General features: G+C 44.2%; 1 protein-coding gene, 2 long non-coding RNA genes and 1 other non-coding gene across 4 annotated transcripts; 1 reads left to right on the plus strand and 3 right to left on the minus strand.

The window, feature by feature from the left end:
- Positions 1–11,431: 11,431 nt before the first annotated feature.
- Positions 11,432–186,384, minus strand: ATP10A (ATPase phospholipid transporting 10A (putative)). Its single transcript, XM_067755780.1, is given in 22 exon segments — positions 11,432–12,221; positions 12,224–12,738; positions 12,883–13,070; positions 13,503–13,607; positions 13,686–13,766; positions 15,741–15,941; positions 20,258–20,383; positions 23,548–23,624; positions 26,131–26,458; positions 32,203–32,387; positions 37,277–37,403; positions 37,484–37,587; positions 43,172–43,736; positions 46,190–46,384; positions 47,759–47,976; positions 51,040–51,292; positions 53,728–53,858; positions 54,862–54,993; positions 55,374–55,480; positions 71,999–72,084; positions 113,265–113,469; positions 185,754–186,384. Coding segments are annotated over 22 exon segments (4,542 nt in total). The 5' UTR covers positions 186,224–186,384; the 3' UTR covers positions 11,432–12,078.
- On the plus strand, positions 123,157–127,103 carry LOC137232938 (uncharacterized). The gene is made up of 2 exons (XR_010947240.1): positions 123,157–124,026; positions 126,474–127,103. It is a non-coding gene; the product is annotated as an uncharacterized lncRNA (long non-coding RNA).
- LOC137207163 (U6 spliceosomal RNA) lies at positions 136,044–136,150 on the minus strand. Its single transcript, XR_010934959.1, has one exon. It is a non-coding gene; the product is annotated as a U6 spliceosomal RNA (small nuclear RNA).
- A 52,385-nt stretch (positions 186,385–238,769) lies between the features above and the next one.
- LOC137201531 (uncharacterized) lies at positions 238,770–241,214 on the minus strand. The gene is made up of 2 exons (XR_010932216.1): positions 241,121–241,214; positions 238,770–239,027 (listed from the first exon to the last, which is right to left on the minus strand). It is a non-coding gene; the product is annotated as an uncharacterized lncRNA (long non-coding RNA).
- Between the last annotated feature and the right edge of the window lie 47,144 nt (positions 241,215–288,358).

A 288,358-nucleotide genomic window follows, 5' to 3' on the forward strand; every position in this document is an offset into this window, starting at 1 on the left:
GGTTTCTAACCTTTCCATCATAAAGAACCTATTTTCTTACGTTTCCCTCAATAGACAACTTGTTTTAAAAATCTATCACTTTTAAAATAAAAGCTGGCTTTTAAAAATGACAATTTTGTTTTTCCATCATAATGAATAAAATCCATAGATAGTAGTCTGGTATAAATTCAAGTCAAAAGTAAATATATTTAACATGACATTTGACTTTGCAGCTTTATTCCTGGGAAAAATACTATTTCTAGTAGAGTTTTTAAAATATAGGAAATAACTTGATTTTCCTCTAGCTCTATTTCCAAATTGGGAACCATTGCTATAGGGTGTGGCAGAATCGATATGGTACATAAACACTCAATCACACCATAAAGAGGGCCTCATGAAGTTATTACTAAATAGAATTTAGGTAAATAAGCAAGTTGCAGAAATTTAGGAAATAATGAGAAATCACTCACAATTTCATCACTCTTATAGTCTTTATCAATCCAAGTTTTATTTTTTACATACATAGTTTTAATCTTGCTTTTTTAACATCACTGTTTCATATACATTTTCCCTTATAATTCATAAACATTGTTTTTGGAATATTTGAAATCTCAAATGTTTCCAGAATCATTTAGTCATACTCCCATTGATATCACTCTAATTGTTTCCAAATTTTCACCACTAAATATGACAGGTAATGAATATCTATTCAATAAAATGCAAATAAAATGCAAATAATGGATTATTTTCTTTAGATTTAATCACCAAATTGAAATTATTAGGTAAAGAGATTAAATATGTTCAAGGTATTTTGTTGTACCTTGCCAAGTTTCTTTCCAGGATTGTTCCCACTCAAAAATATGAGTGGTCAACTCATCAGTCTTTGGTCAAATAGCATCTCGATATTTGTTTTATTGATTCATAGCAGTCATTTGTCTCATAAAGTTCTTCTTTTCCTAGTTACTACGGTTTTTCTCAATGGGGTTGATCTTTCAATTTTGGTTATATTTAATACACAAATGTTGAAATATCTTTTAGTCCAATTGACCGAGTTCTTTTTTGGGTTTTTTTCCTATCATTTCTCTCTGGGAATGCCATCCCTCCTGTTAGATTTCCTAAACAAAGCCCCTGCTCTGGGCTGACTGTTGGGGTCCCAGGGACTGGGTGTGGTCATAGACATGACCCCTCATGCTTCATGGGAGTATTGGTGTGTGAGTAGGATTCTGACACCAATTCCAATGTGTGGGTTTCCCCATACTGCCAAGTAATTCTCTGTCATCAGCTAGATATCCTACACTCAACTCAAATCTGACACTACCCAGTGACAGCATCAGATTCCACAGATTTAGGGCTCAGTCTCAGACTTCAGACACCAATTCCAAGTCCAGGTTGTCACCTGTGCATCTGACTGGCTATAAATCAGAAGTTCCCCTGACCCCCTCTATGAGTTCCATTAATTTGCTAAAGTGGTTTGCAGGACACAGGAAACCAGTTTACTCATTAGATATTATAAAAGGATATAACTCAGAACAGCCAGCTGGAAAAGATGCACAGGGTGAGGTATGGGGAACAGACATGGAGTCTCCATGTCCCCTCCAAGTGTGCCACTCTCCCAGCCTGGAAGTTCTCTGAACCCCCACCCCCATCCAGTCCTTTTAGGTTTATACAGAGGCTACATTACCTAGGCATGATTAAATCACTAGCTATTGGTGATTGAACTCAATCTCCAGCCTCTCTCCCCTCCCCAGAGGTCGGGGGTGGGACTGAAAGTTCAGACCCTCTAATCACTTAGTTGGTTTCACAGTCAACCTGCCCCCATCCTTATGTGCTTTCTAAAAACCATTTCACTAGCATAACAAAAAACACCTTACTGCTCTCTTCACAGGAAATTCCAAGAGTTTTAGGAGCTCGGTGCTAGGAACAGGACCTGTCTAATTATAAATAACAATATCAAAGTGAGCCTAAGTGATGTTTGTAAGAGCAGCATCCTGGACAGTCCAGGTTCCGGATTATAATATTGAACAGTGTGGGCAAGTCCAAAATGTGCAAATGAGAAACCAAGAAGGCTGGGAAAGGAGTTGTGTGGGGCTCTGCTCAGGTTCAGAGGGGCTGTGGGAAAAGGAGGCTGGGGAATGCCCCAAGCCAAAGGGCAGGCAAACCTCAGGACCCGCCACATGTGCCTAAGGGCTCTCTCTTCAGCAGTTTGAGGATAGTTGATTTCAGTTTCTTCTAATTTTACCATGTTTTGATCTCTTACAATTTTTAATTTATTTGGAATTTACTGATATGGACATAAGAATAAGTTATTTTTCTACACTCTTGACCAGTTACCAATGAGATTTTTAGTAACTATTTCTCTTCCTCATTGATTCTTGATCCTTTCTTAAACCTTATACATTAAGTTCTTGTATGTAACAGGATACATTTCTTTCATTTCTGTCAGTTCATTTCTAGTCAGATACATTTCTAGTCAGTTCTGTTTATGTACGTTTTTCTGAATTATTACTACACTATTTTAAGTATCAGCGCTTTATATTTTACTATTTGGTCTCTCCATTACTTTTACTTTTTAGAATATACTTTGATATTTTTGCCTGTATATCTTGCCAGATAAACTCTAGATCCATTCTATTAATTTCAAAAATACCTAAACAAGGAAAAGAAACAAAAAAGAACTAAACATTTTTAAAGGCTATAGAAATTGTGTTTGGAATGCAGTACCTTTGCAATACTTAATTTTCTTTCTTTCTTATTTTTTTTAATTGGCCATGTCACGTGGCATGTGGGATCTTAGTTCTCCAACCAGGACCAGGGATGGAACCTGTGACCCCTGCAGTGGAATTGTGGAGTTTTAACCACTGGAGCACCAGGGAAATCCCCAATACTTAATTTTCTAACCTAGAAATGAGGCAAGTCTTTACAGTTAAGACTTTGGTTAACGTCTTCCTAAACTCTGGTAGGTTGTCTTTATACTTATTTAGAGTATTCTTAGGTTTTTAAATTTTTGTTAGTGCTGGTGTTGTATTGGTGAATGAGAACTTTTCCTTTTCCCCATCATGCTCTATAGAAAAACTAGTTTTTTTCCCTTGTAGTTAGTCCATTTATTGCTTCCTCTTGTTAGTCCTGAAAAACCTTCTAGTTTATTCATTTGAATTTGGGGTATACAACCATAATGAAACAGGAGGGAGGGGGGCAGAGCACAACTTTAAAAGAATGACATAGCCATAGGACATGACAAAAACTGGTTAGAACCAACTAGATCCAACATGGCAAAGGATTCGCAACTTCCAGTAGATCTTGAGCCTCATTAACTGCTTATTGTGATATGTTAGCATGCTAAATGACACGCCCACTAATGCCATGACAGTTCCGAGGCCGACCATAAAAGGCCAAAAAGTGGGCAGTGGCCCAGTTCCTGGAAATCCCTTCCCCTTCCCCCAAATAGTTGGAATAATCCTCCCACCATTAGCCTATGAAATTACCCAGCCCATAAAAACTAACCACTTCATATTTCAGGACCTCTCACCTTCTGAGATGGCTCTCACTCTGTCTGTGGAGTGTGTTTCTCCCAGGGCCATTTTTACCTTTTGATACTGACCACATTCTGTCTATGGAATGTGTATCTCTCTAAATAAATCCACTTCTTACTTATCACTTTGTCTCTCACTGAATTCTTTCTGCCAAGAGACATAAAGAACATTAGCTTCAGTAACTCCTGAGGCCAGGTGTGTGATTTTTCAGTTAAAAGACAGTGGGTTCAAGTCCCAATATGTGTTCTGGCCATGTTCAAGTCCCGGCCCGTGGGTTCAAGTCCCATCTGAGGTGCATAGTTTCAGCTGGCAACCATGAAGGGACAGTGATAAGGTAAGAAAATGTTGAGAGTTAGGTCTTGGTCGTAGACGGGCTTGTGGGATTCCATGAGCCAGGTGTACTGGGGAGTATGCTCTGCCAATGTCTGCCCATTTTTGATGGGCTGGTCAACCCCGAATGCTTCAGGGCTCTGATCAGGAATCTAGGTCCAGACCAGAGGAATAATGGCAATTGGCATGGTTTGCTATAGAAAGATGGTGTGGAATGGCTATGCTTAGGCACATCCAACAGCAGGTCCAGGACAGAATTATTACTGCAGAATTTGGTAATCTATACTCTTCTCCTTGACTCTGGTTTTTCTCTTACATTCTATGTTCATTCCTGTTTCATTTCTTTTTTTCTTTTCTTAACCCCAGAAGACGTGTGTGGCTGCCAAGATGTACTTTTTATTGACAAGTGCTGACCATTTATTCCCAACTTGCAGCTAGGCCAACTCTCACTCATCATCAACACTGTGGGGGACACCTTCTGTACCATTCCTTTGTGGCAACTTTTTGGGCACTAACACCTGGTTGGGAGGCTACCTTGGAAGGGATAGCACCTAAAATCATAAGTGCAAATCTTGACCAAATTGCGTGGTGGATTTTGACATAAGAGGGGAACTTTTGGATAGCATGGAAATTAAAGACCTCACCTCAGGCTTGGGTCTGAAATGGGTCAATCCACATCAATCCTGACCAATACCCCTCTGGATCATATCCTCCGGGATTGGGGGAAAAAAATCAGACAACAGGGGCTTCCCTGGTGGCGCAGTGGTTGAGAGTCCGCCTGCCAATGCAGGGGACACGGGTTCATGCCCCAGTCCGGGAAGATGCCACATGCCGCGGAGTGGCTGGGTCCATGAGCCATGGCCGCTGAGCCTGCGTGTCCAAAGCCTGTGCTCTGCAACGGGAGAGGCCACAACAGTGAGAGGCCCTAGTACTGCAAAAAAAAAAAAAAAAAAAAAAAAATTCAGACAACAGGAATTAAAAAGGAAAAAACATATTACATTATATAATCAGGTTTGGCCACAATATTAGTTAGAAAGCCAAGAAAAGCGGCCACTAAATGGGTCCCTGAGTTATGATACTATATTGCAGTTAGGTTTATACTGTAGAAGAAAATGAAAATGGAGTGAGATTCTGTATGTTCAAATTTTCACGGCCTTGTATTTAGACAGTGAAACCCAAAGGAATTTAAGGAATGTGTAGCTCAGAGGGATAACTCTAGGAAGAACACAGAGGACATTTTAACTGACCCACCCTATAGGGCCATGAAGTACACTGGGTGGGGAACAGTGCCATTCTTGGAGGTAGACCCACAATGGAATTACCAGGTAAATTCTATTGATAAGAGATAGACAAGGCCATATGATTACCTGTTTAATAGAGGGCATGAAGAAACTTACAGTAAAACCTGTTAATTATAAAAAGGTAAAAGAAATCCAACAGGGACAGGACAAAAATCCTGCAGTCTTCCAAGGGAGACTAATGGAAGCTTTTAGGAAGTATATGAACATAGATCCCTCCTCCCCCGAGGGACAGGTCCTTTTGGTTCTGAGTTTCATAGCCCAGTCTGCCCCAGACAGCAGGCACAAAATTCAGAAGGCAACTGCTGGTTCTCAGACTCCAATGAATGATTTGCTTCAATTGGCTTATTAAGTTTTCAATATAGGGAGATGGCTGAGAAGGCTGAATGAATGCACCCAGCAAAATATGCAAAAGGCCCAAATGCTGGCAGTGGCTTTGTCTGCTCAGAGACCACCAAAGGGGAAGCCAGCTTTTCGGGGCCAATCTGGCCCTGGCAGACTATTAGGCCCACGGGCACCCAGACAGGACCAATGTACCCTGTGTGGACAAACAGGGCACTAGAATGAGGATTGCAATCATTACACCCTTTGCAAATAGCCAGGACATTGGAAGAGGGAATGCCCCAGATGCCAGAGAGTGATGGGGGGCCCCTCGGCCATTGATGGTTTTACAATCAGAAGACTGAAGCGGCCCAAGGCCAAAGGTGTCTCTGCCTAGAGATACCATCTATATAACTAATGTCGAGCCTCGGGTGGTCACTGATATGGTGGGCCACTTTATAAAATTTCTTATAGTTGCTGGTGCAACCTTTTCAGTCTTAACCCAAAGGATTGGAAACCTTAGCAGTCATAAGGAGTATGTAATGGGGGTGTCAGAGATGAGGCAGTGGCACACTTTCCTGGAACCCCTTTTATGCAACATCAATGGCCAGCTGTTTCTACATTCCTTTCTCTTTGTACCTGATAGTCTCATCTCTTTAATGGGAAGAGATTTATTAACTATGTTAGGGGCCACTCTGTTTCTTGAGGGGCAAGGGAAACACCTTCACCACCATATGATACTAACAGAAAGCAGAAAAGTAACAGATTGAATCTGGAGCTAAAATAGAAGACTTAGTAGACCCTGGAGTATGGAATAGTGAGGTTCCGGGCTTGGCCAAAGATTTCCAGCTGGTGATTATTAAGTTAAAAAGGGTTACAGAGTGTCTGAATATAAGGCACAAATTTCTTAAACCAGGGAAGATCCTCAAAAGTGTCTGTGAATACATTACAAAATGGGAGGTCACTAATCGAACTAGACTAACCATAGCTGATATTTGGAGCCTGATAAAAATTTTCTGGCGAAGCCCTTTTCCCTAAGCTAAATGAGGGAAAGTAAAACATTACAACATAGGTGAATGAATGTATCAGTCATTTGATATCATTGAGGTGGCCACACAGTTGTTCGAGGGAAAAAAAAGAAAAGAGGGGCTTCCCTGTGGTGCAGTCGTTGGGAATCTGCCTGCCAATGCAGGGGACATGGGTTCGAGCCCTGGTCTGGGAAGATCCCACATGCCACGGAGCAACTAAGCCCGTGAGCCACAACTACTGAGCCTGCGCGTCTGGAGCCTGTGCTCCGCAACAAGAGAGGCCGTGATAGTGAAAGGCCCGCGCACCGCGATGAAGAGTGGCCCCCAATTGCCGCAACTGGAGAAAGCCCTCGCACAGAAATGAAGACCCAACACAGCCAAAAATAAATAAATAAATAAATAAATATTTTTTAAAAAATAAAAGAAAAGAAAAGAAGAAAAAATTCATTTTTCTGACCTTAAGGGAACAAAAGTCATCCTAGGAGGAAATTGCCTGTGCCTTCTCAAAGATACAAATGTTCTACCTGGTCTTCTCCAGGAACACTTATCTCCACCATCTTTTAAAATACAAATTTTGAAAAAGGGGGTAATTTAGAACATGACTTGTCAAGGATAAATAGAAATCCTAAGTGTCTTTTCTGTAAACATTAGTAAAAAGAGTTTAGCCATCTAGACAGGTGACCTTGATTTGTTTCATCTGCCAGAAGCCCAATTTGAATCCAATCTCTTCTGTAAATGATGGGTTTTACATATTTGTACCTGACTCATGGCTGAAATTTTGAGACAGGAGCTATGAGGTTTTTGTTTGTACCTATCTATATATGTGTTATAGATGTATGGTACTGCCAAAATTCGTAAAACAGCTCTATTTAATTGGCTTTTAAAATTAAGTGTTTATATAAATACTCATAAATGTGAAGAAAACCAGCCAAATGAATTTCAGGTTCACATGATCTGGGAAATATTCAGTACTGAACGGATATCTGGTATTAAAGCTAGCTTAAGCTTGTTGGTTTAATTAATATAGACACGTCTTTAGAGTCATCAATGTTAAGTATAATACTTCTTCTGTTGTACCTAGGTTTACTGAAGGTCAAGTTTATGTTATTCCTATAGCAAATTTGTCAGTAAGAAAATTAACTCGACGTGAAAAAAACTTTTAAGGCAAGTAAGATGTATGTCTTCAATGAAAGAAGGTGTGAGGAATAAAAAAAAATACTGAAAAGAGTTGTGCATGATCAGGATTTTCTAAGATTGGATTAAATTTAGTTGGGCAAATGGATTTTGTTGGGAGTAGGCTGAGGCAAGACTGGATTTGGTTTCTCCCTGCAAAGTTTTCTTGAAATGCTGCTTTTGATAACAGATTATGTAAATTTCTTTGCCTTTAAGTGAACTGTTTTTGCTTTTGAGACCTCTTTTAACTTTGGTTAAGGAATAAGTATTGTCTCACAGTGACCTATGATGGTATTTGACCAAGTATTTTAAAACTTTTTGACAAACTCACCAAAGATCAAATTTTAATTAGTTCTTTTGATTTACAGCTAACTTTGGGATGCTTTAGAGGGCCCCTGAGGCATCTCAAAGAAAAATACTTAACTAAGATTATTTGGTATGTTAAGTTAAATGTTAAGTTAAATTCCTAATTCTGGTTATTGTAACCAAGTTTCTTTATCAATTACACTGTAATCAGAGGTTTAATCATGGCTTTTAAGTGTTCTGTCATTTATAGATGGCTATTTTTGTACTCTGATGCTGTTACAAAAAGTGCTTCATCATCAAGAAGATTCATAGGAAGGCTAAGGAAACAGTCACAACAGTTCCATATCAAGATGATGGCTGTGCGAGGATTCCAGCCCATACCAACTTAAAACAAGGAGCTGTCCTGTCCCTGGGGTCCCTAGATCAAGCATCTAGAGATTTTTACTCCCTGACAGGCAGGATCGATCCCCCTACTCAGCCTTGAAGCAGTTACAGAGATGGACCGTTGCCCCTCTACTTCCCAGAAGAATATAGGAGTAAAATCTCTGGGGAATGAAAGAGGAGGAAAGGGGGCAGGGTACAACATTTAAAAGAATGGCATAGCCATGGAGGACATTAACTGGTTAGAAACAACTAGGTCCAAGATGGCAGAAGATTTGACTTCCACTAGACCTTGAGCCTCATTATATGCTCATCATAATACATCAACTAAATGATACACCCACCAGTGCCATGACAGTTTCCAGGCTGACCATAAAAGGTCAAAAAGTGGACGGTGGCCCAATTCCTGGAAATCCCTGTCCCTTCCCCAAAATAGTTAGACTAATCCTCCCACTCATTAGCCTATGAAATTACCCAGCCCATAAAAACTAACCACCACATATTTCAGGGCCTCTCGCCTTCTGAGATGGCCCACACTCCATCTGTGGTTTCTCTCTAAATAAATCCACTTCTTACTTATCACTTTGTCTCTCACTGAATTCTTTCTGCCATGAGACATAAAAAACCTGAGCTTCACTAAGTCCTGAGATCAGGTGTGTGATTTCAATTAAAAGACAGTGGGTTCAAGTCCCAACCTGGGTTTTGGCTGGGTTTGAGTCTGGCCCACGGGTTCAAGTCCCATCTGAGGTGCACGGTTTCAATACGTGTAAGTAATGATAATTTGGTCTCTAATTCCAATATTCATTCTTTTTAAAAGTTCATGTCTTATTGCATTACCCAGAAGTTCCAAAAAATATTAAATAATACTGGGTTATAACAAGCAACTTTCCTTTATCTCTGATTCTAACAGGAATGCCTTTAGTGTTTCAGCATAAACCTTAGTTCTTGGGGTCACCACACATTTCCTGAGTGCATTCTAAGAGCTAGGTTCTATGCTACTGCCAAGGGTATAAGGTGAAGAGGACACAGATGTGACCGCCAAGAACTTAAAATTGGTTTTGTATAATGTCATATACTTAGTCCATCCATTTTGTCACCAAGAGCAGAGGCAGCCTTCTTTATTTTGGATTTGTAATTAGGATTGAGTGATGTGACATGTACTTCCCAGGGTTCTTTTGAGATAATCATGGAGTTCATCTCTGTAGTATGTTCATTTGAGATCAAACTTAGCTGCATGTGATAATATTATTGTAGGCTTCTATAAATATTCTTCATCCTTTGGGCAGCTAACTGTCAATGCCCTTTATGATGCTTTTTTCTCTGAAATGGCCTTGGTAGGCATAGTCACAAAGCCACTTCCTGGATCATTCCATTTCCCAAGAGAAAGTATCTATGGAAGAAAGATGTCTTTGGAAAGAAGGTAGATTGTGAGTGCAGGAAAATCTGGAAGCTGGGGCATTTTGAATTCTCAGATACTCAGGTAAATAGGTGTCTAGTTCTTCTTGTACTTTGTACTAACAACCATTACCTTAATTCAGGAAATGATAGAGCTGTGTATCTTCCCAGGGAAATTCTTTTCATATGTGTTGCTCCAAGAAAACATGAGGTAATCTCAGGCATGGGGGGAGGGGGTGGGCTAGGACAGCACCACTTTCAGTCCTGGGCATTGCTGGCTGCTGAAGCTCCTCCACTCCTTCTTCTCTCTTGCCCCACTAACAGGACCCAGATATTCCTGAGTATCCACTCATGCAGCCCAGTTACTTGGAGGGAAGCTAACCTTTCTCAGCTCCAACCTGGAGCCTGTCAGGACATTCTCACAATTTTCCAGTAACTGGATTAAGGCTGTCCTGCAACTGCATGAGGTCAAGGAAACCAAGACTCTGCTCAGGATGTGGAGAGTGACACCCTCTCTCTCCTCTGGAGCATGATGTGAGCACATGTCCTGGGATGGTTCCAGTCATGTCATTACCAAGAACAGAGCCAGCCTTGGGATCAAGCTGATCCCAGAAAGCTGAGTGCAGGGAGAAAGGGGAAAGCCCAGGTCTGAGTTGCATGTTCAATTGCCCTGGAGCCCACCTTCTCCCTGGCCTTGCAGACATGAGGCCTGCCGTCCCTTTCCATCTGACCAGATGAGGTGCATCTTCGGTCACATGCAATGAGCCACACATGCCGGGTAACCAGCCATTATTGCTGGCATGCTGTGCTCAGAAACTTCTTAGTCCTGAGATCCTCCGACCTCTGCACATTGCTGCTCCGGGAACAGGCAGCCACAGGAGTCCTAAGCAGGAGCACACCCTGCTCACTTCACATCCCCAGGCTGAGCAAGCAGGCAACTCACAATGGCTGGCAAAGTTAAAGAGAGGGTTCTGAAGAGCAAATGCTATACAACTGCCTTGGATTTTTATAATCTTTTCTTTCTCTTTTTCTCTGTTTAGAGACAGAAGTAATGACTCATAAGACAAAAACCTAAAGAGCCCAGCCTCTTGGTGCAGGGAGCTGGTGTAGCCTATGTCACAGTGTCCCAATGTGCAGCTTGCATGTCACCCAGCTGTTTCCTCCACAGGGTCTAAAAGGATTTGCCATGAGGAAGTGCCCTGGAGTACTCAGAATATGTTCTGTCAGTGTAACCGAGCAGGACCCTACGGGGTCTTCCCAGGACAGACCCCTCCCCCATATTCTCTGCTATAGCTCCTCTCTGAAGTACCTAGATGATAGTATCTGATGCATATTTCCTGAGTTTTCCAGATGCTGGTACCACCACCAGAAGGAAGAAATTAATGCTTGATGATCGTGAGCCCTAAGGATTGATCACCATCAGAGAATTGTGCACAGCTGATCACAGACCCTGGCATGTCCCTCTCTCACCTGGCCTTTAAAAATGCTTTGTTGAAACCCTTTGAGGAGTTTGGGGTATTTTTGAGCACGCGCTACCCGTTCTTGCTTAGCCCTGCAATGAGCTTTTCTCTGATCCAAACTCTGATGTTTTGGTTTGTTTGGCCTCACTGTGCGCCAAGCACATGAACTTGCATTTGGTAACATTAGGTCACGTATTAATAATACCACACAACAGTGGCAACCCGAAACGTTCTCTTTGCAAAGTGAAGGTTGTTTATTGCTTGTTATGATTTTAACAGGCGAGACCCTACATAGGAACTATAATACCTACAGGTGGTCTTTACCAAATGCCTGCATAGAGTAGAATGTTGGAATGAATTTCGTGTGTGTGTGTGTGTATGTGTGTTTTCCCAGAGTTCTCACTTTCCCTTTCCTGGTGAAGCAGAGTCCACCCTCCCAGTGGTGGGATTGAGAGACAGACAGTGGGGATCTCTGCTGGGGCCGTGTGCGTGCCTGTCACCTCCCCTCACATCGTCCACACCCGCCCAGGGTTCACTGTGCTCACACGCATTTCCACTAGGGGAAAGCAAACATCACACGTGTTGAAGAAAACCGATCAAACTGCATTTTCTTATAAAATGAGATGAAAAAATAAATCTAAACCCACCTCTCAAGTGTCGCTCTTCTTTAAACTTTTATATATGATAAAGCTCTTATTTTTCTTTTCAATATACTCTAGTTAGAAATTTTAAAAAATAAACTTTCTTTTTTGGTACCTTTCATTTCCTGTGTTAGCCTTGGAAATATATAAAATACATCTCACTAGAACTCTTCTGTGCAAATAATAAACATAAATAATATTAACATCTATGTTATAAAAAAAGCATTTCGAGGTTTTCACCGCTGCCACCGCCAGCTGTAATCCCTGGAAGGAGGTCCTAGAAGTAGTCCGTGGTCTGCCCACTCAAGCCTCGCAGGTCCTGGTCTGGCTGCGGGGGGCTGGGTAGGAACTCGCCGTCCCGCCTGTCCATCTGTAAACCACTTCGGGAGAACTGTAGGACACTTCCCAGCCCGCTGACCAGAGAGAGGGAGGAAATCCAGTTGAGTGAGCTGAGGCTGGGCAGGCTGAAGATGGACGACAGGGCAGCTGCCCTGCTGGCACTTGTGGGTTTCATCTTGGAGTCCCCTGGACAGCCTTCCGGGATCACCTTCCCTGGTGAGGAGGACCCTGGGGTCTGGCTGCCCAGCCCTTCCAGCAGGGTGTCCTCCCTCAGAGACATGCCCATGTCCACCACGCTGGGCTCCCCGCTGGCCTCTGGAGAGCAGGACGACTGCTGTGCATGCCAAAACACCTGCGAGCTACAGTCCTGGGAGAAGGACCCCGAGGCACTGATGCTCCTCTGTTCTGACGGTTCCATCCTCGGTTCTCCTGGGAGGTGTCCCTGAGCAAAGGTCTCTTTGGGAGCCCTGAGTTTCCTGGGGGACCTTCTAACCAACTGGCGTCCCAGCTGCAGTTGGGTGGGGAAAAGGCTCCTCTGCAGGGCTTTGAAAAACAATCTGGAAAGAACATATAGAACACAGTCAGCTATTGCTGCAGTGGGGCCTTTGAGCTTCTGAGACATGAACGGTACAGGAACACAACAAAGGAGAATGCTGTCAGAGCCCACGTGGGACCCAAAGGCCACTGTCCCTGATACCCACCTGGGCAGCAGCGCGGCGACGGGTGCTATGAGACAAATGAAGTAAAACACAGGGTCGCCCATTAACGTCTGCATGGTCCAATAGGGGTTGGATGGAGGGTAGCACATTGCACAGGAAGCATTATAAATCAAAGCCACAGTGAAAAATAAAAGTATACTGAAGCCACAAGCCATCCAGTTGAGCCAGGTCTGAGGGGGAAAAAGAAAGGGCTTTTATCTCAACAAAAATGCACTGGTCCTCTGCAAGTGGAGGATGTAAGAGGGCGTAGTGGGAACAGGGTGGTCGGTGGGGCATGGAGCCTTGAGAACTGGTGGACCGGCCTGAACACAAGTGGGGAGATGGAAGTCAGGTGCCAAGGGAAGGACAGGGAAGGAGAGCTGGGGTGGAGGGGCTCAGGCAGGCAGGAGCCCAGCACTGCCCGGGACAAGTGCTGCTCCCACACCCTGGGCTTGCGTGTGCATGGCCGGCCTGTGCATCTGCTTTTGTTCTTATCACAGTGAGGCCAGCTTTGCAGTCCCCCCCAGCCCCCAACTCAAATCTCTGCTCAATCTCACAGAATGTGCACGGAAGTAAGCAGATCGCAGACCAGCCCCCTTCTGGATCAGGCCCACAACTCTCACCCAGGTCTTGGTTTCTATACCCAGGTGCAGGAGGAAGGTGAACAGCGCGATGGCGGTGATGGGGGTCCCCCAGGTGAACATGTCTGTGTCTGAGTCGTGGTAGGCCTGAAAGACAGCGAGGTCCTGTGTCTGTGTGTCGCCAGATAAAGCTGGTGGGAAAGGCTGGGCCGGGTGCCAACTTACCAGGTAGGGAATGAAAAAACACACCAGGCTCTGGAAGGCAGCATCAGCCATGTTCAACCAGAACGTACGAGGCCGATATTCCTGAGACACAAAAACAAGCACGGAGATTACAGGAAAGGCCTCATCTCTTCAAATGGTTTTCCGTCACCTACGGGGGCCATGAAGGCACAAGTCAAGCACCCCAGGGACACCTGCTAATTCAGGACTTTGGAGAGGGAGATCCTGGAGTGTGGAGGGCTGGTGAAAAAACACTACAGAAAGGCCTACAGGGGCACATGGGGCTGAGTAAGTCACTGCGAGCATTTGTGCCCACAAGGCCTGCTACAGCATTCTCAGTCAACAGCAGAAAGATGAAAATGCTTTCTAAATCCCATAAGGAATTTCCCTAGACAGGGACTAGTGCATGAAATTCCGGCATCTGCCCCAACCTGAGCCGCCTACTTTGTCAGGGCTTTGCTTCCCTCCGTTGGTGGACCCGCTAGAATATTTCTTAAAAGTGAGTTATTTTAAAATTAGATCATGGGTGTTTCCTAATGTTAAAATCAAAAAGCTGTCTACCATGGGCAAAAAATGACTTTGAAACAGACTAATCAAGTCTTCCTTATCTGGATGCCCCAATCTGTATCTGGCACTGCGGAGTTCTGAGCTGCTGGTGCCAGCACTGGCCCGCAGGACGCAGGACGCAGGACGCGCAGAGCAGGCAGGATGAGCGTTTACTGAGCACTTACGAAAGCCAGGCCCTTCTGGTTTGTCCCCAGGACAAACTCCCTGTGGCCACCTAGGACGTGAGGCCTGGCTGAGTGCAAGAGCTCCCCCACGTGACAGGTGACAAGCGGAGGCCCTCCTCATCTACCTGACCCTAAGCAGCCCCCTACCTACCCCAGGCTGCCTGTGGGGAAGTCCACTCTTCAGTAAATCAGTTCCGAATGAGAGACCATTGTGGGATATGCGGGGATCCGTTCCCTGGGCACTCGTATAATAATTCCAACCAGCCCAAGAGAAGCACTCACAGGGCTTTCTTTAATGGCCAGCTAGGAACAGCTGGTAATTAGCACGTCAATCTATGTGATGTATTGATGTAAACATGTATTTTACATCATCTGTTTGTGTTCACTTGTTCTTCCCAGGGTTTCCCTAAGGGTTTATTTTCCCATTAATCCCCATTCAAAGGAAATCACATTTCTTTGGGGGTGTTTTAGAAAAATCTCTGCTCTGCCTGCAGTCATCCCACGTGACTTGGATTCCAAACGGGCTTTCCTTGGGCTCCTGGAGACTCCTGATGTAAAGACAGTTTTCACCTCAGTATACTTTTTAAAAAATCTTTTTTTTTTTCAAAAAGCTTTATGTAAATTGATATACAAAAACCACACACTTTAAATGTACACATTTCGATGGGTTTGGGCACATACATACACCCCTGATACCATCACCACAACCAATCAACCCTCTACTTAAATAAATGCATTGCAGTCAAGAGACAGAATTCTTTGTTTTCCTCCCACTGGTCAGATTCTAGAATTTTAACTGTTTGTTCCACAGTGTCCATTTTTTTCTTGGAAGATTTTATTTTATTTTTTAAATTTTATTGGAGTACAGTTGATGTATGATGTTGTGTTAGTTTCAGGTGTACAGCAAAGTGATGTACTTATACGTATATATATTCTTTTTCAGATTCTTTACCCATATAGGTTATTACAGAATATTGAGTAGAGTTCCCTGTGCTATACAGTAGGTCCTTGTTGGTTCTCTATTTTATATATGGTAGTGTGTGTATGTTAATCCCAAGCTCCTAATTTATCCCTCCCCGCCAGTGTTTCCCCTTTGGTAACTGTAAGTTTGTCTTCGAAATCTGAGAGTCTGTTTCTGTTTTGTAAATAAGTGCATTTATATCATTTTTTAAAATTGGACTCCACATGAGTGATATCATATGATATTTGTTTTTCTCTGTCTGCCCAGGGTGTCCATTTAAAGGCAGGTGTGGGACCTGAACTTTCCAGGAGCTGGATGTGGAGCGTGGAGGGCCAGGAGATGGGGTGGGGGGAAGGGGAGCTTCACCTCCATGTTCTGGCCGCTCTTGTAGAGCTGCGGCTTGGTCAGCAGCACGTCAGCCGGCACGTCCTTGTCCAGCACCCCAGTCACAAGCTGGGGAAGCGATGAGAAGAGCAGATTAAAGAAGATCAGATACCACTGGTCAATCATGGCGGATGCAGAGAAGCCACAGTAAAACTGGAACCAAAACAGGAGGCCCACGAACATCTGCAATCAAGGGAAGAGTGGGAACAAGCAATTCTCAGCTGCCTTGCAGAATCTTGTCCAAGGGAGCTGAGGGCTTTGCAGAGTCTGACTGTAAAGACTGAATTTATAGGCAGAAATTGTCTCCAAAGACAGTCCTCACTTTGGTGCCCTCTGTCTCTCCCTCCCCCTTCTCCTCCCTCCTCGATCCCTCGAGCATCAAAGACCAGCATTGGCAGCTGAGAATTCCCACCAACAGCCCTTGGAGGGATGGAGTCTTGGGCCCAAATGCCACAGATCATAAGAGAAAACAAAACAAAGGTCTGGCAGGGTCTAGGGTGGCTCCCATCTCAAGAGGGTTGGCTGGATACCTCACCCATCATGAGGCTTCTTTCCTTGTGCTCCACGCTGTGGCACTAAACCAAACCTACCTGGGCTACACCCTGGATCCTGCCTCCCTCTTTTAATGAGGAACAGTGTGCAATTATTGACTCGCATGGAGGGGAGGACACACACAAGCATGGCGGTAAAGTTGATGGTGACACCAACATCACTGCCTTGACTGAGCCCTGGTATCTGCTGGGCACTCTGTTAGTGGGTGAGCTACAGGCATTATTGCTGGTCCCTACAGCTATGCTGAAAAGGAAAGTGAGGTTCAGAGAGGTGGAAGAGCCTCCTCCCATGCGCAGTAGGAGCTGGGTGGACCTCTTCCCACTATTACTTGATCACTGAACATCCATGGCCTCATGTTTTATGGGGCGCATGGAAAGTTAGCAATTGCAAAGCATTCCTACACTTATTAGCTGTGCAACCTGGCACAGACCATTTAGCCCCTCTCTGCCTCAGTGACCTTGTCCGTGAAATAGGCACACCAATGGTACGTAGCTGTGGGGTTGTGGTGAAGATTAATGACTAATGCACCTTCAAGTACTCACAAGAGCTTCCTGCATGCTGAGATGCTCATCAGTGCTTTGTGGTCGTTACTGTCGGCAGGATGGCTATTTCCTTTGTTTGAGGCTCAAGCAGGGTCAGTGTGCTCACCCCATTTAGAGGAAAGTAAACTGAGGTCCAAGATGTCAAACGACTGGACTATGGTCATTGTATGAGTAACAAACCCAACTTGTTCAACCACTCGTGGCCTGGAGGAGCCATGGTGGAAGAACATTCTCTGCTGTGCACCGCATACAACGGCCTGGGTGTGGGCTCTGGAGCTGCCGCTGTGCACATTTCTGACCTTGACACAGTCACTTAACCTCTCTGAGCTCGGGTTTCCTGACCTGAAAATGGCTTGTTCCAAAGATCAGAAAAAATGATAGTCTACACTGATATCACCTCTAATGACACAGATCCTCCAGGACTTGTTTCAATCTATGACTTAATACAACTTTTCCCCTCCACCCTGAAAACTGACAAACTTGGCTTTTTCATTGACTTTCTTCCCTTTTTCACACCCACGCCTGCTTTTCTTTCTCCCACCTCCTCAGGCACAGCCTAATGACTCATCAGTGAGCAAGTGGAGTCAGACAAAGAGGAGGAAAAGTACTTAAGATACCTGAGACTTTTTTTTTTTTTTTAACTGCAGTACCCAAAAGCCTTCTCCCCAAACCACTGTTGCTATGGAAAGTTTTCTTCTCTGCTCCTTACTGGAAGGAAGGCCAACTTATTCCTAAAACTAATGAATTTCTCACTTTGGGAGGCAGAGTGATTATCCTCGAATTTCTCAAGTAGATTAAGTACTTGTTAACAGAGGCCTTGTATCTTATACAGAATAAAAACAGGGACCCCTTCTCGTTCCTTGTCCCCTCCGTGAGGACAGATTCACCGTGGCAGGCAGGAGCCAGTGACCATTGCAGGCGGCCACTCTGGGCCTCGTCTGCAACTGAAATATTGAATGCCATCCCCTCAATCTGAGAACTTTTCATTAGGAATTACAGAGAGCAGAGTTCAATTCACGTGTTCCATTTTGTTTTGTTTTCAGATAAAGAAAACAAAATCCACAGAAGGCAAATAACTCGCTCCAGATTGCACAGCTAATGAACTAAAGAAACGGGGCTAGGATTCCACCCTGCCCAGCCCCGCTCACCTTTACTCAAAGCACCCTCCTACACCCTTGGGAGCTGGGACCCTCCAGGTTTGCAACTGTGTGCTTGGTGGGGAGGGGGGGTGCTAGGGAAGCAACGCCACGCAGTCAGTAAAAAGGGAGTGATCTGACAAGGACAGGGACAGCACGGCACATCCTTGTGTGGATTGAGTCCCAGGCAGAACCCAATCTCAATTTATTTCCAAGACCCAACTTATAAAATTAGACATGCCATGATTGGTCCTGAATATCTGTATTAATTTGCTATAAGACATTTCAGAATAATGGGTGAGAGTGAGGAGGTGGGAGATGGGAAAAGAAAGGTGGGTCTAAGCGTCTGGAACAAACTATAAGAACATGCACAAGAGCTGTCCTGATGGTAGTTCAGAGTGAACATGGAGATTTAAAATGGAATTAGAAATAAACAAATAAACCTTTTAATTTATTTGATTTTGTTTCAGAAGACTGCAGGATGATCTTGACTTTGGAGCTGTGGATTTCAGCAGGGTAGGTTTATGGGACTACTCGGCAGAGTCAGTTACCCCAAGAGTTTATTTACTTTGTCTCCTTGTTTGTACATTCAACCACAAGCTATCAGAGGCAAGACGGACAAGTAGCAATCCAGCAACTTCTCAGCAGAACGTCTATACCTCACTTACAAGTAGGGTAGGGTCTTGAAATGGCCATGTGGTCCAGCCTGGAGGACTATGGCTGCCATACAGCTGTCTGCCAAGGACACAGTAGTGAAAGAACTAAGATTTAAATGTTCGGGTCAACAGGGAATGGACCAGGGCCCTGGATCAGAGTCCCTGGAGAGACAGAATTGTCCTGAGCCAGCCAGGTCTGGGAATGCCCTAACTGAAGGGTCAACTACAGACTGAGCTGGCCAGAGAGGGTGCCTGCTGGCATCTTCCCACTGGCCCAGGGTGGGCGCATTTTTTTACCGATTGTTTCTACTTTATTAAATCTGGACCCCAAAGCTTCAATGCCATAATTGCTATATCAAAGCCCATTTCTATCTGAATAAACAATTTTCTATGAAATCAGTTTAGGTCACAATCAAATTTTTATCACTTCACATGCTTCATTCACTGGTTCTGAACAATCTTTTCTTTTTAAAAAAAATTAATTAATGTTGGGGGTGCATTGGGTCTTTGTTGCTGCGTGCGGGCTTTCTCTAGTTGTGGTGAGCAGGGGCTACTCTTCGTTGCAGTGCACAGACTTCTCATTGAGGTGGCTTCTCTTGTTGCAGAACATGGGCTCTAGGCGTGTGGGTTTCAGTAGTTGTGGCACGCGGGCTCCAGTAGTTGTGGCTCGCGGGCTCTACAGCACAGGCTCAGTAGCTGTGGCACACGGGCTTAGTTGCTCCGCAGCATGTAGGATCTTCCCAGACCAGGGCTCGAACCCGTGTCCTTTGCATTGGCAGGTGGATTCTTAACCACTGCACCACCAGGGAAGTCCCTGGACAGTCCATGTTAATCTTGGATTTACAAGTGTAATTATTTTATTTGCATATTTATTGAGACGGTGCAGTGGACTAGGTGTTGTAGTAGAGTGTAGTAAGTTGTAGTAGAGCGTCAATGTCTAGTGTGGAAGTACCCTGAATAGAAAACTATGGTAAAATGTGACGATGCCTATTGTTGACAAATACAGAAGCAACAATGCAGCCATAGGAGTATGTATATTCATGTCGGCCAGGGGAACGAGGAAAGGCTTCTCGAAGACTGCTCAGTATCAGGATCAAAGCCTGGCTGAGTCCTCGCATGCTGACCCAGGACTGCCAATCACACTCCTGCTTATCTTCTGATCCCCTGCCTGCTCTGGAGAGAGCACCAATCAGAGCACTGCTGTCTGTGGGCACCTCGGCAGACCACTCCTTAGAGACCAAGGGACAGAGTGGTCAAGGGCTTGGAAGCTGGAGTCAGATGGATGGGGGCTGAATGCAGCCTCAGCCACTCACTGGCTGATGATCTCATGCAAACCCCTGGACCTCGTGGTCACTCTACTTCTTATTATAAAGCTCCAAGTGGATGTTCTCCTTGGATCTACCTGTTTCTATCCTCAGAGGTGCAGGTGAGTTAAGACTTCTGACCCTGCAGGGTACAACGCCAGGCCAGGCCTGGGGAAAATCCACAAAGGTCAAGGAGGGTGGGACCAATGGGAAGCTGTGGGGTAGCCCTCCGGCCACGTTCAGGTGATGGTCCTGTGAATCTCAGGCCTTTCACATCAAAAATCCTTGACTCTGGCACCAAATACGTACTGTGTTTTTGTAGAAGAAGTACAGCACCATGTTGGCAAGTCGGGAATAGCACCAGTGTCCATGAACGATCAAGAGCCTCTCGAGGTATCGGAATTTGGGCACCGCAAAGTCGCTGGCCATCACTGCCTTGAAAGGGAGAGAGTTCCCGTTACTGGTGCCCCTTCACTGCGCCTAATGTCTGTCTCATCTCCCCCCAAACACAAGGCACAAAATGGACGGAGAAATCCAGTCTGAGCTGGCTGTACCACTGTCTCCCTGATGAATGCCTGCATTTAAGAAAAATCCAATCTAAACAACACTCTAGTTTAGGGATATCACCCTAGAGGACTCATTTAAGATTTCAAATATATGTAATGATGGATTTTTAAAGTTTTTGCTTTTTCTTTTCCATGCTTTCTTTTCCATACATTTCTGCTTATCTTTGAGGGTTATTCCACACAAAAATGTTAAGTCTGCTTTTCAAATTTTATGGACTTCCTTAAACAACACCTGGAAAAGAGTAGGTGATGATGTTGTCCCATCTGTGCAACAGAATAACATCGTTGTGCATGACAGAAAAGAATGAAGCCTTAGAATGTCTGCTTTCTGAACCCAAACACAAGGATCTGAAAGCAAATAATGTCTTTACTCCTCTTCCTGTCAACATGTAGGAGTCAAGGGTTTTGTGCATCTTTTCTACCTTCCTTCATTTATTCCATGATTCATCCCCTCAAAAATCATGTATTAAGACCCTCCAGTTGCCAGGCATAGACTTGGAGACAGACACCATCACACAGGGTCCCTGTCCTCAATGGAGTCAGTCTAAAAACTCAAAGGGTTGTTAAACAGAGTTAAGGAGAGGCCCAGGGGGTCTTTGAGAAGCAGCCCCGACCCTTGAAAACTGCAGATAGACCCTTCCTTCCAGGCCTTACCTGCTTCTCCAGCCTTTGGCCACAACTTTCCACCTCCACACCCCAAACACACTGCTTGTTCCTCCATCAAGGGAGCCTCCCCAATGCTCCCAGCTGGGTTAGAGCCTCCCATCACATCCTCAACAGGGAAACTAGTTTTCTCTTTCACAGCACTCACTACAATTATGACTACTGCTGTAAGTTTAAAATACTTCTCTGTCTTCCCTCTCTGGACTTTCTGAACATCCCATGAGAGCTAGGACGGTAGATGTTGTGATCACCCTGCAGCCCTAGTTCCCAGTCAGTGCTTGGCCCATGGGGCACTCAACAAACATCGTTGACCAGAAGACTCTACAAAGACTGAGCACCTAAGAGCTACAGAATCTCCTTGGTCCCCTCTGTCTCTCTGCCCTGGACACCCTTCCCACCTTGGCTGAGCTGGGGAGCTGCAATCACCCTCACTCTTCCTCAGGGATGCAGCTTGGACTCCTTGGGTCCCTGTGGCCACAGCGCCCCACAAAGTGCATCTCCCAGAGAGCTCTGCACAATGTCCCTTTGCTTATCAGACTGACTAACATGCAAACAGGGCCACATTCCCCTGGGTAACCTGAGCCCTTAGAGCAGTAAGAAAAGGTGTCCAGTCTTACTGCCATCTTACATAATGTGCCCTTAAAAAACAAGTATAGCTTTAAACAATACAGAAGCATCCAGTAACACCCCACGCAGAAGTCACGTCCACTCAAAGCCAAGTCTCAATACAGCTTGGCTGATCCCCACACCTCTTTCATGGCTCATAGACCCCTCTGGCTCCTGCCCTGAGGCCATGCAGTGGGGGCAGCTCACGGCCCTCCTCACCCACATGCTCAACCTTAGAGACTCTGATACAAAGTGGATTCACTGGGTGCATTTCTCTGCATATGTGGTTTACAAGCACTGCCCTGGGTGGCTTTTCACTCTAGGAAATGAATGCAAAGGAGGCAATGCTGAAAAAATCAGAAGGAATTAACTATTTTGTTCATTCATTCAACAGATGTGTTTTGAGCTTCCCGCATGTACATGGCACCATGAAGAGGCACGGATGAGTCCAAGCTGGGCTCTATTTTCAATTTCATGGAGGAAGGAAAATGTACAATAAGGTAACACAAGTCAGAGGACGGGCAGTAGGAGAGTAAGAAGATGCTGAGGATGGGCCCAAGATGGAGCGACCGTGCTTCTGGCTCAGGACTTTCCATCTTACTGCGATTTCAGTGTCAAGTGAGAAAATCAACAAGCCTGCACAAGCATGGCACATGAGAGTTCAATAGCTAATTACTGAATGAATGCATCAATGAGATCAACCAATGACCAGTGACCAACATGCTGATTTTTAAAAGAAGACAACTGGATAGATTGTTCCTGAAAGTCTCCACCAAGTTAAAAAATACTGTGACTCAAAGTTAATCAAATGTCGGCAATTGTTGTAATGTTACATCCAAAAGAAGTACATCTTTTTCCTTTTAGATTTGTTTTTTTGATGGGGACCCTTTTTTTAAAAGTCTTTATTGAATTTGTTACAATATTGCTTCTGTTTTGTTTTCGTTTTTTTTGGCCACGAGCCATGTGTGATCTTAGCTCCCCGACCAGGGATCGAACCCACACCCCCTGCGTTGGAAGGCGAAATCTTAACCACTGGACCGCCAGGGAAGTCCCAAGAAGTACTTTTTTTTTTTTTTTTTTTTGCGGCATGCAGGCCTCTCACTGTTGTGGTCTCTCCCGTTGCGGAGCACAGGCTCCGGACGCGCAGGCCCAGCGGCCATGGCTCACGGGCCCAGCTGCTCCGCGGCATGTGGGATCCTCCAGGACCGGGGCACGAACCCGAGTCCCCTGCATCGGCAGGCAGACTCTCAACCACTGTGCCACCAAGGAAGCCCAAGAAGTACATTTTTAATGAACTCATTTGTTCATCGTCTGGATCACATGTCAGGAACCAACACAGTGGCAAATGAAAAATGCAGAAATAAATTTTCACATGAGCAAGGATGGCTGCACTCCACCTTTATAGTGACACCAGGATACAATAGTCCTACAGCAAAGTCCATTCTTCAAATGGTATCACTAATGTTCAGGAGCAGTAAAAAATGCCTTTGAGGGACGAACCACTGACAGCCAGAGAAAGGCGATGACTCACCATGCCTCGCTCCATCCCACCTTTTCACAGAAATACACTAATAGACACATTCACTGCACACGGCTTCATAAACATGAAGAGCTGGTCTCCTACCACTGGCTTAGCAGAAGGAGAGCACCAGTTGTACTGAAGTCCAACCCTTTAGCTCTGCGGCACAGAGCCCACAAGAAGGCCAGCACAGCTCACAGTGTGAGGACCCCTTGGTCACCCAGGACAGCCCCTTTGGTCTTTACCTGCATGCCCTCCTGGCCTGAGAGTCCCACGCCCACGTCTGCCACCTGGATCATGCTGACGTCATTGGCTCCATCTCCTAGAAACAGCACGGGCAGGAAGAATCATTTGAGTTGAGATGCACAGAATCAAATCAGCTTGATGGATCTTCCTGGGTTCTCTGTAAGCTGGGTCCTGTGAAGGGTCCTGGGGAGGAGTGAGGAAGAGGCAGTGCAGAGTCTGCCTTGGGGGAGCCAAGTTATGCAGCCAGAAAGAGCCTAGTGGGAGGCTTGCACCCACCAGCCACACCAGGAGGTATTTCCAAGCGGTGGCCAGCGTGTCCGTTTCTAGTTAGTACACGTTCCAAGCTACTGGCTCATACACCAATAGAGCCCTTCACGTGGCATCCAGCACACAGAGAGATATGACCACCACCTTCATTGCTGTTTCCTGAACCACTCCAGACTTTGTCATATGTCAGTCAAGGCTACTCCAATTCATACGCAGGTGAGTGGTTTTCTAAACTGAACGAAGGAGGTTAAACTCTGCCCAAACAAACTGTGGAGCTCTTTTTGTACATCAGTGTCCAGCTAACTCATTAGCTACTGTGCCCATCCTTGGGCTCTTTGAGCATGTGATAAAGGAGACCGTCTACTTATTCAGTCACAGAAAATGTGTAGGAATATAGGGTATAGGTCAGAGCTCCGGACACCTTTAGGGAAAGGCAAGCAGACTTAAAGTCATTGTCATTCAGTGATAGTGACCGTTCTTGGAACAAGGCAGCAGAAGGGCCCACATCACCGAGTACCTCCCAAATTTCAAATATGCAAAAAGTGTAGATACATAAAGTCAGTGTATCTCAGACCATGGCTATAGGACATCTCTCCCTTGTGATTCCTCTGTTCTTTATTGCACTGGGCCCAACACATGGGTGATGAGTCAATATTTGTCAAATTGAAATTCTGTGAAGCAATAACCTCTGCAGTTTTTTCCAGAATGTCCCATTCAAAATGAGATATGTAGACAATGATGTTCTCTGGATTATTAGCTGCTGGATGCCCAGGACTAGGTCATATCCATGCTTTAATTCATAGAAAGAAATGAACTAAAGTTGATTGGTCCTTACTTTCCCTTTCCCTTTTGAGTTTCTATTTTGTTTTTTTCTTTTCTTTCTAACCAGCCAAGCTCTACCTCCGTTTTCCTAAATGAGTGCCACACATCAGTGATTCAGTGGCTGAGCAGGCACTGACCAGGCAGTGAAAATGTGCTTTATCATTCAGGTCTTACACCAGTCCCGCTGGGGGGCACTGTCCTCATGTTACACAGGAGCAAAGTTATCGGTAAGGGTGCAGACCCAGCCTGCAGACTCCTCAGCTTCTCCCTCCAACACTTGCTCAGAGAGCCCTAAAGGCCTCTCCAGGCACATGAGGGCAAAGGTGGTCCTGAGACAGCCTCCCTGAGGAGGGGTCACAGAAGAGCTGCCTGTCTTAGCCTGAACCAAGGGGCCACAGATGAACACACACTCACTCCCCTTAGCAGATACCATGGCCCTGGGGATGTGCAGGGCCGTCTCCATGACGACCATGCTAAGGACATCCCCCACGGACTGGGCTCAACACCGGCCTCAACTATCCTGATGAGGTGTCCTGTATGACAGGGCTGCAATCCCTACGTCATCAAGGAGGGGCTGTCACAGACCTTTTGTAGAAAATACAGTAACTATTACTGATTGGTGAGGATGCTTTATTTCAGAGCCAACTCTCACCCCGGTGTTCATTCTATATGCAGGGAAAACAAACTGTTTGATATCGATATCGGGGGATCCCGGGGATCATATCATCTCTTTTCCTGGGCTACCTGCAGTCTCTCCCATCCCTCACCAGCAGGTGGCGCTGCCAAGTCCCTGAACCTCACTGGAGGCTGGACCTGTATCAGACGTGGGGACACTCCCCTGGGGGAGACAGGTGAGCACCGTACAGCACGGAACAGGGGCCGAGAAGGCTCTCCAGACCAACAGTCTGCAAGGAAAAACCACCATTAGATGCACAGTCCTTAAGGAAATGACGCAAAATTTAGCAACTATTCAGACCTTAGGAGGGTAGATGCTTGTCTTGAAACAAAGTTCAGCAGACAAGAAGCGATGGAAATTCTGATCACCATGGAGTCGCTGGGTCGTGCAGCATGATGAAGCCTTGGACTCCAGGCGGCTCACGGCCATCAGAAGCACCTGTAAAGGGCCTTCTTCCTAAGTTGGCCTGGGGTCGTGCTTAGTGTGCTGGGCTCCACTGTGGCCGAGGCTGCTGGACAGTAGTCTTCTGTCGCCCAGGAGACAGTAATAAGCTCCATCTTCTTCAACCACCATTGAATTACTGACTTCCTAATATGTAGCTATATCTGTTGCTAGTACATTTTGTGGCTTTCAAATCCAAGCTTTATATTTGGAACAGGCTGCCTGTTTCATTGTACCAGGTGTGATTTTATAAATAGAAAAAAGAGCAAGGAAGCGTTTTCCCATCCTATGGCATAGCGTAGAAGGGGCAGGAAATTCAAGATGCTTTGACAGGAAGCAGCTGCAGAGGTGGGGGCTGTTCGGCCTGGATACTTGCCTATGGCCAGAGTCATGGCCTTGAGCTTGCTCCTGACCAGCTTCACCACCATGCTCTTCTGCAGGGGAGTCGAGCGACAACAAAGGACAGACCGGCACTGCTTAGCAAGGAAGAGGAATTTGTCCTCCAGGTTTTTCTCGAGGGCGTAGGCCAGACTTCTCCCATCGATCACAAGGCTGGGGCTGGGGCCAGACATGGCAGCTGCAGAGGGCGGGCAGAGTGGGGAGAAGCCCACGCTCACGCCACCAGCGGTCTTGTCGGCAGCACTGTGGGGGCTCCTGGACTGCACATAGTGTAGGCACTGGTCCAGCAGGGCTGCGCACGCCTCCTGAAATGGACACGAGAGGATGGTGCAGGTCACTCGGCTGCATCACAGACCAGGCTACCTGCACAACACATCTGAGAATCTCCAGGGACCCAGGCTGCAGGCTCTGCCCAAGAGGTGGCTCTCCTGGGCCTGGGAAGTCAGTAGAAGTAGATGACTTTCAACGTGAAAGGATTTGAGTTGGTTTAGGGTTCCTATAAGACTCTACTTGATTCCGTTATACTGTGTAGAGGTTAGGACAAAGCATTTTCACTTTGGGAGGCCTGGCCAGACTGGCTAGCTGCTGGCTAGTTAGGCTATGGGAGCTTTCCAGGCACTTCCCCATGGTCCTCAGAGGCCCTTACTCAGCCCTTCTTGTTTCCTAGTGAGGTACCAACAAAAGCTTCTGTTGTGATTAGCTCTGAAAGAAGAGTACTCAGTGTCTCCCTAAGCTCAGGAAAATGAAGTTTAAAAAAAAGCCTAATTACTGAGGGTTGGAATTGGCAGTGCCCTTCCAAAGCTGTATCTGAGTTCCAGAAAGAATAGGGAAACTTCCTGGGGAACCTGCAAGGTCAGGGGACAGAGGCGTAGGAAGGAAAAGTGTTTCCAAGAACGAACACACTCCAGGAAACTCAAGTGGTTCCTGGTCCTCCACGGATGGCCACGGATGGACAGTAGCCCACAGGTTAGTGAGCAGCTTCCTACAATGCACTGTGGGAATCCAGGTGTGTCCGACAAGCACTTAACTGAGGACCTTTTATATCGAGGAAAGTGAGTGAGACTGGAGAAAAGAAGACCAAGAAGACGCAGCTGTTGGCCCTGAGTGATGGGCAGGCAGCCGGACACACACACACACACACCCTCCCATGACCACAGCAAGTCACTGACAAGCATGTGCAACATGTCCCTGGATACAGAGAGGGGCAGACTTGCTTCCAGGCAGGGCTGGGAGTGGTGGTGACCAGGAAGGCCTTGCAGAGAATGCGGGACCTCATTGCAGGAATACCATGGATGCCCTGGTGCTAGCACAAGGCACTGACAAGGTAGGATGGAGCAAGCATGCCCTGCCTCCCCTACAGGTGCAGCTGTGGCACCTGGACAGATTCATAGAGCCACTTTGAGTACTCAGAGTATACAGCAGCTGTCAGGCTGGGGAAGAAGACTGGCATTCTAAACACACTGAACTGCAAGGTTTCCACTGTCACTCTGGCAGGCCCTCACCTGGACCCAGGTGTCACGGAAGCTGGAGGTGGGCACCGAGGCAGGGACAGAGAAAGCTCCAGCTCTAGAAGCCCTCTACTTCTGGCTTGAGGAGAGGAAAAGAGAACTTCCAATGTTTAGAGAAAATGGAGGAAACCCCATTTTTATTTATTTTTTCCTCTATTCTCTTGAACCCAGCCCCAGGCAATTTTGCTCTGTGGGCAGCAGTAGGAACAACAGTGGTAGCACAGCCATCTGTTGCTGGGGACTCTGAGGGAGGTGGTCCTTCCTTCCTATCAGAGCATCTGTGGCCCTAGGACAGCAAGGCAACGGCTGCCCTCCTTTCTGTCTGTCCTGCCACCACTTGGCCCTGGAAGTCGGTGCAGAAGTACAAAGCAGATCAAGGTAACTCAAACCCCAGCTTTCATGCCAGAGGGAGTCCCAGAGAATCAGAAAGTACTGGAAAAATTGTCAGGAGGGGGTAGCTTGGCAAAAATGTGAGACAGATTCTAACAGCTTGGCAAAGGCCAAACAAGACTCACATTGAAATCAACACCCCAAGGCTGTTCAGAGCCTGCAGGCTGCACCCAAGAGGACTGATATCCTGCCTTAAAAAAATCCACATACTCCAAATTTAAAATGACCAGAGTGCCATTCAAAATACGCACAACATAACTCCAAATTTATCAGCATATAAAGAGCTAGGAAATTCTCAGTGCCTGTGGTAAAAGAAAATCAACAGAAGCCAATGTCAAGATGACACACATACTGGAATTACTTGACAACGACTCTGAAGCAGCCATTATAAAAGTGTTCCAAGAAGTAAGAAAAAATTCTAAAAATGAATAGAAAGGAAGTCTCAGCAAAAAACAGAAGATATAAAGAGGAATCAAATAAAAATTTTAGAACACCCAAAACACATTAACGAAAATGAAAAGCTCACTGGATTCCACTTATGTGTCCATCATTGGATTACATAAATAATTTACATAATTTCTCTGTGCTCAGTGAGGGGGATTATAACCCCCACACTCTCTAAGTGTGAGCTGTGCACAGTGACTTCTTTCCAGAGAGGACAGTGTGAGAATTAGTTTATGGGGGAGAAACCTGACAAAATTAACATCCACAGTGATACATCATGTTGATAGAATGTACTCTTGATATGATGTGATGAAATGATGAAAATGGCCCTTTGTCTGTGGTCTTCTTCCCCAAAACTCATAACTTTAATGATGAGAAAGATATTAGACAAATTCCCATATAAAGACATTCTAGGAAACACCTGAATGTATCTATCCTCAAAACTGTCAAGGTCATCAAAAATGAAGAAAGTTTGAGAAACTGTTATAGCCAGTAAGAGCCTAAGGAGACATGACGACTAAATGTAATGTGGATCCTGGGGACTACCCTGGTGGTGGTCCAGTGGTTAAGAATCCTCCTTCCAATGCAGGGGACGTGGGATCGATCCCTGGTCAGAGAACTAACATCCCACATGCCGTGGGGCAACTAAGCCCGTGCACCACAACTACTGGCCCATGCGCTCTAGAGCCCACGCGCCACAACTAGAGAGCCTGCGTGCCGCAACTACTGAGCCCGCACACTCTAGAGCCCAAGCACCACAACCAGAGAGAAGCCTGTGTGCTGCAATGAAGAGCCTGTGTGCTGCAACTAAGACCCGACACAGCCAAATAAATAAATTGATTTAAAGAAAATGTAATGTGGGTCCTCAATGAGATTCTGGAAAACAGAAAGGACATTAGGTAAAAATTAAGGCAATCTGAATACAGCACAGATTTTAGTAAGTAACTGTATATCAATACCATATTAAAAATTGTAAAGATGTTAATAATAGGCAAAATTATGTATAGGTGAAACAGTACTATCTTCACAATTTTTTTGTAAATCTAAAACCATTCTATATAAAAAGTTTATTTTTAGAAAAACACTAAATGGGCTCAATAGAAGAATGGAGATAACAGAAGAAAAAGTCAGTGACCTCAAAGACAGATCAAGAGAAATTATCCAATTTGAATAAGAAAGAAAAAAAAATTGAAAACTGAAGAGCACCTGCGGGACCCTTGAGAAAATAACAAAAGACCCAATATTCATGTCATCAGTCTTACAGAAGAAGAGGAGAAAGTGCAGTGCAGAAAAAGTATCTGATGAAATAATGGCTGAAAACTTACCAAATCTGGTGAAAGACATAACCCCACAAATTAAAGAATCTTAGCAAATCCCAGATTATAAATCAAAAGAAATCCATGCCCAAACACGTCGTAATGAAACTACTTAAAATTATAGACAAAGAAAAACATAGGAAAGCAGCCAGATATAAATGATTCATTAGCTATGGGGTAATAATGATTCAAATGACTGTTGATTTCTCACTAGGTACCACAGAAAAATAAAGACATTATCTGATGAAGAAAAGCAAGAGCATTTGCCACCAGTGGACCTACTCTAAAAATTAGATAAAGGAAGTTCTTCCTAGAGAAGGGAAATTGTGCCACAAGGAAACCTGAAACAACAGAAATGGAAGAAGAGCAACAGAAGTTGTAAATAAAATTTAATTTATGTAAATATAATTTATTTTAACTAAATATAATGGACCATTCTTTTCCTCTTGATTTCTTTAAAATATGCTTTTAGATTGAAAGCAAAAAATATAATATCTGATGAGGATTTCAATTTATGCAGTTGTAATATATGACACTATCAGTGTTAGGGGGAAGAGTAAGGGGCACGTGGAGTGGTAAGATTTCTTCATCCCACTGATTCTAAGTAGACTGTGACAACTTAAGTATGCACAGTGCAATCCTAGAAAATACACTAAAAAAGCTAAGTGATGTCGAAACATAAGAGACAAATTAAAATGAAATACTAAAAAATGTTCAAATAACCCCAAAGAAGGTAGAAAAAGGAATGGAGGAACAAAAAACAGAGAATAATAAGAAAACAAAAGATAAAATAGTAGACTTGAATCCAAACATATTGATAATTATAATAAATGTAAATGATCTAAGCATACCAATTAAAAGGGACTGTCTGAATATATGAAAACATGACCTATCTACCAAAAAAAACATAAACAAACAAAAAAACCTCACCTCATTTCAAATGTAATGCTACAGGTAGATTAAAAACTAAAGGATCAAACAAGGTATGCCATGCAAACAGAAATCAGAATAGCTGGAGTAGCTATTTGGGGCCAGAGTAAATTATTTCAGGCTTTTCAGATCATTCAGTCTCTGTGGCAACTACTCAAAACTGCCATTATAGCATGAAAACAGCCAAAGATTGTATATAAAAACATGGGGAAGGCTGTGTTCAAATAAAACTCTACAGAAGCAGGTGGTAGGTTGGATTTGACTCATAGGCCACAGTTTGCTGACCCCTATTATAGAAAAATTGAACCATACCATCTCTCAACTGGATCTAATTGATATACCAGGCAACAACAGAGCAGAACACACATCCTTTTCATATGCATATGAACATTCACCAAGATAGACCATACCCTGGGTCATTAAAAAAATTAATATGAAAGAATTAAAATCATAAAAAGCATATTCTATGACGATAATGGATAGAAATCAATAAAATAGGTTTCAAAGAGAAATCAGTAACAGAAAGAAAATAGGAAAACTCCAAACACTTGGAAATTAAACAAAACACTGCCTATTTTAAGACATTTAAAAACCCACAGGACAGCATGGTATTGGTGAAGGGACAGACACACAGATCAATGGAACAGAATAGAAAGTCTAGAAATAGACCCACACAAATAGGACCAATTGATTTTCAACAAAGGTGTAAAGACAATTTAGTGGAAAAAAGACTGTCCACAAACGGTGCCTGAATAATGTGGAAAAATGCAGTTTGATGTAAACCTCACACCTTAGACAAAATTCTACACAAAAAAGATTGTGTTTAAAGCTGAGATGCTAAACTATAAAAGTTTTAGAAGAAAATAAAGGAGAAATCCTTGTGATTAGGCACATCTTAAGTGTGACACCTAGAGCATGATCCATAAAAGTTAGACTTTGTCATCTGCTGAAGGAGATGTTCCAAGGGAGAGTCAGTCACTCGAGGAATCAGAGCCCCGGCCAGGGCCTATGGGAAGAGATCCACCCTCCACACTTGGGGATTTCAGTCAATAGATGTGACAAATGAAAACCCACATGCCACTGGGGCATCCGTGAGACAACACATGCCATCCTGAGGACACCAAGGCAGAATGGACTGCTGCCCTGGCTCCATGTGACCTCATGAAAAACACTCTCTGATACTGCTGGCTGGAAAGTATCTCAGGAAAAAGCGGGTTGAACTTTGCTTTATAAAGCTCAGATGCGTGTTCCTAAGAAATCCCAGCAAATCCCACATCTTCCAAGACTATGACAAGCACGTTCTGATTGCCAGAAACACAACACAGGTGCAAACAGAGCAGAGGGCAAAGGCCCGCCTCACAGCGGCTGCCAGAAATGGAAGGCATTCTTTCCTGCTCTGCTCTGGGGCTGGTGGGGTGTGAGGCTGGCCAGGCAGAGAGGGTCTCCCCGACATCCACCCACCTGGGATTCGGCGTTCAGGGTGATGACTTCCTCGTCGTGGTCCAGCAGTTTGCATGCGTAAGCGATGTTAATGGCTGTTTCCTGTTTGTCACCAGTGAGAACCCAAATCTGCAGGCCTGCTTGACGCAATTTAGCAATGGTTTCAGGGACTCCGTCCTGCAGGCGGTCTTCAATCCCAGTGGCACCTGGTCAAAGGTACAACAGTGTGGGTAAGCCCCCTGCTCATGGGCACCGACCCTGACCGGCATGAATGCCTCACTCCAACACAGCAGAGGTGCTGGCCCCACCCTGCAGATTGGGCCCTGCTGTGGTCCATCTTATCTGGAAGCACTCGGGTGATTCCTCATTCAGGACATGGGGGCACCTTCACTAGCTCTCGATTCCACATGGTAGGGATACCTGGGAGGCACTGAACATAATTCTCTGGATGTACAACAGAGCACCTCCAATGCTTTCTAACATGCAGACAACTTTTAACTTTACAGATAGCTTGGAAACAAAGCTTGTGGGGAGATGGTGGGAGTGACCATATTCTGAGGGATGAAAAGTTTTAAAACTTATCCATCCTAGGGCTTCCCTGGTGGCGCAGTGGTTGAGAGTCCGCCTGCCGATGCAGGGGACGCGGGTTCGTGCCCCGGTCTGGGAAGGTCCCACATGCTGCGGAGCAGCTGGGCCCATGGGCCATGGCCGCTGAGCCTGCGAGTCCGGAGCCTGTACTCTGCAATGGGAGAGGCCCGCGTACCGCAAAAAAAAAATGTATCCATCCCACAGATAGCTTCTGGTGAATGACACCCACAGTGCTTGCTCTCAACAATGCTTACCATTAGCTGTCGATCAGCAACATTATCCTGAATGTTTTTTCCACAAAAATAATGATTAAGGGGCAGATTTTCCCATGCAGGTCTCAGTATATTGGGAAAAATATACTACTCAATGCAGAAAAGTGTCCTCTAGGCCAGCCTGTTTTTCCCTCCATTTCCAACTTGGTGAGATGGTCTCACCTTCCTTCTAGACGTGCAGCATTGCCTGAGGCCTCCTTGTCAGCCTTGTCTTTCTCTTTTATGCATGCTGCTCCCTGTGCTGGGATGCCGTTATAGACTGAATGTTTGTGTCCCCCCTAAAAATTCATAGGTTGATGCCCTAACCCCCAAGGTAGTGGCATTAGGAGGTGGGGCCTTTGGGAGGTAATTAGGTCACGAAGGTGGAACCCTCATGAATGGGATTTGTGCCCTCACAGCAAAAGACACAAGGGAGACGACTTCTCGCCGCTGTGCAAGGATGCAGAAGGAAGGCAGCCGTCTGCAAACAAGGAAGACAGCCCTTATCAGGAACCAAACTGGCCAGCACTTTGACCTGAGACTTCCAGCTTCCAGAACTGTTGAGAAATAAATGTCTGCTGTTTAAGTCACCTTGTCTATGGAAGTTTTGTTCAAGCAGCCTGAAATGACTAAGAGAGACACCATTTCCTTTTCTCTGCCTTGAATGGGTGAGGTGGCAGGTGCGGGGAGGAAGGAGTCAAGGTAGAACACACGTACAAAAAGTGCACATTTTTTAAGTATACCCTTTGATGCACTTTCACAAATCACACAGCTGTGTAGTCAGCCCTGAGCTCAGGAAACAGTGTCACCAACTCCCCAGAAGCCCCCCTCAGGGGCAATTGGTTGTCTTCTCTCTTCCATCTCATGCAGCCTGTGTGGGGTGTTGGACCTGGGCCTACCCCACACTTGATGAATGCACCAGAAGGCTAAGTGGTAACTTGGGAAGGACCCAGAAAGGAGGAGGGGACATTGCACCCAAGATTTCCTCTGCTCTGAACCATTAAGTCCTCCCAGGAAGGACCAGGCAGGGGTGTGGGGTTCAAGGTCTGCTTAGGAATGGAACCACTTTATGCTGCTTGCTCATGGTGAGCATGGCCCTGACCACCCTCCTGGCCCATCTCCCCTTCCCCAGCTCTGTGGCTCTAACATTAGAATAGAGTGTGCATCCCTGGCTCCTTATCTTCACCAGCCAACAGAGTCGACATCTCTCAGTGCATCCTAAGTGTCACTTCTGCTAGAATAGATTCCCTGATGTGGGGGAAAGAGGAAGGGATGATCTTGCCACCTCTGCGTGTTCATAGTGTCTTATTCATACTTAATAATAATGATTGTGGAATAATCATAATCATAGCTAACCTTGATGGATTCCTATATGCCAGAAAAAGTTTTCATAGCTTCCCTAAGATGTGAGAACTACAATGATCCCCACAACACAGGTGTGGAAAGCAGGGTGAGGGAAGTGAGTTAGCCAGGGAAGGGCCAGCATTCCCCTTACGGTATGTCTCTGATCCAAACCTCTGAGCTACATGTCTGCTCTAGGATAGCACTTCCTACAATGCAGTGCTTTGTGTACAACTCAACCACTACCCGCTCTTCACTAGATGGGGATTTTCTGCAGAAAGGCCTTCTATCTCCCATCCTTGTACTCTGGCCACTCATCCAGGGCTCCTTGTCAAGTGTCCACCAAGAAAGAAAGCAAGGAAGACCTTGTAGATAAATTCCCATCCAGAGGAAGTCTGCCTCTTTTCAGGGAAAACCTAACACCTTGAATACATACCCTCTTTATTTCAGGAGCTTATTGGTCAAAGTAATGGACTCCTAATTGACTGCCCCTCACCTATATAATGTGCATGTTTGAATCAAACACAGCGTATTAATGAACTTAGAAATATAGTTATGGAAAGCATGTCTGTCTCAGCGTGAACTATGGCTGAGAATAAAGAGGCAATCTGAGGAACAGTCCTTTTAAAATGATCTGGAAGCCTAGTATCTCCTTTCAGCTCTCCAAGGTAGCTTGTTTGTAATATAATTTATGTGACTTTGAATAAATGTCACCTTCTTTACAACCTGATCCTTGGGAGAACCTGGCATTTTGAGTATCATAACCAGGGTAGTTAGTGGGGTTCAAGCTAGTGCCACCTTACTTCACTGCACTCAGATGCCAGGTAGCTTTCAATGGAGGGGAAAAATCTCACCAACTGGAAAGTTTCAGATGACATTTGGAGAAACCAGCAAGAACGCTGGGGAGAATGAGCAGAATGTTGTCTTTTGAATTTAGGTTCTTGGCCAGAACATTATGGAAAAGAAAATTTCAAGAACACAGCGGGAATGACAATCCTTGCCCTGTGGCTCTCTGATGTTACTTAATGTAAGAACCTAAATGAAAAGGTTTTAAAAAGGGGTATTTGGTATGGGATATTAAAAATATAAAAGCTGACTTCACATTTCTCAAATACAAATCATCCACGGTGCCCATGGATGAAGCAGTGGTGACCACTGAGGTGGGGGTTCTCCCACTCTCCAGCTTGGCTTCATCATTTGAACCATAAACATTCCAGGTTGTAGGGGATGGTACATGTTTAAGAACTGGCTTGCAGGAAGAAGGCTGATTAGTGTGTTTGCCATTTCTGTGGTCCCAATCAGCAGAGAGTCTGTGCAGAAGATGCCAGCCAGGCCACACAGGTATGGAAGCAGTAACACTAGCTTCATCACCTTCACCGTGCAGCTACGTGGGGCTGGACCTAGTGCCTGCACCTTGCTCAGTGCTTTGCTGCATCCCCTCTGCTCACCCTCACAGAACTATTACCTCCACTTGGCAGATAAGGAAACTGAGATGCAAGTGCCCAGGCTCACATGGCCAGTAAGCGGCAGAGCCAGGACTGGACAACTGAGCCAGGGCTCCTAGACTCTGAAAGAAAGAAAGAAAGGAGTGCCTGCAAAGACAGGCAGAGGAGGGACAGCTCAGGGACTCATAGCTGTGTTCTCAAACAGTTAAGGTCTTATCCTGTGGAAAAGGGAAGAGATTTTATCTGCATTGCTCTAGAGGGTAGGACCAGCGCCCCCTGGAAGAAGGTACCGGGAGGCGGATTTCACTCCATTCAAGATGTTAGAGCTTGGTGGGAGGAGAACTGTCCCAGGGGAGAACACCCTGCAGAGAGGGGGGACCATGACAACCAGCGGACCCCCTCCCATCCCACGGGTCTATCAACAGTGTCTTTTGGAGAAGCATGTTCCAGATGTGAACAGTCCTAGTCCAGGAAATCAAAACCTGGCAATCTAGAGGAGGCACAGCCATTTTCCAAGTGTTTCATTTAATTCAACTCCTGAGTACCGTTCAGGATGCCTCTGGGGTTCTGGATCTTTGGGCTTTTTTGAATAGTGCATGGCCTCGTATAGGACACTGTAGGCGAAATAGAATATTGCATAAAGTATGTATATGTAGTGCTCTTAAATATCTGAATATTAGCTATTCTATTAGATATAAGTATGTAGATACAGAGATATCCCAACGCCTTTGCCTAGGAAGGGGGCCAAATGAGTTACGGCCTTTCTTGTTGAAAGATGAATCCCCGTATCTTCATGCCCCAAGAGTATCATCATCTGACCACCAGCACCATGAGATGGGGAGTGTGTATACACAGCACTGCCACAACCAGCCCCTGGTGAGAGCACAGACAGCATGTATACAAAGATCCAGCTAATTTAATACGTACATTAATAAATATTTTAAATAATAAATTAAATAAATACTAAAGCAATAAATACTTTTATAAATACTAACATGAACTCAGTAGCAAATACAGGCACAATTTAGTAAGAATGAGCCCCCTTTTTTTTTCACCCAAATCAAATCTGTGAAATATTTACTAGATGTAAAATGCAGCCCTGTTGAGTCCAACGGTTTCTGTTTGTTTCCTGGGGCTGGGGGGATCCTTTAACGCATCAGTTGTTGAGAAGCCTTGCTCCTCATCTCTATTTTTGGTGGGAAAGCAGGGTTTCAGGGGAGGCAAGTCGGGCGCTGTCGTGGTACCTGGCAGGGTGGCACCAATAGAATGCCCCAGAAATGGGCCACGGGGAGAACGTTCAATCGAGCACAGCCCTGTCTGGGGGCCGCGCTAGCATCAGGCCGGAGGGGTCCTTCATCAAGCCTAGCGTGTGCAGAGCTGCCACTGACTAGAGCCAGGGCACCTCTCCATCCAGGATGCTGCAAACTCCACCCGGCCCCGCGGCACCCGCCCGCTGGAGAGCGTAATTACCCAACAGATGCAGATTCCTCTCCAGGCGAATGGCAGACTGAAACAGGAGCTCCTCGCGGTTGTCCAGGGCGGATTCCGCTTCCAAGTGGCTCTGCAGCCAACAGGCATACTCTTCCTTACTCAGAACCTGGGTGAGAGCCGCTGATGAACACCCAGGCCGAGCCCCATGGCCTGCCCCGCTCCTTCCGCGAAGCCACGCCTACTCACCCTCTTGGCGATGCACAAGGTGCGCAGGCCCTCCACAGCGTACAGGTTGAGGTAGTTCTGAGTCTTGCTCCAGATCTTCTTTTGATGCCTTCCTCTGGCGTCATCTAAGTTGGAGTAAGAGCAGAAACAAGGATGAGTGAGAACAACAGAGCCCAGTGAAATGGCCTGGACTCCCAGGACACCTGGCCCGTTGAAATGAGTTTGCATATATGCAGTTTCCGCAGCTGAGAGCTCAGCGCCATCAGAGGTTCTAGCTGGGTACTCTTCTCACCCAGGGAGAGAAAACAGCCACATTTTCAGGTCTCTAAAGTAATCACACTCAGAGAGCCAGAAAGTAGGATGATGGCTGCCAGGGGCTGGGGGGAGGGGAGAAAGGATTTGTACAGAGCTTCAGTTTTGCAAGATGAAAATTTCTGGAGATCTGCTGCAGACCAATGTGAATATACTCAACACTACTGAACTGTACACTTAAAACTGGTTAAGATGGTAAATTTATACTGTGTTTTTTTTTTAACCACACACACACACACACACACACACACAAAACAACTAAGAAATTAGCTATCAGCTAGTAAGATTTTTCCAAACATCCACCCTTTTCTGTTTTCTGTAGACACAGATGTGGAACAGACTTGCTGTTTATTACCAGACTGCAGAAGTGCTGACTCTGAGCCTCACCACTGTGGAATCCATGGCAAAGTGACACACACCTTCGTAACTCCACCATGTTCTTGGGTCAATAATTGTTAGTGAGAAGGCAGAAGGCACTTTCGTTTTCGTGTGATAAAAGTATGTTAGGAGTGAATGTGTTTCAGAGCCAGTGAGGACGATGTGGCCCTCCCCATTCTGCCTCACTGTAGCTGGCTGCAATTGGAATGCTAGCAGGAATTTTGTTGCAATTCATTAAGCAGGAATGTCATAGGCGCCCTGTCACATCACTGTGATTTACTCCAACAGCCTCCAGAAAGGGCGCCCAGAAAACATCTGCATCAGTAGATTTAGCCCACCTCTTGCTTCATTACTTGTCAGTAGTATACATGTTCAATATAAAACTTAAAGCAAAAGTTAGATGTTATTTTAAAAAGAACCTCATAACATTTTTGACTATTTCTAATATCCCTTGTTGAAATGAGAATCTCACATAAACAAAACCTCATTAAGAGTGATCTGGCATCTTTTCGTCCAGGAGGTGGGTGTAAATGGAGGCACATAAACTTCCCGTTTAGGAAAAGTCATACTTAAAAGTGCAGTTTCTATCCTCCTACACCAGTCATGTTGCCAGACAGAATATAAGATGCCCAAATATCTGGAGAAAACTATAATCTGAAAAGATACATGCACCCCAATGTTCACTGTAGCACTATTCACAATAGCCAAGACATGGAAGCAACCTAAGTGTCCATCAACAGAGGAATGGATGAAGAAGCTGTGATACATATGTACACAATGGAATACTATTCAGCCATAAAAAAAGAAATAATGCCATTTGCAGCAACATGGACGGACCTAGAGATTATCGTACTAAGTGAAATAAGTTGGACAGAGAAAGACAAATACCATATGATATCACATATATGGAAACTAAAATATGGCACAAATGAACTTATCTATGAAACAGAAACAGACTCACAGAGAGAGAACAGATTTGTGGTTGCCAAGGGTGTGAGGGGTAGAGGAGGTATGGATTGGGTGTTTTGGGACTAGCAGATGCAAAGATATATAGAATGGATAAATAACAAGGTCCTACTGTATAGCACAGGGAACTATAACAAGCACTTTGCTGTGCATCAGAAATTAACACAACATTGTAAATCAACTTATACATCAATAAAATAAATTTTTTAAAAAAGAATAAAGGTGAGAAATGATTTACACCTTCCAAAAAATAAGAATATAAGATGCCCAAATAGCACATAGGACATACTTTTACTAAAAACATTATTTGTCGTTTATCTGAGATTAAATTTTAACTAGACAGTCAATATATTTTCTTTGCTAAATCTGGCAACCCTACTTTCCATTGGTGAGGCCCCTGGTCTGGGGAAGGCTGTCTACTAACCGGGTCAGCTCCTTGACACACGAAACACTCTTAATCTTCTAGATCTGTGCTCTTCATGGAGAAGACAGTGCCCCCAACAGACCGAAGACTGGTCCCTTGGAGGCAAAAAATCTTATTACGCATAAAGCACAGATACATGTACAGTACATAAACAAATATACAGCATATCTGTGGCATTAAAATGTCATGGAAGGGCCATTAGAAAAAAAATATCTAAAAAGACTCCTTAAGGGGGCAATAATGAAAAAAAAAGAGAGAGAGAGTTGGGAAACACTGCCCTAGATTATTGTGCTATAGGAATTTAAATTTCCTGAAAAGATGACACTGAAAGTCATCTTAATTTTGACTACCATTTACTCCTGGTATTGTGATAACATTATTCCAGATTCTGACTGTTCTTTGAGCAAAGACATGTCTAGCTGAGGGACTCTGGAATTAACAGTAATAAAGTACTTGAGTTGTCCAGAGGGGGAGGGGAAGGCTGCATTCCAGAGCAGGAGCAGGATGCAGGGGCTGTGATGCTGCCCTTAACCACACTGGTCCAAACAAAACTAATGAGTGAGAGAAGGCAGGGTGGGCCACTGGGGACGCAGGGTGCCCTGGACAAGGGTGCGGTCACAGACCACACTGACATGTTTCTGTGCAGGACGGAGCCCACCCAGCCCAGCAGGGAGAGAAGCCGTGACCGCCACATCTTGCCCATCCCTCCCCCTCTATTCTTGCCCTTGGAGGAGGATGGAGCCATCACAAGTTTTGTGTCTTAAAGACCACACAGGGACTTCCCTGGCGGCGCAGTGGTTGAGAATCCGCATGCCACTGCACGGGACATGGGTTCGAGCCCTGGTCTGGGAGGATCCCACATGCCGCGGAGCAACTAAGCCCATGCACCACAACTACTGAGCCTGCACTCTGGAGCCCGCAAGCCACAACTACTGAGCCCATGTGGCACAACTACTGAAGGTTATGTGCCTGGGGCCCGTGCTCCACAATGGGAGAAGCCACCGCAATGAGAGGCCTGCACACCACAACAAAGAGTAGACCCTGCTCACCATAACTAGGAAAAGCCCACGTGCAGCAATGAATACCCAACGAAGGAAGGAAGGAAGGAAGGAAAACCACACAGAATGGCACAGGACTGAACCTCAGGCAAGTGAATCTTAAGGAAAAGAAACCAGAGAGAAGGGAAAGGGACCCAGCTTATGCTTTATGCCTATAACACACCAAGCACTGTGCTAGGAGCTTGGACAGGGGCTTCTTGTGAGGTCAGAAGCCTGATTTCCTTTGTACAGATGGGAAACTGAGGCACAGGAGGAGTGACTTGTCCAGGGTGACCCCAGCCCATAAATGTAGACTTGGGATTTGAACCAAGGTCTGCAAGGTAATGGGTGGGGTAGAGTCCCTGCTTTCTACTTGACCCCACACAAGCTAGTGGCAGGGCAGGCAAGACATAGGCACATCCAAAAATACAACACATTCCCCATCTACCAGCAGCTTAGGCTTCTCGTGCCCTTTTTGGTAAAAGTGTTGTGAACTCTTTGAAGAAAGATGTTGGACACCCATGTGCCCTCCTTACTTTATCGCCTGCACACAGGTAGAGCAGCTTGGTCATCTGCAAGCCTGCTCTGCTCCATACCCTGCCCACCCCACCTCCAAAGTGAAAGTTGAATGATTTATGTACAATGTCAGGGTGTCACTTGTGGATAACTTCAGGATTACCCCAGAGCCATCCCCTTTCTTGGGAAACCACTGGGGGCTCTGAACATCCTGAATCTTAAATTGCCTGGTGTCTACATGTAGCTCTGACCGATTCAAACTTATTTGAAGTGCACACTGCTTGGAAATTCCCAGAGGAAGGCAGAGATCTACACAAACTGCTTATTTTTAAGGTGCCCCCTTCAATGTCACGGTTTGGGCAATGTTGTGCTTTGAACCTGTCTGTTCCATGGCTTTGTTCTTTCTCACCTGTAGTTAATTCCTCCCAGGACCAGGTGGAGGGGTCTGGGAAGCTCCCCAGCTTGCATAAGGGCTCCCTTCACCCCTTGACCTTGAAGCTGACTCTGAGTGATAGAAGTTTTGTTTGTTTGTGCTTCATCTAGAAATTTGAGGCTTTCTACTCATTTTTAAAAGTGCACTGCCAAAAAAAAAAAAAAAAAGTGCACTGCCAGCCAAGTACAAGCGTGGCCACTGCTGCAGCCTTCTTGGTTGCTCTCGTGTCCCTTGCAACAGCTCAGCAGACTCCCTGCCCTCTCTCTGGGGTGGGGGTAAGCCTCTCCTGCCATCCCATCCCACCCTTGCTTGCTAGAGCTGGTCCAGTCTTTTCACCTTATCCATGACCCACTGTATGTAGTAAAGTCTGAAACACAGCGGTCCATTAAACTATCTTTAATACAAGGCTGTGGAATAGGATAAAGGTGATATTTTTGCAGTAGAATAAAATCTTCTCAGATAATTGCCATACCTATCTGTTTTTCTTTTGCATGGATGCAAAATCAAATTTCAGAATGAAGGAGGCCCTTGGAATGCAAAATCAGCCTGTAAATTGGATTCTACATCCACCCTAGAACCAACACACGGGTAGGAAGGCAAACCCTGCCCTGGAGTAGGTCACCCTCAAGAAAGGCCATGCAAACCGCTTTCAAAGACGCATTTGCAATTCGCTCAGCTGCCTTTGGGAGGCGATAGCTCTGTGACAGGAAAATGGATTTGTCTGCAGAGATCCACCAGTGCACTTTCCCTTAACTGGAGCTGGAGTCCTGTTCTGAGGCACTGAGGTCACGGCGAGAGGACTGTGGGAAGCAAAGTGGTAACCCCTAGCTCCGTTCCAGAGCCCCAGAAGGGCATATCCAGCGTAAGGATTTCCCACAGGTGGTACCCAGAGCTGTTTCCAGGATATAGAAGAGAGGGAGGCTGTGGGGGTCAGGCAGTGGTCCCTCTCCCATCTGCCATCTGCCATCTACCCCGCTTCTCCCCCCTGGAGGTCAGATGTGACCTCTTTTGTCCTCTGGGCACAGAGGGAGGGGTGACTAGGTTTACTAGTGGGGACCCAGGCCCTCCCCCTTCCAAGTCCCAGAAGCATTTGTATCTGGAAAGAGGTACAAGTCTTTCTGCTAAACAAAGTTTCACCCTCTACACCAGTGGTATATGAACCCCTCTTTTTCAACCTGAAAGTTACATGGAAGTCAAGTGCAAAAGAGACCACGATGGAGGTTCTTGGCTGTAAGACGGCCAGAGGCCAGCAGCCCCCACTACCTGGGCCCTCGCTGTGGCCTGAGAACACTCCATAAATGGGCTAAAAACCATGGCTTGGGCCTCATAGGTGCCCAAGGTCCAAGCGATCACAGGGCAGAAAGGAACCTTCTGGGACTTCTAATCTAAAAGCTCTTAACCTGCATTGCCCAGATTTAAACCTGATGCTAGGCCTCACCCCCATTAATCCCCAACCCCATTCTTCTGAGGTGGGTTCAGGCACTGAAGCCCTCCATCCACTGGGCCCTCCCCCCAATTCTAGTCCAAACCCTTCAGACAAGGAAAAGCCCACCCAGAGAGGCAAAGCTCCACTGGAGGGAGGGGCTGGTTTCTCAGGACTGCTCCCTGCAGTGGGCAGCTGCTAGTGGAGGGGAGCAGGGTACCTGTGGAGCAGGGCAGCAGGAGGTCCATGACCACCGAGTCGGCCCCCTTGGTGTAGACGTTGATCTCGTCCGTGAGTGGGTGCCGGATCACCACTGACATCCTCTTGCGGATGGAGTCGAAGCCCAGCGTGTGCAGGAGCTCGAAGGTGAGCCTGCCCAGGTGGGGCAGCTCTACAGACACCTGGTCGTGCAGTCGGTCCACGAGCGCGCAGCTGTAGGCGCGGGCGGCGTAGACGAGAGCTGCCTCGTCGGGGCTCTCGGCCTCGTAGCGCAGCTCCCGCTCGGGCTCAGGCTCCTGTGCTGAGCACTCAGGTGCCCAGCCGTCTGCCCCGCTGCTGTAGCCATTGCTGGCAAGGCCTGGGGCCGGCGGGCGCAGCCTCTCCTCCAGCTGGAACAACGTGCCGTTGTTGGCCAGCGTGGACAAGAGGCTGGACTTGTGCACCGACTTGTTGGTGGCCATGCTCCCAATGCTGCTGCAGCCCGAGGCCAGGCGGCTGGGCGTGAACCTCCGGAGGAAATCTTCTATCGTCTTCACCGGGGACTTCAGCTCGAAGCGCACCCTCACCTGCCAGGGAAGTAGTCGGAAGACAGGTTAGGTGTCTCCCAAGAGCCCTCACCCTGACTCCCTTAGGGCCGCCCTCCACTTCCCCAGGGGGGCCTGAATACGGATTTCCCATTTCCCACTGAAAATTGCAACCAGAGTCAGCATTTCTTCCTTGAGACTATCCCTTGGCCTCTTCCTCTTCACCTCAACACAGGTTCTGCCATATTCACTCTTTCAGGATGTGACTGTAGGGTAGCAATGACCAAGGCCCGGGATGGACTCAGGGCATTGGGTGGCCTGTGGTTCCCAAGGCTTTGGGACTGTCCCCTCACTGCAGTGGCCCATGGCTTTACAGAAACTTCCCAGGAGTGGGCCTGCCACTGCCTGGCATGAACCCTGGATTTTTTTTTTTTTCAATTAAAAAAAAACATTTAACAAAAGACCAATTTATACATTCTTTTGAATTACGTCCATAAAAAACTTAAATTTACACAAAATTTCCCAAACCCAAAAGAATCTTTCGAAACAAATGAAATACATAGGCAAATTCAGGCTCCAAATCCTTAAACAAATGTTTAAAAAACCACAATAAATTGTGTATTTTCTAAAGAGGACTGAAAACAACAAAACGACATGTATACAATTGTTAAAGTTTCAAAAAGCTCAATATGGAGCAACAAAGCAACACATTATTTAAATGAGTGCTGTATGCTAATGATGATACAATATACCTATTTTAATTTTCTGCTAGATAATGGATTTAGAGCAAATGTTGAAACAATCAAACCACTGAATTACAGTTACCCCTTAATCTTTGCAATTTTGTCCATGGGTCTGAAGTTGTGAATTGTAGTAAGAGCCTCCAGAAACGTCAGGCATTTGGTAAAACAAGGCACATGGGACCAATTTTGATAAAGGTGCTTTTTCTTTGGTCTTCTACTGACTTTAAATATTGCTACATATCCAAGTGGGAGATTTGGACAGCCATGCCAGAGCTCCTGCTAGCTCCAAATGCCCTTGAAGATGGCACCCACCCACAGGTGGGCACAGAAATGCATCCAGAGACACGTTCATGTGCAGTCTGAGGATTCTGCTCCCTACATGGAACTCACTCCATGTGTGACCATGGGCACACACCTCAGTCATGTCGGGGTCTCTCTCGCTTATTCAGTAATTGCAACAATGCCTAGGGTCAGTCAGGTAGGGTCTAACCTAGAAACCAGACCCCTCTTCAGGGAAGTATTCCAGAGGGACTGAACAGGGTGGCGGAAGAACCCAGAGGCCAGACGAGGGATGCCAAGGCTGCTGAGAGGTGAACTGCAAAAGGAAGCAGCCTCCACCCAGGGCTGATGGCACAAGGCTGTGCTCTCTGAGTGTCAGAGCCCGTCCACCTGGGATCCGCCAGGCCCACTGGGGCCTCCAAAGGCCAGTGGGGTATGAGCAAAGAGTACAGGGGGGTCACATTGCTGCCAGATATGTTGCTGCCGCAGAGAGGGCAGGGGCCCCTTGTTCACCCTCCATCACAACAATGGCTTCACCAGCAGAACCTGCTGGAAGGCCCAGGAGGAGGGGAAGGGGTCTGGGAGAGTGGGGGTGACAGGGTACAGACCTATAGTGTGCATCAGCCCTAGAACACCTTCATTTGTATCCACTTAAAGTTGCCTAGCTGCATGACGCACAGCCATGCTTAGGTGCACCCCACCCCCTGCAACACCACCTGGTCCACCCGGAGGAGCGCTTGAGTTATAGAGGTTCCTTTCACATATAAAACCTTACTCTCTTTGGAGAGAACCTTGATGTTAACCCAAACAAAACCCAACTTGGTGTTGCTATGTTTCTACCACCCAAAGTAACTTCCCACTGATTCTCAACCACTTCCTGAACGCCAATGTTAAAGGCCTTTATTAACATCAAATACATTTACTATGTGCCAAACTCTACTCTGAGACCTTTCCCTGAATCCCACCACCGCCCCCACATCCCAGACAAGGTGCCAAAGACACAGGAGGGGACCAGCTTATAGTGTCGTCAGGATGCAAGTCCAGGCGGCTCCTACCAGAGTCTGGGCCCCAGCCCATCCTGTCCCCTCTCATGTAAGAATCTAGGACCCTGAGGCTCTGGTCAGCATGGAGGGCAGCCACCCTCTTGCCACTGCCCACCTTGGGCCACGCCTGTATGCTCTGTGCCCCTCTCATCCTGGGCTCAGTAGCTGTCTCTGGCTGGCTGCCCTCTCCCTCTTCGCCACAGTCCTAGCACCTGCCCACTGCAGTCTGAGGATGTCACCACAGAGCTACTGAGCTGGCCTGCCCCGTCTGAAGCCCCCAGCACACCCCCTGAAACCTGAGAGTGGTGCTGAGCGACCGGGCTCCTGCAAGACAGGGAAGCGTGCTCCCTCTCAGGAAGACTGACACCAGTGGGGCCACACCTAGGGGCAGGGGCTCTGCGGGCTCACAGTACGATGCTCCAGAACTTGCCTTTTGTCGTGGCTGATCCGGGGATGTGACCACCACTGTGTTGCAGATGGTGAGTGCAATGAAGAAGTCGAAAATGTCAGACAGCTCAGGCGAGAGGTGGGCCAATGGGTGCTCCTGGTGCCTTGCAAAAGCCAGGCACTTGTCACACTCGCTCACCTTCTCCAGCAGCTTCGGGTCGGGCGTTATGTCCTTCTCCTGGGAAGAACACAAGGGTCGAAGGGTCAGTCTGACCCAGTGACCTGCCAAGTGTCCTTTTTAGTGCTTGACTATGTAAGGCACCTTGATTTTACTAGAAGCTGTAAACAGACCTTCACCTCATATATACACACGTCATTTTATAATTACAAATTATGTATAATCTTGATTGTATAAGAATATACAGCTAACATATGAAATGCATATATTCTTATATATAAGAAGGTACACATGTTCTTTTTATAAAATAATACCTCCAAGAATATATATTATTATAAAATTAACATATCTTACTCAGAAAGATTTGGAAAAATAAGAGAATAATAGGGAAAATGTAACAGATCTCTATCACACCACCTTACAGTAATATATACTTTTTAAAAAACATGCTTCTCTGCCTTTCCTTCGTCTTTTTTCTATACATGTACATTTTTAATCAAAATATTTTATACATAAATTGGCAGTTTCCATTTCCCCAAAAACATTATATTGCCTCAACTTTACCAGGCCTTTAAGAGCCATTTGAAAACATAATTTTTAACGGCATAAAAACAGACATACCATAATTTATTTGACCATTCCTTTATCACTGGGTACATTTTTTCGCTGTTTTATTGATGTAAATAACACACTGATAAGCTTCTATGCACAGAAATCTTTCACTGAATCACTAACTTCCTAGGTCAGAAGTTGGAACATTTCAAATACTCTTAACCCGTATTGATTGTGAAATTGATGTCAGGAAAACCTTCTCCAACACAGCCTCCCTGCTGCTCGGGTGACAGCTCCCCGCCCACGTGCCCCATGTAAACCCAACAACAATCAGTGACCACAAGTCTAGATGACCTCTATTCAAATGGCACCTTCTATATGGGTTTCGAAGGACATAAAAGAATGAGGCCACCATACGTGAACAAAACGGATTCTCCCTCTCTGGTCTTCAAAAATTTTAGAAGTGAAAGGATCTTTTAGAGGTTGTCACTCACGTACTTCTGGAAATTTCCCTGCCGGATGAGAATGGTCCATAAATGTTTGGGCGGTTGACAAGGCAAAGGATGGATTTGGGTTCATCTAATTAAATTTCTTTTTTTTAATCTGACTTTGCTTTTGCACAGTTGTCATCTTGCCCTGATGTTTTACACATTTCATAGGGCAGGACAGACTTCCTCTCTGTCACCCACTTGGCTGGGTCATCGGCAGTCCCCGCCTGGTAAGGGGACCTAATCAGTGTTTTGGAAAAGATACAGCAGTGTGGGAAGAAGGCACTGGACAGAAAAACATCCCCTAACTGAACAGAGGTAACTCCCCGGTGAAGAACAGACACTTTTGGTGACTGGGGGAGGTGACAGCGGGAAGGAGGGCTGCAGGACTCACCATGGGGCTGCTGAAGGCTGTGTGCTTGGACAGCATGCTGGCCCTCTTGGCCTCGGCACGGCTGCTGGTGCGCCGGTGTGACCTGGTGCTCTGGCTCCGACGCACGACTCGGATGCTTTGGTGGCTCCCGGTGCTGCTGCGCTGGGGCAGTGAGCCCCCTCTGGGCACCACCTCCTCCTCCTCCGAGTCTGCTTCCTGGTACCTGGCCAGACGCCGGGCTGTGGGGGAGGGGAACTAAGTGACATCGTGGGGAGGCTATGTGTGATACTGAAGGGTCTAGGTTCCACAAGGCATCCAGCAGGGCACCCTGGGCCCTCACCACCCTCGCTCTCTGATGGCGAGGCCATGTTTGACAGGGGTTTCCACTGAGGGATGGGGGATGTTCTCATTTACATGCACCTTCAGTGGACCCGATGGGGCTTATGTTCTCAACCCCACGTCACAGATGAGAAGACTGAGTCTCATCTGTTAAGGTCATGGGATGCAGGGGCAGGGGGTTGAGATGGTACCCAGGCCCACGGGATGCCAAAGCTCAGGTCCCGCCCGTGATGGCAAAGGGGCCACCCCATCCCACAAAAAGTCAAATGTGGGTGGAGATGGGTCCACATACAGCCCCTCTGTTCAGGGGGAGCCCCCATGTGAATGGGGTGGGTGGGCAGGTGGCTGGGAGGCCCACAGAGTAGCTGGGTTCCAGGCTTTGACCTTCATGCCAGGGTCACAGGGCCACCTGCTTACTGGGCTGTCAGGACAGATCACGCATTGAGCATCTGCCTTGCAGTCAAGCAGAAATAACGGTTCTCAGGCTGTGTTGACGGTGCTCTCCTGAGAGGGCTCCTTGCTCAACGTCAGGTGGGGATAAAGCACTTAGCAGCAGGGAGGCTCACATCCTCCTGGGGTTGTACAGCGTGGAAGAATGCCGCCAGTGTTCAGAACCAGCAAGCAGAGCTCCACTGAAGAAGACGGTGATTGTGATGCTGTGCCTGGCTCTTAGGGGGCACCGTGGAGCGACAGTCCCTGAGGCCTCCAGGGCTCTCAGTGAATCACAGAAGTGCACCCACGCTGCTGTTCTTGCTAACAAGGGCTCTCAACACGTGTTCCTGGCTTTGCCCAGTTAGTTCAGCTTCTTCCATCATATGTGAGCAACAGGAGACTATCCATAGGGACCACTAGCTCCAAACAAGCAACTCTTAAGAACTTCCAGGGCAGGCCCGGTGCTGGGTGGCAACACAAGGCATCCTAACAGGAGGTGGCCCGTGTGAGGGGCTAAGAGAAGGGCCCCCCGTCTGGGCATGCCATGGTGTGGTCTGTCCTGTGGGCCAGGCCTTGAACTCAGCATCTTCTTTGGGAAGACTTTTCTTTAGAGATAAGGAAAGGGAAGTCACCTGTCCATGGCCACCAGGCCGGGTAACTGCCAACCCCAGGACTCCACCTCAGGGAGCTCCTAATTCCAGGAGAAAACTCCTGCACCTGCCCCCTTTTCCCCCTGGCAGTGAGGTGGTGAGTGGATGGCAAGGAAGGGCAAAGCCTGGACTGGGCCTGTCTAGCTCCTAGGCTTGGACATTATGAGCACGGTGTCAGCCTCCCAAGGGCACATCTGCCCGCCCACCCTCCCACAGCAGTGATGAGATGTTAGCCTGAAAGCGGCCATCCCTCAGGCCGCTGCTGGTGCGTCTGTGCTCTGTGACCAGACAGCAGTGGCCTCAGCGATGCCCTCGGGCTCTTTGGGGAAGACGGAGACAAGGAGCAGGTGATGCTTGGCCCTGGCCCTGCACCGTCACCAGGACACGAAGTAGAGAGGGACACGCCCATGGTCTGTGCAGCCGGTTCAGGTACACGTGAGCTGGGCTCAGTACTCAGAGTCAAACCCACCTGAATTTGTTTTACTAACAGATCTGAGAGGTCGGACCATGCGAGCAGCTGCGAAGGGTGCCCGCCCAGGGGCCCGTCAGTCACTGATCACAGCTCTTCTTTAAAACATGCTGCAGAGACACCTGGCTGTTTCCACCTTCCCCAGCAATGCTTTCCTGTGTCTTCTGGGGGCGATGGACCCCTTTGGTTTTATGGTAAGCATCTGACAACTGTGAAAATCCTTCTGTAATCTTACTTGGGATTCTGCCCCCAGAGCCTCAGTTCCAGTTCAAAGGCCGACTTCAGACCTGGTCCTCTGACTCCTTTATAAGCAGGATGAGGTCTGCTTTCAGGCCCCCAAGCTCTTCTGCACAAGCCTGGGGAGTCAGGGAAGGGAGGAGCCAGAGAGGGAGGCAGGTGGGCAGATGGGACACTGTTCCTGACCGGTTTTTTTGAGTGGCAAATAAAACATTAAACAAATTGGACACATTCCTATGCCTTCTGTTAATATGATTCATTTTATCATGGAGGATATAGTGGATATCATGATAATTCTTGGTTTTATAAAACTCACAAAAATCTCTTGCTTCCAGCAGATCTTTCCCACCAAATGCCCCTAAAGAACAGCTTCCTATTGATGCCCCCATGTTGTCCCCCTGTTCTGTACTTGCTTCTGTTTCTGTGGCAAGGTTTCTTTGATGTTCTCAGATGCTGTTCCAGGAAAGAAGGGGAGTCCTGTTTGCAGAGCAGGTGCCCTCTCTCTCAGAGGTACGATGGCCCCAGAGACACTTCTGTGGTACAGGGACCCCCTCCTGTTTTGGGTGGGCAGCTGGCTCCAGGCACCCCTCGACTTAGGAAGCAGATGGCTCCCCTATGTGCTCAGAGGGGACAGAGGGAGGCAGCCAAGGATGAGAAAAGGAGAGGTGGGAGGAGAGACTGCCTAAATTCCAAAGTGAGGTGACACTTCCCTCTGGGAGGTCATATTCCAGAGGAAAGAAAGCAGCATGAACTGCCCAGTGCCCTGCTGAGAATTTGCAGCTGATAACAAGGAGACTGATGCGTGACAAAGGAAACATCTCTTTGCCTCTTGGTGTGACAGAGACCGGGTGCCTCTGAGGTGAGTTCCTCAAGGTTGCCCTCTTTGGTTCTGCTTGTCTGGCAGAAAATGAGTGTTTAAGCAGATGCCCACCACAGCAGATAGTGCAGGAAGCAGGGCGCCATCAGCAATAAGGAGGGGCCTTTTCTATAGATGCTGGTCCAGAGTTGCTCTGCCAGCCTTTCTGTTTTATTCTTCCTCAAAAATCATCAACCCCTGAAGCTGTGTGTGTGTGTGTATGTGTACACGCACACACACACAGGCACATGGGCATGCAACTCTGATACAGCAGCTCTCTGGTCCTGCCCAGCTTGGGAGCCCCCATCCCCAGACTCACCATTTGCATCATGAGAATATTCTATGCCAGACACAGTGCATCTTCGGAAAACCATCTTATTCTCAGTTAAAGTGCCAGTTTTATCGGAGAAGATATACTGTATCTGCCCTAGGTCTTCCGTGATGTTCAGGGCTCGGCACTGCAGCTGTGAGTCTGTCTCCTCATCATACAACTCTATATCCTGGTTAATGAAGTACACTTGGCATACTTTAACAATTTCAATGGAAACGTACAAGGAAATTGGGATCAAAACCTAGGAGACACAAGGCACATAGAATGAATGACCGTGAAGACCCGAGAACTGCGGATTTAGTCCAATCTAAACGACAAATAACTACAACCCCAAGTAAGTAGGGACTATACTGTACCTTTCAGAGCTTAAACAAGTTGGCTTAGAGTCAGTATTGTTAGAGTATTAGGATATTGGCAAAGAGTTTAAACTAGGACAGCCTACGGTGCCACTGCAGAGCGGAAATCCACTATCGTGTCTGGAAGTATGGAAACCATGGCTTGTATAGAAGCAAGCGTTTTCATATTACTAAGTTGTGCTTGAGAGAAGCTAGGAGAGGAAAAAGAGAAAAGAGAAACACAAAACACATGGCACAGTCAGAGTCCTCATAAGCAAAGTCACCTCACACCCAGGCTGTCCCGGGGCTCCCAGTGACAGGAGCTGCCTGTCCCGCAGACACAACCCCACAGCTCAGAAGAGATAGTCTTTTCAGTGGCTGGTTCTGTGCTGAAGGACAATCTCTGTGATTTTGTACAATACAGAGCAGAGGGGAGAGGCTTTGAGAAGAACAGTCATGGTTATGCTTTGACAATTCAAGAATAACCTTCATGAAATCAACGCTTAATTTTTTCTTTATCTCTGGAGTAACAGTATTGAACTGATACTTATGGGCTCAGAATATCACATTCAGACTAACTGGGTTCTCTGGGTAACTTAAGTATATGTTAATGCAACACCTACTACAGGACGAACTCAAGTACATGTGATATAAGACAGCAGAACGCCCCTTCCAGGCAAAGGCTAAGCCAATATCTTCTGTTCACTGTGTCCCTAAGGAGGGTGGCAGAGATGCTCACTGCCCCTCTCCACTCTCACAGGCTTTTGGGGGCATAAATTCTCAGTTAGTGATGGGGAATTGTTCAGGAAGCATGGGAACTAATAATAATAATAATAACCAATGCTGCAAAATGCAATGTGATATCCTAAGTTGACTCCAGGAACAGAAAAAGCACATCAGTGGAAAGATTAGTAGAATCCGAATGACGTCTGGAGTTTTGTTTGAGACAAAGTACCAAAGTTGGTTTCTCAGGTTTTTTTTTTCTTTTTTGCGGTACACGGGCCTCTCACTGTTGTGGCCTCTCCCGCTGCAGAGCACAGGCTCCGGACGCACAGGCTCAGCGGCCATGGCTCACGGGCCCAGCCACTCCGCGGCATGTGGGATCCTCCCGGACCGGGGCACGAACCCGTGTCCCCTGCATCGGCAGGCGGACTCTCAACCACTGCGCCACCAGGGAAGCCCGGTTTCTCAGTTTTGACAATGTACCAGAGAAATGTAATATGCTCACATTAAGACACACTGGGTGAGGGACACATGGGAACTCTCTGTACTATTTTTTGAAACTTGTCTGTAAACCTTAAAATTATTCTGAAATAAAAATGTAGGTTTAAGACAGGAATAAAGACGCAAACTTAATAGAGAATGGACTTGAGGATACGGGGAGGGGGAAGGGTAAGCTGGCACAAAGTGAGAGAGTGGCATGGACATATATACACTACCAAACGTAAAATAGATAGCTAGTGGGAAGCAGCCGCATAGAACAGGGAGATCAGCTCGGTGCTTTGTGACCACCTAGATGAGCAGGATAGGGAGAGTGGGAGGGAGGGAGACGCAAGAGGGAAGAGATATGGGGATATATGTATATGTGTAACTGATTCACTTTGTTAATAAAGCAGAAACTAACACACCATTGTAAAGCAATTATACTCCAATAAAGATGTTAAGAAAAAAATGTAGGTTTTTTTAAGAAGTAATTGAGTGGAGGGGGGTGGGATGAATTGGGAGACTGGGATTGACATATACATACTACCGATACTATATATAAAATACATAACTAATGAGAACCTACTGTATAGCACAGGGAACTCTAGTCAATGCTCTGTAGTGACCTAAATGGGAAAGAAATGCAAAAAAGAGTGGATATATGTATACGTAGAGCCAATTCACTTTGCTGTACAGTAGAAACTGGGAAGGAAATCCAAAAAAGAGTGGATATATGTATACGTATAGCTGATTCACTTTGCTGTACAGTAGAAACTAACACAACATTGTAAAGCAACTACACTCCAATAAAAATTAATTAAAAAAAAAGAAGTAATTGAGTGGAAAAACAAAACAGAACCAATGATGGAAAAACTGACCCCTCAGAGCCTAAAAATCTTAAGAATAGAAAAGGAGAATTTTAACTTGAAAAGCACCCAAGAAAAGATCCTTTAGATAAGTCGGGTGGGAAAACAAAAGGTAACACATTTGTCAGATGAACCTGTGCTCCTCCCAGGTGCAGAATTTGTGGGAAGTTCTTAGCAGAATATGATGACTCAAAGTTCTCATCAGACTATGATGACTCAAAGTTCTCATCAGAAAAGTAAAGCAGTTGTCATATGGAACTTAGTACTGTTACCTGCAGAACTATTATCATTGTCAAAAACGAATAAACTGCAGCTGTGACTGGGGATAAAGAGGTGCCGTCAGACTCAGGGACATCAAATAATGATTTCTTCTCTTGATAGCGCTGCACCCATAGTCCATGTCCTGTAGCAAAGTTCAAAGAGGAACGTCATTCACCTGACACAAGTACATCGGGTTTTATGAGCCCACCTGGCCACCTAAGAAAGCAAAAGCCCACGGTATTGTTGGCACTACAATCAGAGCACTGGAAGGAAGGCCCCGGGACTTGGACTCTGCCTCAACCCCGGCCTTTCCCATCGTTGGTACTGAATAGCACCACTGGTCATAACACAGGAATTGGACGTGTGCTGGTAGCTGCCAACGAGAAATCCCAGAAAGGAATTTCCCAATGCCTCACTAAACACCAGTCTCAATAGGCTCTGAATACTGCCTGTAATTGTCCCTGCTTAGAGATTCAAAATTCACATCTCACAGACTCTGAAAAGCCAACAGCAACACACGTTATTTCAACTGAGCCCCACACCTAAATGATGACAGAGCCCTTTTCATGCCCCGTATACCAGTGCCTTTTACCACTGAGTTCCAAGACCATGTCACACCTGTCTGGTGTGTGATGGCAGCTGAGCGGGACACGGTGAAGGTCGTTTACCTGGAGGTCCACGCGCTTCCCTGCCAGGCACTCCCAAAGCAGCATGCCGGTTTGGAGGCCACCAGAAGCTGGGGGCGCCAGGCTGCACACAGCCTAACTGCTAGCCCCTTCTTGGGACCCAAATAATGTTTTCCCTCTTCTCACAGAGTCCCTAATAGTAGCATTTGTGCTTCTACTGCTCTGATTCCTGTTATCACCAGGTTAGTATCACTCTTTCCATTGGAATCATTACAGGAGGCATGATTAAGCCGTTCTTCCACCCCAGAAGATGCCAATTCGAAAAACACTAGTTTGCGGAGCTCATTCATCGAAACGTCTCAACGTGGTCTTGCCAATGCAAACATCCCCTGAGTCCAAGCCAGTGACAAATGTGTGTTAATTAGAGCACTGGGTCAGAAGGAGACAGAGACAGCCCAGCCGGGGCCCCCGGCAGCTGTCCAGCAGTGCCCACTCATCGCGACCTCTGAGGACACTTACCGACGGCTGAAAACAGAGACATACAAACGAGGAGGAGGACACACCAGAGCACGTCGCAGTTCATCTGCCTCTCCAGCCGGCTGCGCTTGTAGCGGGGCCCGCTGTTGTTCAGCAGAGCCTTGGTCTCATGTCCTGCGGGGGAGGCGGTGAGTCAGTGCCCAGCAGGAAAGGGACGGGCTACGCTGACTCCATGGATTGGAAAAGGGTGCTGCCATCCAATGATCCATATGGGATAAGTTCAGTCAGAAAAGTAGGCTCTACAATTAATCTCAACTATGTAACCACCACGGGGAAATGCACAGAAAGAAATAGGCTAACATGCTAAGAACACTTCTGGTCCAGATATTATTAGACGTTTTGCGTCCATCTATTTTCCTGGTTCTCTACAATGGGTTTATGCTACTTTGATAATCAGGAAAAAACCAAAACAACCAGGAGCAATGTCCAGGAATAGCCAGCCCACCATGCTGAGCCAATGCCATCACAGACAGCACGTGACACGCAGCACCTACCTGCGTAGATGACGATGCCCACGACGGCTTCTGTGTTTCGGATGGTGCAGCCTCGAAGCAGCAGGTTTTCTTTGTAGAGCCCAGCCTTTTTCCCGTTGTTGTGTATGCTGTCATGGAACAGTTGGCATGTGTCACGTGGGTGCTTACATGGCCTCACAGCTCAAGCAGCACCGCTCTGGGAAGGAAGGCCTAGACCCGGGGCTGGGGAGGGGAGGGGTGGAGGGTCTCAGTGGACCTTTGCAAGAGCTGAGATGGGGCTGGCACTCACCAGTAACTGGGCTTCTAGAAGCCCCTCCAGAGCCTGATGTTTGTTCGTTTATTTTGCCCACGGGCTTTGTGAAATAAGAAATATATGATTTTATCTCTGCCCCCGGTTCCTGACACAGGGCTCCTGACACCTTTGTAAATAGAAGTCCTAGGATAATCTTTTGTTCTAACATTTAGTCTTTGACTCCAGTTCCTGGCACAGAGCTCCTAAAATTCTCGTAATTTCCTAAGTGATCAGAGCACTAGGAACATCTTTTGTTCTAACATTTGGTCTTCGAGACCGGCTGTTCCTGACACACAGGACTGAGCCTGTCACCTGTGGGATCTGACGCTCTCCCCAGGTAGATAGCATCAGAATTGAGTTAGACTGTGGGACACCCAGCTTGGTGTGGGAAAAACCCACACGTCAGAATTGGTACCAGGACCATTGTAGGCTTCATGCCACAAGGTCTGGCCACAGCTAGAGAGGGCAGAGTCGGGAACTGGGGGACCGAGTTGGAAAGCTGGCCCAGGAAGGCCCTGCCAGGTGATCTCTGCCCATGTCCTGATCATCACAGAGAACACTTCTCCTCACCAGTACCTCATGTTGTCACAAGGGTACAAATATTTCTCTAGAAAAGGGGATCATATTGATTTCAGCAATATTTCCTACATTCTGTTTTTCTTATTAAAAGTCACACAATTATTAGAAATATTAGCATGTTAAATTTGAAATGTGGTAAACTCCATGATACAATTTTATACATTTGGTTTCACTGTTATTTAGATTCAGAGAATATCCCATGTTTAAGCAACTGCTTTTCAAACTCATCCTCTTGACCTACTAATGGCAGCCGCACCCTCACCCCTGTTGGTCAGGAGTGTGCTAGGGCCACACTGGGGTGGATGAGGTCCTGGGAGCCTGACGAATAGGTCACAAGGGGAGGCCCTGGAGGCTTTCAGAACTAGAGCAGGGGCCCTGCCTAACCTACATCAATCAGGCAGTGCCACCTGCCTTCCAAGAGGAGGGCCTTCCAAGAAGCCACCTTCTCACACCCTATGTGGACAGCCCTCCCCAGCCCTCCCACACACACCCACAGCCCAAACTCCTTCTCTGAAGTCACCAAGGATCCCTGCAGGTGTCGCCCCTCCCACCAGCTCCTAGCAGTGCCCACTGACCAGCGAGCAGAGCTAGTTTGGAGAGGTACAAGGTCAGAAGAAGCCATTAAGGGTTCCAGGAAAACAGCACTTCCTGCCACTTCTGGACCCTGGTCACCTGCATGAGGGATGGGGCTGCCTCTCAACCTAAGACACAATCTGTATTCTTCACAACCAGGGAAATCAATATATTTTATGGTGAAGAAAAGAAGCTAAACAATAAAGAAAAGCCCAAAACACCATGCTGGGGGGACGCATTTCCTGCAAGCCTGTTATTTACCAACATGGCACTGGTTCTTCTGCAGAACTCATGCAAAGGAACGTGCAGGAGGAGGGCCAATCAACACTGTGTGATGCCCTCTCCCTCCCCCCCACCTTGTGGCAATTCCAGAATAAAGTTCTGCTTTAAAAAGAGATTCAAGACTGGAAACCTCAGTGCCAGCTAAAGAGTCAAGAGGTCCGAGTGCATGAGACGTTACACACAAAACCCAGCTCCCGAGTCAGGAGTGAGAGAATGCCCACCGCCACGGTTCTCTCCGCAACAGCCGCACATGGAAACCATTTCTCGGGACAGCAGTCAAGGATGAACCATCTAAATCAAACCAGTCATGCTTATTCAGAAGAAGAGATGAACTCAACAGAAACAAGAAAAGGTATTACATTAAGCTTCCTTTGATGTGACCTACACCTTTCAGTAACTACTGTGCTTTCTAATCAGACCAAGCCAGACCAGAACTGATCACAGCAGGTGTATCGGCCTGTTTAAGGCCCCCAGCGGCATACAAATGGCAATGGGGGCTGTGCTCTGAGTGAGTCTCCCTGCATCAGAAGGGGAGGAAGGCTGGAGAACGGCGTCACCCTAAAGGTGCTTGGCAGTGCAAGTGCTGCCTTGGTCTCCTAAGGGGGAAAGTCCCTGCTAAGGGCGAATAGGCCCAGGACCCAGCAGGCATGAGGCTTGACTCCAGGAAGACGTGCAAGAGAATATGAGCCCATCACACTGCCCTCAGCACCTACCTCTGTCTTATGGCTTGACATGTGTCCCCCCTAGAATTCATATGTTGATGTCCTAACCCCCGTATCTCAGAATGTGACTGCATTTGGAGTTAGGTCTTTAAAGAGGTAATTAAGTTAAAATAAGGTCATATGGATGGGCCCTAACCCCATATGACTGCTGTCTCTGTTAGAAAATATTTGGACACAGAGACGGACAAGCACAGAGGTTAAGATGATGTGAGGGCACAGGGAGAAGGCGGCTGTCTGCAAGCTAAGGAGAGGGGCCTCAGGAGACACCAGTCCTGCTGACACCTGGATCTTGCTTCCACCCTCCAGAACTGTGAGACAATGCATTTCTGTTGTTTAAGCTGCAGGGTCTGTGTCAGCCCAAGCAAACGGATACATCCCTTAACATTTAATCTGAGCCACGTACAAGAGCTCCTTTAGTTCAAGTCCCCATTGTTTGACTCATCCAAACAATCTCTTCTAAATAGAAACTGTCCAAAAGTGCCCTGGGAAATACCACATGCAGGACGTGACAGGGCTCAGCTAATAAACTCCTGCCTGGCTGTTCTTTCTCAAGAGAGGCTGTGTCTCCTGATGGGCTTGCATGTCAGTTCTGTCCTTCTAAGTCCCAGCACTCGGAGGTGCTGGGGAGAATCAACCATATGTCCAGACACAGGTGCAAGGTGCCATGGTTGTGATGCAAGAGAAGGGGGACCTTGGACAGCAACCTGCAGCCGCCCCTCCCTAGGTCACATCACCTCTAGCACCCAGACCTGGGTCTCTTCTCTGCTCCATTGCTGGCTGAAGCTCCACCACTGACTGGTCACACATGGGCCAGCACCCTTGCTGCCATTGTTGACTCCCCTCCTTATTTTTATATCCACACAGACATCAGTTTTCGATTTTGCCCCCTTCGCTAGCTATTCCTTTTTATTTTTTGGTATCTTTATTGGAGTACATTTGCTTTACAATGTTGTATTAGTTTCTACTGTACAACAAAGTGAGTAAGCTATATGGATACACATATCCCCATATCCCCTCCCTGTTGAGCCTCCTTCCCACCCTCCCTATCCAACCCCTCTAGCTCATCACAAAGCATCGAGCTGATCTCCCCATGCTATGCAGCAGCTTCCCACTAGCCATTTATATTTGGTAGTGTATATATGTCAATGCTACTCTCTCACTTTGTCTCAGCTTCCCCTTCCCCTCCATGCCCTCAAGATCATTCTCCACATCTACGTCTTTATTCCTGCCCTGGCACTAGGCTCATCAGTACCGTTTTTTATATTCCATATCTGTGCATTAGCATCCGGTATTTCTTTTTCACTTTCTGACTTACTTCTCTCTGTATGACACTCTAAGTCCATCCATGTCATTACAAATAACTCAATTCCGTTCCTTTTTAGGGCTGAGTAATATTCCATTGTATATATGTGCAACATCTTCTTTATCCATTCATCTGTCGATGGACACTTAGGTTGCTTCCATGTCCTGACTATTGTAAACACAGCTGCAATGAATATTGTGGTACATGACTCTTTTTGAATTATGGTTTTCTCAGGGAATATACCCAGCATATGATTGCTGGGTCATATGGTAGTTCTATTTTCAGTTTAAGGAACCTCCATACTGTTCTCCATAGTGACTGTAACAATTTGCATTTCCACCAGCAGTGCAGAAGGGTTCCCTTTCCTCCACACCCTCTCCAGCATTTATTGTTTGTAGATTTTTTGATAATGGCCATTCTGACTGGTGATACCTCTTTGTAGTTTTGATTTTCATTTTTCTAATGATTAGTGATGTTGAGCATCTTTTCATGTGTTTGTTGGCAATTTGTATGTCTTCTTTGGAGAAATGTCTGTTTAGGTCTGCCACCCATTTTTGCATTGGGATGTTTGTTATTTTGATAATGACCTGCATGAGCTGCTTTTATATTTTGGAGCTTAATCTTTTGCCAGTTGCTTCATTTGCAAATATTGTCTCCTTTTCTAGGGGTTGTCTTTTTATCTTGTTTATGGTTTCCTTTGTTGTGCAAAAGCTTTTAAGTTTCATTAGGTCCCATTTGCTTATTTTTTATTTTATTTCCATTACTCTAGGAGGTGGGTCAAAAAGGTCTTGCTGTGATTTATGTCATAGAGTGTTGTGCCTATGTTTTCTTCAAAGAGTTTTATAGTGTCTGGCCTTACATTTAGGTCTTTAATCCATTTTGAGTCTATTTTTGTGTATGGTGTTAGGAAGTGTTCTAATTTCACTCTTTTACATGTAACTGTCCAGTTTTCCTGGCATCACTTATTGAAGAGGCTATCTTTTCTCCATTGTATATTCTTGCCTCTTTTGTCAAAGATATGGTGACCATATGTGTATGGGTTTATCTCTGGGCTCTCTATCCTGTTCCATTGATCTATATTTCTGTTTTTGTGCCAGTACTATACTGTCTTGATTACTGTAGCTTTGTAATATAGTCTGAAGTCTGGGAGCCTGATCCCTGCAGCTCAGTTTTTCTTTCTCAAGATTGCTTTGGCTATTCAGGGTCTTTTGTGTTTCCATACAAATTGTAAAATTGCTTGTTCTAGTTCTGTGAAAAATGCCAGTGGTAGTTTGATAGGGATTGCATTGAATCTGTAGATTGCTTTGGGTAGTAGAGTCATTTTCACAATGTTGATTCTTCCAATCCAAGAACATGGTATATCTCTCCATCTATTTGTATCATCTTTAATTTCCTTCATCAGTGTCTTATAATTTTCTGCATACAGGTCTTTTGCCTCCTTAGGTAGGTTTATTCCTAGATATTTTATTCTTTTTGTTGCAATGGTAAATAGGAGTGTTTTCTTAATTTCACTTTCAGATTTTTCATCATTATTATAGAGGAATGCAAGAGATTTCTGTGCATTAATTTTGTATCCTGCTACTTTACCAAATTCATTGATTAGCTCTAGTAGCTTTCTGGTAGCATCTTTAGGATTCTCTATGTATAGTATCATGTCATCTGCAAACAGTGACAGTTTTACTTATTTTCTGATTTGGATTCCTTTTATTTCTTTTTCTTCTCTGATTGCTGTGGGTAAAACTTCCAAAACTATGTTGAATAATAGTGGTGAGAGTGGACATCCTTGTCTTCTTCCTGATCTTAGAGGAAATAGTTTCAGTTTTTCACCATTGAGAATGATGTTGGCTGTGGGTTTGTTGTATATGGCCTTTATTATGCTGAGGTAGGTTCCCTCTATGCCCACCTTCTGGAGAGTTTTTATCATTAATGGGTATTGAATTTTGTCAAAAGCTTTTTCTGCATCTATTGAGATGATCACATGGTTTTTATCTTTCAGTTTGTTAATATGGTGCATCACATTGATTGATTTGCATATATTGAACAATCCTTGCATTCCTGGGATAAACACCACTTGATCATGGTGTATGATCCTTTTAATGTATTGTTGGATTCTGTTTGCTAGTATTTTGTTGAGGATGTTCATCTGTGATATTGGCCTGTAATTTTCTTTTTTTTGATATGTTTGTCTAGTTTTGTTATCAGGGTGATGGTGGTCTCATAGAATGAGTTTGGGAGTGTCCCTCCCTCTGCTATATTGTAAGAGTTTGAGAAGGATAGTGTTAACTCTTCTCTAAATGTTTGATAGAATTCTCCTGTGAAGCCATCGGGCCCTGGGCTTTTGTTTGTCAGAAGAGTTTTAATCACAGTTTCAATTTCAGTGCTTGTGATTGGTCTGTTCACGTTTTCTATTTCTTCCTGGTTCAGTCTTGGCAAGTTGTGCCTTTCTAAGAATCTGTCCATTTCTTCCAGGTTGTCCATTTTATTGACATATAGTTGCCTGTAGTAGTCTCTCATGATCCTTTGTATTTCTGCAGTGTCAGGTGTAACTTCTTTTTCATTTCTTATTCTTTTGATTTGAGTCTTCTCCCTTTTTTTCCTGATGAGTCTGGCTAATGGTTTATCAATTTTCTTTACCTTCTCAAAGAACCAGCGTTTAGTTTTATTGATCTTTGCTATTGTTTCCCTCATTTCTTTTTCATTTATTTCTGATCTGATCTTTGTGATTTCTTTCCTTGTGCTAACTTTGGGGTTTTTTTGTTCTTCTTTTTCTAATTTCTTTAGGTATAAGGTTAGGTTGTTTATTTGAGATGTTTCTTGTTTCTTGAGGTAGAATTATATTGCTATAAACTTCCCTCTTAGAACTGCTTTTGCTGCACCCCATAGATTTTGGGTCGTGTTTTCATTGTCATTTGTTTCTAGGTATTTTTGATTTATTCTTTGATTTCTTCAGGGATCTCTTGGTTATTTAGTAGCATATTGTTTAGCCTCCATGTGTTTGTACTTTTTACAGTTTTTTTCTTGTAATTGATATCTAGTCTCAGAGCATTGTGGCTGGGAAAGATACTTGATATGATTTCAGTTTTCTTAAGTTTACTGAGGCTTGATTTGTGATCCAAGATGTGATTTATCCTGGAGAATGTTCCATGTGCACTTGAGTAGAAAGCATATTCTGTTGTTTCTGGATGCAATGTCCCATAAATATCAATTCAGTCCATCTAGTCTAATGTGTCATTTAAAGCTTGATGTATGTTTTTCCCTTTCATCACTTTAAATGTATTGTGCCACTCTCTTCTGGCCTGTAGAGTTTCTGCTGAAAGATCAGCTGTTAACCTTATGCAGATTCCCTTTATGTTATTTTTTGCTTTTCCCTTGCTGTTTTTAATAATTTTCTTTGTGTTTAACTTTTGTTAGTTTGATTAATATATGTCTTGGCATGTTTCTCCTTGGGTTTATCCTGTATGGGACTCTCTCCGCTTCCTGGACTTGATTGACTGTTTCCTTTCCCATTTGGGGGACGTCTTCAACTACAATCTCTTTAAATATTTTCTCAGCCCGTTTCTTTTTTCCTCTTCTTCTGGGATGCCTATAATTCGAATGTTGGTGCACTTAATGTTGTCCCAGAGGTCTCTGAGACTGTCCTCCATTTTTTTCATTCTTTTTTCTTTATTCGGCTCTGCAACAGTTATTTCCACTCTCTGTCTTCCAGCTCACTTATCCGTTCTTCTGCCTCAATTATTCTGCTATAGATTCCTTCTACTGTATTTTAAATTTCGGTTATTGTGTTGTTCATTACTGTTTGTTTGATCTTTAGTTCTTCTAGGTCCTTGTTAAACATTTCTTGTATTTTCTCTATTTCCAAGATTTTGGATCATCTTTAGTATCATTACTCTGAATTCTTTTTCAGGTAGTTTGCCTATTTCCTCTTCATTTATTTGGTCTTGTGGGTTTTTATCTTCTCCTTTGCCTGTAAGATATTTCTCTGTCTTCTCATTTTGTCTAATTTACAGTATTTGATCCTCTCCTTTCCCTAGGCTGCAGGGTCATAGTTCCTCTTGCTTCTGTTCTCTGCCCCCATTGGTGGCATTGGTCCAGTGTCTTGTGTAGGCTTCCTGATGGGAGGAGTTGGTGCCTACATTCTGGTGGGTGGAGCTGAGTCATTTTCCTCTGATGAGCAGGGCCGTGTCAGGTGGTGTGTTTCAGAGTGTCTGTGACCTTAGCATGACTTTAGGTAGTCTGTGTGCTAATAGGTGGGTTTGTGTTCCTGTCTTGTTTGTTGTTTGGTGTGAGGCGTCCTGCACTGGGAGCTGCTGGCTGTTGGGTGGAGCCGGGTCTGGATTCAGATAGAGGCCTCCAGGAGAGCTCTCGGTGATTAGTCTTCCCTGGGGCTGGGAATTCTTTAGTGGTCCAGCATCCTGGACTTGGTGCTCCCTCCACCAGAGTCTCAGGCCTGATTTCTGGTCAAGGGACCAAACCCCACAAGTTGCTCATCCCAGCAATAAAGGTGATCAAAAAAGAAAAAAAAAGACTAACAAAACCCCAAATGGTAAAAAGTAAAATAAAAAAAAACAGAAACAAGGAAACACACACAAAAGAAACAAAAACAGAACCATATAAATCAAAAAGCAAGAGAACAACCAGACAAACAAAAGAACCCAAGAATGAAATCCACCAATTAAGAAGAAAGCTGACAAAAACACAAAACCAAAAAACAAAATCAAAGCAGAGTGCCAACGGAAGAATGAAGCAAAGAAACAAACCAATGAAAATGATAAAAAAAAAAAAGAGAAAAAGAGAAAGGAGAAAGAACAAATGAAAGGCAACATAGAAACAGAAATTTTAAAAAAAGAAAATAGAAAATATATTCTAAAAATGACAAACAAAACCCCAGAGAAATGGTAAAAACAAAATCAATCAAACAAAAACAGAGACAAGGAAACACATATGTAAAAAAAACAAAAACAGAGCCAAATAAAACAAAAAGCAAGAGAATAACCAGACAAATAGAAGAACTCAAAAACGAAATCAAACAATTAGGATTAGAACCAACAGAAACACATAACCTAAAAACAAAACCAAAGCAATGTGCCTACTGAAGAATAAAGCAAGGAAACAGAAAAAAACTGATTAAAATGATTTTAAAAAATAGGATAAAATAAAATAAAAAAGGAAAAATCACAGGACAAGAGAAAAGCAAAGTAGAAATGGAAATATATTTTTAAAAAAGAAAGAAAAAATATATTAAAGAAAAAGAAGAAAAAATAAGGGAAAAGAACACAGAACCAAAGAAAAGCAAAGTAAAAATAAATTAAAAAAATAAACGTTATAAAACATGCAGATCCCAAGAAACCAAAAAAAACTAAACCACAACCACCAAACAAAAAGAGAAAGAAAAAACAAACAAACAAAAAAAACCCCCCAAAAACAACAAAAGCTAGAACCAACGACAGAATGAATCAAAACAAATAGAATAATAATAATTATGTTTCCCTGGGGTCTCCGCTGTAAGTGTCCTTGCACATACCATGAACCACAGCCCACCTCCGCCTCCCCAAGAGCCTCTCCTCTGCCTCTGGGCTGGTCTCTGGACCTGCTGTGGGTGCTCTGGGGACCACTCAGACTCTGATCTGGCCTGATTCCTGCATGTGCTGTCCCCAAAGTCCATAGCTGCCAGAGCTAGACCGTTTCATTTGTGGGAACACTCATTGCCTACTCAGGTATTCCACAGACGCAGGGACTACCTAGCTTCGTGGGGATTTAATCTTCAGCTTGTACAGCTGATAGAAAGATTTTTGACCTTTTTCCTTAGCCACCCTGTCCCTGGGGTTCAGCTTTGGTTTTATCCCCACCTCTGTGTGAGGTCCATCCACAGTTGTCCAGTCCTGAGGCTGCCTTCAAGCTCTTGGGTCAGTCGCTGTGAGGACCAGGCAAAGAGGTGGTATGACTACTTGGATCGCAGAGCCCTGGCAGCGCCAAATGCACAAAAAAGCCAGCAGCCACGGGTGCAAGAGATATGGCCATAGTGAGGGCTTTTTCTGGTGCCCAGCTACAGGCGCGTGAGGGCCAGCTCTGAGTGTGCTTCTTTTATTGTCGTCGGCAGGCTCTGTCGTGTGGGGAGAGAGAGGCTACAACAGTGGCTCCTTCCCCTGCGTGTGACTCAGCAGAAATGCCCTGTTTCCATGGCAGTCCGGTCTTCCTCCGTAGGCATTTCCTGCTGTGGATTTCCTCCATTCCATCCCTTCAGTCCGTCGCCCCACAGCCAACAGGAGTTCTCGCTCTGGGTCTGTTCTCCAATCCCCACACACCAGCTCCCAGCCCCCCTGCACACCCACGAACGGATGTACAGACTGTCTATTTCTCACTCTGTCCCGTCTGCCACAGATTGGCCACTTCACCCTCTTCCAACAGCCTCAAATGCATCCCTTCTGTCCCAATTGAATTCCCCGTCAGAGATGGGGCTTCCCCGTTGGAGTGGGGGTTTCCCCGAATTCGGGAATCTCTCCTCTGCTTCAGCTCCCCCACCCCGGGATGCAGGTCCCATCCAGCTTCCTCTCCTCCTCCTTCTCCCTTCTTTTTTTCTATCCTACACAGTTATGCAGGGACCTTTATAGTCCTTTCTGGTGTCCAAGGTCTTCTGCTAGTTCTCCGCAGGTGTTCTGTGAAAACTGTTGCATCTATAGGTGTATTCCTGACGCATCTGTAGAGAGAGATGAACTCTACATCCTCCTACTCCTCCGCCATCTTGAATCCGCTACTCACTGGCTATTTCTTTAATCCACCTTCTTCTCACACTCTCTGTGCATCACTGCCCTAATTCAGGCTTCCAAATTTCCCTACTGCAGCCTTCGACGCACCCCTTGTGGCTTGGATGCCACCAGCCTTGGCCCTTCCTGTCCATTTCTCACCCAGGCACCGACCGATGTTTCAGGGTGCAGGTTTGAGTGCTGAGTTCTCCTGGGAGCATCCTGCAGGATCTCTGACTTCCTCTGGCACACACGGCCACTCTGCGCCCTGGGCGGGCCCATCCTGTGCAGGCTCTCGGCCCCGGCCACCCATGCTGCACATCCTGCTACCCACGCTGCCTGTTGGCCCAGCGCGTCCTGCCTTGGGGAGCTTGGCCTGCTACCCTGGGCTCACATTTTACAGCCCTCAGGAAGATGCTTTGCTAACACTAAGCTCACCAGACCCCACAGCCAGGAGACTCTGCGATATTTTGTGCTTCCCTCTCTCTGCTTGTAAAGACGGGCTCCTCGCATATTCTTCCATCCTGCACTCCATGCCCACCCCAGTCCCTGGCAAATGCTGAGGCTGCCTGGCCCTTAGCTTTGGGGTGGTCCAGCCCACAGGGATGTCAGAAGGAAACCAGAGGCGTGGACAGAGGCGAGGGAGGATGGGAGCGTGTCTCGGCTCCTCCTAGGAGAGAGTGCTGGGTTGGTTGTGTCCCTCAACCAAGGTGGTGAGCCTCCCAGGCGGCCCCTGGACATGAGTCCCCCGGGGCCACTCCCCTCACCCCCCCGGGACCACTGGGCCTCACGGTGACCACAGCTCAGCTGCTCCTAACCCTTGTGGCTGCCTTAAGCCCTAGCCCCTCCTGCAGAAATGGACCCTTGGCTAATAGCCCCACACATTCAAATTTGAGCATCTGATCTGTTTCCAGAAGGGATCCGACTGACACAGGTAGAAAGGATGGAAGGAGAGATAACCCCTTCTCTACTGCCGAGTCCTAGGCATCATTTTCTTTAAAATAATAGTTGCTCAGGTTTCTGTTTATCTATGTAAGTACAGAAATGACCCGACTGTGTTTTGTGCCAATGTTAGATTTTCTTGAGATGTAAATATCAGTTAAAGGTGCTAAGGTAAAATGAAAATATTCTGATTTTAGAGTCTGGCTGATGCAGTTACAATTCGTCTCAAAGCCTGGTCCTTGGGAGTGAGGACATTTTGGATATAAACCCACACAGAGCTCCATCCAGATGCTGGGCTGGGGGGCTGGGGGAACTGCCAGGGTGTCCTGGGGTGACCACAGTCTTGGAGCATGCCATCTGCCGGGATGGGGCAGGGATGATGCCCCAACAAGCACACCCTGGGCTCTGGATGGCAGCCAGTGTCCTGAAGCCTCATGTGGTCAAGCAGGCTCTGTGGCCCACGGGGAGGGACCCCAGAACCCGCTCCATGGAGGACTTAGGATAAGAAATGGAGCCTGGCTTTATAGCTCGAAATGGAATTTCACATCAGATGATGAAACCAACCAATCTCTTTGCTTTATTTATTCTTTAGGAGTAAGTGAAAATGTTTGATTGACTGGTGGCTTCAAAGCCTACATCGTCCTGCCCTGGAGTTGCTGAGCGAGCTAAGCAGGGTGCCCTGAGCAGCCAGAGCCCCCATCCACAGCGGCTCTCTGGGCTGCCAGGGCCCAGGGCAGCTGAAGAGGTGGGGAACAATGTTATTTCCAGCTCCTGTCTCTGACGATTTCATAAGTGCTTAACTACAGGAATTGCATTAAAAACTAGTGGGCATTAAAGTGCACTTGAATAATGATGCACCTGACACTCTTATTTTAACAGCTTGAGCTATATTTCATATACCATGCAACTCACCCATTTAAGGTGTACAGTTCAGGGTTTTTTATATTCACAGCCTTGTTCAGTGCTCCCCACCAGCTAATTTGAGAATGTTTTCATCAGAAAGAAACCCTGTACCCACTGGCAGTCACTCCCCATTCCCATCCCACCCCCCAACCGTGGCAAACCACGAATCCACTTTTTGCCTCTCAAGATATTCTTACTGTGGACATTTCACACCAATGGGACCACACACCATGGCTGACACCACCCTCTTGCACGAAGTGCTCTGATTCACATTGTGTCTTTCACTCCATTCAATGTCAGCCACTGTTCTCTCCAGAATTAGGAGGAAGCCGGGGCTCGGAAACACAGGATAACTTTCCTAAGGCTTGGGACTTCTTGGTACGACCCCAAGCAAGCTTAGTTCTCCAGCTGCAAACAGCTAAGGTTTCCAGTTTGGATGGACTGGTCCAAATAAGAGTGAAATCTGATGGCCTGTCCAGTGGCCTATAGTCCTGGGTTCTCCAGTGTGAGTGAGGCTACAGGGCGGCAGCTGAGTTTAGGCTGAAGGAAAGCCACCAGGAGCAGACAGTGAGAGCCAGCAAACCAGGGAACTGGCTCAGCAGCTGGTCTACCCCCTGGGTCTAAATCTCAGCTCTACCACCCAGGTTAGCCCCACCCCTGAGCATCAGGACCAGTAGCGGGGCTGGGGACTCCTTCCTTCCTTCTGCCTAGAGGCAGGACTCAGGACCTGGGGTGACCAGGCCTCTCCCAGAGGCTCTGCTCACCTGCCCTTCCCTCTCCTCCCCTCAGCACTCTTCCTGGAGACTTCAGCCCGAGTCACGGAGGGAAGAGCTTTTAACACACTGCCACCAACACCCAAACTCCAGAGCTCCTGGCTGGACAGGCCTAGCTGGGAGAGGGGCCTGTCTGCACCCTGACATTCTTGTAGCAAATCCCAAATCTCACCTAGTAGAGAGAGCAAGTCACAAACGCATGGAGGTTTAGGCACTCAGAGGCCTGAACTGGCCGGGCTCTATAGCATGAGCCTCAGGGCAGGATGGCTTGCTGGGAAAAGTAAGAGAAAGCATGATAAGGTTGAACCAGAGCGGGAAGAGGTTTCACCTGGGGAGAGTTGCCCTTCTTGCCTTTCTTGGGCAACGTGCCAGTGAGAAGGATGCATGCTGGGAACACTTGCTGGCAGCATCTCTCTGAGCGGCCAAGTCAGCCTAGCTGGCCATAGGCACAATGCTATCCACTTGAGGCCGTCTTCCCAAGAAAGAGGCAGCTGGGGCACCAAGTCAGCTGAGGGCCAGCTTGGAGGCAATGCAGGGGCTGCAGGTGGGCGAGGGGCCAAGGGACACCCCTTTCCCAGATCACTGAATCCCTTTGCATGGAGGTCCCCACGGAGATCTCCAGCCTGGCCTTCTGTTATCTTCTCTCTTCCTAACAAGTGTCCTTCTTCTTTTTTGGAGGTTTTCATCTCTGGCCCTGTCCCTCCTTTTCAAGTCACATTTCTAGAAAGAGTGGTTGAAAGTACAATTCCTCTTCCATCTCCTATAATCTGGGCTCTACTCCGACAGTGCGGCCCTCCCTTTTCCCAGGTTCCTGTGGAGTCCAGCATCTGGCAGACCTCCTTCCTAAATGTCCCTCTGGGCCTCCTCCACTGGGCGTTGCCTTTGGAACCACATCCCCAAGGGATCCTGCTCCTGCCTGTTGGGATTGCTTTGTCTTCATTCCTTTTCTCTCTTGCCTTCTGTCCCATGTTGGTCTGGTGTCTCTTCGTCCTCAAACACAACCTCTAGACAGAGGTTCCCCAAACCTGTGTCTTTAGCACCTACTCCCCTGAATTCCTATCACATAGATATTTTTCTGTCACTCCACCGAATGCACTCGCCAGCTCCTCAAATGCAGTGAATCCCAAACCCCATCTCTCCTCCACCTATAGCTCCCCATGATCCATACATAGTAGACAAACCATCCTCCCAGCCTCCTCTTCCACTGTATCCCCCTCCCCAGGGAACATTTGAGTTCTCGCCTTTGCCTCCCTCCTGACCTGTCTCTCTCCCTGCTCTATAGTATGATAGTAATAATATATTACTATATAGTAATATAGTCAAAGAAATGTTAACAACAGCAGCAATGACCATAATAGTGGCCAATGTTTATTAAGCACCCACCCTTCTGAAAGCTTTCCATGTATTAAATTGACAAAGCTTTGCACCCATGACACAGGGGGGCTCCTGGATTCTCCCCATTATACAGATGAGTAATGTTCAGTAGTTCGCCAGAGCTATCTTGCTGGAAAGCGTGGGCTCCAGAGTCTGCCAGCCTCAGCACTAAGCCAGACTTGGTCAATACCCTTGTTTAACACAGAGGTAGCTCCCAAGGGCAGGACCAAGAGCTGCTGACTTGGGGCTAAACCCCCTGCAGCGCTAATCCAAGTCTTGGGCAGGCAACAAGAGTGTGAGGAGTGGTCTGAGAACAGGGCTCCAGAGGTCCCACAGAGCAGGAGAGCACAGGCCAGGGTATAGTCAGGAGAAGGAGGTCTAGCTTTTTCCTTTGGGAGAGTGGGCACCAAAAAATTACCCCATCAGCAAGAATGTCCACAGAACATTCTCCCTAGAGGCTGCCTCCACCTCCTTCACAGTAGTCATTTCAGGGTCTGTGGATCCAGCATCTGCTCTGTTCTGCCTGCCTGACCCAGGAGATTTGGGGTGGTGCAGAGGACGGTGCCACGTGTGTGAAGCCCAGGGGGGGCACAGGGGCTGAGAAACCCACAGCAGACCAGTTTCGGACGGACGGCTGAGTATCTTCCCCCAAATTTTACAGATGACATTTTAGTATTTTTCTAATGAGTTTTTACTCTCCTTTAACTGGTTCCTTTAAGGGGTGATCTAACACTTTCAAGTTCTAGTCGATCCTCAGACAAGTATCCGCAATTTCAGCAGGTGACAGGCAGTATCTGGCCCTTCGCTGTTCACACTTTTCATTCACTGACTCTCCCCGTGCCCCGCAACATGATGGGAAGCCTGCTGTGTGCTGGGCAAAGGAAACATTGCTGGACATGTCAGCAAAGCAGAAGACTTGACCTCACACCAAAAGCTCTCAGCAGTGGAGCCCCTCCAGGAGCAGAGCACCTGTGTTACCTGTGTGTCCTAGGCACCCACGCTGCACCTGGACCGCTAAGCAGCATCCTGGTCAGCTGGCCCTCAGAGCCGGATGGCCGTGGGAGGCCCCAATTCTCCAGATCACACCTGTGGCCCCCAGGCTCATGCCCACACAGCTGGCTCCCTCTGTGGGGGAGCACCCCCACTGCCCCCAGCAGGCAGCTCCACAACTCCACGCTACACCCTGTTCTCTCCCTCCTCCCTTTTCCCCACACTGCCCAGCCAAGTCGTGCACAACTATTAACACGATTACGGTAATTTCCAACTATTCACAGAAGCAGAGATACCATCCATACTTCCCATGTACCCCCAGCCCAGCTTCAACAAGGACCAACAGATGGCCAATCCAATGTCATTCATCTACCTTTCTTGTCTCTCTGTTTTGGAGCAAGGAGCTGGACAAGTTAACATGTTCTAGGACTTCTTATTTTGTTTACTGTCTCTCTAACTAGAGTGAAATAAACATGAAGGCAGAAATTTCTTTTCTATTCAGTTCACTGTGTTATCCCCAGAGCCTTGAAAAGAGCCTAGCACACAGTAGGTGCTCAGCAAATACTTGTTCAATGGCTGAGTGCATGAATGAAGGAATGAACTTCCAGGCAGGCTCCTCCTGCCTGGGGCCTGTGCTTACATTTATGGGGCCACATGTAGTCAACCTTGTTTCCCACGTCCCCACCTTCTCTGGCTGCTAGAGGGAGGGGATCTGACAAACTTCTACTGCTGACAGGCTCTTACCAAGCAGCCCCATGAGCTCAGGTGCAGGGCAACATTCCTCAAAGGCTGCACCAAGTGGCAAAGAATATATACATATAGTACTGTACTATACTATACAAAGTGGACCATTGAACAACACGGGTTTGAGCTGCGCAGTTCCATTTATTCACAGGTTTTTTTCAATAAACACAGTACTACACCATCCGAGATTGGCTGAGTCCATGGATGCAGAGTCACACATCCAGAGGGCAGACTATGGAGCTTGAGCATCCGTGGGTTCTGGTATCCCTGGCAGGTCCCGGAACCAATCCCCCATTGACACTGACCATGTGAATTTTCAACTGGGTGGGGGCTGGCATCCCCCAACCCGTGTTGCTCAAGGGTTGACCGCATATGTACATGTAGTCTGTCAAACAGAAGGGGAAGCCCAGGCAGAGGTCTGATACTCACATGCACCCACGAAACCTAGTCAGGTCGTTGTTGGGCTTCTCACACTCGATTACGCTGGTGAACATCAAAGGATTGAATTCGGAGACCTAAAATAATAGCACATACACATTAGAGAGATCTGAGCTCAGCCTGTCCATCTAAAAGGCACTTGCTTCTCTGTCTCCCACCCACAGCAGGAACATTCCATGAAGAAGGACTCTGCCTTGTAACCTGTGCAGAGTCTCTCTCTCACACACACACACACCACACACAGAGCACTTGGCCTGTGCATCTTTGTTTTTACAGTGAATGACAGTGAGCCCATAGAACTGTAGCTCTAATGCAAATTAAGCACATATGGTATAAGAGGGAAGCCACTAGTGACGGGAAGGAATGAGTGAGTTTCTTGAGACAGACCAGCACCTTCCAACTTTCTATACAGATTTAGAGAAGCAGATTCCATCTGGAAAATAGGAACTTAGAATAAAAATATCACTTCCTCAATGTGCGCTAAAAATTCTTCACAGATATTTGGGGAAAAACAGTTAAATAATCAATGTGTCAGCCACCAATTTCTTTATTATTCTGCTTGATGAAAAAATGACAGCTCCCCACAAAGAAAGTCCTTCACTTAGAATTTGGCACTGAGATGAAGCAAGGCCTGGCTCGCGTGGAGAAATGAGGAGTGGGGAGAGGGAAGGGGCGAGAGGAGGGGGGTGGTAGGGAGGGAGGAGAGAAATACCGGGAATATGTCTTTAGTGTAAATAACTGAGTACATTTATGGGTTTTTAAAAATCAGCTTGCTTTGATCAGGCTGGCCACTCTCTTTTCTCCATGAGTGTCACACGTGGTGTAAAAAAAAAAAAAAAAAAAAAAAAGGACTTGTCTTTCCTCACGCAAGCATGGTGTCACAAAAAAAGTGCAACTGGGGCTTCCCTGGTGGCGCAGTGGTTGAGAGTCCGCCTGCCAATGCAGGGGACACGGGTTCGTGCCCCGGTCCGGGAAGATCCCACATGCCGGGGAGCGGCTGGGCCCGTGGGCCATGGCCGCTGAGCCTGCGCGTCCGGAGCCTGTGCTCCGCAACAGGAGAGGCCACAACAGTGAGAGGCCCGCGTACCGCAAAAAAAAAAAAAAAAGAAGTGCAACTGGTTAAAAATCAAAGGAATACCATAAACATTGTTGATACCCACCCAGATTACTATTACTCCAGCAAAACAATGCCCTCCCTGGGACAGGATACGGCTGTAAAGGCAATGACTCAAAAGTCTGTCCTGACTGTTTTCCCGTATAGCATGTACATTAAAAGAACTCACTAAATAGTAGTAGCTCAATTCAACAGCTGAAAGGAAAGTGCCATTTTAAAAGGCTCTTCCTGAAGTTTCATTAACCATCGGCCCCTCTCTCCGTGGACTGAAATGGCCTCTGGCTCTGTTCCAGAGTAAGGCTATGCTTGGAGAAGCGGTGTTTATTTCAAGCCTTGTGCTTCTCTTGAAGCCAGTTGGCTGACTTTTCCAGAGCAGACATCTGCAGATACAGTGCCCAGGACGGCCATGAAGGGAGGGAGTTCTGCAGCACACCAGGGTTATTCTTGGCAGACAGGGAGGGTAGACTTAAAATACTCTGTCTCTGTTTATGATTCTTTCTCTCTAAGAAAAATGTAATGTGCATGGCTCAGAAACGGTAGAACATTCTGTCTCTGGGGCTTCAGAGCTGCATTGGTAATGTTCTACTAATAACCATGTGCCTTGGGGAATGTGCATCCCCAGGGCATGGGATGCCTGGCCTCTGCTTTGTCTGGAACTGGGGAGGATTTTTAGAGCTGGAGGGATTTTTAGAGACTGTTACGGGTTAAACTGTGTCTCCTTACGCCACCCCCAGAATCCATACGTTGAAGTCCTAACCCCCAGTACCTCAGAATGTGACTGTATTTGGACATAGGGTCTTTTCAAAGATAATTAAGGTAAAATGTGATCATCAAGGTTAGCCCTCATACAATCTGCTTGGTGTACTTATAAGAAGAGGGAATTTGGACACAGACACAAACTGAGGGAAGACTGTGAAAAGAAAAAGGGAAGAAACACCCATCTACAAGCCAAGGAGAGGGGCTTCAAAGAGAGCAGCCCTGTGGACACCCTGATCTTGGACTCTGCAGCCTCCAGCACTGTGAGAAAATAAATTTGTTGTTTGGGCCACTCCTAGCCCTAACAAACTAATACAGAGACCATCTCTGAGTTTCCCATTTAAAAAGGGTTTCATGTCCAGAGCACACCTTTTGGATGAGAAAATTCTACTTATCTTGATTGTTTCCAAAGTAATTGGCAATTTCTTAATAACCCCATTTAAGAAATATATTTATTCATCCCTCCATCCAATCATCTACCCATCTCCTTCATGCCAAACTGGCCTCAAGGTAGTGCCCAAGTCATCCAACAGCCAACCTTCTGTTGACCTGGTACCGGAGCATGGACAGAAGGTCCAGTCTATCCTTCCATCCCAAGCATGCTAACTCCATTTTTTGAAAAAGCAGACAAAAAGTTGGGGAAGATGAAACAGTTCTGGAGATGGATGGTGGTGACTGTTGCACAAGAATGTGAATGTACTTAATGTCACAGAACTGTACATTTAAAAAAAAGTTAAAATGGGGAATTCCCTGGTGGTCCAGTGGTTAGGACTCCACACTTTCTCTCTGTGCTTTCACTGGCGAGGACCCAGGTTCAATCCCTGGCCAGGGAACTAAGATCCTGCAAGTCGCACAGCGCGCCAAAAAAGGAAAAGAAAAGAAAAGAAAAGAAAAGAGGGGCTTCCCTGGTGGCGCAGTGGTTGAGAGTCCGCCTGCGATGCAGGGGACGTGGGTTCGTGCCCCGGTCCAGGAAGATCCCACGTGCCGCGGAGCAGCTAGGCCCGTGAGCCATGGACGCTGAGCTTGCGCGTCCGGAGCCTGTGCTCCGCAACGGGAGAGACCACAACAGTGAGAGGCCCAAGTACCGCAAAACAAACAAAAGAAAAGAAAAGAAAAGTTCAAAGCAATAAAGAGACTCTATCTAAAAAAACAACAACAACAAAAAAAAAGGGTTAAAATTGCAACTTTTGTTGTTATGTGTATTTTACCACAAAAAAAAAGTTTAAAGAAAGCAAATATAAACAATCATTGACAATTGACTGTGAAGAAACAGATGAATCATCAAGTAGCACCTAGCTCAGAGATCCAGGAATTTCAGCACAAATACAGAGAGCCTCATGCTTAACTCACCCAAGGGCACCTCTGTACCGTTATCTATATCATAATCATCAATTACACTACAATGTTTTATAGGTCACCTACTGCCAGGCATTGTGCTAAGTGGTGTTCACCACCACTCACAGCACCACAGTGAGGTTGGTTTTCAAACTACCTTTAATGTGGGGTAATTAAGGACCATGCCCAAGGTCAAGAGACCTTGGAGCAAGTGAGGGAAGCTCCTTGGCCTCTCAGACATCCAGCTCAGCCGCCGACCTCACCAAGACTATCTTGCATTAACAAGAAAAGATAACGTATGTATAAGCCAGAAAGTGTAGAACTGATTCCACAGAAATTACCAAAGAAACAAACATGTCAAAGTTTGAATGTTTTCAAAAACATATGTCAATTAAATGTACCCCCTTCCCATCTTCAGCAATGCCCCTGGATGTAGTTAGTACAGTTCACCGAAAACCGGAGTAAAAAAATCAGGAGCCCTGGGATTTACTCCTAGTTCTTCTGATTAAGAAGTGCAGACCTCTTGGCATTTAGACTTGGCTCTCCAAGATCTCCGGAGCTCTGTGAATTCACAGTTCCATGAATGCAGAGGTGATTCTAACTATCCCCACCCCACCGCCTGCAATGGCCTTGGTACTGGAAGGCGCTGCAGAAGCAGCATGATCCACGAGGATACCGTCACACCAGCAGGCCTTCAGCCATGCCACCCACTCTCTCTGCAGCTTGGCCACAGCACACCCGGCATCTTGGGCCAAGTGCAGCTGACATCATTCACTGCAGAGCCTACATGTCCAAACAAGCACCTTACTGGCAATAAAATGCACATGGTTTCTGCTGCAAACATTTCTCAAGCTTCTTTGGATGAAGTGATTTGACCTCATTAGGTAGGTGGGAAAGAAGAGGCAGGGTGGTGACACAGGGGAGAGCCCTGGCCCCTGCCTTTGAACTTGTATTTCTCTAGAAACTGTGGCAGTTGAGAACCTTGTGGGCCAAGTCACCCCAGATTGTGGTCCCTCCTTCTTCCCTCCAAAGATGCCCAGCTCCCACAACCTCCTGACACTTGGCACCCTCTCAGGTAGAACAGCTACCTGCGCAGGTATCATGACCCTGGTTCAACCACACAGGGGAGTCTGGTATCGAATGCAGTGCCCAGACCAGTTGCTGAATGAATGTTTGATTCACCAGGAAGATTCTTTTTCTTTTTTAAAATTGGAGTATAATTGCTTTACAATGTTGTGTTAGTTTCTGCTGTACAGTGAAGTGAATCAGTTATATGTATACCTATACCCCTTTCCTCATGGACCTCCCTCCCACCCCCCCATCCCACCCCCTTAGGTCGTCACAAAGCACCAAGCTGAGCTTCCTGTGCTTTATAGCATGTTCCCACTAGGTATCTATTTTACACATGGTAGTGTATGTACATCAATCCTGATCTCCCAATTCATCCCACCTTCTCCTTCCCCCCGTGTCCACATGTCCGTGCTCTACGTCTACGTCTCTATTCCTGCCTTACAAATAGGTTCATCTGTACCATTTTTCTAGATTCCACATATATGCGTTAATATACGATATTTGTTTTTCTCTTTCTGACTTACTTCACTCTGTATGACAGTCTCTAGGTCCATCTACATCTCTACAAATGACCCAGTTACGTTCCTTTTCATGGCTGAGTAATATTCCATTGTATGTATGTACCACAACTTCTTTATCCATTCACCTGTCAATGGACATTTAGGTTGTTTCCACATCCTGGCTATTGTAAATATTGCTGCAATGAACACTGGGGTACATGTGTCCTTTTGAATTATGGTTTTCTCAGGGTATATGCCCAGTAGTGGGATTGCTGCGTCCTATGGTAGTTCTATTTTTAGTTTTTTAAGGAACCTCCAAACTGTTTTCCATAGTGGTTGTATCAATTTACATTCCCACCAACAGTGTATGAGGGTTCCCTTTTCTCCACACTCTGTCCGGCATTTATAGCTTGTAGATTTTTTGATGATGGCCATTCTGACCAGTGTGAGGTGATATACCTCATTGCAGTTTTGATGTGCATTTCTCTAATAATTAGTGATGTTGAGCATCTTTTCATGTGCCTCTTGACCATCTGTATGTCTTCTTTGGTGAAATGTCTATTTAGGTCTTCCACCCATTTTTTAATTGGGTTGTTTGTTTTTTTGATATTGAGTTCCACGAGCTGTTTGTATATTTTGGAGATTAATCTTTTGTCTGTTGCTTCATTTGCAAATATTTTCTCCCATTCTGAGGGTTGTCTTTTCATCTTGTTTATGGTTTCCTTTGCTGTGCAAAATTCTGTTATCAATCTTGTGTTTCACATTTGCATTAAATTAGTGGTCCCCAACCCTTTTGGCACCAGGGACTGGTTTTGTGGAAGATAATTTTTCCACGGATGGGGGTAGGGTGGGGTTGGGTGGGGGATGGTTCAGGCTTTGGACCATTACCGGTCCACGGCCTGGGGGTTGGGGACCACTGCATTAAATGAATGACTAATAAACACTCTGTAAAAGCAAAAGTGGACTGTCTCCATCCTAAAACAGAAGAAGTGATGTCTGAAAAAGGCCATTTATAGTCCATTAAAGAAGAGACATTATTTTTTATCATAAAAAAGTTACATAGGTGGTGTTACCCTGGTGGTAAAAAAAAGTTACCCTGGTGGTGCAATGGTTAAGAATCAGCCTGCCAATACAGGGGACAAGGGTTCAAGCCCTGGTCCAGGAAGATCCCACATGCTGCGGAGCAACTAAGCCTGTGTGCCACAACTACTGAGCCTGCGCTCTAGAGCCCGCAAGCCACAACTACTGAGCCCACGAGCCACAACTACTGAGCCCACATGCCACAACTACTAAAGCCCACACACCTAGAGCCCGTCCTCTGCAAGAAGAGAAGCCACCGCAACGAGAAGCCCCCGCACCGCAACGAAGAGTAGGCCCCACTTGCCGTGACTAGAGAAAGCCCACACAGCAACAAAGACCCAATGCAGCAAAAAATAAATAAATAAATAAATTTTAAAAATTAAAAAATAATTTAAAAAATTAAAATGTTACATAAACCAGTTTACATTGCTTTGCCGATGGGACAAGCAGGTGCCGCCAGCAGGAACCTCACCTGGATCTCCCTGTGGAGACTTCAGAGTAAGGCTGTGTTGTCTTGGTCTTTGGGTCCCAGAGGAGGCTGGTGAGAGGACCCACAGAGCCTGGCAACACCACCTCCTGCACCAGCGGCCAGACCTGGGCACACATGAGCTCCTTCTATTCTCTGCCTCTGGGACCCCCATCCTGAAAACGCCCTTTGTGTCCTGTGGTCTGCCACGATCTCCTCCACACAAGGGACTCAGGGTTCCCCTCCACCTCCAGCCTCAACATCACTGCCCCACAGTAGCCTTTGAAGGCTGATCACCCTACTTCGGCTGCTGCACTATGGAATGAGAGCTGCACCTCCATGCAGCAGCCAGGCTCTGCCCAGGGGGCCCCGAGCTGACCCTGTTGGCTGCCCCCATCCCTCCTGGCACCCGTTCCTGCACTCAGGGGCCCTGGAGAGGCCCACACCTTTCCACATGACGTCCTTTGCCCTCCCGCCTGACTCCACCTGGCTAACCGCCCCCTGCACTGCAGGATGTGGACAGCCCCCTGCCTTAGGTTGGGCAGGTGGGTACTGCTACTCCGTGCTTGAATGGCCCCCACACACATTGCTCCTTCCCTGGACCTCAGATTCTCTGAGGACAGGACTTCTGTTTCCTCAAGACCAGCACAGGGTCTGGTGCACACATGACCCAGGGGTGACAGATGCTTATTCCTCAAGGATCTCATGTACCACAAGCTCCCGAATAGACCCAGAGCTCCGTGCTGAGCCCTTGGAGGCCTGGACCCCTTGATTACCAGACACCCCTCACCTGATGCTAAGGCAGATGGGGCTGCCAGGGGGCCCGGTAGGGCCTCTCTGTGTTCCAGAAAGCACAGTCCCTCTTTTACAAGTGTGAGGGTAGCAATATCAAATGATTTCTTCATAGCCTCTAATTTGGCTGCTTATTTATTGACGATGGGTGAACAATACCTGCATTAATTTAGGCAAAACATTTAACCCAAATGCATGGAATAACTATCCCAACTCTTAGTTTCCATTTTTAGTACAATTTGTATTTACTACACGCCTGTCAGTGCTGTGGGCATTCAAAAGAGGGCAGACGGCCCAATACTGAATGAGGGAATGAACGAATGAATTTACTTATTTACTGCAAAGATTAGATTGCCAAATCAATATTTTCAGTCAGTTACCCTGAAATGGGAAAGAAATCGTCTACCACGGTGTCCCCTGGCTCATGGCAGGGTGTCCCCTGATCAATCAGTTTTTATTAAATAACTAAAAACCTGAATGAAACCAAAGGCACTCTGGTCCTGGGGGCAGGAGAAGCCAAATGTATAAGGAGTCTTCAACCAAAGAATCTTCTCTCCAATTGGTTTCATAGTTCAGTGTAACACTGGGAGTTTATGCCCAATACAAACAGAAATAGAATAGAAATGATCACAAAACACATTTAAGTAACTAATCTACAATTGCAGGAGTTTGACTATCATTTAACACATCCTAGATTCATAAGTGCATAAGGAGGCTGGCACAGCAGCTGGTGACAGGGCCCTGGATGGCAGGCAGTCCAGAATGTGGCGATTTTTCTGAGTGCCACACCGGCTCCTGATCCATCAGTGTCTCCAGGGAAACAAAGCTGACAGGGACAGCAGACAGGCATCAGGGCCTCAGCGGGCCTCACAGGAGGCTTCTGAACATCAGCGTCTTTGACAGCTGATAGAGACCTGATCGAGGGGTGTCTGGGCTGAGGCTTTCTTTTTCCAATTGCAAATTTTCCTGCCACAAGTACCTGCACTAGACTTCCCTTTGTGTGAAGGTAGAAAGCCAGGCTTTCATTTGTTAAATCTGACTTAAAAATGCACAAGCCAGCCCTCCCTTCCTTCCCTACCTTTTCCTCCTTTGTTCCCTTGTCTCCTTGCTGGTTCACAGTCAAAAAGCCTCAAAGCTTTAGTTTAGATGGTGGCCAAGTACAAAGGCTCAGAGTGCTGGGTTTGAGCCTGAATTCTCAAAATTAAAAGGCTTTCTTTCCCTTTCCCTACAAATGCTCCATGCTGCCTCTGTAGGCTGTGACTGCCAGCAGAGGTACCCTTTTTTTAAAAAAATCAGAAGTGTAAAGAGTATCTAAGGGCCGGCTATGCTTTCAGACAGTTAAGCAATAGAGTTGTTTTTATAGAAAACCAACTTCGAAACCTAAATGAGGGCCATTCTTTAAAATAGCCCTCTTAAAGAATCTGTACTTAATCCAACACGGTGCCACTACATAAAACACGTCTGGATCGGCGCTGCTGATCTGTTCTGCTCTGCCAGGTGACAGGCCAGCCTGTCTGCTTCCCAATGTCAACTGAAAAAAAATGCGCAACCTAAAAGTTCAGAGTTGTGTTTTATTCCGCGTACATTCTGAGGACTTCACGACCAGGACACAGCATCTCAGATAACACTGAAGAACCATTCTGAAGAGGTGGGGTGGGGTGGCCAAGATATATAGTAGCTTTTGCAACAAAAGACCAGGTAGTCGGAACATCAAAAGATTACTGTTGATTAAAGAAAACCAGATATATCAAGTTAAGGAATTTGGTGCTTTTCTCTGTATGGGAAAGATGCAAGAGTCTGGGCTCACTGAAAGCATTCCTTTGACATGCATCTCAGCTATCTGGGGCCAAGTAGCCTGTGCTTTCTCATCCTGAGTTTCTTCAGGCAGGCTGTTGGGGTGAGGGTGAGAGCGGCTTCAAGGCAAACACTGTTTCCATCCTGAGTTCCCTCAGGACTCACTGTCCCTAAGGTGATGGCTTGATGGCTGCAACATCCTTTTTTTTTTTACTGATATAGCAGGTGATATTTTTCATTCACACCAACCACAGGCCTCCAGTCCCTCTTTCATCACCAAAGGTGATGTGTGACGTGTAGGCACAGACCGGGCAGCGGGTGTGAACCTGTCCCGTTTTGGAGATCACTGAGCAGACAGCCCAACTGGAAAAAAAGGCACCCACCTCTCACAAGGTGGCTTGAAGGGAACTGAAACCTGGGTGCATTTATAACCAAGTGGATTCTGAGGGCAGCTCCCAAGGGTAACCATGTAGGAGAGAGTCATACTGCTGGTGTTAGAAGAAAATCAGGATGGAGGATACAAAAAGAGGTCAGCTAAGGAGCCCTTCACTAACCTGGGAAATGACCAAAAGGGCAGCAGGAAAGTAGAATTCTAAAGCGCAACCAGACTAGTTCACTCATTGGAATTCAAGAGAGAGAAAAAAAATGCCCAGCTTGAAAGATAGGCAATTTGGACCAAACGTCCAGCTGGGGGCAAATAGAAACACTGGACAAAATATTAAAAACGACTGCCCAAAGGTATCAGAGATTTAACAAGAAGGTGAAGTAGAATCAAATCTAGAAAAGACAAAAATCTGGAGAGTTGGGACTGATCTTTGGGGCCTCTTTTTCCTTCAGGGAGTCTCTGGTCTCTAAAAGAGATAGTAGAGAAACGAGTGGAGCTAATGAGACCAGTGGTGAGTGCAGGACCTGAGCCAGTTTCCTCCCTCTGCTGTAACACATGTGCTATCTTCCAGGTCTGGAGGTCAAAAGTTGGAAAGGGGCCTCACTGAGCAACCAAGGTATCTAGAGGGCTATGTTGCTGTGTTCCTTCTGAAGGCTCTAGGAGAAAATCCACTGCTTTGCCTCTTCCAGCTTCTCGAGGCCCTTCCCATTCCTTCACTCACAGCTTCCTTCCATTTTCAAAGTCAGCACCTGGGGATGGAGTCTTTCTCGCGCTGCATCTGACATTCACTATCCTGCCTCCTCTTTCACTTCTCAGGGCCCCTGTAATTACTAGGAGACTGCCTCAATAGTTCAGGATAATTAGTGATATTATCCCCACCTCAGGGACAGCTGATTAACCACCTTAATTCCATTTTCAACTTTAATTTCCCCTCGTCATGTAACACAACATATTCCCCGGTCCAGGGGATTAAGACATGGGCGAAAGTGAGGGGCTATTATTCTGCTACCATAGAACTCACTGGGGCCTGGCAGTAAACCAGAAGTAAGAGTGAGCCTTTGTGCAAACTGCTCCTCAGCTTAGGGTCAACTGGGTGGCCCAGAAAATATCACGAACTGGCACTGGATTAAGGTCATTCCAGATTGCGGGAACTCCCAGATAATGAACAAAACAAAGTCCTCACTTAATTAAAAAAAAAACATATAATCCTAGTCCTCAAATTATTTATAAGAAATAAATTTCCAAGTACAATGTCAGACACATACTCAGAGATAACCAAGCACAACACAAGATAAGGTATCATACAATAAGAACCAACAAAAATAAGAATAGGATCAGGCTTATAGGGACTTTAAATTACCATGCTTGCGATGATCCTGAAGCTAAAGATAAGATTGACCAGACTGACACTTAGAAGAGCTAGAAACTATAAAAAATGACCTAACAGATTTAAACAAATGAACACCTCATACCAGCCAGAATGGCCATCATCAAAAGCCTACAAATAATAAATGCTGGAGAGGATGTGGAGAAAAGGGAACCCTCCTACACTGTGGGTGGGAATGTAAATTGGTGGAGCTACTATGGAAAACAGTTTGGAGGTTCCTTAAAAGACTAAAAATAGTTACCAGATGATCCAGCAATCCCACTCCTGGGTATATATCTGGAGAAAGCCATAATTCAAAAAGATACATGCGCCCCAATGTTCACAGCAACTCTATTTACAATAGCCAAGACATGGAAGCAACCTAAGTGTCCATCAACAGATGAATGGATAAAGCAGATGTGGTATATACATACAATGGAATATTACAAAGAATGAAATAATGCCATTTGCAGCAACGTGGAGGGACCTGGAGATTATCATACTAAGTGAAGTAAGTCAGACAGAGAAAGACAAATACTACATGATACCACTTATAAGTGGAATCTAAAAAAATGATACAAATGAACTTGTTTACAAAACAGAAAGAGACTCACAGACAAAGAAAACAAACTTATGGTTACCAAAGGGGAAAGGGGGGGACAAATTAGGAGTTTGGGATTAAAATATACACACTACTATATATAAAATAGATAACCAACAAGGACAGGGACAGGGAACTATACTCAATATCATGTAATAACCTATAATGGAAAAGAATCTAAAAAGAATATATGTGTGTGTATATATATATATGTATATATATATGTATGTATAACTGAATCTCTTTGCTGTATACCTGAAACTAACTCAACATTGTAAATCAACTATATTTCAATAAAAGTTAAACAAACAAAAAACGAACTAGACCTGAAAAAAAAAATTACAAGCTTGATTACTGGTTCAATGGAAGATTTGGTAAAGCTGAAGAGAAAATTATTACACTAGAAGAAAAGTTAGAAAAAAATAGAATAAGGCATTGGGAGACTAGAAGTTGAAAGCTAACAGAAGACAGGGTAAGAGACACAGAGGAGAGAGGGGGAAAGGCTGACATATTTGTCATTGGGAAGGAGGGAATGAATTATGCAGGAGGAATATTTGAAGAAATAATAGCTGAGAATTTAGTAAATCTGATTAAAAGCACCAAACCACAGATCCATAAACCTTAAATAGGTAAAGGAAGATTATACCTAGGCACACGACACTAAAATGCTGAAGACCAAAGAAGATAAAATCTTAAAAGGAAACTGAGAGTGTCACTGGCAGACTAGAACTAAAGAAAATCTAAATAGTGCTCTTCAAAGAGAAGGAAAAATGGTCCTGGTTCAGATGCAGGAAAGAATGAAGAGCAGCAAAAAGGTAAATGTGAGGGCAAATGTGAATACATGGTGACTGTATTAAACAATAATAATGACGTCTCAGGGGATTTATAAACAGTTATAATTATAACACATACCTATAAGAGCATGTAAGTTAAGAGAGAATAAAAAGATGTTAAAAGAAAAAGTCCTTGCATTGTCCAGGGAAAGGATAAAAATCAATTCATATTTATTAAATACTGATAAGTCAAAGATGCATGCTGTAATCTCTAATACAACCACTAATATAAGAGTAAAGGAATGTATAACTTCCAACCCAGCTGGAGAAAGAAAAATAAAATGCTCAGTTGGGAATTCCCTGTCTGTCCAGTGGTTAGGACTCGGAGCTTTCACTGTCAAGGGCCCAGGTTCGATCCCTGGTCAGAGAACTAAGATTCTGCAAGCCATGTGGCATGGCAAAAATAAATAAATAAATAAATAAACAAACCTCTCAATTAATCTAAAAGCAGGCGAAAATGGAGGAAAAAGGGAAAATGGTCCAGACAGAACAAATAAAAGATGGAATCTTCACACTCAAATATACTTCCCAACAGTAACATTAAAAGTGAATCATATATGGGGATATATGTATATGTATAGCTGATTCAAAAAAATAGTGAATCATGTAAAATCTTTTAGGGAAAACATAAAGATTGTCAGAATGAATTTTATTAAATACTCAACAATATGGTATTTGTAAGAAAAATACAGATACCGGAAAACAATGTGAAAGGATGAAAAATATATCTGACAAAGAGTAACAAAAAGAAAGCTAGTGTACCTGTATTAATCTTAGACTAGGTGATTTTGAATCAAAAAGCATATCTACATATAAAAAGGGTTAACTCAAAATGATAAAAAGTTCAATCCATAAGAAAATAAAAATAACTCTAAATAACCTAACTTCAAAACAAAGCCACAATCCTAATAGAGGGATTTTAACAATCCTTTCTCAGTATTTGACAGGACAGTCAAAAACCCAGAAGGTACAGAAAATTTGAACAGCACTATTAACAAACTTAACTGAATAGGTATATACGTATATATATAAAACACTGCACTCAGACTTTCCTGGTGGCTCAGTGGTTAAGAATCTGCCTGCCAATGCAGGGGACATGGGTTCGATCCCTGGTCCAGGAAGATCCCACATGTCATGGAGCAACTAAGCCCACGTGCCACAACTACTGAAGCCCTCGCACCTAGAGCCCATGCTCTGCAACAAGAGAAGTCTGAACACCATAATGAAGACCCAACACAGCCAATAAATAAATAAATAAATATAAAACACTGCACTCAACAACTGTAGAATACAACCTTTTCAAGTGCAGACACAAAATTCACAAACATTAACCACTTTCTGAGCCATAAAGCAAGTAACAAATCTCAAAAAAGTGAACATAGAATTCAAATAAACCAGAATACATAATAAAAAGATTTTTTAAAAGACTTCTTGCTTTGAAATTATGGAATATAATTCTAAATAATCAATTGGTCAAAGAAAAAAGTCACAAGAGAAATTAAGACATGTATTTACCTAAATACTATTAAATACACTATGTATCAAAACTTGTGGGATATGGCTTCCTTTCAGGGAAATTAAGAGCCTATTCGCATATATTAAAAGTATTAAAAGCTGAAATAACAAGATAAGCATCCACCTCAAAAATTAGAAAACAGTAAATAAAATCTAAAGAAAGTTAAATGAAGGCTATATTAAACATAATAGAAAAAAATAAAAGTACAAATATCATAACTAACCCACCCCAGAAAGACTAAGCTTGAAAAGAATGAGTATAAATTACAAATAACAGGAATAAAAAAGAGGTTTTCACTATAGATCCTACAGGCATCAAAAAGTTTAAAGGTATTATATGAATAACTGTATGCCAATAAGTTTGAAACTTAAATGAAAAGAACAGATTATTAGAGAAATACAAAATACTAAAATTTATAGTAGAAAAATAAACATTCTAGTTATTTACACATTAATGAATTGAAAGATATTTAAATCTTCCACAAAGAAAACTTCAGATTCAGATGATTTCACTAGTGAATTTTAGCAAAATCTGAGGAAGTAATAACACTCACTGATGAAAACTGTTCAGCGATAAGGACACTTTCCAACTTATTTTCTGAAGCCAACATCAACTTGATACTGAAACCCAACAAACACATTATGAAAACAGAAAATTACAAGCCTATCTTACTATGCAAATATTCTTAATAAAACATTAGCAAACTAAGCCCAACAGTATATATTAAAAGATAATACATTAGGAAAGTGGTTGTAGTCCAAACATTCAAGGTTGGTATGGTATTAGAAAAAAATCAGAGATTGGTTCATGATGGCAGAGTAGAAGGACATGCTCTCACTCCCTCTTGCAAGAGCATCGGAATCACAACTAACTGCTGAACAATCATCAACAGGAAGACACTGGAACTCACCAAAAAAGATAAAACACGTCCAAAGACAAAGGAGAAGCCACAATGAGATGGTAGGAGGGGTGCAATCACAAGAAAACCAAACCCCATAACTGCTGGGTGGGTGACTCACACATTGGAGAACACTTATACCACAGAAGTCCACCCACTGGAGTGAAGGTTCTGAGCCCCACGTCAGGCTTCCCAACCTGGGGGTCCGGCAACAGGAGGAGGAATTTCTAGAGAATCAGACTTTGAAGGATAGTGGGATTTCATTACAGTACTTTGACAGGACTGGGGGAAACAGAGGCTCCACTCTTGGAGGGCACACACAAAGTGATGTGTACAGTGGGACCCAGGGGAAGGTCAAGTGACCACACAGGAGACTGAACCAGACCTACCTGCTATTATTGGAGGGTCGCCTCCAGAGGCGGGGGGTGGCTCTGTCTCACCGTGAGGACAAGGACACTGGCAGCAGAAGTTCTGGGAAGTACTCCTTGGCGTGAGCGCTCCCAGAGTCCACCATTAGCCCCACCAAAGAGCCCAGGAAGGCTCCAGTGTTGGGCTGCCTCAGGCCAAACAACCAACAGGAAGGAAACCCAGTGCCACCCATCAGCAGACAAGCAGATTATAGTTTTACTGAGCTCTGCCCACTAGAGCAACAGCCAGCTCTACCCACCACCAGTCCCTCCCATCAGGAAACTTACACAAGCCTTTTAGATAAACTAATCCACCAGAGGGCAGACAGCAGAAGCACGAAGAACTACAATCCTGCAGCCTGTGGAACAAAAACCACATTCACAGAAAGACAGACAAGATGAAAAGGCAGAGGGCTAATGTAACACATGAAGGAACAAGAAAAAACCCCACAAAAAGAACTAAATGAAGTGGAGATAGGCAACCTTTCACAAAAAGAATTCAGAATAATGATAGTGAATATGATCCAGAACCTTGGAAAAAGAATGGAGGCAAAGATCGAGATGATGCAAGAAATGTTTAAAAAAGATCTAGAAGAATTAAAGAACAAACAAACAGAGATAAATACACAATAACTGAAATGAGAAATGAAAAATGAAAACACACTGGAAGGAATCAACAGCAGAATAACTGAGGCAGAAGAACAGATAAGTGACCTGGAAGACAGAATGGTGGAATTCACTGCTGCGGAATAGAATAAAGAAAAAAAAAATGAAAAGAAATGAAGACAGCCTAAGAGACCTCTGAGACATTAAATGCAACAACATTTGCATTATAGGGGTACCAGAAGGAGAAGAGAGAGAGAAAGGATGCAAGAAAATATTTGAAGAGATTATAGTTGAAAACTTCCCTAATATGGGAAATGAAATAGCCACCCAAGTCCAGGAAGTGCAGAGTCCCATACAGGATAAACCCAAGGAGAAACAAGCCGAAATACACAGTATTCAAATTGGCAAAAATTAAAGACATAGAAAAATTATTGAAAGCAGCAAGGGAAAAACGACAAATAACATAAAGGGAACTCCCAGAAGGCTAACAGCTGATTTCTCAGAAGCAACTCTACAAGCCAGAAGGGAGTGGCATGATATACTTAAAGTGATGAAAGGGAAGAACCTACAACCAAGATCACTCTACCCAGCAAGGATCTCATTCAGATTCAATGGAGAAATCAAAAGGTTTACAGACAAGCAAAAGCTAAGAGAATTCAGCACCACCAAACCAGCTCTACAAAAAACGCTAAAGGAACTTCTCTAAGTGGGAAACACAAGAGAAGAAAAGGATTTACAAAAACAAACCCAACACAATTAAGAAAATGATAATAGGAACATACATATCAATAATTACCTTAAACATGAATGGATTAAATGCTCCAACCAAAAGACACAGGCTGGCTTAATGGATACAAAAACAAGATCCATATATATGCTGTCTACAAAGACCCACTTCAGACATACGGACACATACGGACTGAAAGTGAGGGGATGGAAAAAGATATTCCATGCAAATGGAAATCAAAAGAAAGCTGGGGGCTTCCCTGGTGGCGCAGTGGTTGAGAGTCCGCCTGTCGATGCAGGGGACACGGGTTCATGCCCCGGTCTGGGAAGATCCCACATGCCGCAGAGCAGCTAGGCCCGTGAGCCATGGCCGATGAGCCTGCACGTCCAGAGCCTGTGCTCCGCAATGGGAGAGGCCCACGTACTGCAAAAAAAAAAAAAAAGAAAGAAAGCTGGAGTAGCAATACTCATATCAGATAAAGTAGACTTTAAAATACAGAATGTTACAAGAGACAAGGCAGGACACTACAAAATAATCAAAGGATCAATCCAAGAAGAAGATATAACAATTATAAATATATATACACCCAACACAGAAGCACCTCAATACATAACGCAACTGCTAACAGCTATAAAAGAGGAAATCGACAGTAACACAATAATAGTGGGGAACTTTAACACCTCACTTACACCAATGGACAGATCATCCAAACAGAAAATTAATAAGGAAACACAAGCTTTAAGTGACACAATAGACCAGATAGATTTAATTGATATTTACAGGACATTCCATCCAAAACCAGCAGATTACACTTTCTTCTCAAGTGCTCATGGAACAGTCTCCAGGATAGATCACATTTTGGGTCACAAATTAAGCTTTATTAAATTTAAGAAAATTGAAATCATATTAAGCATCTTTTCTGCTTTAGATTAGATGCATATTAAGCATCTTTTCTGCTTAGAAATGAATTACAGGGAAAAAAACATAAAAAACACAAAAACATGGAGGCTAAACAATACATTATTAAATAACCAAGAGATCACTGAAGAAATCAAAGAGGAAATCAAAAAATACCTAAAGACAAATAACAATGAAAACATGATGACCCAAAACCCAAGGGATGCAGCAAAAGCAGTTCTAAGAGGGAATTTCATAGCAATACAATCCTACCTCAAAAACAACAAACATCTCAAATAAACAATCTAACCTTACACCTAAAAGAACTGGAGAAAGAACAAACAAAACACAAAGTTAGTAGAACGAAAGAAGTCAGAAAGATCAGAGCAGAAATAAATGAAATAGAAACAAAGAAAACAATAGCAAAGATCAATAAAACTAAAAGCTGGTTCTTTGAGAAGATAAACAAAATTGATAAACCACTAGCCAGACTCATCAAGAAAAAGAGCGAGAGGACTCAGATCATTAAAATTAGAAATGAAAAAGAAGTTACAGGGCGTCCCTGGTGGCACAGTGGTTGGGAATCTGCCTGTCAATGCAGGGGACGTGGGTTCAAGCCCTGGTCCGGGAAGATCCCACATGCAGTGGAGCAACTAAGGCTGTACGCCACAACTACTGAGCACGTGCGCCACACATACTGCATGCCTAGAGCCCAAGCTCCACAACGGGAGAGGCCACCATAATGAGAAGCCTGTGCACTCCAACAAAGAGTAGCCCTCGCTTGCCACAACAATAGAAAATCTGCGAACAGCAATGAAGATCCAACACAGCCAAAACTAAAATAAATAAATTTAAAAAATAAAAATATCCTGTTTAAAAATAATAATAATAAAAAAGAAGTTACAACAGACACTGCAGAAATATAAAGCATCCTAAGAGACTACTACATGCAACTCTATGCCAATAAAATGTCCAACCTGGAAGGGATAGACAAATCATTAGAAAGGTATAACCTTCCACGATTGAACCAGGAAGAAATAGAAAATATGAACAGACCAATCACAAGTAATGAAACTGAAACTGTGATTAAAAATCTTCCAACAAACAAAAGCCCAGGGTCCAATGACTTCACAGGAAAATTCTATCAAACATTTAGAGAAGAGCTAACACCCATCCTTCTCAAACTCTTTCAAAAAATTGCAGAGGAAGGAACACAGCCAAACTCATTCTATGAGGCCACCATCACCCTGATACCAAAACCAGACAAAGATACTACAAAAAAAGAAAATTACAGACCAATATCACTGATGAATATAGATGTAAAAATCGTAACAAAATACTAGCAAACAGAAACCAACAACATATTAAAAGGATCATAAACCATGGTCAAGTGGGATTTATCCCAGAGATGCAAGGATTCTTCAATATATGCAAATAAATCAATGTGATACACCATATTAACAAGTTGAAGAATAAAAACCATATGATCATCTCAATAGATGCAGAAAAAGCTTTTGACAAAATTCAACACCCATTTATGATAAAAACTCTCCAGAAAGTATGCATAGAGAGAACCTACCTCAACATAATAAAGGCCATATATGAAAAACCCACAGCAAACATCATTCTCAGTGGTGAAAAACTGAAAGCATTTCCTCTAAGATCAGGAAAAAGACAAGGATGTCCACTCTCACCACTATTATTCAACATAGCTTTGGAAGTCCTAGCCACGACAATCAGAGAAGAAAAAGAAATAAAAGGAATACAAATTGGAAAAGAAGAAGTAAAACTGTCACTGTTTGCAGATAACATTATACTATACATAGAGAATCCTAAAGATGCCACCTGAAAACTACTAGAGCTAATCAATGAATTTGGTAAAGTTGCAGGATACAAAATTAATGCACAGAAATCTCTTGCACTCCTATACACTAATGATGAAAAATCTGAAAGAGAAATTTAGGAAACACTATTTACCGTTACAACAAAAAGAATAAAATACCTAGGAATAAATCTATCTAGGGAGACAAAACACCTATATGCAGAAAACTATAAGATGCTGATGAAAGAACTTAAAAATGATACAAACAGATGGAGAGATATACCATGTTCTTGTATTAGAAGAATCAATACTGTGAAAATGACTATACTACCCAAAGCAATCTACAGATTCAATGTAATCCCTATCAAATTACCAATGGCATTTTTTACAGAACTAGAACAAAAAGCTTAAAATTTGTATGGAGACACAAAAGACCCCAAATAGCCAAAACGGTCTTGAGGGAAAAAAACAGAGCTGGAGGAATCAGGCTCCTGGACTTCAGACTATATTACAAAGCTACAGTAATCAAGACAATATGGTACTGGCACAAAAACAGAAATATAGATCAATGGAACAGGATAGAAAGCCCAGAGATAAACCCATACACTTGTGGTCAACTATCTATAACAAAGGAGGCAAGGATATATAATGGAGAAAAGACAGTCTCTTCAATAAGTGCTGCTGGGATAACTGGATAGCTACATGTAAAAAATGAAATTAGAACACTTCCTAACACCATAAACAAAAATACACTCAAAATGGATTAGAGACCTAAATCTAAGACTGGACACTATAAAACTCTTAGAGGAAAACATAGGAAGAACACTCTTGGATATAAATCACAGCAAGATCTTTTTTGATCTACCTCTTAGAGTAATGGAAATAAACATAAAAATAAACAAATGGGACCTAGTGAAACTTCAAAGCTTTTGCACAGCAAAGGAAACCATAAACAAGAGGAAAAGACAACCATTAGAATGGGAGAAAATATTTGCAAACAAATCAATGGACAAAGGATTAATCCTCAAAATATATAAACAGCTCATGCAGCTCAATATTAAAAATACAAACAACCCAATCCAAAAATGGGCAGAAGACCTAAATAGACATTTCTCCAAAGAAGACATACAGATGGCCAATAAGCACATGAAAAGCTGCTCAACGTCACCAATTATTAGAGAAATTGAAATCAAAACTACAATGAGGTATCACCTCACACCAGTCAGAATGGGCATCTTCAGAAAATCTACAAACAAGAAATGCTGGAGAGGGTGTGGAGAAAAGGGAACCCTTTTGCACTGTTGGTGGGAATGTAAATTGATACACCCACTATGAAGAACAGTATGGAGGTTCCTTAAAATACTAAAAATAGAATTACCATATGCCCAGCAAATCCACTACTGGGTATATACCCAGAAAAAAACATAATTCAAAAAGATACATGGACCCCAATGTTCATTGCAGCACTATTTACAATATCCAGGTCATGGAAGCAACCTAAATGCCCATCAACAGATAATGGATAGAGAAGATATGGTACATATATACAATGGAATATCATTCAGCCATAAAAAGGAATGAAATAGGGTCATTTGTAGAGATGTGGATGGATCTAGAGACTGTCATACAGAGTGAAGTAAGTCAGAAAGAGAAAAACAAATATCGTATATTAACACATATATGTATAATCTAGAAAAATGGTACAGATGAACCGGTTTGCAGGGCAGAAATTGAGACATATGCAGAGAACAAACGTATAGACACCAAGGGGAGAAAGTGGCAGGGGGTTGTGTGTGTGTGATGAATTGGGAGATTGGGATTGACATATATACACTAATATGTATAAAATGGATAACTAAGAACCTGCTGTATAAAAAAATAAATAAAATAAAATTCAAAAAGAAGAAAAAATCAGTGTAATTAGCCACATTAGCACAAAAGGAGAAAAATCATACAATCAGCTCACTTGAAGCAGAAAATGCATTTTATACAATTCGACATCCATTCATGATAACGTTTCTTAACAGAATAAAAATAAGAGGGAATATCCTTAATCTGTAAATGGTATTCAGCAATATCATACTGAAATATATATAATAGTGAAATGTTCTAATTTTTCCCTTTAAGGTTCGTATCAGAGAAAGAATGTCTGATATCACCACTTTTATTGAAGACTGTATTGGAGGTCCTTGCCTTTGCAAATGGGCAAAAATAGGAACTAAGACTATGATAATTGGAAAGGTAGAAATGCTATCATCATTAACAAATGAAATGATTATATGTGTAAAAAATCTAAAATAATCTTCAGAAAACTTGTTAGAATTAGTAAGTGTAAATCCACTTATTAATTAGCAAGGTTTCTGGATAGCAGATCCACCACTGTATTTCTACAGACTGTATACATATACATATATACATATGCATGCATAGTGCATTTACTACTTTGTAAATGCACACACATCACATTTATATACACATTATAACAAGCTAACCAAATCATTTTGCTAGGATTAAATCTAACAAGAATGTACAAAGACTCTATGTTGAAAACTAGAAAGTGTTATTAAGACACAATTAATGAAGAAATACATAGTATTTATGAATTAGAGAATTCAAAAGTGTTACAATATTGATTCTCATCTCTCCAAATTTATCTATATATTCAATGTAATCACAAACAAAATTCCAACCTCTTTGGGAATTCGTTCGGGAACAAGTTTACTGTAAAAGAATGGAAATGCAAATAGCCAGGAATAGTAATGACACTCTTGAAAAGTAGAGCAAAGTGGGAGGAAGACTTCTAACACGTACTAAGACTTATCAGAAAGCAACGTAATTAAAACAGTACCGCGCTGGTATAAGGACAAACTAAGGACAGACAAATGGATAGAAGAGCATGGAGGCCTGCAAACAGAGCTGTGCATGATGGTCATCTGATCTACGATACGGTGGTGCTGCTCTGGGTAAAGGGTGTCTTTTCAATAAATGATTTTGGGATAACTGGGCATCCACATGGGAAAAGGAAGTCATCTACAAAAATCAATTCCAGTCGGACTGTGGCCCTAAATGTGAAAGGTAAAGCAATAAAGCTTTTATAAAGTTACAGGAAAATATCTTCATGATACCAGGGTAAAGAAAGATTTATTAAATAGTAAACTAGAGAGATTAGTCACAAAGGAAAAGATGAATACATTGTCTTCTAGAAATATTAGTAACTTCCCTTCATCAAAAGACATCACAGAAAAGGTAAAGAGGCAAGCCACAAAATGGGAGAAAATATCTGCATAGGGCTTTTATAAAAGAATATACAAAGAATTCTTCGAAAATAATTACAAAAAGACAGGTAACGGAGCCATCCTCCTTAGGGGCAATCCCCTTGTAGAACTAAGTGCCCAGGAGAAGAGGCTGGGAATGTGTCATTGAGTGAACTGAAAGACAGGTACAATACCTATGAAAAAGGCAGATTTTTAAATTTAAAGTTCAGGACTTCTGCTACTGGTCAAGATTTAGTAACAGAGACAGGACTTAATCTACAGTCGAAAACAACATACAAAATATATAAATCAAAGACATGGAACATTCGGACAACAACACCTGAAAGATGGAAAACAAAGAAACTGAGTCCTACAGATGCCCCAGATTACTGCCCAGACTGAAAGACTTTACAGGCCATGACTGTGGAGGGGAACCCAACTGGCTGATTTCCTCAGTTGACAAGCTGGACCTGGGAGTCCAAGGAGACTAGGGGAGTTGGTTTGCAGGACAGAGTACCAGAGAGGAGAAAAGTACCCAGAGAACCTCAGAGATCTGTAGAGGTTCCCCCGTGAGTATCCAGCAAGGATGACAGACGCATACCTGTGAGGGAATTGTATGTGGCAGGGAGAGAAACACTCAAAAAGGGTTAGAGGGGCTCTGGGCTCAAACAGGTCCTGGAACAGTAACTGTTCCTATCAGACAGAATGGGAAAATGCATAATCCATGGGCACTGGTAGGGTATTCAGGTATGGAGAATAATTAACTTGAAATGAGTACTGCTTTGGACACACCTAACAAATCAAACTGTTCTCAGTTACTTAACTGCAGTCCAAAGCAAAGCTCGAGAATATTTAAAGGAACATGAAAATAGGCAGCACCCAATAATGTAAAATCCAAATACACAGCAGGAAAATAAGATCCATAATGAGGAGAATAAATAAATCCTTTGAAACTGATCCAGAAAAGAGACAGTTGTTAGAATTAATAGGAAAGGGCATTGAAATAGTAATTATGACTGGATTTCCTATGATTAAAAATTTAAGTAGAGACAGGAAAGGCATTTAAAAAAAGACCCAAACTGAACATCTAGAGATGAAAATGACAGTGTTTGAGATGAAAAATAGGGCTTCCCTGGTGGCGCAGTGGTTGAGAGTCCGCCTGCCGATGCAGGGGACACGGGTTCGTGCCCCGGTCCAGGAAGATCCCACATGCCGCAGAGCGGCTGCGCCCATGAGCCATGGCCGCTGAGCCTGCGCATCCGGGGCCTGTGCTCCACAATCGGAGAGGCCACAGCAGTGAGAGGCCCGCGAACCGCAAAAACAAAACAAAAACAAAAAGAAACTAGGACACCCAGAAGGCATGTAGCTGGCCCTGGCAGAATCCCCTTCCATGTACTCCTTCTTACCCCCAAGGTCAGTGTCCAGCTTGAAGGGGTGGAGAAAGGGGGCTCCAGGTGACGGAGAACAGCTGTGCCATGTGTGCTACTCTCATGCACGCCTCCTTCGCTCCTCTGCCCCTGGCAACACAGGTGTCAGCAGCTGCCCACTTGCTCTGCCAAGCAAGTCAACAGCAGTGACCTCTGTTGCTTACTCTGATTTACACACTTAATTTACACACTTAATACACACACTGATTTACACACTTAACTAGCTAGCAACACTCGTTCTCCTCCTGACCTTAATCGTCGTCAGGATGAAAATCCTGAGCAAATGAAAGAATCCCCTTTGTTATCCAACGATCTGAAGTCAGACAGCAATTCTCCTCCCTGCTCCCTCCCCACCTCTCAGCACACCTGCCCCTGGGGGCAGCATGGGCACTTGTGGGTCTGTCCTCCAGGGCATAGGGAGGGAAACTCTCAGCTCCTGCTGGGCAGTCAGTCAGTGGTGCAGTGTACTTAATCCCTGCCAGGTTCACTCACATACAGTCTCAGGCAGCTAACCTGGTACACCTAGATCAAAGCAGAGGAGAAATACAGAATAGAAGGAGCAGAGGGGGGTGCCTGGCACTCAGACACATGTCCCTCTTTTCCAGGGAGACGATCACAGGCTTCTGATCACTCCCCTTGTCACAGATGTGTGTGATCCACCCGTGACGAAGACACCAATGCCCGCACACGCTCTCCACTAGCACTGGCCTCAGATGAGATCCATCACACAGCAGCAAGCGAGGAACAGACTGCTTTGGATACTCCTTTTAAATCTCATCCTGAAATGTTTGTCCTCTATATTTTATGAGGTCCGTAAAGTATTAGTATAGTCATTATTTGACCCACACAACAGCAATGGTTCAACCCAATACACAGAATCTAACTGAGAAGGAAACTGACAAGCATACATTGCAGTGCTCAGGCACTGGTTACCAGTTAGGGTGCGTGAACTAGTTTGGGAACCGGTGATCTCACTGGGAGGACAAAAGGCGTAGGCAGAGTCTACGAATCCAAATGGGAATCCCAGGTCTCTCCTGCACTAGCTGAGTGCCTGCCAGCAAATCACTGCATCTATCCAGGATTCCAATTCCTTCACGTAAAGTGGAGGCAACGGCAATGCTGTCTCATGGGGTGAGAATTAACAGGGCAGCAGATGTGAATGGTTACGCTGGTAAAGCAAGGCAATGAAGAAGAGGCCCCTTGGGGAGGGTCCAGCCAAGGCAGAGCTCCCTGAGGAGACGGAGCAGGAGATGGTGAGTGGAGCTGCGGGGACCCAGAGGAAGCCCTAGAGAGGCTCTCCTTCCTGAGGGAGGCTCCTAACACATCCACGGTACCCAAGTTCATGATGTCCAGTCATTCTCTGGGCACAAACCCTTCTGAGCCAACAGTGCCCTTGCGTTAAATGTCTTCCACGTCCCTCCTCTGCAATGAGCACGTCCCTCATCTCACAGCTGCTGCTGACAGCACCGCAACAGAGCCCAGAGCTTCCTGAGCAGCTCAGGACCTCCTGCTGCAGGGACTTCTGCCCCCAACTCTCCACACTAGGGTAGAACACACTATTGTCTTATTCATGCAGGAGAGTCTAGCCCCACGTCTAACTTAAATCTTCCCTGACCAAGTCTACTTTCCTCTGTTCTATTCTTGACAAAACTGGGCCTCTGAATGCAGCATTCTGAGGCAGATGAGAGCCTCCCTTGGCCAAAGGCCAGGGTCCAGCACGTCATTCCGAGCAGCAGACCTCATGTTCCTTGTCTCAGCTGTTGCCTTTGTAAAATGGGAGAAGTGATATACACAAACCCCTTGGGTCACTGAGGGTCACTTGTGAGGCCACCTTGGGGGCCTGGCACACAGGAAATGCACTGGCGGGCGCTGGAGTTGGATGTGTCACGACCGGGGCATAGCTGCCTACTAATCCCTGCCATCTCTCCATCCACACCACTGCAGTGTCCTTGCCCTTTTTCATGAAAGGCAATCACAGAGCAGGGACAAGAGGGGCCTCAGAGACCTCATGGTCCAATGCTGCCCATTTCTAGATGGTCTGGGAGAGAAGTGACTTGGTCAAGGTCCCGAGGCCATGTTATGGCGGCCTCCTCCCCGCCCCAACCCTTGCCCAGCCTGACTGACTCCTGAACCTGTTCACCACAACTCTATCCCCTTCCACTTCTGCTCTCTTGCGAGACCCTGGGATGGTGTCCTCCCACTCAAGCCATAAGTCAAGGTCAGAAGCAGAAGAGTCCACGCTCAAAGGGTGGTCACGGCCAAAGCAGAAGTTCCGGAACTGCCTCCCTCTGCCTTTTTACTGTTCATACTCTCTCCAAGGAAAACCCCACAAGATACCAAGTAAACACAGGTGGTGGTTAATTTTATGTGCCGATTTGACTGACCATGAGGTGCCCAGATCAGACATCGTTTCTGGGTGTGTCTGTGTGTTTCTGGACAAGATGAGCATTTGTATCAGTGGACCTGGTAAAGCAGATGCCCTCCCCAAAGTGGGTAGGCATCCTCCAATCCACTGAGGGCCTGAACAGAACAACAGGTGGAGGAAGGAGGAATTCGCCCTTTTTCCTGCCTCACTGTTGAGCTGGGACAGCTCACCTCACTTTCTCCTGCCCTTGGACTGGGATTCATACCATAGGTTCCCCGGGTTCTCAAGCCTTCAGATTCAGACTGAACTACAAATCAGCTTCCTGGTCCTTCCTGTCAGTTTGCAGATGGCAGATCATGGGACATCTGTCTCTATAATCCTGTAAGCCAGTTTCCATAATAAATCTCTCTATATGTACATAGATTCCCATATATAGAAATATCTATATATCTCTATATTCCTCTAAAGAAACATTATATACACACACATATATATGTACATATATATAAAGAGAGAGACTTATATAGCTATTGACTCAAATATAGAGATATAGACATAGATACACAGACATATAAAGAGATATACAGAGAGACTATATCCTTCTATCTATCTATCTATCTATCTTCATCTCTCCCATTGGTTCTGTTTCTCTGGAGAACCCCAATACAATGCACCACAACATTTTAGGGTCTGTTACCGTTTCTGAGGACTCCCAGAGACCTAAGTAAGGCATTTTCCCCAGTCTCATGGCCCTGAGAGCAGTAAGTATGAAACAGGAAGGGGCTGGGAAGAACGCAGTTTCTGTAAGCAGTTCCACCCTTGGGGATCTCTGCCAAAGGTTGCTCCTTTCAGATTCAGCTGACCTAGCTGGTAAAAATCCCGATTCTCAGGGCAGGCACCCCATAATGGGAAGACTGCAGGTCTCTGTGTATCTATCTGTGTGCACGTACGCACATACACAGACACGTGTGCACTCATGTCGGTCACAGAGGTGTGCCTGTGGTTTGTCCTTACATTTTAAACTTTAAAAGCCAAGAATGCTTGTTGTATATCTTAGTCTTGTGTTGCAATACTTCTGGAGGCCTCAGAGGACGGATGTGATATTTGAAATTTCACCCACGGGCAGAACGTGAAAGTAAACCAGACTCCAGGAGCAGAGGAAGCCCCCGAGGCTGTAGGCACACCTGGGGGAGGACCCAGGACACCAAGCAAGGAGGCCTGGGGCACACTGGGGACAGCATTCCAAAGCATTGGTGTGTTAGAAAGAGTGTCCCCTCGGAAGTGGTGGCAGAAGGAGTCCTGCGAAAGGGAGGAGGGCAGGCGTGCAGGAGAGCCAGCGTGGGAATCGGAGTAGCCCTAACGCGCAGTGGCACTCAGCTGGGCAGAGCAGCTTCCCTAGGACACCAGGTGACAGTGGCCCTAGCTTGGGAACACCGAAGGAAGAGGCTGCCAGGTCCATGAAGTCCAGGGCCCAGAACCTGCTGTACCAGTACTCACCCCAGGAAGCACTGCTCCTGCCCCACGGACTAACCTAGCGGTGCAAACAAAGCATCCCTGAAATTACTTCTAGGGGAGAATATCATTCAATTTTGTTTTATCCAGAGGTGTTCAAAGGCACATCTTTTGTAGAAGGTGATCTATATTTGTGACTTTAAAAAAAAAAAAAAAGTGTCTTAATTAGTGAATTACTGAAATATCTGCCTCCATCAAGAAGAAGAACATAGGGCTTCCCTGGTGGCGCAGTGGTTGAGAGTCCGCCTGCTGATGCAGGGGACACGGGTTCGTGCCCCGGTCCAGGCAGATCCCACATGCCGTGGAGCAGCTGGGCCCGTGAGCCATGGCCGCTGTGCTCCGCAACGGGAGAGGCCACAACAGTAAGAGGCCCGCGTATGGCAAAAAAAAAAAAAAAAAAAAAAAAAGAAGAAGAACATAGAAACAGATTATTATCCTACTTGTGTCTGGAAAACAGAGGAAATACAGAAAACTAAGTATGTCCAGGTATAAATCAGCACCGCTTGACTTCTCAGACATGAATCCCACAATAATCTTATCAAAATGAGATCCTGCCTCTGTGGGGCTGTGCAGGCCTGGGACTCTGCATTTATCACCAGCCCCAGGTGAGGGCAATGCTGCTGCTCTACCCACCAACCTCTGGACAAGAACACAAGAACACAAGCAATTACAAATAGTTTTTCAGTCTAAGACCCATGGTGCAGTGTGGGCTTCCAGGACCAAGGATGCCCCAACTGGTTATCTCAGCCATCCTTAACTTCCGGTAGCTGAGACACAAGGGTCATGGCCAAGGACGCCCCATCTGTGATACCAGAAATCATATGGACCCTGCCCTTGAATTCAAGGGTGCCAAGAGCTCCCGGCTCCAGCCTGCCAACTGCAGAGGATAACTCTGCAGTGTATCTGGTGAACGCCTGTGAGGAGCCTTATGGACATAAATGAAGGCTTCCTTCTCAATTATTTTCCCTTTGCAAGCCTGGCCTTTACAACCATCCTACGGTTTGAGGTGAAGCACCTCCAGAGAGCCCCGGCAGGTCCATGGACACTGGTAATGATGTCGGCCCTGCACGGTGGGGCTTCCTGTCTGCTGAGCTCCTGGACTGTGGGTAGAGATCTAATAGTCCCTGGCACATCAAGCCAGCATCCTCCCTTCCTCTGTGGAATACATGCCAACAGTTGCAATATGTGACAAAAGGATTCCCTCTAAAAACCAGGACTTTCCCTTAGAAGCATGTAGCCCTGCCCTGCGAGTGGGTCAAGGAGCAGCTCCCCAGAGCACTGGTTGTGTCCTACCTGCTCCCATGTTCTTGCACCAGGGAGGCAGGTTAAAGCTGCAGACCCAGAGTCCCACACCCACAGGCCAGTACTCCATGCTGCAGCCTCCTCCTCCCCAGAACCCCGCACAATTCCCCACTAGCACCCAACTCTCCAGCTCTCTCCAGGCACTCTGGACTCACTGAGCTCAGGGCAATGCCTCCCACTGCTGTGTTTATTATCAGGCTCTTCTGCACAGAGAGGCCCACAGGGGCCGCTCCCACCTTTCCTTTGAGGACAGTCATGGGGGCAGGGGCAGGGGCAGAGGCACCCATGCTGAGCTCTGGTCTGCCGGGAGAGGAGGACCTCTGACAATGCTCCCATCTTGCAGATGTTGAAACTGAAGCCTGAGAGGTGATATGACCCTCTCGGGTCGCAAGCCAGCAGGTGCAGAACCCAGAATCTACTCTCCACAGTGCTCTCCGTGGCCCCCATCTTGTTCACTGTGACCAAGCCTGCCCGGGGCCTCCTTCTCAGACCCCAAACTGTCTACCAGCGACTTCCTCCCAGGCCCGTCAGGGACTGTGGTCCCTCCTAAAACAGGGGTTTCCTCTGAGTCAGGAAGAAGGGGTGAGAAGAGCCAGCCACCACCGAGGTGGGTCGGGAAGCTGGGAAGGAAGGAAGCCACATGCCACTTCACAGGCCATGGAAGGTCAGCTTTATTTCTACTCAGTGTGGACTGAGGGGCTGCAGCCTCAAGTCAGCCTCGCCAGCTCTGCCAGCCTCTACTGTCATTGGGTTTTTCTTAGAAAGTCTTGGAGGGAACGGGGCAGGCAGGGCTGACACACACAAGCAACCACACGCCCAGGCATCACCCACCCTTCGGGAGTGAGGGCAGGGTTGGGCGGTGGCCGGGGAGCCAGGAGGCTGGCTGAGCCCCCCCATGCTGCTTCAGGCAGGCTTCAGTTTGCATCCGGCTCTGCTGCAGGCAACAGCTCAGATCACTTAACCTGCAGTTCCTTAAAGGAAGGGATGTTTTCTGTTTTAATCACAGTGCCCAGCACACAAAGTGCCAAGTCTGTGAACAATGAAGGAGCCTTTCCGAGCCTCCCTGTCCTCCCGTTTCCTCATCAGCACCTGGATCCCACCACCCTGTGAGGCGGGGAGGGGGCAATACCCCCCACCGCCCACCCCGGGCTGCCCATCTCAAGGAGGGCAGAGAGCAAAGACGGCAAGGGCTCAGTTTTCCCTCCACAACTTGGCCAGACCCCTAACGGTGACAGCTGTCATGCTCATTTAAAAGCCCAAGTGCAGCACTGCTGTGAGAAGTGACCCAGGTGCTCACAGGGCCACATTGCCCATGGGCAACTGTCCCTGCTGTCTGAGAGCAGCAGCCTGCACGGGGACGTGCCAGAAGTCCAGGTGGTCATCTCATCTGCCCACAGTCCGAGGGTCCCTCATCACCCCAGCTAACCAGCTGGGGCACCCCAACCCCCATCAGAGACGGAGCCTTCTCTCCAGCCCCAGAACCCTTTGCTCATCCAGGCCTCCTGGAGTGAAGCCAGGGACGAGGACCACAGCTCGGTGAGAGGCACAGCCCAAAGGCCCCAGAAACAACCTAGCCATGGTTTTGCCAACACTTCAAACCACTAATCAACTCTTAAGTGGAACCCACAGATACATGTGTGCATGTACATCCCTATCGACTACATCTATGTGTGTATATATAGAGAGAGAGACATATATAGACAAACACGTATCATGCATTCTGCCCCTGGCTTCTTGGCATCAGCAGTTTCTTTAGACTGGGCTGTTCTGCTACACAGTGCACTGTAGTCAGATATTTGGACAGTCATCAATTTCTTTTCTGCCCTTTCTGGCCTAGGGACTTGTCCCTTAACTTTACCACAATGCTTTAAAGTGCCTGCCTCCACTGCAGGCTTCTGAGCCACAGTGCCAAGGTGAGAGCTGCCATTTGGACATGACTCTAGCAGCCACTGCAGCAGTGCTCAGGGCCAACTGCGGGGGGAAGACGCTGCGTGGACACACTGGGAAGGTGCAAGGAGGAACAAAGTCAGGTGCTGTCCTAGGAAGGATGGACTCACGCACCCCTGCAGGGTGAGCGCAGGAGCTGGAGGGGCGCTGCAGGTATGGGCAGTGCAGCCAGGATGCCTGCTTTGTAGCTGCAGGACTGGGGCGAGCCCGCTTATCTCTCTGGACCTGGGCCACCTTACTTGTAAAACAGGAAGGCAACTGTTTTTATCTCAAGGCAGTTGTCCTCAGCCCTGGGGAAACCCTGGGGAGCTCGGAACAGCCCAGTGCCTGCCCACCCCACACCAAGGTAGGCAGAGCGTTGGGGGGCCCAGCCCGGAGGGTCCCATGTACCCCCCCAGGGCAGGTTTAGGTCAACCATACTAGAAAGCACTGTTAAGTGGTTAAGTGCCAGCAAATGTCAGCTGTGGAGACCACTGCCCCAGGCTAGTTGCCAGCAGCGTTCACAGTTCTGAAGAGCTCTGTGGAGGGGAGGGGAATTGCTCTCCATGAAGGGACCTTTCAGAGTCACGTATTTGGGACAAGGGCCTTGGGTGTCCCCAGCTGAGCTGACACCTCATGAGGGGCTGCCTCCCAGTCGGGGTCCCAGGCCTGGCACTGCAGAAGCTACAGGACTGGGACCAGCTCTCTGCACTCAGGGAGGGTCGGGGGAGCGGTAACTCCAAGTGCTGGGCTGGGGTGGCTGGGAAATGACTGAACCGTGACAGCCACTGGGGAGGAGTGACCATGACCAAGGGGAGGGGAGGGTCAGAGGGGTCTCCTGAGCTGTGGGGTGGGTAGTAGAAGGAAGGGGTGTCCTGGTCACCTGCTCCTACCACAGCAGCTCAACGCCTTTAATTGTGGACTTTTTTGGTGAAAGGTGTAATCAGTGGAACAAATGGCTTCTTCTGCTTAGAATAAAGCAAACATTTCCTATGCCTCTCAAGCCACAGGGGTGGAATCAGAAGCACATACTCCAAGCTGGGCAGGAAGCCAGCCAGACCAGGTGTGGCAGTGTGACCACGGGACCCCAGACTCACCCTGTCCACCCCAAGGACGGCCACGCTCTGCCCCCGCCCCCATGGCTGTGGATGAGCCCAGCCCGGCCCTCCTCATCCTGTATATTCAACAGCAATGGTCTAGGGATCTCTGGAGGTGGCCCTGAGTCCCAACCGTCCCTCTGTCCCATGATAGGCCAAGGGGCTGAGTCCCTCTGTGTGTCAGGGCTCATCTGTCACAAGGGACCTGGATGACATGGGTGTCCCAGCACCTCCCTCAAGAGAATCAGAGGAAGCAGTGACCTGGGAGGCTCAGAGAGGCCTGGCACACTGTGAGTGCTGGGTGAGTGTCAGCTGGTTCCACTACCCAAGGCGGGGGAGGAGGGGGGAGTGGTTGGCGCAGACAGTCTCATTCTCACCAGAAGGGTCACAAGCTCTCTGAACACTAACACAGAGCCCCGCCAGTTCCGGGTTCTGCACAGTGCCAGCCCTAGGGTCTCCTGTCAACAGGGTCAACAGGGAGTTGGCAGGCAGCTGTCACAAAGATGCCCATCTCCCCAAGGGGCACGAGGTGCAGGATGGCTTAGAACAGGCAGATGGCCCCACCTTGTTGAATCCAAGTGCTCTTGAGCCTCTGATCTCTGGTGCTTGGGACAAACAGTCCCACCTGGGCTATAGAGCCCGACCCTCCTGGCACATCTTCCCTGCCCGTCCTTAGCCTTGACACACCAACACTCAGAATATCCAAGCAGGGTTTCAACACTCATGACCCTGGAGGAGGGTCTCCAGGGCTGAGAGAGACACGCCCCCTCTCAGTCTGTCCTCATGTCAACCTCACAAAGTCTGTCCTCACAAGATTTCCTGCCTGATGGTCAAGGCTCTAAAATGCTTGATAAAGGCCGGATGACCAAACCAGACATTTGATGTTCCTTCCAAAACAAACCTAGATCTGCAGTCCTTTGAAGCCAGCCTTTTTTACCACCCAAACGAAAGGGCTCACTTCTAACCAACAGCAGGAAGATGTGCTGAAAAGTCACTCGTCACAAGTATGTGAGAATATTTTTTTCCTTTTTTCTCAAAGACACAAGACTCACACATGGATATTTCTGTTAGGATTAGGGTTAGGTGTGTGTGTGTGCAACAAAGAACAATTCTGAAGCTTTGGCCTAATTCTAAACTTACAAAAACCATGCAGATGTACCTCAGTGTCTGCTCTCTGGATCAGAGGGGAAGATTTCTGGTCACTGGCTATGACACACTGGCTCTGGTCACTGGAGGGGAAGGTGCCCTGACACATCTGTTACTGCAAGAGGCTCCACTGGAAACCAACAAACTTCTGCCTGACCTCGGCTGGGTGACAATGCCAATCGGGGCTGCTAGGTCGAATCCCGGTGCCTTCCCCAGTATGGATTATTCGTCAGCACTGCTGGAAAAGCCCCGAATGTATCTCAATATGGTTTAAACCCAATTCAGATGTCAGGAGCACAGTTTCATCCACACCCAAGCAGGTAACAGTGTGCTCTGTAGCACAGCTCCCTTCCCCTTACAGGTGAGACAAACTGGGACCTGGGACCTGCGACACTTTGCTGCAGTGCCTGCACCTAGACAAATGTCTCCTGGAGCTACGAAATACAAAGAAACTATAAGGGACTAAAAATAACTGCGTGCATGCACAGTTGGGGCACATTATGGACAAGATTAAAAAAGACCAAAAAACACACCCAACTGCCACTGCTGAAGAGCCGGGAGCAAAAGCAGGGGGTCGGGAGCAAAAGCAGGGTACTGGGCATGCACCCTGCACAGAGCACCACCTAACGGGTGGGCAAACCTCCTAAGCCACCCCTCCAGCCCGACCCCTGGACGCACCCCCACCCTCACCCCATACAAGGAACCAGCTTGCCACTCCCGCCAGGGAGTGTGCAAGGGAAACTGTTACTTGTTCTCACTCCTCCCTGCTGCAGCAGGAGCCCCAGTAAAGCCTTGCCTGAATTTCTTGTCTGGCCTCTGATCAATTTCTATTGATTGGGGAAGGCCAAGAACCCTGGTAGGTAACACAAGGACTGGTTCACAGGACATCATGATGACTGTGCAGATGTGGACAAGGATCCCTGCTTTGTTCTGTTGTGTGGGGAGGCCAGACTCTCAGAAGCACTCGCACCAGTACAAGAACCTAGCACTGGCTTCCACTCGAGGAGTACATGCAGGCTGAAAGCTTTATATAACTTCCCCAGTAATTCTTGGTAAAATGGGGAACTAGACTCAACATTCAGAAACAAATGGAGGATAACTCAAAAAATTCAAATGCTGTGGCGACTGGTCTCATATTGTGGGAACAGGGACCTTCCTCTCATTGGGGGCTCTGCTCAGAAAAAAAGGGGAAGGGACACAGCCCCAGGCACGACACCCCATCAAGGAACAATCTGCCCCAGAGTCCACTGCGCAGAGACGGGACTGCCTGGGCACCATCGCCTAATGTGAGCAGTGAACGGGAGATGCTCAACAACCAGACTGAAAATTCCAGGTCCCCCAGGAATGAGCTCCTGCACATCAATATACTGTTAGAACAGTATGTCTTAGCCCAGGAAAGAATCTTTATCCTCTCCTCAAAGATAGTCAAAAGTGGTAACTTGGGCACGCTTAGCTCATTTTGCTTTATTCTTTGGGACATACGCTTGCACACACACACTCTCACACACATACACATACCTATGCGCATACCCACACACAAATACACTCACACGTGGGCAAACACACATGCACACAACCACACGTCTACATACACACCCATACCCACTTGTGAGGAGGACCTTACTGCCAACTGGACAGATCTCACATTTCCAGCTCCTTCTACTGGTAAGAAATGCCTGCTCCAGAAACACACACACACACACACACGCGCACACACACACACACACACACACACACACAGAGTCTCAAACTCTGCGATTGCTGATGCAATTTAACTACATTTAGAAAAGTTGGAATTTGATTAAATTCCTTTTTTTCCAATGAAAATAAAAATAAAACTTCACATTGTATACCACCATGAATAGAACAAAAACCTTATTGCTTTAGTTGTCTTTTTCCTAGAATAGAAAATAACCACTTCCAACCAAACAAAAAAACACGAAGTTAAATGCACACACAAAAAAGTTGAAGTTTCTATATATTGTAATAAGATCTTTTAGGATTAATACTTCAGGGGAGCCTAATATTATCAACTTCCTGGCATTTAGTTGTTTTCATTAAGATTACAGTACTTTACTCTCTGCAAGCACTGCTTTCCTAGACCACAGGTTCAAGGCAAAGAATCCATGGCAAAGTCACCTGGATTGGAAACCAAAACATCTTATTATACAACCAAATTGACATTCCCCACGAAGTAAATGCAGTTGATATTATAAAACATGGTATGTCTCAGATAATTATATTACCTACCTAACTGAATTGCTTTGAATATCCACACTGGCTAGATTTAAATTTTTAGTCCAAATATAGTTATTATATTCTCAAAATAATTTTCTTTCTCATATTCTTTCCTGTTACCTATTTAATATCCTTCAACAAAAGTATATGATTGTTAAATATGAGAATAAAAATGTCTCACAGTATAAATTATGAGCTTAGTGACTATATTTCATTATGTAAAAGAAAACCATGAATCTTTTTGCCAAGGCTTGATATTGACCAATCCAATTAACACACCCAGCCAGCTGTCTTTGTTTTCCACTTAGATGACAGATGGTTTCCTTCTTCAATCCCACAGCAGAGAATATAGCTAATTTGAATACTCCAACAGCTTAAGGAAAAAGAAACTTTGGTGTAAGAACTATCTTACAAACCAACTTTTCACCCCTAGTTTTCCTGTGGTAGAGATAATTTTGGGAGCATGTGTAGGTAGAAACAAAAAAATATTAATTGTGTCTCCTACATATTTGGAATTTTAGTCATTCTTCTAAACTCCCTGAATTTTGTCAAGTAACTTGGGGGAGGACTGACTCCCTCATAAAGGAAACTCTGAGCTTTGTCACTGCCTGAGAGAGTCTGGCACCCAATGCTGGTGGTAACTTAGTAAAATCTACGTGCAAAGTGGAAGAAAAGCCAGGTCACTGTCTTAGGATCCGTGCCAATCTAGACATTAGGTACATCTTTTTTTTTGTTTTTGCGGTACGCGGGCCTCTCACTGTTGTGGCCTCTCCGATTGTGGAGCACAGGCTCCGGACACGCAGGCTCAGCGGCCATGGCTCACGGGCCCAGCCGCTCTGCGGCATGTGAGATACTCCCGGACCGGGGCACGAACCCGCGTCCCCTGCATTGGCAGGCGGACTCTCAACCACTGCGCCACCAGGGAAGCCCTTAGGTACATCTTTTTAAAGTAGTGCTTCTCAGACTTTTTCCAGCCTAGGAAATTTCCACACTAATGTCATCGGGAGCACGCGCCAGGCACACATGCACACACGTGTGCACACACCCACACACGCCTGGGAAGAGCGAGCTTCGGCAGGCTTGTGGGTTCAGCTCTTCCTGCAGCTCCCACAATCACCGCTCCAAACTGTGGGAAGCAGATGGCCCTGTGGGTGTAGCCGGGGTGTGGGCAACAATCCCACAAGTCCATCCAAGAGACAAACTGGAGGAACATTTTTTCCCAGGAAATTAACCCACACGTAAGTCCCCTCCTAGACGGCCCCACCCCCTCTGAAACTCCAACACCACCTGAGGCTTAGGGCCCCTGCTTCTGCTTTATCCTCAGCAGTATCCCTAGTCCACCTCTGCCCGATTTACCTATTCACACGTCACACAACACCATGAGGGGAAAGACGTTTACCTGTTTTGATGGGTGCCTAGAATGGCATTTAAAGCATAGTAGGTGCTCAATAAATATTTGTTAAAAGAATGAAAAATCACAAAAGTGAGACTCTGTTAAAAAAAAAAAAAAAGATCTTTATGTAAAATTATCAGCCTAAGGACCTCCTCATTCTGCAGAAATGACTGTGCGAATGTTACAGATGAGCTAGAAACTTCTCCCTGTATAGAGGCTGAACACATGCAGCTGCATGGGTAGGGCTGCAGGTCTGAATGAACGCGTGGGATGAAGCAACACAGATGCCCAATGAACAGGAAAGACAGGGAGCTGGAGAACCCCCATCCTGCCAACCCAGGAGCTGCCAGACCCGGAAGCTTCGAGCTCTCCGCTGATTCGATGGGTGGGGGAGGGGGGCCTTGGCAGAATCTCCTGACTTCCCTGTTTGTCATCTATAAAAGGGTATGATCATCATTACCTCACAATTTATATTTTAAAATATGATTTTAAAATGTTTGAACCACTATGAACGGGAGAGGCATAATAACGCCTGGCCCCCAGGATGCCAGAACAAATGTGAGTTGTTATTGTGACAGCTCGTGTTCACCCTTGCCGTCCCTCTTATTTCTTGGATAATGCCAATTTCACCCCAACTTTTTTTTTTTTGGTCACACTGTGTGCCTTGTGGGATCTCAGTTCTCCAACCAGGGACTGGACCCAGGTTCCTGGCAGTGAGAGCACGGACTCCTAACCACTGGACCGCCAGGGAACTCCCATGACCCCAACTTTTAAATCAAATGTTTATTTTGAAGTGCCAATATCTATGTTTCCTTCTCCAGAGGCAAGATGGCTGGGTGGCTGAAGGTGTCTGAGGGCCTTGTCCCCTTGGACTCAGGGGTCTGGGCAAGCCATGCATCCCCACCTCGCTGTGTTTCCAGCCCCTCAATTCTGTACAATTTGTCTAACTCTCTTCTTTACATACAATCCTGTTTCTACCTCTGAGACATCATCTGACCTGTATCATTGCCTAAACCACCTACCCGGCACCCAAACCCTCCCATCCTAGCCTTCAGAATACGATTTAAGCCCTCTTTCTGGGAGCCTCCCTAGGCCTCTCGGAAGGCCACTTTCCAAGCCCAATCCCCTAATGGGATTCTTCTTGTTGCTCAGTATCAAGTATCTGCTGGTGAGCAGGCCTGGGTCCTCTAGGAGTTGGTCCCACTGCCTTAAATGACCAGACCCTACAGCGTGTGGACCACTTCCCTCTTTCTTAGCGTCCTTCCCCAAGCAAACAACACGCACTTCATAAATGACTTTGGAAACTGGAGAGGGTGGGAAGAGGAGCCACATTCTTGCCTTGTCAGCCAAGGGTGCTAGAGGGAGGAGCTGGCCTTCAGGTGGAGGGTCAGTGGATTTGTTCTCCAGGACCCAGGCTGCACAAGCTCTCCCCAGCTCTCAGCTCAGGGAAACCAGATCCCTGAGGATCAGCCTCGGAACCCAGCCCAGGCTGCTGCTCTCTGCATGCCCTCTGAACACCTCGCATATACAGGCCTGGGATCCAAGGGGCTGCTGTCAAGAGAGCTGCCACCTGGCCTTCGTCCACGGCAGCGGTGGGAACCCCACACAGAGGGTGGCATCCCCAGCACCCGGCTCCAGCAGCACCTGTCCCAGCATCTCGCAAGCTCCCAGGCCCAGCACCTCCCATTGTATGGCTCCCCTGCACCTGTGAGGGCTGACCCACTGGTACAGCCCGCCCCTCAGTAACTTTTCTGCCATCCCATGAAGGACAGCCATGCCCTCGGCCATGAGAACAAGACTCAGGCTTGGGGGCCTCTTCCCTGGGCACTATCTTACCACCAGGACCACTGGCTGTTCCCTCTATCAGCTCTTCTACATTCTGGGGAGTCCCTTCACTTTTACTGTGCAATCCCCCATGAGGAGTTCTTTACATCAAACTTACCCTGGCCAAATCAGCTGCGGTTTCTGCCTCCTCACTGGACCCTGACAGATACACCCAGCCCCTGCATGAATGTCAAGGTCCTCTCATATTCTTCACCTTAGTTTTGCAAATCACCTCTAATTTAAGTTTTCCTAGGGGCCTGCACTTCCAACTGAGGCCTCGTCAACGTGGCACTGTTACTGTGCATTGGACAGGAATCCGCTCTTCACCTGCCTGAGACACCAGCTGACTCCACCCGTGAAAACCCCACTTCAATACATAGAACTGAAATGTTCCTGGCATTGTAATGTTACAGCCAAACCTTGGTTTTCCAATTGTCAGGCTTTTAAAAGCCAGAGACTTCCTATCTTTATTTTCCATGGGGCAGTTCATACATTTCAGAATAATAATGTATGAACAAGAATTCAGGTACCAGAAAAATGCCTTTGGACGTTAGGGAAAGAGGGAGAAAAAAACAGAAAGTGAAAAAATATACCAATAATAGGGACTAGAGTGTGCATACATATTGAAGAATTTGGGTGCTGATAAAGAAACTTTTTTTTAATCAAAATGGTTTTGGTTCTTAATTTTGGCCATTTTGACTAAGTTACGGCTCAGCTCCATTGACCTCCTCAGGCATGCACGGGCACTACGCAGCAGGATATAGGATGTGTCTGTCTGTAGCGATCCTGGAATTTCAACATCCATCTTACGAACAGTGCGTTTATACAAAGCACCAGTGAGAAAAGTGGGTGGAGGAGGCTTTTAGATATTACTGGGTTCAGCAGCTGAACAAATTAGAAGACAGGAAACAAGGAAGTTTTTCCCGAAAGCTGACCAAGGAGATGCACCCCCGTGGCTTTGCCCCACCCGCCACACAAACAGATCCACTCTGCTCGCAGGTTCTGCAGTTTCGCCAGGTTTTCCACAGTGTCTGAAGTTTCGCCCATTAGATACACGGATGCATCCGTTTATGTTACAGGCACCCTCTGCGCACACTGGCTGCTCCACCTGGATGGAGCTGGAGCCTGTGCGGTCACCACCTCCCTCCAATCCAAGCCCATCCCTGCTGACCTCAGGGCTCGTCCCCACGCCTGTGCCCTGGAGAGGGCTTGGGAACAGTGGGTTCTGGGGGAGAAGCCTTGGGGTGAGGCGACCTCAGGACACATGCACATGTGGCCGGGGGGGAAATGGCAGGGGAATGTTGGCCCACATTTATTACCAAACCCTGGAGCACAATCAATGCAGAAGCTGGAACTCACTTAATGTGCCAGTGCTGGGCCTCAAGGGTCCCCAACAAGCACTGTCACCAACTCTCCTGATCCGGGAGAAGAGCATCCCATTTAAAAAAAATACTATTTTTAATGTTTACGTATGCTTTGCCTCGTTCCAAGAAAGATTTGAGGCAGCTCACAAAAACATTCTTGGCGCAAAAGGAGATGAAAATGAGGAAATCATGGTGGTGGACAGAAGCGAGGGCAGAACAATCCAGACACTGTTGAGGAAGTCCGGGCCGTCTGCAGGAGGTGGGTGAGTGTCAGGCTCAGAAAGTCCTGCCACCAAGGCCGGCAGTAGCCCCAGGGTGTGGGATGCCATCTGGCCCTTTGCAAGAGTGTAGGAGGTGCCTTCGGCTGTCACAGTGACCAAGGGTAAACGGCATGGACACTCATAGAGGGATGCGGGGATGCCCCCCTCCCCCGACAATCCTGCACAACTAATGCCTTATGTCAAATGCCGACAGTGCCCGAGGGACACCCCCAGGCTATAAAACAAGCCAACTGCTCCAGACCCATCCCAGTCCTGATTCTAAGGCCTGGTTCTCCTGTAAGAGCTCACTGAGAGGGCGCCAACGACAGAGGAAGAAAATCCCCAGTGTGTGTGACACTGACACTCATTATGTGACAGAGGAAGAGACCCCCCCAGTGGCTGCCTTCCTGAAACTCAGGAGCTCACTGCCTCGGGCACTTCTTAAACCTTCCTTCCTTGATGGCAAGGCCCCTGAGTGACAGAGACAGGCAGCTCAGTGTCAGGAGAACAAGGTGTGGGCTAGCCCACTGCCCTGCCAGACACCTCCTGATCCCCGAGGGCTCATGCTCCTTTCTGTCCCCTGGCGTTGGCACCCCTGCATCCTCTGCACAGACCCGGAGGCGGACAGAGGTTGGAAACCCCTGACAGGGTCTGAACTTTCCGGCCACAAGGCTATCGGTGGGTATAGGTGGTGGGACCCTGCTCCCCTTCCTACTTCTCGCTCCCCACAGGGCCAGCATTTCTGAGCTGTGGTCGATGCTCCTCCAAGGCAGAATTCAGTCACAGAAGACCTGACACTGAACTCAGAAACACCCCTGAGGAGAGAAATTCCTGAGCCACATGCTGGGGTCAGGTCATTACTGCTGCTGTGTTAGAATGAGAGCAACAGCTGGGTAAATGCTGACAGTCAGCCAGTCCCAAGTGTTCCTAGTGACTTTAAAGGGACTCCAAATCTACAAATTGTGCCGTGGAAATCAGAGTCATAAAACTGGGTCCTGTTTCCCATAGCCACAGGCCAGTTATGTGCTCAGGGGGACTGGGGTCCTCTCAGACCCTCAGTCCCCCATCCATCCATCAGCCTGGCCTGATGGAGGGGATGCAGGTGCTCGAAGGCCTGGAGGGCCGGCATGGGAAGCACCACAGGACATGGTACCTGGGACCCTGGACACACCAGGTCACTTACGAGCTCGGAGAAGCCTCGGACCACCTGGCGCCGTTTCAGGTTGGTCTCTCCATCCAGGTTGGCCGTCTCGATGTAGCACAGCCCGTCGGGGTCACTCGAACAGAGCAGCAGGATGTCTGCAGGGATGATCTCATTGCAGCGAAGACGCACAAAGTCTCCCACGCGGATTTCTTTCCAGAATCGGTTCACGTACTGCTTTTCTTCCCTGGTAAAGAGACAGCCATTAACAAGTCTGGAGGAGATCGATGGAGGCCAAATCTGGGTGATGGGCACATGCAGCTCATTGAACACATCATGCCACTTTCTGGTATGCTGAAATTTTCCATAATAACAAGCATTTAAAAGAAGATTCCTACAGGCCACATATAGTGAAACTCCAGTAATATGAAATATCTAGAACAGGCAAATCCATGGCAATAGAAGGTGAATTCGTGGCTGCCAGAGCCTGAGGGGAGGGGAGATGGGATGGGGAGAAATTGTTTCCTGGGCACAGGTTTCCATTTGGGGTGATTAAAATGTTCTGGAACTAGGTAGTGGTGATGGTTACACTAAATGCCACTGAATTGTCCCCTTTAAAATGGCTACGCTTTCCACTCCTAGGTATATACCCCAAAGAATTAAAAGCAGGGACTCTAATGTATATTTGCCTACCCATGTTCATAACAGCATTACTCCCAATAGCCCAAAAGTGGAAACAACCCAAATGCCCAACAATAGTTGGATAAGCAAAGTGTCGTATATTCATACAGTGGAATATGATTCAGCCATGAAAAGGAAGGAAATTCTGACACATGTTACAACATGGACTCAGAGGACATTATGCTAAGTGAAATAAGCCAGTCTCAACAGGACAAACACTGTACGATTTCACTCTTATGAGGTCCCTACAATAGACAAATTCATAGAGACAGCTAGCAGAACCTCTGTACCTTCTGCAGGATGGAGATCACAGCAGATGTATCCTCTCCACGACGCTCAAGATGAAGTAGATAATCACTCAAAACAGTGCCTGCCACAGTCAGCTTTCAACTCCTGATAGTTACTATTGATTAATAGGTAGTAGGATGAAAACACGGGTAGATTTCTGCTTTAGATTTTTTTTTTTTACTCTGGAAAAATGGGCTCATTAATCCTACAAATGGCATTTTTAAGAGCTCCTTGGAGGCAGTTTTGTCCAGTTTTATAAATAAGCAGAGGAACAAGACTTTATCTCAACATGACATTCTACATGAGAAAACTGCATGAAAAAATCCTCTGGGTTATGTTGTTAGGAAAATAAAAAGCCCTAAAACACACTTCACTTTCACCATCACCTTCTCACTGGCCCCCCACACTTCCTCGCCTGAGCTCCCGGAGAACAATTCAGCAGCGAGTCTGAGTCTCACCTGACTCCTGAGCGCTGGGTGATGAGTCCTGAGTGTCAGACCTCTATTTTATTCCACACTGTGGATCTGAGGGAACCCATGGCAGACTTCCAGGGGCTCCTAGCATCAGTTGCCCCAGGTGCTGAAAAGAGAAGTAGCCCCTTCCACTATAAGCCTCTATTTACTTGCATTCCTCTGTTTCAAGATACACCGTAGTTTGGTCGCTACAGGGCCAACAAAGATAAATTAGATACAATTTTGTCCTCAAAAATAAATTCAAGGCGAGACCAAAGCACTAGATAGCACCCCCTGGGGGCTATAGAATCAAGCCCCCAATGTGAGCACAAAGGTATTCTTCTGGACCCAACCCTCCCTGCAAGGCCAGGGTGCTGTTCAGGTGAGGCATCCTTTTCCAGCTGTGACAAGTCCCCCGGCTCCGGCCCAAGGGTGCTGCCCGCTCACTGTCACAGTCTGACTTCTTCCCAGTGGACAGACAGCCTTGATGAGTGACAAATGAAACATCACTTAACTATGTTCCTATTTCCTCTTCTGAAGATCAAACCTTGACTTTCTATCATTGCAACATTAGCTCTTTAGTCTTTCTTCCTTATCAGGACACTTTGTTGGCTTCTCACAGAAAGTACAGAGGAATTTGAAAGGCCCTGTCCTTTCCAGAAGAAAGTTTCCAAAAGCTAATTTGCTGTGCGGTCACTGAGGTGGGCAGTGCACGCTGACAGTGAGCTGGACAGGCCCCAGTGTGACAGCAGCTGCCAGGAGACCGGTGGTCCTACACTGGCCCTGGGGACAGGCAGGAGGCGGGGGTGACCGGGCCAGAGGAGGCAGGGCGTGACACTGTCTGGGTTGTTTATCTTGACTACATTCCATTTACAGAACTCATCAAAAATAAAGTCAGTTTCCATCTGCCTTGAAATCTTAGAACATTAGCTTGCCCACTCCAGCAGAGCACGTATTGAAAACAGTTAACTTTGATGGAGGCATTTGAGCCCGAAGGAGACCCCCGCACAGGCCCCTGTAAACACAGAGCAATGGATGAGGAGACCTCGGTGACCGACCGTCCTGGCAGGAAGACCCGTCCCAGCCATGGAAAGCAAAGGGAGCTGCAGCAGAGCAGCTCCAGGATGCCTGAAAGAGAAAGGCCCTGCAGCTCACAGGAACTCCTAAAGCAGCAGGACCTTTAAAACCCAGACTCAGGAGTCACTTGTGGAAGAACAGCATCACAGAACCCCTTCATCACCTCGACAGACAGACAAAAATTCCTCATTGAAGCCCCACAGTCCGGTTGACTGTTCCAGCGGGAGCTCCAGCACTGAGTGTGGACCCTACACTGACCCGGCAACACCCCTGCCTGGTCTGCGTTACTCTTATTTTTATTATATGTATACCATATACATTATATAGTAACATATACTATATAACTTATATATAATATATTACATTTTACATGTGTATGTCTATACATATATAACAGATACATTACATATAACATACATATTAGATATTAGTTGTCCTCCTTTTCTCAGCAACTGTATTTGGACATAAGGTCTTTAAAGAGGTGACTGAGTCAAAATGAGGTCATAGGGTGGGGCCCTGATCCTTATAAGGAGAGGGAGAGACACCAGGGATGTGTGTGCACAGAGGAAGACCATGTGAGGACACAGGGAGAAGACGGCTATCAGCAAGCCAAGGAGAGAGGCCCCCAGAGACACCAGTCCTGTCAATGCCTTGATCTTGGACATCCTGCCTCCAGACTGTGAGACAATAAACTTCTGTTGTTTAAGCCGCCCAGTCTGTGGTGCTGTCACAGCAGCCAGAGCAGACTAGCACCCCATAACTTCAATTCCCATGACTCCAGCTGGAAGGGGCGGCTCCCAGCCTGCAGGGATGGGAAGGGGGAGAGCAGCAGAGGACAAGGTGACAGAGGGCATCACACCAGGAGACACTTCCACAGGCTTGTGTACCACATGCCCCCGTGTCTGTGCACAGGAAAAGCACCGCAGAGAAAACACGTAAGTCCCACTAACACCATACGGCAACACTGGCCTCCTAAGAACACTGATTTTAGAAGCAGCAGGTAAACAATTTAGGACCGGCTTCTATTTCCTCAGGTCACAGTGGATGCAGGCTAGGGTGGACAGGACACATGACCCCTCCTCTCCATAGGAAAAGTCTCAGGAGTGTATGCCACCTGTGGCCTCCCTGCAAACTCCAGAATTCTAACTTGCACCAGGCAGGTGCCTGTACTCCTCCAGGGACCAGGGGATCCACCTGAGATGCAAGGTTTAAAATCACCCAGTCCTCAACACTATGCATTTGTTTCCAGCAATTTTAGGAAGTGGCACTGTGTAGTTTGCCCCTGAGATATTCCTTCTAAGCACAGGTGCTGCCCCATGTGGTGGCAGGATTCTGAGACATCCCCTAGATCCCCAGCCCTGGTGTGCAAGTCCCTGCCAGCGCCCCACCCCCGGCCCCCAAGTAAAGTGGGGGCTGTGAATGTGGGAGGAGTCACTCCTGCAGGTGTAATGAAGGTGACCAGTCAGTGGGCTACGAGCTAATCATCAGGTGGGCCTGATAGAGCCACAGGAGCCCTGTAAACTGGGCCTAAACCAGAGACAGTAAGTCAGACACTAAAGTGTAGAGAGCAATGGAAGGGCCTCATGAACAGGGCCAGGAGCTGAGAGTGGCCCTGGCCATCAGCCAGCAAGAGCACAGGGCCCCAGGCCTACCAGCACCGGAGCTGAATTCCACCAAGAACCTAAATGAGCCTGGAAGAGGACGAGACCACAGCCAGGCCAATGCCTGGACTGCAGCGGGTGACACCCAGGGCAGAGCACCCAGCCAACCTGCACCTGCATGCCTGCTCCCTGAAGCTGTGACAGCACACATCTGAGTTGTCTCCAGCTGCTGAGTTTATATTAACTCATCACACAGCAGTAGAAAACTAATATGCACAATTCCCTTCTTCTGCACAGAAGCAGGAGTCAGAGGCAGCTCAGTCCTCTCAGGGCACAGCAACTGGAAAACTCCCACTCATCTTTAGAATATGCATACCGAGAAAAGACTACCTCACAGGAAAAGAACGCAGAGCAAGACTGGTTAAAATCCAAACACACTTCCCTCTCCTCACAAAGTGGGAGCCCAACAGAAGGTATGCATAACATATTAAAATGTGGGGAAACCTGAAAATGTGTAGTCTTGAAATATGGGCCACATCATACATATTACAAGCATGGAGCATGGACCCTCCAAGAGAATGACAACCGCCCTTGCAATCAGCCATCACCGAGTACCCTGCTCAGGTGTCCTGAGAGGTCTGCCCCAGAGTGTTGATCCAAGAGGTCAAGGGTCATTGGTGGAAAAAAGTGTGATTCTTCTGAGATGGGGGCGGGGGTGGGGGAGGGGTCCAAGCTGAAAGGGGTCCTGATAAAAACGCCTTCTGTTCAGAAGAACCCTTAGGAGGCCACAGGCAAAAACATGTCTTTTCTAGGGAAGCACTGCCACCGGTTTTTCTGCGCCAAACCCCTCACCTCTTGGCCTGTTGTTTGCTCAACTGTAAAGCCAGAGTGTTAAATATATAATTTCCAAGATCTGTTCTTAGGCCAAAAGAGGCTTCTAATGATTAGCTTTCCTCTTCTGGGAAAATCAATTAACACCATTTATAATTAGTCCTGCTGAGCTTTGAAGTTCTTATCTGAGCCTTTTTTGTGCAAAACAGCACAATGTGGGGGGTGAAGGAATAAGGAAATATTAGAGTGACTAGTGACAAATTTTATTTAAAGACAAGCAGTAAACAGAATTTTAAGATCCCTTAATTCATCATTTTTGGTCAGTTGTTTAGGCTGACAAACTATTTATTTGTACTAGTTATGTTTTTTGGTTTTTTTTTTTTTTTTGCCGTACGCGGGCCTCTCACTGTTGTGGCCTCTCCCGTTGCAGAGCACAGGCTCAGCGGCCATGGCTCACGGGCCCAGCCGCTCCGCGGCATGTGGGATCTTCCCGGACCCGGGCACGAAGCTGTGTCCCCTGCATCGGCAGGCGGACTCTCAACCACTGCGCCACCAGGGAAGCCCACTAGTTATGTTTTTAAAGTTACTAAGTAAACAATTCCAATAAGAGGAGGTAAGCTGGCTTATGGAATTTACAGGAATTATTTTAAGCAGTTGAAAGCAGGTTCTTCCTGAAGATCACTATGTTACTTTCATGTAGCTCTTCATGAATGGTTCAAGGACTCCTGCTCAGAACTGTTCTGTTAATGATTTATTTTTTGAAATGCATCAGAATTCCCACCAGTTCAGCCTCACTCATGATCCCTCTCCAGTGTTGAAACTGTCTCTGCAATGACTAAGGGTTTTCAACAATGTATTTATAAATCTCTCCAATTGTATTGGGGGGAAAAACAAATCTGATTCCATACTGGATCTGTTTCTTTAACTTCTGTATTCTATTGCTTTTGCTTTAAGTTAATCACTAAAGGGACATTGCCTTTAAGCATAAATTATACATAATGGCCCATCTCTGGGAACCGCGCCTCCCAGGTAATGAGCCTTAAGCTAAAATACCTTTGTTTAGCTCACAGGAAACATCCTGACCAGGCCCACCTGTGAATGACTACAGGGAGGAGAAATTAACACATCCCCTCTGGAGGCTGACCAGAACCAGGAAATGTTTGACTTTACTTCCCCTTTTAGTATAAAAGAAGTCTGAATTTTAACTCAGGCAAGATGGTTCTTTGGGGCAGGAGTCCATCACCTTCATGATCTGCTGGCTTTCCAAATAACGTCACTACTCCTTGCTCCAGCAACTCATCTCTCAATTTACTGGCCTGTCCTGTCGTGCAGCAAGCATTATGAGCTTGGACTCAGTAACACGATGTGGCCAAGGTATAAAACCAAACAAACAGATAAAGTTTTTTTAAAAAAAAAAAAAAAGGCATTGCAGAATTGAGTGAATTTTACTTTCATCTTCAGTGCGTTGTTATCAAATAAATTTTCATTTAGGTTCTTGGATTACCATTTTCCCAAACAGCAAAAGAAAATTTTTTTAAGGTGACAACAGATTCCAAATTTCAGAAACCATTTAACATCCCTGGTGACCCACTGCCCCTCCTTGTACAAGGACAGTCCCAACAATAATTGGGCTGTCACTGTCCCTGATCTCCAACCTGATTTATGGAGTCATGAACGTAAGAGTCCTCCTGCCAGAAGGAAGGAGGGAGAGGAAGATGCACACCCATTTTTGACTCCACCCACAGCAGGTGACCCCTCCCTTGTAATGTGACACGACCATTCCAGTTTAGTGACCAGGAGGCAGGCTGCCCACAGTTCTAAATGTATCCATGAAATGCCCATGTCACATGCATGGAACCAGCGTCCCAGGGCATCTTGCTGTTGGAGATGCTTGCCTCTTCCATTTCTCAGTAATTTAGGAAATGAATGAGAGATTGAAATGCTTATAACTTGGATACATATTTGATTTTCTGGCCCTTACATTATCTAACAACTTTACGTGGCCATATTTTACCATCTACTTTCTCATGTTCCAAAAATGCTCCCTTTAATTCAATTGCATATAAGTTTCACAACCACACACAGGAACTCCCCAAAGCCCTCCCACCATTCACCATGCCCACACCCTGCTCAGGTGCTGGCAACGCGTGTGCAGGGGTAAACAGGGCACATCTCACTCACCTCCCTTGATTTTTCCCTCCCTTAAACTTGTCTCTCCCCCAACAAGACCAACAAAGGAGTGTGTCTTGGGTTTGGATGGGCAGGAAAGAATGAGAAAGAGAAAGAAGAGATGGAGGGTTTTTAAGGTTTGAGCAAATCCACTTGAAAACATGGCATTAAAGATGAAAGTACAATTCCCTCACTTATGTTTTAAGTACAATTCAGGGCTGAGAAGCACACTTGTTTTGATTAGGCAGTCAGGGAGTGCCTCCTGGAAGAGGGGGCATCTGACTTTAGCTCCTGAAGGATGAAAAAAATCTTAGCCTAACCCATACCCCATCCACCCCAAGGAGACTACTTATACTAAAGAGTGGAATTTAGGGAGAGGCTAAAAGGGCAGTGCCCAAACCAGAGCTTAGGCAGGACACAGCAAAAGAGATCAGGAGACTCAGACACAGAAACAGAAAAGAAAGACCAGGCGTGGGAGTTTGACTGTACAATCGATGTGACTGGACTCCATGAATGATTAGATGAGTCAGGCACGGGGTGCCCAGGTCTCCAGCCCTGGTGGCTGGAATGTGGGAGCCACTGACCTCACCCAGAAGTGGGTGTGCTGTGGGATGGAACAGAGTCCAGTTGTGAGCAATTCTGAGTCCAAGGTGCTGGTGGGCGTATGGGGTGGGAGATGCTTCCAAGACCAAGAGAGATAAAGATAGGCACTCAGGGTTCACACATGGAGGTGACAGGATGCTGACCATGGGCACTGTCATGGTGATTACCAGGGAGAGAGCTAGCTAGACGGAAACAGCGTGAGCTCGGACAGAGGCAACGAGGGAGGGAATGCGGAGGAGGGGAAGTCGGTGGGGGTGGCTGGGCAGGCAGGCGGGACAGAGAGTGGAGGCTGGGAGCCCAGGATGAAGATGTGCCCAAGGCCTCGTGGTGCCCGCTCACCACCACAGGCAGGAGTCCAGGGGCCACACTTTCCACTGCCAAGTGATCACATCTGGACAAACAGTCATGGAATGTGAGCTCACAGTCACTGTATTTTTATTTCCTTTTGTGGGGCCTCAAACTTCAGTGGCACAAACCTGAATACGGCACACCTGTTAAGATCAATGGTCACTTTTCCAAACACTCTTAGCCCCTCTTCCTCCCCCTCCAGACCTGTTTTCCACTCTAGCACATTTCCTGCCTGACTAAGGGAGAGTTCAGTCTCTTGAAAGACGGGGAAATGTTTTCCAGGAGTGGGCCACCTGCACAAGGTTCACGAATGCTTAACGGCTTGGGACAAGGCTTTCAGCCCACGCCAGCTGGAGGCTGACACCAAATCCCCGTCAGCGCCCACACATCAGTATCATCTTAATAATCAGAGCAACAGAACAGTAGGTACGTCCCCCCACTAAGTGCAGCCCTCATATGGAGCAGGCAGCATGCAGAGTGCTTACACACAGTCCTCACACTACATTCTCACTTACGGATGGACAGAGTGACCTGTCCAAAGTCACACCCAGAAAGGGGCACAGCGAGGACCAAATCTGTCTGACTCCGGGGCCCATGAAGCCCTGGGGGAGGTCTGGTTTTGAAAGTATTATACATTTTACATTTAATTTGTGGTTTGTAATTAAAGCAAGAGCTGAGATTTTGTTTTCTTAACTTAGAAAGATGGTGTGATTGTTCAGAACAGTTAAGTGAATGGGGTACCTGTATGGGCAGCGCTGTGTAGAATCATAGAGAAAATAAGACCGCATGGTTAGCAACATTCCATACAACGTGTCTGACATGGAACAATTTTCCCTATAAAGAGAAAGCTCTTTCCAAACATAAAATTGCTTCAGGTCTACCTGTCAGTTTATCACATCCCCTGTTGGTAAAACATCCGGATCCTGGATAAGAAAGGCAAGCTCCAAGTAAAGTGCTTCATTTACTAAACAGAAAAAAAGTTGGCCAGAAATATCGGGATGCATGCAGTTGAATGCATGTTCTTTCCTCCAAATGGTTCAAGATCGAGGTAGGGTCAAACATAAAGTATCTAGAAAGATCCACAAAACACATTTTTAAGAAAAAGAGAAGCCCAGAGAACTCACGAAACACGCAAACCGACTAGACTCAGGCCTCCCAAGCATGGCCCGAATGAAGTACTCCTTTGGCCCTGCAAGGGGAGAGCTGCTCAACACTTTTTTAAGCTTTTTTAAGCAAACAGCACAAATGAGAAAACAGGATGCAGTGAGAGGCAAGCCCTAAATGGGAATGTGGCAGCAAGAGATCCAAGAATCTCGTGGAATAATCATTGTGGCAAGGCCTGATGCCTTAGGGATGAGAAAACCCTTCATGGATTCATTATTCAGATGGTGGACAAATGAAGGAGTATGTGGGGATGAAGAGAGTGAGAGACAGAGATGGACAATTTTCACAACATTTTAAAAAGACCCATAGAGACTCTGAAACTACCCCAAATTTAATATACACTCATTATGAGACAGGCCTGGGACCTGGGACCCTTTGCTGCAGCGTTGCGATGCCTGCACCTGGACAAACCTCTCCTCTAGCTACAAAATACAAAACTATAATGAACTAAAAATAACTACATGTATGTACAGTTGGGGCAAATTCTGGACAACAAGATACAAAGAGACAAAAAAACCCAACTGCCACTTCTGAAGAGCCGGGAACAAAAACAGGGGGTCAGGAGCAACAGCAGGGTGCTGCGCATGCCCCCTGCACACACCACCACCAAGGGGGTGGGCAGATCACCTAAGCCACCCCTCCGGCCCGACCCCTGGACACACCCCCACCCTCACCCCATATAAGGAATCAGCTCAACCCTCCCCTCAGGGAGCAAACAAGGGAATCTGTTACTTGTTTTAGCTCCCTCCTGCTGCAGCAGGAGTCCCAATAAAGCCTTGCCTGAATTTCTTGTCTGGCCTCTGATCAATTTCTATGATCAATTTCTATGATCAATTTCTATATTGATTAAGGAGGCCAAGAACCCTGGTCCCTAGCAATTACACAACAGGCAAAGAAGGGAAAAGCCCAGAATGAGAGAGATAATGGCTTTAAAGCAGGGTTTCTCAGCCTCAGCAACGTTGGGGCCAGATCGTTTTTTTTTTTGCAGAGGGCTATCTGCACTGTGGGACTTGGGCAGCACCAAGCCCCCACCCAAGAGGGGCAGTAGCCCCTCCCCACAAATCCTACCAGCCAAGTTCCTTCTGGGGGCAAAGTCGCTCCAGGTGGAGGACCACCACTTCAGAGCACCCAGGATGGACATTCAGGAACATGGGTTATTAAGTAACCTTTACAGAAACAACATATTTTAAAAATTATGTGGGTGAGAACTCAGCACTGAAACAGAAATGGCAAAATCTGCAGCAGGCACCAGACCCAAATCTGTTGCATAACGTCCAGAATGTGTCTCCTTTCCACCCTAAACTGAAACAGCTGCTCCTTCGGTGAGACACGCTAATGGATTCGGAATCTCATACTAAACATCAGAGCATGCTGGCGGTACTCGCCCCGGATTACAGGGCCTCTGTCTTCTTTAGAATGAAGATTGGATGCTGACTTTGCCAGCCCACACTGGACTATGCTGGGACCACACAATTATTCACTGCAAGGCCACACTGCATACCCAGAAGAAAGGAATTTTCCCCAGGAGCTGTACTAGCTTGTGACAGCAAAATGACACCTAAAGGAACATGACCAATTAGAAACTTCTTGGTGAGTTATAAAACTTTTGTTTTTGGACAAATCATTTCTACAGCAGTCTTTTCTGAGTTTCATGGGACAGTCTCAAAATAGCTCACCAGACATCAGGATGCGGGGATCAGACTCTTTATCCCAATAATAGTACTGCCCATTTGTAAAGCATGTAAAACACTTTGGGGGCACTTTTAGAGTTTTCAAGTTAATTTCTTCTACATTCACTGGTTGGTATGACATTCTCATGAAACAGGCAGGATGACTCACATTTCGGCAATGCCTTAAAGCTGGGAGAGGTCTTGTGTTTTTAACAATTTTTCCTAAGTGGCTGCAACAATACATACTTCTCCTTTGGTACCTAAGAGTACCTGCCCACCCTGTTTCTGCAAACAGTAAGTGCTTCTTTCTTTTCTCTCCTTGCCACCTGATAGGCAGACAGGACACCTTACCTTTTTATTGCTCCTGCCTGACTCCCAGGCCATTTAACCTGTTCTTCTGGGAATAAACTGCCTATTTTCCCACTGTTTTTCCTATCGTATTGTTTACTTCCTTCTGGACAACTTAATTTGTGAGAGCTTTTATATTAAAAATATTAATCCTATTTATTTTACCTTGAAAATATTTTTCTCTAAAGAATTATGTTTTTTAATGTTTGCTTATAGTATATTTTTGTCATATAACAGTTTTAAATTTTTCTATAGTTAAATATGTGTGAGTTTTCTAGGCCTGGCTAAGAAAGTCCCCTGTGCCCCTAGACTGGATGTTTACTTCTTTGTTTTTTGTTGGGGAGTGCAGCATTCTTTTCTTTTTTAGTATTCAAGTGTTCAAATGAACTGATATTCATTTTTATATAGTACAACCTGAGGGTCCAAGGCTGTTTCCTCCAGACAGCCAATTGTATAAACACTGTTTATTAAATAATCCTTTCCCCACGGAACTTAAGTACCCACTCTAAAATTCTCATATATAATATCATGTATTTGGGGTTTATCATGTCTTTCTCCATGTCCACACTCTGACCCTGGGATCCACTGCACAGTGTGCTGGATCAGCCCCATCACTGGGAGCCCCCAACCCCGGGTGGAGGCAGCCCCCTAGCAGGGCCCCGGCTGGCACTCTGGGTGACACGGGGTGCTTCCTGCTGCCACCTCTGCACCCCTGCGAGTCACAGTCAACTTCATGCTGCAGCCCTGGTTCCACTAACTGTACGAAAAGTCCCTCCTGTTTGATCTTTTCAAAAATGTCTTGGCTATACTGGGGCATTATAAACTCTAAGGCCATTTTATTCAATTCCAAGAGAACCTTGCAGGCAGAACCACAGAAACACATGCACCCTCTTCTTGGAGAACTCACTCTCCCACCCACAGCCACAGGAAGCCTCCTGCTGGCTTACATCCTTCAAAGAGATACTGCAGTTTTCTTCATGCAGGTTTTGAGCCCTTCTTGTTCAATTCACTCCTAGGTATTTTATAGTATTTGTTCCTGTTTTCAGCACTATCCTCCCCACTTCCCCTCTGGGTGCTCACTGCTCCCTGAGTTACTGTGAGTCATTCTTTATGGTCCCAAGTCTTCCTCAGCAGCTGTTTCTCTGGGCATGAGTTCTCTCTGCTTAAACCATTTTCCTTTCCCTGGTGGCCAGGCCCCTTTGAAGGAATGGTTACTATTCTTGGTTAGCACGTTTGGTTAGCTCTGCTTGGTTAGCTCTGCTTTCTAAAATGATGGCAGGTGCCCGACTTACGGAAAGTGAAGCGGCCCCCAAGAGAGCAGTGAGCATGAAGTTCATCCGGGCTCCCACTGGCAGCCTCTCCCAGCCTCAGGGGCAAATGAAAAGCACCCCGGAGGCCAGAGTGTCAGGTCACCCTTGCATGCACCAACGGCCACCTTCCCCACTGAAGGCCCACAGCCCTCTGCAGGCCCAGGCTTTCTCCAAGACACTCTCTTTTGTGGCACCCACCCCAGTGCTGTTCTCCGAGTGCCTGTGGCCTATGCAGGAGCCTGAGCCAGTGCTCTGTACGGACCCAGATGGACCAAGGTCAGTCCAGATGTACAGAGACCTGTGGCCACTGCTCCAGCATGCAGGTTGGAGAGGAGAAAGGTTCAGGCCCCCATTTCCCCAGAGCCCCCTGCTTCCTCTGAATCTGAATTTTGAAAGTGAGAAGGCTTCATTGATGACAAGGTCCCTTCCTCTCATTTGACATTCTGAGGGGACTAAGGGCCAGAGAAGTAGACGGATTTTCCCACTCGGTGGGGGTGATGGTCTGCTCCCACTGCACTACCAGGAGTCTTCCCAAGGCTCACTGAAAAGCACTGACCTTTGGGTCACTCTCTGACTAATCCACGCTGGGTTCCTCCTGGCCAACCAGAATGAGGAATCACGCATGCAACCTATTCTCTATGTAAAGTTCTCTAAAAAATTCACCGCAATAACATTTCTCCATAACTGATTTATTGCAAATGTCCCTCAGTCATGACAAGCACGGTGAACGACGTCAAACAAGCCCTGTCCTTCAGAAGATTCAGCCCCTGGAACGGAAGGGATGTTAAAATATGGATCAAACTATGCTCTGGCGACATGATTTCTTTTGAAGCAGTTTGTGTGGGGACGTAAGACACCTCTGGAATTCACAGCTTGGGAGTCCAATCCCAATTTTCTCCAGTAAAGCAGTAACGGCAACAGTAACCTCAGGAAACTGATTTCACCCAATAATTTTCTGAGAACGGTCAACAATGCTGGAATTCAGAACTGACTTAACCCCCTTCTTGGGTAAAGACATGGTGAGTTCGGCCATGCTGTTGATGGTCCCCTTCTCCTTGTGCCACGGCTGCCAGACCCCACAGGCCACCGCAGAGTCACTGTCACCAGTCATGTTTGCAGTGCCCTGTGAGGGAGTGCCGTGCCACTCCCACTTTAAGGATGAAGATGCTGAGGACCAGAGGGGGTTAAACCTATGCCCTGACTCACGGCTGGAAGAGAGGAGAGCTGCTCCAAAAACACGCATAGAAGGAAGGCCTTCTATGTCTACGAATGTAACCCATGCTTTCCAATTTTAGATTATTGGGGGCAAAAATGCTAAGAAATGGGAATGGCTAAATTATAGATGTTTTCGCCTATCTTTATTTAGAAAAAAAAATTTCTCTTTCTTCTTGGGGGAATCAAGCAGGTTACAGTAAGTTACATTCAAAGAATCTTTTGTCGCTACACAAATGTGCAAAGTTAAGAAGCACACCGCTTCGGAGGAACTGAATCAGCCAGGGGTTCCCACCATCCCAGCACCAAATCGCCGTCATACTGCGGAGCCCACCTCATGAGGCCTGGGTGCCATAGACATGACTGTCACACAGGCCCCACTGCGGGAAGGCCTGCCGACTGGTCACCCCTGGCCCAATTCTAAACCCGTAACAATGACGACTTTGGGATTTCAACGTAGCTTCTTGAGATGAGGGAGAGACAGACTCTTCCGTCAATCCACTTCAGTGATTTGGGGTTGAAAGTGCTTGTAAATAGGAACAAAAATTTTTTTAATGTTTTTGGGTTTCTGCTTATGCCTCTAACAATCTAAATACCGTTGAATTTGATTCCTGATTTTGGTTTTAGCAATATGTTATTATCTTTACCACTATTAATAGTAATACTTATTTTCCCAAAGACTGCCAGGTAGGTACCAGCACTAAAATTACTGCCTGGAAATATTTCTTGAGACATTTTATTCCTTAACTGACGTAGTGTGTCATGAAATCCGCTGGGAAAAATTTGACCTGTGAAAAGGGTTTGTTTCACAGCCAAAAGCACAGGTGCTGAGTGTCACAGTCTCTTTCACCCACAGCTCTGTCATGACCCTGTGTGCACACACAGCCAGGGCCAGCACACGGGGGTTCCCATAGCAGGGAGCTGGCCAGGGAGCCTTTGTTCCTGCACAAGCTGAGTCTGGCCGACATCAGAGAGCACTCTCCCTTCTTCGGACCGCTCCGGTTCTTTCCACTGGGGATGTGCCCCTGTGGTCAGGCAGGCATCCTGGGCATGGCTGCAACCACAAGTGACCTGGACAGGTGTCCTCTGCCTGGAACTTGCCTGCTGCCCCCTGGGATGGGCCAACTGGGCCTCAGGACAATGCCCCCTGGGTGGAAATGGCAGCAGCAGTAATTCAAACTCGCCTTGAAAAGGCCTCTCACTCTTTCAGTGGCTCTTGAAACTTTAGTAACTTGGAAAGGTTATCTTTCAGAAAAGAATTCACAAAACACACACCTGTGTATATTAGGCTCCTCAGTGGCACAAGGAATCCCCCTGCTGCCAGGAAAGCTGGGACAGGCACCCCAGGCCCAGGACACACCTCTGAGCAGGTCACTGGCATGAAGAGGGGCCGACCTGCCGCCCGCATCTGTGGACATCCCGAAGCAAGGCCAAGGGTACAAGGAGGGCAGCACAGAACAGCGAGAAGATTCCAATCAGCAGGAGAAAAAAGGCTTTTTTACTTCCTGCAATATGTGATCCCAGTCTGGTGAGACAGCTTCCAGGTCTCCTGGGCCACCGGGGCTGGATGACAAACACCCAACAAGAGAACAGTCCTCAGATCATGGTGACAAAACCCGATTCGGCTGCTCTGGCTGCCACCCGCACTGGACACGCCCATAAAGGGCTTTCATCTGGACCCCCCAACAATGCAACCTGATCTAGGGTAGCGTAGAAAGTGTGTCAGGCAGCCCACTCTGGAACATTCGGGAGGCTTCCTACCCATCCTAATAAAATTCACTTTATTTCAAATACCAATACATGGCTAATTTTTTTAACATCTATTTCTCACCTTATTTTTTAGTTTTATTTTATTCCTAGTATTTCAACAACAGCAGAGCCTATGTGCTTATACAGAAATAAAGTCCACACATTTAATCTAACACCAGTATTTGAATAACTTTAGTGACAGCACTATCCTCATGCTGTCCCCCTTACAGAGGAGAGTTTGGGGCGTCATTCTGGGTGAAAGGAAAATGTATCTCCTCTTAGGTAACTAACTTGAACAAAAGAAAACTCTTTGGAGTGACAGTCTCTCCTCAGCTGGGGAAGGCAGTCCAGTGTGTGCCATGACCCCAGGGGGACAGAGATGCTTTGGGGAACCAGCCACATGTACTGCCCTCACACTGTCCTACACATTGGGATGTGAGGAAAATAAAAAATCATTTTCCTGTTTCAAGTCAGAACAGCAGCTCCCCAGGCCCCGGGTTCAACCCCAGGGTCAGCACTTCCAAGCTGTGCTGCCAGGCGTGTGTCTGAGCCTGTGTCCCCATCTGCAGAGTGGGGATAACAGTGACAATGCTTGTACCGTGGGGGTAGGGAATGGGTGCAGAGATGAGCTTGGCTGTGTACTCAGGGCTGCTGTGACGGGGTCTTGGGTGAGAGTCTCTGGGGGAAGGTGCCACCACGGAGCTTTGGAATGCTGACTCGTACTCACCTCCCAGAGAGCCAACACCTCTCACCCTTAGTTCCCCAATCATCAGGCCTCAATGTGCTCATTTTGAAAATGGTTCAACCTGGCGTGGAACAGCTTGCTTTTAAGGAAATCACACCTTTCCGCTCTATAAAGCACCTTGCCCCTGCCCCTTCTGCACCTATTGCTCACCAGGCTACTGTCCTTTTGCACCACCAGGTGGGAGGGGCACCTCGGGCCCCCATGGGGACCCCTCCTTGCTAATCTCTGAACCCAACATGCCTGACAGAACACAGAGGCCACGTGGCAGTATATCTCCGTTACTGGCGAGCAGTACCACTTGCCTTGGGCCAAAGGCTGAGAATCTCCCTGTGTTCCAAAGGGAAGGATCTCATGCACATTTTTATACCAACACAGGGAACACGTGCTCCACATGACGGGAGGGCACGTGGCCGACTCAGGCTAGTACCACACACAAAGCCATCTTTGTTCACCAGGAAGACTTTAAAAATTATTTTCCTGTTTCAAGTCAGTAAAATGTTGCTTTTGGGCCAAGACTTACTTGGGAACTCTCCAACTGGATGCTTGTCTTCTGAGAACAGAACAGAAATTGGGCAAAGTGCACCATGGAGACGTTGCATATGCCTGTCTCTGCAGTACAGACCGTGTTGTTTTAACGTCGCAACACGGAGCTGGGCTTTCCTCCTTGAAAACTGAAACCACCAGGCTGGGAAATATGGAGGCAGCTTCTCTCAGACCCACAGGCCTCCCTCACTGAAGCTGGGGCCACGTGGATGCACTGAGTCAGAGTCTGGGACTATGGACCAGCTCCCTCTGGCAGCAGTAACAGATTACCACGAGCGAAGCTTAAAGCCACACAAATTTATCATGTTATAGTCCTGGGGGTCAGAATCCCAACATTGGCCTCACTGAGCTAAAATCGAGGTGTCAGCAGGGCCGCATCCCTTTCTGGGGGCTCCAGGGGCAAACCCGTCTCCCTGCCTTTTCCAGTTTCTAAGGCCAGCCCCCTCCTCCACCTTCAAGGCCAGCGTGGCGTCAGGCCTCTCTCACTGAGCTCCATCTGTCTGGCTCTCTCCTGATTTTTTTTCTTCCACCTTAGGATCCCTGGGATTATAATGGGCCCACCTAGAAAAGCCAAGATAATCTCTTTATCTTAAGGTCATCTGATGAGCCACCTTAACTGTGCTTTTCCATGAAAATACTCACAGGTTCTGAGGATTAGGAGGTGGACGTCTTTGGAGGACCATTATGCTGCCTAAAACAAATCATGAGCAGAAATCAGGTAAAAGTGCATTTTATATGTGAGGAGGGTGTGGCCAATATTCAGTGAGATGTGTCCTGAAGTCAGCTCCCACCTGGTGCTCTCATGGCCAAGGGACCCTAGTGAGGGGGGACGATTCCTGAAACAAGGCAAGACCCGGCCACAGGGACACATCCCCCTCTGACCCTGCAGCCTAGGGTCTGAGGGGAGACAATGGTTCGTGGGAAGGTGGTCAGGTTGTGACTCTGTGGCCTGTGCTGGGTCCCCACTTACCATCCCTCAGGCACATCTGCCATACAGTCCCCTAGGACCCCTGGATTACTCGTGACCTGCTGGGCACCTTCTTCCTTTCATTCACTCACTCATTCATTCATCCAGTGTCTGTTGGTTCTGCTGGGCTACATGCTAAGGGACGAGGCACGACAGGGAGCAAGGGGACCTGTGATGCCCTCATGCCCTCTGGGCATCTGCAAGTTTCCTCTCTGCTTCTCAGACACAAGGACTGCATCACTAGAGCAACTCACCCACCATGGAGAGTTCTTTAAAGAGAGTGATGGAACCTACACAAGCAGCCCGAGCTGCTCTGCCTTAGTTAGTCCGTGGGAACCAGGGTTTGGCCACTGACGTTCTAACCCCTGGCGGGCAAAGTCCAGTCCCCATTCCCAAGGGCCCTTGTCACTAGCACCTGTTCCATAAGGATGTGACCCTCAGGTTCCGAAGTGCTGCTGTCCTGCTTGTAAGGCCAAGATAGCCCACAGTGGACACACCAGCAGCACCTGCTAAACCCAACAGTGAATTCAGAAAGCCCAAGAATGAACCTCACTCAGTCTGGACCACGCTGGGCAATTCCCAAACCTCCAGAGGCCTTGGCTTCTGCGAGCGTACACTGGGAGCCACAGATCTGCCAGACGTGGGCTTGAGTACGCCTTAGTACCACCCACACTGCTGCTCTGTCTGCACACTGCCCTGCCACAAGATGTGTGCGAGGGGGAGGCGTGTGTGTGTGGTATGTCTGTAGGTGTGGGGGGGTGCACACACGTACACATGGATGGGTACACACAGATATACACATCAAGGACAACTGACACACGTTGTCAAGTAGAAAGAGCCTGAGATCTAAAAAGATAGACATGTTCAATCAGCCTCCGGCATCCACTTAGTGTGCCTGGATAAGCCACCTAACTACTAGGAACATGAACGTAAGTCATCTTGTCTGGAAAACGTGGCTAATGACACAGGCAAGTCACCTCTCAGAACTGTCCTGGGAATCAAACCAATTTTATCCAGCATGCACTTTTGAATATTAAATATATAGAATCAAATAAATGTTTGTTAAACAGCTGAATGAATAATATTATGTGGTATTTCCTTTAGAAGTATAAAATATTATAAAAATATCAGGAATTTTAAGTATTGGCTTTTTAGATTTGCTCAAATTGTAATACATCCTGGGTTTGGAAAACAGAAAGGTGGGAATGGAGGAAAAGTAAAAACCCTCTTTTGAAATCTTATAAGGCACATGCAGCAGGTGTGGCAAGCTAATGGTGATGCGGGAGAAGGTTCTGAGAGAACCAACCTCCACATCTACACACAGGCCCACAGGACCCTGCTGGATACCCGCTCAGCGATGCCTCTCCAGCTAGTTTAGAATGACTGGTTGAGTCCCTAGGACCCACTGCAGATGGAATCCAACAGGCCCAGCACACACTGGCCTCAGGGCCCCTGCTTCACCACCTTGAGTTCCTCCTGCTGTACAAGGGTCCGGATCCGGGAAAAGAGATGCTGCCTCATTAAGAAACAGAAAGTCTTTTATCATAATCAATGTTTCAATAGTAGCATTCACCAAAAAGTGGGCTCACCCCCTGCATCACACTTAATACATATTTTTGTGCTATGTTTGAGTTCGAACAGCTGGCTATTTACAGATTTTGACTGGGAAAATAATGCATGAACATATAAGAAAGTTCCAGATAAAAGTCGAAGTCTTGTGGCTCAACACCCGTGGGTTGTGTCCACTCTAGCACCACCTGGGCCCACAGGTTGGAGGCTTATGTGTCCCTTCTAGGGGCAGAACACAAGGAAATTCTAAATCCATGGGTTAAAAAAGGAAGGCTGGACTATTTTCCTTCCCAAAACTCACCTAGTTCTAGGAATTGGCAAACATTTCATAATTTGCTTCATGAAAATAAGTTTCTACCTTTACTAAAAAGAAAACGTGAAATTCCCATAATTCCCAGAGTATGGAGGAAAAGGTATTTCAGAATCAAAGATGAAAAGCACATCTGCTAGTTATTTCGAATAGTCTTCCCAAGACATTTATCTTAATTCTTAGAAAAGCCCCTTATATTGCTTTGAGAAGAAGCAACTGCAAACTGCTAAACATAATTGTCTTCTAATTAATACAGAAGAAACAGCCGCCCTGACACACCTTCTGCTCTCCCTCCACCATGAATTCTCCCTGACCCCAAAGCAGGAGAAATTAAGTGCAGGCATGTGTTTTCTCCAGTGCATCTAAATGGCCCAGTTCTGACCACAGCCTACCCTTGAAGGCACCCATGTCTCCATCACACAGACTGCCTCCACCTCAGCTGGGAGCTCAGCTTTTCAGGAGCAACAAAAGACGGGCAAAGGAGAAGTGCTCAGGACTTTCAAAGAACGGCCACCTTGGGTGTGAGATCAGGAAGACACCCTTCACTCATTTCTTCATGCAGTGGAATCTTCACATATTTCAAGAATGACCCCGAATGCCATCTTCTCTCCTCCGCTGAGCGCCTCTGAACGCTCAAGGGGACCAGATGCCCAGGCTCTGAGCACCTTCACCAGGGAGGGTAGGCAGGCAGCCTGCCCGCAGGCCTCCTCACCCACTCCACCGGGCCACACGCACAGGGTGCTCACTGGCCTTCAGGCCGCCCATCCCCTCACCCTGCCCATGGCCCGGCCTCCCACAGGTCAAGCTGGCTTTGCTGGCTGAATGCTTTGAGATTCTGGCGATGGTCAAACATTCCTTGTAGGGTGATGGTTTTAAATGAAGTCCTAATTAACCAAATATTTTAAAGAGAAAAACACTTTCGTTGGTGCCAGTTGGGACTCTGAAATGATGTCCTCACAAATTTTCTACCTATAGTGGAAGTGAAGGTAAAAAGTTCGACTGGGGTTTCCCTGGTGGCGCAGTGGTTGAGAGTCCGCCTGCCGATGCAGGGGACATGGGTCTGTGCCCCAGTCCTGGAAGATCCCACATGCCGCGGAGCGGCTAGGCCTGTGAGCCATGGCCGCTGAGCCTGCGTGTCCGGAGCCTGTGCTCCACAACGGGAGAGGACACAACAGTGAGAGGCCCGCATACTGCAAAAAAAAAAAAAAAGTAATATTGAAAGTTAAATGTGTCTTATTTACTTTCACAAGTGCCCAATATATCAGCAGGCTGAAAGCACACAGCCCCCGATTTAACTGTTGGTTCCCATGCTGTACTACACAACAAGGCCCTTCATTTCACAGTATGAAAATAACACCACCATGAGTCACCACTGGGTAGCAAAGTTACTTCCCAGTTCTAGGGTTTGTTCTCACTGTTGCATTTGCTTTCTTCAAGGTCTCACTATGGCCTTACTGTGCTAGGGGTATATTGGATGAAGCAGCTAGGCATAAATTAATGGTTAAATGAGCAAAAACGGATGACAGGTTTCCCCCACTATCCAAAAGCAGAGTGTTTCTATGAAACTTTTCCTGACCTGAAATGGCATAAATGAAGAAGCAATTACCTTACAACACATCTGGCAAGGGATGCACAAAAATAAATCTAGATAAAGCACAGATGCTCACACAGTTCAAAGCTACTTGATACAGAGATGCTGAGTGTGGTTCCCAGAGAAAGAGCTTGGTGGTGTCACTCTTTGAGGTGTGCATTGCCTCTATCGCCGCTCGCTGCAAAACAAACGCTATTTTTGCTTTTTGCCTTTTTTCATAAAAGCAAAAATCCTCTTTGGATTTCTTTTGGTTAGCAAAAGTGAACGCAAAAAAATAAATAAATAAAAGTAAAAACAAAGTGGCATAAACTGAACTTTCGAAAAGTGGGGGATACCTATACTTCAGCACAATTTATCGATCAACTCTCATCAAAACACTCTCCCGTTTGTCTCCTGTTTCCCAGGTGAGAAAGCGGTTTGTATAAGGAACTAGTGATTCACAACTCATGTATTTTTATGCCAGTATTTTCCCCCATCAGGTGACCAGCCTGGATCTATAATACTTTTATGCCAAATGCTGTCTATTCTTTGGGGGAACTTAGAAGAAGTTTCTTGGAGAAGGTAGAGTTTGGCTTTAGGATTAAAGGCTGGGGGGATCCACATGCACTAACATCAGCACAGGCTTTCCTGGGTTTCAGGAAGATGGTCACAATTGGGAGGATGTGATGTGCTCACTGACTGGCCGTGAGACAGGGGTATGCAGAGAGGCCACAAGTGGGCAATAAGGTCCTTACAGGAGATGGCCCACATGGTGGGGAGGGGAGACATGATGGCTGCACGGGAGGATTCCTGCTCGTGTTCTCTGAAGCCTGAGCCCTGCGGAAGCTTCCAGCACTGAGACAGTCTGCACTCTAAGTAAGAGCACCCTGGGAGGCCCCAGATGGGAGGGTGGGAGGCAGGGAGGTGGGACCACCCCCCAAAAGAACCCAGCTGAGTGTGGGATGGTGGGGGCCACATGTCACAGTGGAGGAATCCTCAAGAGATGGGATACAGGAGGGAGCCTGTAAGGCCCATACCTCCCACAAAGAGTCTAGTGGGAGCAGGGTGGGAGTGGCGAGCCATGAACTAAGGGCACCAGGGACAATTACTGATGGCAGAGTGATGGAGGACACACATTTCACTTTGACTTTCTCAAAATTATGGTGTTTCTTTTAAAACTAAAGACGAGAAAAATCAAATGAGCAACCAACCTTAAGAACTCCATCCACTTCACCACAAATTTGCTGTGAGCTAACATTAACGAAGGGCACATTTATATAAAGATGGCTGTTTTTTTTTTTTTTTTGGTAAAGTCTATCTTCAAGGTAACATATAATTAAATTTTTGCTTTCAGAAATTTTTATTTGTGCTCATTTTCCTTTCCTTCTTGGGAAAACCTCAAACTCACTCATAGTTACATAGATGCACCATGTGCCTGAGAACAGTGCTCATCACCCTGGATACGCCGAGAGGCGGGAAGATGTTTCCATGACCACCGTTCATCTTTGGTCTAGCAGCACACAGTAATTTTTTTTTTAACATCTTTATTGGAGTATAATTGCTTTACAATGGTGTGTTAGTTTCTGCTTTATAACAAAGTGAATCAGTTATACAAAAAGTATGGAACGCTTCACGAATTTGCGTGCCATCCTAGCACAGTGGCCATGCTAATCTTCTCTGTATCGTTCCAATTTTAGTATATGTGCTGCTGAAGCGAGCACAGCACACGGTAATTTAAGCATGAGGACTTGTTGCTAAAAATCCTGAAGTAGAAACAAGAAGGGGATGGAAGATACTTTGCCCTCTTTCCCAAGGCCTGTATTCTCAGTTCTGCCGTCGCAGAACTGGGTGGTATATCCCATCTGGCGGCCAATACAGAAGTGGTCTGCCTTGGGGTCACCCACGCTGCAGACTATATGCACTTCAGGTAGATCTAGGACATGTATGGTAAACCACCTGACATAAGAAATTAATTACAAGAATTTTTTTTCCAAAAATGACAATGTGCATTGTAGAATCTAGTTTTCAAAGTCAGGGTCTTCAACTAGAGATGAAGGCTTGATGGCAGTTTCCCCATCACTTAATGCGAACTCCCTGTGATCCATGTAAGTGTTATAGAGTGGGGGCTGAGAAATGAGGAGGCCAAAGCAGGAAAACTATCCCCGAACTCCTCATCTCCTGCAAACCTTCTAATAAGACCTGCTGCCGAAAGCCCAAGGGCCTGGTTCAAGTTTCCTTAACTTTCCTGTCTGCGGTTACCTGACAGTACAGCAGCGGGGTTGCCAGGAGACGGGGTGCAGGGATGAAGGCGTGGATGAATTACCAAATGGACGATTTGAGCCTGATGTGTCTGCACTGCTTAGAATTCAAAGCTGCTGGTAGGCAGTTCAAGAGCAAGCCAATCCTCTCACCTGCATATTTTAGGGTTCCTTTAAATCTGAAGATGTTCTGGGAAATACACATCTATACTTGTTTGTTTTCAAAGTGTAACAATGCCCACAGAGCTCTGGGCACACAGACTGTTTTGCAACTTAAATATATACGATGAAACTATGATTCTATGTCCATAGGGCTTTACCTCCTACCTGCCTACAACAAGCAATGTTTGTACCACAGTCTGAAAACAGAGCAAACAGTCCTGGCCAGGACTTACGAGACGAGGTCTCCCAGGTCTGATGGAAAAGGCTTCCACAGAAAGTACCACTACTGGGATCCAGGGGGTGACCACTGGGTGGCCAGAAATTCATCTGCAAAGCCAGGGAGGTGAGGTATGCAAAGACACACCATAATTATGCCTAGAAGCCAAGTGTAGCACAGCCTTCCCTTTAACTATACAGCCTGACAGAAGCAGAGAACTAACTGCCCTGATCTGGAGTCAGAACAAGTCTCCTAGCCATGACAACAGTGTGTGTTTAAATGAGGTGGAGGACATGTGTCATCCAGCAGGGGTCACAGGTGACCTGACACCACCTTAGCAGAAATTTCTTTTCACTTCACTAATTACAACCCATTAACAGCCTTAAGCCACCAGACAATGGGGTCCAGTGAGCATAGGTCCCAGAGGGGTCAGTGTGGGTGGAACACAGGAGGCGGGGAAGGCCAGCATCAGGGACACTGCAGGAGCCCAGAAGGGAGCTGCCGGGATGTCCCAGGCAGACGTGGATCACTCGGGCTCTTGCAGGCTCTCTACAGATACAGAGCTGGGTGATTAAGAGGAAGAAGGCCAGAGGCAAACTTTGCTGACTGGCCAGTTCCTGGCCACAGAGAGAGGGAAGCATCCCACCAAGACATACAGCAGAGTTGGGAAAAGAAAGGAGAGGAAAAAACTAAGAGAAACAGGAGATGAAGACAGAGAGGGAAGAGAGAGGAGAAAGACAAAACGATCAGGGCAGGGCCTGGTCGTTTACAAGAAAAAAAATTTACAAGAAAAAAATTAAAAAGCACTAGTGAGATTGTGGGGAGGAAAAGCTTCAGGGACCCAGAAACATCACAAGTGTCAGGGACACAGGGACAGTGTACACGGGTCATCGGACACACGGGGACCGACATCACACCTAATCCAGCTGTACCACAGCTCACTCCGCCAGTCACTGTGTCTCCCCAGGCGCAGCCCCACTGCTCTCCACTCTGTGAGGCCGGGGAAACTGAGGCACGGGCTGGAAGATGCCAGCCGGCAGAGTGCACGGCATCATGCAGGACCTGGAGCGATGGTGATGCTTGCTCAGTGCCTGGTCCATGTTTCTCCCCACCCAGCTCCTCTGAAGTGGAAACAATTTATCAGGAGACATAGCGAACATTTACAGGAGCAAAGATGACAGCTGTAGTGCCTGCCTGGCCCGCTAAGAAACTGGCGCCTAGGAGTTAGTAGTTTTTTTGTTTGTTTGTCTTTTAAACAGTTTCCTTAGTTTCTGACTATCCTCTGATAAAAAGCACAGTGTCAATCACACTTTAAAAATAAGTCAGGAAACAGGAACCTCACTCAGATTCTTACCGTGTTAAAGAACACTTCTGTACTTTGGATATCATGTCCTGTGCTGAGTACAAAGCTCGATTTGTTTCTGCTTTGTAATGTAGAGTGTTATGTTCTACCACTGCTACACAATCACTTTGAGGAAACATTACTATAAAAATAAATAAGTTTCTTTTTTCATTCAAAGCGAGGGAAAATAACAAGGACGCCCTAAGCACACCCACAAACCTTTTCCAAGAACACTTGTATTTGTCCCTGGGCTGGCAAGAATGTTTTGCTGATGATATCAAAGTCCTTTAATTTATCTACGATCAATCACACTTAAACAGTGAGGAAAAAATACTCATTCTGTTCCACTTTAAATTAAAACAAGCTATTTTTTGGGTACTAGGCTGTCTTTATTTTTCTTTGAACACAGGGGAAATACGCTACTCTGAGACCTGGCTGTGGAAGGGCAGCAAAATACACTATTAATCTCTGAGTTGGAGTTTTAAAAAAGACAAAGTATAATTCCATTTTCAAAACTGATCGCCAACTTCCACTTCTGACCAAGTGGAATATACAGGATTTACTCTCCACTTTGAAACAAGTAAGAAGCTGGGACAAAATACATTTTAAAAAATGGTTTTCAGGACTTCCCTGGTGGTGCAGTGGTTAAGAATCCATCTGCCAATGCAGGAGACACGGGTTCAAGCCCTGGTCTGGGAAGATCCCACATGCCACGGAGCAACTAAGCCCGTGCGCCACAACTACTTAAGTCCACGTGCCTAGAGCCCGTGCTTCGCAACAAGAGAAGCCACAACAATGAGGAGCCCGCCACTGCAACGAAGAGTAGCCCCCGCTCACCGCAACTAGAGAAAGCCTATGCACAGCAACAAAGACCCAATGCAGCCAAAAATAAATAAGTAAATAAATTTTTTAAAAAATGGTTTTCAGACACTGGACAGCAGGAAGCTGTGAGAGTGGAGCAATTGAGGTGAGCCCCACACTTGCCCTGCTTTATTGTCTGAAGGGTCTCAGGCCGCAGACAGGATGGGGAACCAGGCAGAGCCCTCAGTCTCCCCAAGCCGGTGGGGGAGAGAGCTGAGGGTCCAGGGAGACCAAGGCCGCTGCAGTTTGTGGGGCAGGGTGCCAAAAAGGGAGAGCTGCCCAAAGAGGCCAGCTGCTCTGGAGACCAACCAAGGGGCCCCTGAGCAAACAACCCAAGGCCAGGGAAAGACCCACCTGAAAAAAAGCAAAGGAAAGATCTCTGAATTTCCCAGTGGTCCAGGAATAGTGTTTGCTGTCACCAGCTAGAGTAGTAAGTTTCTTAGTTCAAAGTGTACAGAAGTGTCCAACAGCTTATAAAGTAAAATTCATAACACTTGGCCTGGTGATAAAAAACCACAGGCATGCAAAGGAGAAGAAAGGTAATCAAGAAAATAAAAATCAAGCAATACAAACAGATGCAGAAATGAAACAGATGACAGAATGAGTAGGGCACTAACATAGTTGTGACAACTATAATCTGTGTGTTCAAGAAACTAGAGGAAAGATGAAATTGTTAAGTAGACATATGGAAGAGATTTAAAAAAAAAAGACCCAAATCAAACTTCTAGAGTTGAAAACTACAAAGTCTGAGATGAAAAACCCACTGGATGAGATTAACGGCAGACTAGACATCTTAAAAGAAAAAAATTAATGAACTTGAAGACACAGAAGTAGAAACTATCCAATATGAAAAATAGATTTAAAAAAAAAGATGGGAGGGTATAAAAAGAACATCCGTAAGCTCTGGGACAACTTCTAGTAGGCTAATACATCTGAAATAGAGTCAGGGGGTGGGTGGGGGAGCAGAGAAAAATGGATGAAGAAATAATGACCAAAAATTTTCCAAATTTGATGAAAACTATAAATCACAGATTCAAAACACTCAATAAATCCCAAGTACAAGAACAAGAAGAAAATGACACCCCAGGCAAATCATATTCAAACTGCTTAAAAATCAATGACAGAGAATCATAAAAATAGAGAAAAAATACATTACGTACAGAGAAGCAAAGACAAGAATGATAAACTTGTCATTGGAAACACCAAAGCAAAAAAGACAGTGAAGCAACACCTTCAAAGTATTGAAAGAAAAAACTGTCCACCTATAATTCTACACCCAGTGAAAACATATTTTGAAAACAAAGAAGAAATAAAGACTTCTTCAGACCTAGAAAAATGGAAAGAATTCATCCCGGGTAGACCTGTACTCTGGGAAAGGAAATGGAAACCCTTCGGGCAGAAGGAACGTCACAGCAGGTGGAAATCTGCTTGCACAGAAGTGATGACAGGCACCAGAAATGATGCCCATCACCTGGTGTCAGTAATGATGTCTGCAGATCAACGCCTTTGGGTCTGCAGTCCAAATCCTCACTTGCCCTTTTCCTCAGGACCACCCATGCCAACCCGGGCCTCATTTTCCTGCAATTTTTTTAAGTTGCTCTGGAAAATACATGTTTCCTTGTGATCCCTGAGGTTTCCACATCTTCAAGCTGGGCAGAAGGGAGTCTGTTACTTCGAAATATAAATGAATAAGCCTTCTTAAATTTCAATTAGGCCACTTTGGATTTCCCTTAAAATTATTTCTGGTTTGGGAACTTATTTTGTGTACAAAAAAGAGAAAATTCTTTTGCATTTCCATTTTTGGGGACAGACAGAAGATAAAGGCAGAGCCAGCCATATTAACCTGGTATTGTGAAGTTTGTCAGAGTCTGGGACCAATGTTCAAAAATTAATAGGAAAATGCACAAATATCTGCACTATTTGTGTAAGGTGTATACCTCCCAAACACAAAATATCCATTTGGCTTGTGAAGAATATGTATGTAAGAAGGTTCTCTCAAGAAGCTAGAACATCCTTTCAAGAAAAAAAGATATTACAGTTAAATGTTTTGCTGTTTGCTAAAATCAATTTGATTAAATTGAACTCTCTCCACCCCCTCACCCTCTACCAAGTTGACATCAAACCACTGAGCACTCAGAAGTTAAATTCCATAAAACACAAGCAGCTGTGCTCCATCAAAACAAAAACAAAAATTGACACAAATAGCTATTCACTTAACCCAATTAGTTGAGGTTACTGATCAGTTGAGATTATCAATACTCAAAATGATTAACGTAACCTCATATTCTAAACCAGGAGAAATCTGTGTGGCATTCTAGGGAGGGGACCCAGGGGAGGTGACAGGAGAACCAGAAAGCTGCAGCCACAGATCGGCTACTTGCACATTTAGGCCTGTTTTCTCATTTCATAACAGCATTGATTTCTCGTTGCATAAAGGAAGGATTGTGGCTCTGCAACCATCTCAAGGTTCTACTTTGGACACTTGTTAAATAGTATCTACAGAGTCAATAGCGGGCCTGTTCCATGGGAGTGTCAAGGTCTCAAACCAGTGGTCCACAATAACCTCTGCCTTCAGAGTTCAGAAAAAGAGACTTATAAAAAGACATTTATAAAAATCTTGATGTCTTCTTTGTTGTGAAACTCAGTCAGCACTGCAACTGCACAGGAACAAGGGGCACGTCTTGGGGCCAGGCTGGCCTCTGCAGCATAGTATCGTCCATCATGGGGTCTTGGTGCCTGCACAGCCTGACACCTCGGGGGGACACACCCTTCTCCCAGACGCTCCCCTCAGCCCCTCCCAACAGCTCCTCTCACTCCCAGGAGTGGCCAGGCAGGAAGAAGATGAAAACTTAAATGCACCAACTTTGTTATCTATTAGCAGATGGTCTTAACATTGCAGACAGCAAAGAAGCTTAGAGCTCACCTCTTCCAACTCTCACCCGACACACCAGGTCACCTCTCCTGGTTATTACAGGACACGGGCTAAAACCAAACTCAGGAATAAATTCTGCAAACATCCTTTATTAAGCTTATTGTAATGATTAGATTCCACACATGTGAAACGTGGCTTTTTCCAAGAAAATGATATTACGTTGGAAATGTTAAAAACAAAAGACTGGTTTTATTTATTAGCCATTTTTGAGGAAATGTTAACTTTACCAAGGAACTAGCTTCCCCTCTTAGGATGATACATTTTGCTTTACACAGGCTATTATTACCTTGTGTTTTAAATTGATGGGTCAGTTCAGTTCCAACTCTTGCAAATGAAAGGAAATTTTGCCTTTCCAATTCTAGGCTGATAATCTGAGGGTTACTCTGACAATTGTGTCTTATGGAAGGAATTTTAAGATAAGAAGGAAAACTACGTAAATCTTTTTTAAACCAGAAATTTCCATCATAGGGGATCTTATGATGGAAGACTTAAAATATTTCTAAAAGTGAGATATACCTGTTCCTTTATTATCAATAATAGTTAACATTTATAATTTAAAATGTTTGAAGTTAGTGAACAGAACTTGCAGGGCAATAAAACTTATGATGAATAAAATGACTGATCTTATGTTGCTTTTCTGGTTTTGCTTTTAAATCAAAAGTGGGAAAATATGAAAAACCAAATGAACTCAAAATTTTTCCTTTCTGTGCCTAAAGAATATAATTGGTTTTATGTAAGGCAAAATTCCAGATTTCTGTTAATGATGGGCACAGTAAAAATAAATGAATTACAGAATTTTCTTAAAAAATATGTTTTTTTAGAGTATACATTGGTTTGATATTTTCAAAAATATTGCTATGCTTTTAACATCTCTTTAAAAGGTAACTGTCAACCATGCCACAGATTTGGTTACTTCTCTCCCTAACCTGCTACGTCAAATACTATGCTACACAGTTCTGAGATAATATGACATTACGAAAAAATTTTAAGTGAGAAAAACTGATTTTTTTGTCTTATCTGTATGAATTTTTGATGTGTGACCTATCTGCAAAGTGAAAAGATCTAAGATCTCCACATTTAGAGTATTATTCTCATTAAGAGTAGAAAAGCCTACTATAAGAATGGGTGTGAGGGCTTCCCTTGTGGTGCAGTGGTTGAGAGTCCGTCTGCTGATGCAGGGGACACGGGTTCGTGCCCTGGTCTGGGAAGATTCCACATGCTGCGGAACGGCTGGGCCCGTGAGCCATGGCCGCTGAGCCTGCGCTCCGCAACGGGAGAAGCCACAACAGTGAGAGGCCCGCGTACCGCAAAAAAAAAAAAAAAAAAAAAAAAAAAAGAATGGGTGTGACAATTTCTGTTATAGCTTACTCTGGGCTACAAAAGGTGTGGGTCCCACCCTAGAATTTGATCATCTGTAGGAAAAACATTCTGCTCGAATTTTACAATCTACTAGTCTATGTAATCTATTTATAATGCAATTCTCCCTCTCTCTTTTTTTTTTTTTTTTTTTTTATTGCGGTACACGGGCCTCTCACTGTTGTGGCCGCTCCCGTTGCAGAGCACAGGCTCCGGACGCACAGGCTCAGCGGCCATGGCTCCCGGGCCTAGCAGCTCCGCGGCATGTGGGATCTTCCCGGACCGGGACACGAACCCGTGTCCCCTGCATCGGCGGGCGGACTCTCAACCACTGCGCCACCAGGGAAGCCCTCTCCCTCCCTCTTTTAACAAACAATGCAGTCCATAACCCACTAGAAGGTAAACCCTTATTTAAATAGATCAGTTTAATAGATCAATTTCCAACTTTGATTGCATGAAGACTATGAAAATACTATTCATTTTGGGAAATGAAAGTTCACATAACATACTTAATCTTACAAAAGTGTCTAAAAATGATGTATAAAATCATTTACTTCATAAGAACAACAACTGCCCAAATGCACACACACTACCAGCTCTTTCTTTTCTCCAAACTCTCTAGTCCACCCAGATCATAGCCGGGAGGACACTGGTCACCTCCATGGTTCAACTATCAGTTCATCTCTTCATAGATGGAAATCCAGGCGGGTGCACATTATTTGACCTTCCCAGGGTCAGAGTTCTTATCTCTAAAATGGGAACAAGACCAAATACGGCTCTTTAGAAGAAGGGTGCTAAAGAATTTGAGAGGTTATTTTTCGTAATTAAATGTAGAATGCTACGATGATGATAAAGTTCTACTTGTACATTCCTTTAGGTGGAATATCTAATGTATTCATTTTTGTTTTTCACTATAAATTAGTTTTAATATTCTAGTAAACTGATTTTTCATTGAATTTGCTTGAAACAATTGGAAGATTAATTTACAAACACAAAAAGCCACCTAAAAAAGCATAATTAACCTATACCATTATTTATTTGATCTTAGGTTCCATTAAAATGAACCTTAGGGATAATTTTACATTGCTAATTTATTTTTATGCAAACAATATATAAAAATAAAAGTGTTTGTTCATTATGGGATACATTTAAAGCAAACTGAAACCAAATGAAATTTTAATGTGGGAAAATATAGGACAAACATTAATATATTTATTAATAATTTTTTATTAATAAATAATTTTTAAGACAGTTAATTAATATTAAACAAATATTTTTAAACAAAAGACACTAAAGGAATAGATCATACTATAGTGGTAAATGTAAGTGGTAAATATAGTGGTAAATATAAATATATTCACATATAGATGAATATAAGTATGATAGAACTATCATGATATGATCATAATCAAAAACTTCAATGAAAGAGCCACATGCAGTTGAACAGCATACTTCTACATCTGTAATCACTAGCTCAAAAATCTGGGGGAGGGAGCTTGTCCAAGGAAGGCAGACCATTCACAATAGCACAAAAATTACAAATGTAAAGAAATAAATTTAAAAATTACTGTGCAGAATCTTTATGAAGGAAATGGCAGTGCTTTCTGAACAGCTTAAAAGGAAAACCTGGCTAATACGAGGACAACCATGGCCCTAAATGGAAACACGCTACACCATATTGATGTTGATTCTCCTTCTATCAGAGTAAGCCCAACCGAAACTCCACAGGGACATTTTTGGTGACATTTTTTCAACCCATTTATATTGGCTTGAAAATATTTCTAATATTTACATGGAAAAATAAATGGGTGAAAATACCTAAGAAAACAGTGGAGTGATTTTTCACCACCACATGTTAAAATGTTTATAAATGTGCAAAGGAATATGCAGGGTAAGACTGGTGGTCTGGAGTAAAAAAACGAAAAAAATGAATACAATGAAAGTAGGATTTTAAATTGGTGAGGAAAAAAAATGCAACAAATTCTTCTTGGAAAATTTATTATATGAAGGGAAAAACATACTTTCTACCCTCACAAAATACACTGTAAAATGTTTGAGAGAAATTAAAACAAAATCATAAGGAAAACAAAAATGAATATAAGTGACTATTTGATATTTCAGGGTTTGGAAGAACTTTATAAGTTAAAACATATAAAAAACTAAAGATTGATTGATATGACTATATGAGTTTTCAACTTTTATGTGTCAAAAACACTCAACAAAACTGAAAGTAATGATTCAGTGGGAAAAATACCTGCAACATATATGCTAGATAAAAATTAATATACATGATGGTATATGTCTATATATCTTATAAATTTAATGAAAAGTAAACAATTATTTTTTTAAACTGGGGAAAAACAGGTGATTCAAAAGGAAACATATAGCTAGTAACACTAAGGAAATAATGTTCAACCTTACCATCAAAGAGACACAAATTGAAAATAAGAAGATGCCATTTTTGTCTGCCTTTAGGCAAAGACCAAAAATAAGCTGGGGGCCAATGTCAGTGAGGTGGGGGACCTCTGAAACTGGCACCCAGCTTATTTTTGACACTGACAATTGGGGCATCTATATTGGAAAGGCTTTTTCTTTCAGATTTCAGGAGCCCTGTAGGAATACGTCCAGCAAAAACAACAAGATTGCACAAGAATCGTATAGGAATGCATAACCCGTTAAAAAATTCATGAACAATGAAGTAAATGGTAACAATAATTAGAGCAGAAGCTTTGTAGTCTTTAAAAATCATATTTTTGCAGAATATTTCATGATACATAAAACATAATAACAAGGCAACAAACACGGAATACAAAACTATAAGTAAATGAGGACGGTAAAAGTCTATGAGTGACAGGAAAGGTTGCACATGATTGGTATTTACTTCTTTCTGAATTACTACATGTTCCAAATGATCTATAGTAAACATGTATACATTTTAGAAACATAATATTTATGTATATATGCATTAAATATGTATTATTATGTATTTATGTATTCATTTGCTATTTATTTAAGTATGTACATATTTGTAAATAACATATATTGTGTGGTGCTAAGCTTCTAAAAATACTAATGATTAATGATAAAATTAATGCTATGTCATAATCTATGTTTGTTTCAGTATTACATGCAAATTTAGCCTGGCTATGTAACTTTTGGACTTTATCATCTGACCCACGCTTTGTCCTCCTACCCCTGCTGACCAGGAACATCACAAGGACCCAATGTGCCTTTATGCATCTCACAACAAGGCTAGGAGTTAGGTAATACTCCCATTTTACAGAGAAATACAGGCTTCAAGCATCATGCCCAAATTCACATAACTAGCATCTAAGCACAGCTGGAGCCAAAACACAGGTCTGTCTAACTCCATAAGCATATTAAGACTTGTTCTCTCTCTCTCAGAACCTACAGCTTAGAAAATAATGTCAATAGGGAAAATTATCTTACATATAAGATATATGTATATCTTACATATATCTTACATATAACAATTTCCCGTCACCTCTTATACCTATACAAAGCAGTGTATTGCCAATTCATAGCTGAATCAATGTTTGAATGTTTAACTGTGGTAAACAGTTAAACTGTTTACCAGGTAAACAGTTAAACTGTTCGGGTAAACTGAATTGCTAATTCCAACCTAACATAAAAACAAATCTAGATTCCTACACAAGGTCTTTCTTACACTAGATTTTCTATCTAAAGTTGCAAATCCACCTTCATTAAGTTATGAACCATTTAAACTAAATAAGAAATCTTGATGCCTCTACAATGTGCAAACTTTCAGAAGTTAACCAAATATTTAAAGAAACTCATTTTTTACATATTCTAGTAGACTTTAAAGTTTACAAACCTCAAGAGTGAAAGAGGGGCTTCACTGGTGTCGCAGTGGTTAAGAATCGGCCTGCCAATGCAGGGGACACGGGTTCGGGCCCTGGTCCGGGAAGATCCCACATGCTGCGGAGCAACTCAACCTGTACATCACAACTACTGAAGCCCACGGACCACAACTACTGAAGCCCACGCACAGCAACAAAGAGTAGCCCCTGCTCGCCACAACTAGAGAAAGGCCACACGCAGCAACGAAGACCCAACACAGCCAAAAATAAATAAATATAATAGGGATTTCCCTTGTGGTGCAGTGGTTAAGAATCTGCCTGCCAATGCAAGGGACACAGGTTCGAGCCCTGGTCCGGGAAGATCTCACATGCCACGGAGCAACTAAGCCCGTGCGCCACAACTACTGAGCCTGCACTCTAGAGCCTGCAGGCCACAACTAATGAGTCCCGTGCCACAACTACTGAAGCCCACGCACCTAGAGCCCATGCTCTACAACAAGAGAAGCCACCACAATTAGAAGCCCGCGCACTGCAATGAAGAGGAGCCCCCGCTCGCCGCAACTAGAGAAAGACCACACGCAGCAACAAAGACCCAATGCAGGGCTTCCCTGGTGGTGCAGTGGTTGAGAGTCCGCCTGCCGATGCAGGGGACATGAGTTCGTGCCCCGGTCTGGGAAGATCCCACATGCCGCGGAGTGTATAGGCCCATGAGCCATGGCTGCTGGGTCTGCGCATCTGGAGCCTGTGCTCTGCAACGGGAGAGACCACAACAGTGAGAGGCCCGCGTACTGTAAAAAAAAAAAAAAAAAAAAAAAAAAAGACCCAACACAGCCAAAAATAAATAATTAAAAATAAATTAAATAAATAAATAAATAATTTTTTTAAGAAAGAGTGAAGAAGTTGAGGTTTGAGTTTGGAAAAGCCTATAATATTTTTAAATGAATGGAGAGCTTAACAGTTTTTTAAAAAACCTAGCTTTAATGGTATGCATTAGCAACAGAAAAAAAACTCTTCTGCATCTCTATTATATACTAGTAACAATATTAGTAATAATAATAGTAACAGACAACTGTTTACTCTTACAGTTTATGAGGAATTTTCACACACATAACCTCATTATCACACAGCATTGTCAGAAGAGTTATATTGTACCCATTGAATAGAGGCCAGAAAGGCAAAGTCACCTGAAAGCTTGAGGAATTCCACCAGGTGTCCTCCTGTGGGGTCAGTGCCTTTACACAGGCATTCTTCCTTCTTAAACTCAGAAATTCATAATATTGTATTTCAAATGCTTAAACTAAAGTGACTAGACCAACTGTTCCAAGTACAAGATTTTTCCAAGGAAGTTACTACACAAATTTATTCAGAGCACAAAAAACATTGCTTGAATTAATTCAACTATCACTTATCCTTAATTTCTATAAGGTAAGCAAAAAAAAATTGCCACGGCATAACATAGCTCACAATCCAAACATTCCGATGAATTTATTCTTGACAATAGAGCTTTGAAAATAACCATGTGGTAATAAGCAAACTTTAAGCTAACATCTTTCCCAATTCCAACTTCAATTCTTTATCAAAAATAATTCATTTAATATAGCTACTTTATTATATTCCAGAGGTTGGCAAACTTTTTCTTCAGGGGGCCTGACTAAATTTGTTAGGCTTTGCAGGCCATAAGATCTCTTTCCTATTAACTTAACTCTGCCACGGGAGCACAAAGCAGCCACAGATAATATGTAACACACAAATGGTACTCAAAATGGAGTTAGGTTAGCTATATTAATATTAGACAAAATAGACTTAGAACAAAAGCTGGTACTAAAGATAAAGGATATTTTATAATGATAAAAGGGTTAATCTGTCAGGAAGTCGTATAATTATAAACATAAATGCACCTAACAACAGGGTCCAAAACTTATGAAGAAAAACTGACAGACCTGAAGGATGAAACAGACAATTAAACAGCAAGAGTTGGAGACTCCAATACCTTACTTTCAATAATGAATAGAACTAGCAGAAAATCAGTAAAGAAATAGAAGACTTGACAATAGTATAAATGAACTAGACCTAAGAAACAACTACAGAACATGCCACCCAACAACAGAATACACATCTTCCCAAGTGCACATGGGATGCTCTGCAGCACTGACCATAGAACAGGTCATACAACAAGACTCTATATGTTTAAAGGATGGATATCATACCAACTATGTTTTCTAACCACAATGGAATGAACTTAGAAATCAATAACAGATGCAAACTTGGAGAACACAAACACATGTAGACATTAAACAATACACTCATCTTTTTTCAACTGAAGTATCATTGATTTACAATGTTGGGTTAGTTTCAGTTATACAGCAAAAGTGATTCAGTTTTATATGTACATATATTCTTTTTCAGATTCTTTTCCATTATAGTCATTATAAGATATTGAATATAGTTCCCTATGCTATACAGTAGGCCCTTGTTGTTTATCTATTTTATATATAGTAGTATGTATGTGTTAATCCCAAACTCCTAATTTATCCTTCCCCCTCCTTTCCCCTTTGGTAACCATAAATTTATTTTCTATGTCTGTGAATCTGTTTCTGTTTTGTATTTTTGTCTGTTTCTGTTCATTTGTATTATATTTTAGATTCCACATATAAGTGATATCATATGATATTTGTCTTTCTCTGACTTGCCTAGTATGATAATCTCTAGGTCCATTCATGTTGCTGCAGGTGGCATATTTCATTCTTGTTATGGCTGAGTAATATTCCATTGTATATACCACATCTGCTTTATCCATTCATCTGTCAATGGACATTTAGGTTGTTTCCATATCTTGGTTATTGTAAACAGTGCTGCTACAAACATGGGGGTGCATGTATCTTTTAAAATTAGAGTTTTCTCTGGATATAGGCCCAGGAGTGGGATTGCTGAATCATATGGTAAATCTATTTTTATTCTTTTAAGGAACCTCCATACTGTTCTCCAAATTGGCTGTACCAATTTACATTCCCACCAACAATGTAGGAGGGGGTTCCCTTTTTTCCACATTCTCTCCAATATTTATTATTTATAGACTTTTTGATGATGGCCATTCTGACTGGTGTGAGGTGATACTGCATTGTAGTTCTGAGTTGCATTTCCCTAATAATTAGTGATGTTGAGCAACTTTTCATGTGCCCATTGGCCATTTGTATGTCTTCTTTGGAGAAATGTGTATTCAGGCCTTCTGCTCATTCTTTGATTGGGTTGTTTGTTTATTTGATATTGTGTTGTATGAGTTGTTTGTATATCTTATAAATTAAGCTCATGTCAGTTGGTCGCATTGTTTGAAAATATTTTCTCCCATTCAGTCGGTTGTCTTTTCGTTTTGTTTATGGCTTCCTTTGCTGTGCAAAAGCTTATAAGTTTGACTAGGTCCCATTTGTTTATTTTTGCTTTTATTTCTTTTGCTTTGGGAGACAGACCTAAGACAACATTGGTATGTCAGAAAATGTTTGGTCTATATTCTCTTTTAGGAGTTTTATGGTGCCATGTCTTATATTTAAGTCTTTAAGCCATTTTGAGTTTATTTTTGTGTAAGAAGTGAGGGAGTGTTCTAACTCCACTGATTTACATGAAGAGACTGATGTTCTTTTCTCCGTTGTGTATTATGGCCTCCTTTGTGGAAGATTAATTGACCATAGGTGTGTAGGTTTATTTCTGGGCTCTCTATTCTGTTCCCTTGATCCATATGTCTGTTTTTGTGCCAATACCATGTTGTTTTGATTACCATAGCTTTGTAGTGTAGTATTGTCTGAAGTCTGGGAGGGTTAAGCCTCCAGCTTTGTTTTTTCCTCGGGACTGCTTTGGCGATTCTGGGTCTTTTGTGGTTTCACGTGAATTTTAGGATTATTTGTTCTAGTTCTGCGAAAAATGTCATGGGTAATTTGATAGGGATTGCGTTAAATCTGTAGATTGCTTTGGTTAGTATGGCCATTTTAACAATATTAATTCTTCCAACCCAAGAGCATGGGCTATCTTTCCATTTCTTTGAACCATCTTCATTTTCCTTTATCAATATCTTATAGTTCTCAGCATATAAGTCTTCCACCTCCTTGATGAGATTTATTCACAGATATTTTTTGTTTGACATAATTTTAAAAGGGATTTTTTTTCTTCCTCTTTCCGATATTTCATTAGTGTAAAGAAATACAACAGATTTCTGTTTGTTAATCTTGTATCCTGCTACCTTGCTGAATTTGTTTATCAGTCTAACAGTTTTTGTGTGGAGTCTTTAGGGTTTTCTGTATATAGTATCAGGTCATTTGCATGTAATGACTCTTCCAATTTGGATACATTTTATTTCTTTTTCTTGGCTGATTACTGTGGCTAGAACTTCCAATACTATGCTGAACAGAAGTAGTGAGAGTGGGCATCATTGTTACAGATTTTAGCAGGAAGGCTTCCAGCTTTTCATCGTTGAGTATTATGCTAGCTGTGGGTTTGTCAGAAATAGCTTTAATTATATTGAGATCTGCTCCCTCTATATCCACTTTGGTGAGAGTTTTTAATCATGAAAACACATACATATGTGGACATTAGACAACAGACTCTTGAATAATCAATGGATCAAAGAGGAAAATCACAAAGGATATTAGAAAATACTTTGAGGGCTTCCCTGGTGGCGCAGTGGTTAAGAATCTGCCTGCCAATGCAGGGGACACAGGTTAGATCCCTGGTCCGGGAAGATCCCACATGCCGTGGAGCAGCTAAGCTCGTGAGCCACAACTACTAAGCCTGCACTCTAGAGCCTGTGAGCCACAACTACTGAAGTCTGCACACCTAGAGCCCATGCTCTGCAACAAGAGAAGCCACTGCAATGAGAAGCCCATGCACCGCAACAAAGAATAGCCCCTCCTTGCCACAAGTAGAGAAAGCCCACATGCAGCAACGAAGACCCAACGCAGCCATTAAATAAATAAATAAACAATTTTTAAAAAGAAAATACTTTGAGATTAATGCAAACAAAAACACAACACACCAAAGCTTACAGAATGTGGCTAAAAGAGGCCTAAAACAGAGGGGAATTTAACATGCTATATTAAGTATCATTTGTACTGGTTTTTTCAATTATAAGTACTCCCATGGAATTATCAATAAAAGTATTTTTAAATATACTTTAATAAATACATTAATATTCCAAGAAATGAATGTACTATAATATCTAACCATTATGCTAATTTAGCAGCATTTAAGTTGTGTTCTATTTTTGCTGTTGTACAAACTATCTTTGGACACTTTAATCTGTGACTGCATTAAAGATTATTTTCTCAGGATAGATTTATAGAAATGGAACATTCACTCAAAAGGTAGGTATTTCTATGGCTGGCGATACCTAGCAATCTTCTGTTCATTGTGTATGAAGCCATGTCCAGCATCTTACACATGCTGGAAATGTGTGGGAGAAGGAACAGTGGCAGATGTTGTGATTCCACTGTGCTCGTGAGAACCAACACGGGGAGCAGGGGAGAGGAGGACAGTTGTAATCCTTTCTTTCCCATTTTTCTTGCAATAACACAAGTATGTCCAAAGAGTGCTTTTTTTAAAAAAAAATCATTATTTATATTTTGGCTGCATTGGGTCTTCACTGCTGCATGCAGGCTTTCTCTAGTTGTGGCAAGCGGGAGCTACTCTTCATTGCTGTGCACAGGCTTCTCATGGCGGTGGCTTCTCTTGTTGCGGAACACGGGCTCTAGGCGTGCGGGCTTCAGTAGTTGTGGCATGCTGGCTCAGTAGTTGTGGCTCACAGGCTCTAGAGCACAGGCTCAGTAGTTGTGGCGCACGGGCTTAGTTGCTCCAGGGCACGTGGGATCTTCCTGGACGAGGGCTCGAACCCATGTCCCCTGCATTGGCAGGTGGATTCTTAACCACTGTGCCACCAGAGAAGTCCCAGAGTGCTTTTTTTATAACGGAATTTTTACAAAGCTTGGCCACACCTTGTCTGGAAGGAGGGGAAGGTGTCAGTTCAGGTACCTTCATGGCAGGTAGTGATGTCACCAAGGAGGAGGGCAACCCCTGAAAGCATCCAAGGAGCAATGCTACCAGGACTTTGCATCCTTTTAACCTAACGTTATGCTGAGGAGGAAGTGTCAGCTCCATTTTAAAGATTAGTAAAAACGAGGCCCCCAGTAAAGTCTTAAATAGGTGAGGCAATGGTTAATGAGCATTGTGACATTATTTGTTCTTTAAAATATACCTTATGTACATATGCCTTGAGCATGTTTAGGAGGCAGGTGTGCTCCCCTCGAGGGGCCAGGTGTGCAGCCAAGCTCTTGCTCCTGTGGAGTTCACACTCTAATGGGGGGCAGGGTGGGTGCTGCAAAACAACCAACAGTGGACTGTGGTGAGCGGTGCCAGAATAAACAGAGCAGGATGCAGGGAAGGGCTCCCTGAGGACACAACACTGGAACCCAGATGTGGATGACACTGTGTGGGACAAGCCAGGGAGCGTGGGGAAGGTTCCAGAAAGGGCAGCTGCCCAGGGCCCTGAAGTGGGCACAGCCTGGAGGCCAATGTGGGGTGGGTGGTGGGATGTGTGGTGGGGGCGAGGACAGGAGGGAGGGAGACAGGCAGCAGCCAGCTTGGTAAAGAGGCCCTGTGGCCAGGAGAGGGCTTTGGGTCTTCCTCCGGGTGGGAGGGGAGGCAGGGAGGCTTCTGAGCGGAAGCCTGTGAGATCTGCTTTAGGTTGTAAGGCATCACTGCTGGGTAGAGGGTATGTGGTGCGTGCTGGGGGCAGGGGCAGAAGCAGAGGCCAGCTGGGTCAGTGGAGGTGGAGGGGTGACAAGTGAGGGACGCAGGGAGGGAAAACCATCTGGAGCTAGGATCCATCTATGAAGTGAAGGGGAGTGAGGACAGCCCCGCCCCCTCCACAGCACAAGCACATCAGAGGCTTAACTGCAGGAGAGGCAGTGCCCACAGGCAGCGCCTGGCACCGTGCCCCATCCTCCCTGTCACTTCACTCAGCATATGTCCCCAGATGCCACACCTCTGTTCTACTAATGGGCATCGTTCTGTGGAACCCCTCCCCTTCTCTCACTGTGGGTTGAGGGTCCTTGGTCCAGAACTCTAAGTCTATAATTTTCCCACATCCAAGAAAACATGACACTACAAGATTACCTCTTTTTGTTTTCATTATTAGACCCTTTTAAAATATTACCTTTAGGAAGCTTGTCACCTGATGAAACCTTCAGTATCTAAGAGCTTATGGGAGTCAACTTTCAAATCTAAGGAATCCATTTCCTCAGATGCACAAAAGATACCAGAAAACAGTTGGCCGAGCTGACAGTGCTCTCAGAGGAGCATCCACCCTCCTCCAGCTTCATGGCTTCGCCATGTGCCAGGCTCCCTGCATCCGACAGCCCATCCGCATCACTAGAAGCTAGAACTGTAATTAGGGTGCATGACGAATCCACAGTGAAATGCAGCCAGACTTCCTACCCACCCACCACTCCCCCCACAGACAGGCTGCACCCTGGGCCCGACCCAGCACCCTCCACTGTGTCTGGACGTCTGGAAGCACTGCCCACACCCACTCCCTCCTCTGGAAGCCCAGCTCATTCCAAAGCTGCGTGTGGCTTGGGCTGCGGGGACCCACCCATACAAGGTACTCAATGCAATTACACGCCGTTGCCATGACCGTAACTGCAGTGTGTTCTGTGTATTTATGCTCCCTCCAAAAAACGTCACATTTATTCATGGACACAGTTAATCTCCTTGATAATATTTTCCAGGGGAATGCTATGGGCGGGCAATTCCTAATACGGGAGGGAACCACTTTCGGGAGTTCTCTAAAAACACACGTCAGTGTGTAGAGATGTGAAAGCAAAGCTGACCCAGCAACATCCTCAAAATACTTGGCAATCAGAGTGTCTTCAAGGATTTTTTCCAAATACCATATGGATTAATGCACCGCGTTTTCTGAGTTTCTATTTATCTACAATCTCTTAACTGAGCCATATGACGTGCCAGGCGCTGTGCCAGGCATGGGGAGCCAGGGACCATGAGCCAGACTCTCCCTGCACTGAAAGCAGCACCTCACTGCCTGATCAGGTGAAGACACAGAAGACAGGCACAGCCAGAGATCTCCAAAGAGCCACACCACCCTCGGCTCTTAACAACTCATTATTTACCACCTAAATGGAATCCTTTACAAACAGAAAACCAACAAACCTTGCCAACAGAGACAAGTGTCAGTAAGTGACTACATCAATTACACTGTGATGAACAGTGTCCTCAAAAGCCATGTCCACCCAGAACCTCAGAGCACAACCTTATTTGGAAATAGGGTCTTTGTAAGTTAACATGAGGCCACACTGGAAAAGGATGGGTGCTAATCCACGGACTGCTATCCTTTGTAAAGAAAACAGAGACTCACACAGAGAGAAGACAGCCCTGGTAAGAAGAAGATAAAAGCTGAAGCCATGCAGCTACAAGCCAAGGAAAACCACGGATGGCCAGCAGCCACCAGGAGCTACATGAAGCAAGGCTCCCTCGAGCCTTCAGGGTGAGCACGGCCCTGCCAACAGCTCCATTTCACGCTTCTGGCCCCCAGAACTGTGAGAGAATAAATTTCCATTGTTTTAAGCCACCCGGTTTGTGTCCAAACTACCAAAGCCACAGTGGAGAGTTGAGCTCCACTTCCTATGCTGACAGAGACCCTGTTTCAGCAGGGCACAGACGTCACAAAAACAAGAGACACTCTGGGTCCGTCACAGGGATTCCACACTGGCATCTTTACATCCCAGGTTGCTGATGGGCAGATTCCATTTTTTGTTTTACGATCATGGGAACTATTTCAGATGGATTCTAGGTTTTTTCCAAGCGCTTATCCTTTGCATCCGAGTCACTCTCCTTTCATGTACTACATGTAAAGCAGAAAAGTAAAACAAAAACGGGCAACCACCAGCCTTCTGCCTAGAGAGGAAATTAAAAGAGCACAACGCACACGTGCATGCTGGCCACGCTCCCCAAAGACCTCACGGAATGGAATACCCCTGTCTCTAGAGAATGGAAACCTGCTTCCACAGCAGCCAAGGTGGACCGGTTAGAGGCCAGTTCAGGCTGACTTGCCTGTAGGATCCTCAATTTTATTTTCTGAAGAGTCACTTGCCAGTAGAGTACTGCTACCAAACATTTCTTTTCACTTTGGAGTCAAAATTTAAAAAGAAAAAATATAAAAGGAATCCCTGCTCTGTGGCCCCCCTAACCCCCACAGGGGCAACACCCCCAGAAGTGGCTCTCCTCTGTGTCAGGGCAGGGACATGGGTACTCAGTCACCAACATCAGCAGCTGCTTCCGGGGCTGCAGGAGTCAGTGCAGCCTTTAAGGCAGGAACACAATCCCGGAGTCTTGGGCATCCCGCCCTCCCTCCCTCCCAATCCCTTCCCACTTTTTCTTCCCCCGCAGCTCCTTATGTTATTCCTGCTCCACATTTCCCAGTGGATCCCTTCATTTCTTCCTCTCTTTCTGCACCCTTTTCTCTTCGCTAATTCTATTCCCTTTCTAACTTCCTTCCAGAGGGCTGTCTGAACCAACTACCCCATAAGTGTGGTGGCAAAAGAAACACGCCCTGACCACAGAGGTGGCAGTGCCAACATCAAAGAAAGAAGCGTTTAAGGCTCATGGCGTGGGCTGAATTACTGTAGACGTCACTAACACAAGGCAACCAAGTGCAGACATATTTTATTAAACTCCTGCCTACCTATTCAAACACTAAGACATCCTCAAGGCCCTCGCAAACCCCACTTCCTCCAGGAAGCCATCTTGGGCAGTGCAGCCAGGGCTGACCATCCCCCCTATCCTCTCAGACAGCTATGTAATTAATTAGTGCCAACTATGTGCCAGGAACTGTCCTACATATATTGTAGTACTGGCTCACGTGAGCTGGTCTCCATAGCAACCCTAGGAAATGGGTACCATCATCACCCTTGATTCACAGAGGAGGAAAGTGAGGGCAGAAGTCACTTGCAAAGAACCACACTTCTAGAAAGGCCATCTCTGTGAGCACCTGTCCCTCTGACTCGGCTGTAAGCCCCTTAAAGACAAAGGCCAATGTTTCACCTTTGTGTCCACAGAACATCTGCAACTGGGCTTCATATGCGTAGATGATGATGCTGACTTGAGGAACAAAAAGGAAAGGTATAAACTGCAATGCTCTTTAAGCTCTAAGATCTTATTATCTAAAACAGATGGGCACCAATGGGTACAGGACCAGAAACTGTGCACACTCACAGTCACTTGGGTGGAAGTTACCTGTCTGCTCCCATTCAGCAGGGGGGTCCTAGGAAACAGCTGAGGATAGGGGGCAGGCTTTGGGCAAACTGAAGGGGGAACACACAGCAGACCTGGCTAAAAGGGGAGCCGGCAGGAGGGAAGATGGGCAGGGGAGGGCTAAACTAGGTGATGATGCTCTTAGAAGAAAGAGCCTGGCTGGGGGCACTGCCCTTGGGCAGTGTGGAGGTCAAGAGGAGGGAGAAAGCTGATGGCACCAGTGTTCTCAGGCCTGTGCTCCAACTTCAGCAAGCGGCAGTACCAAACACAGAAGACAGCACCCACCCCAGAGTCTGATTCAGTAGGTGGGGGACAGGGCATTACAATGTGAACCTCTAACAAGTTCCAAGGTGATGCTGATGATGCTGGTCCAGGGACCACACTTTGAAAACCACTGCGCTAGGGATTTCTAGCCATAACTTTAGCAGAAGTTGTTCCAGTGTTTCTATGACATACCACACTGGTGTCTGTCGTTATACCCCACATTTAGTCAAGTTAAAACTGGGTCTGCTTTGGTCTCTGAGTTCAAACAGTATAGGTCCAGCTGCTTTCCAGAAAAGAGGTACCTTCCAGTTGCCACTAGCCTTCCTTAAGAGACCTCATTCTACTCTGCCTGCAAAAGAATAAACCAGCGGGAAGCAAGTTTGTTTTCCTGCGATGGCTGCAAACCAAGGCAGTAAAGGGGAAGTGGAGAAGAGGAAATATTCACCTAGGGAAGCAAATACACTCGGAAAAAGCACCTCTCCAGCTGATTCTGATATGGTCTCCCCAGGAGGGCTTCCCCCACCCCACCCCCCACCTATACAGCTAAGAAAGCTAGTTTGAATGGATTAATGTATACGGCAGTAAGACTCATTGTTTTATTAAAAACTCAGACATACTGAGATTTTTAAAATAAATTTATTTATAGATTTATTGATTTTTGGCTGCATTGGGTCTTCGTTGCTGCACGCGGGCTTTCTCTAGTTGCAGCGAGCGGGGGCTACTCTTCGTTGCAGAGCATGGGCTTCTCACTGAGGTGGCTTCTCTTCTTGCGGAGCACAGGCTCTAGGCGCGCAGGCTTTAGTAGTCGTGGCACGTGGGCTTCAGTAGTTGTGGCTTGCGGGCTCTAGAGCGCAGGCTCAGTAGTTATGGTGAACGGGCTTAGTTGCTCCGCGGCATGTGGGATCTTCCTGGACCAGGGCTTGAACCCGTGTCCCCTGCACTGGCAGGCAGATTTTTATCCACTGCGCCATCAGGGAAGTCCCATACTGAGATTTGTAACTTTAGTAAATCTCATTAGATATAAAATGGCCTTCAACTTTCAGAGAAATGGTGGTTTAGATAGGAATTATTTTGTCACATGGTTACCCTTAAGTAATTGAGAGTAAGAAAATATGTAAAACTACTAAGATGCTACTGGGTGGGGGTTGGGGGGTGGATAACCAATTAACATAATAAGAAGAAAGCTGCGGATAGCTAAGGCTAAATGGCCCAGGCATTTAACTCTGGTGGGCACATGTCAGAGAAGCATATAGGTCATCTTTGCTCTACATCCTGGTCCCATGTAGCTGGTCCCATGTGAAGGCCCTTTCGGGAAGTGTGTACTCCATCTGGGTCCAGTTTTCTTGAGGTTTGGCAGGTTCTCATTTGGCCTGATTCAGACATAACAGAAACTCGGATACTCTGATTTTTCAATGTGAAACCAACATACTCAAAGTGCTTACCACTCAACAGTAAGAATCTCAGAGGCCTAGCGAACACTTCGGAATGTACTCTTCATCTCACATCAGGTCACATGCCTGCAAGCAAGCTCAGCTCCTGCACAAGCCTCAGCTTCCTTCAGGAGCCAGAGCAAAGGTCCTGGACCTGGAGATTCCAAACGGCCTGTGACAAATTCACATCCCCAGCAGAGCCACAGCTGGGTTGGGTGACAACTTCCCAAGCCTCAGTGTGAAAGCCCAAGGCGGCCCTGGCTTGAACCAGATTTTAGAGCATCCCAACAACAGCCTCAGGGCTCGCCTCTGTGCTCAAGGCCACCCCTTCAATCTCCGTTCTAGCACAAACATTTTTTTTTATTTTATTGAAGTACGATTGGTTAACAATGTTGTGTTAATTTCTGCTGTACAGCAAAGTGACTCAGTTATATGTATATATACATTATTTTTCATATTCTTTTCCATTATGGTTTATCACAGGATATTGAATATAGTTCCCTGTGCTATACAATAGGACCTTGTTGTTTATCCATTCTATATATAATAGTTTGCATCTGCTAATCCCAAACTGCTAATCCATCCCTTCCCCCAAATAATTTTATTAATCCAACAACAGAGATTGTTACTCAAACGCTGATCAAGTTTTGATTTTCTGCAGCTTTAAACGCGATGGAGTCCCTTGTAGCCTCTTCAAGGAAGTGTTCCGCTGAGAGTTAAGACTCTTGATTAATGATATTGTGTGTGGTACTTCCTTTAAATTATTTCCCCTGAGCAAACTGGGAAAGGGCGGGCATGTCTCCAAGATGTTGTTCTAGAAGTAGCCTTTCTCTACAGTTAGAAATCACGGTCCTTTCGGAGGCATTTCCTATTGAGAACTTCCTCACCTTTCCACAGGACTGCAAGACACCTGCCCCTGTTCTTATTTCCTGGGAGTGAATGTCTCTGGCTGAAAGCTTGTTTATTTTAGGAACATCCCATGCAGTGTAGTGTTTCTGCGCAGTATCCATCTCTTGTAAATATGTTAAAAATGTGTATTTACATAGGTGTCAACTGTGACATAGCAATATGCTTTCATCCAAGACCAATTCTTTCTAGAAGACACTGGCTATTCCTCAGCATCCAGTTACAATCCTGATCTCAAAGGTAAAGGGCTGGGATATTCCCAGGACTGAGACAGGGTTAATAAGTAACTCCAGGGTGTGTGCATTAGTGCATCCGTTCCAACATCATTATCTGAATTACTCATAACAATAAGATAAAAGGACATTAAGGGGGCTTCCCTGGGAGCGCAGTGGTTAAGAATCCGCCTGCCAATGCCGGGGACACAGGTTCGATCCCTGGTCCAGGAAGATCCCACATGCCATGGAGCAACTAAGCCTGTGTGCCACAACTACTGAGCCCACGTGCCACAACTACTGAAACCTGTGCACATAGAGCCTGTGCTCCACAACAAGAGAAGCCACCGCAATGAGAAGCCCACGCACCACAATGAAAAGTAGTCCCTGCTTGCCACAACTAGAGAAAGCCCGTGTGCAGCAGCAAAGACCCAACGCAGCCAAAAATAAATAAATGTATTTTTTTAAAAAAGGACATTATTAAGATAAAATTATATGGGATATTTCCAGGCATTAATTTAAGCTAATATTCCCGAGTGTTTTATACTTTCCTTATAACCAGAGAACCAAGTCACCTCAAAGTCAGGTATGGAATAACAGCAAGATTCTTCTATTTGCCCTTAATTACAATTATTCACAAGGTATATATGCTTATACCCACACCCATAAGAAATGTTGGTACCCAAGCACTTCATCTCTGCTGGGACGTGTAATGTCTGACACTACCACTCCCTGGGAAGAGTGGCAGCACATCTCTCCCCATCTTGCTGCAATGGTAGAGCAACATGAGGGAACAGGCACCCCTTCAGAGGTCATGGTCCTGGCAGCCTCACATTCCCACTGTCTGGGTCCTAGAAACATTGATTTCTGTGTCTCCTTTTCATATTTAATAATTATAGTACTTAATAACAAAATGATCATTTTTAAACTTTTTTTTAAAAATAATAATAGAGTCACAGGAAGTTGCAAAGAAATGTAGAGGGCTCGTGCACCCTTCAGCCAGCCTCCCCCATGTTAACATCCTGCGTTTCTGCATAACCAGAGTATGATATTGAAACAAGGAAACTGACAAGGGTATAACCTACAGAGTTTATGCAGATTTCACCAGCTTTAAGTGCACTTGTGTATGTATATGTGCACTTCTATGTGATTTTCCATGTGTAACTTCTTATAAACACCACCTCAAGATACAAGACCCCCTCAATGCTACCTCTTTGTAGCCACACCCACCCTCCCCTTCCCTAACCCGACAACCACTAATCTGTTCCATAATTACGTTATATCACAAATGCTACGTAAATGGGATCATGCAGCATGTTTCCTTCTGAAATCAGCTTTTTGCACTCAGTAAAATGTCCTTGAGGCCCATCCAAGTGGTTATGTAACAACAGTTCATTCCATTTTATTGCTGAGTAGCATTCCAAGGTGTGAATGGACCACAGTTTGTTTAACCATTCACCAGTTGAACACCTGGGTTGTTTCCAGCTTTGGGCTATTATGAATAAAGCTGCTGTGTACACTCGTGTACAGATTTCTGTGTGAAAATAAATCCTCATTTCTCTGGGGTAAATGCCCAAGAGTACAGTTGGGTTCATACAGAAATTCTATTTATGGTTTTAAAAGGATTATTTCCCAAAGTGGGTGTATTTTACAATCCCACAAGCAATACTTGAGACATCCAGTTTCTCTGCATCTGTGGCAACATTTGGTGTTATCACCATTTTTGTTCTTGCCATTCTAGTAGATGTACAGTGATATCTCCTGGTGGTTTGAATTTGCATTTCTCTATTATCTAAGGATGCTGAACGTTTTCCATGTGCTTACTGCCACCTGCATATCTTCTCCAGTGAAATGTCTCCTCATTTCTTGCCCATTTTCAAATTAGGTTTTTTTAATGTTCAATTTTTAGAGTTCTTTATATATTCTGAATACAAGCACTTTGTTTGTGATTTGCAAATATTCTCTACCAGTCTTTAATCTGTCTTCTCTTTTTAACAGGGTCTTTCCCACGGCAAATGTTTTTAATTTGATGAGGTCCAATTTATCAACTTCTCCTTTTATAGATGCTTCTTTTGGTATCAAGTCTAAGAACTCTGTGCCTTGTCCTAGGTCCTGAAAAAACATTTTGAAATGTTTTCTTCTAGAAGTTTTGTAGTTTTACATTTAAATCTATGATCTTTTTGGAGTAAATTTTTGTATGAGGTGTAAGGTTTAGGGTATTTTCCTTTCTTTCTTTCTTTTTTTTTTTCTTTTTTGGCCTCTAGATATTCAATTGCTCCTACACAATTTCTTAAAAGGCTATACCTTCCTTCATTGAATTGTTTTTGGTTCTTTGTCAAAAATTAATTGGACATATTTGTGCAGGTTTATTTCTGAGTTCTCTATTCTGTTCCTTTGATATATGTGACTATGCTTTCGCCAATACCACACTACCTGGAATTCTGTAGCTCTACAGCAAGCATTAATATTGGGAAGAGTGATTCTTCCCATTTTATTCCTTTTCGTAACTGTCTTGGCCATTCTATGACCTGTGCTTTTCCACATAAATATCAGAATAAGCCTGCCCATGTCTATGAAAACTTCGCTGAGATTTTGATAGGAATTGTGTTAAACCTAAAGATAATTTTAGGGATAACTGACATCTGCGTTACAATGCTTCCTCCAACCCATGAACATGGTATGTCTCCACATTTACCCTGATCTCTTTTCATTTCTTTCATCAGCACTTTGTAATTTTCCTCATGCAGATATTGTATGAGCTTTATTAAATTTATATCTAAGTATTTTATTTTCTTTGGAGCAATTATAAATGGTATTGTGTTCATGCTTTCAGTTTCCACTTGTCCATGGTCAGTGTATAGAAATGCAATTGATTTGTGTATGTTGATCTTGTATGCCGTAATCTTAATGAGCTCATTTATTAGCTCTAGGATTACTAGTTTTTTTTGTTTCTGTTTGGGTTTGGTTTGGTTTTGGTGGTAGATTCCTTAGTATTTTCTTCATAGGTAATCATGTTTCCTGCAAATTAAGTTTTATTTTTTCTTTCCAACCTGTATGCATTTTGTTTCTTTTTCGTATCTTATTGCAGTGGCGAAAACTTCTAGTACTGTATCAAGTAAGAGTGATGAAGCTAACATTCTTGTCTTTTCTCATTCTTAGGAGGGGAGGCATCAGTCTTTCACCATTAGTATGATGTTAACTCTGGGATTTTTGTACATGCGATAAGGGAGTGGAAGGCACCTCCCCGGGTTGCCTTCCACTGTGGTGTGGGTGGGTGGGCAGACACCCCTGGGCCTGGGTCTCCTTATGCTACTGGGTGGAGAGCAGGGCACCCAGAGCTGTGCCAACACTGCTCCTACAGGAGCATCAGTGCCTGCTGGTGCCCTGTGTGGGATGGGCCTCCCCTAGGTCTCTGTTGAGCTTCCCCTTTGGCCACAGAGACTTTTTTGTTTTTGTCTATACTTGTTGGCAGTTCTGGTTACAGGACTATCCATTCCCAGGCTGGATGTACATGGGAGGTAGAATGGAGACCCAGAGAACTCACCGTGCTATCATACTTCAAGTTCTCAGGTCCCCAGCCAGTCTGCCTTCTTCTCTCAACTTCCAGTGTTCTTTGACTGTTGTCTGTTGAATTATTTCCAGGATTTGGTTGTAGGGGAGGAGTTAGGAAAAGTGAATCTACACCATCTTGTTCTGGAACCAGAAGTCTCTGTTTTTCAATTTTTCTACCATGTTTCAATAAACTGCGAGAAACTAAAACATCAGTTTACTTGTAATTTTGAGATATTTCTATAAGAAATGCATCTTTTTCATATTGTGATAAATAGAATTTACATAATCTATATATATATATGATTAATGTCAGCTGTCTTTAAGGTCTCAGACACAAATGTCATCTCTGATTTTATAAGGTGTCTTTTACAGCTAAAAGTCTGACTCTATTATCAAGTAGTTTTATTTAACTATTAAAATTGCCTTCCTCCACCATCCAGAATTTCAAAACCTAGTGTTCTAAACAGCTACAGGAGGTGCCAACAATTTAAAGTTGGAGTGGAGGTACAAAATAAAATCGTGCAAACTCCTGTCTACCCAGGTCACTCCATATACCTCCCCACTCCCCCACTCCCCCACCCCCGGTGCCAGACAGCAGGTGTGAACCCAAGGAGCAAAGGCTCATCCTCCACCCCTCATCGGCCTGAGGTGTGGCTGGGGCATCTCAAGTTGTTCCTCACTACTCAAACCCACATCAGTGTGTGCAGAGGGTTCCAGGGGGCCACACCTCTGGGGATGTCAAACTTCGAAACAGAAAGCTGGAGACAGAAGGCAACTCTTCCACGTGAGGAGACAGAGATGCGATTAAACGGCAGGGAGTAGAATACCTTCTCTAAGAAACTGACTGAAGTTTGCCTCTGCATAGACTGAATAGCTGATGTTCCCAACTCATTGCCTAGATTTGGTACAGAAAAGACATGCTCCTTTCTGGGGCGGGGGGAGGGGGCGCGTGGCGGGTTGACACTTGCATCCCTTATGACAGCAAATGTGCACGTGCACACAGACACACACGTGTGTGCACCATCAGCTCTTTTAGGCACATATGAATGAAGACAGCTTCTTTCAACATCTTTCCCTAAGCCCTGACCCCGCAGATTTCCATCTACTCAGATTTCACCCCAGCCCTTTGAGGATGTTCAAGAAGAACTCATCCCCCAAATAAAGACAGATGCTGGGTCACCCACACGACACTCCCAGTGTTTGAACTCTCACAGTCAATCACGCCAAGCCCACAGCTCCTGCCACAGACCCCACTAATTCCAGAAGCAATTTCTGGATGCTGTTTCTGGTTGATACCAGAAACTCTAAATTCACAAACACTCAACAGACACTGTCAGAAAGGGCTGGAGTCTCCTTTTCACTTTTCTCCTCTTTCCCATGGCCTTAAAGCATAGTTTTGAAGTATTTGTCTAAAACAACAATATCACCCTCTGCCAAAACTATGACAAAGCCCACCACACTAGGAACTTTTGCTCAAGATAAATCAAGTGGAGATGACACCTTACTTTACTATCACTCCAAATAATATGAAGGAGCCAAAATGTGAGAAACAAATGACACAGGCCACAAAGCACACAGGGATTAAAAAATGCCTTTGTCATACACTTTGATAGCATGTTTATTATTTCTCATTGGTTGTATGTCATAACATTACAATTTGAATGCTTTCAAAAACGGAGAGAATTTGCCATTCAGTGGAAATGACCTTGAGATAACAAATCTTGGAGTTTCTCTGTACATCCCACCTCTGGCCAGCTGGACCCTCTACAAACAGGAGGATTAATAAACTCCAACCTCAAGTTAAATTATGATGCAAATCAAAGGAACTTTTACGGGCCTGAACAAGTGTACTGAAGCTTAAGAAACATTTTTCTACACATCCACTTTCCTAATATATTCGTTTTTATGATGTCCTATTTTTAAAGGGATATTTTAATTTCTCAGGTAATCAAAAGGGAAATAAGTAAAGTTGTTTTCCTTTAAAAACAATTTCTGTGTTCCTGAAAGCTTTCAAAATGTAAGTAGAGTGAGAACTCACTTATTAGTAAAAGAAGGTTGAAAACCAGCCTCTTTCAGAAAGGGCTTCACGATCATGCAGTGAGAGTGATGTCCCCTCACCATGCCCCCCCACACACCACGCACTCTGATTGGTGGGGGGGGGGAAACAGGGGGCCCTCCCTGTCCACACCTTGCCCATCCCACAGGGCTGCAGGCAAGCAATGGGGCGGGCACATTGGCCCTGCTCCCGCAGCAAAGCCACCAGCACTGCAGACCTGCAGATTCACCCTCTGGGGACAGGCCTAGCCCCAACTGTAAAATGAGATGTGGAAAAGGGGTGAGGCTATTCGGGCATGGATGGTGTGACAGCCTCAGGGACACAGAACGATCTCAACCCCTCCCTGTCTTCAGTGACAGATTTTAGGTCCACTGGGCCCTCCCCATCTTCCTCCAATCACCAGTCACCACATGCCTCTGATTTGACCAAAAGGGACACAGCCCAGAACAAGGGCCCCATCAAAAGGGTGGAAGTGACACAGGAGAAAGCCCCAAATGCAGGGAGATGGTGGCACCTCCATCTGATGAGGTGGAACTCACCAAGCAAGACCTTGGCCAGAGATTCTCAGGAGTTGTAAGACACCCTGGGCTCTGACCGTGAGGAATCAAAGCGTGAACAAGGATGGAGACTCTGAACACCAGTAAGGATGACAGAGGTGAGAAAGTTGCCAAAGGCGGCGAAGATCAAGTCACACCTGCAGAACCGCGAAGTCAGCGGGCCCTTTCTCCTGCACGTGTGGGCATCAGAGGTCATCCCAGTGATGCGGCAACAGTGACACCTGGTGCCTCCACCTGCGTGCACTGCAGTGAGCCCACAGCTCTGCCTGGGCGGCCAGTAAACAGGGCTGCCTCTGGACCCAAAGGAATCTCAAGCTCAAAGATAAAGGGCGGGATGATATCCAGGCAACAGGACCATGAGGGAGCACCTGACCCAGGCTAAGTTGACAGCAGTGCCCCCAAGCCCGCAGGTGTGTAGCTGGGGGGACAGGTGTGGTTACGGATACACCAGCCAGACTCCTGGAGACCTGTCTGTTGGCAGCACCACCTGAAGGTAAGGGGCTGAAGCAAGCCACACAAAATCTCCCATGAACTACGGGGTGGGGAAAGACCCCGTAGTTCATGCTGCCTAGATGCACCCTGACTGTGCCATCCTGGATACATAGATACAGCCCCTGGAAACCAGGGCATCCAAATGAAATCCATGCAAAACATCCCCATAAAGGTCAAGCACAAGATACTCAAGCAAATACTTGTACACCCGTGTTCACAGCAGCATTACTCACAACAGCCAAAAGGTGGAAGCAACCCAACAATGTCCATCACCAGCTGAATGAATGAACACAATGGGGTCTACACATACTCCCTGAATATCATTCAGCCTCAAAAAGGAAGGAAGTTCTGACACATGCTACAATACGGATGAACCTTGAGGACATTATGCTAAGTGAAATAAGTCAGATAAAAAAGGACAAATTTGTATGATTTCACTCATGTGAGGTCAAAGAGACAGAGAGTAGACTGGTGGGTGCCCAGGGCTGGAGGAGGCAGGAATGAGTTGTTGTTTAATGGGGATTATTTCAGTTTGGGAAGATGAAAAAATTCTGCAGGTGATGTTGATGGTTGCACAACAATGTGCATGTAATTAATGCCACTGAACTGTACACTTACAAATGGTTAAACTGGTAAATGTTATGTGTATTTTACCACAATAAACTGGTAAATGTTATGTGTGTTTTACCACAAAAAAAAAAAAATAAAAAATACTTTACTTTAAAAGTAAAGCACAGGAAAGAGCACACTGGAGGGCAGGTGGCCGGTGTGCCCATGCAGCGTGGCTCAGGCTGCCCAGTGTGAACTGACAAGCCATCTGTGCCCAGAAAGTGGACATAGCCAGACATCCAGCAACTCACAGGCCACGACCACCAGACGGACTTCATGGCACACAGGGAAGGACCGTCCCTCTGAACAGTGGGCATTAGCGGTGCCTGAGGTTCTTTAAAGTTACTAAGTGGCCCTGGATAAATAAAAGAAATCCAGACAATGAACTGGACTGTGCATCTGAACACACGCAACGCTCTCCAGTGAACGAAGATAAACAGAAGGCCAACTGAGGATGCTCCAGGGCAATGCTCACACAAAAAATCACACCATCACTGAGGTGCAGAAAAACATCACCACTTTTATTTGTAATTGCTACTTACCTTACTTTTAAATTCACTTATATATTCATGCATTGCACTACATGGCTATGATTTATACATAAATAAGTCCATCTTGACACACACACAAGTGCTTGTGACTTAGAAGGGTGTGAGATCAAAAAAGTTTGGAGATTACTGCTCAAATGAACCAGCTACACCAAAAAGAATGTCCATTACAACATTTAAACTTTTCTAAAAAGCATACATGCTCTTGGTCATTAACCCTTGGTAAATTCTGGATCCTGGCATGTGTCAGGATAACTATCTGGTTTCAGACACTTTCTCAAAAGCCTGAAATAATTAAACAGCTGGAGCCTTATCTGCACCCATACACAAGATGAAAATGGCCCTGGATACTCACGTAGGGTAGCACACGGCCAGCACGTGGCTGGTGGCCCTGGGTAGCATCACCTGGGATCCCAGAGCCCAGAGCCATCTGTCCCACTCCCCAGGTGCACCCACTCTGAGCCGAGACCTCCCTCTCTGGGCCACCATTTCCTGAGAGGCTCAATGAAGAATTTATCCGTACCTCCAGGGCTGGCTGTGAACTTCCAACACAAATTCATAAAAACTCTGAAAAGTATACAGTGCTAGAGATATGTATGATGTCTTATCACTAAATATTTCAACTGAAAAAACAAGTAAACACCTCTTTTCCACTCTACCATGTCCTCAAGCCCCATTCAGCAAACATGGAATTCTCAGGTATCATCAGCTGATTTCAAACAGCTACAGATGTTTTCAACTGAAACTAGATAAATCGATAGGAACACACAAAAGGCTATGGTTCAAGAACTTGGTATTTGTTTGTCAGATCCTCCCATCAACAGGGATGTGTTCATTTCCTGTGGCTTCTGTAACAAATCATCACAACTCAGTGGCCTGAAACAACACAAAAGTGTTATCTTACAGTTCTAGAGGTCAGGAGTCTGATATGGGTCTCACGGGGACAAAACCGAAGTCTCAGCAGGGCTGTGCTCCTTCTGGAGGGGGTAGGAGACAGGGTTTCTTTGCCTTTTCCAGCTCCCAGAGGCCACCCACACTCCACAGGTTGGGAACCCTCCCTCCATCTTCACAGCCAACAACAGCCAGTTGAGTCCTTCAAACGTTGCATCTCCCTACCCTCTCCTCCTCTACATTTAAGGACTGGTGATGAGACTAAGGGCTCACCAGAACAATCCAAAATAATCTCCCCATCTCAAGGCCAGCTGATTAGCAACCTTAATTACATCTGTAACCAACCTTAATTCCCCTGTACCATGTAGCCTAACAGAATCACAGATTCTGGGGATTAGGATGTGGGCATCTCTAGGGGGCTGTTATTCTACCAACAGGCGTTCATTGTGTCACGATTCAGGTATCACAAGGATTAGTTCACTCATCAGATCAGAGATGCTGAGGCCCTGTCACAGAATCACAGCAGGGGCAGTGAGGACTGGCTGGTCCCAGAGAGCAGGACAGGACAGAGCATAAGGAGCAGAGGAAGGGCACAGATGCCCAGGATACAGAGGAGGGACTCCTGCTCCAGGTATGAATGGCAGCAGGAGGGAGCAGTTACCAGGCCTTGGAGAAAAGGGCTGGGGATGAGGAGAGGGTGCTGGGGCGGAGGGGCTACAGGTGTGTGCAGTACAGCGGAGAGCAGGTGGCCCGGGACCTTGTGCACAGAGGTCCAGGGCTGCAGCTCAGCATGCAGGGTGCAGATGACATCGGGATTAACCAAGAGGTTCCAAGAGTCAAAGAAAAAGATGTAACATTTATAATCCGAAAAAGACAGCTCTGGTGGCAATGAAGAGGGGAGACCACAGGAGAGGTGCAGAAGAAGCAGGAGTAGCTAAGTTAGGAGGTGAAGTCAGACACACAAGGAAGCTAAAGAAGGCCTGGAGTCTGTCAAAGTAAGTCAGAAGGAGAAAGACAAATACTGTATGCTAACACATACATATGGAATTTAAGGAAAAAAAACTGTCATGAAGAACCTAGGGGTAAGACAGGAATAAAGACACAGACCTACTAGAGAATGGACTTGAGGATATGGGGAGGGGGAAGGGTAAGCTGTGACAAAGTGAGAGAGAGGCATGGACATATATACAGTACCAAACGTAAGGTAGATAGCTAGTGGGAAGCAGCCGCATAGCACAGGGAGATCTGCTTTGTGATCGCCTGGAGGGGTGGGATAGGGAGGGTGGGAGGGAGGGAGGGAGACGCAAGAGGGAAGACATATGGGAACATATGTATATGTATAACTGATTCACTTTGTTATGAAGCAGAAACTAACACACCATTGTAAAGCAATTATACTCCAATAAAGATGTAAAAAAAAAAAAAAAAAAAAGAGGGCCTGGGGTAGTAGCTGTGTGGAGACACATCTTAACCCTAACAGTAGGGTTACTGTTACTCAGGTGTGGGGAAGCCAACAGATCAGGAGACACTGCCAGTGAAAAGATAGTTTGTTTCTCACAGTTCCCAGGAGGAGAGGCCACGTGAGAAGCACCACGGCAGTCAGGAGGCAGAGGAGTGAGGGGAAAACGTGGGCAAGAGACTTCACTGTGGTTTCCGTGGGAAGGACAGGGTGAGGCAGGGTAACCAGGCTCTGGAATAGTATCAGTAGGCTCTGGGACATAGGGGCTGTCCTCAGCTGTCTGCTACCTGGCCCTGAGGGTTTGGGGGCCCTGAGTGTGACAGCCTGATAAAAGGGTGTATAGGGTGTGGGCTCTGGATTGGTTGGTTTGCATATGAAAGGCACACTCACTGGCCAGCTCCCTCTAGGAACTGGCTGGTCCTGGGAGAAGCCATCCATCCACAGGTGGCAAAGCCCTGATGTCAAAGCCTCTGAACACAGACAATTAAAAAACAAGGGCCTGAAGAAGCAGGGACTGACTTAAGATGTCACTGTATGCAGTGATTGGGATCAAAGCCAAGAGTAACAGACAGCAGCCACCCCTCCTCCAGCCCCGCAGCATTGTGAAGGAATTCCCATTAAGTCACAGAAGATCAATGAGACAGAAAAGAGGGTGAAAAGAAAGTAAGGCCAGAAGCAGGGTGGTTACGGCGATCAGTGGGGAGTACCCACAGAACCAGGAAGACGCCCCTGCCATAGGGCAGCCACAGCCCTGGGACTCAGCCCCACACTGATGCTCAGCTGATGTGAAGGAGTCCCGGGCCTGGCGCCCTGGCCTAGCCTCAAGCCTGTTAAAGAGGCAACACAGCAACCAGACCTCAACGTAATGAATCAAACTTTCCACCCCTCTTAAAAGCGATGTTTTTTCTTTCCAAAAACAAAAAAACAAAAAACCACTGTAAGTGGAAAACGTTACAATGCCAGTCTCAATATGCCAGGAACAGTTGCACACATCTGATTTGACTAAAGTCTGTCACGGCAAAATAAATAAAGAAAATAAAAGAATGAGGATGATAACTGCAATATGGAATGTTAGGGCCTAGGCTGCTACCAATTAGTCATGAGAAACAAGACACATCTACTAAACTATCATGCCATTTAACACAAGTACTCTTAGAAAATAAATACATGCTGTGTGTATCCTGAGGCTGTTAAATGAAGAGGGAACAAATCGTTTGCACACATTTAAAGATGGCTTGTTTGTTCAGATACAAAAGCTGAGAGCATCCCAAGAGGACCGCTGCCTCCCAACAACCCACTCTCTTCCTGCCGTGTCTTTTTGCCTCAGATCGCTCTGAGCTTTCCGAGTCAACAGATTTCCTGAGCCACTGGTCCTGAAGATGACCGGGATAGAGAAAATGGATGGATTTTGTAACTGAAATGAAAATGATTTCCAACTTGGCCAAGGGCAAGGGGAGAGGCCCTATCTGTGTGTCCACCCGGGTGCTGGAGAGAACAGCACTAGACTGGGAGGTGGCCACACCCTGAGTAATCCCAGGGCACCCTCCTCCGCCCACTCACCGTCAGGAGAAGACCCTGCATCTGGGCACCACCCGAAGGAGGCTGGTGGGACACGAAGCCAGGGCGGTTCAGGTGGGATCCACCTGCATGCGCCACACCCGTGTCCCCATCTGCAGCTGACCCATGGGGCAGATGCTGCCAAGAGCCCCAAGGTCACATCTGACAAAGGAGAGAACTTGGAACCAAAACTGAACTCTCCTGAACTTGCTTATCTTTAGCTGTCATGGAAGCACACAGAAACACAGGGCGGGACAGAAGAGGAGTGAAAAGCGCCTGGTGACAGCTTGGGCTTCCTCCCATTCAGTTAACCCCTCAGATACTAGAGTCCTTTAGGAGCAGAAATTTCCATCAGAAGAGCACTGATGGGACTTCCCTGGTGGTCCAGTGGGTAAGACTCTGAGCTCCCAATGCAGGGGTCCCGGGTTCGATCCCTGGTCAGGGGAACTGGATCTCACATGCATGCAGCAACTAAGAGTTCACATGCTGCAACTAAGGAGTCCGCATGCTGCAGCTAAGCTCAGTGCAGTCAAAATAAATAAATAAATATTTTTAAAAAGAAAAGAAGAAGAAAAATTAAGGCAGATCTTGAGCTGACGGGACGTTCCTACTCTTCTAAGCTCTGGAATCTCAGAAGGGCCATGAAGTCCTCTTCTGAGGAGCCCTGCACGCAAGTCACTGGAGGAAGCCACCCTGGCTGCTCAAGACTTGTTCTCCTTTTGAAAACCAAGGACCTACTGTAGGTTGTTGTTGCAAATAGGTCAATGAATTTAACTCATTTGATATTTTTAAAACCAAAGAAAAAAAAGGATTTTACCACATCCAATGGATTTATAAAACTCACCACACTGCTTTCTAATTATTAATCTAAACAAACAATGCCTTAATGTCACCATGTCCCTGTAGTGCTTCTCCAGTGAAGTGCATTTCTAAGAAGATACCTGAGCCACCAGGAGCATCCCGAGATTATCAGGGGTCCATGAGATTAGCAACAGGAGTCCACAAGCTACTTTCAATATTTCAAAATGCTTTCAAAAGCAGTCCATTTACCCAGGATAAAACTACACAGGCTAATGACAAAGGTCTTTGTTTTGGCTAAAAGTATATCTACTTCAACTTGTATGTCGGAGGCAATGCATACAAACTGTACTCTGGGAAAAGGCAAAACAAGTAAACATAGAAAGCCAAGCTAAGTGTATTCTAAAAAAGCAAAGATCAAAATAGCTTCTCCATTTTTCCTGTGAATTCTTTCAGTGCATTATATATAGCAAGGTAAGTCTTGTACAAATGAGTACAATGGGCTGCCTTGTTAAAGGAATTCAACAAGAAGCTGGACCACCCACTGTAAAGGGCAGAACCCTAGCAGACACACAGCCCTCTCTCAATCTTCCCAAGTCAAGGAATCCAGAAATGTGGATAAGCTTTGTCTTTAAAATGTCTTCCAAAAGTCCTTTTCAATGAGGGCTTGACTGGTCTTGGGGACAGGGGGGTTCTTAATGGGGTGGGACTAACCAGAACTAGGCAAGAGCATCACATACCATTCAGCACCCTGGTCCAGGAGCACCAAGTCCTAGGAAGGCTGGCAGTCACTGTGATAACTGAATATTTGCAAACACACCTAAAGGCAGTACTGCCCCCACAGATGAGACACCTGACTCCTTCCAGAAAAGATGAAACCTACAGAGTAGCTGATCACCATAATGAATGACCATCAGATGAAGGTCCAGCCAGACCATAGCATGGCAGAACAGAACAGAACAGACATATTGGGCTTCTCAGGCCACTGAAAGCTATCAAAGAATTGTGTCAAAAATAATAAGGCCAGGGCTTCCCTGGTGGCGCAGTGGTTGAGAGTCCACCTGCCGATGCAGAGGACACGGGTTCGTGCCCCGGTCCGGGAAGATCCCACATGCCGTGGAGCCGCTGGGCCCATGAGCCATGGCCGCTAAGCCTGAGCGTCCGGAGCCTGTGCTCCACAACGGGAGAGGCCACAACAGTGAGAGGCCCGTGTACCGCAAAAAATAATAATAATAAGGCCTCTAATCGACTAAAATGGACAAAAAACCTGAATAGACATTTTCCCAAAGAAGATATACAAATAGCCAACAGGTACACAAAAAGGTGCTCAACATCACTAACCATCAGGGAGACACAAATCAAAACCACTATGAGATTATCACCTCACACCTGTTAGAATGGCTACTATCAAAAAAAGAGAGAGAGAGAGTGATAACAAATGTTGGTGAGGATGTGGAGAAAAAGGAACCTTTATACACTGTTAGCTGGAATGTAAATTGGTGCAGCCACTGTGGAAAACAGTATGTAAAAAAAATTTTTTTTAATTAAGAATTTAAAAAATTAAAAGTTTTTAATTCCTCAAAAAATTAAAAATAGAACTACCATTTGATCCAACAATTCCACTTTTGGGAATATCTCAAAAGGAAATGAAAACACTATATCAAAGAGACATCTGCACCCCTATATTCACAGCAGCATTATTTACAATAGCCAAGATAATGGAAACAACCTAAGTGTCCACTGACCAATGAATGGCTAAACAAGTGGTACATATACCCCATGGAATACTACTCAGCCATAAAAAAATGAAATCCTGCCATTTGCAACAACATGAATGTATGTTGAGGTTATTATGCTAAGTGAAAGAAGTCAGAGAAAAACAAATACTATATGATCTCACTTACATGTGGAATCTGAAAAAAAAAAAAAATCTCACAGTAAAAGAGATCAGGCTTGTGGTTACCAGAGGTGGGGGTGGGAGAAACGGATGAAGGTGGTCAAAAGGTGAAAGCTTCCAGTTATACGTAAGTACTGGGGATATAGTGTTAACATGACGACAATAGTTAACACTGCTGTAAGGTATATTTGAAAGTTGCTAAGAGAGTAAATTCTAAAAGTTCTTAACACAAGGAAAAAATATTTTTTTCTTTTGCTTTTTTTTTGCATCTATATGAGATGATGGATACTAACTAAACTTAATGTGGTAATCATTTCACAATATATGTAAATCAAGTTATGCTGTACACCTTAAACTTACACAGTGCTATTTATTTATTTATTTGGGCTGCACATGGGTTTCTCTAGTTGCGGTGAGCGGGGACTACTCTTCATTGCAGTGTGCAGCTTCTCATTGCGGTGGCTTCTCTTGTTGCAGAGCATGGGCTCTAGGCGCATGGGCTTCAATAGTTGCAGCATGTGGGCTCAGTAGTTATGGCTCACGGGCTCTAGAGCACAGGCTCAGTAGTTGTGGCGCAGAGGCTCAGTTGCTCCACGGCATGTGGGATCTTCCCGGACCAAGGATCGAAGCCGTGTCCCCAGCACTGGCAGGCAGATTCTTAACCACTGCGCCACCAGGGAAGTCCCACAGTGCTGTATTTTAATTATATCTCAATAAAATGAAAAAAATAACAAATCATCTTTGGTTGGAGAAGTACAGTAGAAAATGTCTAAGACTGAGCTTGTGATATGGACCGAAAGAAATGATGGGCAGTTCTGTCAAAAGGACTCAACCTGACCAAAGAACATCAATTATAATAACTACAACTAACTAAAACCAATGAATTATATTTAAATCTATGAATTCCACAGTAAATAAACCTATAAAAGCCATAATAATAATTTTTTAAAAGCTAAATACCATTAGGAGAAGTGGTTGATTCCAGAACCAGGGAAAGGAAAACAGAAGATAAGCCTGGAGCATCTTACAGAGCCAGAAAATAAGCACAGTTCAAGAAAGGCTGGGGGTGCTATACACCTGAAACTAACACAACAATGTAAATCAACTATCCTCCAATAAAATGAAATTTTTTAAAAAAATTTAAAAAAAGGAAAGCTGGGGGCACATCAAAGGGACACTGATCCAGCCTGAGAGAACTCCCAATCACCAAAGCTGGAACAATGTGAGCAACCAGATAAATTACAGTAGTATTTGACTATAACCCCTGGAATAAATATGCAATAATCTGCACTGATATAAATAATTGAGTAAATAAATCAACAAGGAAGGAAAAACTGGCTCTTCCAAGAATTCTAGCTCATAAACGCAGAAGTGAGGGATAAAGAAGATCACCATTAGAACACTCCTGCAATAATTACTGCAGACAAGACCTGTCAATGGATGCTAATGTTGGAGGGCAAAATTTAAGGAGAAATAAGATACCTACAGTCTCAAAGTATCGACTCCAAGATGCTTTTTACCAAAGGAAAAATCATAAGTTTATAGTGCAGAAACCTAGCAGACACCATCCTAACCACGTGATCAAAGATAGCCTCATCAGTAGTAATATACATTGGCATTGTATACCCCCTGATATCATGCAGAGAAAGGCATCACTTCAGTAGGATTCCCACCAAAAACCAAAAATCTCAATTTAATGAGGAACAACAGACCAACACTAACTGAGGGAAAAATTTCACAAAGTAACTGATCAGGAGGTGGGACTGCCAGAATGGTGAAGCGAGGAACTCTGTAAATTTGATCCTGCATAAAAACTCTACACTGGCAAAAATTTCCAAGTCAACTTTTTCAGAGTGCTGTATTAACAAAGGCTTGCCATAGTCTGAGGAGAGTCTATTTAAAAAAACAAAAACAAAAAAACCTGATAAACCTCAGTAAGAACAGTAGGATTGGTGGTGTTTTAACTTGACTTACTCCCATTCCCCTCTCCCTAGCTCCACAGTACCTGTGAAAACCAGCTGACTAGATGCCACCAGAAGAGGTAGACTGAGTTTGGAGTTCCTCAAAAAGTCCCAACCCCAGAACAGTGTCGTTATGGGAGCTGATCTGGACCTCGCTCTGTGGGAAAAGCCCTATAAAATAGAACAGGCATTGAAAACAATCAGCAGCAATTGTTCAACATCACAGCTGCCTGGGGCTGCTATACCAGTTGGGGAAAACAAGACAAGTGTATTTTTGGGTAACTGTTTTCTTCTCCTATCCATATTTAAAAGACAATTCTGGGGACTTCCCCACGGAGCAGTGGTTAAGACTCCATGCTCCCAATGCAGGGGGCCCGGGTTGGATCCCTGGTCAGGGAACTAGATCCCACATGCCTGCCACAACTAAGGAGCCTGTGTGCCACAACTAAGGAGCCCACCTGCCGCAACTAAGATCTGGTGCAACCAAATAAATAAATATTAAAAAAAAGACAATTCTGTAACTATAAAAAGAAGAGCAAACTAACCCAACTCAAACAGAAGGAAGGAAATAATAAAGATTAGAGCAAAATTAATGAAGTAGAAAATAGAAAAACAATAGAGAAAAAAACAATACAAAAAAAGTTGGTTCTTTGAAAAGATCAACAAAATTGGAAAACCTTTAGCTAGAATGACCAAGTAAAAAAGAGAGAAAGCGTATATCATTAAAATTAGTAATAAAAGAGGATACATCACCACCAACCTTACAGAAATGTAAAGGATTATAAGGGAATATTATGAACAACTCTACGCCAACAAACAAGGTAACTTAGATGAAATGGACAATTTCCTAGAAAGATACAAATCTACCACAGCTGACTCAAAAAGAAATAGAAAATCTTAATGGAAACCTACAAGTAAAGAGATTGAACTAGTAATTTTTAAACTCCCCACAAAGAAAAGCCCAACCCCACACTGAAGATATCTTCAATTGTGAATTCTTTCAAACATCTAGTTTAGAATACATACCAATTCTTCACAAACTCTTCCAAGAAAAATAGTAGGAATACTCCCCATCTCATTCTACGAGGCCAGTATAGTATTTTCCTTACAGCAAAACCAAACACACACACACACACACACACACACACACCAATATCCCATATGAATACAGATACAAAAATCTTCAACAAATTCTAGTAAATTGAATCCAGCAAATTATAAAAAGGATTATATACCATGACAAATCTTGGGATTTATCTCAAGAAGGCAAGATTGGTTTAACATGAAAAATCAGGACTTCCTTGGTGGCACAGTGGTTAAGAATCCGCCTGCCAATGCAGGGGACACGGGTTCGAGCCCTGGTCCAGGAAGATCCCACATGCCACGGAGCAACTAAGCCTGTGTGCCACAACTACTGAGCCTGTGCTCTGGAGCCTGCAAGCTACAACTACTGAGCCCACACGCCACAACTACTGAAGTCTGTGTACCTAAAGCCCATGCTCCACAACAAGAGAAGCCTCTGCAATGAGAAGCCCATGCACCGCCATGAAGAGTAGCCCCTGCTCACCACAACTAGAGAAAGCCCGCATGCATCAACGAAGACCCAACACAACCCAAAATAAAAAATAAATAAATAAATTTATTTTTTAAAAAAAGAAAAATCAATGTAACACATTATATTAATTTAATAAAGGACAAAAGCCACATGATCATGTCAATAGATGAAGAAAAAGCATTTAACAAAATCCAATACTCTTTCTGGATTTTAAAAAAAACTCGGACTTCCATGGTGGTGCAGTGGTTAAAAATCTGCCTGCCAATGCAGGGGACACAGGTTCAAGCCCTGGTCCAGGAAGATCCCACATGCTGCGGAACAGCTAAGCTCGTGCGCCACAACTACTGAGCCTGCGCTCTAGAGCCCGCAAGCCACAACTACTGAGTCCATGTGCCACAACTACTGAAGCCCGCGCACTCTAGGGCCCGTGCTCCGCAACAAAGAGAAACCACTGCAATGAGAAGCCCGTGCACTGCAATAAAGCATAGCCCCTGCTCGCCACAACTAGAGAAAGCCTGCGCGCAGCAGCGAAGACCCAACACAGCCAAAAATAAGTAAATAAACATATAAATAAATTTATTTAAAAAAAACCTCAACAAAATCAACAAAGAATAGAAAGGAACTTTCTCTGATAATGGCATCCATAAGAGAGCCACAGCTAGCATCACACTTAATGGTCAAAGACTGAATGTTTTCACCCTTAGATCAGGAGCAAGACATGATCATATATAGAAAATCCTAAGGAATCCACAAAACAAGTATTAGGTCTAATAAATGAGTTAGCAAGGGGGCAGGATACAGGATCAATACCCGAAGGACTGACCAATACTTGTTACTGCATTAATGGAAAAACCATTTCAATCTGAATAAAACTGTAGTTTAATTTAATAGGTTTGTGCTGTGCTAATGTTAATTTCTTAGTTTTGACAACTGTAGTACAGCTAAGTAAAATGTTAAAATTAGAGGAAGGTTGGTTAGGGGTATACTATTTTTGCAACTTTTCTATAAAGTCTAAAATTATTTCAAAATAAAAAGTTTAAACATTTTAGAAAACCAATTAGTTCCAATTGGAAGATGCTTGTGATCCAAATCAAGCATTTCTCTCTTTCCTATATGAGTTGTACCACTGGGAAACCAGGCAGTAGATGAGGGGAAGAATTTTTTTATGAAAGTATTCCCAATAATAAATGAAAGAATTAGACCACCATCATTTCACAACCACTAGCAAATAAATGGATGCAGGCAATGATCATCATGGCTGCTAACATCATAAAAAGATGGACCAAGGAGCTTATGTTCCTCACGATGGAAGTGCACCACCTACGCTTGTGGTTTTGATCAAAAAAAAAAAAAAATCCAACCTGAACCTGATGAAACTCTGATAAAGCATCGAGACTCACCTACCACTTCACAGGAATTACAGTAGAAAGAAATATGTTACATGATCCACAGGAAAGGAATCAGCAATATTCAAGCTATGCAAAACCCTCCAGGACAAATAACTCAGTTTCTTCAAACATATTTTGCAAGGGGAAAAATAAATAAAACAAATTGCAAGGGGTAAAAAGAAAGAGAGAGAAAGAGGGAGAAAGGGAATTTTAGAGGAGGAAATCAAGAGTATGGGAGCTCTAAAAGACAGATCAGCCAACTGCAATGAGGCAACCTTATCTGGATCTGATTCAAACACACAAATTGAAAAAAAAAATATGGCATGTATGAGACAAGTGGAAATTTGAACATTGATTGGGTATTTAATAATATTAAGGAATTAATATTAATTCTTTATAATAATGGTATTGTAGTTTAGGTTTTTAAAAAGTTGTTGATTTTCTAAAGATAAATGCTGAAACATTACAGAAGAAATGTCCTGATGTCTGGGGTGTGCTTCCAAATAAAAAGTGGGGGAGGGAGTGAGGGCAATATGGATAAACAATGTTGCCATGAGGTGTTAACTGTTAAACTAGGTGATGGAGACACAGAGGTTCCCTATCTGTGCACTGCTCTTTATCTGTGTAAATAGAATGCAACTGGAAATCAATAACGAGATTTGGGGAAGTCAGCAATATATGGAAATTAAAACATTCCTAAATAAAATGGGTCAAAGAAGAAATCACCAGGGAAATTAGAAAATACTCTGAGATAAATAAAATTTTGAAGGTTTTGTTTTTTGGTTTTTTTTTAAATGAAGCATACTGCTCTAGGAGGTGGAGACGACAAGTACAAGCAAACTACAAACATAGAGTTGGAGCAGGATGACTCTGGATTCAAGCCATGGCACTGTCATCTCCTAATAGGGAACCCTAAGGCAGCTATCAAGCCCTGAAGCTCAGTTTCCTCATCTGTGAAATGGGGATATGAAAATAGGACCATCAGGATGTTAAGATGGAACTGTGCACTAAAACACTTGGCTCATATTAACAAGTATAAGAAGAACCTTCCCATGAACAAGACTATCTCCTGAAGGCAAGCAAGTTTTTAGGGAAAGATAGGTTCTTTTTCTATAACTGGACCCTATTTATGACTCATGAAAGGTATCAAAAGAAAAATTATTTCCAAAAACCATGTGAATGGCAATGTCCAAATATTATTCCTCAAGTATCCCCCAACCTAGCACACTAGAGGGATGTCCCTGCTTAAAGAACACTTGCATTGTCCTGATATGTCCCTGTCCCCTGGGTCTTGCGCTGGTACCTCTGCTTCTTCAAATCTTTTATTACTCCAAATAAGACAAAGATGCTGTGCTTCCCAGGGGCAAAATGTTTCTGCTGGTGGTGAGGAAGAGACTGGGCTCTCCAGGAAAGGGAGGAAAAGAGGACCAAGACAAGATAAATGGACAGAAACAAAAGGAGAACTTTGTCAGGTCCCATTTCAGGCTCTTCTGAAAAAACAAATCATGAAGCCCGGGTAAGCAAATTGGACAGATAACCCTGATGAGCTGGGGGAATAAAGCAAGAATCAAAGGAAAGGGAAGAGACAAAAATCAGAATAATTCCAAGATAAGCATTAGAGCACGCCCTGACTACCTGTTTTCCCAAAAGATGATGGAAAGACACCAAGAAGCCATACTCATATCCAAGAACAGAGCCCCCAAAGCCCAAAAGATTCAGGGAAAAGTCACCTTGGGTTAATTCATGCAGAAACGCTGCTGTTTCCATCATCCTAGAGTCAGACACTGAAAGGTGCCTGTGTTTGAGTTATCTCAAAGCGTATGGAAGCTAAAGGGAAAACATTACACAAGAACCCAGGCAGGGTTTGGGCAGAGGGCGGGCAGCCCATAGCACAAGGGTGCCAAACTCTCCCAGGGCCACAGGATCAGGGCCAGGAGGGGCACGTGGACCTGGGGCCAGTACCCCACTTGACTAGTTAGGAAATGGAGTGCAAGTGAGGCAGGGGGGCTTGTGCAGAGTCTCGGCGAGGCAGGACCCCCACCTCAGGCTGAGCCACTCTGAGGCTCATTCCATTTCTGGCAGCAGGGGCGAGGTTTCTGGTTTTAACGTGTTACCCCCCCACCCTGTGGTTGAAGAGGTAGACGAGTGCTTGGACCCCTGCTTCCGCCCTTCACCTCTCTTGGGCAAACCCCTTCCAGGAATGTTTCTTCTTAAATTTCCCCCCAGCTCCTCCTCTGATAACCATGCTCTGCTTTCCCACCACCAGAACCGCCACTCTCTGGGCTGGCTCTGCACTCCTGTCCCCTCTCCTCTGTCAGTCCCACCTGCCTTGGGACCTGTGGTCATTCGCTGCCCCCTTCATCCCAGCCTCTGGTGGCACCGGTCCTGTCCCAGCTGGACGCTCGCTTGGTACTGGAGGTGGTGCCTGCCAGCTAAAGTGAACTCCAAGCCCCCCAGCAACAGGAACCTGAGGTCACATTGGGAGGGAAGGGGGACAGAACTCAGTCACCCCCTTTCTTTCCACCTGTGCCCAGAAGGAGGTGGCTTCTCCAGCCAACTGTCACCAACACCAGGGAGGTCTACGTGACCAGAAAAGGCTTCCATGCCTCCCCCATCGCACTAGCGCACAGCCGAGTGATGCTCAGACTGACCTTCCCCCAGGATGGGGGCCACAGGCAGGACCTGAACCCCCAGGATCACCCACTGCGCTCCTATCCTGCTGGCTCAGGAGGGTTTTCCTAAACACAGCCTGAAATCCAGGAGATGATACCGTGGGCTCAGGCCGTGGAAATAGGACCTCCGCTCAGGTTTGTTCGTGCAAACCAAGCCATGATGTGGACACCAGCCTCCCACCTCCAGAGGCTCAGCAGCCCAGGGGTGGGGGGAGGGGAACCTGGGAACCTGCACTTCCAGCAAGCCTGATGGGGGATTCTCACAGAGAGGGGACCCAAGGACTCCGTTATGGGGACACACCACATAAATAACGGTACAAATCATTGATGCACTGCACGCTCCAGTCAGAACACAGAGAAGCAACCCTCCAGAGACACTGTCAACAGGTCAGGCTTCCACAACTAAAGTCTGCTCTCACTCTGCATTTACATTCACTTGACTGAAGCCCCATTTCACAGCCACCAGAGCAATGACACGACACAGGACAGACCCTGACTGTGCACCACTGTGGGGCCACTGCCTCTGTAGTCACCAAAGGCCTTGAACGAACTCTGGCCTGACATAAAATGTCATTTCCCAGGCTTCTCTGGCCAGCCTCAGTGCCAGCTCTCTGAGATCCTGACTTCAAGGCCGTACACGTCCCTGCGCACAGGTTAAGACCTGGTTGCAGTCTCAGGGGGCCCTGACTGTCACGTGCGCCACGCTCCCTGGTCCTCGGACTCGTGCCCTCTGCAGGGAGTCTCCTGAGCTGCCTCTCTGGGCTAGCAGCCCCACCCAAGGACCCCCACAGACATGCCCCACGGTGCAATCGGTCCCCACGGTAAGCTCCAGGTGAGACCCAGACTCTCCCTTCTCCAGAGCCTGGCCTGGGTCTGGCTCAGTGAGGAAGAGCTCAGGGTATTGGTTTGAGCTGATGGGCAACAGCAGCAAGGCAGCCACATGCAGCGTGGAATGCAATCGGAGGACGGGGAGGGCTCGGACATCCACAGGACTCAAAACCTAGGCCGGAAAACACCCATCCCAGACTTTCTGGGCCCAGAGAAGTTTGACCTGGCTTCTGAAAAGGGATGGCTCTCCTCCAGACAGGCCTCCTCTCCACACACAGCTGCCACCATCTCACACCCACGGAGCCTCCTTAGGAAGAAGGCCAATTCTCTCCCCAGGAAAGCATTCAAGGAATTTGACTTGGGAACTGGGAGGTTCTGGGGAACTCCTCCTGAAAGCACCATTATCCCTGAGGCCTCGCCCCCGAGGACTGTACCCAGCTTTTGAGAACCCAGGTCAGGTCAGGGTAGAAGGGGAAGCGAACGGAGATGGGTGGGTCCACGAGGAAGATGAAGGTTTCAGAATCCCATGAAGCATTCCGAGGTCATGGAGTCCAGAGATTGCTTTGGGGTTCCAGTCTGAGTTTTCTCATGGGCATGTTGTGGGTGACGGTTGTTTTAAGGGTTAATTGACTTCACGGGTGGAAAGCACTTTGTTAGCTGAAAATAAACTGTTTCTTGAGGCCTAAGTATTCCTAAAAAGGAGGCTACAGGAGCTACCAGCTGAGTAATAACAGGAAGTGATACATGTGTAAAGACTAAAACCTGGAGCCCCACCGGGGTCATGGTGAGCAGAACAGATTGGAGTGCTGAAACGGGGGACCCTGAGGACATCTGCGTAAGGGTGCCCCCTCCCTTCTTGGCTTCAGGAGCCTGGGGAACAGAAGCCAGGAAACCCCACAGCCCTTTCTATCGATGTCATGCTTGCTGACTGGACAATGGGTACCCCTTGACAGCAAGCAGGCAGCATTACTCAAAAGTGGGTCATGATATAAGCATCACCTCTGTGCTAATTAAATACACAGATTCCTGGGCCCAATCCCAGATGAGCCTGGGATTCAAGTTGTTAAACTGTTATTTTTAATAAGCTCCTCAGGCTGATTCTTACATAAATTTAAGAAGCACAAGCACCAGAATATCGTAAAAGCTGTGAAGTCGGGAAGACCTGGGTCAAATTCTAATACTACTACATAGCAGCTGTGTGGCTTTGGCCAAGTTACTTAACCTCTCTGAACTTCTGTTTATTCATTTGTAAAATAAGTATAAGGCACAATCAGTGCTGCTGGGAGGGTTAGAGATACTCAAACGCATTCATGGTCTTCGTCTAAACTATCCTAAGAGGCAGGAATAACCATGGCCCACTGAGAGTACAAGGGGCTTCCTGGAGTCCGCTCACATGTAATGGTGGCTGAACAAGGCTAATGTCCTTCACCTCAGAGGCCCATATCAGCCCCTACACCGAGACGCAAGCAAAGACAACAGGAGGGAAAGATGGGCTGAGCTCTGGATGGAGGCCAAGACCATCTGCCTTCCTGAGCGATGCGGCCTTAAGGTGGACTCCACTACTAGACACAGCTCCAAGATGGGTATGCAGCCAAGTGCCTCTCTTGGGGTGGGGAGTGTAAAGAGAGAAGAGACAGAAGCATCCCAGACAGGTCCCGCCTGAGGATCCAAAACTTTAGGGAGGTACAGGAGGAGCCCAGAAGAAGTACATTCCTTGGTACTAACTGTGGACGGGGCTTGAAAAACCCCTCAAAGCCTCAGTCTTTCCATCTGGAAACTGAGGTTAATTTTTTAAAAACTAAACAGTCAACTATGGGATGGCACCCAGCTGGGTGGCCTGCTCACAGCTCATGTCAATGGATGGACGCCGCTGTTACTACCCCTGCCCTTTTAACTGGCGTGTCGGCACTTGGCGGCAGTTTCACTCTGTTGCCCCAAGACGAAATGTTATCTAAGACCGAGCTTTACATTCATTCCTGTGTAGGTTGTTAAAGTCGTTCAACATCCTGGCGCTTGGAGCCTGGCTGAAGATAGAGGCTGGGACTTCAGGCTGGGGCGCCCGGGAATAGGTTTCCCTCCTTTTTACTTATAAGGCAGGAGCGGCTGGGAATGAGGACGCCCAGCTGCCTCTGGATTCCAGCCCTGGGATCCCTAGGCTCAGAAGCGGCGTCCGAGTGACAATCAAGGATAGGGTACCCCCGCGCCCCTACATCTATGGTTTCTTGCTCTCCGCGACCAGAGTCGCAGAGTCCCGGCTCGGCCCCCGGCCCCTCGAGGCCCGGCCCTCCGCCCAGAGTTGAGTCGCTCTCTCCGGGGCTCCCCACCCCGTGCCACTCACGCCGCGCCCAACGCCAAGTTTCCGGGAGCGCCCCGGCCCTGCGCGGACCCAGCGCCGCCCCGCCCACTCCGCTCACCTGCTGAAGACGAGGCAGCCCAGGTGGTTGATCTCTTGGTCGGAGCGGTGACGGCTGTAGTCCTCCCACAGGTCCTTGAAGGCCGTGACCGCCAGGATGAAGAGCACGGGCGCCAGTGCCAGGCCGGGCTGAAAGGCGTTCACCGCCGGCACGAAGTTGAGCAGCGCGATGAAGACGAAGTACACGTTGGCCAGGCGATGGAACTGCTCGAACAGGTTCTTGGGCAGGAAGGACAGCAGAGTGTACTTGGTGGTCTTGAGCCGGTTGTCGGCCAGGTGCTGGGCGCCCCCGCACCGCCGCCGCCGCCGCGCGCCCTTGGCCGCGCTCGCCAAAGGGTCTTCGGCGCCCGGGGGCGGCAGCAGATTGGAGCGCACCGTGCGCGTCCTGACCTCCCGGCGCCGCCGCCGTCGCCGCCGCCGCCGCCGTCCCGGGGTCCCGGGCTCCTCAGCCGCCGCCAGCTCCCACTCCATGGCCGCGTATCGCCGCGCCCGGCTCCTCCGCCGCTCGCGCCCGCCCGCGCCAGCCTCCTAGGTGATCATCGCCGGCGGCCCGGCGCGGCGGCGCGGGTTCCCCGCCTGCGGGACGCACAGAGACGCGGTTAGCTGCCGCCCCGCCCAGCCCAGCCCAGCCCAGCCAGCCAGCCAGCCCGCCCGCCGTCGGGGCCGGGCGCCGCACAGAGACCCCTTGTCCTCGCACCCTCCCGGCCCTTTCCGCCCTGGCGGCTCCCGGCCCCGCCCCGCGCCGCGCCCAGAGTGGGACACCGCGGAGAGCGGGAAACAAAAAGCCGAGCTGGAAACTTTAGAGCAGCTTAGTTTCGTTTCCCAGAAGCATCAGTTCGGTCCACCACCGGAGGAGAGAGGAGGCGGCAGAGTGTGGGAGAAAAGGACCGCAGCCCCCCTAGGCTGGCGGGCTCTTCCCGAGTCCGTGCAGGAGGCTGGGAGCCTCCTGGAGTAAACTAGAATCAAAGTTCAAATGAATCAGGGCATACCAAACCAATGCTACGATTTTTATGTCTTATTTACCAAGGACATCTGCTCCTGGGACCCCAAGAGGATTCTTCATTGTCTCTACACTCTTCCTTACCCTGCCCTTTCAGATTCACTTCTTGGGTGAACTAGACTTTGAACTTTTATGATCATCACTGCCTTTCCTTACTTCCCTAAATAGGATTCTTTTTTCTTTTTTTCCCCTTAATTGAAGGGAGGAATATTTCGCTAAGCAAAGGCAGGCTTTGGTTTGCTTTATTTCTATCTCTTTTCCTCTCTGGTAAACCCTGAGGGCCAAAATATACCTTGTATGCTCTGGTTCTGAAGTGGCCTCTATGACCCAGACTGTGACGGGGCATTGAAGATGGTTGTTGGAAGGGGAAGGGGGGGCCCAGAAGGGTGTGGCAGACGTGTCTGTTGGTGCAAAGGGCTCCCCTCAGTATTCATAGGGAATCAGAGAGAGCAGTGTGTGAAGGGTGGGCAGAGGCTGGGCATGGCAGAAGGTATGGGGAGTCCCAAGTGGAGACAGTAAGACTCGCCCCCAGATGTACTACAGCCAGCGGTGACAGTTTGGCCACTTTAGAAGTACAGTTGCGAGAAGCAGGGATTTCTTGCCCAGGAGACCATGGCTAGGAATTTGGGTGAGAGGAGTACTTTTGGGTGCTGCCTATCTGGATTTGGGGAGCTGTTGGCCTCCTCCTCCTCCTTCAGGCCAGCCCCTCATTTCTCTTACTGCATTGGGACACCATCATCTCCCAAGGGACCACCTCAGCAGCCTCTGCTGGCCTGAGTTCCTCCCTCGTGTGCCCGCTGACAAGTCACTTCCCTGGCTTTGCTCAAATTGTTAGACCTGCGCGGTCTCCTAGGAGTTTCGACTCGCCCAGGAAACAACAAGAGTCGGAAGTCGATGCAAAACGCAAGAGGTTTATTGAAGGCCGGTGCACCGGGGTTCCTTGGTCCTCATGCAGGAGGTCGAAGAAGAAAAACCCTTTCGGGCGCGAATATGTCAGTTTTATAGGTTCCCACTTCCCCGTATGCAAATTATAGATTTGGTTGTGTTCTCCTGCTGATTGGTCCCGGCTTAGGCTCGGACCAGAGAGGGAACTTGTCCCCAGCTGCCTGATTGGTCTTTGACAGACACCTTTTTTACATTTTGTTATCTCCCTCCTTCTCCCCAGCTGCCTGATTGGTCTTTGACAGACACCTTTTTTACATTTTGTTATCTCCCTCCTTCTCCCCAGCTGCCTGATTGGTCTTTGACAGACACCTTTTTTACATTTTGTTATCTCCCTCCTTCTCGGAAGGGGGCCGGACATCCTGGAAATTCACCCATTGTCTAAGAAGCCCCTATTGTCTGGAGAGTTCTTAATCATTAGCTGGAACAATGTCCCTCGAGTCCCACAAAATCACTTACCTCTTCCCCATGACGCTCTATCAGGATGGTCCTCACCTCCCGTACCCTGGCTTACACCCCATCCAGCCAGGACAGGGGCTCCATCTCTACAGGGAACCTTGCCATGGACCACAATATTTACTAGAATCCAGCTTGAGGAGGGTAGAGTGACAGGTACTAAGAAAATGATCCATGTCATTGATCAAGCCTCTTTCCTTCCACCATTCCTGGGGGTACCATATTGATGTATGGTACATCATCATACATCAAAGGCCCAAATCAGAGAAAATTTTGACTGAAGTGCCTGCATTTTCAGGGAAAGAAATCAGATCTCACAGTGGACCAGTGGCATCCCAAATTGAGTGTTAACAGCCCATGAAGGACCACAATTTCCCTGGTGTCCAGGGACTAACTCATGGATCCACATTTTCCTCCATCCCCCAACCCAGCGAGGTCCCAGGGCCTGCTGGTTCCCTCCATTTCCCATCCCTACAGTATCCCCAGGGTTGCCCCCAGGGCCTCTGGGTGGGTCTCCCTGCCTTCCAGTCTCCCAGCTACAGCCAGTCCCCAGGTGGCCAAAGCGGTTACTTGACTTCCTTGACTACTTCAATTCATTTTCTTACCCGGGAGCTTACAGGAGTCCCCTGCTGCTTACAAAGTCAAAGCCTGGCTCCTCAGGCAGAGGTCCCTTGAGACCCTCAGGGAACAGGCACCAACTTGCTAATTTAACTCTGCCCTGCCCTCCTCCCCACCAGCCCCAAGGGAGAGGTCTCCTTACCCTTCTCAGAACAGGCCTTGTTCTTTCCCATCTGTGTTCTGCTCTAAGGTTCCAAGGTTCTGTGAGTCACACTGCTCCCTAAGCCTGGACTCTCTCCCCACCTGCTCTTCACCAATCCAAATTAAGTATTTCCACTAAGGCCTAGTTCATCTGTCCTTGAAGGTTTCCACACTGCATGCTCCATGAACCTCATGGAATTACTTGTATTCTGACATATGTGTAGTGGTATGTAAGCCTCTCTTAGACTGTTCTGCACGGGTTTTGGGTTTGGATGTCTTCTGTCAGCCAAACTCTCAGACTCTTAGCTTCCTGGGCCAGGACCAGGCTTGGATGGACTCCCAGGCTGGCCCTCTGGACACCTGAGTTCTAAGGAGGCCCTGCTGCTGACCCCCAGGCAAATATCTTTCATTGTCCTCACTCAGCAAATACTTATTCATCACCTGCATGTGCCTGGCGTCATTCATAGGCACTGGGGCCGCAGGGGAGAGTTGTCTCACGGATCTAACATTCTAGTAGAAGACGCAGTGTGATATTGTGATCTATAATAAGAAATATATATTTGGTCTTTGTCTCCATTTCTGGTTTCTGGCACAGAGCTCCTAATCCCTTGGAATTTCCTAAGTGATAAGAGCTATAAAGGTGCCTTGATATTCATAACAAACCCCTTTCAACCACACCTGGGTTTATGTTAATGAAGTGACTTTTAGAAAGCCCCTAAGGATAGAGGCAGATTGCCAGGGAACCATCTAAGTGATTAGAAGTTTGGAATTTTCCACCCTCTGACCTCTGGGGAGGGGAGGGATCATGGGGGTTGAATCAATTACCATTAATCAAAGGTTTTAATCACTCTTATGTAATGAAGCCTCCATAAAAACCCAAAGGACTGTGTTTGGAGAACTTCTAGGGTGGTGATCATGTGGAGATTCTGGGAGTGTTGAGGGCTCACAAAGGGCATGGATACTCTGTGCTTTCCCCGCACCTTGCCCTGTGCACCTCTTCCATCTGCGTGTTCCTGAGTTATATCCTATTATGATAAACTGGTAATCTAGTAAGTAAAATGTTTTCCTGAGTTCTGTGAACCACTCTAGCAAATCAGTCAAACTCAAGGAAGGGGGGTCTCTGGGAACCTCCAATCTATAGCCAGAATCTATAGTTGATCTATTGCCAGAAGGACAGCTGACAAACCTGAACTTGTGATTGTCTCCTGAAGTGGGAGCAGTCTTGTGAGACTGAGCCGTTACCCTGTGGGATCAGACGCTCTCGTCAGGTAGATGGTGTCATAATTGAGATGAACTGTAGGACACTAGCTGGTGAATTCACACACACATACATATTGGAATCAGTGTCCCATAACAAAGGCAGCCACTAAACAGGACACTCTGGGAACACCACTAAGTCCCTGCTCTCTGGAACACTGTGTTCTCCTGTGGGAATACCAACAAGGCGGGCACAGGAAATGGAGGGGCACGGGCAACCCGGCGGGGAGGGGTGTGCTTGGCTTACTGTAGCTAGGGCTGTTGGAGTGGGCCTCTCCTAGGCAGCCCTGAGCAGAGGCTAAGGAAACAAGCTACACAGATGTCTGGGAGAAGAAACGCCAAGTGCAGGAGAGGGTGGGGTTCTGGGCCCAGAAGATGGGCTAGGTGACTAGGGCCCCAGGGTGGGCTCTTGGAGGGCCTGGAGGATCACGGTGATCATTTTGGCTTTTAGCTGAGTGAGAAGGGAGGCTAAGAAGGGTTTGGGTGGAGGACTCATGTGACTGGACTCAGGTTTTCAAAGATCATCGGCTGGGGCTTCCCTGGTGGTGCAGTGGTTAAGAATCCATCTGCCTGGTCTTCCCTGGTGGCGCAGTGGTTGAGAATCTGCCTGCCGATGCAGGGGACACGGGTTCGTGCCCCGGTCCGGGAGAATCCCACATGCCGCAGAGCGGCTGGGCCCGTAAGCCATGGCCGCTGAGCCTGCGTGTCCGGAGCCTGTTCTCCGCAACGGGAGAGGCCACAGCAGTGAGAGGCCCGCGTACTGCAAAAAAAAAAAAAAAAAAATCCATCTGCCAATGCAGGGGACAGGGGTTCCATCCCCGGTCTGGGAATATCCCACATGCCACAGAGCAACTAAGCCCGTGCGCCACAACTACTGAGCCTGTGCTCTAGAGCCTGTGAGCCACAACTACTGAGCCCACGCGCCACGACTACTGAAGCCCATACTCTCTAGAGCCCCTGCTCCGCAACAAGAGAAGCCACCCCAATAAGAAGCCCACACACCGCAACGAAGAGTGGCCCCTGCTCACCACAAGTGGATGGAGAAAGCCCACGCGCAGCAACAAAGACCCAACACAGCCAAAAATAATAAATAAATAAAAATAAAATAAATTTATATAAAAAGAAACAGATCATCAGCTGTTGTGTGAATAGAATGCAGAGGAGTGAGAGCAGTAGAGAGAGGCCGTCAGAAGCCATTGCAGTGACCCTGGACAGGGGACGGTGGCTCAGGCGGGGGTGGTCATGGTGGAGGCTGGAAAGCGGCTACTCAAGCAAGCAGAATCTGCTGGTGGCCTGGGCGTGGTGTCTGAAAGAAAGAAGGGAGTTGAGGATGTCTAGCTAAAAACTTGAGTTGCTGAGGCAGGAGGACAGTGTGGGGAGTGGGGGGAAGGGTGCTGCAGGTGGGCACTGGGCCCAAGAGCTGAGGTGCAGGAGGCAGGGGTGCACAGGTGCACACATCCCAGCTCAGCAGGGAGGCCCAGCCAGAGATGTCAGTCTGGGGTCAAAGAGCAGGATGTGGGTGGAGGACAGCGTGGCTGGGAGTGGGATTGGGGCACAGAGGCCAGCGTGCAGGGCTTCACCTGCCTTTGGAAGGGACAGGCCTCTCTAGATTCGTTCCAAGGGCAACAGGAAGCCACGGACTGCCCCAACAAAGGCATGAGATGAAAGAATCTGATTTTCCCTTTTAAAAGATGGAAGATGGACTTGGAGCCCAGTGGGAGCAAGCAAGGCAGTGGATTAAATAGGAGGTGGCTTAGACCCAGGCAATGGATAGACCGTAGAAAAATTGGAAGTATGTCTTCCAGGTACAGTATGTCCCTTACATACAGACCTTCAGTTGCAAACTTTCAAAGGTGCGAACGTGTGTTCACGGGTCCAATCATGTAAGTTAGTTCATGTGTCTGGCGTACATTGGTTTTTCCACCACTTTATGCTGGAGGTAGAGAAATATTACTTGGAGAAGGATGTCCCATTCAACATTCTTTTGCTGCTTGACAATGCTCTGGGCCACCCCCCATTCATGGACGACTTTCATCCCAATGTCAAAGTAGTGCATCTGTCATCAAATACTGCGTCACTGATCCAACCTATGCACCAGGGACTTACAGCAACTTTCAAGAAATATTATTTATGTCACACTTTTCATCAGGCAGTAAAGGTGAGTGATGAATCAGGAACAACCTTGTGACAATTTTGGAAGGACTATACTGTCTACAAGGCCATAAAAAACATTGACTTTGCTTGGCGTGAGGTTATGGCCGTCACCATGAATGGGGTTTGGAAGAACTTTGCCTGCAATTTGTTCATGATTTTCATGGATTTGGGAAAGTGGATGAGGAGTCCAAAGAGGTTTTCATCAACTTAGTGACCCTCAGCGAGAAGCTGGAGCTAGGTCTGCAAGAGGACGACTTCATTGAACTCCTTGCTGTGCAACATGAGGAGCTTACTAATGAAGGCCTGATGGAATTGGGGGCCCAGAGAAAGGACACAGAGAAACAAGAGGAAGAAGAAGCAACTGAAGAACCGAAGAGATTCATGACACAGGAAATGACAAGGGGATTTTCCTTATTTGAGGAGGCACTGCTAGTTTTTGAGGCACAGGACCCGAATGTAGAACAGTACACGAAGGTTGCAGCAGCTGTTCAGAATGCCATCCAGTGCTACCATGTAATCTATGATGAGAAATAAAGAGCTACTACCCAGACATCACTTTTTCAAGAGGGTAGATAGAATTGAATACAGCAAGCAACCAGAACCTGTGCCATCAGCGTCAGGTGTGAGTGAAATTGCAGCTTGCCCTCCGTCTCCTGTTGCTGACGATCCTTCAGCTCTACCATCTCCCACCTCCTCTCCCTCCTCCAGTAAGTAACTCTTCTTGCCTGTTCACTCGATACCAGCCCCTGTATGCCAGCTGTTATACTGCACTACTGTACTTTTCAAGGTACTATACTGTGAGATTAAAAATGTTTTCTTTATTTTTGTGTTTGTTTGTTTTTTATGCATTATTTGTGTGAAAAGTATTATAAACCTATTACAGTACAGTACTATATAGCCGATTGTGTTAGCTGGGTACCTAGGCTAACTTTGTTGGACTTAACGAACAAATTGGACTTACGAACATGCTCTTGGAGTGGAACACATTTGTTTGTAGGGGACTTGCTGTAGAGTTAATTGATGGGCCAACAGGTTGGATGTTTGAATGAGGAAATGAGGTGAATCAACAGTAACACTTAAGAGTTTAGTTAATAACTTGGGGATGAAGGGGAGCAGAGTATGCCACCCTAAAATATGCCACTTTGGCACATTGATTATTTTGAATTAAAGTTACTTGAGAAACAGCCAGTGCAAGAAGGACACTTTGACCCTCCTTTGTCCCCCTGAAATCAGGAAATAAATATCCCATGTGAAGATACCCTCCCTGTAACAGGAGGGTAGAAAGCATACTTATCACCAGAAATAGGGAATTTAGGGGAGTTCCCTAGTGGTCTAGTGGTTAGGATTCCGGGCTTTCACAGCCATGGCTTGGGTTCAATCCACGGTTGGGGAACTGAGATCCTACAAGCTGCGCAGTGCTGCCAAAAAAAAAGAAAGAAAGAAGGAATTTTAGGACTGAGAAGGCTATATACACAAACCTTTTTACTTCTTCACCGTTTACTCTCTGAGCCCAAACCCCTTTGTCTCATCAATTCTTCACAAATGCATTGTTTCTTTGCCTAAAAGGTCTAAAACTGCCTGCTTTGGTCGCTTCTTTGAGTCTCTTCTTTTATGTACAAAAATTACATGTGTTTTTCTCCTATTAATTTGTCTTATGTCAGTTTAACTATTAGACCAGCCACAGAACCTAGGAGGAAAGAAGGAAAAGTTTTTCCACCCTTAAAGGGAAGAACAAGTTTGGGGAAGAAAACACAAAGGTAGCATACCCCATGCTAAGTGTGAGGTGCCTGTTGGACCTCAAACAGATGCCAAGTAGGCAGTGAGATAGTGAGGTCTCAACATCACAGGAGAGGCCAGCACCAGAGATACAGATCTGGGCAACATCAAAAGAGACCTGTAATTTAGAGCTATGTGATGAGAAGCTGGCACCTACAGACAGAGCGTAAATAGAGTGTATAGAAGAGACCCTGGTGTGACATTCTCACTGAACAACGTAGAGAATTGGACGAGGCAGTCCTGAAAACTGTGTCCAGCTTTCATGTACCGAGAATCAGCCCCTTTGATGGTGTGATGCTTGCTTAATTAATACTTCTGGACTAAGTGACAATCACATTCTCAACGTTTTAAACTAACAACATTTGTTTAATATTTACTCTGTGACTGCCCCTAATTTTTAAAAAAAAGGCATAAGAAAGTTTGAAATGTGAAATGTATAAAAGCAGGCACAGATGCTGGCCATTTATTAACAAGGCACAGATGCTGGCATTAATAATGTGATTTTAAATAAATGTTAATTAATTAACATTTATTTAAAAATTATCAAAGTATAGAGCTGTAGAATATTAGGTTAGATTAATTGGTTAATGATCCATGATAATGTCCCAAATCCCAGAAATGCCAAATTCACCAAGACTCAAGTAAACATTCTATTTTAGAATGCTTGCCTGTGCACAATTTGTTCTCCTTTTCTCCAAACTAAATTTCTTGTGAAAGACAGATGATACATTTAACTGTATAGTTGTGCTGGGAAACTGGGGAAGGTATCTTCAGAAGATAGAAAGGGATGCCTGGAGATACAAAGCAGGTGAAAGTGGGTTGGTGAAGAAGTCTAATGAATATAAGGGAATGCATTATATAGTCAAGTAGGCAAGGAAGCTTTTTAAAAAGTGTTTTCCAAATATTCCCCCTGGAAATGTCCCAAATCTGAAGAGAAGGTCTGGGAGCACGAGCCGTGCTGGGGCATCTGGGGAGGAAAGGAGGTCCATAATCCCTGCATTATAAGGACCAGGGTGCTGCTCTAGACTCCAGGCCCATTATTTCTACTAGTTGCCCTCACTGCCTGATGCACATGAGGGACCCCTGCTGAGCTTCAAAATCACACCAACACCCAAGTCTCGCTCCAGACCAGTTATATGTGGGTGATTCTACATGCAGTTGGGTTTAGACTCTGGTCTACATCTGCAGTTGTTAAGTATGAACTTATTAAACAGTCAAGAGTCACCAGATCCTTGAGCAGAACTAGTAACATGAGAGAAAGAAAACAACTCCACACAAGTTTGTCCTCTCTGAGAGAATACAGAGCCAACACAGAACACAGAATAACATTAAAAATCATTATTATCCTTAAAAAAGATCCCAAAGTCCAGCCCATGTATAGAATTGCCATGAGAAAGAAGCAAATGAGAAACAATAAATTAAAAATAGTAAAAGCTTTGGAGCAAAGGCAGGGCTGGTTACATAGTTTTTAAAAACATAATACACAATGTGAATGTACTTGCTGTCACTGAACTGTACATCATAAATGGCTAAGATGGCAAATGTTATATTTATGTGTATTTTATCATAATTTAAAAAATATAATAGAGGGGAAAAATTAGTAATCTGGATGGTAAACTGAGGAAATATTTTAGAATGCAGGGCATAAAGATGAAGAAATGAAAACAGCAGAGAAGAGGCTAGAAATGTGGAGGATGGATCCAGAAAATTCCCTCCCAGATGCCTGTGCTAATGGTTGACAAGGTAAATTGGACCAACACTTCAGAGGACATCTAGAAAAAATGGACAAAACATTAATAGAAAATCTGTTTGGAAGCATCAGAGAGTGAACAAAAAGCAAAGGTAATGAGGCCAGGACCCAGAAGGAGGAAGACATCAGAGAGCAGAGTCCAGCGTCTGGGACAGGACTCTGCAGGCCCCTCTCCCTAGCAGCCTGGCTTGTCCCCTCCCTGCTGTGACTCACGCCTGATGTGCTGTTTGTGGGCGCTCTTCTGCAGCTCAAGACCTGAGCTCCACCAGCCCGGGCTTGGGGGCTGCTTGGTCACTGCTGCCATGCGTCCTGGTGCCAGGAGAGTGCCTCACAGGGCTGCCTCTGGAACATACTCAGCAGATAAACATTTACCTTCCTCACGTGATGGAAAAACTGCAACACTCTTCCACGGGAGGCAGATTTTGAATACAGATTTCTATATTAGTCAAATTGATATTCAACTGTCCTGGCAATTAAATGCATTGCCAGACATTCAAAAGTTCAGAGAGGCAGCCATTCATGCTTGTTTTCTGAACAACAAAAAAATGTAGCTTACTATTTGTGGTAATATATCTATGAAATGAACATAATCTGCCTTTATATATTAGTGTTATTTTTCTACTTTCTACAATTAGAAAATATAAACTAGAATAAGTGACTCGGGAATAAGAAAACTTTTATTTTTATGGAAGTATAGTTGATTTACAATGTTGTATTAGTTTCAGATTATTTTCCCTTATAGGTTATTACAAAATGTTGTGTATGGTTCCCTGTATACAGTAGATCCTTGTTGGTTACCTATTTTATATATAGTAGTGTGTATATGTTAATCCCAGATTCCTAATTTATCCCTTCCCCCTTCCACTTTGGTAACCATGAGTTTGTTTTTTATGTCTGTGAGTTTTGTAAATAAGTTCATCTGTATCATTTTTCTTTGTTCCACACATATAATATTTGTCTTTCTCTGTCTGGCTTATTTCACTTAGTATGATAGTCTCTAGGTTCATCCTTGTTGCTGCAAATGGCATTATTTCATTCTTTTTTATGGCTGAGTAATATTCCATTGTATATATATATATATATATATATATATATATATATATACACATACACACACCATATCTTGTTTATCCATTCATCTGTCTATGGACATTTAGGTTGTTTCCATGTCTTGACTATTGTAAATAATGCTGCTATGAACATTGGGATGCACGTATCTTTTCAAAGTAGAGTTTTCTCCGAATATATGCCCAGAAGTGGGATTCCTGGATCATATGGTAACTCTTATTTTTAGTTTTTTAAGGAACCTCCATACTGCTCTCCATAGTGGCTGCATCAATTTACATTCCCACCAACAGTATAAGAGGGTTCATTTTTTTAAAAATATTTATTTATTTATTTTTGGCTGTGTTGGGTCTTTGTTGTTGCGTGCAGGCTTTCTCCAGTTACGCTGAGCAGGGGGTACTCTTCGTTGCAGTGTGCAGGCTTCTCATTGCAGTGGCTTCTCTTGCTGTGGAGCACGGGCTCTAGGTGTGTGGGCTTCAGTAGTTGTGGCTCGCAGGCTCAGTAGTTGTGGCTCATGGACTCTAGAGTGCAGGCTTAGTAGTCATGGCACATGGGCTTAGTTGCTCCAGGGCATGTGGGATCTTCCCAGACCAGGGCTCGAACCCGTGTCCCCTGCATTGGCAGGTGGATTCTTAACCACTGCACCACCAGGGAAGCCCAGAGGGTTCCTTTTTCTCCACACTCTCTACAACACTTATTATTTGTAGATTTTTTAATGATGGTATTCTGACTGGTGTGAGGTGATACCTCATCGTAGTTTTGATTGGCATTTCTCTAATAGCTAGCAATGTTGAACATCTTTTCATGTGCCTGTTGGCCATCCGTATGTCTTCTTTGGAGAAATGTCTTTCTAGATCTTCTGCCTAATTTTTTTTTTTTTTTTTTTTGTGGTACGCGGGCCTCTCACTGTTGTGACCTCTCCCGTTGCGGAGCACAGGCTCCAGACGCGCAGGCTCAGCGGCCATGGCTCACGGGCCTAGCCGCTCCGCGGCATGTGGGATCTTCCCGGACCGGGGCACGAACCCATGTCCCCTGCATCGGCAGGTGGACTCTCAACCACTGCACCACCAGGGAAGCCCTGCCTAAGTTTTTATTGGGTTCTTTTGTTTGTTTTTTGATATTGAGCTATATGAGCTGTTTGTATATTTTGGAAATTAATCTCTTGTTGGTTGCCTGGTTTGCTAAGAAAACATTTTGAATAGATTAACCAGCCCCAGAAGATCTTGAAAGTGTCCTCAGAAATCCATCCTCCAAAAGCACCCAATGGAGAACATTTGACAAATTCTGCTGAAACTTCAAATAGTTTAGTTTTAAATTGTATTCATAATATAGTATAGAAAGATATTGAGACCTCTCAATTTGTTCTACAAGGCTAGCAAAACCCCCATTAAAATCAGAACGTGTAATTGTGAAGGAACCGTTTATAGTTTATTTATAGTTTCTTACCCTATAGTAATATGTATAGGTATAAATATTGGAAAAGAAAAAGGCACAGTTTATCACTCTTTGCAACATCATGGCTTGTATCCAAGAAAGTGGTTAGTAATATGGTTAGTAATATCACCAATGGCAAGATAAAGACATACAATCAGTAGGTTTCTCATATACAACCAAAAGCCAATTGGAAAATGTAATGAATCAACCAACGGGCCTCATTTTTAGAATAAATATAAAATACCTAATGAAAAGCAATTAAAAATCTGTTTGGGCTGTTTGCAAATAAGCATAACAACCCTCGACAATAGCAGCAGTAACATCTAACCTTTGGGGAGCAAGTAATACCTGATCGGTGTGTGCTGATCACTTTATAGCCTTTATCTCCATCATCCTGCCCTGAGGCAGAAGGATTTTTATCCCAATATTAGAGATGAGGAACATGTGAACACGTGGCTGGTGAACATGACATTTTACTGAGGTGATAAAGGAAGATCTAAATAAAGATAGAAGTATGCCGTGTCCCTGGGTGCACCTCTCAAATTAACCTGTTGATTTTGTGCATTTTCCAAACTAATTGCAACTGGATTTTTTTTTCAACTTGACAAATTGAATATAAGTAACTGAAGAATAAATGGAGATAAACATGAAAAAAATTTTGGAGATAAGAAATTAATAACATACTGCATTGACAAAAATTAAGAAGCCAAACAATACTTAAGGCTTTTGAGAATGTGGACTAGATGGAACATTTTTTTTCACTCAGTAATTTTTAAAATTTAAGTATAGTTAATTTACAATGTTCTGTTAGTTTCAAGTGTACAGCAAAGTGATTTAGTTATATATATGTATATACATATTCTTTTTCAGATTTTTTTCCATTTATAGGGTTATTACAAGATATTGAATATAGTTCTCTGTGCTATATAGTAGGTCCTTGTTTTTTATCCATTTTATAGGTAATAGTTTGCATCTGCTAATACCAAACTTCTAATTTATCTCCCCTCCTCTCCAACTATTCCCTTTAGTAACCATAAGTTTGTTTCCTCTGTGAGTCTATTTCTGTTTTGTAAATAAGTTCATTTGTATCTTCTTTTAGATACCACATATAAGTGATATCATATGGTATTTGTCTTTCTCTGCCTGACTTACTTTACTTAGTATTATAATCTCTAGGTCCATCCATGTTGCTATAAATGGCATTATTTCATTCCTTTTTATGTCTAATATTCCATTGTATATATGACCACATCTCCTTTATCCATTCATCTGTCGATGGACATTTAGGTTGCTTCCATGTACTGGCTATTGTAAATAGTGCTGCAATGAATATTGGGGTGCATGTATCTTTTTGAATTATGGTTTTCTCTGGGTATATGCCCAGGAGTGGGGTTGCTGGATCATATGGTAGTTCTATTTTTAGTTTTTTAAGGAACCTCCACACTGTTCTCCATAGTGGCTGCACCAATTTACATTCCCACCAACAGTGTAGGAGAGTTCCCTTTTCTCCACACCCTCTCTAGAGGAAACTTTTAAACTTCACCAGTGGAAGTATGAATTGGTATACCCACTTCAGTTAGTGTTTTGGTGTTTCATCTGAAAGTTGAACATTCAAAGTCCTTAAATCTTAGCACCCCCATCTCTAAGAATCAGCCCAAAGAAACGTTGCCCGTGAACACTTCCATTGTAAATAGTGTATTTGTTCACAATTGGAGCGACTTGTTCCACCACTGCCTGTGGACAGTAATACAGTCACAAAGTAAAAAATGTGTGGGGCTATGAAAATGAATAAACTGCAGGTACATGCAACAAAGTGGAGAAATCTTGGAAGCCTAATGTTCAGTGAAATAGTAAGTCCTAGAAGATTACATACAGAACAACACTGTTCTTACACAGCACAAATATGAGTAATACTGAGCTAAATATTATTCAGCACATTTTATATGTGATAAACCAGTTTCTTAGAAAACGAAACTAGTGCTTACCATGCAATTCAGCAATTGCCCTCTTAGGCATTTATCCCCAATAAATTAAAACTTACATTCACACAAAACCTGTACACAAATGTTCACAGCAACAACTTTATCCATAAAATCTAGAAACTAGAAACAAACCAAATGCCTGTAACAGGTAAACGGATAAACAAATGATGGTACATCCATTTCATGGAATTAACCACTGAGCAAAAAAATGAATGAGCTATTGATGCACACAACAGCTTGGATGGATCTCAAGAGGATTATGCTTAGTGAAACAAAGGGCCAACCTCAAAAGGTTACATACTAGAGTTTGGGCCTTTTGAGTAGGATCTCCGCGTTCTCCTTGCTGAGCCTTGCAATAAACCTTTCTCTGCTAAACAAACAAACAAACAAAAACCCGAACAAACAACAACAAAAAAAAGGGTTACATACTGTGTGATTCCATTCCATTTTTGAGATGATGAAATACTAGAGATGGAGAGCCAGTGTGGTTGCCAGTGGTTTGGGAGGAGAAAAGAAGGGAAGTGGCTGTGGCTATAAAAGGGTATCCCTAGGGGTCCTTGTGATGGACCTGTTCTGCATCTTGACAGTAGCAGTGATAAGATGAATCTACACATGAAACAAAATTGCATAGAACTAAACACATGTACATACATACCCACACATGAGTGCACGTAAAACATGAGTGCATGGTGAAATTTGAATAAAGTAAATAAATTTTATCATGTTAATTTTCTGGTTGTGATATTGTACCATAATTATACAAGATGTTAACACTGAATAACATTCAGTGAAGGATGTAGTGGAGCTCCATGTATTATTTCTTACAATTGCATATGAATCTACAATTATCTCAAAATAAAACTTTTTGAAAATGCAGACATTAAAAAAAAAAAACAGGGTGAAATGATAAATATCAAAGGGAGGCAGGGGGCTGTGATTAGGACAGGACACACTAGTAGATGTAAGTTATTAGGAGTGGACTGTTTCCTGTGCTGCATCCAGGGGCCCCAGTGAGCCCCATCTCCTGGTGTTCGAGGATACTGAGGACATGACAATGTGTTATTCTAGGCTTGGTCAGAAGATATTGCCGTTTCTGCCTCCATTCTCTTGGATCACTTGTTCTGGAGGAAGCCAGCTGCTAAGCTGGAGGGCACTCACACCGCCCGATGGGAGATCCACACAGTGAGGAGCTGAGGTCTCCAGGGCCATGAAAGACCCCATACCAGAACCACCAGCTAACCTCTCCTGAATTCCTGATCCACAGAAACTGGGATATAATAAATGATGGCTGTTGTTTTAAGCCACTAAGTTTTGGGGTAATTTGTTTCACAGTAATAGATAACTACTATTTAAGTATATCATTATACTTTGTAACAAACATATCTAACATAAAATTTATATATCAAATGATATATTTAAAAGGTGGGACACACAAACACTGTAAATTGAAATGTAAAAAAAGGGATATATCATACTTTACATCAATTAAAGCTATAATTTCTGGTTTTCATGAATTAATGTATAACTGGTATAAAAATAGAGCCCAGTAACAAATTTCTGTTTTTATGGAAATTTAGTCTATGATATATGTAGAGTTTTAAATCAATTGAGGAAAGGAAGAACTATTCGATATATTATATTGGAAAATTTGACTAGGGAAAAAAAGTCTAATCTCACACCATAAATTAAAATAAATTCTAGTTGGATTAACTATTTAAACTTTATAAAGGAAAAATATCATAGAAATATATACTATCTTTAAGATGTTGGAGTGAAAAGAACTTCCTAAACAACAAAACCCAGAAGCCATAAAGAACAAGATCAACTATATAAGTGAATACTTCTGTACTATAAAAGCCTAACATATAACATATAAAAGGTAAATAACATTTCAAGAGAGAAAAGGTATGTTCATACTATGCATACTAGGTAGCCATTTTTAAAAAATGAGGTAGAATTGAATGCGCTGGTGAAGGATATCTATACATTAATGCGTGAAAGAGGGAAGTTGGAAAAGAATATGTGTAGTAATGATATGTGTTATATCTCATTTATTGGATGTGAACAAAATGTAGAGCAATATATCCCTGTATGAGTTTGCTGGGGCTGCTGTAAAAAAGTATCCCAAACTGGGGTACAGAAATGTATTATCTCACAGTCTGGCAGAAATGTATTATCTCACATAATGAGATATGTATTATCTCACAGTCTGGAGCCTGAAAGCCCATCATCAAGGGGTCAGCAGGGTTGGCTCCATCTGAGGGCCGTGAAGGAGAACCTAGTCCTGGCTTCTCTCCCAGCTGCTGCTGGTTTGCTGGCCATCTTTGGCATTTCTTGGCTTGTAGATCTCTGCCTTCATCTTTACATGGTGTTCCCCTTGTGTGCACGTTTGTCTCCAAACTTCCCCTTTTTATAAAGACACCAGTCATATTGGATTTGGGCCACCCTCTCCAGTATGACTTCATCTTAGTTAATTACACTGCAATGACTCTATTTCCAAATAATATTCTTAATTTGTTAATATTTTTTAAAACGCAAATGATTGTTTAAGCAAACATTATACCAATTTATTGTGAGCTTTATAACAACTGAATTTAAAATATATGACAAAAATAGCACAAAAAGGAGAAGTTAAATGGAATTACATTATCACTACAACCTCCAGGTATTAAAAGAGTAATGAAGAAACATTGCAAATAACTTTATGCCAATATAGTCAACAGATTAGATGAAGTGAATAACTTCAAGAGGAATAGGAAATCTGAATATCTCTATGTCAATATTTTTTTTTTACTTTACTTGAATAAAATCCTGTTTATTTAGAAAACTAATAACCTAGCATATCACCTGACGAACAATAGCTTTTGCTTTCTGCTGAGTGGGACATCATGGTAATTAGGGTGGTGACACTTAACCTTTTTTCAGGCACAAAAGGGCTGATACCACTTTTCATAGAGACATTTTCTCAAATCAGAAAGAAAGATTGAACTCCTTTAATAGCCCAGCAGCATTGCCATTATCTTCACCATTTCCTTGTGCTTTGTTTGTTTTTTGTGTTTTTTTTTTTTAATTTTTAAATTTAATTTTATTTATTTATTTTACAGCAGGTCCTTATTACTCATAAATTTTATACACATCAGTGTATACATGTCAATCCCAATCACCCAATTCAATACACCACTCACCCCACACGCCCCCCGCCTCTTCCCATCTTGGTGTCCATAAGTTTGTTCTCTACATCTGTCTCAATTTCTGCCCTTCAAACCAGTTCATCTGTATCATTTTTCTAGGCTCCACATATATGTGTTAATATACGATATTTTTTTTCTCTTTCTGACTTACTTCACTCTGTATGACAGTCTCTACACCCATCCATGTCTCAACAAATGACCCAATTTCATTCCTTTTTATGGCTGAGTAATATTCCATTGTATATATGTACCACTTCTTCTTTACCCATTCGTCTGGTGATGGGCATTTAGGTTGCTTCCATGACCTGGCTATTGTAAATAGTGCTGCAATGAACATTGGGGCTCATGTGCCTTTTTGAATTATGATTTTCTCTGGGTATATGCCCAGTAGTGGGATTGCTGGATCATATGGTAATTCATTTGTTAGCTTTTTAAGGAACCTTCACACTGTTCTCCATAGTGGCTGTATCAATTTACATCCCCACCAACAGTGTAGGAGGGTTCCCTTTTCTCCACACCCTCTCCAGCATTTGTTGTTTGGAGATTTTCTGATGATGCCCATTCTAACTGGTGTGAGGTGATACCTCATTGTAGTTTTGATTTCAATTTCTCTAATAATTGGTGACGTTGAGCAGCTTTTCATGTGCTTATTGGCCATCTGTATGTCTTCTTTGGAGAAATGTCTATTTAGGTCTTCTGCCCATTTTTGGATTGGGTTGTTTGTATTTTTAATATTGAGCTGCATGAGCTGTTTATATATTTTGAGGATTAATCCTTTGTCCATTGATTTGTTTGCAAATATTTTCTCCCATTCTAACGGTTGTCTTTTCCTCTTGTTTATGGTTTCCTTTGCTGTGCAAAAGCTTTGAAGTTTCACTAGGTCCCATTTGTTTATTTTTATGTTTATTTCCATTACTCTAGGAGGTGGATCAAAAAAGATCTTGCTGTGATTTATGTCAAAGAGTGTTCTTCCTATGTTTTCCTCTAAGAGTTTTATAGTGTCCAGTCTTACATTTGGGTCTCTAATCCACTTTGAGTTTATTTAAACCATTTTGAGTTTATTTTTGTGTATGGTGTTAGAGAGTGTTCTAATTTCATTCTTTTACATGTGGCTCTCCAGTTTTCCCAGCACCACTTATTGAAGAGACTTTCTTTTTTCCAATGTATATCCTTGCCTCTGTTGTCATAGATTAGCTGACCTTAGGTGTGTGGGTTTATCTCTGAGCTTTCTATCTTGTTCCATTGATCTATGTTTCTGTTTTTGTGCCAGTACCATATTGCCTTGAGTACTGTAGCTTTGTAGTATAGTCTGAAGTCAGGGATCCTGATTCCTCCAGCTCCGTTTTTTCCCCTCAACACTGCTTTGGCTATTCGGGGTCTTTTGTGTCTCCGTACAAATCTTAAGATTTTTTTGTTCTAGTTCCGTAAAAAATGCCATTGGTAATTTGATAGGGATTGCATTGAATCTATAGATTGCTTTGGGTAGTAGAGTCATTTTCACAATGTTGATTCTGCCAATCCAAGAACATGGTATATTTCTCCATCTGTTTATGTCATCTTTAATTTCTTTCACCAGTGTCTTATAGTTTTCTGCATACAAGTCTTTTGTCTCCCTAGGTAGGTTTATTCCTAGGTATTTTATTCTTTTTGTTGCAATGGTAAATGGGAGTGTTTCCTTAATTTCTCTTTCAGATTTTTCATCATTAGTGTACAGGAATGCCAGAGATTTCTGTGCATTAATTTTGTATCCTGCCAAATTCATTGAATTTTACCAAATTCATTGATTACCTCTAGTAGTTTTCTGGTGGCATCTTTAGGATTCTCTATGTATAGTATCATGTCATCTGCAAACAGTGACAGTTTTACTTCTTCTTTTCTGATTTGTATTCCTTTTATTTCTTTTCTTCTCTGATTGCTGTAGCTAGGACTTACAAAACTATGTTGAATAATAGTGGTGAGAGTAGACATCCTTGTCTTTTTCCTGATCTTAGAGGAAATGCTTTCAGTTTTTTACCACTGAGAATGATGTTTGCTGTGGGTTTATCGTATATGGCTTTATTATATTAAGGTAGGTTCCCTTTATGCCCACTTTCTGGAGAGTTTTTATCATAAATGGGTGTTGAATTTTGTCAAAAGTTTTTTCTGCATCTATTGAGATGATCATATGGCTTTTATTCTTCAATTTGTTAATATGGTGTATCACACTGATTGATTTGCATATATTGAAGAATCCTTGTATCCCTAGGATAAATCTCACTTGATCATGGTGTTTGATCCTTTTAATGTGTTGTTGGAGTCTGTTTGCTAGTATTTTTTTGAGGATTTTTGCATCTATATTCATCAGTGGTATTGGTCTGTAATTTTCTATTTTTGTAGTATTTTTGTCTGGTTTTGGTATCAGGGTGATGATGGCCTCATAGAATGAGTTTGGGAGTGTTCCTTCCTCCGCAATTTTTTGGAAGAGTTTGAGAAGGATGGGTATTATCTCTTCTCTAAATGTTTGATAGAATTCACCTGTGAAGCCATCTGGTCCTGGACTTTTGTTTGTTGTAAGATTTTTAACCACAGTTTCCATTTCATTACTTGTGATTGGTCTGTTCATAGTTTCTATTTCTTCCTGGTTCAGTCTTTGAAGGTTATACCTTTCTAAGAATTTGTCCATTTCTTCCAAGCTGTCCATTTTATTGGCATAGAGTTGTTTGTAGTAGTCTCTTAGGATGCTTTGTATTTCTGCGGTGTCTGTTGTAACTTCTCCTTTTTCATTTCTAATTTCATTGATTTGAGTCCTCTCCCTCTTTTTCTTGATGAGTCTGACTAATAGTTTATCAATTTTGTTTATCTTCTCAAAGAACAAGCTTTTAGTTTTATTGATCTCTGCTATTGTTTTCTTTGTTTCTAGTTCATTTAATTCTGCTCTGATCTTTATGATTTCTTTCCTTCTGCTAACTTTTAGTTTTGTTTGTTCTTCTTTCTCTAGTTCCCTTAGGTGCAAGGTTAGATTGTTTATTTTAGATTTTTCTTGTTTCTTGAGGTAGGCTTGTATAGCTATAAACTTGCCACTTTGAACTGCTTTTGCCACATCCCACAGGTTTTGGATTGTCATGTTTTCATTGTCATTTGTCTCTAGGTATTTTTTGATTTCCCCTTTGATTTCTTCAGTGATCTCTTGGTTATTTAGTAACGTATTGTTTAGCCTCCCTGTGTTTGTGTTTTTTATTATTTTCTCCTGTAATTCATTTCTAATCTCATAGCGTTGTGGTCAGAAAAGATGCATGATATGATTTCAGTTTTCTTAAATTTACTGTGGTTTGATTTGTGACCCAAGATGTGATCTGTCCTGGAGAATGTTCCATGCGCACTTGAGAAGAATTGTAATCTGTTGTTTTTAGATGTAATGTCCTATAAATATCAATTTAATCTATCTGGTCTATTGTGTCATTTAAAGCTTCCATTTCCGGGCTTCTCTGGTGGCGCAGTGGTTGGGAGTCCTCCTGCCAATGCAGGGGACACGGGTTCGTGCCCCGGTCTGGAAGGATCCCATGTGCCGCGGAGCAGCTGGGCCCGTGAGCCATGGCTGCTGAGCCTGCGCGTCCGGAGTCTGTGCTCCGCGACAGGAGAGGCCACGCTAGTGGGAGGCCTGCGTACTGCAAAAATAAATAAATAAATAAATAAAACTTCCATTCCCTTATTTTTTTTCATTTTGGAAGATCTGTCCATTGGTGTAAGGGAGATGTTAAAGTCCCTACTATTATTGTGTAACTTTGGATTTCCTCTTTTATAGCTGTTAGCAGTTGCCTTATGTATTCAGGTGCTCCTATGTTGGGTGCATCTATATTTATAATTGTTATATATTCCTCTTGGATTGATCCTTTCATCATTATGTAGTGTCCTTCCTTGTCTCTTGTAACATTCTTTACTTTAAAGTCTATTTTATCTGATATGAGTATTGCTATTCCAGCTTTCTTTCAATTTTCATTTGCATGGAATATCTTTTTCCATCCGCTCACTTTCAGTCTGTATGTGTCCCTAGGTCTGAAGTGGGTCTCTTGTAGACAGCATACAGATAGATCTTGTTTTTGTATCCATTCAGCAAGCCTGTGTCTTTTGGCTGGAGCATTTAACCCATTCACGTTTAAGGTAATTATTGATATGTATGTTCCTATGACCATTTTCTTAATTGAGTTGGGTTTGTTTTTGTAGGTCATTTTCTTCTCTTGTGTTTCCCACTTAGAGAAGTTACTTTAACATTTGTTATAGAGCTGGTTTTGTGGCGCTGAATTCTCTTAGCTTTTGCTTGTCTGTAATGCTTTTGATTTCTCCATCAAATCTGAATGAGAGTCTTGCTGCGTAGAGTAATCTTGGTTGTAGGTTCTTCCCTTTCATCACTTTAAGTATATCATGTCACTCCCTTCTGGCTTTAAAGTTTCTGCTGAGAAATCAGCTGTTAACCTTATGGGAGTTCCCTTGTACATTATTTGTCATTTTTCCCTTGCTGCTTTCAATAATTTTTCTTTGTCTTTAATTTTTGCCAGTTTGATTACTATGTGTTTCGGCATGTTTCTCCTTGGGTTTATCCTGTATGGGACTCTTTGCATTTCCTGGACTTAGGTGGCTATTTCCTTTCCCAGGTTAGGGAAGTTTTTGACTATAACCTTTTTGAATATTTTCTCAGGTCCTTTCTCTCTCTCTTCTCCTTCTGGGACCCCTATAATGTGAATGTTTTTGCATTTAATGTTGTCCCAGAGGTCTCTTAGGCTGTCTTCATTTCTTTTCATTCTTTTTTCTTTATTCTGTTCCACAGCAGTGAATTCCACCATTCTGTCTTCCAGGTCATTTATCCATTCTTCTGCCTCAGTTATTCTGCTATTGATTCCTTCTAGTGTAGTTTTCATTTCAGTTATTGTATTGTTCATCTCTCTTTGTTTGTTCTTTAATTCTTCTAGATCTTTGTTAAACTTTTCCTGCATCTTCTCAGTCTTTGCCTCCATTCTTTTTCCGAGGTCCTGGATCATCTTCACTATCATTATTCTGAATTCTTTTTGTGGAAGGTTTCCTATCTCTACTTCATTTAGTTGTTTTTCTGGGGTTTTACCCTCTTCCTTCATCTGGTACTTAGCCCTCTGCCTTTTCATCTTGTCTATCTTTCTGTGAATGTGGTTTTTGTTCCGCAGGCTGCAGGATTGTAGTTCTTCCTGCTTCTGTTGTCTGCCCTGTGGTGGATGAGGCTATCTAACAGGCTTGTGCAAGTTTCCTGATGAGAGGGACTGGTGGTGGGTAGAGCTGACTGTTGCTCTGGTGGGCAGAGCTCAGTAAAACTTAAACTGCTTCACTGCTGATGGGTGGGGCTGGGTTCCCTCCATGTGGTTTTTTGGTCTGAGGCAACCCAAAACTGGAGCCTAGCTGGGCTCTTTGGTGGGGCTAATGGCAGACTCTGGGTGGACTCACGCCAAGGAGTACTTCCCAGAACTTCTGCTGCCAGTGTCCTTGTCCCCACGGTGAGCCACAACCACCCCCCACCTCTGCAGGAGACCCTCCAACACTAGCAGGTAGGTCTGGTTCAGTCTCCCCTGGGTCCCGACGCGCACACTGTTTTGTGTGTGCCCTCTAAGAGTGGAGTCTCTGTTTCCCCCAGTCCTGTCAGAGTCCTGCAATTAAATCTCACTAGCCTTCAAGGTCTGATTCTCTAGGAATTCCTCCTTCCATTGCTGGACCCCCAGATTGGGAAGCCTGACGTGGGGCTCAGAACCTTCCCTTCAGTGAGTGGACTTCTGTGGTATAAGTGTTCTCCAGTCTGTGAGTCACCCACCCAGCAGTTATGGTATTTGATTTTACTGTGATTGTGCCCCTCATACCGTCTCATTGTGGCTTCCCCTTTGTCTTTGGATGTGGGGTATCTTTTTTGTTGAGTTCCAGTGTCTTCCTTTCTATGATTGTCCAGCAGCTAGTTGTGATTCTGGTGTTCTCGCAAGAGGGAGTGAGAGCACGTCCTCCTACTCTGCCATCTTGTTTCAGGGCCTCTCTATATCAATTAAAGGTATTAAGTTCATAATCAAAACCCTTCTCATAAAGGAAACTCCAGGCCCAGGTGGTACAACTACAAACTCACTAGGATGGCTAACATGAAAAGGAATGACAGCATGAAATGAGGTGAGGATGGGGAGAAACTGAAACTCTCCACCATTGCTAATGGGAGTGTAAAACTAGGACAACCACTTTGGAATAATAATTGGTCGTTTTTCATTTCATTAAACATCTCTGATCAGCAACTCTAATCCTAGGCGTTTACTCTAGAGAAATGAGAATATATGCACACAAAAAAGGCTTGTTCATTGCAGCTTTATTCAAAATAGTTAAAAACTGGAAAACACCACAATGTATATTCCTACAATGGAATACTCTCCAGCCTCTGCTCCCTGGCCTTAATCTCTGGCATCCTTTACACTTCACCATCCCAATTTTGCTCTGCATCTTCGCTATGCTTTATCAGCATTCTTAGCAGTTTCCTCTCCAGCCTTGTGGTTCCTGATCACACAGAGAACCTGTGCCTGACCACAGCCTTTTCAGAGGGAGGATAGCCTGCTGCTTACCTCTCTGGATGCCTTACAGGGGGATAAACTCTGGCAGTGTTGCATGTCCTCACTTTAATGCTAGATGCAGTACGTCAGGCTTTTCTGTTATAACCTGTAAATTTGTGAGCATTGCCATTCAGTCCTGTGAATATTCTCAGCAATCGACCTCTGTTTAACTGCCACTGTCAGTGCACTAAGTTAAATCAACTTTCCCCAGGACCTCTCAATACACTGACATTTGGGTCAGTCTTTTTTTTTTTTTTTAATGTTATTAACTAGTTTATGGAATAATGACTTCGTTCCATAGCATCCTCCTATGATGACCAATCTGGATATTTTTGTTTTGTGTCATAATGAACTCATGGATGTCAATCAATGTAGACAGCATTTGGTCAGTGAGGGTTCTTCAGGCTGGTTTCTGAGTCTTTTGGATACAACTCCAGTTGTGCTTTACAACTTTCCTCATCTCCTGGATAACATGACGTTCCAGGCTCATCTTGTACATTCCCTACCCTAGCCCTGGAATAAACCATTTCTCGAAAGAGCCCTGATGGTGTAGTGTAGAGTGGGAAATGATATTCAGAAACTTCAGTTTGTGTGACGGGGCATTTATTGCTACTGCAGAGGTCACTGCATTTACTTTGTTAATACACAGCTATAAAAATATCTTTCATATTTTTATGAAGAAAGGGACTTTGATTTGGAATGAAAAATAAGAAAAATGGCTCTTGGCACGCTGATCAAAGAAACTGAGCAGCACATAAAAATAAAAAAAAGCAATTCTATCACAAACATCAGAAAGTTCGTTATTTTTTATTCTAAATAAATTATAATATATTCAAAAGAAGCATTTAAAATTAAGGCATGAAGCTTTTTCCGGAAAGACTAATAAATACACAACATTTAGTTCAGATCTCTGTTTTATAAAGGTTAAAAAGAGAAATTTTGAGGAAGTAAAACAGAAGTAAGAGCTCAGGGAGAGGAAGAGCTGGCTACTCACGTTCTCTGATGTCCCGCATGTGCTATATAAAAAAATCCTGTCCGTTCTACCCTCAAAATAGACCTTAACCCACTCCTTCTCACCAGTTCCATCTCTGCCACACTGCCCTTGCCCAAGCACCATCTTTCCCTTAAGATGCTGCCCTAGCCTCCTGCCTCGGTCTGGCCCAGAAACCACCACTCTGGTCTATTTCCCACACAGCGCCCAGGGTGATCTTTTTAACTTTGTGTATCAGATGAGGTTACTCCTCTATTCAAAACCCCCTATTGTCTTCACGAAGTCCTTTCCATGGTGGAGGAAGCCCAGCAAGCCTGCCTTTGGTTGTCTCCATGGCCCCATGCCATACCTCTCCCCCCGCTCACACCTGTACATGCAGTGCTGACCTCCTGCTGTAAACATGCTGAGGGGACTTCCCTTGTGGTCCAGTGGCTACGACTCCATGCTCCCAATGCAGGGGTCCCGGGTTTGATCCCTGGTCAGGGAACTAGATCCCACATGCTGCAACTAAGATTTTGCATGCGGCAACTAAAAAAGATCACGCGTGCTGCAATTAAGACCCGACGGAGGCAAATAAATAAATAAATATTAAAGAAGAAAACAAAAACCATGCTGAGCCTGCTCCACGTCAGCCCCCGGGTGTGCTGTTCCCCCAGCCTGGATGTCCCTTCACCTACATCTCTACTTGCCTATTTCTCTAGTCACTCTCACATATTTACTTCAAAGTCCTCATTGCCACCTGATATTATGGTCTTTGTGCTGCTTTTGTTTATTTGTATGTCCTTCCGGCACTGCCCCCTACCTATTTGAATATAAAGTCTGTGCAAACAGGAGTCTAGAATCTCTGTCTGCTTGCTCACTGCTCTAGCTCCAGTACATAGAACCATGACTGGTACATAGTATGCTGTCAATAAATATTCGAAGAATGAATAAGTGAGACAGTTGGAAAAGGGCATGAGAAGCTGATAAACACACACATGTGTGTGCAAACACATACACACATATATCATCATCATCACCATATTTCCATCAGAGGACTGAGAGACAGCAGAACAAACACAGATGTGACAAAAGACTGAATAAAAAGGGAAAAGTCAGGAGTGGAAGAAGCCAGTGAGAAAAAGTCTGAAGGGGCTCCCTGTGCCCTGTGCCCCTTGGCCGAGCCCTGTGGGCCCTCTCCTCCCTTCTCTCTCTGGCTCTGATGTCTTTGTCAAGTCTGGGGTAGAGTGTGCAAGATCAATGACTTTTCATCATGAGCTTCCTTGAGGTGTCTCTCAGCTGGTTTTCTCTGCCACAAAAGTCTGTTTGGAGAACACAAGTGCTAGGTCTTTGTTGCCCTTCTGGCCACTGTTCCAGAGCTGGTAAGACAAGAGTTTCCAGGTTGCTGCTGAAATGGGAAAAGGGACACAAGAAAATAACATTAACCTTGGTTAAGATCAACATATTATCTCACCATGCAGGTATTTGTTAGGACATAAATGGTTTGCTCCTCTCCATCCACGAGGAAAGGGAGAGAATGTGGCAGGGCAGGGGGCAGGGTGGGGAAGGGTGGAGAAACATGGGGCAATGGGACAAGACCAATGAGGTGGGACATTCAAAGTCTCCAGTCAAGTTCACCCATGCCCCTTCTCCCAGGCCCTTGTTCTGTTCCCTTGCCACTCAAAGTCTTGCCCAATTTCCCTCTTCCATGCCAGCAGCTGGGAGAGCTGTCTCGCTTGGGGAAGTGTTTCTTGTGTAGGGGAAAGGGTATGAGGCCTACATACATACACGCTAGGGAGCCGGCTTCCATGGAGCTCAAAAGCCCGGGATTTTTATCATCATATACATTTTAACTTATCAGTTATAAAATTGCACTTCGTTGCCTTAATTTGCATTTCTATGACTAGTAGCCATTTTTCCAAATGGCTTTCATTCTTAACAGGCACTAGCTGCTCTCTTGCTTTGCTCACTGTTGATTCCTCAGCTAACTTCTTTCTTTTGATGTTTAAAGCATCAAAATGGCTTTGGTACACTCTTTCTTTCTTTTTGTACATTTTTCAATACATTAATCAAATTATCTTAAATACCTAATTTCTAGTTTGCACTTAACATTTCCTAATGTTTACTGTTTCAAGTTTTAGAAACATGAGTTCTCCTTTGTTTATCTTTTTGTTTCGCATCTAACCGCTGTACTTCTTTGGTAATTCCAGTGCTGATAGTTTTCAACCTTAGTCTGCTATATTTTTGTTTTTAAAATACATATCCTTTCCATTTGTGTGTTGGGGGGTGGGCTTCAGTGTATCACTCATTCTCTAAGACAGAATCATGGCTCTTCTTGGTCTTTTAGAATGAGAAAGAGGTGTGAGTCAGGGTCCAAGTCTGCAGGAAGAGGGATGATGGTCAGGGGCAGAAGTGTGAAGAGGAGCCCAACCACTACTCTGAAGACTGTCTCTGAGGTTGGTCAGAAATCTGATGTGATGACACCCACAGGGTGGAGAGATGGTGGGGAGGTGCTGAGATATAAGTGGAATCTGCACAGAACTCTTGGAAATATACATGTAGCTGAATTTCAAAAGAAGTGTATGATCATAAGCCTATTATAAACATTCCAACAATACAGAAAACTACAGAATAAAAACTGCAAGCCTCCTTTACGCTTTCTCGCAGAATTGCCACTCAATCTCTGAGCAGGGAGTTAACAATGAAGTTGGTGCACCGGCAACAAAATGAGACTTTCAGAATGAGGAGAAAAATCAGAACTTTGTTGGACTTACGCTTATTTTATAGTTTTGAAAAATTATTATTATATAAAGGGAAGAGACGTCTTAATGGTTTGGTGTTAGGTCCCGACAAAAGGACTTGAGATTTTTCTTAGGTAAATGGTGGTCCTGTGATTTATCTTGTGTCTTTGCTCATCGTGTGATACTGAGACTGTGAGATGGGAGTCCTTTCTCTCTGCAGGACGTGCAGGTCCACCTTACCTTTTGTGGTAGGTAGTTCTGTTATGTTCTCTGGCAACATATTCCCCAAACATTCTTGACTATTTACATATTCATAAGCATGTAAGTCATCTTTAACAGTTTCCTATTGTAAACAATTGTCACCAGAAACATACATCACACCTTTATTTACAAGCTGAAGAATTCATATAAATTAGATTCCTAGAACTCGTTCCTCAGTTAAAAAAAAGAAAAAAGAAGTGCATTTGAATTTACATAGACACAGACCTTCCAAAATGTTATACCACTGTGGGGAGTGAGCTGATTTCCCCCTATTCACACCAACAAGATACCATTCTCTCTCTCTCTCTCTCTCTTTTTTTTTTTTTTTCTGCACCATGTGGCTTGCAGGATCTTAGTTCCCCGACCAGAGATCGAACCTGGGCCCATGGCAGTGAAAGTGCAGGGTTCTAACCACTTGACCACCAGGGAATTCCCAAGATACTATTCATCCATCCACTTTTGCTCATCTGATGGGGGAAATTGATACTTCACAGTTCCTAAACAATTTTGAATACTGAGGGATTTTGATTTTGAAGCTGTATTTTAAAGAGTTTTCCTGGTGACAATATGGAAAGATAAAAGCGAAGGTATGGAGGGTAGAACATACGCCAGAGAGGGGAAGACAGGAAATAATTATCCAGGTGTGAGGAAAGGAGGGAAGGATTTTGTGGGTAGCCAAGTGTCCGACAAAATGAGGCAGGTGTGAGAAAGCAGCAGTGGGAAGGATTAGAAAGGTGTTTGTCATATATCTCGAACCACCTCCTTGCCCCTGTCCTTCTCTCTCTGCGCCCATGATGACCCTTCCATGTATGAAGGTAGAGTTTGTTCTGAGAGATTGCTACAGAGATTGGCATGGAGGAAGACCCCAGACTTGGTATCCTCTGAGTTAACCAGCCTCCAAGAGGTTTAGATCAACCAGGAACTTGGACCAAATGACCAGCAAAGTTACCTGCTGCCCCACAGTCCTGGACACTGAGTGTGAAAAGCTTTGATCTTGGGTGGAGGAAAGCAGATTTTATTACACCTTCAAAATCTTTCTTATATCTTAAATGCAGAGAAGTGTGTGCCAGTTCATCTGGTGCCAAGATTTTTTTTTTAATGAATTAGATGGGAAATTTCTATAGGATGATAAAATTGTTATCTTCAATGTACTTCTCCTGAGCTGGGGAAGGAAATAAAGGATTAAGCAGCATAAGGGAAATGTGTTTAGGCTAGAATGGAACTGTTTATTCATACCGGTTACAAGTTGGGTAGACCAAGCTCTGAGGCAAGCCAGACTTTATAGGGATTAAAAGGCTTGGGATGGTGAAACTATGTGGCTGGCATTTTTATGTAACATACCTCCCATCTGATTAGCAGTTAACAATTTCCATAGCACTTTTTATTTATAAACACAATCTCGTTTAGTTTGCTTTATTTATTTATAATGTTGCTTTCTAGTGCCACAGGAGTGGGATGTTTGTTTGGCTGTGACATGGCATCTAACAGTCCTGCTGAATTTCTGACACCCTTTCCCCATGAGCAGTGCCACCTAGGGACACAGAAAGAGAGACTTGGGGGCTGTGAAATACGGAGAAGGCAAGAGGTATCTCAAGCTATAGCAACAACATTCACGCGGTTACCTGCAGGCAGCCAGGGATGCAGCCAGCTGAAGGAGAGGCAGCTTATGGAAGCCTGAAGGGCCACCAGACTCAGAAAGTTGAAGAGTGGAAAAGAATTGTGATGGCAACAAAATATTTCTCTGTAATGTAGTCAGGCTTAAGTCTTATACAACAATGCTTTTCAAACTTTAGAAACATCTAATACTCCTCAAATAGAAGGTAAGCTCCTGAAACAGGCATGGGCCACCTTCAAGTTCTTGCTTTAATAATAGAAAAGTTGTCTACTGACCTTCCTCCATGGCTATTCTCGGGGTAAAGGTAGGGGTAGTGTTCAAAATTTTACGATACATTTTTTTTTAAATAAATACAAAAGTCAGGAGAATAACACGACAACCCTAACACAGCCACTGCCCAGAGCCCTCCTTCCTTTTTACCATTTCAGGGTATACATAGCTCAGTCGGTTCCTGCTACTTTGGCATGTGGGCTGTTTCTTGTCCTTTGCTGCAATGAATACTCTTTTGTCTACATCTTTTCACATTTTTGCAAGTGTGTCTTTAAGCTAGATTCCAAGAAGTGTAATTGTAGGGTCAAAGAGTAAATATACATGTCATTTTTCTCCACATTGCCAAATTTTCCTGTGTTGCATTACAACCCAAATATTTGAGAGTGCCTGCTTCCTCATTGTCTCTCCAGCAGTTTTTTGTCAATCTTCTGTATTTTTGTCAACGTGGTAGGTGAGAAATGGTATCTCAGTTTACTATTTTTTGATTTTCTTTTTTTAAAATTGAAATAGAGTTGATTTACAATGTTGTGTTAACTGCTGCTGTACAGCAAAGTGATTCAGTTATACATATATACATTCTTTTATTTTAATACTCTTTTCCATTATGGTTTATCATAGGAGTTCTTTTTTTTAGTATTTTCTAATTAATTTATTTTTGGTTGCTTTGGGTCTTTGTTGCTGTGCACGGGCTTTCTCTATTTGTGTCGAGCAGGGGCTACTCTTCATTGCGGCGCATGGGCTTCTCATTGCAGAGGCTTCTCGTGGCAGAGCATGGGCTCTAGGTGCATGGGCTTCAATAGTTGTGGCACATGGGCTTATTTGCTCCGCGGCATGTGGGATCTTCTCAGACCAGGGATCGAACCCGTGTCCCCTTCATTGGCAGGGAGATTCTTAACCACTGTGCCACCAGGGAAGTCCCTATCATAGGATATTGAATATAGTTATCTGTGCTATACAGTAGGACCTTGTTGTTTTCCACCAATTTAGTTTTAATTTGTATTTCTCCTATTTTTTTCTTTTGTTCAGAATTATGAGGGCTTAAACGCTCTTACACTGACTATGTTTTCTTCTGCTCTGACTTAAAGATTGTTTTTGCAAAGGCAGAGGATGGCAATAGGTGCTAAGGGTTAAATTATTGGCACTGACTTAAGTACTAGGATGAAAAACGTTCCGCAACTGAATCCAGACTCGACAAGATTAAATGTTCCATGATCAACTAGTCAACTAGTGATGTCTGTTTTGGGGCAGGGTGGGAGGGTGGTAAAGATACCTGTGGTATGTATGTCTAATCTTAGCCACTCCTGTTAGAACCAACTCCTGCTTGGGTCAGAATCAGAACAATCAGAATAGTCTACAAAAATGTTTTTCTTTCTATTTGAAAGTAAATCTCTTGGTTTGAAGAAAGATTATATTACATATTCAGTATAATTTTAGAGTTGCATTTTTCAGTTGTCCTAATTCATTGGAATGAATCATTTTTACATGCTGAACATGATATCTCTTGTAGAGGAATACAACTTGATGATATAAGTGAAAATTGAACTTGAATGTCAACATGTATTGCAATCTAAATAATATTGACATTAGTTATTTTAACTCAGCTATATAGAGTTCAAACCTTATTAATAACATGTATCTCAAAATATGTAATTTGCAAGTCTTTCCCAAATTCTTTTTTTTAAAAAATTGAGATATAGTCGACATATAACATTAGTTAGTTTCAGCTACATAACATAATGATTTGATATTTGTACACATTATGAAATGATCACCACAATAAGTCTAATTAACATCCATCACCACATATAATTACAATTTTTTTTCTTGTGATGGGAAATTTTAAGATATACTCTTTAGCAACTTTCAAATATGCAATACAGTATTGCACAGTCATCATGCTGTATATTATACCCCCAGGACTTATTTTATAACCAGAAGTTTGTGCCTATTGCCCCCTTTCACCCATTTCACCCCCGCCCCCCACTCCCCTGTGCTTTTCCTATATTGAGTGAGTTTGGTCATCTTTTCATATGGTTAAGGGCTATTTTCACTATTTCTTCCCGTGTGAACTCTCTCTATATCTTGCCTAATTTTTTACAGATTGTTGGTATTTTCCTTCATTGCTTCTACATTTTGAATTTTGAGTCATAATTAGGGAGGTTTTCTTACTCCAGGTAATAAAGAGGTTTACTCTTGTTCTCTTCTAGAACTTAGATAGTTTCAAAACTCTACATTTAAATTTCTGTTACATGTGTAATATAGTCTGGTGTAGAGAGTGAGGCATGGATCCAATTTTACTTGTCTAAATAGCTATCCAGTTGTCCCAACAACATTTGTTTGAGAATTCTTCTACTTACTGATTTATGAAGTCATTTTTATAATATTCTCTATCTCCATATGTCCTTAGTTCTGTTTCAGGACTTTATACTCTTTAATTGTCCTGCTGTACTTTCATTTTCCAATACCACACTACTTTTATGAAGGAAGGTTTATAATATATTTTATTATCAGGTAGGGATAGTTTCCTCCCCTATTATTTTCTTCCAGAGTTTTTTGGACTATTCTTACTTGTTTTATCTTTCCACATGGACATTATAATCAACTTGTACATTCAGGTCTTCTTTTATTGCTGGATCATTTCTGAAGGCAAGGTGTCTGCCATCCCACAGGTGCCGTGAGCAGCCACCTGGAAGTGTATAGTTACGCTGGCTTACTTTGACTTTGATCAATAACCCAGGCACAAAGCTAAGGAGAGGAGTCTCTGCTCTCAGTAAGCTCACAATCTAGTGAAGAAGAATGAACACCAATTACCACAGCACAAGAAGAACCCCTAAGTTACTAAAGGGTAGAGACCATCTGAGAGAAAGTTACCTAAACATGTGCCAGAGGCCAATATATAAAGTACTTGATTAAATCAAACAGGTGGCTGTGGGGAAGGCTGGAGTAGAATCCCAGGTTCTCAGGGGGAACAGAAGAAGAGGATATTCATTTGGAATTGGAAGCCTTTGACAAGATGGTGGCCTTTGTGATTGGCTTTGAAGAATGATTGGATTCCAGTAGCTGTAAGGGGCTGTGTTGTAAGAGAGAGACCCAGACAGGGGAACAAAATGTGTAAAGACCAGAAGCCAAGGGGCATGTGGTATGTTTGGGAAATGGTGATGACTCCTTGGTGCTGGAGCAAATGTTGTTGGGGTTGAGGTAAGAGAATATGGGGGCACAGGGGTATCATGGGCACAGCATGAAATGAGATTGGAAATGAGGGCTGGACTCAGAAGTTGGAGAACACGGGACATTTGGCATGTGCACATCTGTGGTCATTGTGAATTTCTGAAAACTTGGGGCAGGGAGGAGACACCAGCAACATGGTTAATATCCATAGGGAGAATTAGGGTTTGGATGTGGTTAATTTCAGAGTAATCAGTGATTCTTTATTGTTTTAGTTAAAAACAATATTTAAAATATCTCCAACAATTCAGGGTCCTTTGAGCCTCATACCCAAAGTTAACATGGTACACGCTCAAAGTGGGAAAACTTAGTCTGGACTTGTTTAAAAGAAAGTGAAATGAGTACATTTATATCTGACTTGGGTTCTTTACAATAATGTAGCAATTCTAGAGAACTGGGCCCTAATAATAACAGAATGTGAGAGCTGATCCAGGTGCAAAGACAGTCATTTTTTTTTTCCACAATAAATCCTAATTCTCTGTTTTAATATGATAAAAAATGGCATTCTTTTATAGAAATGTCATATTTTATATCTTAAAACTCTCAGGGTCCTTATTTCCCCATAAGGAGTCCATTTTTTGTTCCTGTAGATTTAGAGGAAAAAAAATGTCCTTTTTAATCCCTTGCTCTCCTAGGAGAAAATATGGTGCTTCAGACTATAAGCATTCATTCACTGCATTTAACTTTCAGATCTTCTACTTATTGATCATAAAAGCATACATTTTGTTAAAAACTGTAATAAGTAAATTACTGCCTTACTTGGAACTCTTTCCCAGGACAGCAGTGACTAAGTAAGCACTGTGTGTAGTTTCTGCTGACTGATATGCTGCTCTCTGTGGAAGTGGGATGAGAAGGAGAGCAGATCTGCTCATTCCCTGTGCCCTCTGGCTCCTGGCCTGAACCGGAGGATGGAGCAGAGAACAGCTAATGAAAACAGAAAGATGGAATGCCACGATTAAAAAATGAAGAAAAGATGCATCTTAATTCAGGCATTAGGAATTCAAATCAAAATGATCACAAAAGACTATTATTATCTCAAATTCTACTTGGTCATTGCTAGTATATAGGAGAGCAATTGACTTTTGTATGTTTGTATGACTTTTGTATGTCCTGCAACCTTGCTGTAATCACTTATTATTCCAGGAGTGTTTTTTCTCAATTCTGTCAGAATTTCCACATAGACAGTAATGTCATCTGCAAAGAAAGACAGCTTTATTTCTTCTTCCCAGTCTGTATGCTTTTTATTTTCTTGTATTATTGCATTAGCTAGGACCTCTAGTGTGTTGCTGGAAAACATGGTGAGAGGTGACAACCTTGCCTTGTTCCTCATCTCAGTGGGAAAGCTTTGAGTTTCTCACCACTAAGTATGATATTAGCTGTAGGTATTTTGGTAGATGTTCATCCAATTGCAGAAGTTTTTCTCTATTCCTAGTTTGCTGAGAGTTCTTATCATGAATAGGTGTTGAAGTTTGTCAAATGATATTTCTGCATCTATTGATATAATCATGTGATTCTTCTTCTTTCAGCTGTTGATTTGATGAAGTAATTGATTTTCAAATGTTGAACCAACCTTGAATACCTGGGATAAATCGCACTTGGTCATGGTATATAGTTATTTTTATATATTGTTGTATTTGAAGGAGCATTATTATTATTACTATTATTATGTGCAAAAAACATTGTACCAATAGAGCAAGAGAACAATGTAAGGACAGGAGAGCCAATAGCTCTTGGAGACTGAGTCCAGTGAGTGGTAGTGAAGATTAGAAAACAATATAACAGAGTGAGGAAGCTTCACTCTAAATCAACAGCCAAAGTGTGTGTATAGACACAAAAGAGAGAAATACTGAGAAGCTGGTTTCTGTTGCAAAAGGGTTTTGGAAAGCCTTCAGTATTGGCACTCAAGTTACGGGGGTAGCCTCCCCTGTCTCAATCTCGACCTCAGGGCCTGTGGGGCAGGGTTCAGTGGTCGACAGAGGCTGGCGAGGGTGCCCATCACCTGCAAAACCAGAGCCAACCCCAAGGGGCCTCATGCATGGCACAGGGGACTGGGCTATGCTGGCACACCTGGGCCCTGTGGTCTGAGGAGGATGCCCTGGTGTTCCTGGTAGAACCCTGCTTGGTTCACAGTGCAGACTCACTTGGGGCGGGGACAGGGGGAGATCATAGGATTTGAAAAAGAAATGGAAAACTCAATTTTCCTTAAATCATTAAAATATGAAATGCAATAACCACAAACATGAATTAGAAACAAAGAGTTACATCTTATTCTAGTTTTTTCATAATCATGTTGCTGCGTTTGTGCCAGAAGGAAATAATCTTGATTCTCAGAACCACTGTGCTCAGTGTGTTTCCTTTTCCCTTCTTCTTCCCTGTCTCTGATAAAATCATGTTTTCCAGAGTAGACATTCTTTAAATCGACATCCATTTTGTTATGATGTGTTTTATCTTTCAGCTCCATGGCAGGATCAAAGAAAGAAGGGTGTATTTTTAAACAAACTCCTTTCTCTTTTGAAGAGCTATGTACCAACAATTTAAATCAAGGTCATTCTTTTCCTTTGAAATTTGTCAGGATGAACTCTGACCCACCTGCTCTGATATACCAAATCAGCTTCCTTTTCCAACCACTGACATTCATGTTAGATAATAAAGGAAAACTTTTTCCATTTCATCTTAATCACTTGATTTATCACCAGTTGATGTCTTCTCATCTTTCCAAAGTAGAGTCAGATCGGTTCTGTGTATGGCCTCAATTTTGTATTCAGCATTCAGGGGTTACTTCAAAATCTTTGGGATTATTATCCAAGTCTGCTTCATGATGAATGTGCTAATTGTAGATGAGTGTTAGTAACAATGTAGCTTTTTGTTTGTTCCTCACAGAAAATGAAGGGGCTTATTACCAAGAACAGGTATTTAACGAAAATTACTTGGTTCTGAATAGAAGTGAGGTACCATCTAGGGCACACCATCCTGTTAATGTTACCTGATACACAGTGAGGCCAAACAAACCGAAATGTTGGAGTTTGGAGCAGAGAAGGGTTTTGCAGGGTTATGCAAGGAGAACGGGTTCATGCCCCACAAACCCCAGACTCCCCGAAGAGTTTCAGCAAAGCATTTTTAAAGGCAAGGTGAGGGAGGGGTGTGGTTGGTTGTTGCAAACTTCTTGGTGTTGCAATCCTTTGTCCTTGCAGGTGTCCAGGTAGGTCAAGTCACAATGTTCTTGTAAACCTCCAACAAGACAAATGTTTTCTCTGTTCTGCAACTTTTTATCTCTATATGAATGGAAAAGTGTTAAATCCTTAAAGATCATAGACTTGAGAATGGGCTATCCTGTATATTTCAGGAAATAGGCAACATTCTTTTAGTGATTAACTTGTAGCAAAAGCAATAGAATACAAATGTTAAGGTAAAAGAAACAAATCTAATAAGGAGTCAGATTTGTTCTTCCTTATTACACTAAGGCACTTAGACAAGCACATGCACACACTGATGTGAATGAGTGGTGATGCACACCACATGCAGCAGCCACTCCATTCAAACAATGGGCCGAAGAGATCAAAGACTGAATAGCCACTCTGCCCTTTCTTTTAAATTGGGTATAGTTCTAACACACCTGGCAAGTTTTCCTCAGAATGGTAGATTAGCAATTGCAAATTATTTGAGGGCGTGAGAGGTGGGTATTCTGCCCGCTGAAAGGATTGACAGCCAAATTCCCACCATCCAAGGAGGGGTCAGAACAACCTGGGAAAGCTGTCTGGAGAATCCAAGTGGCATCAAGCCTGAGTCCCTTTGTGAAGAACTCGATTGACCTCCACACTTCACTGGCTTACGAAGACATTGCATAAGTGGTACAGCTTGAACTCCACCACTCGAGAGGCTCCAGCCCAGGGTCACCAACTGGAGCCCCCTCCCACGCATGAGCAGGAGCTAGGGTACACCTGCTGGGGTTTCCTTCTGCTGTGCTCTGTCCTCTGCTGCATTTTACCATTTACTTATCCAGTCAAACCATGAGGGAGGGGCCACTATTTCCTCCTTCTTACAGCTTGGAGAGTGGGACTGAATTTCCCAAGGCCAATAAATGATGGAGAAATGTCAAACAAACCACCCGGCTCCAGGATAGACTTGTTCCCAGAAGTTAGTCTGAGCCCTGGCATCAGATGACCAGATGCCCTTGTTAAGTACTGAGCTCCAACCTAACCTACTGAATCAGAGTATCTGAAAGTGGGGCGGGGGGGTTCTTCTTCCCTGGAGAAAGCATGGCAGCCCCACACACTGACTGCAAGAGGGTGCCCAGCCCTCAGCCAACGCCCAAATCCCAGGTCTTAGGAGACAGGGTGGATGGCAAGAGGAGACGGTTGCAGCTGTGGCAGGATGCGATCACGACGGCAATGCAGATGTGCTGGCAGCCCTACCCCTCCTCCAGGTAGACAGAAGAGATACTTTTGAAAAGTAAGAAAATACATGGGTGCAGGAACATAGGAAAGGAGACATCAGCGGGCTGTGAATTTTGAGGAACTCTTGAGAAATATAATGCAGGTGGGTCTGATTGAGCAGGAAGGGATAAAACTAGGATCTGAATAGCCAAAGGTCAGCAGGGGTTGTCTCCGCCAGACTGGAGGGACAAGCTGGGGTCTTTTGGCACAAAGGCAAGATCCAGTGAATCACTACATGGGGTCACTGGCAGTGTTGTGTCCTTATTTTCTACGCTTTGCTCCTAAACAACACGAGGCACGAGGCCCTTGGCTGAGGCCTTGGTCCTGATGGGCTCTCGGTGAGGGCGAAGATCAGCCCTTTCGGAGCAAGGCTCCAGCAGCCTGTGCACCGGCACCTTTGGCTGGCCTGCCTGCCTGGGAGCTCTGCCCTCTCCCCCACTGCCTGTACTAACCCTGAAGGCCTCTCTTCAAAGGAAAACCCCACAGGTGAGGAAAACTACCAACCGCAGAGAAAGAGCGAGTGAACAATCTGACTCTGGAGAAGAGAGAAGCCAAAGATCTGGAGGAAACTTAATTAGATGTAACTATTAATTGAGTGCATGTGTGTATGTTGTTTTACAAATATTGTATGTACCTAGCATATTATATATAATGAATTATATGTAATACACATATCTACATACATAGATAATATGTAATATACAGAAAATTAAGGCATAATCACACATGATTACATATACACATAATAACATATGCATGTTACATATACATGCATGTTGCATATACATACATGTAGAATGCATATATACACACTATAGGAAGACACAGCTTTAAAATGAAAAAGGAGCCTGGGAGAATGTGAACGTGTTCTTGGAATTTAGAAACATTGTAAATAAAATATGAGTCAAAGGGAAGGGCGGGATAATAAAGGGGGGATGGCTGAATACAAATTTGCAGACCTGGAAGCTGACATTGAGGAAATCTCTGAGGATTTAGAGCAAAAGGACATAAAGGGAGAGTCCTCTGAAGACCTGAAGCCAGCGACCTTGGCCAGTGGTCACCCCGTGGAGTGCGGCCAGAGGGAGAGAAGAAAGACTTTGATTGAGGGCCCTGCTGAACCACGTGGATTTCTTCCTTTGCCACATGCAGACATTGCTTAATAAAAATGATGGATTAAACTTGCATGCTGTTTTGGAGGTGGCTGGGAGGCTCTGGATAGGAGTATTCAATCACACTTGGCACCGTTCTTCTGGGCTCTCGTTGAACAGCAGACAGGACTTAAATCTCGCTGAGCAGCTCCCTCTGGCATCTGCATTTCCATACCTATTGCAGGAGCTCCTGCTCTCTCTCCGGTCTCAGGAAATCTGCCTTTCCTATGCCCCATCTGGTGTGTAGCTTGACAGGAGGGGGAAACGGATCCAGTCTTCCATGCTGAGTGGGGAGGAGAGCCCGTTCGGCATGGCTGGGGCCAAGGTGGAGCACAGTCCTCATCTGTCCAGACAAACTTCCACTCTCACAGTCAGCGACTCATGCCCCAGCTTCAGGAATCTCGGGATGGGGCAGAGGGCAGGCTGGAGCGATGACAGGTAGGGCAGGAGGCGTGCACCCTTTGACTTGCAGACTTGCTCCTCCCTCTGTCACCAGTTGTCACATGGTGGCCACACAGCCTCCTGAGTTCCTACGAGAGCTGAACACCCATGTGACTGGCCCTGTTTTCAAGTGGGAGTGCTTCACCGCTCTGAGGGGCCTAAGAGGGAATGAGGCTCCATAGTCAGCCTTGGCCCCTCCCCCCTGGTACATGCTCTGCATAATGCCCTCCCGTTGAACAGGGGCTGCGCATGGGATGAGCTTTCACCCTGCACCTGTGACTAGCACAGATCACATGATGCGGCATGAAGGGCCTTTGCAAATGTGATCAGCTCATTCCGAGTTAATCAAATGGGGGCCACTTTGGGTGGGCGTGACCTAATCAGGTGAGTCCATAAAAGAGAATGAAGCCCTCCTGCTGGCCCTGGAGAATTTGACTCCATGTTTTGACTGGAGGGGCCGCATGGCTCGGACCTGAGAGTGACCTCTAGGTGACCCCAGTCGACAGCCCACAACAGTGTGCAGATCTCCATCTTAGAGCCACAAGGAGCTGAGTTCTGCTGAGAACCAGGGAGCTTGGAAGAGAACCCCAGCCCCAGACAAGACCATGGTCCACGCCGACACCTTCATCTCAGCCTGGTGACACACTGAGCAGAGGACCTGCTAACCGTGTTCAGAGTCCTGGTCCACCAAAGCCAAGAGATAATCAGTAGGTGTTGTTTTGAGTGGCTAAGCGTGCGGTAGTTTGTTTTCCCACAATGGGAAGCAAATATAGGGTGTGAGAGGCCCCGTACATCAAGGAAGCTTGAGAGCAGGTTCCTTCAGCTCAAGAGGAATCTGGCACTAGGTGGATCCACTGTGGTGGCCACACATTCCGAGGGGTCATCTCTGAGGGCAGTCCTTCAGTGAGGGATTCCCCTCCAACCCAGCATTGCTGCTCTATGGTCTTCAGGAAATAGCTCATGTCTTATGGACTCTCTTGCCCATCTATGAAACAGAGAAGCACATTCCCTCCCCGCCCACCACCCCCCCAACCCCGCAGGACTTTGGGGAATCAAGGGAGACAATCCTTAGCTGTAGACTCAGTGCTGGTGCTTAGAAGGTGCTCAGTAAACTCTGGTGCATTATTACTGTATTTCAAAGGGTCACTGGAGCACCCTGGGTGGGGTCGCCAGATATACTCACTGCCAGTGTCCCAGGGGCCTGGCTCTGAGCAGGGGTGGGTGGACCTGGGGGTATCCGACACCAGGGCCAGTGTCAAGGCTGGTGCAGGGCCAGCACAGGGACCGGCGGTCACTGTGAAGGGCAAAATAACACTGGATTCTAGTCAAAACTCCAGTTGCTAGGAAGAGGGTAAAGAGAAGGGTGGATCCTTTTGAGAACACCTGAACAGTGTAGAGAGAATCAGTGTAAATCACAGGGCAGGCAAAGTTGGCTGGGACCAAAGAGGAGACTGGATAAGGGGTGAGAAGCCTGTGACCGTTGCTGGGGGCAGGGACTGAGGCCCGCCTGTGACGGGGCTCACAATTATGACCTCCAGACAGGGTAGGTTGCTGGCCTGGGTTGACCATGGTGGCTACATGCAAAGAGACTGAAACTCAGGAAAACAAACAAAACAGAACCAACTCCCACTCCAAAACCTCAGAGAGGAAAAGGGCAGGTCAGTGGGGTCACTGGTGCGAGTGCGGTGGGCAGGCTTCCTGCACTTGAATGCAGCGTCAAAGATAACAAACCAGACACCAGTTTAAGGGGTAAGGACAGATTTTCATCAGAAACATACTGTTGTCATAGGGAAAGGGCCCAGTGTGAACTGAGCTCCACGTGTCTATTTGATCAGAGGTTACTGAGCATTTTAAAAGGAGGATGAGGGAAGGGGGAAGAGGACAGGGGTGGGGGGTGGGCAGCGGTCAGTAGAGTCAGGAAAGTGGAAAGTTACAGAAAGTGGGAAAGGAGGGCTGTTCCCTGTAACACATCTGGGTTTGTTAACCAGCACTTACCAAACTTAGGCTCCCACAGAGACAGGGGCCTATCTCAGATGGAACAAACAGTAAATTCCTTTGGCTGAGTTTTCTCAAGCCAGCACTTTAATGGGAGTGGGGAGCGTCCAGGGTTAACTTAGGAAGGCAGCTTGGGCTGTTAGAAATTAGGTTAGTCTTTTCAGGTCTTTATAGGTAGAGGTTGAGGCTTAGTTCAGAGGAGGGCTGATAGGGGCCTGGCTAGAGTTTGTCAGGAAGAGACATTTGTCCAAGAGCCAGGTCCTGCCCTTACCCCATGGCCCTGCACCGACCAACCCCAGGAGGCCTTCGGGGCTCATCACTGAAGAGCCCTAGATGTTGGCCTGGAGGAGTGAGGGTGTCACATCACATGCTTGCCAAGAGCTCACCAAGAGCTGTAACCTGAGAAACACCAGTGAGGAGACAGGCTCTTTACTGTCAGGATAGCCTCCAGCCTCTCCTCAAGTTCTTAGTGTCTGTCTTCCTTATCACCACAAGATGGGCCCTCCCCCCACTGGCCTCCGGTAGCCTTCCCGTTGGGGGCACTCTGCTGGCCCCACGTGCTTGGCCCACCCAGTCCTTTGGGCTGCAGGCCACATGATCCGAGGGCCTGGCACGCTGGCCTGTACCTAGGGGTACAGAGTGTCCTGGCCCAAGAGCATTCTATTCATTCATTAACACCAATTGTGACATTAGAGATATTCCTGGGAGAAAAAAGGAAGTGAGCTCTAGGCCAAAAAAACCTTCAGATCATCTCTTTGTAAGGAAACAAGGTATTATATACCTTATAGATACCTACCATATATCCATGTGTACCATATTTGTTGGTAGACAAGTTGTTTTTTAACAACAGCAGTAGTGTAAGCATGACCACTAAGAGGACACTGTATTTAAAATCAGATGCTGTGCTGAAAACAGTTTTGCTAAAACACAGTGTATCCCCTGGTTTCAGCTGTGAAGAGAACCAGATTTGTGACAGAATATTTGTTTGTCTTGGGGGCAGGGACTCCTGGGCTCTTCATTTCTTTCCTTCTTTGGAAAGGAAGTGTCATGGGGTCTGGGGTCTATGGACAGCATGATGTTCCTCCCTTGGCCATCCCCCTGGGCCACTGAGCTTGAGGCTGGGATAACGTGTCTTTGGTGCCCAGCACAGGGGGACCCTCAGCAGTAAGACTGGCCATGTGGCATAGGGGCCTCCACAGCAGTTTGCTGCATATGTAGATAAATAAAGAGTAAGACTTTAGCGAAAAAAGAGAAAGCTTGGGGTGATGTACGTCTGTCCTCACCTGACATCTGTGCAGGCAGCCTTCAGCCGACAGGGATCTGCAAACCCCAGCAAGAAGCAGATTCCAAGGGCACAGGCAGTTTCAAGGGAACCGTGGTCTAGACCCTCGCTTCCTGAAACCAGTGTTGAGCCACCTGAGGAGGGGCAGATCCTGTCCCCCCCTCCACAGTCTCCCCCGTCCCCACAGTGAGGAAGGGCCATGACGCATCCACCTGGTGGAGGGTAAAGGCCTCTGGGCAACTTTAGCCAAGGGGACGGTCATAGTCCTGGAAGGTGTCCAGAACATGAAGGATTAACAGTGTCACAAGTCCTCCTGCACATCAGAGAATTCTAGATCTTTGCTTTCCGTGGACTGAAGGAGGATCTAATCAATTTATAAACTGACAGATTAGATCATTAAGAATAATCTATCATGATCAATCACCAGGTAATTTTCAGCACATAATATGGAAGGAGTGAAATCTTTATAACAAAACTCCTTTCATTCACACATTACCGTTTTTAATCATACATTGAAATAGTTTCAAAAGATTTAACTCTTTTAATGTGAAGAAGTTTATTTTATTGAGAAGTTTTTCTCCATGCTTACATATATAAAAAAGAATGGTAGTACAATTGATACAGAACCCTATCTCATGAATAGGTAATATTCATCCATGGATACATGAAATAACCTGGAAAAAGACTCAGGACCATTTGTTTCATTATAAGATGTATTTCTGATAAATGTATATTTTTAGTAATTATTAATAATTATTTACCAAAAGTTATAACATAGTAATTTGCCTTGATGAATTGAATGTTAATATTAATTACAATAATAACTTAATCTAGAAAAAATCACCTAAATTTTAGAGACTTATGTTTATAGAAAAAATGTTAAGTTTCTATACATATTTTTGTTGCAGAAAACTTGATAGTGTGATCTGCAAAAGACTTTAAAGCATCATAAAAATTATTATAAAAACTATTTTAAAATTATAAAAACTGATATAGTAATATCCTATGGGGGAAGGGAAATTTAAAAAATAAGTTGAAGGAGAAACATAAATAGTATAAAATTAAGCTGTTAAGGAGGAACTTGTTGATGCATTTTAAAAATGGTGGGTATCAAATTTTTAGGCTGTTTAGACTCCACTGGACACATTTTAAAGAGTATGTACATTTTGTAATGACAACATACGCCACATGCTGAAAGTTAAATCTTTTGAAACTATTTCAATGTATGATTAAAAATAGTAAATGTCAACTTAAAAATATGCAAGGCGGTACATGGAAACTTGCATTCTTTTAAAGAATGAGTCCAAAAACTTGCAGACCCCTGGTGGAGAGAACCAGGATGGGCAGGGAACGTTTCTGAGGTCGGGGAAAAGGTGTTACTGGAAAGAGTGATTATAGAGATATTAGGGGAGTGCTCTGCTCAAATCCACTCCCAGGAGCTATTAAAAACCCTAGCCTATATAAATGAACAAGGAAGTACTAGCTAAGCCTCAAGACAGTGAAAGTAATCGCGAGGAGAATCACAAGATTTGAACGGAGGGTGAATTTAAACATCTGTATGTCAAAAGACACCCCAACTAAAATTAAACATCAGTAGTTACAGTAATGGTTTTCAAATTTTTTCTCACAAATTCCTAAAAGTACACTGAAAAACTGCACACATTTTTAGCCATGGTAAAAATGGCTTTTGACATGTTTTATCCTGAGTTTAAATATTTGAAAAGAACGTAGTTTCTGATATATTGCAAATATTGACATTTAAATATATATATTATGTCATTCTTTGAAATGTATACAATGAAATCTAAATCCTCTAGTAAAATGAAATACACCGTCATCCTTAAAAAATATAGAAGAACAAAACCTCTGACCGCTGGAAATTATACGTTTTTTTCTTCTGTTTATTTCTTTTTCACTTCCTCACACAATTTTATCCTACATTATTTTTTGCTTGAATGTCTTTTACTGATTATTCTATCTCATACTTCTCTGTCACAAAGCATGCATATAAATGGATGAAAACACAAATGCGCTGGAACTGTTATTAAATAATTATGAAAATTGTACTGGAGATACATCTCAATGAAATAAATGAGGATACGTTTCCAATTAGTCCATGCACCCGTGGATGAGCACTGCTTAATGCTAGACTGTGGTAGAGTTCAGCATTGACTCTATTCCTTTTTACAGTTTTTTATAGCTGTAGATGGGCTGATTTTTATTACAGCCATGATATTCAACTCTTTGGATGTCTTTGGAGTTACATGCTCCAAATCCCATAGTAATCCACCATTACAAATTATTTTCATGAATCTACCTGCTGACTGCTTGATTCAATTTTGTTAAAAGTAAAAACTGGAAACCGCATACTTGCCGTGGGGTTTGTTATTGAGTCAGCAAAGTCATTTACGTTCTCAATTTCTGGGAGAGAAAAAGGCTTTATCGGGATTAGGAAAGTGAAAGATAATTTTCAAAAAAAGGTAAAATCATGATTCTTATACATGTATAAAATGAGTCCATGTTAAAGATTTTATTTCAACTCATTATAAGTGAGGGAACTAGTAGTATATTACCATCAGTTCAAAGGAGAATCCAAGATTATAGGCCAGGAATATTGACAGGAATGTGCAAATGAGACTGGCCGCTTCTGCTGTGGGGAGGGGTCAGCTGGACCCCCCACAGGATGCAGGTTTACAGGGCTGCAGGCAGGAGGTATTTTTCATGGAGATCAGCTGTCTACAACTAGAGATGTAAAATAGCTCAATGGCAGGAAAAGGCAAGAACTGGATGAGCTGGAAGTGTGTGTAGACAGTGCACAGTTCTCCATGGGAGCACAGATTTTCTCCTACAGAGACTCTCCTAGTTTGTTTATTTTTCACTTTTATTCTCTTAATAAAGGGTTGGGAAAATTGAAACATTAATTTCCAAAACACCTTTGCTGATACAATATTTTTTGAGAAAACACTTATCACAAACTTTAATTATATTTTTCTCAAAACTTTGAAGCTGTAGATTCGGATTACTCAACCTAAAGAAAATGTCTGCCAGGTTAACCTAATGGTCAACCCATGTGTCACATCACAGTCATTTTCTCTTCGAAAAAAATGGACTTCATTTTTACATACAAATAAATGAGTTAACATGCATTTTGAAGAATGTTACAAAAAACATTGAGAAATAAATTATGGGACCTGTCTTTGAAGATAGACTTCCAATAGCAGTCAAGATTAAAACTGTTGATTAAATATAATTCAATCATCTATTCTATTAAGTTATAAAAACAAGATAGTGATGCTGTTTAGCATCACTTAACTTGTAATAATGAAATGTTATATGTAGCTAGACTCACATATATGGGTGAGGAACATAAGAGGAACCAGGGTATACCTTCAATAAATGTATAGGCAAGCATGTATTTAACTCCGGTGTTTGGCTTCAGAAATAAACAAGAATTATTTTAAAAAATTAACAAGAGTTGTTTTTTAAAACACCAGAAAATAAATCCATTATTTTTTTTATAGAACGTGGCCAAATTTTCCTTGGTCTCACACCTAGGGTATAATTTTGTTTTTTGTTAATAAATGGTTTGTTTTTTATTTGATCATTCTATCTGATCAAATAAAAGTGAGAATTTGTGATTAGAATAAATATTTCATGATCTTGTTTGACCACATAGGTTTGCTTTCCTTATTGAATAATGATACACTGAACCTGAAAGAAAGCTTATAATTTATTTATTTGCAGGTCTTGTATATCTTTAAAACTTTGATAGTCCTGAAAAAACATTCTATTTAGAACAAAAAGAATCAGCATCACTAACACGCATTGCTCCTGCTGGTTTGGAGAGACATTTATTTTTTGCTAAGGATCTCTCTCCTAATGCACTGGGAGGAAAGAACAAAAGATATTTTTAGAATCTGACACTTTGCTTTGCTCTCACAGAACCCTTGCTCAGAAGCTGTGCATCCTTCAACATAATGCAGGGCGTGGTTGGAAAGGGATGAGGTGACTCTCACCACTGCACTAAGTAACACTGAATTCAGCATGTCCCAACAAAGACCTGGTCTCAGCTTATAGGGGCAGCATCAGTGAAAACAGTTCTGTGCATACGAGCAGGAAAGAAGCCTTAGGAAGCCTTAAGGTGCTTTATCAGTTATTGAAGGATGATATTTTATTTTATTTAAAAATTTATTTTATTGAAGTATAGTTGATTTACAATGTTATGTTAATTTCTGCCATACAGCAAAGTGATTCAGTTATATATATGTATATATATTCCTTTTCATTTCTTTTCCATTATGGTTTACCACAGAATATTGAATATAGTTCCCTGTGCTATATGGTAGGACCTTGTTGTTTATCCATTCTATATATAATAGTTTGCATCTGCTAATCCCAAACTCCCAATCCATCACTCTCCCACCCGCCTCCCCCTTGGCAACCACAAGTCTGTTCTCTATGTCTGTGAGTCTGTTTTGTAGATAAATTCATTTGTGTCATATTTAATTAATTAATTAATTAATTAATTTTGGCTGCACCGGGTCTTAGATGCAGCTTGTGGGATCTTTAGTTGCATCATGCATGCGGGATCTAGTTCCCGGACCAGGGATCAAACCCAGGCCCCCTGCCTTGGACGCTCAGAGTCTTACTCACTGGACCACCAGGGAATTTTAGATTCCACATATAATTGATATCGTAAGGTATTTGTCTTTCTCTTCCTGACTTCACTTAGCATGATAATCTCTATGTCCATCTATGTTGCTGCAAATGGCATTATTTCATTCTTTCTATGCCTGAGTAATATTCCATTGTATATATGTATGACATCTGCTTTATCCATTCATCTGTTGATGGACATTTAGGTTGTTTGCCATGTCTTGGCTATTGTAAATAGTGCTGCTATGAACATAGGGGTGCCTGTATTTTTTGAATTACAGTTTTATCTGGGTATATGCCCAGGAGTGGGATTGCTGGATCATAGAGCAACTTTATTTTTAGTTTTTTAAGGAACCTCCATACCTTTTTCCATACGGGCTGCACCAATTTATATTCCCACCGATAGAGTAGGAGAGTTCCCTTTTCTCCACACCCTCTCCAGCATTTGTTATTTGTAGACTTTTTAATGATGGCCATTTTGACTGGTGTGAGGTGGTACCTCACTGTAGTTTTGATTTGTGAAGGATGATATTTTAGAAGGGTCTTTGGTTTGGTTGTCTTTTACATACACTCTTTTATATGACTGGGCATGGGTGAGGCACACGCCCTGCCTCTGCTACGTGGGAGAGGTGTCGTGGAAGGAGATGCTGGGGGAACCAGCTGCAGGGAGACCTGGGCAAGAACTTTCAGAATGTACAGCACTTACAGAATTGTTACCTTACAACGGTCTGTACCCCGTCCTCTTTGGAAATGCACTGTTTACCCCCAGTATAAGCAGCTTTTGGCAGGAAAGAGCTCCTTGCAGGAAACCGTCCTCAACTGGAAGCCCCTTTTCTTGTCACTTTAACAGAGCTATATTCTAACTAACCTTAAATCAGGCACCCCCATACTCTACTCATCTCCATCCCAAGCACACCTTGCAAATCTTTTGATCACACAATACCTTGCCTAACTTGTTGGTTCCTTCCATAGATCAAAGAAGTAGAAGTGAAGAATAAGTAATTAAATGATGACCAGATCTCTTACCTAGCTTCCCCTTCAGTAATCTCATGAACAAATGAACAAGATAGCATCTAAAGAAAAATCACAAAAAGTCGACAAGCCTGCACACAAGCCTGCACACAGTGGGGGGTGGCGACGACTCTGACCCCTGTCTCCATGATTAACTGAGATTACTTTCCTTTTTCCCTTTAAAAAACTTTCATGGCCCAGCAGAATCTTCGGAGGTGGTTTTTGGAGGACACTGAGTCTAGCATCTCCCCAGATTGCTGGCATTCTGATTAAAAGCAACTTTCCTTTCTACTAATGTTGCTTCTGTTGAGTATTGATTTTTGAGGATGGCCAGCAGCTGGACCTGATTGGGTAACACTAGGGTTAGCTAAAAGGCCTCTGAGAAGAGGGAGCAAAGAGCTGGTGCAGGTTAAGTGGGTGCTTCTAACCTGCATGTGGCCACAGCCCCCTGACCAGGCACTCCAGCATCAGCTGGGCACTGGTTGGAAATGCACATTCTTGGGACTCACCCCAGACCTACAGAATCCAGTTCCACGAGAAACCAGGTCCTTTGCTGGCTGCAGAGCAGATTTCTCAATTGGTAGAGAATTTGAGGGGGGAGGGAAGGAGGTGAGTATTATCCAAAAAAATTTCAATAGAAATCAAGGAAAATGCTGAATATTCTTAATATTGATGAATAGAAAATGAGTAAAACACACAAAAGGTAAAATGCAATCTCCTAATAAATATAAAGAAATTTCTACTCCTCAAATATAAAAATGCAAATGAGAAAAATAAGCATTTTCCCTATTGTCAAAGATTGAAGGGAAAAAATGAGATAATAGCCAGTATTAGCAAGGGTTGTAGGAAAGATAAAACAGTAGCTTTATATCCTGCTCATGTGGCTGTACTTCATTGAAAGATTGTATTTCTGGAGAGCAATTTGGCAAAATGGATCAAGTATCATACACATGCTTACCCTTCAAAGTCATATTTCACTTCAAGGCATTTGCCTACAAAAACAAAGCACATGTAAGTTTTCTCTACAGGGTTTTAATTTTAGGATCATTTATTTATGATAAAAATTGTCCTTACCATAACCATTACTTAAGTGGAAAAAGTAAATTTATTAGGAAATTCATCTGATGGATATTAGACATCCATTTCCAATCTGCATTCTTAGAAAATTTAATGACATGGCAGCAATGCTGGCATATGTTACATGCAAAGAGCGGGATCCAAAACCTTGCATACAACACACACTTTATTAGGAGAAGAAAAAATCAAGTCCTTGGATTTCCTATATCTGGCATGTACTTTCCTCTTTCCTTGCTGATTGAACACTTTATACATCAACTGACCAGCATTTTGAGTGATCTCATTGGGACACTGCTCACTGGCCAGACGTCTAATTTTGGCAGCTTCATCATTGCAATGTTTGAGCAATTATTTGAATAGCTTTTGTTACATTTTGCCCTTATTATTTTATGAAAGAGAGAAGAAAATGGAATCATGCAAGTACTATAGCAGGAGAGGTCTTCCCTAACATAATGAAATCAGTGTGAAGTTGGAAATCTGAAGGGGGCCATTAGCCCAATCACAGCTGCTTTGATTTAATCTTTATGCTCAATGGATTAGGAAAGATTCAAAATTAATGATGCCATTCATAATGCTGGAAACAAACTTTGAAGATCATGTTTGGAAGGACAGATTTCATTAGGAGTTTGTAATATTCTTTGTATTATGTTTGAAGGTAGGAATCTGTATGTATAGAAAAAAACTTGGAATGCAATATAGGAGAATATTAAAATATTAAAAATGGTTATTTCTGGTTGGTGAGATTACTCTATCTGTATTTTCTAAATATCCTGAAGAGAATATGTATCCCTTTATAATCTGATAAAATTATAGATGTTCTTCTTAAGGGGGAAAGAAGAAAATTCACCCTATTTACTTGGTAAAATGTAACTGAACATGACAATGTTGCTTATAATAAGATGATGCTCTTTTCTGAGCCTGATCCAGCTTGTAGAATTCCTTCTGAAATGTGGTCTTCAAAGCCTACCATGACTCTCCAGGAGTGGCTGGCCCCTTGGTTCCCTGGGGAGATTGGATGGAATCAGAGAGTCTCAGAATCATCTAGATTGACAGCTCGCCTGACACTTGCATCCCTGTACCATTTATCCATTTATCCTCATTTGATTTTCTATGAGAGCCCTTCAGATGTGTGAAGGCAGCTGTCCTGTCCCCCACCTTTATTTTTCAGGGGCTGGGATACCCCATAAGCTCTGTCGCATTGTTGAAAGGCATTTTCTCTTCTCAGAAGCATGTGTCTACTTCTTTCCATCATTCCCCCTATGATGCAGTGTTGGGTCCTCTCACGATCTTGGACACACTTGTCTCTCTGCTCTGATCTGCCGATGCCGTTTACCAGGTGTCAACCACGGTGGGCACAGAAGGGCTTTGCTGGTACCCAGCACAAAGGGAGAGTGCCTCTGTCTCATCTCTGGAGGTGACATGCTGCCCGTGTTCTGCAGTGGGATCACACGGACTTGTGCAGACTGCGACGTGGAGCTGTTTGCTGAGGGATGGGTGCAGCCTGAGTGGGTTCCCTACTGGCAGACAGATACCTCACTCTGTCCCTCAGCCTCTACGCTTCCTGTCCCGCCCATCCTGCAGCGCAATCAGGCTTCTCCTCCTTAGATGTTGTTCCCCACTTTGTTACCCTGCAGGGTCTCCCAGCCTGTGCTGCTGTGTCCAAGGACCTTTGGGGACATTCCTCCCAGTTCACAGCATTGCTCTGACCCACCTCCCAGGAGCTTCACTTTCCTGCCAACACTTTCCTGCTTGGTGGCCGCACGGGGCAGTGGTTCTCCCCTGGTTGACCCCCAGCAGGCACTTACTGGTGTGTGGAGGCAGTTTCGGTGTCCTGAATTGGGAAGGGCATCTAGTGAGTGGGGCCAGGGATGTGGCCAAACCTCCTCCAATGCCCAGGATGGTTCCCACAACAAGGAATTATCCCTTCCAGGGTTGATCCTGTCAAGGTTGAGAAACCCTGCCCTAGGGGCACGAGGAGTAAAGAAAGAATAAATGTATAGGGTTTAGACGGTCTTTGGGTCCACAGGGAGCCCTCAATAGATGGTGGCGATTGTGGGGTGGCCTGCCTGATGGTGACCTCTCTCTGCGCACTTATCCCATTGTCCTACCAAACTGCTGGTGGACACTTAGTTTTCACAGTTAACGTGGCTGCAGAGAGGTGCTCAGACCCCACCCGGGCCTGGACCTTGCCGCAACACAGCCCCTCTGCACAGTGAGTCTCCCACGTAGGGATGTTCGGCAGGAAGAACACAGCGCTGACTGCCCAGCGGGTGGGGGACACACACCCTCAGTGCTTGAATTCTAAAACTAAGTGGGAAGAAAAGAGGTTGTTGGAATGCGTTTATTATGAATCTCACAAATGAAAAAATTCCTACAGTTAAGCGAATTTGAATGAGGCAATAGAGAAAGGATTACCCTGTCCTATGAAGGAAACATACATTTTCTTTTGTCTTCGTGTACAAGTTGGCTGTGACCTAGAGGTATGAAGATACCATTTCCACACCAATGGTAGACTTTCTCAGTGAATCTAGGAGTGGAGAGAAGAGTCCAGCCAAAGGAGATATTACCCTGCACCTGCACCCCTTCAGGGCTTCTGCAGAAGCCTGTGATCCTTGACAGTCTTGGGGCCCCACGTACCCCGGCAGTGTCAGTCCATGTCCTGGCAAACTGAAAATGTTTGCATCAGGAATGCAGCTTTCAGAACCTGGGAAGTACTTCCATAGGCAAGAAATTGGATGACTCAGGGAGAAGGTTAAATATTGGCCAAATCTTCAAAGGACAAAAATAGCTTTTTGTAACAGTTCTCAGAGCATTCCAGGGTTCTGGGAAATTTTAGTTCTTTTTTTTTTTTTGCGGTATGCAGGCCTCTCACTGTTGTGGTCTCTCCCGTTGTGGAGCACAGGCTCCGGATGCACAGGCTCAGCGGCCATGGCTCACGGGCCCAGCCTCTCTGCGGCATGTGGGATCCTCCCGGACCGGGGCACGAACCCATGTCCCCTGCATCGGCAGGCGGACTCTCAACCACTACGCCACCAGGGAAGCCCTAGTTCTTAAAATAATAGTACAGGGGCCCTTTCGGTCTTCGGAGCACATGCCTGCCTTGGGGACTGGGAAGGTGGGAGCAAGTGCCTGAAATCTGTAAGTTCCACTGAAGGATGCAGTTGGCTTTTCCTTACAGGGGTTGCCAAAAGCAGAACGTGTTTGGCGCCCCTGCAGGGGAACGTGTTGAAAGTCCCTCACAGAACCCTCTTGTTTCCCAGTCTGAAAGGGGGATTGTCCTGGTGTAGGGTGGCTTGTCTCAAATGTTCCCAGCTCTGTGCTGGGAAAGTTGACAAGCCACCCCCCCCAACCCTGCCAGTCCCTGCCACCCTTGGGGTGCTCGGGTTGTGGGTCCCAGAACTGACCTGGAGGGGCTCTTGGCTGCACCAGCACCTTCTCTTGCTCCTTCAACCCTCAGGTGTTGGAGTGCCTCTCAGGAATGACTAACCCTGTTACGGAGTCCAAGCTTGTGCTGCTCACAGCATGACAGGCCAATAGATGGACAGATGAGGTGCTAGGGCAACGAATAATGACTTTATTTGGAAAGCTGGGAGGCCAAGAAGATGGTGGACTTGTGTCCCAAAGAACCATCTCACCTGGGTTTGTGTGCTGGTTTCTTTTATAGAACAAACAGGGGGAGGTGAGGAGGTAAACTTTAAAAGGCTATAAGTTGTTGCAAATATTTCCTGGTTTCTGCCAGCCTCCGGATAGGATGTGTTAATTTCTTCTTTCTTGCAGCCATTCACAGGTGGGCCTGGTCAGGATGTTTCCTGTGAGTTAAAATAAACAAAGGTGTTTTAGCTTAACTCTCAGGCCTGGGAGGCAGTGTTCCTGGAGATGAGCCATTATGTGCACTTTAAACTGTAGGCAACCTTCCTTTAGTGATTAACCTGTAGCAAAAGCAATAGAACACAAAAGTTAAAGTAAAAGAGATGGATCCAATATGGAGTCAGATTTGTTCTTCCCCATTACAAACCCACTGGATTCAGGAGTCAGGACAGCCCTTCATATGTTTGAGCAGCTGCCGAGGTGCTCTCAAAAGCTGCCGTTGCTAACATTTGCCTGAAGACTGATGAAACTCTCACAGCAGTGCACCCATCGAGGAAGTAATCGGGGTGTACGCCTCCTGCCTACACCTGTGGCTGAAGCAGGTGGGCAGTGTCTGCCCCTCACTCACCTTCTCCTGGATAAGAGCTCCTCCCAGGGGCTCGCTCCTGCCCTCCCGTTGCTCAGGGCCTGGAATCCCATTCACTCCGGGGTGGTATCCCTACTTTACAAAAAACAAATGCCACGGGGATGAGGCATAGAGCTCACGGTTAGGTAGAGGATCAGGCCTGGACTCTTTGCTTTAGATGCTGTAGCCTGCGTGTCACCTGACAGATGGGGACAGTGGTCCATGCCCCCATGGCCTGCTGGCATCTGCGGACACAGCAGCCTCCGGCCACTCCGTCTCAGGCCTGGACCCTGAGGCTCTCCTTCCCAGGCCTTCTCTCCTTCTGCTAATGAGTCCCTCATGCGGCTCCCACCCTTCCCAAACCTGGCACAGCCACCTGCCCTGCTTCTCTCTGGAAAAACCTTCCAGGGTCTCTCTTGAATCTGATCCTCTCTTTGGGATTCTGGTTGATCCAGCTGGCAGGCGGGATGCCTTAATGCACATTAGCATAAGGGGGGGTCCTGTCTTTTCCTCACCTTCCAGGCCCTGGGCGAGACTGTGGAGGGTTCTGAGCTCTGCTAACAGCCTCTGATATAGGCAGCACACAATAGAAGGCAAGGAGGCATTTGTGATCTTTAACGCTGAGCGCAGGACACTGGGTTGGGGGTGAGTGTAGGGGTGGGGGAGTGTGTGTAACTGGGATTTTTCTTTGCCCCTCAGGAAGGCAAATCCTGCAGGGGTAAGGAGTGTGCTGTGGGCAATGGTGTCACCTAGTGGTGCATGCACAGCCTGCACCGCCAACTACAGAACACAAGATTTGTTGGAAAAGTCAGATTTAGAGGATGCAGTCGCACTTGACTTCCTTTTGAGGTAAACAGTACAAATAGCTTAACCCCAAACACTGCTTTGCTTTTCATTTTGATTCCTTTCCTGGACTTTAAATAAAGATATAAATTTTATCATGTATCTTGCCCTACTTTACACATTTTCCCTGCAAGTGCCTTATTTACTAAAATAAGAAAGCTGCTAATGTTTCTAAAATGAAATCACTCTTCAGTCACTTACCACCTAGACAGTAACCATTGCCAAACCCATTTTCTGTTTTTATTGGAAAAATATCATAAAGAAAAATCTCTTTTTTCAATTTGTATTTGATAGAAAGGTGGTCTAAGAAATGAGGAAGCTCTGTGTTTCTAAACCTAATAGTCAAACGTTTGACGCGTTTAAGAAGAGCAAGGCTGAGGTGTGGGCTGATTGGCTGGCAGGAGAAGGATGGGCTCCCTGGAATTCATGGGGGCACTGTGGACGTGGTAAACAGAAGAAAGACCTGAGGGTGAGGACGCCCCAGGCAGTCTGGGTATCACCCAGGGAGGGTAGGGGAGGGCTGACAGCAAGCGAGACAGAGAATAGAACCTGGACTTTTAAAACAGGGGTCACTGCTTTGAATTTCATTCAGGAGGCAAAATACACACCCAGCCCACTGTGAGCTGTCTTCACCCCTACATTTTTCAGCCACTTAATTCATAAAGAGAGTCCTAAAATTCATGCAGAAAATGAATTAAATTCCATATAATGTGCTTGGTAGGTTAGATACAAAGATGTTCTCATTAAATTTATTTCTAATAACATTATAGCCTCAGCCAAAGAAGGCTTCTTATTGGAAGCCAGCATCTGAAGTGGGAAGAGTTAGAAAACAAAGATGGGACTTACTCTGGCTCTGGGAATTCTGTAAGAATCCAGGAAAGCAGCTGGAGCGGTTGACATCCTGATGACATGAACATTTGTCAAAGAGTCCCAGAGAACATTCATGGCATTCTAAATGTATAACTCATGTGCGTCATGATTCCATTTCCCTTAAAACCTCTGACTTTCCCATGAGCAATTTCTCTTCATAAAAATAAATTGAACTTGACATCCTCCAAGTAAGAACAACACAATGTTCTGTGCCAGCGTGAGATGCAGTTACAGAGAAGTTTGTGGTGTAATAGAGTTTCTGACACAGAAGAGGTATCATTTGGACATTTACAAATGAAATGTAGTGCTGTAGAAGGTTGAGCTTTTACCATTTACACAAAAAGAGAAAAGCATCTCCTAATATTTCCCAGTTTTGTTTGTATATGATATATTATAGCATCATGGTACCAAGATTTAGTCCAGTAAATTTATTGGGAAATGTATTTTAGTGACAAATGCAAAGAGTTTTGTAGAGATTGAGAAAAATAAGTCAAACTGGGTGGGAGATTAATACAGTTTAGCTATTCAATAATATAAATGTCCAGTGTTTGTCTTTTTTGAGTGTGTGGGTGTGTGTGTGATCTTGGGTGAATTTCTTTTTTCCTTTTTTTTTTTTAACATCTTTATTGGAGTATAATTGCTTTACAATGGTGTGTTAGTTTCTGCTGTATAGCAAAGTGAATCAGGTATACATACACATATATCCCCATATCTCTTCCCTCTTGCGTCTCCCTCCCACCCTCCCTATCCCACCCCTCTAGGTGGTCACAAAGCACCGAGCTTATCTCCCTGTGCTATGCAGCTGCTTCCCACTAGCTGTCTATTTTACATTCAGTAGTGTATATATGTCCATGCCACTCTCTCACTTCATCCCAGCTTACCCTTCCCGCTCCCCGTGTCCTCAAGTCCATTCTCTACGTCTGCGTCTTTATACCTATCCTGCCCCTAGGTTCTACAGAACCATATTTTTTTTAAGATTCCATATATATGTGTTAGCGTATGGTATTTGTTTTTCTCTTTCAGACTTACTTCACTCTGTATGACAGTATCTAGGTCCATCCACCTCACTACAAATAACTCAATTTTGTTTATTTTTACAGCTGAGTAATATTCCAGTGTATATATGTGCCACATCTTCTTTATCCATTCATCTGTCGATGGAGACTTAGGTTGCTTCCATGTCCTGACTATTGTAAATAGAGCTGCAATGAACATTGTGGTACATGACTCGTTTAGAATTATGGTTTTCTCAGGGTATATGTCCAGTAGTGGGATTGCTGGGTCGTATGGTAGTTCTATTTTTAGATTTTTTAGGAACCTGCATACTGTTCTCCATAGTGGCTGTATCAATTTACATTCCCACCAACAGTGCAAGAAGGTTCCCTTTTCTCCACACCCCCTCCAGCACTTATTGTTTGTAGATTTTTTGATGATGGCCATTCTGACTCGTGTGAGGTGATACCTCATTGTAGTTTTGATTTGCATTTCTCTAATGATTAATGTTGTTGAGCACCCTTTCATGTGTTTGTTGGCAATCTTTATATCTTCTTTGCAGAAATGTCTATTTAGGTTTTCTGCCCATTTTTGGATTGGGTTTTTTGTTTTTTTGATACTGAGCTGCATGAGCTGCTTCTAAATTTTGAGATTAATCCTTTGTCAGTTGCTTCATTTGCAAATATTTTCTCCCATCTAAGGGTTGTTTTTTCATCTTGTTTATATTTTCCTTTGCTATGCAAAAGCTATTAAGTTTCATTAGGTCCCACTTGTTTATTTTTGTTTTTATATCCATTTCTGTAGGAGGTGGGTTGAAAAGGATCTTGCTGTTATTTACGTCATAGAGTGTTCTGCCTATGTTTTCCTCTAAGAGTTTTATAGTGTTAGGCCTTACATTTAGGTATTTAATCCATTTTGAGTTTATTTTTGTGTATGGTGTTAGGGAGTGTTCTAATTTCCTTCTTTTACATGTAGCTGTCCAGTTTTCCCAGCACCACTTATTGAAGAGGCTCTCTTTTTCCATTGTATATTCTTGCCTCCTTTATCAAAAATAAGGTGACCAAAAAAAAATAAAATAAAATAAAATAAAATAAAAAAAATAAGGTGACCATACATGCGTGGGTTCATCTCTGGGCTTTCTATCTTGCTTCATTGAGCTATATTTCTGTGTTTGGGCCAGTACCATACTGTCTTGATTACTGTGACTTTGTAGTATAGTCTGAAGTCAGGGAGCCTGATTCTTCCAGCTTTAGTTTTCTTTCTCAAGATTGCTTTGGCTATTCAGTATCTTTTGTTTTTCCATACAAAATGTGAAATATTTTGTTCTAGTACTGTGAAAAATGCCAGTGGTAGTTTGATAGGGATTGCATTGAATCTGTAGATTGCTTTGGGTAGTAGAGTCATTTTCACAATGTTGACTCTTCCAATACAAGAACATGGTATATCTCTCCATCTGTTTGTATCATCTTTAATTTCTTTCATCAGTGTCTTATAGTTTTCTGCATACAGGTCTTTTGTCTCCCTAGGTGGATTTATTCCTCGGTATTTTATTCTTTTTGTTGCAATGGTAAATGGGAGTGTTTTCTTGATTTCACTTTCAGATTTTTCATCATTAGTGTATAGGAATGAAAGAGATTTCTGTGCATTAATTTTGTATCCTGCTACTTTACCAAATTCATTGATTAGCTCTAGTAGATTTCTGGTAGCATCTTTAGGATTCTCTATGTATAGTATCATGTCATCTGCAAACAGTGACAGCTTTACTTCTTCTTTTCTGATTTGGATTCTTTTATTTCTGTTTCTTCTCTTAATGCTGTGTCTAAAACTTCCAAAATTATGTTGAATAATAGTGGTGATAGTTGACAACCTTGTCTTGTTCCTGATCTTAGAGGAAATGGTTTCAGTTTTTCACCCTTGAGAATGATGTTGGCTATGGGTTTGTCATATATGGCCTTTATTATGTTGAGGTAAGTTCCCTCTTTGCCTACTTTCTGTAGGGTTTTTATCATAAATGGGTGTTGAATTTTGTCAAAAGCTTTCTCTGCATCTATTGAGATGATCATATATGGATTTTATCCTTCAATTTGTTAATATGATTTATCACATTGAGTGATTTGCGTATATTGAAGAATTCTTACATTCTTGGAATAAACCCCACTTGATCATGGTGTATGATCCTATTAATGTGCTGTTGGATTCTGTTTGCTAGCATTTTGTTGAGAATTTTTGCATCTATGTACATCAGTGATATTGGCCTGTAGTTTTCTTTCTTTGTGACATCTTTGTCTGGTTTTGGTATCAGGGTGATGGTGGCCTTGTAGAATGAGTTTGGGAATGTTCCTCCCTCTGCTATATTTTGGAAGAGTTTGAGAAGGATAGGTGTTAGCTATCTAAATGTTTGATAGAATTCACCTGGAAAGCCACCTGGTCCTCGGCTTTTTTTTTGTTGGAAGATTTTTAATCACAGTCTCAATTTCAGTGCTTGTGATTGGCCTGTTTACATTTTCTATTTCTTCCTTGTTCAGTCTTGGAAGGTTGTGCTTTTCTAAGAATTTGTCCACTTCTTCCAGGTTGTCCATTTTATTGGCATAGAGTTGCTTGTAGTAATCTCTTATGATCCTTTGTATTTCTGCAGTGTCAGTTGTTACTTCTTTTTCATTTCTAATTCTATTGATTAGAGCCTTCTCCCTTCTTTTTCTTCATGAGTTGGCTAATGGTTTATCAATTTTGTTTATCTTCTCAAAGAACCAGCTTTTAGTTTTATTGATCTTTGCTATCTTTTCCTTCATTTCTTTTTCATTTATTTCTGATCTGATTTTTATGATTTCTTTCCTTCTGCTTTGCATTTTTTTTGTTCTTTTTCTCTAATTGCTTGAGGTGCAAGGTTAGATTGTTTATTTGAGATGTTTCTTGTTTCTTGAGGTAGGATTGTATTGCTATAAACTTCCCTCTTAGAACTGCCTTTGCTGTATCCCATAGGTTTTGAGTTGTTGTGTTTTCTTTGCCATTTGTTTCTTGGTATTTTTCAATTTCCTCTTTGATTTCTTCAGTGATCTCTTGGTTATTTAGTAGTGTATTGCTTAGCCTCCATGCGTTTATATTTTTTACAGATTCTTTCCTGTAACTGATATCTAGTCTCATAGCATTGTGGTAAGAAAAGCTACTTGATACAATTTCAATCTTCTTAAATTTACCAAGGCTTGATTTGTGACCCAAGATATGATCTATCCTAGAGAATGTTCCATGAGCACTTGAGAGGAAAGTGTATTCTGTTGTTTTGGGATGGAATGTCCTATAATATCAATTAAGTCCATCTTGTTTAATGTATCATTTAAAGCTTGTGTTTCCTTATTTATTTTCATTTTGGACGATCTGTCCATTGGTGAAAGTAGGGTATTAAAGTCCCCTACTATGATTGTGTTACTGTAGATTTCCCCTTTTATGGATGTTAGCATTTGCCTTATGTATTGAGATGCTCCTATGTTGGGTGCATAAATATTTACAATTGTTATATCTTCTTCTTGGATTGATCCCTTGATCATTTTGTAGTGTCTTTCTTTGTCTCTTGTAATAGTTTTTATTTTAAAGTCTATTTTGTCTGATATGAGAATTGCTACTCCAGCTTTCTTTTGGTTTCCATTTGCATGGAATATCTTTTTCCATCCCCTCACTTTCAGTCTGTATGTGTCTCTAGGTCTGAAGTGGGTCTCTTGTAGACAGCATATATATGGGTCTTGTTTTTGTATCCATTCAGCCAGCCTGTGTCTTTTGGTTGGAGCGTTTAATCCATTTACATTTAAGGTAAATATTGATATGTATGTTCCTATTACCACTTTCTGAATTGTTTTGTTATTGTAGGCCTTTTCCTTCTCTTGTGTTTCCTGCCTAGAGAAGTTCCTTTAGCATTTGTTGTAAAGCTGGTTTGGTGGTGCTGAATTTTCTTATCTTTTGCTTGTCTGTAAAGGTTTTAATTTCTCCTTCGAATATGAATGAGATCCTTGCTTGGTACAGTAATCTTGGTTGTAGATTTTTCCCTTTCATCACTTTAAATATGTCCTGCCACTCCCTTCTGGCTTGCAGGGTTTCTGCTGAAAGATCAGCTGTTAACCTTATGGGAGTTCCCTTGTAGGTTATTTTTTGTTTTTCCCTTGCTGCTTTTAATATTTTTTCTTTGTGTTTAATTTTTGATAGTTTGATTAATATGTGTCTTGGCATGTTTCTCCTTGGATTTATCCTGTATGGGACTCTGCACTTCCTGGACTTGATTGACTATTTCCTTTCCCATGTTAGGGAAGTTTTCAACTATAATCTCTTCAAATATTTTCTCAGTCCCTTTCTTTTTCTCTTCTTCTTCTGGGACCCCTATAATTCGAATGTTGGTGCTTTTAATGTTGTCCCAGGGGTCTCTGAGACTGTCCTCAGTTCTTTTCATTGTTTTTTCTTTATTCTGCTCTGCAGTAGTTATTTCCACTATTTTATCTTCCAGGTCACTTATCCGTTCTTCTCCCTCAGTTATTTGGCTATCGATTCCTTCTAGAGTATTTTTAATTTCATTTATTGTGTTGTTCATCATTATTTGTTTGCTCTTTAGTTCTTCTAGGTCCTTGTTACATGTTTCTTGTATTTTCTCCATTCTATTTCCAAGATTTTGGACCATCTTTAGTATCATTACTCTGAATTCTTTTTCAAGTAGACTGCCTATTTCCTCTTCATTTGTTTGGTCTGGTGGGTTTTTACCTTGCTTCTTCATCTGCTTTGTGTTTCTCTGTTTCTCATTTTGCTTAACTTACAGTGTTTGGGGTCTCCTTTTCTCAGGCTGCAGGTTCATAGTTCCCATTGTTTTTGGTTTCTGCCCCCAGTGGCTAAGGTTTGTTCAATGGGTTGTGTAGGCTTCCTGGTGGATGAGACTGGTGCCTGTGTTCTGGTGGATGTGTCTGGATCTTGTCTTTCTGGTGGGCAGGACTGTGTTCGGTGGTGTGTTTTGTGGTGTCTGTGGTCTTATTATGCTTTTAGGCAGCCTCTCTGTTAAAGGGGGTGGTTGTGTTCCTGTCTTGCTAGTTGTTTGTTATAGGGTGTCCAGCACTGTAGGTTGCTGGTCATTGAATGGAGCTGGGTCTTAGTGTTGAGATAGAGATCTCTGGGAGAGCTTTCACCATTTAATATTACATGCAGATGGGAGGTCTCTTGTGGACCAATATCATGAACTTGGCTCTCCCACCTAAGTGGCACAGGCCTGACACCCAGCCAGAGAACCGAGACCCTGTCAGCCACATAGCTCAGAAGAAAAGGGAGAAAAAAAGAAAGAAAGAATAAAATTAAGTTATTAAAATAAAAAATTATTAAAAAATTAAAAAGTAATTTAAAAAGATAAAGAAAAAAAAAGAAAGAAAGAGGAGAGCAACCAAATCAAAAAGCAAATCCACCAATGATAACAAGGACTAAAAACTATACTAAAACAAACAAACAAGACAGAACTCTAGGACAAATGGTAAAAGCAAAGCTATACAGACAAAATCATACAAAGAAGCATACACATACACACTCACAAAAAGAGAAAAAGGAAAAAAAAATTTATATATATAAAAAAGGAAGAGAGCAACAAAATCAATAAACAAATCTACCAATGATAATAAACTCTAAATACTAAACTAAGATAAACATAAAACCAGAAACAAATTAGATGTAGAAAGTAAACCCCAAGTCTACAGTTGCTCCCAAAGTCCATGGCCTCAATTTTGGGATGATTTGTTGTCTATTCAGGTTTTCCAGAGATGCAGGGTACATCAAGTTGATTGTGCGGATTTAATCTGCTGCTCCTGAGGCTGCTGGGAGAGATTTCCCTTTCTCTTCTTTGTTCGCACAGCTCCTGGGGTTCAGCTTTGGGTTTGGCCCTGCCTCTGCATGTAGGTCACCTGAGGGCGTCTGTTCTTTGCTCAGACAGCACAGGGTTAAAGTCGCAGCTGATTAGGGGGCTCTGGCTCTCTCAGGCCGGGGGAAGGGAGGGGTACGGAACGTGTGGTGAGCCTGTGGCGGCAGAGCCCAGCATGACATTGCACCAGCCTGAGGCACGCCATGTGTTCTCCCGGGGAAGTTGTCCCTGGATCACGGGACTCTGGAAGTGGCGGGCTGCACAGGCTCCCAGGAGGGGAGGTGTGGATAGTGACCTGTGCTCGCACACAACCTTCTTGGTGGCTGGAGCAGCAGCCTTAGCATTTCATGCCCGTCTCTGGTGTCTGCGCTGATAGCTGCAGCTCATGCCCATCTCTCGAGCTCGTTTACGCAGTGCTCTGAATCCCTTCTCCTCACTCACCCTGAAACAACAGTCTCTTGCCTCTTAGGCAGGTCCAGACTTTTTCCTGGACTCCCTCCTGTTTAGCTGTGGTGCACTAGCCCCCTTCAGGTTGTGTTCACGCAGCCAACCGCAGTGCTCTCCTTGGGATCTGAACTCTGAAGCTGGAGCCTCAGCTCTCAGCGCCCACCCACCCCGGGGACTGAGCAGACAAGCCTCTCAGGCTGGTGAGTGCTGGTCGGCAGCGATCCTCTGTGCGGAAATCTCTCCGCTTTGCCCTCTGCACTCCTGTTGCTACGCTCTCTTTTGTGGCTCTGAAGCTTCCCTGCCGCCCCCACCCCCACCCCGAGCTTCCCCCCAACGTCTCTGCTAGTGAAGGGGCTTCCTAGTGTGTGGAAACTTTTCCTCCTTCACAGCTCCTCCCAGGGGTGCAGGTCCTGCCCCTATTCTTTTGTCTCTGTTTTTAATTTTTTCTTTTGCCCTACCCAGGAACGTGGGAAGTTTCTTGCCTTTTGGGAAGTCTGAGGTCTTCTGCCAGCGTTCAGTAGGTGTTCTGTAGGAGTTGTTCCACGTGTAGATGTATTTATGATGTATTTGTGGGGAGGAAGGTGATCTCCACGTCTTACTCCTCTGCCATCTTAAAGGTCGCCCCCCCCAACCAGGGTTTGTCTTTTAAAGAGTTTTAATTCCCCAGGGAGTCTCAATGTCTCATCTTTCATTTTTATTTGAGGCAGTAAAATCCTATTTGTTTGAAATGGCTTGGATCCAGAAATGTCAGACAGATCAGTGCCAGTGTACTGGCCACCCTGCCCCACTGAGCATCTCCACATAAGCTGGCATCACCTTTCCCAGTCCTGGGCCCAGGTCCCTTGGCTGCCTCCTGAGTACTCTCAGCAGTACATTTAGACTAAATAAAGATCTGTCTTTCATCTATGCGTATTATTTCCTAAATATCCACAAATTTTCTCTAGACTAATATAAAATAAATCAAAAGTATCCTTGAGTTATGGTGTTTTTTTTTTTTATGGGCAATCTTTCAAATTAAAGCTACCAAAAGTACAACTTTGATATTTGTTCCAATATCTGAAATGTTTGGCTTGGACATGTCCTGGCATCTGATTTTAAACACCATCCCTATCTATAACATGACCTCTTAAATCATTTTTACAGTTTCTTCCTGAATAGGGTAGTCATGTACCACTTTTGCTAGTGATTTTATAACAAGTGAATTATTATGCTCATGGCATTCAGTTCCTGGTCATCGAGATCTTACAACTCGGCAGGCATCATGGCAGGCCTGCGAAGCTTGAATGCAGACCTAGCCCCCACTCTACATCCGAGGCTGTATCTTGAAGCATTTTTAGAATCTAGGTGTGCTGCTTCACATATACTGATGGATCATCCAGGCTTTCTCTCTGCTGTCAGCATCTCTGAGTTCCTTGAAGAGGGTTATCTGAGGGCTCTTAGTTGATTGCAAAGGAGCCTGGGGTGAGTCTGCACCTAAAAGTCTGCAGTATTTTTGAATATTTACAGAATATTTCTGAATATTTACAGAATCAGAGCCAGACAAAGCTTCAACATCTCCTACCTTGATGTGCAGATGCCAGCTGTTTGGTTTTGTTGGAGCTTTAGAATTTTACCATCCCTGGACAGTAGTGGTTACAGCATCAAACCTGACATGTTTTAATAGGAGGAACTTCTCAGAATGGGAGGTTCTCTCCAAGATGTGACTTGGGTGGTATGATGGTTAGTTTTATGTGTTTACCTGACTGGGCTAAGGGATGCCCAGATAGCTGGTAAAACATGATTTTGGGTGTGTCTGTGAGGATGTCTCCTGAAGAGATCTGAATCTGAGCTGGCAGGCTGATTAAAGGAGCTGGCCCTCCCCAAGGTGAATGGCATCCCCCAACCTGCTGAGGGGCCAGATAGAACAGGATGGCAGAGAGAGGAAGGAGGGATGTGCTTTTTTCACTTGAGCTGGGATCCTCTCCTGCCCTCAGACATCAGACTCCTGGTTCTCAGGTCTTCAGACTTGGCCTGGAGCCTCCAGCTCACAGATGGCAGGTCATGGGACTTCTTGGCCTCCATAGTTAATCCTCCATAACAGATCTCTTCTTATTGTTAGGATTGAAGAAGACAGTTTAGGTGATACAAACTGTATTTAACACCTCACAAAGCAGATAATCTCCTTTTGGAGAACAGCAAAATGAGGCAAAAGGCAGGAAGCTTTCACAGGATAAAGAATAAAGAACAAGGGAAAGACAAATAGAACACACCTGATTGGTTGGGGCCCCAGAGTAACCCTTGTTTGGGGTGAGAAGGCCCAAAGTTGACTTGGCGTTTGGGGATTGACTGACTGCATAGATTGCATTTCTGGTCAAGCAAAGCATCTAGAGGGACACAAAAGTGATCTAGGTTTTGGTTTGCTGATGCGGCATTCCAGGCAGGAGCTGCTCCATTTTGGGCCTAGAAAGGTATTTCAACACTACATCTCTATATATCTTATTGGTTCTGTTTCTCTGGAGAACCCAGACTAACACAGGTGAGGTCTCTGTAAAACACCAAGAGGGTGTTGGAAACAAGTCTGTATCTGAAGAAATTTGAATCCAAGCTGCAACCAATGTATGAAAGAAAGAAAGAAGGAAGGAGTGAAGGAAGGAAGGGAGGGAGGGAGGGAGAGAGAGAGGAAGGAGGGAAGGAGAAAGAGAAAGAAAGAAAGAAAGAAAGAAAGAAAGAAAGAAAGAAAGAAAGAAAGAAAGAAAGAAAGAAAGAAAGAAAGAAAGAAAGAAAGAAAGAAAGAAAGAAAGAAAGAAAGAAAGAAAGAAAGAAAGAAAGAAAGAAAGAAAGAAAGGAAGAAAGAAAGAAGGAAAGAAGGAAAGGAAGAAGGAAAGAAAGAAAGAAGGAAAGGAAGAAGGAAAGAAAGGAAAAGGCAGTAAAGAGGGGTCTGCCAGGGCTCTCCTCTGAGGCTCAGAGCGCCTGCCCCTCCTGTGGGCACCTGCTGGGCAGAGGGCCTGGTGGGCTGTGGGACCCTCCCTCTGCCTCCTCCCTTCACCCCTCCCCTGGCCCCCCAGCAGCACCTTCCTCTAGAGAAACCCTTTCCCCAGACACCTGATCCACTTTCCTTCCACTGTCACTGGTGGGTCAGCTCTTTTGGTGGAGCGAGTTGTTTTTAGCGGGAGTGTGGGCTGCATTCTGATGTACTGTGCTACTTTAAACTTCCTCAGCATTGCTGTTTTTGTTGGTGTAAAACCGCTTTTTCAGTGTTTTCTCATTCATATGGAACGTTAAAAACTCCATTGCAATTTTACATCCAGCAGAGAGGTCTACCCATTTCGAAGTTGTTCTGACCACATTCTTCTCGGGGTAAAATCCTTCCGAATTCTCTTCCTGCGGTTTTAACACCCAGCTGTCAGCTGACAAGCCAGCTTTCTCTGTTTCTCATCTTCCAGGGAAGCCAGACTGGATGGTTCTCCTCAGAGGGGTCCCCGATGACCCCGTCTTACAGCTGGTGGAGGGCGGGTGGGAACCAGAGCAGAACAGAAGGGGCCACACTGCACGAGGGGCCTGGGTCAGGCTGGGGGCCTGGGAAGCAGCTCCAGACCTGGCTCCCAGCACCTCCCTCCCCAGGACAGAGCCCCTCCCCTCCTCCGCTCTCCCTTCTCCAGGATGGACTCCTCTTCCCCAGATGAGTCATCTAAGTGTCACCTCGTCCCGTCAGGCCTCTGGGAACCTGGTCTGGGAGGAGAGCAATCCTGGTCGGGCCTCACCCCACCCTCTGCCCACAGTCTCTGTGTCCTAGGACGAAGTGGAGGAAATAAGAGGGAACCTGTCTCCCTTTTTAAAACAAAGTAACACGATTAGCATAGGAAACATGCTGCTGAGTGGTAGTTTCATGGGGAGGGCAGGGCGGGTGGAGGAGGACGGAGGAGAATGTTGGCTTCTGACGGCTGTCTGCGAACACACCTCCGCCAGGCCCTGGCACTAGGAGAGAGGCAGCTCCTGGAAAGGCAGGTAAAGAAATTGCACCCAAGTGTCTGAGGAACAGCCTCTCCTATATGCAGCCAAGGCTCCCTGCTTGTTGCAGAGCGTGCAGACACTCCTTGGAGGGAGATTTAGCGGCTTTGCACCCGCTTCAGGCTGGATCTGGTGCACCCCCTCCCGGTGAAAATGAGGAGAGATGAGGGGTCTCCCAGGAGGTTCATTGATTCTAGGCCGTATACATATTCTAAGGGAAGGCTTCTGAGTAATTATTTTTTGAAAAAAGTTACTTATTTTTAAAAATTCTGGTAAAATATCCATAACATAAAATTTATCATTAAAAAATTAATTTTACTGAAGTATAGTTGATTTACAGTGTTGTGTTAATTTCTGCTTACAACAAAGTGATTCAGGTATACATATATATATTCTTTTTCATATTCTTTTCCACTGTGGTTTATCACAGGGTTTTGAATATAGTTCCCTGTGCTACATAGTAGGACCTTGTTATGTATCTATTCTCTATATAAGAGTTTGTGTCTGCTAATCCCAAATTCCCAATCCATCCCTCCCCTACCACCCCTCCCCATAAACTTATCATTTTTAAGTGTCCAGCTCAGTGGCGTTAAGTACCTACACATTATTGTGCAGCCATCACCACCATCCATCCACAGGACTCTTTTCATCTGGCAAAACTGAAACTCCATACCCATTAAGCACTAACTCCCCCTCCCCCCTCCCCCAGCCCCTGCCACCCACCATCTACTTTCTGCCTCTATGAATTTAGTTACTCCAGGTGCCTCAGAGAAGTGGAATCATACAGGATTTGCTTTTTGTGACTGGCTTATTTCACTTAGCATAATGTCCTCCAGGCTCATCTGTGTTGTAGCACGTGTCAGAATTTCCTTCCTTTTAAGGCTGAATGGTATCCCATTGAGGGATAGACCACATTTTGTTTATCTGTTGATGGACATTTAAGTTGTTTCCATCTTTTGGCTATTGTGAATAATGCTGCTATGAACATGAGTGTACAAATACCTGTTTGAGTCCCTGCTTTCAGTTCTTTGGGGTATATACCGAGAAGTGGAATTACTGTGTCACATGGTAATTCTATTTTTCATTTTTGAGGAATTGCCATCCCAGAATATTTCTGCTTTCACATCAGACTTGGTGGATGGTTGTGCTTCCATTCTTCACCTTTTCGCCTGTTTTCAGTTGGACTCACTTAGTGTGTTCTAACCATGATAGGCTTTAGAAAGCTAGTGTATCAGAAGTCATGAGCGAGGTTTGCTGCATTCACCATCAACATCTGTGCTTTTCAGGAAGTCGTTTTTAGGAAGTCACATTGAAAGTACTTAATTACTCTATAAAGTAAATACTGCCAATTAAACAGCACAGAGGTTTGACTCCAAGTTCTTTAGACTTATTTCAAGTGTCTTCCTAATTTGGGAAAAAGATTTATTTTTGGCCAACACCAAATTGACAGAGCCAACAGGTGGCCAGTTCATGGGATGTGCACCTTCTCAGAGCTGCCTGCACAGGGTGTTCATCAATGTGACCTTCAAGTTACTGAACTGAGGAAAAACTGAACCCATAGTTCCCCCCTTGAGGTGGTGGAAGCACTTTGCAAAGTCCTTTATAGCACAGAGCACTCCTAGAAGTTTCTACAAACACCCTTTGGCGTGGCGGGTGGGGGGGTGGGGGAAAAGTGCAAGATATTTTCCCCAAATTTTAAAGTCTTTTTTTAAGAAAAAGAGCATTTCAAACACTAACAAAAATAAAATAGTATTAATCATCTCCATTACCCTGCTTTGGCAACTTTGCCATCCTATTTCATCTATCTCTCCCACTCCTTTTTTTTTCAAGTTATGAAACCAAGTCCCAGATATCATGTCAATTTCACCAATAAACATTGTATCTCTAATTGACAAGAACATGATTTTTTGTTTGTTATTTTTCCCCATATAGCTGCCTTGCTCAATGAAATTATCAACAGTTACTGAATATTTTCTTATGTGCATTCTATAATGAAAATACGTATGCCTCAGGAATGCCTTTTACTATTGGATTGTTCAGATGTGAATCTAAACAAGGCCCAGATGTGGCACTGGGTTATGTCTCTAGTCACTGTCAGGGAGAGGAAATCCCTCCCCCCCTTTAAAGTTCTTGTGGCTGAACTAATACACAAAACAGGTTAACAGGAGAAAAAGAAACACATTGTAATTCATGGGAATGGAGGGCTCCTGGAAATGGACCTAAGTGGTCAAAATATCAATAGGCAGCTTTTATACTTTTTAGACAAAGAAATAATAAATTTCTGAGGAATTTACAGAACAAAGAAACTTAGGTTTTGGGTGCCCAATTAGAAACAGATTAAAGAAGTAACAAGGTTTGTTTATTATATAGGCTTCTTGGCTGGAAATCACTCTTTTCAGTGATGGGTGTTCTTTTACCTCCAGAAGCGGACAGTGCACCTTTCACATGAGAAATTTACTTCCTGTTCTCAGGGGGACACAAAGGAGGGTCAGACCATCCCTCTTGCATTGGTCATTTCTTAAGTAACTTTTTAAAAATTTTAGGAATTCTTTTTTTTTTAAATTGAAGTATAGTTGATTTACAATGTTGTGTTAGTTTCAGGTGTACAGCAAAGTGATATATATATATATATATATATATATATATATATAATTTTTCAGATTCGTTTCACATACAGGTTATTACACAGTATTGAGTATAGTTCCCTGTGTTGTACAGTAGGTCCTTATTGTTTATCTATGTATAGTAGTGTTTAAGTAACTTTAACTCAAAATAATCAATGTGCCATTTAGGCACATTTTGATGCAGCCTACCCTGGGCCGCAATATCACCCTCTTTTGTTTTTCTTATTTTAGCAGATTTTATTTTTTAGAACAGTTTTAGATTAACAGAAAAATTGGTAATACAATACAGAGAATTCTTGTATACCCCTGTTCACGGTCCCCCCTTTTATTCACATCTTACATCAGTGTGGTACAATTGTTAAGATTAATGAACCAATATTGATATATGTACTAGTCAGTGTTCCCCAAATAGATAGAACCAATAGGATGTCTATCTCTATCTCTATTTCTTCTTTTTCATTGAAGTATAGTTGATGTACAATGTAAGTTACAGATGTACAATATAGTGATTCACACTTTTTAAAGGTTATACTGCACTTATAGTTATTATAAAATATTGGCTATATTCCCCATGCTTTACCATATGTCTTTGTAGTTTATTTTATACCTAGTAGTTTGTCCCTTCTAATACCCTACCCCTATAATGCCCCTCCCCCTTTCCCTCTCCCCACTGGTAACCACTAGTTTGTGCTCTATATCTGTGAATATGCTTCTTTTTCGTTATATTCACTAGTTTGTTGTATTTTTTATATTCCACATATAAGTGATATCATACAGTATTTGTCTTTGTCTGACTTATTTCACTTAGCATAATCCCCTCCAAGTTCATCAATGTTGTTGCAAATGGCAAAATTTCATTCTTTCTTATGGGCTGAGTAGCATTACACTGTGTGTGTGTGTGTGTGTGTGTGTGTGTGTGTGTACCACATCTTCTTTATCCATTCATCTGTCGATAGACACTTAAGTTGCTTCCACACCTTAGCAACTGTAAATAGTGGTGCTATGAACATTGGGGTGCATGTATGTTTTCAAATCAGTGTTTTTGTTTCTTTTTCAGATATGTACCAAGGAGTGGAATTGCTGGGTCATATGGTAGTTCTATTTGTAGTTTTTTGAGGACCCTACATACTGTTTTCCACAGTGGCTGCACTAATTTACATTCCCACCAACAGTGTAGGAGGGTACCCTTTTCTCTACATCCTTACCAAAATTTGTTAATTGTGGTCTTTTTGATGATAGCCATTCTGACAAGTGTGAGGTGATATCTTATTGTGGGTTTTGATTTGCATTTCCCTGATGATTACTGATGTTGAGCATCTTTTTATTTCTCATCTGTTTGATAGAGAAGTGGTTTCTCCAAGCCCTAGATCTACTATTCTTTCTCACAGATTCCAGGATGGATAATTAGCATCAAAACAAAAAAACCGGGCTTCCCTGGTGACGCAGTGGTTTAGAGTCCACCTGCCGATGCAGGGGACACTGGTTTGTACCCCGGTCCGGGAAGATCCCACACGCTGTGGAGCGGCTGGGCCCGTGAGCCATGGCCGCTGAGCCTGCGCGTCCAGAGCCTGTGCTCTGCAACGGGAGAGGCCACAACAGTGAGAGGCCCGCATACTGCAAAAAAAAAAAAAAAAAAAAAAGAAACAAAAAAACCCTCCTTGTTTCTTCTTTGCAGTATGACATGGAAATAACTTAATCAAGAGTGTGATCATAGCTTCAGAAATAGCTGAAAAAAATTGCTTTACTCTCCTTAAACTCAAGTTCATGTACTCCTCCTTCTTCAAAGAGCAGCAAGAACTATCATCATTTGTGTTTGTGTCAAGGATGATTGGAGAAGTTCATTTTCCTCATTAAAGGCATTAGATTTAGATTCTATCACTCAAGGCAGTTTCCTGTATTGAACATACAGAATTTTTCATTTCTAAAGCTATTGGTAACACGTCTTATTATTGGTGTAGAAAATGGAAGGATCTTATAATCCTCTTAGTTCTTCAAGCCGTGGGTACAGTCCATTTGTCACTGTGAAATAAATTTTGTCGCAAATAGCATTAAAAAAGAAAGAAAGAAATGAAACAGACTACAAAATATCAGAGTACATCATGTATTAATCTGCTCAGGCTGCCGTAACAATGTACCACAGATTGGGTGGCTTAAACAACAGAAATGTATGATTTAACAGTTCTGGAGGCTGGAACTCCAAGTTGTCAGGGTTGGTTTCTTCTGAGGCCTCTCTCCTTTGCTTGTAGATGGCTGTCTCTTCCTTGTGGCCTCACATGGTCTCTCTCTGTGCCTGTCTGCATACTGATCTCCTCTTCTAGGATGTCAGTCAGATTGGATTAGGGCCCACACTACTGACCTCACTTAATTTAATCACCTCTTTGTTTCTAAGTACAGTCATATTCTGAGGTACTGGTGGTTAGCACCTCAAATTTTGGGAGACCACAATTCAGCCCACAATATGTCACATCATGTATTTTTTGTGAAGCTTTGCCTTAAATATGTATGTGTTGATTGGGTTGCAATGTAAAGCATATTTCCCATTGTATAATAGGTGTTGATGTTTAAAAACACAGAGCTTGATGATTCGCTGGTAGGATGCCCTGCAATGCCCTTTTTCTCCTTGGGTTGAGGTGGAGACTGCAGGATCTGGAAGCCAGTGAGGAAGGGTATGAGTGGGTTATAAGGTGGACTGTTTGCACTTCTCATACTCCGTCATTTGTTGGTTGTTGTTTGCCTTTAGTTTTCAGTAACATCCAGGTTGTTGGTAGCTTCCTAAGGTTGTAGGATTGAGGTCCCATTTCCTTGCTTATCACCGGTCTGGGACACGCTTAACTCCTGTAAGCTGCTCTCAGGTCCGGGCCACACGCCCCCCTGCATCACAGCAACACAGAGCCTCTTCTCATAAATCTCCTCTCTGGTTTTCCCTTCCGCCTTTACAGGCACATGTCATGAGACTGGGCCCACCTGAGCAGTCACCCTTTTGATGAATTCAGAATCAGTGAATTAGTAACCTTAATTACATCTCCACAATCCCTTTTGCCATGTAGCTATTCTATCATGTTCACCATCCCAGTGATTAGGGTAAAAGTCCTGGGGCCATTTTATTTATTTATTTTACTTTTTTTAACATCTCTATTGGAGTATAATTGCTTTACAATGGTGTGTTAGTTTCTGTTGTATAACAAAGTGAATCAGCTATACATATAAATATATCCCCATATCTCCTCCCTCTTGTGTCTCCCTCCTACCCTCCCTATCCCACCCCTCCAGGTGGACACAAAGCACTGAGCTGATCTCCCTGTGCTCTGCAGCTGCTTCCCACTAGCTATCTATTTTACATTTGGTAGTGTATATATGTCCATGCCACTCTCTCACTTTGTCCCAGCTTACCCTTCCTCCTCCCCGTGTCCTCAAGTCCATTCTCTATGTCTGCGTCTTTATTTCTGTCCTGCCCCTAGGTTCTTCAGGACCTTTTTTTTGATTCCATAAATATGTGTTAGCATACGGTATTTGTTTTTCTCTTTCTGACTTACTTCACTGTGTATGACAGTCTCTAGGTCCATCCACCTCACTACAAATAACTCAATTTCGGTTCTTTTTATGGCTGAGTAATATTCCATTGTATATATGTGCCACATCTTCCTTATCCATTCATCTTTTGATGGACACTTGGGTTGCTTCCATGTCCTGGCTATTGTAAATAGAGCTGCAATGAACATTTTAGTACATGACTCTTTTTGAATTATGGTTTTCTCAGGGTATATGCCCAGTAGGGGCATTGCTGGGTCTGGGGCCATTTTAGATTCTGCTCAGCACAGGCCCAGACCCTGTGAGGTGACCAGTGAACTTGCATTTGGTCAGTAGAGATGCAAACCATTTGTGTCCACTGGAGATGATCATACCAAAGGCTTGAGTGGTTTTTGTTTTTCTGTTTGCTTTGGTTTTGGTTTTGGTTCCATTAGGACATTAGCCAGATTTGTCTTTAACTTGGCAAACTTATTTCAGTGGCACTTTTTCTCTTTCCCTCCTGAGTGATGGTCTAGAATTTGTTCCATGAACTCTTTGAATCACTCTGCTGTGCTGCTGGACACTTTAGTGTTGAGTAGACAAAGTTCTGACACATGTCTGTTCTATATTTGTATGGAGTTGTGGGTTTAGCTTTTTTTTTTTGCGGTATGCGGGCCTCTCACTGTTGTGGCCTCTCCCCGTTGCGGAGCACAGGCTCCGGACACGCAGGCTCAGTGGCCATGGCTCATGGGCCCAGCCGCTCCGCGGCATGTGGGATCTTCCTGGACCAGGGCATGAACCCGTGTCCCCTGCATCAGCAGGCAGACTCTCAACCACTGCACCACCAGGGAAGCCCTGGGTTTAGCTTTTTGACAGGGCAATTCAGTTTTCCAGGAGACCTGGACTTGCAGCTTCTGAGACTTACTGTTCCCTCTTTTTCCTGCCATAAACCCCTGACTGACTGAGCTCTCCCATAGCTCTGCCTTTTGAATAAAAAGGTATAAAAATCCACCTCATGCATGGCTTTCTGTCATTAAAAGTTTGCACAGTGAGTGACATCTTAAAAAGAAACCTAGTGTAACGTATTCTGTCACATGTGGGACTTTTTGGAGCAGACGGTGATGGAAAAGTTGAGCAAAGGGAAAATGACACACATCACACAGCTGTGACTTGCGTGTCCTTCCCTCTGGGTGAAGCTGGTGGGCAGAGAGGGCAGGGCTTGGCCAAGGTCTGTATGACCAATTATGGAACTTTCCGACCACGGACAATCTCCAGACTCACTGAGACGGAGTTTTCCTTACCTGAGAAGTGGGGGAGACCACCTGCGGCCCCACCTCTGCACGTAGCCCCATCTCAGGGCCAAAGCAGACTCTGTGAGGTATCAGGTAAGTAGTCTTGCTCTCTGGCCTGGGATAGAATACGGTGACTCAGCCACACTCCCAGTCTACCCCTAGCATGGCCTTTGTCACTACCCAGGCCAGAGACCCAGAGCACCCAGCCGAAGCCTTTGAGACCAACCTTCCCTGATGGTGCAGTGAGGGTCCACTCTGGCATGTCCCTATTACCCCAGCTCTGCCTGAAATGCATGCAGGATCTATGGTTCTGATGCAGGGGGATATTTCTCACACCACCAAACAATTCTGCGATACCAGCTGAGTATCCTACAGTTCAAGAGGTCTTGGAGACAGAACCAGATTCTACAGGTTAAAGTCTCTGTCCTACAAGACCACTCCCACCTTGGATGCCAACTCCAAGTCCAGGATGTCACCTGTGCTTATGACTGACTGGCTGTAAATCAGAGGTTCCCAGGACCCCTTCCTTGGGTTCCATTGATTTGCTAGAGTGGCTCACAGAACTCTGTGAGGTCAGAGAAACATTTTACTTACTAGATCACCAGTTTATTATAAAAAGATATAACTCAGGAACAGCCAGGTGTAAGAGATGCAGAGAGTGAGGTATGGGAAAGCACGGAGCTTCCCCACCCCCTCCAGGCACCACCCTCCCAGCACTTGAACATCCTCACCAACCCAGAAGCTCTGCAGCTCTTTCCTTTTGGGTTTTTTGGAGGCTTCCTTACATAAGCACGACTGATTAAGTCACTGGACATTGGCAATAGATTCACCTCTGTCCCCTTTCCCCTCCCTCGAGGTCAGGAGGGTGGGACTGAAAGTCACAACCCTCTAATCACATGGTTGGTTCCTCTGGTAACCAGCCCCCATCTTTAGGTGACCTAGGGGGCTTCCAAAAGTCACTCATTAACATAATAAAAATACACCTTTATGATGCTTGTCACTTAGGAAATTCTAAGGGTTTTAGGAGTTCTGTGCCAAAAACAAAGACCAAATATATATTTCTTATTATAAACCACAACATCACACCTACTTTCTGGAAGCTTCCCCACTCCACTAGAGATGCTTTGAGGTGTGGACAATATACAAAGAGAGGGGAATTCACTCACTTCCCATTTGACAGGACTCACCTTCTGAGTTCTTGTCCTGAGGATATTTCTTCCCTGGACCACAGAGCCCATGAACACACACTTGGTATAAGAATTGGTGGGAATCAGGGTTGGTGGAAGCAGCATGGAGGAGACCAAGTTAAGGTGGTTATATTTTTTTCCTGTGCCTACAGGGGGCCCACAGATGGCTTTTGGGAGGGGGAATGAAATGATTGGATTTTAGGGAAGCAGAGCAAACGTCAGAGACAGGGGCCTGGCTAAGGGCAATGACTTTGGCAATGTATAGGAAGGTGCTGATTTGAGAGACTCTGGGGAAAAAAAACTGTCTACTGGACTAGAAACTCCTTATATGTATGTCAAGGGAATGAGGGAGATAGAAAGGGATGCTGGGGCTTGGTGCTTAAGAATGGAAGCTCAGGAATAGGAAAGTTGGTAAAAAGAACAGATTTGGACAGTATGATATAAGGCAAATAAAAATTACTGATAATACTAGCTAACATAGCTAGGCACTCAGATTCTAGAAATCCTGTGAGGTAAGATGCTTTGGCTCTGGCTGTCCTGCTGGCTTGTGTGGGGCAGAGAGAAGCCCTTCTCACTGTGTGTCTCCACTGCCATCTCTGGAACATGCACTGTCCTCCCTGGATCGCTGGCCATGGTCCTTCCCACACACTCTCCACACCTGTGGCCTCCAGAACAGCAGCTGCCCTGGCTCTTTCTGACCGTCTCTGACTGTGCCTTCTTTGGGTCCCTTGTCTTCTTTTTTACTGTCTCTAAATGGGGGTTCTTCCCACCCTGCTGCTTATAGGGCAGGGAGGTTCTAGTCACGGTCAGGGTTTCAGCGACTGCATACCTGGCAGTGATGCTCAGATAGAAACCCTCAGCTCACACCCTTCCTCCTGGTTCACACTGAAGAACCCCCGTCAGCAAAACACTACACTCACATCTCAAGTGGGACATGTTCCCAAAGGAACTTACCATCGTTCCCCACTACCTTTCCCACAGCATGACTGGGGATTTCTCCCTCCTATTTCACTTCCAATTGGCCCCAAATGTTTCTCCAGGTAACACCCTTACCCACCCATGCTCTTACCTGACCCAGACCCCTCAGATGGCTACCACAGACCTGCCAGGCTCTGACCTTAAGTTCAGACAAATCCCCCTTACAGAAGACAATGGAATGGCTCTCTTTTGCCTGTAATAGTGACCCTCAACTAGGGTGCTATTCCCCCCAGGGAACGCTTGGCAGTGTCTGGAGACATTTCTGGGGGCAGAGGTGCTGGTGGGTAGAATCCAGGGCTGCTGCTAAACAAGCTACAATGTACACCCCCCAACCACACCACAATCATCTGGCCCCACATGGCAATAGCACTGAGGTTGGGCAATCCTCACCTAGAATAAAGCCTGCAGGGTGCCCAAGTCCCTGGCCCACTGTGAACTGCCCACACCTTTGCTCCTGCCCCTCTGGCTTTGCCTCTTATGTCCAGAAACACAGATTTGTTTGTAGTTCCCTCGAGCTACTACCTGCCTTGTCTTGTCCCATGCCCTTGCCCTACTGTCTCCTCTACTTGTCTTGTCCTCTGCTTTCCCTCCCTCACACCTGTTCTTTGCATTATTTATGCCTCCTGCATCCTTTGAGGTTCATGCCAGGCTGTCACCCAGCACGAAGTGGTCCCTGGCACTCTGGTTCCCTGGAATACGTGCTTGCCTCGAGGCCCGCTCTGTGCTCTCATATACCCTGTGCTAATCTACATTTTTGTTTTCTGTGTACCTATGTTCCAACTAAACTGTGAGATTCTTTGTAATGAGGTTATGCCTTTTACAAACCTAGTGTGTCTCATGCCAGGCATAGAGTGGGCATTCAAATTGTAGATTGGATCCATTGGTTTCAGTTCAACAATGAATCCATAAATAAATGAATGAATGGAAGAAGTGAACGAAACCCTATATTTTAGCATTTATTTCCAGAACATTTTCCACTTTACGGTACTGATGCTCCAAGTGTTGGCAACTTACATTAAGTAAGTAAACAAGAGCAAATTAAATTGGAAACCAGTACTTTATTTTTTATGAAAATGTATGATGCTTGTTAAGCTGTAGGACATTTATTTCAATATTAACATACTTTATTAAATTGTCAAGCACATGAAGACTGTTGGGAGGGAGAACGTACAAGTGAAATGAAATGTGACCAACTAAGAAATGTTGAATGATTATTATACATCTTTATGAATCATTATAGCTCTTGGAGCTTCTGTGACAAGGAAAGGTACTTGGGTTCCAGGGCGCAGGCTCAGTCCTCCGGGCAGTCAGCTGTGTGGTCCTGAACAAGGCTCTCCATCCTTTTACTTTTCAGTGTCCTCATGCAAGACGAGGTCTTCATAATACTTAGGGCTCCTAATATTTTTTATTTTATTAAATCCAAGGATTCTTATTAAGAACGTTGCTTTTTTTTTTTTTTTTTTCTTTTTTGCGGTACATGGGCCTCTCATTGATGTGGCCTCCCCTGCTGCAGAGCACAGGCTCTGGACGCGCAGCCATGGCTCACGGGCCCAGCAGCTCCGTGACGTGTGGGATCCTCCCAGACCGGGGCACGAACCCGCGTCCCCTGCATTTGCAGGCGGACTCTCAACCGCTGCGTCACCAGGGAAGCCCAAGAACGTTGCTTTTTATGCATAAGTATATTTGTGTGAGGGACTTTTATGTATTCTCCAATTTCTATAAGTTGTAGATAGAGATGGAAAGATGTGCAATTTAATCAAGTACCACAGGCATAAGTGGGTGTGAGAGGCAACCCATAACGAGAAAATTAAGTTGGGTTATTGTGTTGGGGTCACTGGGTTGTCAAACCCAAGTTCATGTGCCTGATGCACAGTGAGGCTAAACAAGCCCAAATATCAGAGTTTGGAGCAGAGAAAGGTTTATTGCAAGACCAAGCAAGGAGAACAGGTGGCTCATGCTCAAAAAGTCCAAACTCTCCATTGGTTTTCAGGGAAGAGTTTTTATAGGCAAAATTTGAAGAGGAATGCAGGGAGTGTGATTTTCTTCTTATTGGTTGGTGGTGAGGTAACAGGGCGGTGTTCCAGGAATCTTGTGCTCAGCCTGAAGTTACCATCTCCACCTGCGTGGGGGCCTTAGTTTCTGTAGAACCCAGAGATTTGTATCAGCTTGTTACATATATTCCTTGAGGAGGAACCAGGACCCTGCCAGATTGCTGAACTATTGTTTCTTGACTGCCTTTTCTTTGTTTCTGCATTCCCTCACTCCTCTCATTAGTAACTGTTTGAATCTGCCCTTTGGAACTCAGGGAAGGTCTAGGAGGCCGAAACCTTTTTCCTAAAAATAAGAAATGGGGGACATGGAAGGGCTTTTGTACCGGGAAGGTCCTGCGGGGTCCTGCAGGTTCTTGCTCAGTTTTAATCCTTTCTTTTCTTTGATACTCCTCAATCTTGACAGGGAACAGGGGCAGAGCAACAAAGGGAATAAAGTTTTGGATAGAGAGGTTAATCATAAACTTAGCAGAGGAACTTGGTTTCAATGAGGAGGGAAAACACAACTAAGCAACCAGGAACAAAACCTATCTGACTCACAAAGGGAGAAACCAGCAGTGTCTATGTATGTGACTGGCTGGATTGAACACACCCATCAATAAAGTGAGTGGAACTTGTCAGTTTCTAGGGACTGCAGTGGCCGTGTCTTGTTTCCATTTTTTCCTCTGGACAAAGTTGGCTTGCCTGGACAGAGCACCAGTGAGAGTGGGATCTGGACCCACTGGGCTCTGGACCATAGGTCTGGGTGAATATGGCTACGTGTTATCTCCTGATGTCTGTTGTGTCAGGAGGAAGAATCTTCCCGCTATCCTTGTAGGTTCTTCTGGCTGGTCTAAGAATTACATTGACATGAGACAGATTAACAGGAGAAAGTTCAACAAAAATTTAATACCATGTGAACATGGGAGATACCCAGGAAGACTAAGAAATGCTCCAAAACTGAGACCGAGCAGGGCCCTGTGGGGAGCCTCGGCATGGATGCCTTTTTGTCCCCCATTTCTTGTAGGCAAGACTCCAGCCTCTATAACCTTCCCTGAATTCCAAAGGGCAGATTCAAACAGTTGCTAATCAAGAGAGGGGCAGACATGAAACCACCAGATTAAAGGGACTAGAGAATCTCATCAAGATTAGGAGACCCTACACTTGAGACCCTGCACACACCCTAATCTTGTTAGCAACCCCACCCTTTTGAAACTTTACAGAAGAAAGAAGAATGCAAGACTGTTACTGTCTTGATCCTTATTGCATACCCCTGACCACTTTAAGACTATAAGACCTCTCCCTATTCCCCAGGGAGGGGGGCACAGTTCTTGAGGCACTGGCTTGCTGTGTTCCCTCCTTGCCTGGCAAAGAAATAAAGCGACCCTTTCTTTCTCCTCCAAAACTCTGCCTCCCTATCTCATTTTGGCATCAGTGTACAGATAGCCAATATTTTGGCATCAAAATATCTGAAATCCTCACTTTAAATACTATCTTCAGCTAAAGACAAAAAGGATGTTGAGGGTGGATAGAGTCAGTTACAGGAGGGATCAGGAAAAGCAGAGTAAACGAGAGTGATTGTGATGCAGACTTAAGTCATTGCCTTCTCCATTGATAAGCATTTCTAGAGATTTGGTCATCTTCCTCTTCCAGGTACTGAGAGGTAGATACCCTTGGGAATGGAGGTTACCTTTACAAATGTACATGTTTCTTACAAAAGGGTAATTCCTACTTGGTTTCCATAGTTTTCCCCATGCCCAGTGTTTATTAGAAGATAACCAGTTTAAAATAATTAATATGTCAAGCAGACACACTTTGGGGTAACAAATTCTCCTGCCCTACACCTCTATGTGGTGATGATCTTGGGGGGACCTCAGCCTGCAGCGGCTTGAAGCAGGATTTTGGTTCCCGGCCAAAGACTGAATTCAGGCTGCAGCAGTGAGAGTGCTGAATCCTAGCCACTAGACCACCAGGGACAGTGGCCAGTGACAAGGCCCTGGCCCATTGGCTTTGTAGAAGTGAATTTCCACAAATAGAGGGAAAGTAGTGCAATAAGTAAAGTGTTTATTTGGAGGAAAAAGAGTACGTGTGAATAGACTCACATGGGTGAGCTCAGAGAGAAAATGATGTGCTTGTGGTTGTTTGAATCCCTTATATGGGCATTTCTTCCGAGTTTCCTCTGGCCAATCATCTTCTTTGCCTTGCTCTGAGTTAGTATTTGGTTTATCTCAGGGTCCTCCCCTGTGTGCGCATGCATCTCTTAGCCAAGATGGATTCTAGCGAAGAGGTTTATGAGTAGGTTGACATCGCCTACTGTTGGGTGGTGTCCCCTCCCCTTTTGGTCCCTGAGGAGCCTTACTGTACCTATGTAGTCAGGAAGGTCTTCATGACTCCAAGAATGAAGAATATGTGGTCTCTTTAACTCTTATCTGGGCAGAGCTCAGCTCCTCTCTGCCCCTGCTATTATCTTTATCTTGGAGTATCTGTCCACAGGGGAAAAACTACAGCTGCTCAGCCTGGGGCCCATCTATCTCCTGCCTCAGTGATATAAGCAGAGGAATGGAGGGTAAATGTTTGGACATTTTTGTAGAAACCTGACACTGCCCCAGCATCCGTGTGTGTCATCAGGGGACTCAGTGAGCAGGTATGGACCAGTTCAGGGGCTGCTGGACTCTGATGGGTGGGAGCCACAGACTAGCCACAAGTGCAGAACTGTTAGGACATGTGACATTTATGGCTGACTTGTCAACTATAAGGCGACCTTCTGCATCTGAAAAAAATGGGAGCATTTAGTCTACAACATCTGATGTTTATGATCATTATAATTTTAAATTAAGCCAGTGTTAATGTTATTAGCTAAAACAACTAAGTGAAATTTTTTAAATAGATCTTTATTGGAGTATAATTGCTTCACAATACTGTGTTAATTTCTGTTGTACAACAGAGTGAATCAGCCATATACATACATATATCCCTATATCCCCTCCTTCTTGAGCCTCCCTCCCATCCTCACTATCCCACCCATCTAGATCATTGCAAAGCATGGAGCTGATCTCCTTGTGCTATGCTGCTACTTCCCACTAGCTATTTTACATTCAGTAGTGTATATATGTTGATGCTACTCTCACTTCACCTCAGCTTCCCCCCCCACCCCGTGTCCTCAAATCCATTCTCTAGGTCTACGTCTTTATTCCTGCCTTGTAACTAAGTTCATCAGTACCTTTTTTTCTTTTTTAGATTCCATATATATGTGTTAGCATATGGTATTTGTTTTTCTTTTTCTGATTTACTTCACTCTGTATGACAGACTCTAGGTCCATCCACCTCACTACAAATGACCCAATTTCATTCCTTTTTATGGCTGAGAAATATTCCATTGTATATATGTGCCACATCTTCTTTATCCATTCATCTGTCGGTGGACACTTAGGTTGCTTCCATGTCCTGGCTATTGTAAATAGAACTGCAATGAACAGTGGTATATGTGGTATATTGTGGTATATGACTCTTTTTGAATTACGGTTTTCTTAGGGTATATGCCCAGTAGTGGGATTTCTGGGTCATATGGTAGTTCTATTTTTAGTTTTTTAAGGAACCTCCATACTGTTTTCCATAGTGGTTGTATCAATTTACATTCCCACCAACAGTGCAGGAGGGTTCCCTTTTCACCACACCCTTTCCAGCATTTATTGTTCCTAGATTTTTTGATAATTACCATTCTGACCAGCGTGAGGTGATACCTCATTGTAGTTTTGATTTGCATTTCTCTAATAATTAGTGACGTTGATGTTTCATGTGCCTCTTGGCCATCTGTATGTCTTCCTTGGTGAATTGTCTATTTAGGTCTTCCATCCATTTTTTAACCAGATTGTTTTTTTTTTTTTTTTTTTTTTTTTTTGATATTGAGCTCCATGAGCTGTTTGTATATTCTGGAGATTAATCCTTTGTCTGTTGTTTCATTTGCAAATATTTTCTCCCATTCTGAGGGTTGTCTTTTTGTCTTGTTTATGGTTTCCTTTGCTGTGCAAAAGCTTTTAAGTTTAATGAAGTCCTATTTGTTTATTTTTGTTTTTATTCCCATTACTCTAGGAGGTGGGTCAAAAAAGATCTTGCTGTGGTATATGTCAAAGAGTGTTTTTCCTATGTTTTCCTCTAAGAGTTTTATAGTGTCTGGTTTTACATTTAAGTCTTTAGTCTATTTGGAGTTTATTTTTGTGTATGGTGTTAGGGAGTGTTCGAATTTCATTCTTTTATATGTAACTGTCCAGTTTTCCCAGCACCACTTATTGAAGAGGCAGCCTTTTCTCCATTGTATGTTCTTGCATCCTCTGTCATAAATTAGGTGCTCAATTTATGCATGGGTTTATCTCTGAGAATTCTATCCTGTTCCATTGATCTATATTTCTGTTTTTGTGCCAGTACCATACTGTCTTGACTACTGTAGCTTTGTGCCAACAACCAGGAAAGGAAAAATCAACAGTAACACAATAATAATAGGGGACTTTAACACCCCACTTACACCAATGGACAGATCTTCCAAATGGAAAATAAATAAGGAAACACAAGGTTTAAATGACACAATAGACCAGATAGACTTAATTGATATTTATAGAACATTCCACCCCAAAGTGGCAGAATACACTTTCTTCTCAAGTGCACATGGAATATTCTCCAGGATAGATCACATCTTCGGTCACAAATCAAGCCTCTGAAAATTTAAGAAAATTGAAAGCCTATCAACATCTTTTCTGACCACAACGCTATGAAATAGGAAATCAATTACAGGAGAAAAACTGTAAAAAACACAAATACATGGAGGCTAAACAGTGCGCTACTAAGTAACCAAGGTATCACTGAACAAATCAAAGAGGAAATAAAAAAATACATAGAAACAAATGACAATGAAAACATGATGACCCAAAACCTGTAGTTTGCAGCAAAAGCAGTTCTAAGAGGGCAGTTTATAGCAATTCAATCTCACCTCAAGAAACAAGAAAAATCTGAAATAAACAATCTAACCTTACACCTAACATAATGAAAGAAAGAAGATCAAAGAAAACCCAAAGTCAGTAGAAGGAAAGAAATCATAAAGTTCAGAGCAGAAATGAAATAGAAACAAAGAAAACAATAGCAAATATCAATAAAACTAAAAGCTGGTTATTTGAGAAGATAAACAAAATTGATAAACGCTTAGCCAGACTTATCAAGAGAAAAGTGAGAGGACGCAAATCAATAAAATTAGAAATGAAAAAGGAGAAGTAACAACCGACACTGCAGAAATACAAAGGATTTTAAGAGACTGCTAGAAACAACTATATGCCACTAAAATGGACAACCACGAAGAAATGGACAAATTCTTCAAAAGGTACAATTTTCCAAGACTGAACCAGGAAGAAATAGAAAATATAAACAGACCTATCAAACAAGTAATGAAATTGAAACCATAATTAAAAATCTTCCAACAAACAAAAGTCCAGGACCAAATGGCTTCACAGGTGAATTCTATCAAACATTTAGAGAAGAGCTAACACCGATCCTTCTTAAGCTCTTCCAAAAAATTGCAGAGGGGAAACACTCCCAAATTCATTCTACAAAGCTACACCATCACACTGATACCAAAACCAGAAAAATATATCACAAAAAAGGAAAATTATAGACCAATATCACTGATGAACATAGATGCAAATATCCTGAACAAACTACTAGCAAAGAGAATCCAACAGCACATTAAAAGGATCATACACCATGATCAAGTGGGATTTATCCCAGGGATGCAAGGATTCTTCAGTATACGCAAATCAATCAATGTGATACACCGCATTAACAAATTAAGGAATAAAAACCACATGATCATCTCAATAGATGCAGAGAAAGCTTTTTACAAAATTCAACACGGATTTATGATAAAAAACTCTCCAGAAAGTGGACATAGAGGGAACTTACCTCAACATAATAAAGGCCATATATGACAAACCCACAGCAAGCATCATACTCAATGGTGAAAACCTGAAAGCATTTTCACTAAGATCAGAAACACGATAAGGATGTCCATTCTTGCCACTCTTATTCTACATAGTTTTGGAAGTCCTAGCCACGGCAATCAGAGAAGAAAAAGAAATAAAAGGAATACAAATTGGAAAAGAAGATGTAAAATAGTCACTGTTTGCAGATGACATGATACTATACATAGAAAATCCTAAAGATGCCACCAGAAAACTACTAGAGCTAGTCAATGAATTTGGTAAGGTTGCAGGATACAAAATTAATGCACAGAAATCTCTTGCATTCCTATACACCAACAACAAAAAGATCAGAAAGAGAAATTAAGGAAACATTCCCATTTACCATTGCAACAAAAAGAATAAAATACCTAGGAATAAAGCTGCCTAAGGAGGCAAAAGACTTGTACTCAGAAAACTATAAAACACTGATGAAAGAAATCAAAGATGACATAAACAGATGGAGAAATATACCATGTTCTTGGATTTGAAGAATAAGTATTGTGAAAATGACTCTATTACCCAAAGCAATTTACAGATTCAATGCAATTCCTGTCAAACTACCAATGGCATTCTTTACAAAATTAGAACAAAAAATTTGACAATTAGTATAGGAACACAAAAGACCCTGAATAACCAAAGCAATCTTGAGAAAGAAAAATGGAGTTGGAGGAGTCAGGCTTCCAGACTTCAACTAAGTGAAAGTTGTAGTGTTTATTTTATATCCTACTTTGCTGATAGTGAAACAAGTTTTATTGGAGTTTTTTGAACGATGAAAAGAAACACATTGTAAGCCAAGTGGTGATGATGTGTTTCCGAGGACAAGAAGATGCCACCCATACCCACCCATGAGGCCTAAAGGATCCTCCTTGCCTTGATTTTTCTCCATGTTTATTTCAACAGCTGTGCTTCAAGAGACCTGCAGTGGTCACCCGTCCTGAATGGCTCTGACTTGATCAGAGGAATGCGCCTGCATGGATGAGACCTGGAGGTGTCCGTCTAAGAGCTCCCTTTGCTACAGTACTGTGCTAAAGTCTCCATCCAGGGGGAATTTGTACTCTGCTGGGCACAATTCCTGCTGTGTGCAAAGAAGCCTGGAAAACTGGGTATGCCCCAGCTGCCCCTGGAAATCTCTGTCCCTTTCCTAAATCTATCCACGGGTTTTTTTATTGAGAAAGTTTTGCTTTCTCCTTCAAAATGTCAGCAGACTTCAGTAATGTAACTAAAGACAGAGAAATTCATTAGAACAATTCACCCGGTTTTCTACCCTCTCCAGTTTCCATGCTCTTTGTGGCTCTCACCACCAAGAAATTGAGTCCATTTTCTGCCTCTGTGAATCTGGTTTGGCCTTTTAATATGTATTGGCTGATAGAATGCCGAGGAAGTAAAGGTGTGTCTGTTTTGACTCTAGGATTCAAGGGGCCTTGTGTGCTTCTCCCTTGGAGCCCTCCTGAGCCTGGGCTGGTCTGAAGGGTGATGGGAGACACAGGCTCACAGCCCGCCTGCTCCCAGACTAGTGAAGACTTCTTGCAGAGCTTGTTCCTCCCTGAACAAACAGCCAGAATGGACGGAGTCCGGCCTAGTTGTCAGAACTGACCAGCTAACTACAGAGCATTCATCAATAGTTGTTCTCAGCCCTTAAGTTGAGGGATAATGTAGTAAAAACCTGTGAATGATATAAAGATTAAGGTGATACATTTGAGATGATTCTTTTTATAATGTGAAAGCTGATCACTAATACTGGTATTACATGCTAATGTGTGATGGTTATTGAGTAGGAAAGTTCTGCCAAGAATGTTTAAACTTCAGGGCAAATTCTGAGTGTTTCTTCAGATAAGAAGCCAGTTTAGTTCCACCTTTCCCATGATGTGACTTGGAGAACCAACTCTGCTCACTAGTCTGTTATCCTCAGGATTTTCAATGATCCTAGTACATAGGACTGCGGGTGGATGGTTTCTGTGGCAAGAGCCCACTGCAAATCCCACCACAGTCCTTAAAGCTTCTGCCCAGATTGTTAGATTATTTTTTTGTTCACTATAAATTATGATTTGGAATTCAGTTATCCTATTTCTAGTCTATCTAGCTTTCCCATTAACCTTTTGGCAAACATGTTTAAATATATTTTTCTATCAACATTAAGAAGTAATGAGAGCTCTTGTAATTGCAGAGGGAATGTTTAGCTGCTTTAGAAAACATTTTGGCAGTTTCTCAAAATGATAAATGTAGAGTTATCATATGACCCAGCAATTCCACTCCTAGGTATTGGACTTGAATAAAAAAAAAACTTGTGTGTAAATATTTAGTGCAGCACTATAGACAAAAAGTGGGGATGACCTAAGTGCCCATCAAGTGATGGAAGAATAAACAAAATGCATTCTCTCCATATGATGGAATATCATCTAGTCTTTTTTTTTTTTTTAAACATCTTTATTGGAGTATAATTGCTTTACAATGGTATGTTAGTTTCAGCTTCACAACAAAATGAATCAGTTATATATATACATATGTTCCCATATCTCTTCCCGCTTGCGTCTCCCTCCCTCCCACCCTCCCTATCCCACCCCTCCAGGCGGTCACAAAGCACCGAGCTGATCTCCCTGTGCTATGCGGCTGCTTCCCACTAGCTATCTACCTTACGTTTGGTAGTGTATATATGTCCATGCCTCTTTATCGCTTTGTCACCGTTTACCCTTCCCCCTCCCCATAGCCTCAAGTCCATTCTCTAGTAAGTCTGTGTCTTTATTCCTGTTTCACCCCTAGGTTTTTCATGACATTTTTTTTTCTTAAATTCCATATATATGTGTTAGCATATGGTATTTGTCTCTCTCTTTCTGACTTACTTCACTCTGTATGACAGACTCTAGGTCTATCCACCTCATTACAAATAGCTCAATTTCGTTTCTTTTTATGGCTGAGTAATATTCCATTGTATATATGTGCCACATCTTCTTTATCCATTCATCCGATGATGGACACTTAGGTTGTTTCCATCTCTGGGCTATTGTAAATAGAGCTGCAATGAACATTTTGGTACATGACTCTTTTTGAATTATGGTTTTCTCAGGGTATATGCCCAGTAGTGGGATTGCTGGGTCATATGGTAGTTCTATTTGTAGCTTTTTAAGGAACCTCCATACTGTTCTCCACAGTGGCTGTATCAATTTACATTCCCACCAACAGTGCAAGAGGGTTCCCTTTTCTCCACACCCTCTCCAGCATTTATTGTTTCTAGATTTTTTGATGATGGCCATTGTGACTGGTGTGAGATGATATCTCATTGTAGTTTTGATTTGCATTTCTCTAATGATTAGTGATGTTGAGCATTCTTTCATGTGTTTGTTGGCACTCTGTATATCTTCTTTGGAGAAATGTCTATTTAGGTCTTCTGCCCATTTTTGGATTGGGTTGTTTGCTTTTTTGTTATTAAGCTGCATGAGCTGCTTATAAATTTTGGAGATTAATCCTTTGTCAGTTGCTTCATTTGCAAATATTTTCTCCCATTCTGAGGGTTGTCTTTTGGTCTTCTTTATGGTTTCCTTTGCTGTGCAAAAGCTTTTAAGTTTCATTAGGTCCCATTTCTTTACTTTTGTTTTTATTACCATTTCTCTAGGAGGTGGGTCAAAAAGGACCTTGCTGTGATTTATGTCATAGAGTGTTCTGCCTATGTTTTCCTCTAAGAGTTTGATAGTTTCTGGCCTTACATTTAGGTCTTTAATCCATTTTGAGCTTATTTTTGTGTATGGTGTTAGGGAGTGATCTAATCTCATACTTTTACATGTAGCTGTCCAGTTTTCCCAGCACCACTTATTGAATAGGCTGTCCTTTCTCCACTGTACATTTCTGCCTCCTTTGTCAAAGATAAGGTGACCATATGTGCGTGGGTTTATCTCTGGGCTTTCTATCCTGTTCCATTGATCTATATTTCTGTTTTTGTGCCAGTACCATACTGTCTTGATTACTGTAGCTTTGTAGTATAGTCTGAAGTCAGGAAGCCTGATTCCTCCAGCTCCATTTTTCGTTCTCAAGATTGCTTTGGCTATTCGGGGTCTTTTGTGTTTCCATACAAATTGTGAAATTTTTTGTTCTAGTTCTGTGAAAAATGCCAGTGGTAGTTTCACAGGGATTGCATTGAATCTGTAGATTGCTTTGGGTAGTAGAGTCATTTTCACAATGTTGATTCTTCCAATCCAAGAACATGGTATATCTCTCCATCTATTTGTATCATCTTTAATTTCTTTCATCAGTGTCTTATAATTTTCTGCATACAGGTCTTTTGTCTCCTTAGGTAGGTTTATTCCTAGGTATTTTATTCTTTTTGTTGCAATGGTAAATGGGAGTGTTTTCTTGATTTCACTTTCAGATTTTTCATCCTTAGTGTATAGGAATGAAAGAGATTTCTGTGCATTAATTTTGTATCCTGCTACTTTACCAAATTCATTGATTAGCTCTAGTAGATTTCTGGTAGCATCTTTAGGATTCTCTATGTATAGTATCATGTCATCTGCAAACAGTGACAGCTTTACTTCTTCTTTTCCGATTTGGATTCCTTTTATTTCTTTTTCTTCTCTGATTGCTGTGGCTAAAACTTCCAAAACTATGTTGAGTAAGAGTGGTGAGAGTGGGCAACCTTGTCTTGTTCCTGATCTTAGTGGAAATGCTTTCAGTTTTTCACCATTGAGGACGATGTTGGCTGTGGGTTTGTCATATATGGCCTTTATTATGTTGAGGAAAGTTCCCTCTATGCCTACTTTCTGCAGGGTTTTTATCATAAATCGGTGTTGAATTTTGTCAAAAGCTTTCTCTGCATCTATTGAGATGATCATATGGTTTTTCTCCTTCAATTTGTTAATATGGTGTATCATGTTGATTGATTTGCGTATATTGAAGAATCCTTGCATTCCTGGAATAAACCCCACTTGATCATGGTGTATGATCCGTTTAATGTGCTCTTGGATTCTGTTTGCTAGTATTTTGTTGAGGATCTTTGCATCTATGTTCATCAGTGATATTGGCCTGTAGTTTTCTTTCTTTGTGACATCCTTGTCTGGTTTTGGTATCAGGGTGATGGTGGCCTCGTAGAATGAGTTGGGGAGTGTTCCTCCCTCTGCTATATTTTGGAGGAGTCTGAGGAGGATAGGTGATAGCTCTTCTCTAAATGTTTGATAGAATTCACCTGTGAAGCCATCTGGTCCTGGGCTTTTGCTTGTTGGAAGATTTTTAATCACAGTTTCAATTTCAGTGCTTGTGATTGGTCTGTTCATATTTTCTATTTCTTCCTGATTCAGTCTTGGCAGGTTGTGCCTTTCTAAGAATTTGTCCATTTCTTCCAGGTTGTCCATTTTATTGGCATAGAGTTGCTTGTAGTATCTCTCATGATCTTTTGTATTTCTGCAGTGTCAGTTGTTACTTCTCCTTTTTCATTTCTAATTCTATTGATTTGAGTCTTCTCCCTTTTTTTCTTGATGAGTCTGGCTAATGGTTTATCAATTTTGTTTATCTTCTCAAAGAACCAGCTTTTAGTTTTATTGATCTTTGCTATCGTTTCCTTCATTTCTTTTTCATTTATTTCTGATCTGATTTTTATGATTTCTTTCCTCCTGCTAACTTTGGGGTTTTTTTGTTCTTCTTTCTCTAATTGCTTTAAGTGCAAGGTTAGGTTGTTTATTCGAGATGTTTCCTGCTTCTTAAGGTAAGATTGTATTGCTATAAACTTCCCTCTTAGAACTGCTTTTGCTGCATCCCATAGATTTTGAGTCGTCGTGTCTCCATTGTCATTTGTTTCTAGGTATTTTTTGATTTCCTCTTTGATTTCTTCAGTGATCACTTCGTTATTAAGTAGTGTATTGTTTAGCCTCCATGTGTTTGTATTTTTTACAGATCTTCTCCTGTAATTGATATCAAGTCTCAAGCGTTGTGGTTGGAAAAGATACTTGATACAATTTCAATTTTCTTAAATTTACCAAGGCTTGATTTGTGACCCAAGATATGATCTATCCTGGAGAATGTTCCATGAGCACTTGAGAAAAATGTGTATTCTGTTGTTTTTGGATGGAATGTCCTATAAATATCAATTAACTCCATCTCGTTTAATGTATCATTTAAAGCTTGTGTTTCCTTATTTATTTTCATTTTGGATGATCTGTCCATTGGTGAAAGTGGGGTGTTAAAGTCCCCTACTATGAATGTGTTACTGTCGATTTCCCCTTTTATGGTTGTCAGTATTTGCCTTATGTATTGAGGTGCACCTATGTTGGGTGCATAAATATTTACAATTGTTATATCTTCCTCTTGGATCGATCCCTTGATCATTATGTAGTGTCCTTCTTTGTCTCTTCTAATAGTCTTTGTTTTAAAGTCTATTTTGTCTGATATGAGAATTGCTACTCCAGCTTTCTTTTGGTTTCCATTTGCATGAAATACCTTTTTCCATTCCCTTACTTTCAGTCTGTATGTGTCTCTAGGTCTGAAGTGGGTCTCTTGTAGACAGCAAATATATGGGTCTTGTTTTTGTATCCATTCAGCCAACCTGTGTCCTTTGGTGGGAGCATTTAGTCCATTTACATTTAAGGTAATTATCGATATGTGTGTTCCCTTTCCCATTTTCTTAATTGTTTTGGGTTTGTTATTGTAGGTCTTTTCCTTCTTTTGTGTTTCTTGCCTAGAGAAGTTCCTTTAGCAGTTGTTGTAGAGCTGGTTTGGTGGTGCTGAACTCTCTCAGCTTTTGCTTGTCTGTAAAGGTTTTAATTTCTCCATCAAATCTGAATGAGATCCTTGCCGGGTAGAGTAATCTTGGTTGCAGGTTTTTCTCCTTCAACACTTTCAATATGTCCTGCCACTCCCTTCTGGCTTGCAAAGTTTCTGCTGAAAGATCAGCTGTTAACCTTATGGGGATTCCCTTGTGTGTTATTTGTTGTTTTTCCCTTGCTGCTTTTAATATGTTTTCTTTGTATTTAATTTTTGACAGTTTGATTAATATGTGTCTTGGCATATTTCTCCATGGATTTATCCTGTATGGGACTCTCTGTGCTTCCTGGACTTGATTAACTATTTCCTTTCCCATATTAGGGAAGTTTTCAACTATAATCTCTTCAAATATTTTCTCAGTCCCTTTCTTTTTCTCTTCTTCTTCTGGAACCCCTATAATTCGAATGTTGGTGCGTTTAATGTTGTCCCAGAGGTCTCTGAGACTGCCCTCAGTTCTTTTCATTCTTTTTTCTTTATTCTGCTCTGCAGTAGTTATTTCCACTATTTTATCTTCCAGGTCACTTATCCATTCTTCTGCCTCAGTTATTCTGCTATTGATCCCATCTAGAGTACTTTTAATTTCATTTATTGTGTTGTTCATCATTGCTTGTTTCATCTTTAGTTCTTCTAGGTCCTTGTTAACCGATTCTTGCATTTTGTCCATTCTATTGTCCATTCTATCTCCAAGATTTTGGATCAACCTTACTATCATTATTCTGAATTCTTTTTCAGGTAGACTGCCTATTTCCTCTTCATTTGTTAGGTCTGGTGGGTTTTTATCTTGCTCCTTCATCTGCTGTGTGTTTTTCTGTCTTTTCATTTTGCTTATCTTACTGTGTTTGGGGTCTCCTTTTTTGCAGGCTGAAGGTTCGTAGTTCCTGTTGTTTTTTGTGTCTGTCCCCAGTGGCTAAGGTTGGTTCAGTGGGTTGTGTAGGCTTCCTGGTGGAGGGGACTAGTGCCTGTGTTCTGGTGGATGAGGCTGGATCTTGTCTTTCTGGTGGGCAGGTCCACGTCTGGTGGTGTGTTTTGGGGTGTCTGTAGACTTATTATGATTTTGGGCAGCCTCTCTGCTAATGGGTGGGGTTGTGTTCCTGTCTTGCTAGTTATTTGGCATAGGATGTCCAGCACTGTAGCTTGCTGGTCGTTGAGTGAAGCTGGGTGCTGGCGTTGAGATGGAGATCTCTCGGAGATTTTTGCTGTTTGATATTATGTGCAGCTGGGAGGCCTCTTGTGGACCAGTGTCCTGAAGTTGGCTCTCCCACCTCAGAGGCACAGCACTGACTCCTGGCTGCAGCACCAAGAGCCTTTCATCCACAGGGCTCCTTAATTTGGGATGATTCGTTGTCTATTCAGGTATTCCACAGATGCAGGGTATATCAAGTTGATTGTGGAGCTTTAATCCGCTGCTCCTGAGGCTGCTGGGAGAGATTTCCCTTTCTCTTCTTTGTTCTCACAGTTCCCAGGGGCTCAGCTTTGGATTTGGCCCCGCCTGTGCGTGTAGGTCGCCGGAGGGCGTCTGTTCTTTGCTCAGACAGGACGGGGTTAAAGGAGCCGCTGATTCGGAGGCTCTGGCTCACTCAGGCCGGGGGGTAGGGAGGGTCACGGCGTGTGGGGTGGGCCTGCGGCGGCAGAGGCCGGAGTGACGTTGCAGCCTGAGGCGCGCCGTGCGTTCTCCCGGGGGAGTTGTCCCTGGATCCCGGGACCCTGGCAGTGGCGGGCTGCACAGGCTCCCCGGAAGGGCGTGTGGCTAGTGACCTGTGTTCGCACACAGGCCTCCTGGTGGCGGCAGCAGCGGCCTTAGCGTCTCATGTCTGTCTCTGGGCTCCGCACTTTTAGCCGCGGCTTGCGCCCGTCCCTGGAGCTCTCTCAAGCAGCGTTCTTAATCCCCTCTCCTCGTGCACCAGGAAACAAAGAGGGACGTAAAAGTCTCTTGCCTCTTCGGCAGGTCCAGACTTTTCCCCGGACTCTCTCCCGGCTAGCCGCGGTGCACTAACGCCCTGCAGGCTGTGTTCACGCCGCCAACCTCAGTCCTCTGCCGGCACTCCGACAAAAGCCGGAGCCTCAGCTCCCAGTCCCGCCCGCCCCGGCGGGCGAGCAGACAAGCCTCTCGGCTGGTGAGTTCCGGTCGGCCCGATCCTCTGCGCTGGAATCTGTCCGCTTTGCCCTCTGCACCCCTGTTGCTGTGCTCTCCTCCGCGGCTCCCAAGCTCCCCCACTCCGCCTCCCGAAGTCTCCACCCGCGAAGGGGTTTCCTAGTGTGTGGACACTTTTCCTCCTTCACAGCTCTCTCCCGCTGGTGCAGGACCTGTCCCTATCCTTTTGTCTCTGTTTAGTTTTTTCTTTTGCCCTAACCAGGTACGTGGGGGGTTCCTTGCCTTTTGGGTGGTCTGAGGTCTTCTGCCAGCGTTCAGTAGGTGCTCTGTAGGAGTTGTTCCACGCGTAGATGTATTTCTGGTGTATCTGTGGGGAGGAAGGTGATCTCCGCATCTTACTCTTCCGCCATCTTCCCGGAAGTCCTCTATCATCTAGTCTTAAAGAAGAATGAAATACTGATTCATGCAACAATATGCTGAACTTCAAAACATTAACCAGAAACCAAGAACATTGACTAAAATAACCATATGGGATGGACCACATATTGTATGGTTCAGTTTGGATTAAATGTTCCAAATAGGCAGATACACAGAGACAGAAAGTAGATTGGTGGTTGCGAGGGGCTGGGGAGAAGTGGGTATAGCGATTACAAATGTGTGTGGTGTTCCTTTACACAGTGATAAATGTTCTGGAATTAGTGGTGATGGTTACACAAGTCTGTACGTATAATAAAAACTGAATTATATACTTTAAAATGGTGAACTTTATGATATTTGAATTGTATCTCAATAAAGCCATTATCTGAAGAAAAGAAGTAATCAGAATCTGTAAGCTTCATATCCTGAACAAGACAAGACCTTTAAATATTTCCAGGACCCTCTCTGCCCCTTTCCTTGGGTTTCTTCAAGGGACTATCAAACAAAGAATGTTGCTTGCCATTCAGTTCTACAAGGACCAAGTCATTAGCCATTGTAGTTGCTGACCCTGAAAGGAATTCAGGACAAAGAACAGGATGAAGTGTTCTGTGTTTTTGGATAAACGGGCCCCTAGATGGTTAAGATGCACATCTAAGGAAGAATTTCAGTGACTCCAGATTCTTTCATCTTCCCATACATAGAAAAGCACTAAAATCATTAATTTGACATGTTTTTTGTGATTAACAATAATATTTTACCAAGATGTATGCTTGACTACAGGTATTTCCCAGCCAAAAAATAATGTACATATACATTGGCTCCTCCTCTGTCTCTTCAGAGCAGCTTCTCAGACCTGCTGAGTGGCTGTCTTCTGGGCTACAGTCCTCAGTAAGGTCCCCGAATAAAACTGAAACTCACAGATCCCATGTTGTGTGTTTTTTATTTCAGTTGACTGGATTTCCCACCCACTCTGGCCCTGACCTAGATCATCCTTCCCATCAAATTCACAGCCCTGCAAAGTGAAGAAGGGGGCATCTAAGTCAGGGCTGTCAGATTTCAAGTCCAGGCTATATATCCAATAATACCCACAAATTTCAAGATTTGAAATGGAGAAACATATGGAGAAACAAAAGCAAGAATGACAATTTTAGGATCACTGCTGTTACATATTCCTTAAAGACAGTATTCACCAGGGCAAATGCCAACTTTGTGGTTGTGTATACATGTTGCAAAAGAGGGAATGTGTTATTCTCTGTGATTTTCAACAGAGCAGAAGGGAAATATGGAGAGAAAGTATGTTTGAAAAATCGAATTTCAACTACCATTGCTTTCATTCGTTTTCAGTCATGCTCTTCATTAAGATGTCCCAGATAAATCAAAGGAGGGCATGGCAATTTCTGTTTGTCAAAAAGTCTCATAGGTCAAACTGCATTATTCAATTTCATTTGGTCTGTCGTGTGTGTCCCTATGAATGCATATAATACACGAATGTCCTGCTCTCCTGATAGATAACACATCTCCAGGGGATGGGGTCGTGTCTGCTGTGTCTTCCACCTGGGGATGGGGTCATGTCTGCTGTGTCTCCCAGCTTGCCCAGTGACAGGAGCTGAGCCCTCAGCTGCCATGAAAGCCACAGCCACTATTGCCATGTGGTCTCTGAGCCCTGTGGTCCTTGTTCACGGTCCTGGGACTCTCCCCACAGTCTGTCTTGGAGAAAGTTGTGGCTGAACCCACTACAGCCAATTCAGACCATTCTTTGGGATGACGAGGATCAAGGCCAGTGTGGATGAATCTGGGATCATGTTAAGTACTTTCTTGCTGTTTGGTACATTGAATATAGGGCTGCCTGCCGGAGTTAGCAACAAAAATATGGAACACCCCATTATATTTGAATTTCAGATAAATGACAAATAATGTTTTAGTATGTCCAAAATATTTCGAATTTAACTGGGTGTTCTGTATTTTATCTGGCAACCCTAACTGGCTGATATTTCTATATCAGAGATAGCATAGAATCATAGAGTTAAATGGGACCTTTAGTGCTTATTTACTGACCGCATTACTTTAGTCAAAATATATCTGAACAGACCTAAGTAGGATTAGATCCTACCCCTCTTAACAAACTCTTTTACTTCAAGGAAATTCTAACTTCTATCTTAAGTCTACTCTTGTGATTATTATTTTAAAAAACTTTGCATCTCAGTTTATTCCTCTGTAAAATGGGAATATTAACATCCACTTCCTTGGTTTGCTGTGAATCTTAAAATGAATTAATGTATACAAAGTGCCTCGCACAATATCTGGCACATAATAGATGCTCAAAACATTTTAGAAACCTCCATCCTTTCTGTTCTTACAGTGAAGTTAGCAATGTCATTAAAACAGATCAGTAAAAACATACCTCCATTCCCTCTAATTATCTTGTGATATTATTAATCCTTGTGTGTGTGTGAACATGTGTGTGCATGTGCACATGTGGGTGTGCATGCCTATAAATGCATGTGTACAAGTCTGTACATACACCTGTGTGCATGTTTATGTGTGCGTGTGTGTGTGTGTTTGTGTGCGTGTCCACGTGGCTGGTAGAAAGAAAGAGCATCTGAGTTCCGTCCCTTTGCAGAACAAAGAAGCTTGCAGACCTGGATTAGGCCCTGTATCAGCCTTGTCTTGTCTTGTGCCATTTGTGAGCATTGGAATCACTGGTGAGTCACAGGGCCTGGCAGAATGGAATGTTTTGTAACAGTCTCAGAGAATAGAAGATGAGCTTAACAAAGACGTATTTATTCCAAACTCTCAAGCTAGATCTCTTCAGAAAATGAAAGGTAGGATGACAAAAACATGCCAAATGATACTTTTAAAGACAGGGGTATTGTGTTTCTTGCATCTTAATATATAATTTACTGAACTGAAATGTCAGTCACTATAAATTCCCTTTTTTCGAGGTGTATAAACATCCTAAAAAGAGAAATGAAGGAAGCACTCATGAACAACTCTTGCCAGGAGTCTCTTTATGAGGAAATTTTTTTGCATGTTGAAGTGTGGCTACTACCAAATTTAGTAGAAGTTTATTCCTATATATGGAGAAAGAAATGTATACTTTGACCTTCAGAGAAGAAAAAGGCACTTGGTGGCCTTATCCAATTTCATGGCAGACATCTATATAAATTACGTAACTTGCTCTCGAGAAGAGCAGGGTGTTCTGTTAATATTTTCTTTCCCTTGGTTTAGGTCCAAGATTAAGACATTGATGCAGCTGAATGGAAAGAACATTTTCATTATTACCTTCTTCAAGTTTTTATCCATGTAAATTGTTTTCTGCAAAGAATAGAAAAGAGTGGTATAAATCATTGCCTCGTTGCCATTGACGCTCCAGCTGTTTCTATATCTTCCAGCGCACTAGGAGGGATGTATGCCCTCAGGATCTCCTTTTCTCCCCATCTCTTGGTTTAGTTGGATTTAAAATAAGCGAGGACCTTTATTCTAATTAATAGGTGATGTTTCTGCTTTGAATTTCTGCAAAGGCAATTCCTCATTCCTGCTGCACAGACTCTGGCCCAGTGTCCGCTCTCTCCTGGAATTATGTTTTTAGTAGAATTCCGAAACTCTTTATTTGCTAAGTTCAATATCTATCATCTCTGGGTCTATTTATTTTGACCCCCACCACCACCACCCGGTTTTGGATTATATTTTCCTGCTCCTTTGTATATTTAGTAATTTTTTATTGTATGTTGGATATTGTGTATATTCTGTTGTGAGTCTGAATTAAGCTGATTTCCTCTAAAGAGTGTTGAGTTTTGTACTGACAAGCAGTCAATTTAGTAGCAGCTAAACATTATCCATTGGGGTTTGGTTTTGAGCTTTTATGAAGTTAGGCCAAGAGTATCACTTAGCAGGTCTGGAGAAACAGAGCTAGAGCAGGGTTTCCCAACAGTGGCATGAGTGAATTCTCTTTATTGAGGGGGGCTTGTCCTGGCATCACTAACCTCTACTCACTAGATACAAGTAGCATCCTCACAGTTATGACAACCAAAAATAGCTCTAAATATTGCTAAGTGTCCTCTGGGAGATATAATTGCCTCCTGTTGAGAACTGCTAGGCTAGATAACACTACACCACCTTAGCTATGACACTTTAGTAAACCTTTTTGGGATCTCAGTGGAATGCTTGGGATGTATAGCCGACCTCACTGCCCTAGATGTTGGAACTTTAGTCTCCATTCAGCTCACAAACCCCAGCAGTTGTTCTCTGAGAGGCCTCATGGGGTCTCATTCTATGGAAGAGCAGCTTAATATGTGACCAAAAATTCAAGGGGACCCTCAGGCAGACATATAGATCTTTCTCTCTGTGAAGCTCCCCTTCCCCCTGTGTCTTGCTCTGCAGATTTTATTCTCTTTAGCAGCTTAGAACTCATCTTTCTCTTTGGGCTTTATCTTTCTCCCTGAAGTTTGAAAAATGCCCCAGGCAGAAAGCTTAAATGCATGTAAAGCTCAACACTTGGATTTCTCTTCTCTTAAGTATCAGAGCCCTGTGTGGTCTGCTTTTCAGCAGAAACAACAGCTTCATATATTTTGTCCATTTTTATAAGTCATTACAGTGGGAGGTAAGTCTGACAATCATGATTCTACCTTAGGAAGTTACTTGGCTGTCTCTTCACTCTAATACCATATTTTTCAATTGATGATTAATTATTTAAATGGACACAGTTACTATTATGCATGAAGAGAAAAAGATGCCAGCCAGACAAAATAAAAACAGCACATAACTGAAAAAAATCCAATATTTCATACATTTGAAGTACTTTCAATGAACAAGTCTGACATTTAAACCTCTTTATTTTAGAGTTCATTTGACTCTCAGGAGCTGGAATTAATTCATGGCACTGTATTATAAAATAATTGTCATCTGTATGCCATGGAATTGAGTTCTATTCAATTATTTATCAAATGCTTATCACTATAGAAAACAGATCATTTGATAATCCAAACTTCTTTTCTAAATGAAGAAACTGAGATCCAATGAGGGCAGATGGCTGGCTTCACAGAGTCACACGTAGGGTAAATCTCAGAGTTGGATGTTGAAGTCAGGTTTCTTATCTTTCCTCTGCTCAGTTTACCAGGCTCACACCTTGGACCTCTGAAGCTCTTCCTCACGCTACCCACAAATGCACTCTGGATATGAAAAGGGAAGAGCTTGGGGGTCTCCTCTCTGTTTCTTTTTTGGTTGGTTCAATAAAATTTCTGTAACAAAGAGATCTTTTGCTATAATGGGAAGCACTTTGACTTGGAAGATGGGCGATATGGATTCCACTCTTAGTGCGATGATTCCATGATCGGATAACTGATTGGTTTACCGCTCTGGATTTCAGTTTCCTCACACCTAAAATAAGGAATTGGGTTATATCATTTCTAATGTTCCTACCAGTTCTAACACCCAATAGAATATTGGAGCATGGCACATGTTTACCTCTTTGAAGAAGATAATAAAAGTGGAAGGGAATCAGTGTTGTGTTTTATCCCTGTGACTGAATAAGTAAACATCTGTGATTATGGGAGAATTGTTTCTTCCTGGGGTGTGTGTGTGTGAGTGTGTGCGTGTTTTGGGGAGAATAAGGAGGGAGTGTAAGCAGCATTATGGAATTTTTAAGGGTAATTTGGGATGTGTGTAAGAAAGCTGACAACATGTAATGTTTAATGAAACTATTAGAACAGTAAATCATCAAGACCAAGAGAGGCTGTGATATTTTCCCATTTGAAACCTACACAATTTACTAAAGTGTCTGCTTATTAAAACTACGGCTTTCTGTATTTTTCCTTTCTGTTTTCAGGAAAGGAACACATTTTTAAGCACTTTAAGTTCTTATGGAAATGAACTGTGTAGTGGCATGTCATGTTTAAAAATACACTTAAAACCCTTTTAGGCATCTTTTTTTTTCTTTTCTTTTCTTCTTCTTTTTTTTTCTTTACTTTGTGCTAGGTTACCTTGCACATAAATAGTATATCATATTGATAATATTGGTGAGGTTAAAAGTGCTATAAGTGAGGTCAGGGCAAGAAACAGAAGCAGTGCAACTAGAATAGAAAACTTGAAGATAAAATATAAAAGAAATGTTCCTTTGTATCTTGGTGTTTCACTTATAAGTTATTTCCTCAAGTACTTCCAGTAGATACAACTCTGTGATTCCCATATTAAGCTTGTCTTCTTCAATGTACAGGGATAGATTTATTGAGCTGATATTTGCTCATCCTACTTTTTAGTGATGATTTATTTAAACTCTCCAACAAATTTAACTTTAATAAAAAAGGAAATTTGCACATTGCTTTATTGAAGCTAGATTCATCATCTCCAAAAACTACTGCAGTATTCAAGATTAGTGCAAAAGTGGCAATAACTGTTACTGGATTTAATTAAAAGCAACAAATCATTTGGTCAGTAGTAGTAGATGCTCCAAACAACCCATTAGATACATGGCTATTTAAGGAGCCAATATTTTAATCTCAAAATATCCAAGTTGACGAGATCATTGAACTGATGGCTATTCAATAAAATGATGGCTTTCCTTTGATGTGGGGACCATGAAGTCTGGCTGGCCAGGAGGAGATGAAGTTGTTTTTTGCTCCCCTTTAATTGCAGTTTTAGAGAAAAAAAAGAAAATGAAACCCAGGATGCATTTTTACGGCTGAAACTCAGTAACGGGATTTTCTGGGGAAGCCATTTCCTGCTAATTATAGAATGTGCCCAGAGCTCTCCATGGTACCATGAAGTTTTCACTCAGCTCTGTCATACAGGGCAGACAGCAGACAAGAAGGTGTTGAATTTATGTGCAGCTATTCATAACACGATGGCCATTCATCTCTCCTTGGAATTTTCGCAGGGCACACAGTCTCACAGGCATTTTTCTCATCCCCTTCCTCTCTCCTCCTCTTTGGCTCAGGAAACAGCTTAGGACCTGGTTATCTCGAGAATGAGCAGGGTGCAGGGCATGGCATAAAATGGCCGTAAGAGGAACATCTTGCTTTGAAATAAACAAACAGGATCTTTAGACTATTTGAACTAATGGGTGTTTCTACAAATCCTGATGAGAAAATTATATAATGTCCATGAAAGTGTCTTAGAAACCATACTTTATATATGCGTGTGTGTGTGTAAAATATATGTGCATTATAGCTATTAAAATATATATCCATGCATAATGCATATATACATATGCATTATACACTAAGGTAGACTGATTATTTTATGTAGATTTTACAGAGAAATTTTGCTAACGCAGTTCAGGCAGACTGGCCCATGGACACATAAGACCAACTCTGCAGCAGCCTTTGGCAAGCTCCATCCAGAATGTGTCCTTCCAGCCAGGTGCCTCAGAGGAACCCCAGTAGAGGCAGGTATGTGAGAACTGTCCCCATGTCCCAGGCACCTCCCAGTACTCACCCCTCACTTCCCCTCCTGACCTTCAGGCATCCTGTGACACTGTTTTCCCCTACGTTTTTATCTGTTTGACAAAAGCTTAATTATGAATGTTTTAGTATCAGCTAACTTGTAACCTCCTTGGGGATATCTGCTTTTAGAATAATAGGTATTTGTAGAAGACATGGTGCCATGTTTTTTAGGACATTTCAGTCCTCTTCCTTCAGTTAGAGCTCCAGTGGGAGCACAGGAGAAACAGACCCAGACAGGACATTCTCCTGATGGTTGTAGTTGATTTCAAAGCTAGAGTTCCTTTCTAAGACATAAACTGGAGAGGTTTGTATCCCAAGATTTTTTTTCTACAGAGATATATACTTTTGAGTGAATACCACTTATTTGTAAAGGCTAACAGCTAAAATGGAAAGGATGTGTGAATTTGGCCGACCCAACTATTTATTGAAGGTGGAAATAGGCCACTTAATATTAGGATGCAACTGTTGATGTAAATCTGAAAGAAAAATGGGAGCTTGGCCTTTGCAGGAAGCTTTTTGTTAATGCCAAGAGTTTGTAACAAAGGCACTGTTCCCTCTTTGCTGGGGCTGGGTAATTACAGGAAGTGAATTACAGCAGATTCCCAAGCAGGAGTCAAATTGATGGTGAGGATTCAGAGGGCAGCATTTGAAATTCGTGGATTTCTAAATGTACAGACTTCATTCAGCAACTGATATTGCTCAAACTGTATTTTTTATTTTTCTTTTGTGGCTTCTGCTTTGGAATTTTGTTTATACCTCCTGCCAAATGTAATATTCCAAGAGTAGAACATTACAGACTCAATGACTAGAAACACCAAGGAGGATGGGCCGTGAACATGAACTCTTGACAGCAGCAGAATGGAAGACACACAAGACACGGAGAGAAGAGCCTTCCTTGGTCTTGGACCAGGAGTCAGGCTTTGAAGAGCTCCATTTGCTGCAGGTTTATAATCCCTGAAAGCTGGTGGGTTCAAGAGCAGCCTGTTAAGTGGCTCTGAGCTGGTGGGGAGCTGGGCACGGGCTCGGGACCTGAGCCTCTGGGCTGGAGGAGCCCCTCCTTGCTTCCAGAGGGTCTTTCAGACTCTGAGAGGTTGTTAGGCTTTGAAGCCCATCAGGTTCCTCCATGCATAAAAGCTGAGGTGCTTAGGAAATAGGCTCCCTGCCTGCTCCCCTAATTTTTCCTCCTCTCCATGATGGGGAGAGGTCTGACCCTTTTGGAGAGAAGGCATTTCACTCACATGTGAGGGACCAATTCAAACAGTGGGACCGCAGCCAGTACATGGGTGTGGGAAGAGTCCTTGGAGGTCAAAAAGGTCACTGCAAAATACCAAAGTTGTCAAAATTCACTGTGCTTGTGTGGAGGAGGGGATCCTTGGCCTTCCCGCAGTAGCCTCCTCCCCCCACTCAGGGTTGTGCCAGGAGGTGCCCTTGGTGGGCTTCAAGTCTTCCAGGCCCAGGACTGGGGACCCGGGCCCTTCCCGCAGTGATCAGAGCAGTGTAGACAGAGGCACAAAACATCTGAAGAATAAATGGGTTAGAATACGCGTGAAAAAAGTGAAAAGACAGAGAACCTGGCAAGAACCAGGAATGAATGGAGGCTATTTTTTGGGAG

The sequence above is a fragment of the Pseudorca crassidens genome, chromosome 1 (genome assembly GCF_039906515.1).
Source record: "Pseudorca crassidens isolate mPseCra1 chromosome 1, mPseCra1.hap1, whole genome shotgun sequence".
NCBI lineage: Eukaryota > Metazoa > Chordata > Mammalia > Artiodactyla > Delphinidae > Pseudorca > Pseudorca crassidens.